The sequence below is a fragment of the Lipophrys pholis genome, assembly GCF_963383615.2.
Source record: "Lipophrys pholis genome assembly, chromosome: 1".
Lineage (NCBI taxonomy): Eukaryota > Metazoa > Chordata > Actinopteri > Blenniiformes > Blenniidae > Lipophrys > Lipophrys pholis.
In genome coordinates, this window is record NC_137635.1 from 4,700,211 (window position 1) to 4,988,568 (window position 288,358).

Consider the following 288,358-nt stretch of genomic DNA (forward strand, 5'->3'; position numbering starts at 1 on the left):
AGTCTGAAAACCACTCAATAGGGGCCTTGGACAGCTCCGTCCGCGGAAGGGCGAACGTGTCCTGCACCAGTTTTATCTCCGCTCATTTGACTTGAACTCATGGAGGTACCACTTGAAGAGGGAGTGCGAAGTACTAGCCCTGCATTGATGACGTGGAAGTCACCGCCAGCGAGTTACCTCTGTTAAGTTTCACCATTAGCTGCCCTCTTCTTCGAGGACATTTAGCTTGGCTGTCTTGTGCAGTTGCAGCGCCTCCTATGGTAACCTGGTGGAACAACTTGTATGACTACCCAGTTCCAAAGCATTGTTTTAGCTATTTTTTATTACATATACATCGGAAAAATACCGAGGTCTAAACCTTGGCCTTGGTCTCCGCTCCTGAAGCGAGTCACCATCTCTGTTGGAAGATCAAGCCATTTTTGAGGGAAGTCTACCCGGCCTATGATAATGTGTATATATATATATTTAAGAAAGACATTTCTCGTCTTGTTTTGGCAGCAGACAAGCTAAAAGACACAAAGCAGACAGACAGTGACAAGCAGGCCGACAGACACAAACACACAGACGCCCCGACAGGAAAGGAAACAGACAGATGTCGGTTGTGACAGTACAAGGAAAACATTGGTATTTGTTGTGTTTCTCTGCTCACGTGTGCCGGCAGTCAGCTACAGTAACAGCGTCTTATCAGTCACACGCAATGACAGGAAGCTCACACACACACACACACACACACACACACACACACACACACACACACACACACACACACACACACACACACACACACACACACACACACACACACAAATGAAGCAAACAACTTATAACAGCTTGTCAATGTTTCTCACTCTCACACACATTGTTTGGAGTTCACTCTCCCTGTTTGTTGCTCACCGTCTTCACTTCACTATTTTTAACAGTCACGTATTCTCTATCAATAACTCATTTGTTTAAAGGTCGAAGTTTTGTTCCTCTTGTTTTCAAAGCTTCTCTTTCTATTTATTCGCTTTCCTCTTGAGCGTGACTCTTTCTTTCCAATCTCGTCTCCCCTCATTTCACCGTTTGTTTCTCCCCTCATCCTCTCCCCACACTCACGTCGCACTCCTATTCTTTTCTCTCCTGCCCTGCGCCCGCGATACATCAATGAGTAGTTGTTGTTGTTCACTGAAACCAGAGACCTTAAAAGTGCAGGTCACAAACTCTCTGCAGCACCGCTTCTCTTTTTTTTTTTTTTTTTTGTTTGGCTACCTCGTCTTGTCTAGGACAAAGTCACCGGCTTTGGTTTTTCTTTTCTAACGTAATCGCTTGTTGTTGTTTTTGTTGTTTGCTTTTTTTACCTTCTGCTCCTCTCTCTTCTTGTTCCCTTTCGAATGCATTTCCATGTTTCTTCCTCTCCTCCTCATTTCCTTTGTGTGAGTGCCTCTCTCTCTCTCTCTTTCTCTCGCTCACTCTTCCTCTCTCTGCCGGGTGTATTTCCGCTCCTCTCCAGAGGAATAAAACTTTTTGAAGTTCCACCAGAGGAGAAGCGCCTTCAGCCCTAATACACTTCATCCTGGTTGCTGACGCTTACAGCATGGCCTACTATTGTCTGCCACAGTGCTCTGTCAAGTTTATTGAAGAATTAAACATGAGGCGGCACCTCTAACCGACACACAAAGACGGCAGCCTCCAGTTCAAGAGCTATAAGTGGGACTTCATTAAGTTCCAGGTTGGCAGAAAGATTAGCTGTGATTTCTTTAATACCACTTTGCTGCTAGGCAGTGTTATAATGTAATATTTCTCCTCTTTTAATCCTTCCAAATTTAATGATAATCAAGTTGAAAACTGTCTGATTTTGATAACTGTGATTTCACAGCTTGTTCTGTGGTGGCTTTTCTTTGTTTGTGACAATGGGGCTTGTTTCCAGCCACACTGTGTTAATTCACTGCAGCTGTCTGCGACTGTTCAGACTTTTATCGCGTCAACTTGGCCGGGCTCCTGAGAAGGCGGGCGAGGATGGGAATGCACCGTTAGGTTTGTGGTGTGGAATATGCGAATGCATTCAGCGCATCTCAAATAAACTGCAGAAATAATGCGTTCCTGCAGGATGGAGAGTAGCACCGTCGTCAGAGTGAGGGGAGAGGCAGTAAAACGCGGGCGTATGCAAAAAGAATTTCAGAATGAAAGTCTGATGACTGTGTGGCTGGTTATGGTGGCTTTACCTTGGGTTTTGTACATTGTGATCTTATGACGTGTCATAAATGTTGTCTTTGCTCGGTTTCCAAGCAGTCACCAAGTTCTTCTGAGCTTTTGTAGTCTGCAATTCAGTACGTGTGAAAAGATTCTCAGTCATCAAGGTCATCCATCTATCATTTTTACTGGCCTTCACACACCCAGGTCACGGGGGACACACACAACCACAAACACGCAGACCAAGGCAATTTATACACATCACATCCCTTACCTAACAAGTCTCCCTGCCTGAGTCTTGTTGAAAACCAGAGCACTCAAAGAAAAAACTGCGCTAACCTTTGCTATATCCAGGTCATGATATATGTAATTATATCATGAAAGCAAGTAGACTCTAGAATACAATACATGGAGATTTAGCAGATGTAAGAACTGAAATGCTCTCAGCTTTTGTTATTCACTTAATTGCTCTCTCTCGTTGCTATTCTTTAATATTAAACATTCAGTGTCTTGGTTCCCATTACATTAGTATCGGTAAACAGTTTAACAATACTGCTACAATGTCAGTATTTGCTTTTATTGTTTTTTTTCTGGTTCAAATAACAATGAATCAGCATTTTTGAGATAATTTCTGACATCAACACTAGTATATTTTTTTTAATTGCAATGACATTTTAGGGAACATCATTCAGTCTTTCAGTAACCACAGTGGACAGTAAGTAAGTGCAGACTGGTCAGTGTTAATTCGCAAATCAGCACTCCATTACAGTTAGGAAGCAGTCAATAATTAATAATTAACTGTGTGTTTCTTGTAATTATCGCTGTTAATTACGGCGTCTTAATAGTGTGAGCTCAGTTGCATTGATTTGTTTCATCTGAAATGTCACCACTGAGTGGCTCAGTCTAATTCTGATTTGGAATTCAGATTTTTTATTTATTTTTTTTAAGTTATCTGACAACTGTTGACTTTAGTCTTGTTAACTAGTAAACTTCGTATGATTTCATCATTTGGACAGGCCAGGCTTTGAGATGTTTTTCTTCACACATTTGAGATGAACTATTAATCCAAGTTAATAGAGCTGTAGTGATTCATTGTGAATACAGATAAAACTAAAGGAAAAACCTTGACTATGAGTACAAGGTCAGTTGTACACAGGAGTAAGTGTCTTTGTTATTCACCACTGTTAAAAAAAATCAATCTGGCTTTGAGTTGGCTTATGATAATAGACTATTGGGCTCCTCTGGGATCAAGTTATTGCTTCAAATGTGTCTATTTTGGATTTTCTGGATTGCTGTAATTTTTTGTCTTATTTTTTCCCAGTTTGTGGTTATGAAAAGGAAAAGCTGAGCAGAGTTTGGGTCGCTGAGTATCAAGAAGGAAAGTGCAAATAGCTATGTGTGTATTAATTAATTCTACTGTGTATGGGCCAGTATGTCCAATGAGGGAGGAACCTTGACATGTTTTCAACTTTTTTAATGTCTGAAGTGAGATATATTCTTTTTCCATGTTTATAGATTAAACTAAACTACTACTCAAATCATAACTTCTGTGTTTAACATGCTGTGCGAGAGTGTGATATTTGCTCTTTTATGGATCCATCTAGGATAAATGCACACTTTCATTAGAACTGCAATGCTGTGTTAGGCATGGCTCTATGCCCGAGGATATCTGTTTGTTTGTATTTGTTAATTGCAATCTGCAGCATGGAACACATCCAGTCTCGAAGCACAGTGTTTTGTTGGTGTTTTTCTTATTCTCCACGCTCACCCAGGCATAATTAATTAGAAAACAATGTCTTAAACTTATTAAACTAAAGTGATCCGTTACAATCCCAACGTTACCGCATGACACTGAGACTCACATTAATGCGGCTTGGTAAATTTTGACAGACTGCAACTGTGTTTTGTGCCTCTAATGTAATTTTAAATACGCCGACAAGCCAGCACAATTGCCTGTGGTGCGAGCTCAGCCTCATGTGTCCATCAGCTTTTCGCCAATATGGCACCATGAGCACCAAGGGTTGCAGACAGAGATTAGCCGCCTGGGGAACTCAACCTTATGAAGAAAACCACTAGAATTATTTATAAAACTCAGAAGCAGGGTTAGCATTACATCAGGGATTCTGGTTTTGAATTTAGAAACATCTAATATTGCCAACAATTCATAAAAATCTGTGCCACAGGAAATAAGAAATAAAACGTACCATCTGCCACTCTGTTGAGACAGAGCAAGTCTGCAATGTCAGAGGTGTTATCGCTTTCCTCTGCAGGCTCTCGCTGACACTCCCGCTGATGATGCCCACCGCAGCATTACAGAGAGTTTAATATGTCAAACTCAGTTTAGAGCACTGTGGCATTGTGGGTCTGAAGTGTGTCCTTCAGATGAAGTTGCTCCTGGTTGGAGTCTCCATGACTGTTGGATTTCACCTCTGGGGTTTGGTGGAATATCACAATTACGTTTTCATTATCAGCCAACTCCATCTCCATTCAGAGGGTAGGGCAGTAGTAATCTGACTCTGTCACAGTTATCTCTGCCATGGGAGCTTCATAAATCAGGCCTAATTAAACAGGCGGCAGATTTTGCGTGACGGGAAGCGCTTAATGTTGTCCTCTCTGAATGAGCCGAGCTGCGTTCAGTCTCGGAACCAAAACACAACAATGCAAAGGAGGTCAAGGCGTTTGCATTCCTTAATGCTTCATAGATGTATCAAAGTTTCAAAAAAACAGCATGTAAAATGTTATTATTTCTATTACTATATTGGATATGTTGGGCTGCATGGTGATGCAGTAGTTAGTTGTCTTACCTCATCGTGAGATTTCATGGTTCAATACCAGGCATGAGTACTCGTACTCATAAAACTGCCATCGATACCACAACACCAATACCACTTTACGGCAGCGTGCAATTTACGGCACTTTACTGCAAGCCACATGCGGCCAATGAGGAGTGCACATCGCGGGCGGCTTTGAACAAGTCTTTTTCAAAAATTGACCGTCCAAATGACGGCTGGAGGCTCGCTGCCTAAAACTATGCACTGAAATGGAGCTGCTGCTGCTTAAACTGACTTTAGCAGTCAAAATACTGCCTGTGTTTGGTCTGTTCTACCGAGCGCCCCGCACCCCGCAACCCTTCAGTTTTTGACAAAGTGTTACCCTTCCTGTTCCAGTCTCCAGACCGTGGTTGGAAGACTCAAGGGAGACCAACTTCTACTCCGTGCCGAAGCTGTCCTCAGCTTCAGGATTGACTCCCTCGCCTCACAGCCGGTGGAAAGCAGAACACGGGACTCCCTTTCTGAGATGAACACTTGTCATATTTATTTGCCAGTTACTTTTAAGTACAGCTTCTTGCTAGACCTGCTGGCATACGCACGTTCGCTCTCTCACGCACATTGGTCAAGCGAGCAGCACACAACTTTTAAAGGGGCTATGTACACACACACACACACACACACACACACACACACTCTGATAACAAAGGTTTTATTGAAATGTTCTTACAGTATATGTTGCAGTGCCATAAAAGAACTCATTTTGAATGTCAGTACATCACAGTGTAGGAATGTTGATCAAATAACATCTGTGGAAAAAAATTAATCTGTGTACTGGCCTACGTACTCGGTGTCGATACCGGTGAGTACTCAAATGCAAGAACTCATACACTGCTCATTATGGAAAAAAGGTGTATCGGTGCATCCCTAACTTAAATAATCGCCAACATACAAAGGTGGAGTTTGTGCAAAGTGTTATGGACAAGTGTTAGACTCAGTTTTACCAATCATTTATAAAATCAGTGGACAGACAAGTCGAAGTCAGAGTCAATGAGGACATTTTAGTGTAGGCTAGGATTTCTCCAGGGACTCAGGTTTTATCCAACAGTTCCTAAAGCATGCATATGAGGCTCATTGGTAATTCTCAGTCTAATGACCTTCCCAGACATACTCAGCCACTGGATCGGCTCCAGCGCCCTGCAACCCTGAAGTGGATAAAGCAGCATAAAAGATGGATGGATGATGCATAATCATGAAGCGTCAAAACTGTTTGAACTGCATCTCACTGAAAACCTACAAGCAGAGTGATTTTGTTTAAATTTCACCTTGTTTAAAGTAATTTCTTGGATTTCGGGTTGTGGTGTTTATGGTGTGTGTACGTGTGACTGGAGGTTATTTGGAAAGGGCCACAAAATGCATGTGAATTCAGTCAAACTAGGAACGTTCCCACCAGGAAAGTGGGAGGTTTCACTTAGCTCCAAGAAGAGGGTCTGACATCTGTGAACATGGAAGATGCGCTAACTCTCTCTGCACAAATAAGATATTTTCAAGAGCATAAATTACAACACTACATGCCCTTTGTAACTATAAAACTTTATAGCAATGTAATACCGATTATAACCACCTCGTGAGTGTCATTTCCTCCACTCGGGGTTGATGAATGTGTGGACGAGCTTCTCTCGTTGCTTTCATTTGAATGACAACAAATTTAGATATATTTTGTGGAAAAAATTAGCCCACCTTTCATTGTATTTTTTGTGGATGATTGTTTGTTTTTTCAATTGATTGTACACATACAGCCTCATAAAAGTCCTATTTTTCTTGTGAGTCATTCATTTATTGTGATATACAGTGTGCTCCTCGAGCTGAAACACATTCCTATTATACCTTAAACAGTTGGAAATGCAGTGGAAGCTACTCAGCTTAAACTCATCTTAAAATTTTGGACTTACATGTTTTGTTCACGCCGTGCTCAGAGATGTCTCGGACTAATGGGACATTTCACTGACCGTTTAAACTGCAGGAGCCTGACGGTTTTGAAGCATTTGTGTTTTCTCTGCTCATTCTCTCACAGTCGACCGCGTTAATAGAAAGCAATAGCAAACATAAATATACAACATGATTTGATTGTCCACGCTAAAGACTGGGAGATAATTCTTCTTGTAATTCATTTTCAGTGATTCGTTCATTATTTTTATGTTTGAGTCAATAAATGGGACGTGTGATGCTGGAGACGTTTGATGTGAGTTACTACAAAGCCATCCATTTTACAGACATGTATTCACAAACACTGATGGTAAACAAATGCTTCTTCAGCTTGGACTTCAAAGAAGCACAGTATTTTCCCTTTAGCTGTACGTTCCCCCTATAACATGCAATTAATCCCAACGTTAGCGACACACACTCTCTCTCTCACACACACACACACACACAAGCAGCACCAGCTCAACATGTTTTTTTTCTGCACTTCCCCCTCTCTCTTCTGTATAGCATTTCAAATGTGCCACATTTTCCACACCGAGATCTGAGATGTTGTTGGCACCGCTGGCATTTCTTACATAGCACAAAATATTTCCGTCTCTATCGTCATCCACAGGTTTCTATATTATCCATTGTGCCGGCGAACCCTGCGAAACAGTCATCGACTTTGATGCACGAGCACAAAGATTGATCAGAGATTGGAGATTGTGATGCCGTAGCTGTGAGGCGCAGCCCACAAAATGAATGTTAAATACTGTCTGAGGGTTAGACTGCGAGGGCAGCACGCTTAAAGGATGTGATGAAGTGCGCTGTCAATGTGGAAAACAGTGTTTAATCCGAAGCTCTCCTCTGCAGTTCAGCTGCAACGAACACTGTCAGTTGGTGTTACATTGTCATGGTGGATTTTCCATAAAATAAAGTATGTCTATTCATCCTTAATCTTTAGACATGTAGTGCCCACCAAACTTTATTGCTCTTCACTCAAACGTAATTTGATCTGCTGTTTTCACCTTTGCGTACTGCGCAGTTAAAACATGATGTGTGTGATTGTGACGAAATGTGTTGACGCGTGTCTGTCTCCTCTCTCCGCACAGCTGGATGCTTGGTGAAGCATGGTGGTGAAGATGGTTAGAATCCGCTTAATGGGGCCACTGCCACGGGGCCGGGTCAGATGGGCGAGCGTAATGGGCACAGGAGTCCTTTATCTGCTTCTGCTGCTGCTGTCAACCTGTCTGAGCCAAGACGCAGAAGGTAAAGCAAGTCTTTGTGTCTCAAACTCTTTGGTGCGACGTCTCCTCATTTCTCTTGTCTTCATCTTTTTTTTTTTCCTGTTGATCTTACAATTCAAAGTTGAAGCCAGCCTGCTCAGCTGCGATTTAATAGCAGAATTGCACACACAGCTTTTTAGTAAATGCCACTATTTCCTAGCTCTTTTTCTAATTCGTAGTCGATCTGCATACGTCCATTGATGGTGGAAGATTTATATCATATTGTCTGACAGAGAATAGTACCAGAGGTGGTTAAATCGCATCATTAGTACTTTTTCTTTTAATCTTTTTTTCCTGTTACTGTTGCATTTCATGGCCTTTTCTACCCCTCACTTTGTTCTTAATTCCTGCTTAACTAACACTTTGGTAATAATTGTTTTTATTCAATCTGACATCTTTTGTGCCACGTGCCACATAATAAGGAAATAATAGTACAATCATAAACGTTCTCACTTCGCCCTGCCTCTGACAAGAAGCTTATAGTTCCCTTAAGTTCAGCAGCTTCTTCTGAGTGGCTAATGCGTTGCTGTGAATTGTTTCAATTTATATTTTTAGAGACTTTTCTCATCCACCAGGTCTGAAGGACTGTCAAGTTTGAATGCAGTTTCTACCACCAAATAGTAATATCTCTGCTGTTTGAGACTTTCCAGAGGTGCATTTAAGATGATTTGATGGATAAAAAAATAATCACATGAAGAGTGCTTATTGACTCTGTGCAGTGCGATAACAAAAGCACCCTCAATCCTGCAGTGGGTGGGAGCACCCTCTGCCATTAAAACCCCTCCAATTCTTCTGGGTACACTTGTACACAGTTTTTCAGTGCACTTGGCAGGTAGGAAAACATCTTGAGGAAGTTTGTCTCATTTGGTTCTGTCTCTTGACTGAATTGATGAGGTAAAGATCAAGACTCTGTGGGGGCCGTACCATCTGTTGCAGGACTTCTCTATGTCTCGGAAGATTGTTCTTTATGACTTTGTCGGTATGTTCAGGGGCCGTTTTCGCGCTGCAGATTGAGTTTACGACTGATCAGACACCTCCCTGATGGCACAGCGTGATAGATAGGTATCCGACTTCCATACCCACTGTATCTCAAAGCAACACTGTGACTTGTGGTGGAGACTCACAATGCAGTTAGTACACATGTGCAGGCAAAAGATTCATCTTTGCATGGCAATGTTTTGAAAACTATTCATTTCTCTGAGCACCATTGTTATGTAAACGGACGCCCAAAACGCAGTGAAAGTTTAGCATTTTCACTTTAAAACAATATCATGTCAATGTGTTCCTCCAACATGTTTAAAGATGGATTAATGAGACTATTATAGATAATTACTAAATGTTAAAGGAATTCCCAATTGAAAAAACAATTACTTTAAAATGTGACTATACAGTAATAAATAAAGTTTGAGGGCTTGAGTCATGATGCAAATATGGGACACAGTGAAAATGCTACCTAAGATATTTCAAACACATTTTAGTTCAGGGGCCACATAAAGCCCAATTTCATCTTGAGTGAACCTGACCTGTAAATCAACATCTTGATATCTCAGCATGAGTCTCAGTGTTGTGTTACTCTTAAGTAATTTGTTATTAAAAAAAACTATTTTTTTGTAACATTTTTCCAATTTGCTTGACGGTTTGGCCAGATTGGAGCCTCTTGCGGACCAGATTTGGATCATGGTCCCTCTGTGTGAAACCTCTCTTCTATGATTTTCCAGTTTGAGCCATGTGCTGTGAATGCAAGCTAATGTTAATATTTTTAGGACAACAATAATGGGTTAGAGTATTTATGAGTTAGACATTTTTAGATAGTAGTCAATTACTGGCAAAAGTAACATTACATTAATATGTTCACACATCATTATTCCATGCACTGGTGGTACCGTGTTCAAATGCTGGCATTTCTTAACCTGGCATGACACTCTCTTTGCTTTTACATCACATTATGCTGTACATGTAATCCACAATTCATCTGAATAAAAGAAGTTACTGAGAAAAAATAAAAAGCTAAATATATATATTTTTCTTTTTTCATTTGCGAATAAAGCCACGTTCATGATACCCTGATCTTAGGGCAGAGTGAGGCAAGGTAAAACAGAAATGGAGTCATCACCGATGGGAGAGCTCAGCATAATACTCTCTTGACTTTCTGCTCGATTTATCAGAATATTAATATTCCATTTAACTCTTAGTCCTTGAGATTTATCTGGTTGGCATTTGGCTGATGGGGGTTTTAGCCAAGGGTGAGCTTCCGCAAATGCGTGTGCTTCCATGCAGAGGAAAGAAGGCAAGGATCCAGTATCAAATGTCTGTGAGGCTGGATATTGCTGTGAACCACACATTTTGAAACATTCCTTCACATCACATACTGTATGTGCATGATTTAATGCATTCATTATAAGCTTCTGGTTAGGCAAGTTGTTTAGTATCATCTGGTTTCATAGATAAATATATTTGTGTATCATCTGCATAACAATAGAGGTGTATCGAGTGCTTCCTGATAATATTCCCTACCGGAGGCATGTATGATGTGAAGAGTAAAGGTCCTAAGTCAGAACCCTGGGGAACTCCATCTTTAACGTGGAGCCTACGGTGAACATGAACAAAGTGGAATCTGTCTGATAAATAGGATTGAAATTAGTTTAGTGCTTTACTTTTAAGCCCCATGATGTGTTCCAGTATCTGTAGTATCGAATGCAAATGGTAGCATGAGTGAATATTTTGGTGCAAAACATACAAAGAAACTAATAATAAGTAGATCTAACCATTACAGGGAGATGTCGGTTTATTGTGCCTGGATGCTTGCATATGTCCATTTTCATCCTCCTAATAATAATATATTATTTTAATGGGACATCTCTGACTGGTCTCTTTCCATTTTTGTAAATTGGTAAAAAGTTCACTGATGTGGAAAATAACGGGACCTAAATATTCAAACATCTGTTTGGAAACAGGATAAAACGGCTCTTCCTCTGGCATGTCTTACAGTAGTAGGCAGCTTGGAAAGATGTCCTTCATTATAAAAGTTTTGATACCACTTGCAACTATTTTCTATCAGTCACGGTGATCAAACCACTACTTTGATACTTGAGGCTGATAGGATGATGCGTTAACATAAAGTATAAAGTATAAAGAAGCAATGCACAAACTGCTCACTAAAGGTGTTCATGAACGAACTGTATTCAGTCTCTCATTAAACACTGAGAGGGACTCTGCAGGTCAAATGGAGTTTGGTAGCTTGTTTCACAACTAGGCAACAGACAAAGGAGAAGAGTCTGACTGTTGCATTGGGGAGCTGTCACATGAACATCTGTTCTCTATTATTGTGACATGAGTGACCCTACCAGGAGTGTAAGGCTCTAAACCGTCTCACTGTGACAAGGTAATGGTTTCATCAGGATAGGAGTCAGACGTGTAGAAGATGTAAAGGAGTAAGGAGAGACGGCAGCTCTGCAGGTCTTTTACTGCTTTTAAGTTAAAGAAAAGTGATGAATAACTACGTTACTTCCCAATGCATTTGTTTTACTATTACCGTGCAACACACTTCCAGCCAACACATACTCAACTTGAGTGAAATCAAAAATTGGACCACGAATTTTATCAGTTTGTCTCAGTTATTCACAGTGTCATAATAATAATAACATAAAACAGACACATCCAGTTGGAGGGGAAAAAAATGACTTTGGAGAATCTCCTCAAGGGAACAGTCAGCTCCTGATATCCGCCTGCCGTCTCTTACACCTATAAAGCTGCTGTCAGGGTCTCACAAACAGGAGCGTAGTCATTATTCCCGTGCATCTGCGCTTAACAAGAATAGCATGTTCAGTGAGCCCCAGTTCCCAGGTGACAGACGGCGTTTTACTCAGTTTTCTTCCCTCATGACACCAGAGCTGGAGTGTTTTTAATGAGCTCCAGTCCCAGGACGAGCAGTTGATTTTAACAGTTTGGACCTCTGCGTGACAAGGGGACTGGTATGTTTTAATTAGCTTGAGTCCCAAGGTAAGAGGCTATATTTACTCACTTTTGGTTTTCCCGGGGGAGAAGAGTATGTGTAAATTTTTAATGAGCCTCAATCCCTGGGTGACCGACCTCTTGTGTCAAATCAGGCTTTCGGGTTGGAGGTTTAATCGCGCTAAAGCTTTTTTTACTGTTTGTTTTCATCCCACAAAGTCTGTCATAACTTCTGATTAAACTCATAACTTTTTCACGCTCATTACTAGAACCAATTTAACTTTTACTACACAAGGAGCATACTTTGGCTGCTGTATCAAACTCGTACTTTATGTTCCACGTCACTTGTGTGAGAAGCAGCAGATTCAAATATGAACTCTCATCTGCTGTGAATTCCTGTACTTGAGTCTGATTATGATTCAATTTGAAGCAAGTTGCGTATAGGCAGTGCTTGACTGGTTGTTTTAATTGAATGTGACTTATCTGTGAATGTGAACAAGACAGGACAGAAGGGATGAAAAGAGCCACGCTTGAGTTGTCATATATTGAATGTGACGTGAGTGTATTTCTGCTTGTGCATGTAATTCCTCCCAGCTGTCTATAAGAGCTCCTGTATGCCAGTGCGGTGAATAGATAGTGCTCGTCTATAAACTATAAGTGATTTTTCACTTTGCCATAACTTCTCAGAGCAGCCAACTCCCCACATCTCCAGAACTCCTGGAAACAGACTCTGTGTTAAGTGTCCGTGGTATGACAGTAGCCCTTCCCAATCTAATTCCTAACTCACGGGCTTTTCCCCATGAGGCATCGCTCTGAATGAGCTCACGCTCACAGCTTTCTGCTCACAGTTGCATTAAGAGGAACAATATAAATAAGCAAGTAAATTGTGCAACGTGATTGCCACCGTGCTGTGAAAAACCCATCACTGTTAGATACAGATGAAAAACATGGTCATTCAGCTGTAGATGTAGCTGAGTGTGTAATGAGTGTAGTTTAGAGCCTCGGTTGAAACATTGAGGACGTGCCATAAAACACAGTTCTTTATGTGTACATCCCTAAGTACACAATCCAAATGCCATTACATGCTTATGAGTAATTTCCAAAGTCTTTTTTAATTATTTATGGAGGTGTTGTTTACTACTGAGGTGCTGTTTTTTTTTTTTTTTATTATAGCACTGAAACTTTTCTTGACAGTTGACCATTATGGACCATTCCACCATGCATTACCAAGTCACACATATAGAATAATAGAACACACGTGACTGTCGAGATATATGGAAATGCAACTAAACTGATTGAACTTTATTTGACAGCACTGCTAGTCAAGAAAAATGGTACAGGGTGTTTGATAATAGACTTAAGTAAGAAAAAAAAAAGAATGGCCTTTAATGTAATGAGCTCTTCTTTAGCTATGTGAAAACAGAGGCCAGTAGGATTGAAGGTACTGGCAGATTGGCATTTAAGTCTGCTCAATTTTAATTCATTCATATTAATTTCCTCTGAAATTCACAACCTGAATGATTCCAGACATTGAAATCACCAACCTGATCTCTCTTCTCCAATTAAAGCAGCGAGAACAAAACCCCATGGGCAAGATCTTTCTTATAAATCGGTGTTAAATAGGCCAATACTGTATCCATTGCCATTCTGTCAGTGACCCATCACTTAGTTTAGGTTGGCCGGAGCTTCTCCCAATACCAAGTGAATGGCAGGGTGGAGCATGGAGGGGTCGCTCCATTGTCACATTGAGACACACATTCACACCTAGTCAATTTAGCTTTATCAGTTGTCATACTTGAGCATATTTCTTCTTAACTAATGGGGTGATGACTGTCACTGACTACACGCTCACCACCTTCTATGACGTTTGCTCCAGCTTATGGTTGCTGGGTGCTCGAGCCGATCCCAGCTGACGTAGGGCGAAAGGCCAAGGACAAGTTGGCCAGGCCATCACAGTGCAAACCCAGGCACACAATCACACCTAAGAGCCATTTAGAGTCACCCACTTAAAAGCATTCTTTTGGTATGTGGGACAGAAAAAAAAACAATGCACGGGAAGAATGTTCCGATTGATCAAAGAAACGCGGCCAGCCCCAAAAGAGCTCAAAGAAGACGGCTAAAGCATGATTTAACATGTCTCAATAACACCACAGGGTTTTTTTTTTTATCTCAACAAATTCAATATGAGGCCGAACAGGAACATACGTAGACAAGCATTACGGGAACAATCTGAATATGTGAAAAACATGGTGAAAGTGAGGTGAGAGTTATGTGTATTTAAGGTAACTATGACCAGGACGGGTTAAATGCAGAGAAATCCATTTATTGAAGGGAATCAATAAACTATCTAGTGAATGTTGCAACCTCTGCAGGGACTTACCCTGTCAGCCTGCAGATTTGAAGGCACTGAGGCAAAAGCGCTAATCACTAGACATTGTGTTTTCTTCCACAAGCCCCAGCCTAAATTATTTGAGATTTCTGAATCACTAACTTCAGCTCTTTATGTGAAACTCGCAGAGCGAAAAGCAAAAAAAAAAAAAAAAAAAGTTTCTCATACATGCGGTTCTTCTGGCCATTCCAGCAGCTTTAATCATCTTCGAAGCTCCATATCAAAACATTATACAACACTTTATCATGCTTGGATTATTTGATTTTCTTTTCTTTTTTTTTAACTTTTTGCTTCTCTGTGGTCTTCTCTGATCTGACTCAGACGACTATGCATGTAAATTTGAGTTTGTGTTTTACGGTGGAAGCCAGTATTCGAGCTTGTGACGGGTGAGCCACATTGTAATGTCACTTGTGTGTGTGTGTGTGTGTGTATGTGTGTGTTGATGTGAGTGAAGTTGGAGTTTCCAAGGTGATTTTAATATTTATTACTGCTTCTCTTTGTTGTTCAATGTTTGTGAAGAGTGTCTTTCCCATCTGTTGTCACATCAGCATTACCGTCTCTTCTTTCTCCGTCTCTGTCCTTCTTGCCACTTGCTGGTTGTTTTTTTCCCGCCCCATCTACCATTTCTTCTCATCAGCCATGTCATCTCCCTCTTTTACCTCCATCTCTGAACCAGGCTGGTATTTTTCTAGATTGTTTTTTTTTCCCTCCACCCTTCAACCCCTCACACATTTCCTTGCAGTTTTCCATAATTCCTGTACATTCGTCTTCTGATCGTTCACTTCTCTTCTACCTCTCCTAAGTACTTTAAGTCAATTAACTTTATAGGCACTTGAAACTTAGTTATAGTCCGGGTGTGATTTGGGAAGGAATCAGAGGATGAGATGTTGCTGACTGACCCCATTAAACATTTTAAAAGCCATTGTAGGCTCCCAGCTGATAAAATCACCACTACATAATCCCACAGGTGCTTTTATTTCAGCATTGAAAAGTTTTATCACACAAAACTCTATCATAAAAAGTGTCCAATGTGCCATCTGTTTACATCACTTGATCACCTGGAAACTGAAGCTAACAGACTAACAGAAGTTGTTACACAAAGCAATTTTACTATATGTATGTTGTGTTAAGGGATAGACAGTAAGCCTGAGAAGTGTCGGAGGATGTCTTACTTCTCACTTCCTGTTCCTCTGTATTTATCCTTCATGCCAGCGTTAAGAGAGTAAACAATGATAACACTGAAGGTGACATTTGTCTTAAAATATAGCGACAGTCACATTACCTGTACCATTCTTTATGAAGAAACTATTTAGTATCATCAAGTTACGAAGCGATAAGCTGGGATACATACACAGTGTTGAGTTGCTTGTATGCATGCAAAGTTTGAAAAATGTTGAACCAGTCCAAAATACTTTTGGAACTTTGTAATCTGTATACAAGACTCTGGACTGGACGATTTGGGGTTTCCGGTTGGCTGTTTCTGTATTTCTACTACAGCTTGTGTCTTTAGAACTAATACTGTCTGATCAACACAAGTACAGAGGAAGAGAGGGACAGAAGGAGGGAGGAAGAGAGAGAAAGGACAGATGACTAGACAGAGAGAGACAGAAAGAGAGAGAGAGAGAGTCAGGATAATGGATAAGCCAGCATAGTGACAAAGTGGTGATCGCTACAGTTGTGTGTGTGTGTGTGTGTGTGTGTGTGTGTGTGTGTGTGTGTGTGTGTGTGTGTGTGTGTGTGTGTGTGTGTGTGTGTGTGTGTGTGTGTGTGTGTGTGTGTGTGTGTGTGTGTGTGTGTGTGTGTGTGTGTGTGTGTGTGTGTGTGTGTGTGTGTGTGTGTGTGTGTGTGTGTGTGTGTGTGTGTACTTTTTGGTGTGCAAGCCAGTCGACAATCCGTTTTCTCCCGAGATGCATCAATCTAACACAAGGTCACACTGTCTCCCTTCGACAATCCTCTCCTTTCACTCCTCTTCCTCTCCCCTCATCGCAGCTCTCCCCATCTGCTCTTCCTCTTTCCATTTCGATCCGTCCTAGTCCGCCGGTCCTCCCCTATGCTTCTTTCCGCTATTTCCCATCAAATCGTCTCCCGTCTCCTCACCAATTTGTCCCCCACTGTTCCTCCTCTGTCCTCCATGGATGAATAGATCGGCGGAGAGGATGGATGGAGAGATGAATGGGTGATGGATGAACGGCTGGCTGGTCGGGTAGAGGAGGGAAGGCAGAGAGGGATCGGACCCCAGAGAGATGTGTAGATTGGTGTACCTGCTGATGGAAGCTTAAAAAGGACATGACACACGAGAACTTTTAGATGAAAAAAAAAAAAAAAAACACCCTTTCTCCAGCCTGTCTGCTCCTGTATTTCAACCTTTTACTACCGCGTGTCTCACTTCTCTTGTTTGAAAGACTGTGCGGTATATTTTTAGAAAGTCAAGCCTGTCAGCCAGCCAGTGGGTTTTGGTGGAAAAACTGCTTGATAAATGTGTGGAGATGTGCAGCGGACCAGACACTCTTTGCATCTGATAGCATGAATGAAAAAGAAGGAAAGAAAATTACAAGCGGAGCTTCACGTTTTAATGTTTTAATTGACACATTTTTAATGATGTGCTTTTAATTGGTGAATTATCTCGAAAAGGCTCTTTGCATGTTAAGTAAGTTATATCAAAGGCCCCAATATGTAATTAACTTACAAACCCTGTGAAAGGCTATTAATGGCTTTACGCCCACACATGCTGTGGGAATGCTCCACACACACTGTTCACATTATTAGGTCACTGTGCTGCCGTTAATCCTTATTAATTCTACCGTGGGCATTCATGAGACACACTCAAGTTATATATTTAAAGCAGGTTTTTGTATGTTGCGTTGCTGTATTTTAAGCAGAACTCTGACAGTTAATTTCCATAATGTCACATGACACCCCCTTGACACGTTTCCACTCTAAACACCCGACTTTTCCATCTCCTCTCTTGTTGTTTTATCCATTCCACTTCAGTATTGCGCATATGAACGGACAGTTTCATCATAAAATGTTTACTTTGCCATCTTTTCTGCTGTGTGCCAGACTCAAATTATTTAGCCATCAATCAAGCTGTGCAAAAAGCCTTTAGACTCTCCACTCTGCTCTCACAGAGGATTCTTTACAGATATCTGACCGGCGCAGACGTCTCTGGAGATTACGTCCCATTGTCTTCATCGCTGCAATATGCTCAAATATTCACCATCTTCACAAGTTTTCTGTTTTTTTTTGTCCGATTCACAATCAAGACTCGAGGCAAAGTAGCCAAGCAAATATAAAGCAGATGGCAACAAGGGGGATTCAGCGGAGTACAACTTGATCGAATGAGAGCACATTTTTCACAATATGGCAAGGTGAAAAAAATTTAAGATTAAAAAAAAGCTTTAGAAAGTTTTTTTTAATTTTTTCACTTCGCCAAAGATGAGAAAGTTAGCGGCCATTGTGTTAACCTTGTAGCTACAATTTTCTAGAATCATCAAGTCAGCAGTTTGAGGATTGTATCTTGGTGCCTGACGTCAACGTGTTGATTTGTCTGTTGCTCGTGTCCCGTCTCCTGTCTCGTCTCTTTCCTTCCTCCTCTCCTGAATACACCCGGTGTCGGCAGAGTGCCGCCACCTCTCAGTCTGCTTCCGTGCAAACTAATTTCATCTCGGGTTGGCCAGACCGGAAACATAGTATCATAAATAAGCATTGAAATAAAGATTTTAAGTTTGTCTTTGTTGTGGCGCAGAGTATATGTGATGAAATATAAAATATTTACAAACTCACCCTGACAGCATGACTTTGAAGCTGATGCCAATTTGCACATCTCAGCTTAGGTCTAAAGAAATTTGTTTAAAATAATCTATGTTTTATTTGAATTTTTTACAATTTACCTGGTGGTTTGGCCAGATTGAGTGTATCCAGCCTCCAGCTCCACTATCCTTTAACCCTAAAATGGATTAAACAAGATAGATGTAAGCTCAGTGATATGCTTTAATCGGCTTCTATAATTGTAACTTCAAATATATCTACAATATCTACAAACTTGATTAAGAATGAAGTTTCAGGTCTATAAAATTTTTGGGTGTATGTAAACTAATTAAAGTGAAGTCCATGTAGAAAAACAACTATAAGTCTCTTCTAAGTTTGTTGCACAACAGAAAAATCTCGTTAACCACCATTTTCTCACTGGAAGCCACCATGCAGCCGAGAATTTGGGGGTTTTGGTGTCTTGCTCAAAGGCCCCAAAGAGCTGCCGACAGGCATGAGTTTTTAATACTACTGTGGAAGTATAAAGTATCTTCAACGTTGGTGATTAGTGAGTTTCATTAGATAAAAGAGCTCTAATTCTTCGAACTGTCTTTTTTTATTGTGCAATAGAATGGTTGTTATAATTTTTACTACCGTCAACTGATTAGAAACATTTTCCCAAAAGGTAAACAGATTTTATTTTTATTTTAATTGTCACGGCCACTTTTAAACGTTTTGCGATGAAGCAAATCGTTAGACGACAGAGTGTAAGTTTGTATGGCTTGTAAAATGAGCTCAAAGGCCCAATCCGAAACATCATAAAATGTAATGAATTCATTATTTTTTTTTGTGGACGCGGGCCAGGGTGATAGCTCAAGAACATCAGAGATACTTATGGTGTTCTTCGCTGTCATTCAGGAAGGAATTGTATATTTTGAGACAATTTAATGGTGATAAAGTGAACATTCCGATTTTCTTCCTTGTAGTTTATCCCTGTACATCCCTTTTCTATACCACAGACTAATTTACTAGTAAGTATTTTTTTCTCAACTTTTAAAGCAATAAACATTTTGGGATTTATTCACTTTGGCTTTATTATTATTGTTTTTACAGGTTGAAGGTCAGAAAATTTTATAGCGCCTGATTAGTTTTTCCAGGCATAGGAAGCAGAAAAGAAAAGAGCTTTGCTCTAAAATGCAATAACTGAAATCATTTAAATTGTTTAATCCCTTTACCCAAACCAAAAAGTTGAAAACAACCCTTAATATAAATCCCTTCGATTATTATAATGCGATAAACACAACAATTAAAGTATTTTCTTCTCCTCAAGGTGATTGACTCCTTGCATCTAATTTACGCCGGCTGAATACACACTGCACACACATACACACACACACACTTGGTATTGTCTGGGTGTCCCAGTGAGTCACAGTCTTGTCATGTATATTTAATGGTAACTGTAGTACGTGTGAGTGTGCAAGCGAAGCTCGGCATATGGCCGCGATTGTGTCGACTGTGTGAACGTGACTGTGCATACAGAGTTAATTGTTGTGAGGCCGTTTCTAAGGATCATGCATGCATGTAAACAAACCACGTTGCCGAGCCGGTTGCTAAGTTGTGTGCACTGAAATAACGAGAGTTGAAAGTGCCTGGACTTCTGGCCGACCGCTCTTGATCATCACTCCACTGACTCTTCGTCTTCAGTCGACTTTGTTTTTAATGGGGACTTCTTTCTGCCACACTTGGCAACTCGCACCTGCTCATTCTTCCGGCCAAATTCAGAGGGGCGGAATTTGAATGGAAAATAAAGAAGATATCGATTGTAACACTCCAGGTTTAAATAAAAGAGGCATCGGACGGATGATAAATCTGAATCGGGGGCAACTTTTGTCATTGACTGCTTGTGATATTATTGGAACGGATAGGCCCATTTCACAGTTTTAAGCCCTTTTCTTTATGAGCTCCACACCTTGAATGCTTCGACCTCATTCCCCTCACACAGCTCTCCATGGAGCTTTTCATCAGCTTGACAGAAACCTGGCATTAGATGAATTTATTCACTTGGTCATGCACAAAGTCATTTCAGTGATTGTTTTTTTATTTTTTTCCTCACAAACTTTGAGAGGTAGGAGTACATGTGAATGCCCACCCCAGGATGAGTGCTGAACAACTTGACATATCAATGAGGTGAGCCTGATAAGGCAGTTGAGGGGGATTTTAATCCTGTTGATATAAATATTCACATTACAATTAGCTTAATCCATATTTACACGGACTTTCACAAGTCTGGTCCAACTCAGGCGGAGCATCGAGCTCCAATATACTACTGTCACAAAAATACACATTGCACAGTGTGTAGGGGCTTTACACACTGTGCAATGAATGCAGTAGACTGAGAGACTGAGCTCGCTGTGTCAGTCATGCTTTAATCGTGTGTAGCATCGCCGGTGTGTAGCATGTAGCATTTAGCACTGGATTCACCGGTCACTCAAATTAATGAGCAACATCCGGCTAACTCTGCTGTTCTAAATATGACTAGTGATTAAGTTGCCGGTGTTATACGAACTATCTTTCGCCTCTTGATATTATGTTGTATCAGTCAGATTTTAGGAGTACTCCAACAGTACTTGACAGTATCGGGGTATCCCTACTCTACTTTTGACAAAAACTGCAATAAAATATTAGATTTTCAAGAAATGCTGGGTAGTTTCTGTATTATTACATAACAGGCCGTAGTTTTTTAAAGCTAACCAGCAAATGATATAATAATGTATGAACTGTTAATACAGGTACAGTAGGTTTCAGGTCTGCGTCAGCTCCCGTGTGTCTCCCCTCGTGTTTGGAATTATCCAAATGTCTTCCCCTCCTTGTGTCAATTACTCTCATATGAGTTTCCTTTCCCAGTGTAATTAAACCCTTCTCCCTCTGTTACCTGTGTCAGCTCATCTCGTCTGGTTCCCGACACCCCAGCATTATCGTTGTGTTCTTTCGATCTTTGTTTAATGGTTTTTGGACTCTGTTCTGGGTTTTGGATTTCGCCCTGGTAAACCCTTTGGACACTTCTGCCAGATCTATGAATAAACTCTATTTGTAATAGGACTTTCGTGTGAGTCTGCTGTTGGGTCCACCCCCGAGAGAGAGAGAGAGAGAGAGAGAGAGAGAGAGAGAGAACAATTGGCTGGTTAGTAATATATGAGGGCATCAGCTTACACTGAAGGATAAAAACGCAGTCAAGCAGGGGATACACATCTGTCATCTGCTGTTCTCACACACACACACACACACACACACACACACACACACACACACACACACACACACACACACACACACACACACACACACACACACACACACACACACACACACACACACACACACACACACACACACACACACAGGACAGCTGGTAGACTGATGTAACTAGTGACTATTGCTCCATGGGTCATGCATCTTTCTGGCTTTGCTTGGCCCAAGATGCACTCTTTGAAAAAAAGTTTCAAATAGCTGAGTGGTGGGAAATATGGTCGGTTTATGTCCGGACAAATATCACTAAAAACTAATCATTATCTTTGTGGAAGAAAAAAACCAAACAAACACGTTTTTAGTTTATTGTAAATAATCACACTGCTCATTGTGTTTTCAATGAGTAAATGAGCGTGCAGACATAGTCTATTCAAGCAGCTGGGAACTCGGAAACTTACCACTTCGGGAAATCCCAATGCACAACAAGACATAACAAACAAGACCACCCTGACATATTCTGCCGAAAAATAATCAGTCTTGCTATCACCCCTAATGGAAAACAAATTATGCTTGTAATCACACTTGTCAATAGTATTTAACAACTTGACTTCTCATTCTGAATTACTGCTGCTTTTTGTAGCGTGCAAACTGTGAAGGTCAGGTCAATGTGTTCTCACTAATAGTATTTACACGACAATATTTATTTATTTCATCATTAATGATATTTCATGTCCATGCTGAAGGGTTGAGTGACTGCAAATTTGCCTTTTGAAGCTCACAGAAATGTTCCGTCTTCCAGTTCAGATGCAACTCAGAAGTTGATTCACTCGTTATCCATGAATGCATCATAGGTGAAAAATCATTAAAATGGCATTTAAGTGTATGACCCAAAATCATTATGTGTTTATTGGTGTAACATTTGACCAAAACTGCAATCACTAACCATGACAGTCAAGATGAGAGGTGAAGAATACGTCCCATTATTTCAAAATAAGTACCTAAACTTTGTATTTTTCTATGTTCGACCTTGGCATCATAAGTGGCCCTTTAGCTCTGCCCTCAGAGTGTCATTAAGGAATCCTCAATCAAATGACAATTACTGTTATTATTGGTTTTATTACATCTATAAAATGGTCACATCTTTCAGTCGTGGCCATAGTTACATTACTGGTTGCAAAGCTGGCCATTTTTACTTAGCTTGGTGTTGCACAGTGGGAAATAAAAATATGGTTAATTAAAAAATACAATTGTGATTTCCAGGTAAAGAGTGGGATAGAAAAAGTGACGCAGAGCAACAGTAACGTAGAAATCGTGTACACATAAAACAGCCTTCTATCAAGAGGTGGTTCTTATTGAGCAAAACTCACGTCAGCTTAAATCTCAATGGTAACGCGAATTTTACATAGCGGGAAAATGAGGCGCTCAGCCCTGCTTTACAGTGCAAAACTCAAAAACTGGAACAGTCTGCAGCAGTTAATGCTGACATACCAATTTAGTAATCTCTCTCTATATTTCCCTCTTCGTCCACTTTAAGTCATGGTGGTAATATAGAGAGCAAAGAAGCTCAGAAACCCGTTTCCCCGACATCTTCCTCCAGCTCCTTTGCGTCGACCCCTGAGCTGATCTTGGACCAGTGAACAGACCTAATCTCTGCAGCAGGTCTTAAGTCAACTGACGGGCTTGGTCCCAGTGGCAGGAGCCTGGTAGACGAGGCAATCAGGAGGCATAGTAATCACATACTGGAATCACTGGTTCCTCTCAATGTTAACTTCTTACTCTACAACAAAGAAATACACCCAAGAAAATGCAAAAAAAAATACTCATTTCAGTTGCTTGTATCTGTAATTTGGTTTTCATGCCCATAGGCGAGAGTGGAGAACTTTCACTCCGCTACATATATTGTCAGAACAAAAGCGTGGCAGGAATTTCCAGAGAATTCAGGATGTTTTAACTCTCTTGTGTTTGACAAAAATGGGCTACAAGAAAATTGCTATTGAAGCACAATGTTGTGAGGAATTCTTTTACACATTATTTTAACTTATCCACCCTGCAGCTGCAGAATTGTTGCAATTGAAGAACTCGACGGCTTCATATGAGCTGATAAGTGGCTCTCAGTTCCCCGCGTGACTGTTTGTGAAGGCAATCAGTGGAGACAGTGTGGTACAGTTTAATCTAAGGAAACATTTTATAGCCTTTTCTGCACTAAAAATACAAGAAGCAACACGAGTGAAGAGTGAGATAAACTCTGATGTCACACAGCTGTAATGCTTTTTCATGGAGTGGCAGAGGAGGAGAAAGAGAGAGAGGGAGAGAGAGAAAGAGAGAGAGTGTGATCATTGTTCCATGAAGTCTATTTTCTAGGTGAGCAGATATCCATCTCACAGCATTCCTGTGGGATTTTCCCAAACATCCTCCAGAGTAGTACAATAATGTTGATTTGTCTGGTGAATGTGGGTGTTCTTGTTTTTCCCTGACAAGGATGTCGGATGAAAGAAAATACTCGAATGCAGGGGTTGTTCTCCCTCAGTGTGGGACCATTTTAAGCCTTCAGCTGGGGTTAAAATGAATTATTCCTCGTGAAAACACTGTAAGGTGTGGGTGGTGTCTGAAGGTGGAAGGCAGAGGAGCTTAACAATAAAGATAAATCAGCGTTTCAGTGCTGAACATGCAGACACACAAACCTCACAGTGGATTTTTTTCAGGGGAACTTGCTTACAATTCATTATTTTTATTGCTATCACTGCATGCCTGCTGATTAATTCTTATCCTTTGTAACTACTTTTTTTCCTTCTTCTTCTCCTTTCTCACTTGCTTTTACCATACTTCTTCTCCGTTCCTCCTCCTTGGTGTTCTGTGGCTCCTTCTCACTGCAGATTGGCAATATGAGGGTAAGAACATTTCCTTTCTCTTACCCCGTTAACTGTGTTCAATCACTGTGCTACTTTATTAACCCCTGCTGACCCCGCGAAGATGGTTGTAGTGTGTTAACTCTGTCGTTTAAAAAAAAAAAAAGGGCATTAGTCTCTTCTCACTGTCACTTCTAGCCTCGCTTCTTTTTCCTGCAACATTTAATTCTTTGGGGTAATTTGTTTAGTTTTCTTCCCCCATGTATTCCACTTCCACGGACGGGGCTAATGACCTATAGATTTTATCCACCAAGCTTTTTATTCATAAATCACTGGGCTTTCATTGCTGTTTTCTTTGCATTTCTTTGTGGATGCATACATTTCATTGTCATGTAACAAGCGTAATAACACCTAATTAATTTGTTTCATTTTCCAGAATGTAAACTGTCGCGGTCTGGCCCTCCTGCCACCATTGTTGCCATAGATGAAGAAAGCCCAAATGGTAAAGTATTTATACTATTTCTCACTCTCTCTGTGCTCCAAATGGGATCGGGCTGTGACACCTGACAAGTGAAGGCTGTTACAAATAAACATTTTAATATAATCATTACCTTTCGCCGCGTGTCAAACAAACACCACGAGACGACGCTGACCTTTTCTCCGTGATCTTCACCGACGAGGCATGTTCCCGACACTCGTTAATATTCATCAAGCCTGTGCCAAATCTGTCATAGTTGAAGTCTGATCCCTGTGGCTAAAGACGGGCGGCGAGGTCATTGAGTTTGAGGCGAATCCCCGTGAACGAGCACGAGCAACACGGTATGAAGAGTCGCTGCGTCTTTCTGCTTGTGCTGGGATAAGTTGCTCCTTCTGGTCAGGGTCGCGTCTTGGTGTCTTCACATGTTGTCTGCCAACTTCAAAGTGAAGAGGAAACTTTGGCTTTTCAGACACATCCTGCAGTTTAATGAGCAGCGGACGATGTGGCTTTTGGAATTTGTTACCTTTGAACACAGTTGGCCATTTCCTGGTTCCCCCGCTGAATTAACAGAGATGGTTCTAGCTTCCAAAGTAATCGTCATACAAGCGTTTGGTTCTGTGTGATTGGGCCTGCGCTCTGGAAATGATTGTTGTGGATTTGTGTTTGGCCCTTTCTGTGTGGAGTTTGCATGTTCTCACTGTGTTTTGAGTGATCTGATGTTTGAGGTCACCTGACGATACTAAATCGCCCTTCAGTGGGATTATTTCAGCCGTGCCAAACTGCTGGTCCGCTCAGGATGTGCCCTGCATTTTCAGCATGTTAGCAGCCCTGAACGGTATAAAGAATCACAAGAGAGAAAGAAGACTGTTTCTGGAATTGTTTTCTTTGAGGCTGAAAGCACATTGTGCTTATTTTTGTCATCTCCTGAGTAATTTTTGGTTTTAATCCAAATTCAAGCCATTACTTTGCGACTAAATCTTCTCTTCTCTTCTCTTCTCTTCTCTTCTCTTCTCTTCTCTTCTCTTCTCTTCTCTTCTCTTCTCTTCTCTTCTCTTCTCTTCTCTTCTCTTCTCTTCTCTTCTCTTCTCTTCTCTTCTCTTCTCTTTTATCTCCACACCAAAGGAATATTCTCCAGTTGTTTTCTTTTGTTTTTCTGCATCAGATCAGCTGTTTGAGACCTTCCTGGATTATTAGTCATTCCGGGTTTGATGGTGGCGTCGTTTGGCAAAACAAACAAAACATTACAGTACCAGGGTTGACTCACGAGTGTGTTTTGATGCAAAATCTTATTTGTGTGAAGTCCTTTGTTTGATGGAAGCTGTTCTGCACAAGGTTTCTCAATTTTCCAGAAGGTTATTTGAGGTTATTTAAAGAGGGATCACATTTTAATTGATGGATTTAATCCTCTTGTTTGTCCGCAAAGTAATTAGGTTTACACTGTCCTGAAGTAAAGTCCACGTCTTCCTGTAGGTGGGCGCGAACAAGTTTGAGTGTGTGCTTGAATCATGCCTATAGATTACCGCTGAGTGGCGTCGACCTGTCATCGTGTTTGCCACGTCTGCTTTACCGCAAAGTTTCGAAGTGTGAGACCCGATCGCTGTAATCCTAACTGACATAAACAGAGATTAGCGTAGCAACAGCAGACAAGAGAGGAGAGCGGGGTTTTCCATCCGCTCAACTGGCACGTCTGTATCTGCTGATACTTAATGCAGTCTGCAAAGCTATCCAGCCAATAATTTTCCCTTGTAACAGTGTTTCTCTGATCTTTAAAAGTATGCACGTGAGTAATTACATGTAGTGCTTTGATTTGCAGATGGTGCTCAGAATCTTTATTGGTATTTAACAACGGTGGCGGTAGTGTTCTGCAGGGCCGAGGGCTTGATTTGAATACTACAAGGACACATCAAGAAGACACAACATTATACCTAATAAACAGTAATGGTACATTTCAGCAGTGAGCATTTCCTACCATAGCATAAAGCCTGTCAGTAAACAACAATGGCAGACAGGAAACAATACAAAACTAAATAAGACTACGGTGTTGTGATGTAGTTGTGACAACTCTGGCCTCACAGTGAGGATGTTCCCAGTGCGTTTGTGTGTTTTCCCTGTAATGTACCCGTCACCCTTTATTCAGCCTGGATTGGTTTCCGCCGTGACTTGGATTAAAATATATAGAGGAATGATTCCCAACTGAGGGGCCCAAAAAAAGATTCATGGGAGTCATGAAGCTCTCTTGATTTTATAAGATATGCATAAAAATAGGCGAGTGAGCATTTGATTCCTTTATGTGTCAAAACTGAGAAATTAATGCATTTACATTAAAAGTGCATAATTTATTAAGAAAATATTTGTCTTAAAAATTACAAATTCAAAGTTTTAAAGTATTGTGAGCATATGGCCGTGTTGAACCTTAACATCCAGTCTCCAATATACACACAAGTACTTTGAAACAGCGGGGGAAAAATGGCAACGCATCAAGCTGAAGGGAAAGATAAATCGGACACATTTTTTTTACTAAAATTTAGCAACACAGTGACATATAATATGGCATCATTGTAGTGACGAACGGAGTTATAGCTGAATGCATCTTTTGAAAAACTTCAAGCTCGAGTGAAACAAGTCCGACACCCCGAGACGGTGTGTAAACCCAAAGAGTTTATCCCGGGTATGAAAAATGCATGAAAGGTTGGATAAATGAATGGTGTCATTCAGTAATTATCAAAGCGTGTAAGCTACTCGTGGTTTATGGAGGCTGGAAACGGAATACTTTTTATAAAAACTACATTTGTGAGGAATAGAATGCGCTACCCATCCAAGGAGGAGTCACTCTCATTTATTTGGACGCTGACGCCCTCACAACATTACAATTGTGCCTGTTACTGTGACCATGACAACAAAGTCCCCATAACTTATTCAAAGTGTCTCAAATTGTAAACCGTCTGCTCATGTGACACATGATTTTATACAAGCACGGTGCAAAGTGCTTCACATTGCTCGTCTTTCCTTCACACACACACACACACACACACACACACACACACACACACACACACACACACACACACACACACACACACACACACACACACACACACACACACACACACACACACACACACACACACACACACACACACACACACACAACCAATTCAAAATCCTCACCTGAGATCAGGTGGAATTTGCCGTGTTCAAGGACAACTCTGCTTCCACTGCAGAGGAACTCGTGATTGAACCGCCTGAGCCACAGCAAACCAAAGAAACTATCACCAAACCTGTATCACCTGTAAATCCAATCATGCAAAGCTCTACTTTTTGATTCATGGTATAGCTTCTGTCACAAGTTTGCTTTATCAAAAGCTTTGGATGAAAACATTTCCCAAAGAGTGAAAGTCCACACAAGCTTCCTAATTGCAGGTGCCGCAATACAGTAGACGTGAGCAGCCTTTCATTATTTAAGAAGCACTGCCTGTATAGCTTCTATTTCCATATTTAGATAAACCACTATAGCTTGCAGAAGTGATACAAACATAATTGGACGGGAGTTTTAGTGTGGGTGTCTGATTCTGATCATGAAAATGAAATAATTGTGTGGATGTGTGTTGGATCGGTGGTGTCGGGGCACGCCAGAGGAGGAGATAGTGGTGTGTTGAGTGCGCTGGCCTTCAAATGTTTCGTTTAGGTAATTACTGTGCTCATCCAACTGCAGATATTCAAAGCAGTGCTGATGAGGAGGTTTTTGCTCTCACATCCAAAGCTACGCAACAGGAGCCATGTTTCACATCTCGCACTGCAGCTGTTAGTTTCTCTCATTCCAGCAACATCAATTATCTCTCTTTCTAATTTGATAAGATTGTTTTTTGTGTGATTAAATATATACAATTGGTATAAGTGGAGAGGTTTCGGTGAAATTGAAAGGCTTGAACTCACGGACTTCTTGTTGACCTCCATCATGATGCGTAATGAAAAGTGAGTTTGTAAATGCTGGGGCTCATTGTGAACTTATGGTTGCTCTGAGGACCGCACTTCATGAAGCACAGATGTCTTTTCATCGGTTCATTGATGCACAATCAATCTTTAGACACATGTGGCGAGAAGCAGGAGGGTTTCCTGAATAGTTTACTGCTGAAACTAACATGCATTTCATATAAAATCACATTTTATGGCGCTGTGGATTGTTATTTTTGAATTGCAGCTCATAAGCTATTGTGGCAGTTTGTTCCACTCACCAAGGCCGTCTTTGGTGTTTTTTAAAACAATGAGTGACATTGAGAGATTGAGTTTTGATGAAGCTCAAATACCTGAATATCTCACTCTTTTAAAGAACAATTCAAATATACAACCAACGCTTACTGCAAGTCATATTAAGGCTCATTTGCTGCAAATAGTACATTGCATATTTGGATGGTGGAACTCTTGTAAGTAGGGACAGAAATATGTTTGTTTTTTTAGCAAGAAATGGTGAGATGTGTATGATTTTGGTCAGATTTACTCTTTCCAATAGACTTTTGTTTGTCAGAATGTCACATGATGTTAAATTTCAATACTAAAACAATACTGAAACAACATTTTGACATTCTCTTTCATTTTGATGACCGCCCTATGGTTAAATCTATTGACTCCCCCTGATAAAATGTCAATCACAATTATGTTGATTCGATACTTCTGAAATATATGCATTTCCTTGCAACAGTTATTCAATTATTCTGAATTTGTTTGAAATCTTTGTCATGATTATTTGTGCATTTTATGTACTGGCCGAATTAGCTGTATGTATAATAATATTTAATAGTACTTATTTCACCTATAACCTATCATATTGACATTTTAGCTTCTATGCTATTTATTCTGTGTTATTTCTGTGTGGTGCTTTGTTGCAAGAACCCCCCCCCCCCCCCCCCGGCATTCATAAAGCATTGTTGTTCTATTATATTGTGCTATGTTGTGCTATGATTGTGTTTCTTGCAGTCCCATCCGCCTCAAACCGCATCCACTGACTCATAATGAAAGTATACTATTTAACAGCTTTTTTAATTCATTTATTTAAATGAATGAGTTCAAAATGTGATGTGACTGAAATCACCCATGTTAATAATGCATTGTCATTCACTTTGATTTCCCTGTGATCTTTAAACTCCTAATCAGTATTTTGTGCGTCCAAAAAAAGTTGTATTTAAATCTTTGCAAGATCATGGCACAGACGTCAGTAACAGAAAGCAGCAGAACCTTTTTTTTAAAGGACATGTTGCATATTTCCTTTTCCGTTCATAGGTTTTTAGACGTTCACAACAAATCTGGTACCACTGATTCAAAATGTTTTGAATTTTCCAGGTCTGTAATTTAGAGCTGGATTCACTCTGTCCGTGTGACTGTTCTGCTGCTGATAATCATGTACATACTATATTCTGTATACACAAGGGTGTGTTTGTGCCAGTTAATGCAGTAATCTCCCTAGCAGCACTGTTGAAAAATCACTTAGCGCTGGATTCGTTTGTATTCACGATGCCATGTGTTGTTCTACGACTGCGAGAGAGTGCTACAGATTTAATAGAGATTCTGGCTTTAGGGTGATTTTCTTGGACTTGAGGAAAGACAAGAGGGTGGAGGAAAGAGGGAGAGTTTGTGGATTTTAGCAGAGGGAAATGTCATAAAAATAAGTAATGCTGAAATCACATGTGTGATTAGAATAAGACATGCATATGAATTACATGAACATGGACACGGAGATTTCCTGGTCCTTGAGGGCCACAGCTCATTTTACAGCCAACAAACCCAAATTTAATGAAGGAATTTAATGAAGGTGCTCAGTGGCGTTAAGGTCGCCGTCGCTGAGCTACCCCTGAACACTTCCAACTCATTATCAGTGTGTCAGCAGATGTGCTTGATTGAACAGTAAATGCTGAATCTGGTGGCTTATGTAGCGGTAAAAATATCTGAGTCCAGATGCCTGCACCTTTTTATGATTAAAAAAAACAAAAAACAGCAACACAAACTTAGCTATATTTGTGGTGTCCTCTGTTTTCTTGTAATCTAGTGTTGAGCCCAGTTATCTAATCCTACCTACACAGTGCCCAAAGATCAAAACTCCAAAGATCAAGGCTGAGAGAAATGAAAAACGGTATTGTATTCTCTGGTTTTGGAGATCTTGCAATTCGTTCTCTACGCATCATCTGAGCAGGAATTTGTTCTCGTGTGGTGCCTGACAACTCATGTGTGATTGGAAACGGAAATCTGAATTTAAAGCAGGAAAAAACAACAACACTCCTTTATGTTGACAAATTTTTTATCTAGTAGTAAAACATGTAATGTCTTAAAACAAACAATTTTCTCATGGAGGATGTATCCAACATCACATCTCTGGCAAAAAGCCATGCAATTAACCTTAATGTGCTTCGCACACCCTGCCACATTCACCCATTCACAGTAATGGTGACTACTACACCGTTGGGAGCAACTTGGAATTAATATATTTTCTCCAAGAACCTTTTAAAACATGGACACAGTGAAATTGGAGATTTAACCTCTAATATTGGGATTGGTTGATATTTATTTGTATTATCTTATCATAGTTGGGCTTAGTACAGGCTCAGTTATGATACCATTGGCATATAGTATCTTTGTACCATTAAATGACCCTTAACTAAATGTGAGGCCCTTCATTGTGAAGAAAGCCCAGACCCAAAAGTTTAATGTGCTCGAATTTTCACAAATAAGATAAACGCAAAGTCCCACATATGTAGATACATACACATAAACATACTGCCTCGTCCTTGTGTAAGCTTTAGTATTGACAGAATGCATTTGCAAGCTCTACCTCACACCCATCACTTTTACACCTGTCGTGTAAATAGGGCCACACTAATGCAGTGTGTTGTCTGTTTTGAGGCTCTACAAAGATAGAAATATAAAATCACACACAATGTTGTATCTTCCTATACACTTTGAAAAAAAAAAAAAAAGGTTGAAGGTTTAAAACGTCGCAACCTGGACTCACCAAAAATATCAGTACTACTAATTACATAAATATTAATCCTCCCACAATACTTGTATGATCTAACAAGATTATTGCCTCACATGCAGGTCATCAGTGGATTCTTTTACTGCCCCAACTATCTGCAGCTTATCTATCTTGAATCTCACTTTCCTCCTCACTTCAGAGGCTGAAGGAAGAACCAGTGGGTCGAAAACCCAGATATTTATACTTGAAAGACCCACTCTGTGTTACCCCATTCAGTTCAGCTAATGTCCTGTAAAAATTCTATTAATGCACCGCCAGTGCTTCTGTTTTCACCTCATATTCTCTTTATTCTATATTTCTATCAACCTCTCAGTCAACCCTATCTTTTTTTAAATTTTTAAATTTTCCATTTCTCTTGCTCTGTAATTGCTCTTTGTCCCCATTTTCTTTGGTGGGGGGCAATCCCTTCTTGTCCTCTGCGGGGCAAAGCCCAGCATGCACGCACGGTTTTATGCAGTTCTGCTTGTATGCTTTATCTCATGGCTCAATTTAATCAGTTGCTGCTGAGTGCAGTATTCAGTCACACATCCTATAAAGTCAGGACAGTGAAAAAACAGTCCATTCATATTAGTTGGTCTGTGGTATTAAATCAGACACAGTTACACAAGGTGCAGGTAGTCTCTCTCTCTCTCTCTCGCTCTCTCTCTCTCTCGTCTTTGCTTATACTTGTGGATTATTTTTCCTTTCTCTTTTTTTATCCATATTGCGAGACCAAAGCAGAAAAATCAGACGAGAGATCGCCAACAGATGGCAAGGAATGAAACTCCTCTAATGGATTCTATTTTCCATCCCATTCCTCATATAAAGAAAGCCATTTCATTAAATTTCCCAGTTTCTTTAAAATCGACGAATCACGGCAAAGCATTTGACAAGGTTTCCATGGCAGCACGGAAGGCCGTGACCCAATTTTATGTCTGTCAGATCAGATATGAGAGCACACAGTGTGTGTGTTTATGTTGGCGCGTGTGTGCACATGCACGGAAAATATAAAGTTTTGTGGAACGCACAAACACAATCCAGTCTGCCTATAAACTTTTTCAACTCTCTTTTTTTTCCCCCCGTCATTTCAGATTTTCTTTAGCTTTCATTCTAATAGATTTTTTCACTCTCCCACCAACAAACGCACACGTTCGTTCATATAGAAGATCAGGTGACGGTTCAGCAGACTAATCATGCCAACTATTTCCACCACATTGTGTTGCGTCTGCTCGTCTCAGTGTACACACTGACAGTGATTTGTTCTATTTGTTGCAGCAACACCCGTTAAAAGGCCGCACGCCGAGTTAAATCTGTTTTAAACACCCCCGTTGCACACAGAGAAAGTTATTTCTGCAGAGCAAGAAGCTGCATTGTCTAATAATGTGCTGAAGGATGGGACATAATAGCATTTTTGATTAATAATGCAGGGTGTAGGACTGGGTAATGAGTCTCTCGCGAGTTGAAGCTGTACAGCATGAAGCAGTGTAAATTTCTGCTGTTTTTATTTTTTTTTGTTCAATAGATATTTCATGTTTCACCCTTGCTGTGTGTTTGTCCATAAACGAGCATGAGAATTTCAGTAAGACAGAAAAAAAAAAAAAAAAAAAAAAGAAATAAATCCAGAAGACCTACTGGGAAGGTGTTTCCAAAATCCTGGATTTAATCACACCGCTGGCCTGTGTGGGAGTTTTAATAACGCAGCTACGAATGCAAACAGTTTGAACCGTGTGAAGTTTGACAACTAAGTTGGGTTAAAGTGGCACCCAGCGGACCATAGGACAGGCTCGTAACACTGAAGAGACGTAATACGAAGTAAGAACCGCCATTTATACTGATATTGCCCAAAAAGAAGAATGAGTGGTCGTGAAAATGGTGGATATTATGAGACGGATTTTACTAGTAGGTCATTCTAGAGCAGACCTGCATAATACATCATGCAGGCCATGTGCAGATCTTTGCTCAGTCAAAATTAATTCATATAAACCATGCAACACCACTGTTTTATTGGGGGGGTTTTTTTGTGATTATTGTCAGCATAGGTACAAAAATAAAGTGTAGAATGAATCAACCTTTCTGCCCTTTCTTCAATCGATTTCAAGATTTTTTTACACATTACTACATATCTTTACAGGGGCCGACTGTAGATCAGTTGGTAGAGTCTTTTAAACACAAGGTTCGATCTTCCCATCACCTCCTGTCCTCATGCTGAAGTGCCCTTGAACAAGACATTGAACCCCAATTTTGCTGCAGATGGATATATCGAGCAGCTCGCTTAGCAGCTGTCACCTCTGCTGTGTGTGAGTGGGTGAATGTGATTAACAATGTAAAGGGCTTTGGGGACAGCTGAAGGGCTGGAAAAAGCTCCATACAGGTGAAATCCATTGGCCATTTAGCACAAAACTATTATCCATATTTTGACATTACTTTCATGAATAATTCCCAATCCCAGTACTTCCCAGGGTTTGTTTCTCTGACACAATTAAAAAGATCAACATTTGAACTTCCTCCTGCCAAGCTGATCAACCTCTTACTGACGTTTTATGTTGTCCAGACACAATGTTTTTTGAAGTTATGTCTTCCTTATATTATAACCTCCTCCCTCTAACGAGACCATTTTGCTGTACAGTGTGTTTCTAAGATATGAATTATTACTTTCTTTGAATTATGATTAATGCAGTGGAAAAAAATACAAAAGCAGACTGTCTCCTTCTTAACCAGATATGGACATCTAAGTACGTATTTAATGAAGTCGAAGGTGCAGAGGTGTACTTATTTTGTAGAGAACAGATGGCTGCGTTCTAAGATAACATCTTGAAGTGCCATAAATAGACAAAACACAGGCTGAAGCAACAACTTCACTAATGCAACGGGCCCGGGAGCGGTTATGTTTAGGTTTATGTATATGCATTAAGATGTATTAATATTTCCCATGGGCTCCACCTGCAGGAAGATTCTTAATTGGTGCTATGTGATCTGGGTGACAGTGCTCAGACTGCCACCCCCGCGACCCGGAAATGGATAAGCGGAAGAAAATGGATGGATGGATGTATGGATCGATGGATGTATTAATATTGAGCAGAACTGAGTTCGTCTTGTTTCTCTGACCTAGGTTTTTTTTTCCGTCCATGTGGCCCCTTTGCAACAAGGATTTGCCCACCTCCAATCTAGAAAAAAAATGTATAATAGTTTTGAATTGTATGTTTTTCTAACATCGATACAGTCATTGTCCTTATGTGTAATAAAGAGCTTTGTGTGAAGGCGTTTTAATGGGAATCGAGCATCAGCGACAGTAAAACCAGCAACATACTCAAAATCTTTATTAGTGAGACAAATCTCACTAATAAAAAAAAAAATAATCCTGTGGCAGATGGGTGATATCATGAGTCAAATGGCTGCAAAAAAATAACTGCAGGAGATGACTTATAACATATGACATAACATATATTGATATATTGCTTTGACATTTCATTTAGTTTGATTCCTAACTTAACAATATGTCATTAACCTTGACCTCCAAGCACGTTCCTTTTATATAACTGTCTGAAAAGCAACGCTGTGTTAATTAGTATCTCAAGATGTCTTGTTCTCATAATATGTCATTAAGTTTTTAAAAAAGTACTTTTTTTATGAGTGTCATTGCTGTGAAAAGGTTGAAAAGTGACTATATACAATGGATCTCAATTCAAGTTATCCCTTGTTGAAAAATTAAATCCAGATTTAAAGCAGTACATAGTAAACAATACATAGTAGTTCTCTTTCTCAGCGACGTCTGCAATATGTATTTGCCAAAGAACAACAGCTTATCTAACTTAGGGTCTCAGGGAGCTGAACTAAGCCAGATGACAGTCCATCGCGTGAAAGAAAGAGACAGACCAAAACACGAGCTCACGTTTGCGCTGATTATGCCAGCTAGCCTAAGAAGCTTGTCATTGGACAGTGGGACAAGGCTTTAAGAAATTAAAAAAAAAACACAAACAGAAAAACAATGTAATTGAATTCACTATTGCCCTAAATACAACACAGTCATCTCAAGGCACTTTCCTGAGGAAAAACCCAATAATTACACTTGAGCAAGCAGAGGCGATGGCGGAAAAGGAACAAACAAAAAAAAGAAACAAATAGTTTCTTAACTGGAAGAATCCTTTGCAGAACCAGAATGAAAGGTTCAGAGGTGGAGGTTTGTTGGGTTTCTCCGTTAAAAGCACTTAGAAATGCTTGTGTTGTATGTACTGCTATATAAATAAAGTTTAATTGAATTGAGACTTCCTGCTGTTCTAGTTGGGGATAGAAAGAGGAAAAAACATGTGTGGCGCTCAGTCCATCCATTGGAAGTGTGTGCGTGAAAGTAATTAACAGTGTAAAGTGCTTTGGGGCGTGTTCACGTGGTGGAAAAGTGCAATATAAGTCTAAAGCGATTCATCCATCCATCCGGCTTCTACACAGTATTGTCCAATTTAGAGTTGTGGGGATGTTGGCGCCGATCCCTGCAGGGTAGACAGACACTGGACAGGTCATCAGTCCATCATATCAAAAACAGGCAGTCAAACACATTTATAGTTACCTCTTTATGCCAACTCCAAACCATGAAATCCAGATCTCTGAGTGGCCGTTGCTTGGTATTGAGGAGAGACTGTTGTACGTCTCTATTGGTTAGACAACCTCATTGCTATTTTTTTCGTTTCTTAAATTTTCTATATTTGCGCTGATTGTTAGGAGTCCCTTAAACTCAACTACTTATGCTCACCCCTTGTCTGACACTTGCTTCTGACTTGTCTGTATCTGTGGTAAACCTGGAGATTTATTGATTAATTAAAACTACAAAGAAGTAAATATGTATTTTCAAACATGTTATTCTCCGTGCAAAAGAAAAAAAAATGTTTTGGTTTGTGTTGAGTTCTTTTCAGGCTTAATTCAAAGCAAACAAACAAAATAGCCCTATCATATATAATGAGCTTTCACGTAATTTGATTCCTCTGCTTTCCACATGCTTTTTGCTCAGCTTCTCTCAGTCACTGCTCTTAGCTTCAGCCAAAAGACATCCTATAATTTTCAGGTACAAAATTTATTAGAAGCATGTAAAAAGAGGGAATGTTCTGTCTGAAATGTCAGTGTTTTTTTTTTTCCTTTTTAAATATATTTATTAATAAATGTTGCTCTCTGCGCAAACTATTTCCCTTCCTGTTTCTGCCGAACTATACTCATTAATTGAATCTGAAAGTTTATGTCTCTCTGGCTGTTCAGTCATAACGCATACTTTTCTTTTTTTTTTTGTTCCAGGAACGTTATTGGTGGAGAACATGCAGATAAATGGAGTGGTTGAAGGTCCGAACCGTACCATCTCTCTGTGTCTGGAGGGCAATCATGATCACTGGGTGATCCTCGATCCTTCCAAACAAGCCCTTTACCTGAACAGCACCGGACGCATCCTGGATAGAGACGTATGTGAATCATTACAGTCAGGTCTTATCAATCATCTTATCTATCAGGTGCAATTTGCAAACAGTGCAAACATTTTAAAAGTCGACTGAAAATGTAATTAAATGTTTAAGATGCTACATAGCAAATACACTTTCATAAATGCAACACAGGATGTATGTTCTTATATCAAAACTATATCTGAAGCTTTAAGAGCTGTTTTATTCTAATTTTAAAGGTTAGACGTGTTTTGCGGCTCCAGTTAAATTTGATTTGGTGAAAAATCACAAAAACGTCTCTTTAAGTCATGAAGGTTGCAGACCCCTGCTCTATACGATAATTTGCTTTCCTTTTCAGCCTCCATCGGTTATCCAGTCCATTGTGGTTCAGGTCAGGTGTACCAACGAGCTCTCGGGCATCGTGATTTCACACGAGGTCCGCATTGTTGTCCGGGACCGCAACGACAACTCTCCACGTTTCCAGCAGCCCAGATACTACGTCGCCCTCAGCGAGGTAAACTCTTTAGCACGTGCACACACTGTCACACACAACCTCTAGCACTCACAGAGATAAAGTAAAAAAAACAAGCTCAATAAAACTCAGTGCAGTGGAAAAACTTTACTGTCTTTCACTTAAATCAAAAGCCATTTATTGCACTTACCCTGTAGTGGTGCCGTCCATCACGATGGCAGGTACTGGACTCATCATCTGTGTGAGGCTGGGGACCGTAGAGAAGAGAGAGCTACAGTTCAGTCTGGCATGAATAAAGAAGATCAAGTGTTCTGTGGAAGGCTGTTCCCATGATGCTCTGTGGGTCATGTGCCAGCATTAGCGAGCCTGGCACAGGTGCATGCCACAATGCATTTCAAATACAAATCTCTACCAGTCTGGTTTGTGACTTTTTTCTTCTTTTTTTTTTTCCTTTTTGCTGTCAGACTAAAGTTGAAAGGAACATGGTGCGCATTGGCGGGGTGCAGAGCAGAGATTTTCGGGCAGCCAAGGAAAGAATCTAAATCTGTTATTGGGAAGGCTTCTGGAGTAATCTTCAAGATGCCATTCCCGCCGTTAGTTTGTCCTCCAGACTCTGGGGAAAGTGAATTTCACTAGGCAAGGTTCAAACCGAAGCTTGGACAAGGATACATGCAACCTGCTGCCTCGAGTATCTCATTATACAGTCTTCCTCCACCTGTCCGACTCAATCTGTCTTCTCAACCTCGCTCTCTTTCTCACTTGGCCTCTATTGTGGGCTTTGCAGCACCCGTTTCCTCATCATACACACAGATGTATTCACCCCTCACCACTCCCAGCTCTTCATTATGTCACCTTCTCTCAACCTCTCCCACCTTTCCTCCGCCACAGTCTATATATTTCCTGGAGTCTCTCCTTCTTCCTCTCCACCTTCTCATTACTCCTTCTAAAACACTTTCCCTTCACTAACAATGGCCACTGTACAATTTAGGAGGTGCGTCATAAAAGAAAAAAACAATTCCTCTTCCAGGCCAAGGTAAATGCAGTCAGTTTGTTGGCAATAATTTCTGTAAAGGCGACTACATTTATTCAGATATGGGCAATAATTTAAAAAGCAGAAGCCGATTTATTTGGATTTGAGTGCGAGCCTACTCATTAGCCAGACAACTATTGCCTAATTCACTTCCAATACCCCTCAAACTCCCACCACCTAATGCAATAAATTCAATACTAAGAGGAGTTCATCCAGCTTCATCTGCACTGTCCACAATCAACCTGCTCTTAGTTGTCTATTATTCACAATAATTGACTCCAGGAAAGTGAAGCCGACAGACGACACACAGCAACGCTTTAAGGTTATTTATAAGAAAGTGGAGGACATTTTTCACTGTGAAAGTTTCAGAGTACAAGGTGATCCCCGCAGCTCATTCCAGGAGCTGGCACTGGTTCCCGAGTCCGGAGTTACATTAGGATTCTATTGAAAAGTGGTAAAAGACGCAGCATGAGATATTTATGAAGACCACAGTTGGATCAGCGGGAGGCAGAGACAACCATGTTAAAGGGAAAGATTTAACAGGTTATTGGTGCAGCAGCTGTAATGAACTTGGTGATTAAACCTGTCAGGACACCTAATGTGCGGCTGAAGCACAGAATTTATTGCTCTTCTTTCATGTACAGTGGCAAAGGCTCGGCTCTCATGTCGAGCTAAAAAAAAAAAAAACCTTCTCAAATGTCTTCTTTTAGTATTATCTCATTTTACATGAGCAGTGACGGTACAGTTTGGTAAAGCCAAAATGTAACAATCTGTACTGTATATAAAATATGGAAGTTAATAACATGCTTGATTTTATAGTTTTCTTTAATCAAGAATTGACATATATAAACACAAGGTTAACCTCATAACTAAAATGAACACACACATTAAAATTTTATTGATACGAAGTGAAAAGTGCTTTAATTAGACCTAATGTTTTAGGACCAATACTGACTGACAGTTTAATTTAAAAAAAATCTTCAACATGGAAAAGTGACAACATGGGAAGTTTATTTTTTTCTTTCTTTTTTTGGACGGAACTTGCCTTTAGTTTATTAATTTTATCTCAGGAAAAGCGTAGGTTTAATAAGCTATGGCTCCTGCCCACACTTCTTCTGGTCACTGCTGTAATTTGTGTTGACACTGACTCATTATTATATAGCTGTGAGCATTTGGGTCACCCACTTTTCCACTTTTATCAGACGCATTCATTGTGCTGAATATTTCACTCAAGCGAGTTTGAGCGGAGATTGAGGCACAGACGAGATGGACGGAAAAGTTTATTTTTTTTTCAAAAACAGCGTTTCTTTCATCTTCCTCGTACGGCTGTGTGCATACAAACCTCCTCATTTGAGCAACACGAAGCTGCGAAGCGCTTTCAGTTTGTTTTGTAGAATCTACACCAAGATCCCTTATAGTCTGAATCATGTGCAGTCTTTAATGCGTCCCCCTTTTAATCTGTTGGTATTTTCATTGCACGGTAAGGAGGACAAGACGCAGCTGTTTAATGTCAGTGAGATGGGAGTTTGCTGAGGTACATTAAAAAGATTTCTCCAGATTGTTTCTATGGTTTTTGTTTTTTTTTAGCTTACGCCAGTAGGAACGACTATCTTCACTGGTTTTTCGGGGAACAATGGGGCGGCAGACATCGACGACGGCCCCAACGGACAGATAGAGTACACGATCCAGTACAACCCGAGAGACCCGGTAGGTTACCCACATACCTGCTGACCCGTGCGCTTTTAAGCTGAGAATATTAATCATGACTGCGAACGCTACATAAATCAACAACAACAAAAAAAAAGGATTTCACTTATATTCCTATAATGTGGTAGCATGTGTGTTACGACAAAACAAAAATAATGACTACACAGTAGCTTTTCTGTGCTTTAGTTTGTGCAGTATAATAAAATTCAGGAAGGTTTAGAAGTCTAAATGACAAAATTTATTTTTTAAAGTCCTGTTATGGTTGAGCTCAGGGTTTGACATGTATTGTGTGATATCTGACTCATTACTGCAAACAAGCGTGGGTTCATGATAGAACACATGTTCTATCTCTCATCCTTTGTGTTGCCCAAAATATGTATTGGTTCTATAAGATATATCATTATGGTGGAAAAGAGAGAAATTTCAGCCTAAAGTTTTCTGAAGAAAAGGGAATCTCCCTCTTTTCTTCCCCCTCACTGCTTCGGATTGTCTCTCTTCATGTCTTTGCTTTGTTTTAGAGCAGAATGATGTTGAGATCATCTAAAAGGACTTAGTTTTGTTCAAAAATTCTTTCTGTAAATATTCTCTCCTCATTTTTATTCAGCTGGGTGCCAACGTCCACAAAACTTCTACTGCTCCCACTTTTATTTTTTTTTTATTTTCTAGTTCTTCTATTCCAAACGTTTCGAAAAAGTTAAATGTTGACTTGTGCCCTGGATGTGTCTCACTTTGTGTGTGTGGTTGTAATCTATTTGTATGTGTTTCAGACAGTCAACAGAACCTTTGACATCCCTCTGACGCTGTTTGGCTCCGTGGTTCTCAGAGAAAGACTCAACTATGAGGAGATAACTCGATATCTGGTCATCATACAGGCAAATGTAAGTGTTTTCTGTTTTTGGCTTTGTGTGCGTGTGCGTGTGCGTGTGCGTGTGCGTGTGCGTGTGTGTGTGTGTGTGTGACAGAGAGAGAGAGAGAGAGGGAGAGAGAGATAGCTGTTGTTAGATGCTTGCTTTCCTCCGTGGAACAGTAACAGAACAATTCCAAGTTCTAGTATGATGTTTTATCACATCATATACAAAGAATGAAACTGGGAGGTTTTCTTCTCAAACCTGTTGTAAAGGTCGACTGGAGAAAAAGGCATTCTCCCCTGACTGTGTGGGAGGACACGCTGCAGCCTCGGGTGCCGTTATTTTTATGTAAATTTTCTTTATCATGCAACCTCTAATGTTCCCCAGCCCTCCTGACTAGTTCTGCTTTGTCGGCTCTGCCCTGAGGAATGTGTAAGAGTGTCCTTAACTATCACTTATGTCTACGTTAATGTAATTGTTGTTGTTGTTGTTTTGTTTGGGGTTTTTTTCCTTTTACTCCCCCGCGTTGTTGTGTGCTCCATTTTAAAAGTGGTTTGCAATACAGCTAATTTTTGTCAATGAGATGAAGGAGAAGGAGCAAAACTGAGGCACGGCGGGAAATTGTTTACGTTGCTAATTGCCGCCATTAAGATTTCTGTTGTGACAGGAAAACCTTTCCCACAAAAGCCTTTCCTTCACTACAAAGTATTCTGCCAAGTATTCTTATGTCTCAAGGCCCATTTACCCTGAAAGCATTATTAAAAGTCAACAGTACACTAAAAGATTAATGTGTTTCTGGCTGCTTGAAAGGCTGACATATTCACTGTTCATCTGAATATAATATTTGGAGGGTTGGAAGTGGCTGTGAACTTGCTGAATATAAATTCCTACCAAAGATTTAGGCTTGGAGACCATGTTCAGAAACTCCTCTGTATAGAGTTAACCTGTTACATGTGTTGATGTATTATTTTTGAATAATTACAACTTGTATGAGGCAAATAATTCAACTGTATCAAACGCTCTTTTTTTATCTATAGATAAAATGCTGTAGTCATATACAGGTACTTCTCAAAAAATTAGCATATTGTGATAAAGTTCATTATTTTCCATAATGTAATGATAAAAATTAGACTTTCATATATTTTAGATTCATTACACACAACTGAAGTAGTTCAAGCCTTTTATTGATTTAATATAGATGATTTTGGCAAAAAAGTAAAGAAAAACCAAAGATCCCCATCTCAAAAAATTAGCATATCATGAAAAGGTACTCTAAATGAGATATTAACCTAATCATCTGGAGCACCACACCCACCCTTGAATCAACAAATTAACTCTAAACACCTGCAAAAGATTCCTGAGGCTTTTAAAACCTCCCATTATGGAAAATAATGAACTTTATCACAATATGCAAATTTTTTGAGAAGTACCTGTACAGCCTTCACTCTTCTTCCACCTTCCACTTCCTGTCTTAAATAATCTGCCACGCATGCCGTGCGTATTTACATTATGTATGAAGTCACATGCAACCGTGGTGAAAACCAGAGAGAGCTGGGTTGGAAAGAGGGTTTGTTGGTTTACATCTCCACCCTCACCCGTGGTTATGACCAAGAAAACAAGGCTGCAGTCTGTAACAATCAATAAAGTCATTTATGCCAATAAGATAGTAATATTTGGTTGATGTGAGTGTAACAAAGTCAATAGTTTAGCAATAATATGACAACCTAAATAAAAATAAACTTGTTAAATTGTTAGAATTGTGACATGCAAACAGTGAGGTTTCTCTCGTGAGGAGCCTCGTTTTAATGCAATGATTTTATGGAAGGCATATTTGCTTCTTTTGCTTAATGTCAGGTGATTGAGGCCAAATGTAATAAAGTGTGACGGTATGATATCAGAGCCGCACCACAGCGGCAGACACACTGACAACGATGTAGTTAGTAGGCCGGGCCACGGGATGGCGCTGTCGCTCGTTTTTGTGATGAAACCACACAGCAATGTGTGCAGAGAATGATAAGCTATTAACGTGAACAAAATCGAGGGAACCCAACGTTCATATGGACTGATGACAAATCGGATGCTATCAGTGGATATGGACGATAAAACTCAAACACGGATCGAGAGTCAACACTACAGGACCGCCATGTTTGTTTACTGGCGCATGAGCAGAAAAACGACACTGTGAACAGACGTGTAAACGAGGCCTAAGCCGGGTTAGACAATGACTGGATGGATATCATTTCGATTCATCCTTCTTTTTATTTTCTTCTGTAAGCATTATGGAAGCTGAGAAGAGTTCATCAGGCTACAATTCTAACAGGACAGAAAAAAAAACTAGTGATACGAGATATGCAGATGGTAACAAGAAAGCAGGTGTGATCTTAAGTAGTTTTTTTTTTTTACTATTTCTGAGAACTTCACAATTTTGTTAATAATTTAATCATCTTCAAAACACACTGGAGTTAACTCGACCTCTAAGATGAGTGCACCTTTTAACAGTTCCCTGTGAATTTTCCGAACAGCTCCCACAGTAATTGGACGCTGTAAAAATGCATAAGCAACAAGTAGAGGGTCGCGGTGAATTTATAAAAACGTGCACAGAAAAGACTGATGCCACTCGGCCTGAGGTAAAAATGAAAGCTTCAAAGAAGTCTCGCATTCGGTGGGACTCAGATGTATTGATGCCTTATGAGAGTGCCACTGAGAAGCAGCTATTTTAACTTAAGGTCGACTGAAGGTCATCCTCTGAGTGGAGACTAAATACTGTACTGTTTGCAGTATAATGTGTGTACTGGAATTATGAATTCTGTTGTGGCTTTTTCAAAGCTTCAGACCTTTACACAATACTAACATTTACGCAGGAACGTGTGGAGCCTTTTTATTTTCTTTCTTGGAGTAAAATTTGAGAATCCGCTTGATAACCAGCACTTACAGACGCAATGGCGAAAACTGAAACGTGTTTTAAGTACAGATCATTTATCAATCCCCACAGAGGCGAGTCGTCCTGACGGCAGATTTTAAAACCTTTGTGTGCAAACAAGCGCACTGCAAACGTGATTAATTAAACTCAATTACACATAATTTCCACTTTGAGTTATTATAGATATTTAAAAGACAGAACGTGGAGAACCCTCGCGCTGTTGCTAGTTTGGGGTCACGGAGTTAATTAAGTTTCAGTTTCAAGACAATTTAACCAAAGACAGGGATGGTTTGAAAACCATTAAAATGGAAATGTTTCGCCAACATTCAGATCATCCTCAAACACACTTTACCACTGGGCTGCAAATATTTCAACTTACTTTAACTTGAGCAAAGAAAATAGTTCCAGGTGTGACTTGGCACATGGATTTCTTCATTATTCCACGTTGGCAATTTAGCACCTTCGCCTTCATTATTGTGCGTCTCCCAGATCGTGCATTCTACTGGAATTAGTTTCGCAATATCATTTACTATTTGAAAACATTTCTGTTGTTTGTGATGCATCCATAGCTGGCTTCCCATAACTTCTATTTGCAGACTAAAGTAAGAGGTATTTTCCTTGTTGTCCCTCAGACGTATTTGCTGTAACGATACATGTTTGATAACTTGACCGTGGATCACGTTTCTGCTTGTGAAGCTCGGTGCCAAATCCAATCACTCTATGGCGAAGAAAACAAACACAAAAGCAATACAGTTCCCAGCAGATTGTCCTTGTGTAAACCTCATTTGCAAATGGTTTGTTTGTGATGTCACTCGCGGTGTCGTTCGCTCAGGAAATCACCTGCACAGAAACGGAAAGCACAGTCTGGTTGCGTATGCATTCCATTTAGGTCGCTTGATACAGTACACGATCTGAGTAAGTCAGCAGAAATCAGTGGAAAATATCTCGCGTAACAACAAAAGACTCTTGTACACACAAAAATATTCAATGTGCAGGCTGATCGAGGCCGACTGACCTGGTGTCACAAACAGATTGAATTCCACCATTAAAACTCAAGTCCTTGGAACTGTGGCCAGTTCTTGTTATTCAGTAGCAAGGGTGACTGTTGTGCAGTAATGGTACTTTTTTTTAATTGTGTTATCGTATTCATAGTCAAGTGAGTCATTTATTAATTCAACCAGTGATCGTCCATACGTTGGTTTACCAGTGTGCAAATGTTCCCGTAATTTCCGGACTATTGAGCACATCTGAATATAAGCTGCAACCCAGCAAATTTAAAAAGGAAAAGTCAGAGTTGCATGATGCACCTGAACGCATCACCCATATATACAGGCGCTACGTCGTTGTTTAGGCTGCAGGGTTCAAAGTGGAAATTTAACAAAGATATTTATGAAGGCCACACGGTGGTGTGTAGGTGAGCGCTCTAGAATATTCCAGTTCTATCCACAGTTCAACGAAATGCGTTTTATTTTAATCAATGCCTCTAAAAGTTGTGTTGTCTGAGGGGGTTGTATTGAGGCGCAGATATAAATCAACATTTGCTTCAAACTCTGTGTCAATATAGAGACTGATTCTTTAAGGTGCTGAGTCGTCTCTTTGTCTGTTCGTAGATGGACCTCTTGAAATAAGCAACCTGAAAAAAGGTGTGAAGCATCATACTGTACAATATAAGCCTTGCCTCTTGTCTTTCTCTCTGTCCAGGATCGAGCCTCGTACCCAAGTGAGCGGCGCACAGCCACCACCACGCTCACTGTGGACGTGCTGGACGGCGATGACCTGGGTCCCATGTTTCTACCGTGTACGCTTGTCGGAAACACCCGTGACTGTAGTCCCATCACGTACAAGGCAAACGTGCTCGAGCTTACAGAGCCGGTGAGTGTCCTTGTGTCTGCTGTGTACTTATCGTAGTACATTTGCATTTGTGTGTACTTGTGCAGGAGGGATTGCAGTTTCTGCCTTCAATGGACATTGTCGGTGTTTGTTGCACACATTTTGTTTTTCATCTAAAAGTTGTTTCTTTGCACTTTGTGACGTGAGGTTCATTTGAAGTCATCTGTTAGTAAAAGTGTATCAAATCAGCTCAAGTTAAGACAATGGAAACTTGTCAAATGCTTGACAGCATTTGACAAGTTTTTAATTATAATGAACTGGCACTGCCTAATGTTTGTATTTAATTCATCTACTTAAAAAAATAGATACATTTCATATTATCTGTCAACTGCTTGAAGTAAATTAGTTTTTCGGGTTGAAAAGGTTTTCCACACAAAGGTGAAATCCGTTATAAAACAGCATATTTTTATAATTGCAGGCAATCTCTCTGTGCATCTTTTCATGGGAATTAAAAAATGTTTATTCTAACAAGTTATAATATGTGTGATTAGAGCAATAAAAGTGACAAATATAGAACGTTTATTTTCTGAGCTTGACATTTAGATTATATGCTGCTATTGAATAGCAGCTATAATGATAAAAACAAGGATAAAATGATCCGTGCATGCTTTCATAAATTATCTTTCCAGAAGCTGTTAGGATACTGAAACAAGACACACTTGTATGATAGCTGAAGGACCTATATTTATAGAACGTGCTTTCCTACTTTGGCAACCTCAACATGCTTTACAAACACACACTCAACAACACGCACCCTTGGGAGCAACTGTGAGTCCGGTGTCTTAACGATTTTGACTCATTAGCATAGAAGAAAACAAGCCAACCTGCTGACCTACAGCCTCCTCTTATTATAACACATTGATATCAGAGTTCTAAACTTCAGAAAACAAGCTTTTTATTCATAATACCTGCCAGTAATGTTATAATTTTTGCCCTTTTCAGTGTAATAAAGCTTCATAATGTAATGCCGATAGTGTAATATGATATTTGAGTCATTATCATAAATAGTATTATGTCACAGTATAATATCTGCAGCCAATTCTGTAATAATACATAGATAGGGCTGCGTTTCTTGGCAGTAAAGAGGTTGAAAGAGTTTACTCCTCAAAAGTAAATGTCATATTAACTCATTGAGGATAGAAACACTCAATTATGATTGTTACTGGCAGGTATTGCATTGCTTTGTGTATTGTGTAAATATTTATGGGATTGGTTGTTATGCACCTTTTCAAAAGATGCCATAGAAAATAACATATATTTTCTTAAATTTTTTTGGGATGAAATACACGTACTTTCCACTGGTAAAAAAAAACCAAAAACTAACTGCAGTGAGTAAAGTTAGTGTGACCACAACAAGTAGTTTGACACTCAGTGGATATTTATATTGCATCTGGCTGACTGTGCTCACAAAACAATGTGCACTAATAAGTGTGGTAAAATTGAGTCTTAGCATTGGTAAGTGTTTCTGCTTGCACAGCTTTTCATACCGTTTTGCAGTCGTGTCTCTGGCACATAGCTGATCCCAAAGCAGGTAACAGTACACAACATTGCAAATGAGAAAAAAGTTGCTGCAGGGAAAAATCCTCAGCTCTGACAAGCCAACAAGTCAGCAGTGGATTCATACTTTACCACACATGGACAAATGCACGCACGCACGCACGCACGCGACACACACACACACACACACACACACACACACACACACACACACACACACACACACACACACACACACACACACACACACACACACACACACACACACACACACACACACACACACACACACACACACACACACACACACACACACACACGCACACACACACACACACACACACACACACACTTCGGAGTGTCATTGTAGTGGAGCAGCCGAGCCTAACCGGGCATCGTCTAATCCATCCCCTCGTTTTATAGTCAGATCTCTGTCTCACACAAACACACATACACACATGCTCACTTTCCCCCGGACATGCGCCGGCAGCTATTTTTCTGCCATCAGACCTTTTTCTTCCATCATTTCTCACCCGCGTACACCGACATGCACAAACGCGCTCTCCTCCCTCAGCCGGGATGACACGGCCAGCGAAAACAGGAGTAAATCAACTTTACACCTCGTGGTTTTGAGAGAGCGAGCAAGAGTATGCAGACAAGGATGGATAGGTGGCGGTGATATGCAGAAATCACCGCCAAAAAAAAGAAATCTGATATATAAAACGTGTTGCTGCCTCCTCACGATTCGCTAACAATTTGCACCCGCTGCAGTACGACTCCTGACTCCCGATCTCACATTTTATGATCCTACGCTCTCACAGTCATAAAAACTTGAGTCGTGGTTGCAAAATTCAGTTGCTTGTCCTTGTCTTTCTGTAAAAGTTATTTTCTTGGCCTCTGATAAAACTCAGACTCTGCTCCTTGCATTGGTATCCGTGCAGATGTCAGATTCAATATATTGCTGTTGTGGCATCCTAGTTCAAACAAGGATTTGCTTTTCTCTGTGGTCAGAGTGACATTCTTTTCTTTTTAAATGAATATGGTCTCGAAACAAAAGTCAATTGTTCTGATGTATGTGATACTACGACAGGGCTTTTATAACTTCCTGTGTATTGGCCTCTTGTAAGATCAGTTTTTTACTGGAAATACTGGAAGCAGACAATTCTTCAGTATGTCACAGTTTATGTTCGATCCCTTGAAGCATCTGCGGTTTTGTTTGCACATTTATCAGATCACAACCATGTTCAAACAGGATTGAAGCACCCTGTATGAAACGGTCTGGTAACCAATCATCATTTTAAACTTTCACGAATGGTTTGCACTGAACGTGTACATGTGAATTATCTTACAGTTGTAGGACCTTAGTGGCTCAAGACTTCATGGTGGTGTCATGGTTAGCAATCTTTATGTGGAGTCTCAATGTTGTTCGCTAGTGCTTTTCACACACGTTTCATTTGTTACATCATAAAAATGTTGATATTATCCCAAAACAAAACAATTACGATTGACAATTTCTACAGTCTAAACAAAAATCCAATTTTAATAATACCTCCTGGAGCAAAATACAGTGAAATGTCAATAAAAAATCTTCTCCTATAGCTGTTGTATTATGCCTGTTTGAACATACTCACCCTGACAACATGGATATAAGACTAGTTTGCTTGCAACGAGGTAACTATATTTCAGGGCAGCATCATGGATATCTGCTATTCTTAAGAAATTTGCTTGAAAAAAAGAAGTTTTCTTTGAAATTTTTACAATTTGCTCTGTGATTTTGCCGGCCAGACTGAAGCCTGTTGTGGGCCAGGTTTAAGCCAACTGACCTTATGTTTGACACCACTAGTTTAGAAAGTTGTGCTGAGGTTCAGTCGCCCATATTTCTGAATATGAGAGTGAACCTGTCTCTCGATTTTGTTCTGTGATGTACGGATGATTGGTCCAGGGAGTATCAGCGTCCAGCTCCGAGATCCTTTAACCCTAAAGTGGATTAAAAAAGATAGATGTCAGTGTAAGCTCAGTAATATGCTTTATTAGGCTTTTGTAACTGTACGTTTAAATATATCTACAGAATACAGAATTTAAAGAAGAAGGTTAAAGGTCTGAGATTATTTTTGGTGTATTGCTTGCAAACATGTAAACTAATTTCAGTGACGTCCATGATGAAAAACAGCCATAAATATGTTCTGAGTTTGTTGCACTCCAGTAAAATCGTATTAACCACACAGGTAAAACTGAATGTCTAAATAAATATCAGCCAGTTTATGAAATTAGATCTAAATCGGACCTATTAGACCTTCCTGAGATTCACTGGTAGCCGTTTGCTCTCAGACTGGGGCACCAGGTAAAATTGAATCAACTATAACAGCCCTGCCATACACAACCACCAGCTATAAATAGATCAGGAAACTTAGTAAGCATAGTTAGAGTATCCATGCACATGATATAGTAATTGGTGGGTACGTACAATTCCAGATGTTGCTGCTTGACAGACATTGAGTTCAGCCCCGTTCATCAGCTGAATTACAGGTTTCTTTCTGAGGGTTACAACAACAAGTCACTGCAACTATTTTCCATACCCGATGCCATTCATTCCAGTAGGGCCATTGCTGATACTCCATAAACTCCCGTCCTCTCTCAACAAAGTTGATTATCAACCCAGTGTTCACTGCAGAGGCCGGTTGCTGCTCATTGACAAACATGTTGTTTTTCCCTGAATTAAGAATCCCGAGTTTTACCTGAAAAAAACAACATATTTTCATCCCACTGTTAAAACAATTTAAAACTACACGTCACAGCCTTTTGACTTGATTTACTGAATACTTTTCTCACACATGGATTATATTTAGTAGAAAATATTTGCATTGACATTGTATTCAGACTTTAAAGAAGGTTATTCCAACAGTCTCCAACTTTCTTTTATTGGAGATTTCGGAAAACCAAATATTGAGGCCCTCATTTCAATGGACAATCACTCTCCAGGACGAGGGTTGAAGACAGCTGTTTATATGACACAGTTTCAAGTGAAAATGTATAGTTTCTGCGTTTCGTTTCAAAAATGTTTCGTCTTTACACAACAATGTTTTGAAAATGATGTCATTGTCCTGTTAAACGGACAGCCAAAACAGAGAGTTTTATGTCTTCACCTGAAAAGGTTTTTACCTCCAGGTAATTCCTTTCAAGGAAAAAAAAATGCTTCCTGTGCCTGGTGTTGTCTGTGTTTCCACCATGGCCTCAAGTCCTCGGAATAATATGCAAATCAGGCAAATGAACTTGGCAAATTGAATAAATGTAAATAAACTACATGTCCAATTCAGAAGGGATGATGAGAAGAACGAAGTGAACCACAATACAGCAGGTCACCATCATGTCCGATTAATGCCAGAACTTTCTAACATTTCCAAATTACTACGCAATGACTAGTAATTCAGACCCTGGTTCCAGCGGTGGAAAAGCACAATGCTCTTGTGATGGTTCCAAAGACTTGGAAAAATTTCCTGTGATGTAAGCATCTTATTAGGATTCAGATTATACATCTAACTTTAACTCGCCTGGCTATTATTGGAGATAGATATCAAGTTCATCTTGCATATTTACTTCTTTCTGATTTTCTAAATAAGGAAGCACATTGCATCGCAGCGATCTAATATCAAAGTTAATTCTGCTAATTCATCATTCCAATGTTTTCTCATTCCCAGAATGCAGGACTGTGAGCTACATTTGTCTCACTACTCCTCCTCCAGCATGACAGCTATGTAGATGAATATCTACTTCTCATCTAGAAAGTAATGAAAAATCCACCCGTATTTTACCAACAGAAGTCTTGTCATAGCCCGGAGCGTGTAGTTATTTGTAGTTCCTTGCATGTAGCATTGCATCATTTTGTGAGATGATTGTATTTTGAGTTTTGGTTTCGGATTATTTGTAATTTGCATTGCTTGTGTTCCTCTGTTCATAATCAAACTGGAGTTTCAAAGCCAACAGTGTTTTGGTCACAATAACAAGTTTCAATTAATTATTTATGTTGAAAGTTAGCGAAGCAGTTTTTATTGCCTTCTCCATCTCCGTGATTATGGGATAACTATGGTACAGTGTCATGCACAGTAATCACTCTGCTGTGTGTGTGTGTGTGTGTGTGTGTGTGTGTGTGTGTGTGTGTGTGTGTGTGTGTGTGTGTGTGTGTGTGTGTGTGTGTGTGTGTGTGTGTGTGTGTGTGTGTGTGTGTGTGTGTGTGTGTGTGTGTGTGTGTGTGTGTGTGTGTGTGTGTGTGTGTGTGTACAGTCTTCACAGAGGAAACGGAGTGACCCTGCATTTCTCAGGCGCCTTGCTGTGTGGTAACTGTGGTCTCATTAGATTAAATGAGGAGGCAGCGTTTCAAGTGGGTGGTAGTCTAACCCAGGCTTCCCAGACAGCTCCAGAGGAGGCACTCTGAATTGAAAGGTTCAACAGCGCTAAAGTTAGTTTTTTGGTTTGTTTTCTTTATTTTCTTTCTCAAGCAAATCCTCCAGACTTAGTTTTTTTTGGAGTGGATGTATGTCTATGCCCATAGCAGGATGCCTCCTGCTACATTCATCTAAATAAAGAATAATATGTTTAAAGTCGGGATGAACCGATTCCACTTTTTAAAAGGATGAGAACAAGTACGAGTACTAACATTGAGTACTTGCCTATACTGTGTACCGATACAATGAATGCCATAAGGCCAAATTTATACTCCATACGCAAATGATATGTGACGGCTATGCGTTGCTGCGAACGACCTCCAACAGCCTCTGGATTGACGCACAACACCAAATATCTTGAAGGCGACAGTCAGAACGTGACACACTCTCCGATATCTGCTGTAGACTGAGGGACCGAGCTCGCTGTGTGCTTCACAAAAGCTCCAGTTCACTGTTACCAAGTGTATTAGGGCCTGTCTAATTTAAAACGCAGCTTCGACTTTGAGGTGTGAATGAGCAAGACACACACTTGCTGAAAATGATGATGCCATCGCCACACCTCTCGACCTATAACCCCATAACGTCACTTAACAACAACAATGGCGGCCGACAGCTGCAGAAGCTACTAATGCCAGTTGGTTTAATAAAGCGATATTTTGGATTTCTGGAATTCGAGGATTTCTTTCATGCCTTCATGTTTTCTTCTCCGTTTTTGATGTATGTCGGTGCCACTGGGTTATGGCGCCACCTAAAGGCCTAGTGCATGTACAACACCGTTTTGACTCGCGTTCACAGTGAAGTGGATGGAAATCTTTTTAAGAACGACGGGGAGAATGGGGAAAAAAAAGGTACAGTAAAGAAGAGAAAGGAAAAAGAAGGAAAGATGGAAATAAAGACAACGTGATTGACAAAGACTCAAGGAATGGAGAAGAAGAAAGGATTGATGGAAGGAAGAAAAGCTGCTGCTCCTTCGCTACATGAAAGATGGGGGGAGGTGAAGTGAGGAGAGGAACGAGTGAGGAGGAGAGTCAAGGCAGCATAATAGTTTGAGTCCTAATCAGTCTGATAAGATATGACAACCTCAGAGCCTCAGAGCCAACAGAGCTATTCTCTGTCTCCCACCTTCTCTCTCCCTCGCTCTCACTCTCTCTCTCTCTCTCTCTCTCTCTCTCTCTGTTCTTCCCTCCGCCACACACACACATACACACACACACACACACACTTGCCAAGACGGTGGTCATTTACGCCGAGGAGTCGGCTGTCAGACCCTGTTCACACATTCTCTTCAAAAACATTGCTGCCCCTGCAACTCAGAAATATGCAGCTGCGAGGGGAAAACAGATTATTGAACAGAACAGTAAACAACTCGACCCGAGTCCCGGCCAATCATTTAGTTTGTCATTACATCATACGAGGGAATTGATTGGCCACAAGTTGCATGAAGCCAAACAAAGACCAGAACTTTTTTTTTCTTCTTTTTTTTCCTCGCAGCGTTCCTCCACCGACTCCGACTTCGCAGCACCGCAGTGCGCTTCCCCGCGCGCATTGCCATCTGTTATTTTTTTCATGTGATAGGGGAGTACCGTATCACAAACATTTTGCCGTGCACTTTTGTATCGCTCAGTACTTGACACAAAACCACACCTGACCACTAAAAGCCCTCTGGGTTTTTTTTTTCTTTTTTCCCCCTCCTCCATTGATCTGCCCGCCGCTCCCAGGACTGGCCACCTGCCTGCACAGCTGCTGCTCATTTGCTCATTAGTCCCTCACTATATATAAAAGGCAGTACGCCAGGCAGTGTTGTTCTACTGCCTGACTCATTCATGTTTGCTTCATACCTGTTGCCGGTCGTCTTCCTGCTGATTCTGCAGTGTTTGTTTGTGAGTCTCTTGTCGAGCAGGGAAGCCGAGAGAATAACGAGTGGCTCTGTTCTACCTGCCCAGCTTGTTGTATCTGCCTTGGGATCTACATCTTCGACCCCCGTATCACAGGCCTGATCGCATCAGGTTCTCCTTGAGTGATTTAGTTGTCGTAAACTTGAGCTCAGTAATGGCAGATGGCCGATCTCACACAGTTTGCCCCCTTTGCTGTTGTAACAATTTTGCCTCGCCTTGTGGGGTGAATAATAATGTACCACAAGTCATTCAAAGACATGAATTTACAAAATGTCACTTATTTCTGCAAGCCAGTCAATTTAGCATTTGTGATTGGTTCATTCCTTTTTCCGCTGCGATTTACAAGATGCCCAACAGATTTTCTGTCTACTTTTGTCTCATGAGGCGATACAGCAATGATTTTTTTTTTCTTATTTTTGTAATATTTTTTTTTATTTTGTGAGAGCATGATAAAACAATATGGTGCAAATACAACTTTTCTGAAACGCCTCTGCACATGCACAAGTAGATGGACAATAATACTAATAATGGCGGCCTCCAGAGTGTCATGACTCAAAGTCCTTATTCTTAAGGGACTTGGTTGTTTTAGAGTTGAGAGTCACCCGCAACAGCAATCCAACTACATCATCTGTCATACAAATGTCCGTGAACTCGACATTGTTAATGTTTATACCGTATTATTCTCTCGTGTGTGTGTGGATTAATTCCAAAAACAAACAACAGCGCCAACTCGTAGGGTGGCATGTTAACTACATCATTTCTGCCAATTCCAGCGATTGTCATTTTCAAAATGTTGCCATAAAAACTCAAACATTCTAATTGTCAAAATGGCATTGAACTAAAAAGCAACACCAGCTGTCAGAAACAAACCGTCAGAATTCAACTTAAAAACAGCTTCAGAAAGTAAAAGAACATTTTGGATTATTTTTGTGTATTTATGTGTTAATTATTTGATTGACTCATATCTTCATGTTATCATGTCTTTGCAGACAATTGCAGATTAATTTGATGCAGTGAGGACTTTATTAGTATAACAGCAGGCAGGTAACACAGCCTGTGAAATTCCTGTTATACCACTCAAAATGTGGTTGTCTTTTGTCTTTTGCCATATCTTATAATTAATGGTCATAACATGTCATTAAAATGAAGCAGTGACGTGATCGTCTCCCACCCTGCCAATATAAACTTAAGTTTGTATGGCTGTTTAATAATGAATAGAGATGCAAACAATAGGATCAAATGTGTTGCAGAAACAAGGATTAGATTTATAGTGAGAATGAGATTGAACCGGTTTCTATGTCAGGGTAACAGGGAGAGAGATGGTGGTTTGTTTATGATGTGCTCAGTTACCCTCACCACCTGCTACAGGTTCATGTTCTCCACAGTACAGCTGGAGAAACACACTCATGGAGCGTACACCTGTTTTAAATACAATCAACTCAATATGAAGTGCTCTGCTTGTGGTACTGCACGAGGTTAAGCCTCCCAGCATAGTTACATGAGTAAAGCTGACTCACCTCAGTATTTTATTGTGAAGGATGGAGGTCTCAAGTTCAATAACCTGGAGAGTTGGAAGCATCCCAGACGGGTCTTTTTCTATGACGGCATTACAGGACATGCATCAAAGAAATATTTCACATTGTGAAGATGTTAATTAGCTTTCAATCACTCTGTCAGAAACCTATTGAAAATGTAATTTGAAATTCTATTTCCAGTGATAATATTTTACATGTGTCAGAAACAATATCCGTGCTGATCCTATCAGTTACAAACCACCAGTCTGACTCTCGTATTGTCTTTTTTTTCTTTCTTTCTTTTTATTCCTTGTGAGTCATTGTGGGTAACATATACCCACATTATATCATTATATTGCAAATGAAATTATAATGATTTCATCTCGGTGTTCTCCGGGACACTGCTGCTCTTCCTCAGACTCTCTCTTGCTGCACTCACATCTGTCTCTGCTCCTTGTTTACCCTCCGCTCCTGGCAGAATCATCTCCTTTCTATATACATCCTCTTTTACTCCACTTCATTACTTGCCATAACTTCGTCCCTGCCTGCGTCTCTCCCCTCTCTCGCTTTCCCTCCCGCCGACAGGTAGAAATAGCTCAGTGACGGCTAGTTCAGACTGTTGGATTATTGTGTAGAACTACTTTGCGATTTAGTCGGTGGGAGTGTACACTGCTGTGTTGGTGTGCTTACCCCGCTGATATACGTCTTTATTGAGTGTATAATTTGGTAGAGAGGAATTTTCCCATCACGGGTCATTGCTTGCCACGGACCACACTGCAACGCGCCGCTATGAGTTGTCATCACAGCCCATCTTCATTTGCATACATTTATGGCACCCCACTTGCAAGCTCTTGTGGTGTACGTACATATTTACAGGAAATATATACATAATAAGAAGGTATAATTTGGACCATAGATAGATACTCATTTGTATTAAATGTAATGATTATGCTAATTTCTATTTCTGGTTTTTTTTTTTTTTTTTTTTATTATTCATGCTGAGTGTGTGCAAGCATTAAATACTGTTGCAGTATATGTGTTTACACTATCACGGTAGGAATTCTTCCTCATCGTGGCAACGAAAATAGACATACATATAACTAAAAGCATCACAGTTGGACCTATAGTTACTTTAAGGATTAAGTTTAGAGGACCAGTTAGGGTAAGTCTGCGGGAAATGAATGTAAGCCAATGCAATGTCCCCAGAAAGCATGAAAACCTGTGCATGCGTGCCTTCCTCATGATTAAACTGTGCTATGAAGTGTTTTGCCAGCGATTGATTTTCCTATTCTGCTGTATAACTCTGACCTGCTGTGCTGACATGGTCGGAGCTTGTGGTTACATCAATAAAATGCAAAGCTTTTCTTTATGCCTTCCACCAATGAAGAAATTGTTTATATTTTACATGTTGCTTTCCCTTTTAGCCGTTTCCTTAAGCCAGGCTTGTTTTTTGTTGCTCTTTTTATTTCAATCGCAAAGGTTCAGCAAGCTCTCCATAGTAAAAAGTGCAAATTGTTTTGTTGTATTGCTTTATATTCCCCACAAATTAAACATTATTAGACAACATGCATCAAATCTGGCTTGATCTGTTGGAAAATGGTCAGATCATCGGGACTCTATCGTGTTAAAGTCTAATGCTGTCCTTTGTTTTGTCTGCAGCATAAAGTGAATCCCCTGAATGTGACCCCGCCCATACAAGCTGTGGACCAAGACAGAAACATACAGCCTCCTTCTGACAGACCAGGGATATTATACTCCATCCTCATTGGTAGGTTAAGTTGGTTTTGTTTTTTTCCGTACTGAATGCTGACGTGGCCGAAACCGCTTGTAAATGAAGTGACTGCTGATTGACATTGATTTATATTTCAACCAAATTTATTTTTACATGTACTTACCAGAAATTGACCATAGCACAATGAAAACTATAAAAATAAATAAATACTTGTACTCCTGTTCCAGAAGCATGCATGTCTTCTGACAACCTGTGAAGTTATTGCCAATAATTTCCATGAGTGCGTCTTCACATAAACCGAAATAAGAAAAAAAAAGCATCTGAGTCTTCTTGGCCTCATCTTGATTGAACTTGGGAAGAGAAAACAATATTTAACAGACTGTGCATGCTCAGCAATAGAGGTAATAGTTGATGTTTCAAGTTCCAGCGCTCCTTAGACAAAAGTGGAAGTGTTAATTGATAGAAAGGGTTTCCAAAGCTCCAGATGAGGCCACTTAAATGTTTTGGCACAGGAATGACTCAACAGAGTACTATGTGGAGCAATTACCTAGGTGTTTGTAGGCAGTTTACAGAGGATAAATTAGAGAGATGGAATTGCCTTTCCATTGATGCTTCATAAGTGCTGTAATTTGAAAGTGATTTATAAGAAGAGCGCTCCATTGCCGCGAGTCATCTTGACTACTGTTTGGAACTGTAAAACGCAAAAAACTTGGACTTCATTCGGTTTTTTTAAGACTCCTGCTGTGTAACTCATCTCTGATTCCACATGCATTATTTAAGATACCGTGATTAAAAAGCAAAATATTTGTTCCAGTATTGCATATCATATGCTCGTCTCATTTGAGTGGAAATGAGCAAAAATATTGGGGGGGGGGGGGGCATACATGAGTTGAGGAAGATTTATTGTGATTGTTGTCGATACACAGAATCAGAGTCTTGGAGGTTCATTATATTTAATGGGTGGCAAAGCCATTGTTTTCTGGGAGTGATATTTGGGATGCCCTTGTAGCCAAAGTAGTGTACGGAGGACTGATGGCTGCAAGCAGAAGATAGGGAATGTATTCGCTTAGGCCTTGATGTGAAGTACAACGGAGGGAGAAAAAAAACTAAAAAACATGGAACCACACATAAACAGCCATCCTATGGAGAAAATCTTGCCATCTTGGAATACATTGTCCCCTGGAAGGACCCAGTTAAATTGATGCATGCTATAAAAACGTAACAAACATACAGAGAAATGCACTCTCGAGGAATGTAATTGTGCACATGTGCCTGTGCTGCTGCTCCCCTCAACAGAACTTGATTTCCCCACTGAACAATGCAGCAGTGTGTGTGTGTGTGTGTGTGTGTGTGTGTGTGTGTGTGTGTGTGTGTGTGTGTGTGTGTGTGTGTGTGTGTGTGTGTGTGTGTGTGTGTGTGTGTGTGTGTGTGTGTGTCCCCACCTGTCGGGAGCTGAGATGAGAGAGCGAGGAGCATTAGCCATGCTTTCCACCCTCACCCCCCCCCCCCCCCCCCCCCCCCTTTTCCCCCCTCTGTGTCAACAACCGAACAAACATGTATTGATTCTCAGACCAATTACCAATGTTTCCGACTGTCTCTCACAAAAGTAGATTTTGTTTGTTTGTTGTTGAGTTTTTAAATTTGGATTTTTCTGTTTCCACTGTTTGGTGCATGCTCTCTCAGGTAAACCGGAGTCCTATGCAGAGTATTTCGGCCTGAACCGAACCACAGCAGAGCTCCTTCTACTGAAGCCCATTGACAGAGAGCTCTACCGTCGATTTGATCTGGTTATCAAGGTGAGACACACTGCAACTGCAAACCGGGCGGGTTTTAACAAGATTCCCCTCAATGGAAACATCTATTAGAAACACAAAGCTAACCCTTCAACTCAATGTGCGTAGTTTTATTTTTTTTAGTTTGCTTTCTGCCTTTTGAAGCTTAAATATCTATCAGACTGCCGATCACCAGACCTCAACTTCTACCATGTACCTCCCCGCTTTGTTTAGCCCGACGTGGTAGCTTGCCATTAAAATCACTCTCCTGAAAATCTGAAATTGCGTAATTGTGAACCATCACAGCACTCCCATGCTGTGTGTGTAGGTGTTTTTGTCTCGGCTAGACTGTTAATGGAATTACACAACCAAACATACATTCGGTTCAGCTCTACTGAAACAGAAAATATAGAGAATTTCTCCTCTCTGGGTTATTTTTGTTGTAATTAAAGGTGTATGCGTGTGTACATGTGGAACATTTAGATACGTAGCAAGACTGTAGAAGTGTTGCGGCCTACGAGAACTAATCGATGATGAGGGGGAGGAGGGGGGCAGAGATGAGATCAGAATAAAAAGAGGGGAGAGGTTGGCACATTTACACTGGACTTTCGCCTCACAAAGTATCCACACCCCTTCGTTTGACAAAGTTTGTGGTCTTTCAGGAATACTTTTTTTTTAATTAAGTCTTCCTATTGTTACCAAAATCATATTCACACAATGTAAAAAGTCACAAACTGTACAAGGTTCCTACATCAGGTCAAAACCAACACCAAGACACAAAGTCCAAGAAACTGTGAAGGGTGAGATCAGGGCAAGGTTACAAAACTTTTTTTTTTTTTTTTTTTGAAGCTGTCAGTGTTTCCCGGAGCAAAACCACATCAATAATTACAAAAAAAAAAAAAGGTTTGAGAGCACCAGCACTTTTCATAGAGTGAGCCGTTGGCCCAAACACTGAACAGGCCGGTTCCTGGTCAGTGAGGGTCACTCTGACGGAGATCCAGAAGTCCTCTGCAGAGACAGAGAAGGTTGTTGAAAAGACAAACATCTCGGCAGCACTCCTTCAGTCGGCCATTTATGAGAGAGTAACCATCGGGCAAAAAGACGGCACTTAAAGACACACGACAAGCTGCTTTGCCAAATTGCACTTAAAAGATTCCGAGAGTATGAAGATAAAGATTATCTGTTCAGTCGAGTACATCCATCTATTTTCTATACACTCTTCATCCAAGTTACAGCTTCGGGTAGCCGGAGCCGATTGCAAACTGAGGTTGGGTGAACAGCAGGGCACACAGGCACACGTTGCTATAAAACAAAACAAAACACACAGAGACATAAACCACGACACACTACACACAGAAAGGTCTGAAAAGCCTGGATTCCAACCACAGATAGTCAATGGAAGCATTCAGAGATACTGTCAAATGCGTGTTTATTCAAAACTTGACAAAGCAAGCTCGGAGAAAAGATACGGCGATGAGCTTCACCACGTTATGCTCCTCTTCCTCTGAGTGCACTCATGTTTTATCCTTTTGAATGTAAACCTGACATACATAACAGACATAAGACTCCAAATGTCACAAGTGTTTACTGGATGATCGTAGAAGAAATGCCTCTGTCCTCGGTCGCATTATGTTTTATACATTGCTATGCGACAGATATTGTCACCGTTATAGATTTCAGAACTCAAGGCCTCTGTGTGCTTTCTCTAGCTGTTCTGTGTTCACGTCAGTCTCTGACGATGTAACTGGCCTCTAGGTTACAGGTAGAGAATTGTTCTAACCTGTGATACTTTAAAGAGAGAAGAAGCAGGTCAATATAGATGAGTTATTCATAAGGTGACATCAATAATTTCTGGACGGAGTCGCAAACTGAGCTGTTTTGGAAGAAGTTCATCCGCTCTGTCCGAACACCACGTACTGCACTGCTTCTACATGCGCAACTTAAAGATAACGTTACGGTTCATGTGTTAATTTGACAATCACACCATCAAACCAAGGTGGGAATGCTGTTTGAATAAAGATGAAGAAAATGCCAACCTCTCAGAAGAAAATCCAGCTGTCGCTGAAGCCCAAGATTTTAATTCAGAACAGTATTTCTTTCATGCTTATCGTTGAATGATAACATGAAAATGCCAAAATACGAGCCATGTGTGTGTACAGGAATCACACTGAATGTGAAGAGACAAAACAAATACCCAGAGGAAAAAATTAAATAATATCCTCCGACCTCCAAATACCAAGGAGGTTGTTTGTCTGCAGGGGGCCAGCCTCAGAAAAACAGATATGCAGGCAATCAACCATTTGCCCAGTCATGTATTAGAGATTACACGCAGGGAGGTGGGGAATAAATCTTTCGCTGTGTCTGTAGCAGACGTGGATGTTACATAGAGCAAGTCTGAAAAAGAAAGTGCCTCTGAGCCGAGGAGGTGGAAACACACGGGAAAGATGCTTTCATGCTTTTTTTGGTAGGAGGAAAAAAAAAATCACACTTCTTTTCAGAGTCAAATCTCAACCCACATACTCTACATATCATCATCTCACATGTCCACCTGTGTAATTGTCCTCAAAGCAATGATAAACTGGATGATTTTTTGAAAGTTTTCTTCAATACCAAGGTAATCCAGTGACGATCGTCGAGCATACGAACATACGGTTGCAGAAATGGCTACCCAATGCAGGCAGTGTTCAAATCTCCAGTCATAATGGGACTTTTGTCATATTTCTAAAGAAAATGTCAATGTTTGTACCCGGGATGCTCGACATGCAGTTCTTTCATTCACCCGATCACACAGAATAAAACAAAGCCAGCTTTTATCCTCCGTCTAATAACAGTTGGTTTCCTGTGGTACTTTGCTTCTGTCTCAAAAAGTAAGCAGCTGCACCACTACTGACTCACTCATCAAAAACAGTTTTCATCTATACAAACAGCTTTAATACAGGAAAAAAAATAAATAAATCAACACTTAACTTGGGTGTGACTACAATCAAGATGTTTAACTGGCATGCATAAATGCTGTCAGCATCTGTCATCTGTTGACTACGATATGATTCTCACTTTTGATGAGCACTTTAGGTAAACGCCACAGCGTTTCTGTGGGCTGAAGTTGATTTATTTTCTCTCAGGCCGAGCAGGACAATGGCCACCCCCTGCCAGCTTTTGCCAACCTCCAAATTGAAGTTCTGGACGAAAACAACCAGGCGCCCTACTTCCTGGAGGCCAGTTACCATGGTTACATCAGCGAGGCGTCACCGGTGGGCACCACCATCGCGACCGACGGCAGCCTGTCTGCACCGCTGGCCGTCATCGCTCTGGACAACGATGTGGAGGAGGTGAGGGTGAAGAGAAAATCAAAGCTATTACTTTCATTACCCACAAATTGGATTAGAAGTATAATCTGAATTACATAAGCATCAAAGGTTGCACATTGCGGATCATTTTGATCCAATTGTAACTGATCTTTGCTTTGTTGTGCTAATCTCAACATTTTTAAACTTTATGGAAACAATTTTTTTTATAAGATTACAAATTTGACGTCTTTTCTTATTTACCTGTTGCAAGGAGTCGCCCATTAACCTGATACGCTCCGTCTTCTTATAGCTGACCCCCAATGAGACGCCTGTAGGTATCAACTGAGTTCATTCTTTCCACCTTTTCAATCGTTTACTATTTCCAGTTCACTCTTGATGCTCATTGTCAACGATGATCAATCAACAATTTAACCCTTTATCGACCGTGTTTGGTATCTTGCCGATTTCTTCACAGAGAGCTGAGTGAAACCATCCATGCTCTTCACTTGAAAATGAGAAAAATATACCTTTAGTGACACGATATTCTATCAACCGCAATTTGTATACCCGTCGAAATGGAAGTGATGGTGTGTAAATTAGTGGGCTGAGCCAAGTTTATGCCTCATTCATGCAAACATATTCTGCACATTGTATTGTGGGACTCAGTAATGCAAAGTTGGTGGCAGCAGTTTTCCAATGATGGAAAACGTGAGAGATTCCAAATTATTTTTTATTGTATTCACATCAATCATGCAGTAATCACTTGTTTTGTTTCATAGACGTTTATTTGAAAGTTCATAAATGTCCTCGGTCTGATGTACCGCGAAGAACTCATGCTGATTTCTAAAATATCACGCACTTGATTTTTGACTGTACAAAACTTTGAGCTGTCAACTCCAACTTTGACAGGTGGTACAAAACCTGGCAGACTATATGGGCAGCAGCCAATTAATCAAGCCGGCATTATCTGCATAAGTCAGCCAACAACCATCATATCCAGCTGACATTTTCTGCATTTCCAGCTGAATCTCAAGAGATTTGTTAGAAAGTTATGGAGACTTGTTATAAGGTACAAGCAATCTAAAGTATATGAGCTCAAAAACTGGTTAATATCTGCACAGCTTGAGCAGACCAACACAATTTGTAATCGGCCCCTTTTCAGTTCCACTCACTTCTCGTTAAGGGCTGGCTGAATTAAGACATGACCTTTTTCAAGTTCAGTACGGCTCCAACTTATTGCATGTAGACTGTCTAACTTATGGCTGAAAAGTGATAAGTAAAAAAAAAAAGTACATTTGACTTGGAAGTAGTTCCCCTTGTTAGCAAAATCAGCGAAATGCATGCGCTATGTTAATTCTCCATCCTCTGGCTGCTTCCTCTCTAAGCAGAAAGCGAGTGCTGGCGCAGGAGGGTTGCTCACTTGAATTTGCTGGTAGGGTCTTACTTTTTCTGAGGTTGGTGTTGCAATATTTTGCCCCAAACCTGAAATGTCAGTGGCCTCACTCCGGCCTTTAATGACTGACCACATGTAGCTTACCTCTTGGAAGATTTGCTGTTTAAGGGAAGGGTTTGACCCATCTGTATTCTACATTAAAACCTCTGCTGAGTAATTCCCAAAACCAATTAAACCATCATGTGGCACAAGCTGGCTACATGGTGACTATATTTTAAAATGACATTCAGAAATATGGAATAGGCCCATTCAAGTGTCCATTTCTTTCTTTCTTTCACTCGACTGAATCTCACTTTTGTGTCTTGCTTGCATTGTGTGGAGTGCCCTATCTAATTTCTCTGTGAATCTGGATAGGAAAACTATTTCCCCTCTTAAATTGCCTCTCAGTAATAATGGAAGAATTTACAGTGCTGCAACATTGTTATCGGCAATGCATTCCTGCAAGCTTAGTTTGTTTAAGATGTAGCATAGGCATTTTGACAAAAACAAGCTTTGGTTCATTGCTTTCTAAAAGACCCAAAGAGCAGGGAATGGGCTTTGGGAGGACAATGTATGTATGTGTCTGTGTGTGTGTGTGTGTGTGTGTGTGTGTGTGTGTGTGTTCCTGACAGTGTTTGTACCAACTGATATACGTTGAGTTATTTTTAATTTTGCTCACCCTGGTCTTTCCTCCAGCATTAAGCACCAACAATGATGATTAGTCCTAATTGCTTTTATGTGTCGTCCATCACTTTTATTTATGTCTGCATACAAATGTGAGCGCTTGCCTGCGCGCGTGTGTGTGTGTGTGTGTGTGTGTGTGTGTGTGTGTGTGTGTGTGTGTGTGTGTGTGTGTGTGTGTGTGTGTGTGTGTGTGTGTGTGTGTGTGTGTGTGTGTGTGTGTGTGTGTGTGTGTGTGTGTGTGTGTGTGTGTGTGTGTCTGGGTGTGTCTGGGTGTGCATGCATGCTTATTTATGACTCAATATCCACAGTGGCTACATCGACAATATTATCAGCCCCTCCTACCCTGCTGAGCCAGCCTTATCTGGAATGAGAGCTCCATCTCTCTCTCTCTCTCTCTCTCTCTCTCTCTCTCTCTCTCTCTCTCTCTCTCTCCCTCTCCCGCTCGCCACACACACACACACACACACACACACACACACACACACACACACACACACACACACACACACACACACACACACACACACACACACACACACACACACAAAGGAGATGACTGTATAGGTAATGTCAGAGGAGGATCGGCTGAGGATTGCCTCTCCATCACCAAGTACAGCACACACACTACACAGCCACATTCAAAAACAGACATCCTGAGCTTCCTGAAGACATTTTTTATTTGTTTTTTAATTTATTTTGATATTGTCAAGATAACATTGGAGGTCTTTTTGTTCTTATTCTACTTTCCTCACACTCTTTTGCTCTTAGCTGATTTCCCCCCCCCCCCCAAAAATTGTCAAATGTAATTGTTCTCAAATCTGGGGAGAGTGTAGTCAAACAACTTGTTTTGCTGTTGTTCATCAAAGATCCATTCATCTTCTGGGGGCTGAAGCCGATCAGGGCAGTTGTGCATGGACACGTTGTCAGTCCATCACAGAACAAACAGACAGACATTTACACAAATTGGAGTAATTAATTAACATAAACTTCCTGGGCTGATTGTAAAACAAGATGCAAACTCCACAAAGAAGGACCATCAAGCCAAACCTGGACTGAGACCAGGGAGAGTCACACGATGAAGTGAATCAATTGAAGAAATGGTCCTGATTTCTGCTACTCACTGGGCAACGTTGGCTAGAAAAGCTGAACACATTCTTACCTCTCATATTTAAAGTTCAGTCTCTTGTTAATGCCTCTAAAACAACTGCGCTCTTACTTCAACAGACGCGGGATCCTCAACTCAACTTCTCGCTGGACAGCTACTCCCATGTTTTCTCCGTGTCTTCGAGTGGAATCAGTCGATATCTCACGCTGGTGCAGCCCGTGGACAGAGAGACACAAGACTCCTACACATTCACGGTAAAGCCTCGGCATCACTGTGAGATAAAATGAGAGATATGTGTCTGAATGCATTTAGATCATTCCCATGGAACACTTGAACCTCTGAGGAGGAAAAAAAGACCCGAAAGGAGGTGAAAACTGGAAATAAGATTTGAAGAGAAGCAGATATTGGAGAGGAACTGGCAGCGTTTTCAGCATTTTAACTCCTTGCCTTTGCCTAATCTCAGGCCATTTTACAGGTAAGGGAAAGTGGAGATTGGAGAACATGCAGGGGATGTGAGTGGGATATAAAAGAGAAAGGGGTTAAAGAGAGCCAAAAAAAAAGAGAAAAAATTTAAAACAGGATGACACGTGATGGATAATTTTGCATAATCCTGAATGTTGCTATCATAATTCCAGTTTTGCCATTACAATGTACCTATAAATTGTTTGTGGTTTGGCCAGCTGGGTTTTTGTTGATGACTGCTGAAATGATCTCAATTAGTAGTGAATGCTTTTATTTTTCTTCCCAAAAATAGACACAGAATAGACCTAATATATGATTACTGCCTCCCTCCTTTTATTCTTCTGTCCAGCAAAGTGTCTCTTTGCCTTTTTCCTTACGCAATCACTCCTTTTCCCCCCATTTTCCTTATTTTGTTGCTCCTCTTGTTCATCTGTCATGCTTTTCTCTTGTTGCTGAGAGGGGTTGCCGATCGCCAACCATATCTTAACGTGTGCGTTCCTCACCGTTCCAGTGTACAGCATTGTTACTCCACACAGCAGCCTGTTATCTGACAAGCTCAGCCTGCCAATGATGTGCATGCGTTTGTTCACGCAGCATAATATGTCACCCGGTGCGTCCTTGGATGCGCATTGGGTAATTTGGAAGTTAGAGATGGAAAATGCAGAATGTGCGGCGCATTGATCGAGAGGCAGAGGTGTACAATAATCGCCAAGAAAGCCTTGGAGGAGACATTAAACTTGAGCAGGAGAGAGAACGAAGGGGGGGGGGGGGGGGGGGGGGGGGGGGGGGGGGGTGTAGAGGAATGGAGGAGTGATTTTCACTTGAAGGAGTCAATCTGCTTCATGGCAGATGAGCTTGTGAAGAAGATTGGCGGCGGTGAAGAATCACATTTTTCTGTTGGTGATCACTGTATGATTTCTTAACTAAGAACACATACATGTTTTGGCTCATCTTGGTGCAACTAACTGATTTTTGGGAGACAGAAGAGAGAAAAGCAGGTACTGACGACACAAAGTCAAAATAGCCATGACTATAGAGCATTGTAAAAACCAATATTATTGCATATACCAAACAGATGACAGCGTAAATACAACATAAAAAGGCTTTATCTGATGTATTTTATATAATAATTTGGAAGCTGAGCCATTTCAGAAACTGTATTTGAATTTTGGATTGAAAATACTTTTTTTTATTATTGGGGAAATTGGCAATGTCGCAGTGAAAGTTTGCTTTTTCGGAAACAAAGATTACATGTTTTGACTGATGGGAAGTAAAAATATTTCCATGTCTGCTAGTTCTACACGAAAGTGCAGCTCAGTAAATAGATCAGAAAAGTGTTGCGAAGACTGATGTGGTTCTGTATTATAAAAATTTTATATTTCGAGTAGTTTGCCAACACAGTTTCTAAACATTTTCCATCTATTTTGCATTCAATCAAAAGTACTGGATTGACTAATGGATCCTCTGTCTGTAGATTAAACAGGGAACCGGGCAGGACAGATAAGACTTATAAGATAAGTGTTTGGTTGCATCCACAGAAACATATATAAGACACAGATCACAGATTTAAAAAAAAAAAAAAAAAAAAAAGCCTGCCTGCCTTAAAGGAAACAAGAAAACGGACGATATAAAGATGTCAAGGACAGATTGAGCACATTGTCCGCCCACCTTCCTCTCCACCGGCATTCTCCAAATCATCGCCTTTTCTCCGAGAAGGGAACATCGTATTTCTGCCCAGTGGCCACATTGTTCTCTTTTTCTTGTGTGCTTTTTCAGCTATTAGCATCTGATGGCGTCCAGCAGAGCACTCCAGTCACGGTGCTGATAACTGTGTTGGATGCCAACGACAACACCCCGATGTTTCCCAACGTCTCCTACAACGTCAACCTGTTTACTGATATGATGCCGGGAGAAACTGTTTTGCAGGTGAGCCCCATAAAACAGACGTATTCATGAGAATTGCACCACATTTAAAGCACGTATGTTTCACGTTGTGTTTATTTCATCTCCTTTATACGTGTGTTTTTTGCAGCTTTCAGCCGTTGACTCTGACGCAGGTCCAAATGGCAAAGTCACCTATCGGATCCTAGCAGGAGACCAGGGTCACTTTGTGATGGACAACAGGTAAAAGGAGCCTCTGACACAACAATACTGTGGAGGCGCATTATAATTTTGCAAAAGTTGTAAAAAGGTTGTTTGTTTGCTGAGTGTTGAGTCTCGTGCTGTTTAGCTGACAGACTGCTTATTTACTGTAACATAAAGGCTTAACATAAAACCAGTGGGGTTAAGAAAAAAAAGTGAAATTGTAGTGTAATAAAAAATCTGATTTGTTCATTGTGGGCAACACTGTATAAATTCCCCGGGGATGGCAACAGGGAAAAAAAATTTCAGCTAAATCACTTTCTACCCATTTTATAAAGCCATTTTGGCTCAATTTTGTACATGACCAACATAATAGAATAAATTATACATATCTAATATAAGTCACTTTACACAGTCTTAATGATATCTGCTGAACAGTCCACATCGTGTTTCTTGACAAACTGATCTCATCAATCTTTTTACCATTTTTAACCCTCACTGTGACTCTTTGTTGTTGCCATTCCCAACGAAATTTGTTCTTGACGTCTTCGTCAATATCCCACACTGACACTTCTTGGTTTCGTCTTAAAAACGTCTTATTTCCATTGAAAATATTGCTAACAATCTGAAATCTGACAATCCACGAGCCATGTATCTGACTGAGGGAAATGAAACGAGCATTCTCATTGGTCGAAATCGTTAATTCCAATCACTGATCCGTTTACTAATTCTAAGATAATATTAATCTCCTGTTGTTAGCGAGACAGTAGTAGTATTAGTCGTAGTATTAGTGGTTTTGATATGATGTAATGGTAATCTAAGTTTATCCTCGATGATAGTACTAAAATGTAGGTACCTCAACAACCTTAAAACGTTTTCAACGGAATTAGACCAATCTGAATTTCAAATCGGTGGGAAGAAAATTTCCATCCCTACTACCCTGAACTGCAAAAAACTGGGTAGTGATGCAGTGAAACCAAGATATAGCCTCTTTTTTTGTGCACAAGCATTAGCATAGAGAATATAGTTTGAGGTGAGTTGGTGAAAAAGTTTGTGAAAGTTTGGGGATTGAGAATTGATTCATAGTTAGATATTTTCAGCTCAAAGGCTGAATTTGGCCCCCGAGCTGAAATGAGTGCCGCTGTAAAGATATTTCTTGATATAATTACTGTGAACTCAATGCTGCCACCCAGGCAAATCAGAGGAGACAAAGTACTAACAATAAAAACAATAATATTTTAATCTGTGTGCTGCCACTCGCAAAACTACATGAAAAAACTAAACTGTTCATTGTGCATCTAAATCAACAATGTCCTTTTTTGTCAAATCTAATGAAGGGAGTTGATTGCTATGTACAAACAAAAAACATATTTCCATTTAGAGTGTCGTTAGTGTTTAGATTTGTATTTTTCTCAGCAGCATAGCTGTGGTTAATATCTCATTTTGGGGGTAGAAAAAAAAATAAAATACGACGCACTTCCATTATGTCCAGCTTGATAGGCCCATTACTGTTTTCAAGCAGAGTGCTGCACTTTGACAATGCATTCCCATTTAAAACCATGAGAAACCTTTGTTTGATTAATGTGTGGAATTTCATACGCGAGAGGCTTTTTATTTAGAACAACAAACGCAAGATGAGACGTCGCATAACAGACATACCAAAGTACAAAGTATAACAGTGATGAATGCAAACATGTTAATTATGGACTGATGCAAATGACGGTAGAAACACTGCCTTGTTCAACAAATCCTCATCCTCCAACCTGCCGTTTTATAGTTTATGAGATGTTCACACTAGGTTTTTTTTTTCTTCTTTTTCAAAGCAATGAAAAATTTTATAAAATCTCCCAATTTAAAGAATATTCATCATCTCACAAAAAGAACTTGATCCCCACTTGATTTGTTCACAATTTGTTTACAAACTAAACTCAACATATTTTAGTATGTATTTGGTATGTTGCAGTAAATTACTATACGGATCAGGATTGTCAAACACACTTTAGTTGAGGCCACATACAACCCAATTTTAACTTGAAACGCAGTGCCATAAAAAAAAACGTTTTTGTTGTTGAGATGGAGAGTATAAGTGATGAAAATAGATTTTCATTTAAAAAAAAACAAACACATTACGACTAACAAGTGACTACAATCTCAACATAAAGCAATTTTTTATGAAACCTTCTGTTGCACGATACAGTGAAATGTCAGTGTTGCATCTCCAATATCTCAGCTCGGGTCTAAAAAACTTGTGTTTTTAAAAAAAAATCTATATTTTCTTTGACATTTTTAGAATTTGCTTGGTGGTTTGGCTGGTTTGGCACCTCTTACAGGCCGGTTTTGGCCCACGGGCCTTATGTTTGACACCCCTGATACAGATTCATCAAGAAATCAGTGAGAGTGTAATTAAAGAGGAAGTAGGTTGAGGGGATTCTAAAGAGTATTGCATTGAATGCTGAAATGTGTTGATTTGTTTCCACAGCAGCGGGGTCATCACTGTGGCGCCAGGCGTGGAGCTCGCGGTTGGACGCAGCTTTGCACTGACTGTAGAAGCTTTGGACAACGGGCCTGTTCCTGATAGAAGGTTGGACTCTCTCTCTCTCTCTCTCTCTCTCTCTCTCTCTCTCTCTCTGCTCCTGCACTCATTTCCTCTATCCATACCGAGCTTGAAAGGTCATCAGTTTTCTAGAAGTTTCACAGCCGGCTCGTCTTCGCCTTCTCCTTTTTATACCTCGTCTCTGTCTCCATGCACGGACCACTTTTTTTTTTTTTTTCTCTATTTGCATCGTGAACCATAGCCTGATATAACCATAGTCTCCCCAAATGGAAAGACGGTTGGTAATTAGTCCATTTAAGGAAAATGGGTAGTAAGTGTGGATATGATTGAATAAAATGTGATAAAAGGGTGCATCATTACCGTCAACTTGAGAACAGGCAGACAATTATACAGGCTGTGTTTTTGATGAGACACATGTGACACAGAGAATACATGTAAAAGAAATCGAATGTAATGAACCAGAGCCCATTGTGTTTTTAAAGACTAACTTCTTCATTCTTTTAGTCATTTCTGCTCTCCCGAGTCCTGCTCTTTGCCATTCATCTCTGCTCCATGAATTGAATCGCTAAGTGGCCATAATCTTTAGCACCTCACACCCCGAGGCTATTCCCCGACTCAGGTTGTTTCATGGAAAATGCAGCCGCTTCTGATATTTTGTAAACTCCCCGTGCATCGATTCAATAGCTCAGAGGAGCTAAATTATGAAATTTGAGTGTGATATTGGCGGTGAGAAGCAGATCCAGCCATCGAACCGCTCACCCACTGGAACACGGTCAGCCTACACTGCACCACAGATTGATGGAGCAGCTGCACTGGCAGGCAGTTTGATTCTTTGTGTGTTTTGTGCTGCGCCATGCCTCAGTTTGACTCAAGAAACATCACAGGAAAAAGGGACTCGTTACGGTTTTCTTTTTTTTTTTTTCCCTCTTCTGGTGACTGTCTCGACTATGTCTTTCGATGTGTGCTGTCCCTTTCATTGTTTCACTTCCAATTTTTTTTTCACTTTTCTTGTCTTGTTGTAAATCTTCAAATACTGAAACGCCATAAGGGAAAGTCTTGAATGTGGAAAAATTGGCTTCAGCGTCTAAAAACAAAAACCATGTAAACAGAAGTAAGGTACCTGCCTGAACGACTCCAACTCCACTGGGCTGTGCTTCTTTGTATTTTTGACCTGGGAATTCTTTCAACAAAAGGATAAATTAACACTACAACGTCCTTTCAGGAAGGACAAACAAGCAAAGTCGTTGATTTACAATTAGAAACTGCAGAACAAAAGCAACAATCAGTGGCAGACACACAAAACTCTTCAATCAAGAACTATTATCATGTGTTCTAATTAAACTTTATTGTCATTGCATACCTCCCGTGTAGAAATTAATGAGAAAAAGTGCTTCAGGAGAAACGATGCTATTATACAACATATGATTATTGGACTGCAGGTATGTACAGTCCATGCTTATTGTGATTGTGATGATTATTATATGCATTTGTGATTATAAGGGGATTTCTTTAAAGCTTTGAGCTGAGTTTTAGAGGAAGCCATAGAGCAACACTGAAGCCATGTTAGCTCCTCGGGTAGAATAAAGTGAAAACGTTCCTCCAACACTTGTCATACCAAACTTCAGACTGTCACTGCTCAGTAAAATGTTGGATTTCAACTGCCAGTCACCGGAATCAGACATGTCTGCTCTGTTCAGTGTCCTGTAATCAGCTTTGATGAGCCGTCTTGGTGATATGTATGACTATGAAAAAAAAGAAGTATTTGGAGATGTGAATGAGTATCATGCTATCGCTCACGTTCTGGATAAATGTTCCCAGACATCCATGCGAGTCACACTTTGCTGCATCGTAGTCCAAAAAGTCTTATTGTTAAGAGTTTCATGTTCATGCAAAAAAGAATATCTTGCAATGCATGTGATATCAACAGGTTATTAGCAAAGGTATTTGTTACTATAAGGTGATGTTATGTTTCTGGCTGGCTGTAAGACTATTTCTCTCTAAATACCAACATGCAAATCTTCATTATTTTCCTCTAAACACAAAACAGGAGCAGATGATTAGTCAGGATGGTGAGAACAGAGTTTCATTTTCTTTAATTCAAATATGTACACACATGAAGAGTTAATTAGTTAATTAGCGTTTGCATCCGTTCCTTGGGTCCAATTTTATTCAAATTAGCATCGTTTTTGTGTTTTCATTTCAGAAAAGTTTCATGTTGACACAGCGACGTCTTCAGATGGGGTCACGGGTAGCAGATCGTATTCACTCGCAAACAACGTTGATACTCCAATTGCTCAAAACAAAAGTGCCTTGAATGCCTGGAAACACAGTTTGCCCTGAAATTATCACAAAGTATCCGCAGTCTCATTCAGACAGTCCAGAAAGGTTTCTTCATCCAGTTTTTCCACAGCGACTTGTATTGTTGCAGGAGTGAGACAAAAAATAACTTTGCTGCATTTTTAAACAGATGTAGATTTAAGTGAAAAGTCACTTGAGGCCAGTAAATCTGCTCAACTGGTCTAATTAGAAGGTTTGACATTTGGTTTAATAATACATTTCTGAAAGCTCCAACAGGCACTTTCAAGAGTTTTGCTTGGCCGTGCTGTCAGTCTTTTGTCCTTTGCTCCGGGACAAATTAGGAAGTGGAGGTGCAAATCAGAGAGAAACTGCACTAATTAAAAAGGGAGTGATTTTATGAATTTTCTCATAACCTGAGCTAACTGCCTTTACTGATTTATTGTGCTTAATCTTTTAAGTCAACGCCAGGACATTCTGCTTGGTCGCACAGATGCAGTGGTAAAGTCCCAGTGCCTTTCAAGCTTCAATCTACTTTAACCCTTTCACTCCTGTCCCGTTGCCACCGACAGCATTTGGCGTAGGTAAACATTGCGGGCCAACAGAATGTTGATAAAGAAGTGACGTTGCCATGAATGCTTGCCCACCACAGGCCAATTATCCCTGTGGAAAACCTTTCTGACGCCTCCTGCTTAAAACCCAAAAGGTCATAAGGATTGTGAAGACCAGGCCCAAGTCCTAGTCCAATCATATTCCTCCAAAAATTCAAAAACGTGTGTCCATATACTAAAATGCCACATATTTGTGCCATTATACTCTCAGTGCCCTCGAGAATATAAAAAAAAAACTGACTGATAATAACAGGTGCAGTTTGATATAGAGGCAAATACAATAGTGTATTGCCATAAAATCAAACTCAATCCTGGGGTCCTATAGTTTTATAGTTTATTGTTTTATTTCTTCAAATTATCAGAAAAACTATGTGAAACTGTGTGAAAGTTCAAGGTCAAATTATATTATGAGTGTGGGGAATGCGCTCAGAAATAATTACACCTACTGTGATCATATATATGTATGTATGTGTGTATGTGTGTGTGTGTGTGTGTGTGTGTGTGTGTGTGTGTGTGTGTGTGTGTGTGTGTGTGTGTGTGTGTGTGTGTATATATATATATATATATATATATGTATAATTATCTGTCTCGTCTTCTCATTTCCATCAATATTTGTGAGCCAACCCAAAAACTCGGGTGCTCTCTCCTCTCGGACTTCCAGCAACCTACCTGCCAAATCAATACCGAACGTGAAACACTGCAGATTGAGGCGGTTCCAGTGATTGGCTCACAGATTGTCCCCAAATTTCCCCAGACCCCCTGTTTATCTCAGCTGAAAACATAACCTGCATAACAAATCAATATCTATCTCTGCTGCTGGGTTTGGAGAAAGTTTGGGTCAGGACCCAAAAAATGAGCTGTCTGCTTTTTTTTTTTTTTTTTTCAATGTAGAAAATGATAGACAGCTTTTTATTATTATTATTATTTCATTTGAATCTCTGTATTAGAGTATTATGTCTCCATATTATCAGTCTGGAACTTTTGTAAAACCCCGAAGATACATGTTTTATTGAGATTAGAAGAGCTTTTCGCCGCTTAGATAAATGCACCCCAGACAACATGCAGACAACAGCTTATGCTCATGGGTCTCATTTATACTTTTATCAAACTGGAGGCTAGGAGAGAAATGGGGACAACAACACTGAAAGAAGAACACTCAAATAAGATATTAGGTCACCAACCGCAGAGTGTAAGCCAGCATTTTTATTGTACATTTTAAGGTTTGCAGTAAATTATGGATTTCATACAAAATTGCTGATTTGTAGACCGAGAGGAGAGCAAATTCATTCAAAATATAAATTATTATTATTATTATTATTATTATTATTATTATTACTATTATGCTGTATCTTTATACTCATCCTGAAGTATTCAATTATCCTTCAAGAACATCTTTGGTTCAAGGAGTTTCATTGGAAGCATACTTCAGGTTCAGCCTCAATAAATAGGATCCAAGTAAATAAACTTTTAACAAAAATATCACAAGAGAACTCAAATGTAAACCCTATTAAGCAACACTTTTAACTTATTCTAATGGGGGGAAAACATTGTCCGATGATGGAGAGAGGCTTGTTTCGTCTGTGTGTCTACAGTTTGATCTAATAAGCGTTAACATTGTAGACATAAGTCAGAATCTTTGTAAAGACTCAGTATAAAATAAATACTTTGTTTTACACACAATAAAATGCCTTTTACTTGCAGTACATTTATTGATTTGCATGATATACCTATTTTTCTCCAATGGTACACCATTTCACCACAACATCACTAACATTGTAGGGATAAAAATCTTAATTATTTTTATTGTTTACTTGTTTGGGGGGCTGTTTTCTTGTCACCAATAAGTAAGCAGACAAACTATTAATGACCCAACAAAATTTTCCCGGCCTTTTTAGTTCACCATCTCAGTTCGACTGGCTGCTGCAGAAAACACATCCGCCATGTCTTATTCCGGCCGTCTTTACAGCTCTGCAATTACCAGTGTACAGTTTGAGAGGATAAGACATGAAATGAGCTTCGGGTTACGAAGAACGAGCAGCGACTCAGAAGGTGCTGTATCGATTAAAATCCCGAGTAGTTCATCAGAGAGTCATGAGACAAATGTGTGAAAGCTTTAAAGCATCCAGACCTAAAGTCTTTGACAGAGTGAAGAGAAGCAATTTTCCGCCGAGAGATCAAAAAAAAAATAAAAAATGAAGTGCACTCAGTGACAAAGCCGTTCACCTAAACCCACATGGAACCCGATTTACCGCGCCAGCAGTGGAAAGAGCGGCTTAAATGTGTTTATTTTTGTGTTATTTGTGTTTACAGTGGAGCTGAGTAGTGACTCAAAGGTGAGGCGAACGCCACAATGCTCACAAACGCAAGAGTGTCGAGATCGCACCAGTTCAGACAAGAATTTCTGGCATAAATGCAACCGTATGTGTGCTTTTTGTTCTGTGTAAGAGTGAAACATTCTGAGAAGTAATAACTTAAAAAAAAAAAAAAATAGAGGAAGAGTTTAAAAAAATGTTTCTTTTATTGGAGGACAGAGAGTTTTAGGAAAGAGCGATGGGAAGAGAAAGAAGACCCGGCCACTGTGGAAACTACAACTGAATAATCTCCAGTCAATCGCTTTTCATCAATAATGCCATCTGAATTACGTTAATAAAACACGGGCTTTCACTTTCTCCGGCAGCTTCCATTTTTCCAGCCTTTTCCCCGCGTCTTTATTTATTTATCATTGTGAACGTAAACACATTTTGTGGGTTATTGTTTAGACCCGAGGTTCTTTTGGTTGTTTTCAGTCGATGATCCAGCTCGAGTAAAGTTATTCTTTTAGTTCTCCCCCAGCTGAAACTCTTCGCTTCTCGCTCAGAGCGCGCTCACAAACAAAATCCCTGCGGTTTCTCCGCACCTCGAATTCTGGCTGAATCAGAGCTGATCTGAATACTAGGAAAACAGAAGTAATCAACTTGTGTTTTGTTTTTTCTTCCCAATAAAACTTTTAATTATGAATGGAGTGAATCCAAATAGCCAGATTGATTACATTTTACACTGGCAGTTTTATCCAGATGGTTTTCTGTAGGTCATTGTATGCTTCAATACTTCTTTTGAAAATAATTACTTAAGCAATTAATATCTCATTTGGTGTATCGGCTTTAAAGCTTTATGGGAGAGCCTGGTGACATTGATGATGCTGAAAAAGATTATGCTGAACAAATGTGAGTTTAAAGAGTTTTAATATATACAGTATGTTTTACGACATAAATTACCTTTTATAATTTTTTCTCGTTTTTCTTTCTTTTTGACTTAATTGAACATATTTTTGTTTGTCTTTTATGGGTGTTTTTACACTGTTTTAAGGTAACATTTTTTTATTATATTTCTTATGTATAGAATAGAATAGAATTTAATAGAATTACTTTTTTTAATGCCAGAGGGAAATTCTTAAAACAGATTTGCAAACCAATGGTGGCAGTTGTCATTGTAGACAATGAAACCAGTCATTGGGAGTAAATTGGGTAATTGCTTAAAGGTACTTCAATATGTCGGCACGGGGAGATGTGGAATCAAACTCACAACCCTCCGATTGAGAGTCAACCACTCTACCGACCGAGCAACAAATTCGGTACAATTCCAACTGATTGTAGGACAATCGTATACAGTCTCCCAGCTCTCAAACAGGACTCTTTGACGAGAGCGGCGTCTGATGTAACATACGCCATTTAAACATCACAGAACATTAAGTGAGCGATTGAAGTCACCTGGCATCCTGTGGCGACTGTGATCAAGGAAAACAATCAGGAGCTTTGCGTCTGAATGGGGCCGCTGATGTGACGAGCTGTAGAGGTCTTGAGTATTTAAATAAGTCCTATGCAGTCGTCCACAATGGCACCACAGGTATGAAGAACCTCACTTCATCTTCTTCATCAAAGACGATAACGCCCTCTCAGAAAAATGTCATTCATGCAGGCAGCGGTCTTGATAGATGGAGTTTGTCGCGGTTGAGACTGAAGATGAAAGCTAACGGGGTAACCGTGGCGATATTAAACACCACCACCGTCCTGCCTGCTTGCAGATCAGCTGATTGTCTCTTATACGTTGGCTTGCATTAAACATGAACCTGGAAATAGTTATGAGATTTTCTAGTTATGAGATTGTAGTGGTGCTTCCACCGGATGAGGAGATTGCAGTAACGGAGGATTCTGAATTGTGTATTTTAAGTCTACATTGCATCAACCCATTCTTTTTTTCCCGCTCCGCCTGCATGTTTCAATGTAGAACTCGACGTTTTGCATTGAGCGAAACACCAAAACGGTCTCGAACAGAATGATTAGTGCCGTACTATCTCTCCATTTTTTCCTCTCAACTCCAACTTTTCATGGCCACGTGAGCATTGGGACTCCACACGTGGTTATTATATGTGAGCCATGTTGGTGCAGTGTTTGGAAACAAACTAAGAGCCTGATCTACTGCAGGTTTGCACACATGAAACTTATATAGTAATGCACACAAACACATGTGGAAGCTGATCCACTAACAGGATTACATCTAAGCCATGTGAAATAGCACACACTATCAATTGAGTGCACTCGCTTTCATGAATATGAAGTATCAGTGTGTGCACTTTATGCTCATAGATTTATTCACAATGAACAATGCGATTTAGAATGTCTGAAAACGTTTGAAATTCCAATTTATTTGCTGGAAAGCTTCAATATCTTTGATGCCAATGCACACATGTTGCGTTACCACATTTCAGTGTAATCTATTTATTTGAGCATGCCATTGCAAAACACTTACAAACTAACAGAAATTTATCAAACTAACATTTGGGCCCTGATCTGAACTATCGTGCTGAGACCCTTCAGATGTGAGATGAGCGTGGAAATGTATCTGCTTCATTAGATTTCTTTAATCAAAGCATATGTGAACCTGTTTGAACCACATTCTCCCACATGGTTCTTTCCCAGCTCTTGCATTTATTTGTTGTTGGTTAGAATTGCAGTTATGGACAGAAAGTAGTCGGTGAATCTGAATTCAGTCACCATTCAGAACTGCATTATTATAGAGTTCATGATAAAAGACCAGACATACCAGGAGGCAAACAGTTTTTCTGTTAAGTTTTCACAGTTTTTGTAAGCAGCTATGTATGTATGAAATGTGTGAATCAAGCTTGTTGGACAGACAAATGTTTTTATCAGAAGTGAATTGAAGCATGAACAACAATATTTTTTTCCCCAATCCTTCTCTCTGATAAGACGATTGATCATAAGTATACTTCTCGACATCCGAACAGAATAAATCTAATAATCGAATTCCACCTCTAATGTCATACGATTGGATTTCATGACGTTCTAAACTTCATACAGGCCACACATCAGCTTGCGGCTGTACAAGAAAGGACACAGCAAGGGATACTGCTGTAACAAGATAATGTCACTCTGTACAGACATCCATCCATCTTCTAAACCCACTTTATCCAGATTTAAGGTCTCAGGGAGTTGGAGCCGGTCCCAGCTGACGATGGGAAAAAGGCAGGTACGCACTTTGGATGGGATCAGTAGTTTATTACACAGTAAACACAGAGAGGCAGAAAACAACCACCGGCTGGTTTAGAGTATCTTAGATATCTTAATCGGCGTAATGACACGTTGTGTAAATACCAAGAGAGATCATGAAAGCTCCACAATGCTGATAACTGCTGTATCACCTTCTTCAGACAAACGTATTTATCACTGGCCCCGTTCACACGGCAACCTTTCAAGTGAAAACGCATCGTTTCGGCCGCAATTTGAAAACTGTGTCTGTTGTTACGATGGATGCGATGTAGTTAGCGCGCAAGGCCACAAGCTGCTGCTGTCGTTTGTTTTTGTAATGAAATCGTATTTTACAAAACTTGCCGTTTCAGTGTCTCCAAGCACCTTTTGTTGTGTGAAAACCCAAAACGCAGCAAAAGTTTTACGATTTCACTGGAAAACGGCCCTCTATCGATTCAATTTGACGCTTTGTCTAAATCAGTCAGTGTTTCAGTGACAGTTTGAACTTAACATTTTTCCACATTATCAGTTTGAATTGCTGCGCCCCCTAGTGGTACATCAGCTAAAGCTTTTGGGGGGCCTCAGGTTCAACTTCCTGCAGGAGGGGCTTCGAGCATACAGGCTTGGCAAGTATATGGTGCAATCCATGATGACTGGAAAAGGGAGCAGGAAAACTATTGTGTAGAGCTGCTGGCAATAAGAAATACTACTTCTCTTGTACCAGGTCATTCATTCGAAATGTCTACGAAGTTTTTACTCTTGTATCTATTACACTGAAGTTTTTGCACGGAAGCTTAATTCATAGTTTTTGCACTTATACTAAATATATGCTTTGATAAAATAACTAATAGTTTTCCCAATTAATCTGTCTTATATACCGATCTATCCAGTTCAGGGTTGCAGGTTGCTGGCGATGCGTCTGTGGGTGAAAGCAGGTTCCACCATCAATAGGTTGTCAGTCTTTCACGGGGCAAACACAAAGGGACCACCAGACAGTCACATTCATGGAATATTAAGGCTATCAACTAGCCTGTTATTGAACTGTGTGACAAAAACGTGTAAATGTCGCATGGAAATACTGGCCCGTATTCAAACCCCAGACCTCCTCACTATGAGGGGAGATTGCAAACAATCAGACTACTGCGCTTCCCCTTATTGGTTCTACCCTCGATCTTGAATAGGTGGTACGTTTTTTTTTTTTTCTGCTGCTGCTGAAAAAGATGAAAAAAGCCCCTGCTGTCTACATAAATAGGTTCTTGAGAGAGCAGGATAAGTTCGTTAAAACACACAATAGGAACTTGAAGCCATGCAGAAAAGCTTTTGTTGAAGCGCCGCAGCAGGACTCTATCTAGTGTCTCTTTGTCACTCACACTGCTGCTGACTTCACACTCCTATTGATTAGATAAACACAGCATGAAGTGCAAAGAAGCAGACACCACTTTTAACTTAAATATCGGGTCAGTCACCCTCCCTGACACTATGCTCACACCATCTCGCTCCTTTTTTTCTTCTCATTGCTCTTCTACATTCATCTACTGCTGCTGCTGTTTATCTGCTCCCGTGCTGCAAGTTTTCCTCCATTTGTCTTGGTACAACCCCTGTCTGTCCGAGTTCCTTTTCTGCTGTTCTCTTTTTTTTTTTTTTTTTTTTTTTTTCATCCTCTCTCTCTCTCTCTCACTCTGTTTTCTCTGTGTCTGTCCAGGTCATCCATTACTACAGTCTATATTGAAGTTCTGCCCCCAAACAACCAGAGCCCGCCTCGTTTTCCCCGGCAACAATACAACCTGGAGATCAGCGAGGCCATGAGGACTGGAGCTACACTGCTTAATCTGCAGGTACACACACACACACACACACACACACACACACACACACACACACACACACACACACACACACACACACACACACACACACACACACACACACACACACACACACACACACACACACACACACACACACACACACACACACACACACACCTCTGGCAGATTTCCACTCAAGTGTAAACTACCAATTCGATAATAGATATTTATTTATTTATTTATTTAGACACAGTGCTTATACACTCACGTGTCCACCCACTATGTGTAGCTCAGATTTGACTTCAATAAGCCAACTTTTCCTTTTTTCCCAACGTAATTAAATCTTTTCACATATCTTAGCTTCAGTAGCTCCAGTTAAGTTTAACAATTTATTCATTAATTAATGATATTGAGGCATACGTTGTCGCCTCAGGTGACCATACGTCCTCTGTTGACCAGACATCTTATATTACAAGCCACGTGTGAGGCGTCCGAGAGGCTTTTCATAAATTAATGAACTTTTATTGCTTTTTAAAAAAGGAAATGTTTTAAACTGGCTGACAGGTTGGACAGAATACTACGGTGGTGTTGTGTGTGAAGTGAATCCCCCCAGAGGGTGCCTTGTGGGCGGCTCCACTGCGCGCACAAACAGTCAGAGATAATATAATATCCGACAAACGGACGTCGGGGCAACGCCGCTTCTAATCTGCCTACAAAATACAAAGTGCAACTTGGAAAAAAAAAAAAGAAAGTGCGGATATGTTTTATCAAAACACAGTCAGTGATATTTTGTTAAAGTTGGATTTTCCAAAATAGAAGAGTCATTCAGAACATTATTTCACATGTTATTCATTAGTCAATTAGGATTTGAAAAGAGACCTATTATATTTTTTAATTTTCATTTTCTATACAAAAGATTTTTTTCTATCCTTAATTCCAGAGAATTTTAAGAGCAGTCGAAGAGAGATTATTTAGGTGTAATAAAGCATGCTCAGCCTGTTTGAATGTCTGCATTTTGTTTATAGAGACAAAGCTAGAGAGACTGTTGTGTTGGGTTTTCCATCCATACAGAGGCAGCATACCTTTAATAAATTAAGATTGTAAAGCATCTTTAGGTAAACTTTGATTATCTTCTAAGTCACTTCTTTTTGTTCAACCTACCATACTAGATGCTGTATACTGTCCACATGTATGTAGTTTAATGACCAAGGCCTACTGTCACTGCGTATTGGACCTGGCAAAGGGCAAAGTGTTTTCTGGACCTGTGTGTAATGTCGCTGTCTCTGTTTATTCGCAGGCAGTGGATCGGGAAAGGGATGTCATAACCTACAAAATCCACAGTGGAGACGTTCAGGGACATTTTGCACTCCAACAGAAGTAAGCGTGCCTTCACACCATATGTCCTAAAGGTTCTATGAGCTGATGTTTTCAGTAACAAATGACGAAAATGTCTTTGAAAACTGTGTGGGCTCCTTTTGTATGCAGCAAACATTAAGTTTGAATGCAGTAGAATTTGGTGATATTGCGACAAAAAGCAAAGTGGGAGAGTGTACGGGAATGGCTTTCCACTCCTACAAAGAAAAGTATGAATCATGAACCAAAAAAGACTACAATACAACATACAATTTAGCTTTACTTCAACATGAAAGTTTAAAGACTACTGTGGACTTATAATGTATACAAATAAATTGATTTATATACTGCATAAAGTGAGCTGTAGGCCTTTCATATAATGTGTATCACGTGTACGGTTATATACCCTGACTGACTGTAGTAAACTGATCTGACACACAGTTAAAGCTGTACTTGAATTACGCACGCACGCACGCACGCACGCACGCACGCACGCACGCACGCACGCACGCACACACACACAAATATGATTTTGTTTAATAGATTCATGCTAGTTCGTGTATAATAACTGGCCCTGACCATTTTGGCCTTGTAATTCTCGACTGCAAATCAAGTTTAAAAAATAATTGTATTGGTCATGGTTAAACTATTATTATTTTTTGGTGGTATTTTAATGAGATTACTACATGAACGCTTCCTTCCTGAAATGGATGGTAGTTGATGATGTTAATGGATTGAATTAAAAAAAAAAGATTAATTGAGTTGATGTTGAGTATTTAATGAATTAATGTAGGAGATACAGAGTCTTTTAACTATTTAAACATGTTCGTCGGCGGCTGTGTCCCAAATTATTAAATTAAACTGTTTTATATCCATTCTTCGATTTTTCCAAAACTCAGGGTCACAGAAGATTCTAGCATACTGTGGACTAAACCAGGGTACGACCTGGAAAGGTCTCCAGTCCATCGCAGGGCAAACACAGGGAGACAAACACTAGTTTTAGACTCACTTTGAACCCACTTGTGCTCGGGAAGAACATACAAACTCAAGAAAGAAAGACTTCCAAAGCTCTGACTTTGGATAAATAATAATCTAGTTTTTCCCCTTTTTTAACTAATTGCATCAACAAAATGACAAATGGATGAAAAAATTGCACGAACAATCCTGAATTCACCTCATATAACACTGGATTTAGATTCCACTTTTATGTAAAAACACATGTTCTTTTACTCACGTGCACATTTGCCGAACATGTACATACAGATTCATGATTTTTGTTGTTTGTATTCAATAATTACTCATTACAAAGGCATTTGTAATGCTTTGTGATGATTCTATGTGCACTTCTTGAGGAGGTTAGAGAGAGAAATAAAGCAAAGTGTGGTCAAGGACTGCAGGAGAGTGATTAAAATATAATGATGAAAGGAAAAAAGAGAGTAAAGGTTTGGCAAGTAGCACATGACAAGAACAGGACTAGAGACTGAGCTGCGAAAAGAGGGAAAGGAAACACTGAACAACACACACACACGCAGACCAATGGGAATTTTAAAGCTCAAAATAAAAGTGAAGGTGCTGCAGAGAAATCCATGACAGCAGAGATTAATATTAACTGGGAAGCCTTGACTTCTGCTCTCCAGCAATATTTGGTGGGTTCCGTTAGACACTATGAAATCTCTCAGCACATTGGCAAAACCTCCCAGTGCCAGGTTCCTTTTATCCACGGCAAAAGTGAAGCGTGCACTGCAGCTTTTTATAGGAACAGGATGGAGTGGTTTTGTTTTATATCGCCTCTGTGTAGAATTTGGCTGGATTGCACCAGAAGAGCACCCAAGTAGGTCTGCTCCTGGCCCATTTTTCAAGGTTTCTGGCAGAGATTTTCAGACAGTAATGGCCAAATAATTCACATGACCTAAGTCCAAAAAGTGGGCCAGCGATGGTTGGAGCTGGGAGTAAAGATGGGAGTTATGAGGATATCTTTGTGGTTCTTCATTTTCTTCTCTTTAATTAATTTGAGTTATCTTGGGATTCACCTTGCATGGGTCGGTTTTGTTCACACAGTTTAAGATGTGAAAAGGAATTTCTAGCAATTGAATTTGAGTAATAAGTAAAAAAAAAAAAAAAAACATGGTTTGAATTGTGCGGTGCAAGAAAGGAGCTAAGAACAGTTGCACGCTAAAATATTTGATGCATGAATAAAATGACAGTACCTATTGGCTGGAATGTACCTGTGTGCCAAATCCAAAATCAAAATGTGCATATTTTCAGAAGTTGATCTCAACTCCATGTTGAATTTGTGTGTGCAAAGGCCCCAGAGTGAATGTTCCTCCGTCCATCCATGTTCTATACCACTTAATCCCATTCCGGGTCGTAGGGCACTGGAGCTGATCCCAGTTTACTATGGACAAGGGCAGAATACACCCTGGACAGGTCGCCAGTTCATCGTTTGGCAAAAGCACAGACAAACCACACTTCTTCACAATCACACCTCTGGGCGATCTAAGCCTCCTGTGCACGTTTTCGTGGGAGGAAACCAGATTACCAAGAGGAAACAATTCACTTCAACTAAAATTGTATAGCGTCAAATACAAGGCACTTTTGCAGAGGAAACCCAACAATTCCACACAAAAAGGTCTGGCCAGTATTTGAACCCATGTCATTATTGCTGTGCGGGGCGAGTGCGAACCACTGCTTCACCATTTTTCAACATTAAACGTTTTATCACTCAAATGAACATAATTTTGACGCTTAAACATTTGTATGCCTATTGATTGATTGAGTCCTCCACCAAAGTATGTTAAGCATCAGTGCAAAATCTTGCATTTTATGCTAAATGGAAGTTGCATTTCGGTTGTAATGTGTAACTGCTGAATAATAACTGTTGGCAGTGAAACAGTTTTCAGGATTCATGAACAAATGACCTAATTACTGAATTGTTGTTTTCGTGTCGTGTGAATGCGTTTATATTAACTACAGCTGCAAGGATATACGTAGCTACATAATACATGAACCATGTTTATAATTATGCATACATTTAATATGTAAAGAAATGTGTCTGAAATAAATTATCATTAGCTTGAATTTGCAAGTAATTCATCGTAAAACCCCTATTTAACTAGATAATTTTTAATCAAGTCGAACCACAATTAACAAATGTAAAATGAAACTGGATTAGTCTCTGTGCATGTGTAAGCCGGGGGTGAATTAACAAGTTAAAGATACTCTCATTAATGGAATTAAGTAGTATTTTTGGTTGCTCGTACTTCTTCAAGTAAGTAATTAATGCTTTGCAGGCTTGTAGCTAAATGTTTTTGTTTTATGAGAATAAATACTGTTATCATATTTCCCTTTATTCAATAAAGTGGATTTTCTTTAGACTGAGTTGACTGCAAAATGTTCTTCATATGTAGATACAAGAGCTATTAATCAAATCCCTGCGATATATGTTGTGTCTAAACATGACTGAAAAGTGGCTTATATACTTTATGTAGTTTTACACTGGATTCTCTTTACTTTTGTAACAACAGTGCTTTCGTGAAATTAAAGTTCTGTGACAGTAGCTGTGTTCAAATCCAGCCTTTCAGTACTTTCTAACAGCTTCATATATTTGCCTCCAGGGGAAAATCAACATCTGCACACCAGTGCCGATGCTCAGTGTGCATTTCAGAAGACTCCTAATTTACACATGTTGTCAGGATGAAAAACACTTCAGTCATTTTATGAGTCTTCACTTGGGAGAAGAAAAAAAAAAAAGGAAAAAGATCAATCAAGTCAAACATCAAAGATTTTTGCTTTGATTGGTCCCAGACAGGCGTAAGTGTGTTTATGCTCAGGCTATAATCATTTGCTCTTAAATTCAGCATTTCTCTCTGCTTCTGTTTTGATTTTTGATTTTTTATAAATTATCATCAAATTGTTTCAATGAGTAACTCTGGGATGAGTTTATATCTTTTTCAAGTTGATCGGCTTTGCGCTGCAAACATTCAGGGATTTGGAGTCTTTTAGATTCCTATTTGTACTGTTGTTCAGATGAGGCTGCAGAGTTTGAAGTCTATGTTAAGTAAACATGTTAAATACAAGCAAATCCACATATTTGTTTTGGAAAACCTTTTCTTTTTTTTGCACTGTACTTTACATTTATTGTGCACATGCTTGATTATACATGTATGCACATGTACACACATTTAAACAATGCATTTGGCTGCAAAATGCAAAACACATGGCACCTCCAGTACATCCCTTCACTATATCTATAAAGTGATAAAGTGAAAGGACTTTGTTACCCTCCACCTCTGGTGAGCAGTGTTCTGCAGCAGAGACTAGTGCGCTGCAGTCTCGATGCATTTTGCACACATCAACTTTAAATTTTTGAGAGAAGACTCACCATTCCTTAGAAAACTGTGTTTAATGATGCATTACAGCCTGAGCCATTATCGCAACAACACCCAAGAGGGCATTTCGTAATGTCACTGTGGGGCGAGCTGATAGACATTAGGTGCCATCTGCATTACCAAAGTACCCATAATCGCAAGGAAAAACACACTTGTGGGTGTTCAGCCTTTTTATGCAGCGCAACTGCGTGAAAAGTTTATCTCTGAAGTTGTACGTATAACGGAGAGTAAACAACAAAGAAAACAAGCCAGTTCCCACGTTCTGAGAGTTACCACGGGATCTATAGAGAGAAAAGCTTTGAGGATCAGAGATCAACTTAGTTTGACTTTGATAACTTGCATAAACTTCTCATGAAATCCTTCTTCTTGACACATGATATGAAGCAGCAGTCCTGCTTGGTTTGATCATATTGTACTTTTCTTCTGTTGGGATGTATTTTAAGCCTGAGCCTGTGAGGTGAACTGGGCCTTTGTGTGTTTTCTGTCTCTCACTCACAGATCAGGATACTTGCTTCTGGACAATCCTCTGGACCGGGAGTCTGTGGATTATTATACCCTGGTGATCACAGCCTCAGACGGACACCCATTTGGAGTAAGAAACTCAGCTGTTAAAACAAAGTGATATTAACTGCTTGTCTTTACTTGACTTGTTTCACATCTTCGGTGGAATTAAAAGCGAGCAGCTGCTGAAAGGAGTTCTGAAATCCTAAATACAACAGCTTTGGTATGATGTGAAGGATTGGCTATTACACTCAATTTTGGGTTATTTGCAATTTGATTAAAACTGTTAAACTGTCAACATAATAAAGAGACAATCATTTCATAACCACGTGTGTAACAAAGAGTACTGAAATAATTCTTACAGTTAAGACTTTGAGAAACTCCATAATCATATACTTTATACTTGTCACTGATACAAGCACTTTCAAGTGAAAACACATTATTGTTCCATTTATATTTTCAGAAGACATTCGCTCAGCAGTATAAAAAAACCCAATATACAATGATAATCAAATTTGTTGCCTATACTGACAATATGCCATTTATGCGCTATTTAAAATGCTGTGTTATCAATTTGTTGATGGGCGTTGATGTTTGATGCATTTCATATGTGGATCAGTATCAGCTCAGCAAAAACTTTGAGAAAGAGGACAAATACATAAATTGGTTATAATGAGCCAACAGCTGATCAGATTGAGTGAACTAAGTTGGTTGATCAGATAAAGTCGCGCACCTTTCAGAGGTGATTTATATTACAACTGATCTCGATATTTCTCAAACCAAAGATCTGACCTACAATTCCGTGTGACTCTGACCAAAATGTGTGCTGTTAGTTTCTGCATCTCCCATCCGGACCAGCCTTTGATGTGGGCAACTTCAATAAATGAGTAAAAGGACCAAGTAGCAATGAATATTTAATTCTGCTTTCGTTTACTCAACTGTGAGAGCTATTTTGTGTGAATAAATGAGTTTGTGTCCTTGCTGGGGAGTTTGATTACCTGATTGATTGCAGGTCACCACACGCACTTTCCCCATCTCTCCCTGCATTGTCCCCTTCTGTCCCTATTTTAAAAGTCAAATATCACATTTTCTCACAGCCACTACTGCTCCCTCATGAAGCCAGATGAGGACACGGGGTTGATTTCCTTCTCTCCCTCCTGTTATTTACATCTCTACATCTTTGGCCGTCATTAGTTTCTATGTCCTCTGCTCTTCGACCACTATAACCCCCCCCCATGTCTGAAACAAAATGTGAAGTTTACATCGCTCCAAGGAAAGTAAATGCTGATGATAACACTGTAACCTTCGCTTACACACAGCCTCAGCGCACAGTATGGAGGGAAAACTGCAAGTGGGAGGATGTTGGCCAGAGAGAAAGGCAGGGAGGGAGGAAGATGTAAGTGGTATTAAAGAGCTTGTTATTACCTTAACAGTCGTACACACAAGTATCCGTACATAGACACTTGTGCTCATGAACACACACGCTTCGTCAATTGCTCCCTGGACCTTGACAATTAGTGTATTATCTTTTTGCCCCGAAGTCAGAGTATGGCTAAAAGCAGTCCATTATATTTGGAATGAGACTGGGAAAAAAAGTAGAGCGAGAAAGAGAGAAGGTATATAAAAGAGGAACAATATCAGTGACAGATAGAAGGAAAGACAGAGAAAGGAAGAAATAGAAAAAGGGATGAGAAGATTGCAGTGTAGTTGCCTTATAGAGGCCCATTTATCAGCATCACCCAAAAGGCCTTGGGTGGTCTTCATATGTGCACACACACACACACACACACACTGACACACACATACATACACATCCGCGTTCCATATTATTAAATGTCCTGTTGTGGGACTGTCAGACTACAAAGTGCCTAATTGGCTATTTGGCCAGTGAATCCATCATACTGCCACAGACTGAGGACCCTACAAGTTAGTGCAGTAAACAGGGGCCACTGTAAAGACGCTGCGCATCAAAGGATGCCATTTCGATTTCTTTGTACGCTTTTAGTACTCTCGTCACATAATCCGCACATGTACTGTATCATCGCACCATCAGTAAATGAGCCGGCTTGTAACTATTACCATAATCACGAATTGGAGATTCTACGTTAATGAATGTAAGAAAATGCCTGCAGTCTGTGGGTTACACATCAAGCCTGGGATTTAAAAAAAATCAACAAATCCCCTAAAAAGACCAAAATGCAACAATACGCTTAATCTGCTCACATCTCTTTCCAATATCTGTGTGTGGCATTCAGCCTCAGGCCCATTGAATCCTGCCTAAGACTTCGCTATTTCAAAAATAGGCTTGAAATATACATATTTTGGATACTGCTGCCAATTTATCATCCTTAAGATGTCTGTTTGGCTTTTTTTTTCCAACAGACGTGTAGAAAAAAAAAGTTATGACCGGCGACAAGCTAAATCCATGCATCTCTTAAACTAATACAGACCAACCTTTGAAATATGTTATCTCACCAGGGGTGGATATTAATATTTGGAAGGTGGCCACAGTATTGGGGGGGTGGAGGGGATAATAAAATCTGAGGTGTGTGACTGCTGAGAAGTGATGTGCTTTGGTGCTCCCAAAGCAAGAAAAAGGGGGAGCTTACTCTGTCTCTTCCATTTGTGTCTGTCTGCGTGAGTGTTTGCCAGTGTTGCTCTCAGCCTGCCTTTTCATTACATCAGACCTCATTCTCCTTTACATATATTGGCATTCAGATAAAACTGTTTTGTCAAGTGTGAGCTCTTAACCTCAAATTACTTGCATCACCGTGTGCCCTGCCAACCTCAATAGTCAGTTGTCGCCTCTTTGATTGTCACCCACACACACACACACACACACACACACACACGCACACACACCCACACACACACACACACACACACACACACACACACGCACACGCACACGCACACGCACACACACACACACCCACGCAGACTTCATTTTTGTCTTCTCATCCTGCTGTTGTGAATCAGTTTGCTCTCCTTCATTTCTCATCTTATCCCACTTGCCTTATTTAAAAGCCAAATCTGGGCTGACTCTCCCCCTCTAACTCTTACCCCCCCCCTCTCTCTTTCTCGTCCACTCATGAAAGTCAAATTAAGAAATTGACGGCCTTAAAGCAGCTCAACCTCAGCTTGCTGAGCTGCTTATACTTGGAGACATTTACAGTGAAACGTATCTATCATGTTAAGATTGGTCCAATTGGTTCCTTTACTTGCTGTCAGGTTGACAAGTTAACAGGAGGCATTTTAAAAAAAAATAATTTTTCCTCTCTCTTCCTAAAGCAAAACTTTATTTATGTATTTATTTATTTAATCTTTCTCCCCATCCAAATGAGTCAGGCAGCAATAGAGCAGTGGGCTGTAGTCAGTGTCAACACTTCTCTTTGACCCTCAGCTGCCCTCAAGAAATTCTCACATTTGTCTTCGTTATTCAAATCTTAACCCCTTATCTCTTGCTGCTCTGAATGCGCGCCAAGTGGAATTTCTACCACTGCATTTCAAATGCCACGGGCCCATTCAAAGCTACCGTGATAGAGAGGACAACAGCCTCAACCACTGCAGCAAGAACTGGTGATTTCATCCTATATCTTTGTTGAACCACAAAATCATTCATACTACTCTCACAGAGAGTCCAAAAAACAAAATGCAATGAAAGGGTTGGCTATTAAGAGGCTACCAAAAGCATAGCTTTTACCACGGCTAGATGATTCACTAAGTGGTCCAGGCGTTATTCATTTTTAGATGCATTTTTGGAGTGAATACGTGTTAAAAGCACAGATAGATAATGCTGCTAATCAAGATTAGCAAGGAACACAATGAGACGGACGACGTATTTATCAAGAGCACTCACAGAAACACCAACATTTTCTCAGATGATGTCTTTTTTTTCTGAAGTGACCGGGAAAGTGACTGAAACCTTTGTGTGTATGTGTGTGTGTGTTTGTGCAGACCTCCACCACCACCGTGCACGTTGTGGTGACCGACGTTAATGACAATGACCCGCAGTTCAATTCTTCACTGCCAGTGAACCTCACCGTCACGGAGGAGGAGAATCACGCCTACGTCGGGCAAGTCAAGGTAGGAGGATACGCACATGGAGGAAATGTCCAGTTCCTTTACTCCGTTATCTCACCGCTTACTACAGGGTTAAAAAAAAAAAAAATCATCTTTATGTCCTTCCTGGAAATAGACTTTGTGTGCAAATATCAGACTGCAACATGATATTATAAACATTCTTAGAACGCCCTACCCAGAGAAAAACTTAAAGTAGTACTTCACAGGATTAAATAGAAATGTATGTTTCCTAGTAATGTCTGTTGAGGCAGCAGCTCTCCAACTTTTCACAACTAGAGTTCAAATGCTTAGTCACTTTTACTTACGAGCTTTATACGAGGAGCAACCGGCAGACCTAAGTGTCGATCAGATATCGACTCTGATCATAGAGAGGTCCGCATGTTAAATTGATGATTTTGAAACGGGTCTTAAAGCTAATAGAAAGCCGGTTAAAGGAGGCCAGGACAGGAATATTGTGACTTTATTTGTCGGGTTTTGTTAACAGCCTGGTAGCGGCACTCTGCACCAGCTGGAGACGACTGAGAGATGTTTTGTTAAGAAGAGTGATGCTGGTTTATTGGTGCCTTCATTTTGTCCACAATCTTTCCTTGCACTTAATCCTCAATCTGAGAGAAGCCAGTTGAGGTGGTTCCGCCATCTAATTAGGATGCCGGCTGGTCGCCACCCACGGGAGATGTACTGGACTTGTCTTATTAGGACGAGGCCTTGAGGTCGACCCAGAGAGTAAATCCATTGGTTGGCCTGGAAGTGGCTCGGGGTCGCCCCGAAGGAGCTGCAGGAAGTTGTGCGGGACCAGGATGTCTGGGTTTTTTTTGCTCCCCATTTTGCCACTTTGACCTCATATGGAATGCATGAGAAGGAATATAAATAGAGAAAGGTGCATGGATGATTTTTACATAAAATACATTTAAAAAAGAAAAACCTCAACTTCATTTTCCAATTTATCTCTCTCTATCTCAGAAAATGTGCAATTAAAAAGCCCAGTGCAGCAAGAGAGCATGTAAAGTGACAGATTATTCTGGTCTCTTGTTATTTCTCCAGAGGTACAGATCAGCGTGTTTGAAACTGGTTACACAACTCTTTTAATATCGTGGCACAGCTCATCGAGTCTTGCAGTAAGCCTTGTTCCTGTAAAACCTTATCCAAGGGCCACTGTCACGAGAGATGTCTCATGACTTCATTACTTCACAACTACAACGGTAACTTTCACGATTCATCAAGACGTCTTTGTGTGTAAGCTTTTGTCAAATTAAAATGTGATCATTTACAACAAGAGAGCTTGATTCCTCTCCCCAAATGGGAGGCCTGGTCCCAGCAATGTGATGAATGTCTCGACAACATGAAGCACACACACACACACACACACACACACACACACACACACACACACACACACACACACACACACACACACACACACACACACACACACACACACACACACACACACACACACACACACACACACACACACACAGTGCCAAAATATTCAGAGGCTCTAATTAAATTCAGCTCTTATAATCTTTTACTATGGGGACCGAAGATCACTAACGTAATTCTGGAAACTGAGGTAGCTTTGTAATCAGGACTGTATGTTATTATGCTCGGAGGACACTGTGTGCATCTCGCAGGTGGATGGGATGAGCGGATTATTACTGAGCTGTGTGCAGAAGCATGTGTGACAGTGTTTGAGGTTCAGAGAGTTTCTTTCACTGGAAAATCATTGCTTTATTTTTTATTTTGTGGGAAAATGATCGCGAAAGAGTTTCCAACATGCAACTGCGCATAATTTTACATTTTTATTTACATGTCTTACTTCCTATAGAGCAATTCTTGTGTTTTGAGAATAAATCATATTACTGTAGTGCATTTATAGGAGGCGTTGGGTTCAAGATGAGAAAAAACAAAACTATATGTAAATGTGGGATTTTCTCAGCCTCCTGAACCACAATCTGTCACTTTAGTCCGAAAAGTAATTGGACGAAACTACTGCAGCAGAATTATTTAACAGATTTTTGACCGGAATATAAACACTTTTGTTTTGCTCAGGCTATTTCAAAAACTTTGTGAGGTATTTTTGCCAGATAATATGACAGTTTTTCCAAAATAAAGTCTTTGTATCCAGCCCTATCTCTGAAAGTACAAAGGAAAATGAAACTATATTTTGCCAAGGATACATCTGACTCTAAAATGAGCACACAATACATGGCAGGAATAAAATGTGTAGGATATGTTTCCACCTACATCAGCACCTTGCTCTCCACTCGTGGACCTCCTCCAGACCAAACAACTGACTTATTTATTCCCCAGACGGGGGTAACGGGAAAACCTGACACTTTGATAGGCTCTGATCTTTAAAGATGCTCCCTCGGTTGCATGTTTGCTTGGATTTGCTCCAAGCTTAATTCATAGCCTTTATACACCAGTGTCAGGGGGTCTTTGATCAGCTTGACGCTTCACCAATGTCTAAATATTAATGATATCTCTTTGGTTCAACACCGAGGCTACTCCTGAGATAAATAGATGACCCCTGCACGTGAGGTTTTGAAGAAGTCATACTTTTATCCGCTTCCAAACTTGAAAAGTTCAATAACTTTCTATACCTGGACCATTAGGTGCAGTACCGGACTTGTGAATCCAGCCTGATCGGTACAGATGACATTTCATTTCGGTTTTAAACTCCTACTCAGATCTTTGGGCTTATTCCAAATTCAAGATCCAAAAACTTGTCCTCATCTAAAGAGAGGGCATTGGAAAGTATTCCAATCCCCAACTTCCTATTTTGCAAGGACCCTTGGACTTATTCCAAACCAACACAGACGGTGTGATCTCTCTGCAGGCCGAGCAAGGCACGACTCTGGGCCTAATTCCAAACCAGGGTCCGTACCTGTAGGTATTAAACAAATTTCTGGAAGAATGAATCGAGCTGACCTTGAGTTGCTGATGCCAGTGAGGGGGGAAAGTGAGATGTGCTTGGGTGGCAGAGAGAAATGCGGGATACTGAGGCGAGCTAGAGAGAGAAAGAAAAATGGAGAACACAGAGAAGAAGAAGCATGGCTGCATCCTCAATCTGACTTTCAAGAGCTCGAGGCGTGTCTCCTATTTTAGAGAGGAAAAAATACATTATAAAGTAAAAAAAAAAAAAAAAAAAGCCATGTAACTTTTTGACAATGGCTCCTGAGGTGGAATTTTTCGTAAAACACTCTGACGTTGTCTCTGTGTAAACGAGGGGAAGACTTGATTTTTGGGAAAATCGTCTCGGAAAACGCAACTTTTTGAAATACGCTTGTGTTCTTTGTTCGTGTAGACGGAGGAAACGCGGCTACTGCGCATGAGCACCACTGCTGGGTAAATAGTTCTTCTGCACATGCGCGAGTAGATGGACAATAACAACAATAACGGCCTCCAGAGTGTCATAACCCCTTTTTTATATTCTCCTGGGACTCGTTGAGAATCGGTCCATAATAGCAATCCAACTTTGTCATCTGTCTGCCAGGCCCACTGTTCTCTACGAACACGTGTGAGTAGTTTCACAAAAACAACCAACAGCACCCACTAGTGGCCCGACATGAAAACGTAATTTTCAGGGTTTCTACCTGTAAACAAACATTGTTTTTAAAACGTTGCGTGATGGTCCATCTCTCTATTATCGCTGTATGATGGACTCGTGACCTGTCCACAGTGTAACCTGCCTTCCCCCATAGTTAGCTGTGATTGGCTCTTCAAACCCCAGCCCCACCCACATGATATACTGTAGTATACCAAAGCAGTATTGAAAGAAAATAGATGGATTACAGAGTAAGACAATTTACCTCAGGACTCATTAAGGTGTTTCTTTGTTGTTCTAAATTAATGAGCCTCTTTGAAATCAGGTGAAAAAAGCAACTGCTAAGCCTCAGCCTCAGAGCTTAGAGCTCTCTGGTTAAAGAGGACTTAAATATAGGACCTGAATATTATCAAGGGTCAAGCTGTTGGCCGCAGTATGACAAGAGACAGAATATTAGACCAAAACCATACAGAAAATACAGATGCAAGTATGTCACAGGTAAGGGTTGAAGAGAGGGGAGGTGGTGGAGGAGGATTCAGTCTATGTTTGTGTGAGAGGGAGAGCTTATCTCCTCTGGACAGACATTTTGAGAATAATACAGTGTAGAAAGCAGAGCGGGATTGACAAGAAATCTGTGAAAAGTCTGCATTCTAAAACTTGTCTGGATTATTAGGGCCAGGGCCGCTTCCCACGCAATCCTGTTTACCTTTATGTTACCCAGTGAAGCAGAATATTTTAAAGTTTTGTTTTTGTGACCTCACCACAGTGGAGAAACAATGTGCTTTTGGCTTCACAAAGTGGAGACAAATCCAGACGATCACTAAAAAAAAAAAAAAAAACATTGGCTCATGGACCAGGCTAGCAATTTTCATTCCTCTGAGTGGCACTATCTTTAAGTGTCTGGTATGCATCCACAATATTGTATCTTGCGTAATACTCCTATCATTTGTAGTACTGAGGATTTTTTTTTATTACTGTCGATTGCATGGGAATGTGCTGTATTTGTATTTTGTTGTGGGATATTAAAGTAAAAACCTCAGAATTTCTTTCAAGGTGCTTTTTTACAGAATTAAAATGTCTGTCTAGAACTTGACAAGGCCAATAGAGTTCACAGAAGCACTACTTGATTTTGATAGTAATCTTTTTATATCTCAAAATGTGACTAGAAACATTTTCTGTCCAGTTATCGGCAAACCGCCGTACTTTTCAGTCATGTCACAGTGTGGGCCAACACCTGAACTGCCAGGTTTTTTACTTAAAAGGTTTTTCATCCAAACAAGATGGTGTGTTGTGTCTCGTTTTCACCGCCTTAGCCTGAGAGCAAGGATTGTGTCCAGTTGAAACGCCAAATAAGTATAATATTACTATCAGTTCCTTAACAGGCAAAGAGAAAACAAATAATTTCTCAGGGGATGTTATTTAGTTCAGACATAAAATTGACAATTACACCAAATAAACTTGTATTAAATGCAATTAACTACCGATGCACCGATACCACTTTTTTAAAGGGTGAGTACAAGTACGAGTGCTACTTGCCCATGCTACTTCCTGATACCCAGTACAGATACAAGTACTTATGAAATCATTCATTCAATAATTCACATTTCATAGGCAAACGGTATGCGAAGGCTCTGCGTTGCCGCCAGCCACTTCTGCACAGCCTGTGTGTCGACGCTACATACACCTCCAGCTTTAAAGACTCTAATAAACTACTGCGTCTACTGTACGAGTACTCCTTGCACTATCGGACCCGATTTTGATGTCTGTATTCGTGCATCCTGACAAAATAACATACCGTGTGACCTCCAAGTGCAACTAAAGTCTTTCTAACTTCCCTCATTACAATCTCGACATTGTTCTACAGCAGCGTTGCAGTGTTGTCACTCCTTAAATGGGAAAATGAAAAATCCAAGAGGCGTCTTGGGGACTGAATGAGTGAAATCATCTGCTCTTCTTGTGATTGTGTGTATGTGCCTACAGCTCAGTTGATAACTTTCTGTGTACTGTTGATGGTAATGGACTTTATGGGCCCGGCCCAGTGTGTCTCCGTAAGATATTTCAAATTGATTCACAAACATCTCTAAAAGAAAAAGTTTTGGGAAAGTCAACTATATTGATCCCTCTGCCTCCGGCGCAGCCTGTCTTCATACTAATAGTGTGGTGAATTGCTGCTGATTAGAGGGAGAGACTCAAAGAAATAAACTGTTTTATGTAGCTGAAATATATCTGTTCTTCATTGCCGTGCCATTTATTACTTCCAGTGTTTCCAATTTCATGACCTATATGTTGAAAAATCACTTCTCTAAACTCAGAAAATAAGACTAGCAAAGCGAGTTCCCATCAATAGATAGATAGATAGATAGATAGATAGATAGATAGATAGATAGATAGACAAAACAAGTTGTTTTAATCTTTTTTCAGTCTCTTCTGTTCTTCGTTACACAGCTTTGGCTTTGTGACCGATCATTTTCTGTATTATGTTTTTCTTTTCTTTTTTTTTTTTTCAAAGTTCAGATTTATTTGCTGTCTCGTTCCGTTATGTTTGATGACTTTCTCCACCAACACGTTCCAACTCCAACTTTTCTCATTTTATTCCTGTGCTGGTGGAAACTCAGTGCCTCGTCCAATCACTGCCTGGTGAAGGCAAGTAAACAAACACATAAATTACACAGTTTTCGACAGGTTGTTTCGTGGTGAAAAGGGCTCAATTTGCACAAAATGCTGATTCCAGTACGCCAGTTTTTCACTCGATATCACTCATTTTGTCCTGTTTAGATGATCAACCACAAAAGTGTGATTTGTTGTATGACCACACACTGTAGCACTCTGGACCAGGGGTGTCAAACGTAAGGCGCGTTTATGTTGAGATTGTTGTCGTTTTCTGTTGTAATTCTTTGGTTTTGTGAAAATATAGACATCGACATCACATATACTCTGCTCCGCAACAAAGAAAAACTTTCATTTAAAGGTTATCATGGCACTATTTTACTGGTCGGGCCCACTGAAGATGAAATTGGGCTGTATGTGGCCTGTGAACTGAAATGTGTTTGACACCCATACATAGGATTGTGGTAAACCAGAACTATAATAATGAAGGTGTACTGCTTCTGGCTTGTTCTTGAGTGTAACTTACTTAGACAAAGGCCCCTGTTATAATACCTTTTTTTTTTTTTTTTTTTTTTTTTTTCCACCCTTGTCCTGTTCGGCAGCTTGGGCCAACAATATGATGTGATTGAGAGCCTTCGGAGTCAGAACAGTTTTTGGTCTTGCAACAGGGAGAGACCTGGAGTCTCCTCCTGTTGCCTTCTCCGTCAGAAGCTGGCATGGCTGCCGTACACGACCGGGGGGGAACGCACAAAGAGAGAGAGAAGAGAAGAGAGAGAAGAAAGTCGAGGGGGGAGGGGGGAGGGGGGTGGGGGGAAGGGGATAACATACAATGTCCTTGTTGTGCTACATATATTATTTGCAATAATCACACTCATCCAAATACTTTCCAACTGTTATTAGATTGAACCAGCCTGAGCAGCTCTATCTAGACAGTAAGATGATTTCCTAGATTTAACCAGCCTGAGCAGCTCTATCTAGACAGTAACGTGAAGCAGGAACATGAAATAACAAAGAGGCGACAACAAAAGAGGAACATGATTTTTAAAGTTTGAGCAAATGATGACAGACAACAAGCAACTTCAGAAGCACCTTTCGTGAGGAGTGAAAGTGTGTGTGTGTGTGTGTGCGTGTATGTGAGTGAGTGTGTGTGGCTTGTCCACTGGGTGTGGCCGGAACTGTTGTGGGGGGACCCGTGGTGACACCCCGGGGTCCGAGGCCACCGCGCCCGGACACCGCCACCCCGGCAGACAGAAGCCCCCCAGGCCCGGGGAGACCCCAGCGAACCACCCCAGAGATCCCCGCCCCCGCCCAAAAAGCACCCGACGGAGAATGCAGAGAGGAATCCCCCCCAGGCAAGAGGGGCCCACAAGAGAAGGACAAAGGGAACAGGGCCCCAGGCCCCGACCCAAGCCGCCAAGCCGAGAAAAGGCCGGAGCAGGGCCCCCGGGCCGAGCGGGCCGAGAGCCCCCCCAACCCCGGCGCCGAGTCCCACCGCACCCCCGGGAACAGGCCCACCCACCGCCCCCCCCAACCCGGTAAGGCAGAGACGGCCCCAGCCGCCGCGCCCCGGACCAGCCCCGCCCCCAGACCCAGGAAAGCGAAGCCCGGCGCAGGCCCCGGTCGGAGAACAGTCAACTCTACACCCCCAGGAGCCTCATAATCCACCCGCCCCATAACCCCTCCCCCCGGGTCTTGATTGGGAAACCCAACCCATGACCCACCCCGCACACACACACACACACACACACACACACACACACACACACACACACACACACACACACACACACACACACACACACACACACACGGAACGGGGGGGGGAGTTATAATACCTTAATGTAGTTTTATTAGGGCAGCAAAATCCTCGGAGAGTCAGATGAAGAAAAAAATAAAATGTATAATTTAGTTTCACTTGTAAGTCTTTCTCCTCCTACATCCAGGACCTTAATTAGAAGTTGAGCTGACAAAAAGATTTTCTTTTCTTAAAAAGGAGGAATCTGGAAGAGAAGAGGGATGAGCACCTGAACACGAAAGGTTGAGAAAGTGATTGTCGAGATTCAGTGAATATTTCAGGCTTCGAGCTGTTTTCTTTTTCGTTTCTTTTTTTGTCAGAGTGTGTTGAAAAGGCAAAGCTAAGACATTAATTCTATTGTGTTCCTGGCTTTTAACTGTCTGGCAATATAATTATGCCGGGAGAGCTCAGTGAAAGACGGGGAGCAAGGGGAGAGACACGAGGGAGTGAGAACAGAAGAAGAAGGATAAAAGGAAAAGAAAGTTGAACACAAATGCATGTGTACACGCAGCTTCTACAGTGATTCACTCCAGGAGCTGAAGTCATCAATGTTTAACAAGAAAATAATCCCACTTCTACCTCAAGGATTTAATCCATTGTTTTTAAAGAAGTGCTACGACGACTCCACTCCTTCCTGTTGGACGGAAACTATATATATATATATATATATATATATATGTGTGTATTTATCCGGCTAGCCAAGTATGACTGAAAATGAATATTCAATAGTCATATTTCATAATCATTGGATATATTTATTAAAAATCTTAGTACAATTTTTTACAAAGCACCTGGAAGTGACTGTGTTGTCCTGTATGTGGTGCTATATAAATAAAGCTGAACTGAATTGAATTAAAAACCAGCCGTCAACTGTCACTTGAATGCAGAATCGTTTGTATTTTGTAAATAAGATATATTATTGTCAACCGCATATCCCTCTGCAATGAATGAAATCTGTTGACAGGCTTTTACTTAAGAGAGTAAAAGTTATACTATGTCCCGTCAACCTGAACGCCCACCATTATTTATTCAGTCTGCAAGTTATTAATTACTTTTGTTTTATTCATTTTCACAAACAAATCAATTTCCGAAGCTTTTTGTGTGAATCATTTCTATATTATTTTTACTTCCTGTTTATGGCACCTTTTTTTTTTCTTTTTTTTTTTAAATCATTTATCTGCCGTCTCACCCGGACTGTCATCAAAAACATCCTCAGCTCTGCTTTTATCATCATCCATTAATAAAAGGCCGGCTCAACAGAGAAAAGCCCATTAGCCTCTACATGTTTTAGAAGTGTGGATCCTCTGAGTGCAAATGCACTGCCACGTTTGTTACGTTACAGTTTCCAGACACAACAGATCAAATGATAAAAGTCCTCACCAACACTTGAATTGATTTTCACCGCTGTGATTTGTGTATTAGGGCCGATTTACACGACTCCCGTCTTCTCAGATGAAAAATGATCAATGAGTCAGTCGCTGGTTCCACTGATACACACAGACCTGACAGCTAATCTAATGCAATGCCACGATAACACAACTTTGTGCTCAAGATAATGATCTTGAGGGAAACACATGCACAGCAAGTTATGATTTCCTGTCATTTTTTTGTAGTTCCTGGTAAAAGTAGGATACTTTCTAACAGTAGTCAGTTACTTCCATTTAGTAAATTGCACAACACTTACAAAAACAATTGGTAGTTTCATATGGGGTACATTTGTACAAAAATATTTACTGTGTGCAATTGGGTCATTTTAGAATTTTTTGACGCTCTAATGGAATGGTAAAGGTGAACTACTAATATAGTTTTCTGCCGATTCATGTTAATTGGGGAGCTTCAGGTCATCCTCATATCATTTTAAAGTTATGCCTATCACAGGTTCGGACCTGAAAAAATGAAATTAATTTCTGAGTCTAAGTCATAATTGGCTTTTCTAATAAGCTGAGAGATGGGGAAATTGGAGCTATCACAAAGCTGGTTGCTTAATAAGTCAGACATGCCTGAAAACTAAACAAATATGGATGCAGCATATGGGCCAGAAATTTAAATTCATTGAAATTAAACACACTTGAATGGATGCGGTGCTTTATTGCCAATTGACAGTGTTTTTTTTTTATTGTCACATTAGCATTTATGCATCAACAGAGAACTCATTAACAACAAACAGCTGAGCAGAGACAGAGACATACATAACGGGGGGGGGGGCGAAGTTGACTTGTCAGGTTTTCAAAGCGAAAACATTGTCTTATGGCAGTTTGCTTTGGAAAACAAAGATGGTCTTTTAAGCAGCTTGCAAAAGCTGCAACCGTACCAACAACTGGATCTTAAATCACGTGCCCGAGAAACACATCAACTGTGTTCATACACAAGGATGCTTCCACTTCCCCCCACCCTTGTTTGTGTGATATTGCAATTCAATTCAATTTTATTTCCATAAAGCCAAATACAACACAGTTGAATCGAGGCAGTGTTACAGAGAAAAATCCAACAAGAATAGGAGACAGTGGAAAAGAAAAACACCCTCATAAGGGGAAGAAAACCAGCAGAACCAGGCTCCGGGGTGGAAACTTTCTGCTGTTCTAGCCGACGTTCACACTGCATGTCTTGATGCTCAATCCCGATTTTTTTGCTGAGATACAATTTTTTTGCATCTTCATTCACACTACATTTTAAACACAGCCTCTATTAGATTGCCGTGTGATCGTTATTGGACTGAGCACGCCGTTTACGGACGTAAATATGCATGCCACGCCGGTCAGCACCAGGGTTGCCAGATCTGACTCTCACACAACGTAAAACCAACACACCGCTATCAAAAACAGCCCAAATCTCAACCACTGTATGGTATGTATGTTAAAGCCATCAAACTATTATGCGTAATAAAGAACACATCATAAGCACACAAATGAACTAAATAAACAAAGTAAAAACATAAGACAATTCAGCTCCCCAATAGCATTTTGGCAGAGCAGCTTCCTCCAGCAGTTATTCGTGACGCCAGTCGCATATCTGCGACTGGATCGTTCAGACGGCAGTTTTGTTGAAAGGCATCAGATACATTTCCGAATTGGTATCACATCTGATCAAGGCCTGGGTCTGGTGTGAAGAAAATCATAATTACAATGTTCGCACGGTCACAAAACAAAACAGGTCGGATATGAATCAATTGTGCCCCAAGTGGTGGTTAGAGAAATGGATCTCAAATTGTGGTACACGGACCACGAGTGGTGCGCAAGCTTCCTCTTAGTGCTACATGGTGGCCAGTCATGCATTTTATGAAAACAAAATGTATTTGAAAATATATGAATTCATCAAAATATTCCAAAACGTGAAAGGAAAAAATATAAAACATATATTGTCAGTGTCAGCCTCCCTAACTGAAACTGGGAGCTTTATATTAGATTATTAGAAAATGTATCCTTTTGTTTTATTTTTGTCTTCCACCAAACTACTTTTACCAGTTAATTTCTGTAGGCCACGGTCCATAACTGTGCTTTACACATGAGTGGGACATTTAAAGAAATACTTTATTTCTTTTCAGGAGTAAAACTTTTCTTTGCATTTTTCAATTCATCAGTGTCGTCACACTTTCACACATTTACTCGGTGAACATTGCGCCTACTTTATTTTACATTCGCCCATCATGCATGGTTTCTTTAATCTCAAAACGTCGGTTTCTCTCTTTCTCTCTGCCTCCCTCTCTTTGGCAGTGTCTCATTTATTCTCTCTTCTTTATTGCTCGCTCTCTCTCTCTCTCTCTCCAAACAACCCATGATAATCACTCAAAAGCTGGATGCTCCATTAAATCTATAACACAGTTTCACTCTTGGGTAGCAATGAATCACCAAACACAAATTACATCAAGAAGACTTCATTTCTCTCTCTTAGAGTCTATATAATACTGGCAAGACAGAGTCTAATTTCCACTAATTCTAATAGTCGCTGTGTGAGATATGATGAAACTTTAATGATCTAAAATTGGGAAACAGAAAAAAAAAAAAAGAAGAGCCACTGCAGTCTCTTTGCTGTATTAATGCAAAGAGACTGAACTATAAATATGAATTAGGTAAAGGTGGTTAGATCAACATCTGACAATGTTAGCTGGATTAACTTTCATAAAATCTTCATTATATTGAATATACTTAAAAATGAGATGCACCAGTGCCACTTTATTACTATATAAGTACAAGTGCAAATACAATATTGACAGATATTTTAAACACTTGTTTTGTTGACCATAACTAATTCACTTTCTAAAACATGTTCTCTTTAGTATAACCACACCATCAAACTGCTTTGGTTTCTTTGACTTCCTGTCTATTGCAGCCAAAGATGACACGTTTAGGTAGATATTTTATTTACGTTGCCTGGCTTTAAAAAAATCCTTGAATAATTTGTCATCACTTAATTCTATTCAGCTAAGGTCTGGAAGGGTTTCTTTTCTTTTTCTTTCATTAAACTACATCTTCTGAATGCTTCTAATTATATAACTGTTTAGCATTATTTTTTAGTTTAAAATTAACCAAGAATTTAGCAAATTTCTGTCCATTCATGTCAATTGAGTTAAACTATAAATCAACATTTTCTGCCCTTTTTTTTTTAACTCCTGTGTTTTATATCCTCAGTGTCTGCATGTCTGCCAGCAGATAGATTTAATGATGATGTTTATCTTAAAGTAAAAGAAGAAAATCTGTTTAAATGGACGAAATCAACCAAAAAGTCCAATAAAAAATACATCCAGTTATTATTTGCATTAATGTGATTTTTGATATCTACAGGAAGGAAATTCATTGATTCATTGCAACGTTGCCTTCTTGTATATGTTTGCTGCATTATATTACACACTCATATTACCTCAGTTATTACCATCTGCAACATAAAAAGTCAATTAACATTGTTAGAATATTGACATGCTCCTGCTGAAATTGAGCAACCTCAAGTTAAACTGATGTCACATAGGATTTGTGAGCATTTTTAATATAAGTGAGCGGCACATCCTTGTTCATTTCACGCCAGTTGTCAAATTCAAGTCGCAGCCCTGAATAGGCAACATCAGAAGGTGAGCATGAGCTCGACATTTTCATCTCCTCCCACGGTGCAAAGCTCAAATAGGTCCACGCGGACTCACAAGCACATGAACACACACACAGTTTTCTCACCGTTATGAACAGTTAGGCAATTATTTCTAACAATTGCTAGAAGTCACGTGTTATATATTTCTTTTGGGGGCATACATGTAGTCAAAAAAAAAAGCAATGTAAGCAAAACACAGGCCTGCACACGCACCAATTCACACACACACACTGTGTTAATATCTCCTCTGTGGTGCTTTCTCCTACTCGGGTTCCCATTTCGTCTAATGCAGTCAAAATGCTGATTGAACAGGACGAACTCTCAGACAAGTGGGGGGAGAGAAACAGCAGCTAACAATTTGGCACCTTTTCACCACCTTATTTAATTGCTTAAAAGAGATGATGTGGTGAAAGTTTTGAGATTTCAGTGCAGAACAGATGCACTCTGAGAAAAGCTTTGTTACAGATGAAAGAGCGAATATTACTAGCACTGTCTCATTAATGCTGGAAAGTTCAAGAGTGGAAAGTAAGTGCCAAAAAGAGAAACGGCGAGAGGGAAAGTATTTCGTATCATTTTCTTGATACTAGAAAAAAGTTTTGGACATGAGGTAAAAAGTAACGAATAATGGCAACAAAGGGGAAAGAACTAATATGCATACAGTGTGTGGTCAACAGGAGGGGAGAAGGTGAGAGCTAATGCAAAGTGGGGCTGTTAACCCATTTAAGGAAAGCTCTTGTCGTGATAAATGTGAGGCAGGAAAAGCCACTGATAATCCTCGTCCCTTTCCCCCCACATATAAGAGCGGCGAGTCACTCGCTCACTCACGGCTTTCTTTGTTGGAGAGGGAAAGCATCACAAGAGGTGAAGACTTCACCACTTGTATATGATCATAAAGGCTTGCACACTCTTGATGCTACTTCCAGTTGAAACAAGGACTTAGATCTAAAGTGTCCTTCAAATAAACCCTGGCTATACAGAGTTGTTGGGGTTTTCTTGTCATTCGAAAAGCTGTAAATGTCCCAGATTAAGACTTAAAGTCTTGTAAAATAGTTCAGTAGTTTTCAACTCCAGGTTGCAGATGGGTTTTGCTTTCCTTAGTTGTTATAATGAGGAAATAATATGTGTAAATATGAATAAATACACTGCTGTGGATCTTCTGAAATATTGCGCTCCAGTCCTCAAACCATAGTCATTAGGTAATGTAATCAAAGCTAAAGCCCCTCACTTTACTCCAAAACAAGTCACTGACTTGAGGTGCTTCATTATTTAGTTGCAGGTAACTTCAACTAAATGTGACTAAAGATGTGAAGCGCTTGAGGATTGCTCAAGCACTTGAAAAGCACTATATAAGTGAAATCTATTTGCCGACGTTGCACCTAAAGTCAGGAAAAGCCATTTATCAAGATCTTATCACATCTCATTTCATTTTATCACAATTCTTGTGTGTATGTTTGAAATATTTAGGTTTTTTTTGTTTTTTTTATGTCCGTTTAGGCTACAGATCCAGATCTAGGGGCAAGTGGGCAGGTCCATTATCGGCTTGTCAACCACCAGAGGCTGTTTTCCATCAATGCCACCGGCGCCATCAGGACTGCGGTGCCACTGGACAGAGAGGTCAGTGGGAGCTCACGGATTTATTCCACGTAAATGTCAGCATGTGTTGGACGCAGTGTGAAATGGACAAGAGGTGATGCCAGGCTGAGACATCAGTATAGAAGCATCCATTTAAAGTGGTGGTGTGGATGTTTCATTGTGAAACTCCTGTCATCCCGTAGGTGAAAGGGCAATACTTCCTGATCGTTGAAGCATGGGACGGCGCAGTGGACCCTCGCCGATCCAGGTTAACTCTCTCCATCACCGTTCTGGATGTAGACGACAACAGCCCGATATTCACCCAACAAACCTACGGTGTGAATCTACCAGAAAACACCCCCAAAGACACTGTGATATTACACCTGAATGTAAGTATAATCATTGATTTTTATTACTATAATAATTTTAGTGATTAGATGGATGGATGGAGGTTGCTTGATAGAGATATACCTGTAGATAAGTACAGATGGAGCGCAGCGATTTCCAGTAACATTTTACAGATTTCTGTCGACGTGCTCTTGAACCTGTACATCGCTTTAGTAATCTCATTAATCATGACATTTACCAAAGGCGCAAGTTGAAATAACCTTTATAGCAGCCTCAAATTACAAAACAGTGCAACCTAGGAGGGATGATTTAAAGTTGATAAAAGGCCCTGGAGTTCTGCATTTAATCACGGAGGCCAGTGCATGATGAACCTGACAGTTGTGCTTAAGTCACTTTCACATGTCGTCCTTTGAACTACCAAACTGGTTTCGTTTTACATCGCAGTTAGCGTATGAGAACTTGTACAAAGTAAAAAGTATAATTTGACAAAACCGAGAGTTGTAGAGGAATGTGAAGTTGAAAAAATTTTTTTTTTTAATAAGGATATTCCCTCAAGCGACACAGAAAATATACTTGAAAGACAAAATAAGATATGGACCACCAGCTGGACTTTAAAGGTGACTACCACAGGTGCTTCAGACAGATCAGCCCGACATGGTCATAATAAAAATACTACATTCTGTTAGTAGCTTCAGCACATGTAGATTATTGTCCTTCGGGCGAATATTAAAAAAATGGATTTGTGATATTACGCTCTTAACATTTTCTAACCCGGTACTCTCTCATTCCCCGCAGGCAAAAGACGCCGACCTCAACTCCAACCTCACGTACCGAATCAGAAGCGAAGGCCCAGGCCAGGAGATCGCTGAGTTATTCCACATTGACCCGGTAACGGGGGAGCTGTCGGTGCGCAAGGTTGTGGACTATGAAGCTCAAACTGCCTCGGATCCCACGTACACGTTCACTGTGGAGGCCTTGGACTCCGGGGGAAGCATGCCTCCTGGACTGGCTTCTGTTACTGTCAGGATAATGGTGAGTGTGTGTGGGAGTGCGTTTAAGGGATCTTTGTCCGAGCCTCCGGATAACTTTGGTCATTCTGTCACTTCTGTTGTTGAGCGTTTCTCCAGTTTAAGGGAGATTAAATTGACGTTGTTGCACAGCAGGCAATGAAAGGAGAGGCGTTTAAAGTTGAAGTGTTTAATTTATCAAAGTGCCACAGCAAACCTGGAGAATAACAAACATCGTCATTGATGGTAATTACACACGGTGTGAAAAGAGTGAGAAGTTGAGTGTGAAACTAAAACATATTTCAATAAAATGCTTAAAGCAAGTTATATTCATAAAATAATATTTTGTGCAAAGCTTCAACAGTATGACAGTTGCAGACTATAAATGGAGACTCACCGTACCTTCTGGACGAAACGTTGCAACTGAATATGAGTCACATTTGTGGGAAAAAAAAGGGTCATGAAAAGGAAAAAGTCTATAAAAATTGCACTGGTGTATAAGATTTGGATTTTTATCATGCTGAGACGGTTTTACCCTATGATCTTTGCTTGTATCATTACAGTAATAGTTTGTCTGCTTTTCTCCAGCCAATTGTCTTATTCACTCCAAACTCTTCCTTCTGCCTCTTTCAAACTTTTTACTTGAAATTCTGCTTTCTTTTTGGTTTTTTCAACATTTAGCTCATGCTATCAGTCAAATATGAAAATAATGGAGATTTAACAATGGTGAGGTAACAATATACTGTTATTATACAGTGGCATCTAGTAGTTCAAGTAAACTGGTATATAATTACCGGTTTAATAATTATTTTGTATTAAAGAGAGAAGGAAACTAAACAAAAAAATTTAAAATAAAAATCAACATTACTCTACCTCGAAAGAGGGGTTCATATATACCACGTTTGCTCTCTTTCACAGGTATATCCTTTAAAAATAGTCTATAAAAAGTTGCAGTTCATTATTTCTTTCAGTATAGAGCAATGAGCAGGATTTTTTTTCCCATTTCAATATGTTCTGCCTTCCTGCCAGTGGTGCAACGTAAGACATCATATTGTGTTTGATTGTAGGTCGATTTTATCACAAATAATGTCACGACTGGATCTGCATTAACTTTCATTTGTAAAATGTTGAATATATATATAAGAAAGGACATATATTTTAGCTTTTCCCCACTGATTTTCTAAAGATTCCACCCTCAGATCTTCCTCCCAGGTCTTTTAAAGACAGTCCTACTGTGACAGGATATTGAAGATTTTTCATATCAAGCCTTTTGTAAGGGTTTGGACAAAAGTAAGTCTTCCAGTGTCGGCTCAGAAAGGAAGGAATTATGGTTTTTCCAAAATGATGGACTTGTAGATACAGTATTTAAAAATAATCTTTATTGGGTGAATTACATTTTTCTGCAGGCTGGTGGAGGACAGAGATTTCATTCAGTTTTGCACTTTTCAGCATGTTTGATTATGTTGAAATATCATAAAATTGTGTTTATATCCTTTCATATACCCTTGATAGTTAAAGTTCCAGCGTATTTAGACAACCCTGTAAGGGTTAAGCATGTTCATGCAAAAGTAAGGCTTTATAATCAAAGTCAACCTTTAAAAGCTGACAATCTATCAGTCTTCAAACTGACTTTGAACTTGACCTGATGTATGTGTTGCATGAAGTGACATGCATCAGCAAACTGAGCTAATGATTTTTATTTTTATTTTTTTTTTAAAGGAAAACATTACCCATTTACACAGTTATGCCAATGCGGTAACCTCCCTTACAACTTCTAAGAAGCACTTTGTTAAAGTGTTTTCTTTCCAACACGGGAGACGGTGAAATTACCAGCAGATACACAGCTGTTCTCCTGATTTATAAAGCAGTTCCGTGTTTGTCTGCAACAACAAATCTCAAGGCTCGCATGCAACCTTTCCCCTCAATTGCCAGCAGCCGCACTAGAAATGAGCTTAGCAACCTTTGTACCATCTGTATACCCACAAATTTTTAAACTCTCGCATATGATGACTTATTATGAATTTGTTTAAACACATGATTCTCTCAAAGTGACAGTCCACTCCTAGAAACAAGTATTTGTATAGAAGCGAAGGTTTCACTATAATGGAGGCACTTTGTCCTTCTGGTTTGTTTTCCCTTTTTAATCCCGCCAGGCTAAAAGAAAAGCGCCTACTGTTTCTGTTCCGTTTGATGGACCAAAATTCTGTGACTATTTTAACTCTTACAAATCTGAAACTTTACAGACGTACAGAAACGAGCTGCCAATTTGCCTCATTTTTGCAGAGTCTTCGTTAACAACCTCACGTCTTTGTCTCCATTTGACAGCTGTGACTTTAAAAACCCATCACATAGACAGCCTATGGGAATATTAAAACCAGCAGCGTCCTGTGGTGTCCTTACTTTTATACGGCCTGATGTTTTCTGGTCCTGCTGTGACAAAAAGAAAAAGAAAAGATCAATCTTACAGCTTCTTTGAACGCTGCTGGTTTATTCAGCTCCAGAGATAAATTAATATTGTTATAAATGGGGTCAACGTAAAACGAAACTCTTACACATTTATAGCTCATCATGGTTATGGACTCCAGGGTTATTTTACCAGCATTATATGTTGTTTCTGTGTCGAGTAATGTTCTCCCCATTGAAAGCCAGATGTTTAGAAACCTATGAGGGATTCACTCACAGTGAGTCATTTTGGGGAGCGATAGACTCACGGCACGAACCAGCACAGACGGAGTCAGTTTGCATCTTAATATCTTTTTTGTTTTTATGTCAAATGTGCGCAGATTCAACCACTTGTTAGGAGATTCAGATAAAAGACAACAAACTACTTGGTGTGCTGTTCACACTGGCGTGTGTGTGTGTGTTAAATGTCTCTCCAGGACATGAATGACTTTTCTCCGGTATTCAGCCAGTCAGTGTACCGAGGCATGGTCGCTCCAAACGCTGTCAAGGGAACCATTGTAACCACGGTGATGGCCAATGACTCTGACCCCACGGTGAGCATTTCCAGCTGCTACTGTTCAATCAAACTGTTTTTTTGTTTTTTTGTCACCGTCTGTCCTTCAAATTGTGTGTTGGAATGATGCAGTATAAGGACGCCTGTCTCCAGTCACTGTGTGTTTTCAGTGTGTTTGCACTGTTTCTTTTTTCCCCTTCTACCCAAACACAGCGCTTACTGATACCCAAGCTTGACTTAATAAGCTCAACATCTCCGTGATAATGCGCTGATTTATTCTGTTTGTTGTGAAGGGGTGGATTCAGCTTTCTTCAGAGCGATCATTGTGGGGCCATTAGATTGTCTGATCCAGTTAACCCCAGGTTTAAAAGGCGGTTGCTTGCATACAGACGGCTGCGCGCAGTGTGTGTGTGGTTGTGTGAGAGAATATCTTATAAGGATTTGCTGAGTCACTCAGCCTTTCGTCTAGATGCACATTTGAAATGCAGTGGCCGTGTGGAAAATAGCTCTCATTTTTATTGGAAACAGAAAACAACCAACCAGTAAATTTTTGCAATTTTACTCTCCAAATAAATATTTATGAAAAGTGCTAGAAACTCAGAAGTATCTTTATTTTGCATTATTGCTGAAGAAGCTATGAGCTTATTTTTCACTCAACCATCTCAATGCGAGATCTCCCACTCCGGCGATGTCGCCCTGTAAGCTTCTTTTAAAGCCAACTGTTCCTGTGAATAATGTGCCTGCTGTCTTTTGACACCAGCTCCACTGATTCAGACCTCAGATTTAAGCATGAAAGTCGTGTCTCTTGAGTCGAAAACCACATTATACTGTCAAAACAAAATGCTGCAAAGGCAACAAGACACTTAATAGCATCTTGAAAGCACCGGATGTATGAATATATCCATATATCTGGGTGTAAAACTGTCTTGTATACAACCGTGATCCAAACTTTAAAGTACAAACCTTTTCATGAATTCTCCACAGTCAATATTTGCTGACTCATGATGAGCTGTTGTGTAAAGCAACTGCAGCTGACAGCTCTGAAACTGTGCTCGCAGCGACTGAGTTTTCACTAAACTTAAGTCACTTCAGAGGACATGAATGACTGTGCACCCTTTAAGTGAACATAAGTTTATAAATTGAGTTGTTTTTTTTTCTTCCATATTCTTTTAAAATGGTGACCCTGACTTTCATGATGGCACAGGACTATTAATGGAAATATTACCTCAGTCCCTCAAGATAAAGCAACCCAGATGTAAAAGAGCTATATAATCCATCCATCATCTATAGAGCTTTATCTGATTCAGGGTCACGAGGGGCTGCAGTCAATCCAGGCTGCTGATGGGTGAAGGACACACCATCACAGGCCTACAAGCAATTTAAGAGCCGATCTACAAAAGGTTTGCGCTTATTGAAACAGTGGTAAATATTGGCACACGTAGAAGCTGCCTTCACAATCTATAAAGCACAGTGTGATTATGTCTGTTTCAACATGTTTGAGGAGTTGTGTGACAAACAACGTCAACAACCTAATAAAAGTTCGTAATCTAATAATTTGGGCCATTCTGAATGTAATAAAGCCAATAATGTAATAAAATAGTAAAATCTTTATATAAAACCATGATTGAGAGACTTTGCTGATGTATCCTCATTTTAATATGACAACTATCCCATGAAATATATTTATTGATCATAATCAAATTGCGCAAAAATATGCAAATAAAAGCTGTTATTTCCAAGAAATGTTGCCCTATATTGTTACATTATTGGCTGCTCTTATCACATTTTGTCATTCAATCAAATAATAGCTTATGTAATTGGCAAAAAGTTATTACAATAACGGACATCAAATGTCTTATTACGCCTTTGGCAAATTATCATGTTATTGGCTTTGTTGAATTGAAAAGGGAAAAATATAAAATATATTAACTGACATTATTGGCGATGACAATGCGTAAATCCATCCAGCCTTTTGAAGATGCTGCTTTTATTGTGGTGAGGGAAGAATTTCCTCATCTGGTTCCCCATGACGTTTATAATTTCTGTTGTACCCGATCTTTGGCCAGGCAGTCTTCTGAATATCTTTTGGAAAAGTAGGATTTATTCTCCGTAACACAAAATTGTGTTGGATAACTTCCACCCACCAACACTACTCCATGTTTTTTTACATTTAATTTTGTGCTTGTGAGGTCTCAGTGTTCCATCCCACCACACAGGCAAACAAATCTGAATCAGAAGTACTTTATTAATCCCTTAAATTAAACACGGAAACAATACAGTTTTCATAGGATCGCTGTTTTGTGTGCAATACAAATCTGATTTATTTCCACATATGAATAAGGCCTATGTCCGATCTAAAAAATATCCAAATGCAAGCTCCTCTTTCCTGCTTACACCGTCCTAAAGCTTATCCGATCTGTGCCACGTACGAGCGAAGAATCTGAATTGGGTCACATTACACTGACAGTGTAAATGTAGCCTCAGTCTCGGGAAGGAAACCAGAGTACTCTGAGTAAACCCATGCACACACAGGGAGAACATGCAGACTCGAAAGGCTTCCAACCCTACTCGAACCAGGGGTTTTCTCACTTTGAGGCAAGAGCGTTAACCACTACACCACTGTGCAGCTCTATCAGAGAAAAGTTGTCCTAACAGTAATCATATATATTCTCATCCTTTTGGTTATTACACTGTGTTGAAAAACTGTGCCTCTTTATCTTGTTTCTCAAACAGCATTGAAATGATCAGATGCACTCCTCTGCCTGAATGCTGAAAGAACATTTGAAACAATAATGTTGACAAATGCCACATGAATTAAGTTTGGTCTAATTTTCTTTTTTGTTTTAATGAGAATTTGTCATTTTGCAGGAAGGGGCATTGGTGTGTAATCCTAATAGCTCATTAAAAAAGGGGAAGGCTGACTTTCTCCAGACACATTTATTAGTCGCGTAATAATGGAGTCGAAACGCCATGATTCCCACCTTTTATCAGACAGTCGGTGCACAATTACCAGCTGCCACTGACTGAAACTCTCCCGAGTCTCCAAACTGCTCCTCAGTGCAAGGTTTGAATGTAAAAGTCTAATTTCTTCAAAGAAATGTAAGTGACAGTTTCTTCCACAAAGCTTTGTACTGGTCAAAATCTCTGTCTCTCTCCCGGTATATACCAATAAATTGCCCCAAAAATGAGGAAAAGTCATGTAATGTTATGCATTTTTTGACATTTTGGGTCACATTAGTCAAACTAACTGATGGTTGCTCATTACCAATCACACTCCGGGTGGCTCATTCATGTCCGGGAGAAGTTGGACCCCATTTTACCAGAGTGAGGATGTTTGTGTTTTATCTCTTTCGTGAGTATTTGGGCAGAGAGACATGGATTTAATTGACATTCGGTCCAAACTAATTGCTTGAGATATTAAATACTGTGAGAGTCATTACGCGGTCATTACTGCACCGTGTTTTCATTTCAGGCTGCTGAGCACAAAATCCATAAGAGTGGCACTTTTCCTGAAAGGGACAGTTCTAACGTACATCTACAGCGTGGAGAGAAATTTTGAAGAAAATATTTTTGTTGTCGTCTTTGCAGGGTACCCCTGCAGGCCTCGTACGCTACAGATTGGACCAGGATGGGTCTCCATACTCTGCCAGTATATTTGACGTAGATGAAGAGTCGGGACACGTGGTGACCAGAGTGAACCTCAATGAAGAGCCTAACCTGAAGTTTAGAGTAAGTATGCACATGATGGGTCACCTCCAACTCACCAGGTATCCATGAGTAGTTTACTCCACAAAGTAATTGATGTAATTGTTTTTTAATTGAAAGTAATTGTGCTTCACAAGTCGCTTTGTGTTTGTGACTTTCTCGGAAAATCTTGTTAATTGAGTCGGTCTGAGTGTCATGGATATTTGACATTTTGTATTGAAGTATGATGAATTCTAATATGCTGATCACCCCATTTTACGTCAAGCATGGCCAGCGGGACAAAACTGTCACTGATCATGAATGTGAAATGGATGTGAAATGGCTCGGCACAGATTGTTCCCGGATGACGACCTTGTGACTCAACCATGGTAGACGCCAGTGCCTTTGAGTAAAGTTTCTGAAAAGTTATTAAATTGGACTTGTTGGTTTGAAGGCTGTAGGCACAGCGTGTACATTGTACGGTAAAATCCATTCACTCACCGTCATCTTCGAAAGATACCAGGAGAACCCACGATGGTCAGAAATAGAGACATTTTCTCTAGAACTAAGGCCTCGTTTATGGTATTTTCAAGTGAAAATGCAAATAGTTGAAAACCTTCCAAAGTAGAACTTTCCAAAAATACTCAGAATTTGTCTCCATCGAAACGGGACATTGTTTTCTGAAATGAAAATGTAAAAACAATCTGTGAAGTTTCTTTGTTCTGAGTGGGACTGTGGCAATGCACAGTGCAGTTCGAGCCGTTATCGACATGGATTTTCCATTCTCACTAAATAAAGCATCATATTTATTATTTTGAGATAATTATACACATTTGAAAATTGGGTTTTTTTGGTACAAAATTTAATTTCACAAAAAGAAAAACATTAAAAATTGGCACACTGCAATTTTTGGTTATATTTCTTGGTAAAATATTGCACAGATCATTGTGCCTGTAATTATTTGTTAACTACTCTTTTGTAGATAGTTTTATAGTTAAGGCTGAGAAATTGATTCATCAATTGCATGTTAGCTTTCTTTTAATTTTTATGCACATACATCACGAAACCATGGAACACACACGTCTGTTTTTTTTTTTTTTTTAACCAGATTATTTCAAGCCTTAGATGTCACTTAATTACAACACATACAAGATGAGAGAACCATTCCTCATTATACAGAGGACACATGTGGTTTGTTTGGCAGCACTTTGCATTGGGAGGCTTATTTTATGAAGCGATGGGATGCAAAAGCAATAATGATTGACAGCCAACATCTGACTAATCAGCATCCAGAACAGACATCTGTGACGACGAAAAAGTGTTCAGAGTAACAAAGAGACAAAATATCCTAAAGAGAGGAAACTGGAACTTCACTCGCAAGTGAAACGTTAAAGAACTAATGTAGAAGTTTGTTTATGTATTTATTTTCAGAATAAGCCCATTTTTGCTGCTGAATTTCAGAAATTTCTAGCAACAGGTGTCACTGGTTGTTAAAGGTCCTCATAATGACGGTTGAAAATGAAAATGTCATTGCCCTCACAGGAGCACGTTCAGATGAAAACATGTGATTTGAATATTGTGCGATTAATTTAAAAAAATACCAAAATCGTGTGAGCATAAACGTGTGTTGACTTTCCACCGACTGATGTTACTGAGTGATTCAGTCGTCAGGCTGGCACACACGGTGCCGAGAGCTCAGCTGCACACAGGAAACTCTGAGGGAGAACATTAAATGGAACACATTCACTTTACCAATCAACGAGTTCATTTTTGCTTTCACAGAATAGGAAAAAACATGTTGTTGACTGAGGGAGCCTCGTAATATCCTTTTATTGGACAGGGGCCAGCAAATTAACCCACAAAAACTGCACAACCAACTAAAGCTAAAGGAAAGTAGACAGCTAGAACTCCAAAATATACTCTTGATACTGAATATAGATTCATCTTATGCTCGGAATATATAATCGAGTTGTTTAAGAAATAGTTCTACTTTGTAAAGGAAATTGCAGTTTAAAACATGCAATTTCAATGCATAAATGCTCCAAACCGGGGTCTTCTAGCTTTATTATACATAGTTTATATTTCACATTTCATTTTCTTAATTTTTTATTTTTTTTTAGGATTAATCAGTCTGTGATAACTTATGTTGGGATCTACATATACATTTGTGATAAATATTTTTGTGCAATAGATTTATATAGGTAGAACTTGTATTTATCTATTTATTCAAAATTTATACCATACTTTTGTATAATTTTGTGTTTTTAATTGTTCACGATAATATCACTGTTTCATATTTTTTATGTGTTTTTTATTTATTCAAATTTTTGGGACTTTGTCTTATTTATGACTTTTTGTTCCATCCTCAGGTTTTTTTACAGGTCATCAAAATGATTAATATATATTTGTATGTTTTAGTTTGTATGCACATTTACAAAATCCAAATAAACATCGACGATCATGTTGAATCCCTGATATCGAGTTTCTCGTTGAGAAGAACAAGTCTAATAAGCAATCTGGGAGGAAAATACTTTTCATTTGTAAATGATTTTATGCATGATGCTGTCAAATTGTGAAGCATTATACTGAGCATTCGGCACAAGACGAATCAATTGTGTTTCAATTGAAACAGTCCGACCCATTGCGATATTGCGCCTCACGTTTTTGGTTAGACTCTCATTCCAAATATCCAGATAAGCACCAAGAGTGCAGCAATGCTCAGGGAACATTCATTTGCATTCATTTTCAAATAGAACCTTGTGAAAGTAAGTCCTCCCCACGCAGCATGCAATCACATTGATTTCTCGAAACTGTACATTGGCACTGAGACGGTTGTTCTATAGAGTCGTCATTACGAGAGAAGAGTTATTGACGCTTCCTCTGGTATTTGGTGGATGAAAGTTTTGGACAACTATACATAGACTGGGTTGTCAAATACCTCCGCACTCCCTCTCATTCTAGTGAAATTGGTATACATAAAGATTTTGTATAATTGAAGTAAAACTGCAAACGTGTAGCTTATTAGTTTCAAAACTTGTTGTTTCCCAGATGAATTCTCCAACGGGACTTTGAGCCATGCTAATTTCATCTTTTCATTGGGTTTTAATTAACACAACAAGGATTCAGCAGCAACCTCTGAAGATGTCTCTCAGGGGATTAATTCTACCTCGTTTACTCCCAATAAGGCAAACAGACTGAACAGATCCAACAATATGTCGATTTTTTTTATTCATTTATTTTTTTTCTGGGACAAACAAAATCTATGGCATCAATTTCACAAAAACATTGAAACCGGATGACCGTTGTTCTGTTGTTAAACAAACAACCACCTACATTTGTGCACTGCAGCTGTGGGTATTCTTTTTGGAGCAGCTTTGGCATTTAATTGAACAATTTATTTTCTGGGTCAGAGTTTGACTACAATTATTTTTTTAATAGTTGAATTTTAAGGCCGATTGTGACTATAGAGAAGGGCCATGTGGTATCAGCAACAATCTCCAAGTAAACACTATAAGATCACCATCTCCATATTGACGGTTGGCCTTCATTAGGATTCCTCTGGGTCTGGTTAACAGTTGTTACCCTCCAATTAAAAGAAGAAAGACTAAAGACTGCACTTCCATTAGGTGACGTAATAATAATCCGATGGCGGGAAAGGTTAGTGACGTCTGCCGTGGTGAAAAGCACATTTCTACCACTTTCCCCTGTGGCTCTAACCGTTGATATAATGTCAAATATCAAGGTTTGAATGTAAATCAAAGGAAAAGAGGAACTAAAGGTAAACGATAACCAATAACTAATCAAACTGAGAATAGGCTACACAAAAACCTGGCTTTACCCTGTTAGTTTTACAACAGAACATTCATAGTTGGGATTTGGGTTTTAGATTATTTAAAGTTGTTCAAGGCAGATTATTGCTTTGGTAACTTAACATGATCCGCGCCATTTTGAGTTTCCGTGAACGCTCGGATGAGCAAGTCCCTTTAAATGTTGTCAGCACAAGGATTTGAGGGGCAGCATGAGCTGGTCTCCTTTGGTAAAGGAAGCATCAGTGGTTCCTAGACTAAAGGAGGTTCTAAAGGAAGCATTGAGCCTCCTTTCCTTAGCTTATAGAGAATTCAAATGTTCCTTATCATGGCCGCCACTCAAAAACTTCCGGGGTTGAGGAAAAGTGGATAGGAAAGGAGATAGGAGGGACTATTTGGACACACCCACTGACTCTATCCGTGTGTGTGTGTGTGTGTGTGTGTGTGTTTGACAGCTGGTGGTGGTGGCATATGATGACGGCCTGCCGGTGAGGGAGAATACAACTCTGGTGGAAATCACAGTCCTTCAGCCGTCTGTTATTCCCGTGTTCACTCAGGAAGAATACAGGTATGTAAAAAAACACACGGTGGCTCTGATCTCGCCGTCTGAAAGTGACACATACGATGTTGTCGTTGCAACAGCGGTCATCCTGTGAAAAGTGACATGCGTCACAAATGAAGATGCTATAAAAGAAAGACAATGTTTAATTTGGATTGGACCCTGTTATTTCTCACAAAGAGGCCAGTGGATTTTCTTTTTCGGTTGGCAGATTAATAGATTACACTGATATCGGTTTAATTCAACTATGGAGAAGATGATTTATTTTAGCAGAAAGCTGAATTAAATATGAACTTTCTCCATAATTAAAAGTAAAAGCCATTTATTAATGTTCAACCACACAGCCGAATAGAATAGAAGAAGTATGGCATTCAAAGTAACGCAACTGAGATTTTAATAACATTTCTGTGGTTACTGTTTCCTGTGCTCAGATGCTCTGGCAGATAATTACACAGAAGGTGCTGAGTCTGAGCAGCATGACTGATGTTTGCTCCTATAATTCACTTTTGATTACTTCTCAAATGGGCTGCTTTAGTGTGCAGAGATCCCAAAAAAGAATAAAAAAAAAGAAAAAAAAGAAATGCAATTTATAGACTTTGGTAAAGGTAGTAGGTAATAGGTAATAGTAGCCTGTGCAAAATAAATACATATAGCAGCTTTAATAGGCAACTTTTCACCATCTTTTGTACAGAAGCAGCACTCACCTGTTCCAGAAAAATCCCCCGCAGCACCATATGAATAACTCACTGGAAATCATTATGCATTCAATAACAACATGCGTGTTGGAATTATCGTAACAGTGCATGTCTTTACATGAAAAGGGTTCAATTTACACATTACATATGCGTAGGGTTTTGACACAAGACTTTGTTAGTCAGCAACATGTTTGATTTGTTATAGTAAATATGGCCACGACCGTCTTTCCAGTTAAAAAGTGTCCGCCCATACCTGCTCTGAGGCTGTTCCACACTGCGGATGATCGTAGAATGGGAAGAAAATTGTCAGATATGAAGCATCGACACATAATCCGCAAACTGAGCGATTTTGCTTTGATAAGAAATGACCATTTTCATGCCTTGATTCTGTGATCTCACTGTATTTTAGGCCCTAGACTAGTTACGTCAGGTTTCCTTTATCTTTGTTTCTCGAAATGTATTGGTTTATTTATTGTTGAGTGCCAAGTTGTTCTCTGTCTCTGGTTTATATCTTTTGCCCCCCCATTTTACTGGAGAACCAAGGACTTGGTCTCCTTCTGTTTGTTCTTTTTGACGTCCTTTAGCACAGAGGAATGGAAATTCAGTAAAAAGATTCTTTTGAGCATCATAATTTCTCTTATGTTTCCATCTCTTTAGAGGGCTCAAAACATAGTGCACTTCTGTGTCTTTTGTAGTCTTTCACTGATCAGTTATTTTGGCTTTCATTGCCTTTTCATCTCCTGTTTTCGACCTTCGTCAAACAACCCAAAGTTATCTATGCAGATCTTGAGATGCGCAGACATTTAGTCAAATGGAAGCGACTGTCATGTAATTGCTATCCGAATCAAAACACCTTTCAGTAGCGACTCACTTTTCAAGCATTTTATTTAACCAAAGCGGTGCTTTGATGGAGGATTTTTCATATATATTTATTTTGCATATATGTTTATCCACATTTATGATGCAGTCACTTTAAAACTTGCCGTCTTTATTTAAACACCTGCGCTCCACTGGTGCTAATCTAATGAGCATGTCTGGTGGGACTGTAATTTGCGACTTCAGTGTGGATACAGACGTATTTTGCCACCATCGCAGACTAAATTTCAAGATGTCAAGGTTTGTCTTTCACACAGAGTAGAGCAAAGCTCCCCTCTATTTTTAGGAAAGGGTTAGAGGCAAGAGAGAGAAAGATGTCAGCCAGCCATATAATACTGCATTTATGAATATGTAACATAGCTCCGGGCTAAAAGAGTGCGTGCATGTATCTGTCTATGTTTGTGTGCACTTTCCGGCTGCACAGATTTGATTCTTTTTGTACTCGTTAATCAGCACGCACTTCACATTAACGCAGGAATATTAACAGCATGTTCATGCTTGCGCACTGTGAATGTCCCTTTCTCTGGGCATTGTCTTGTTGTGGGTGTTTTGCATATTTCATTGGTTATGTGTGCATGTCTTTATCTTGTGATTTTATCCGCGTGTTTTAATGCGTATGAGAGTGGCTGTGTGTTTTTGTTCCTGTAATTCCATGTTGCATTCACACAGAGTACAGGGTACCGGCTTTGAATTAATTATCTGGGCTTTATTGAATAAAAGTGAACCATTGTACCCGTGTGCTTCAAGAACTTAGTAGTGTAGCTTAAGGATTTTGTACGGTTTGAACAGATGGGCTTCTAGCTGTGGGCCACATTGAATTCATAATATTAATTCCACTAATGAAAGTGGATTTGTTTAAAAACATCTACAGTACTACCTCAGTTATCCAGATCTGCCCCTGTGAGTCACATGATAATATTGTTATAGAGCAGAAATCCCCAAACAACGTTTGCACCACGGACCAGTTTTAAACAACACAATTTTCTGCGGACGGCGTGTGAAAAGGCCTAAAGGCTTAACCATGTTCGGAAAAAAAAAAAGAAAAACAGATTTAAGCGCAGGAAAGAATCTCAATGGAGAGTAACAAAAATTTAAATGTATATTTTCAAAATAAAACTTTAAATTCTCTGTTTGCAGCCGGGTGCCAAATATAATCCAAAATAAGGAACACTGTATTGTACGCAGTGTGCTATTTTAATGCAATTACCAGTTTAAAAGGAATAACACACTCTTGTTAAACATGCTATGCATCTAGTATTGAAAACTATTATAGGTTTTGATTTGGGGTATCCAGACACACGAGACTGCCCGACACTGTCTGGATAGTCGAGGTAGGGCTGCGTTTCAAAGGTGTAACAATGTTTTTTATTATAAAAACTGTTTTTGTGGGTTTGGTGTGTATGCGTCGTACCTCTCAACCTCCTGCACCAGCTCTGGTTCCTTCCTTCCCCCTCAATGAGATGACGTTTTGTCCCAAGAGCCAGTTTATGTCGTGCAACGCCACGGCGCTCCCCGCTCTCTGTGTTAACAAAATATATCAACTCACATAAAAGCATTTCCTTCTAACTAATCAATGCGCTGCAAAAATGAAATCACCTTTCATAAACAGATCGTTCCGGCCTCCCTTCGGAAAGGCGAGAGAAAACTATTTAGTCTGTCCTAATTTACTTTAATAAAAACATATCGACTTTGAAGGAAATGACTTTTGGGTGCCGGCTCTTTAAAAGCGATGATTTATTGCCTCTATGACATGTCTGAGTCACACAGATAGAATACGACCCTCAATGCGTTGCCAGCTCCTCAGCGGGAGAGCACTCCTGTGTCGGAGTCTTTTTCTTTCTTCCTTTTTTTTTCCAGTTTTCTCCTGTTCGCTTCAAGCAATGTCAGAGCCACTACATTGTCCCATTGTGTGCCGATATCGTCCTACAACAGGAGTTGATTGAAGTACCAAGGCCTGGGCTTGTAAAACCTATGCTATGAATTTCTTTCTTTCTTTCTTTCTTTTTTATTTTATTTGCCTGGAAGTTTGAAACCACTGGGATTGCAGCTGAAAGAATAAGGCCAACATTGTCAGAGACGACGTAAGAATACATCCAAAAAACAAATTAGCATAATGAAAAACATAAATGTGAAAACCTGTAGCTGATGAATAATGTTGTGTTTGTTCTTAGCATGATTTGTGTGTGGGGGCTGTATTAGTTCATGGAAGTTGACTGAGCTGTAAGGTCTGCAAATTGAATCCAATTGACATATTTTGATGTTTTGGCTCAGTTTTGCAGCAGACTGCCTTTTGAATAAAATGGCTTTGGATGAAAAAACTTTAAACTTCAAGTGCAAGTGTAAAGATTGTTTATATTCACACTGAGTCCTCGTATTTTGATCCCTGGGAATATACACGAGGAGCTGTTCAATTTCTTAGACTTATCAATGATTGAATGATGATGGCTAACCGTCAGTCCTTTGACCTCCTAAAGACAATTAGACTTTTTTCACAACAAGAAAAAGCCTGATTTCATTGTTGTTGTCTTTTTGTTTTTTTGGGGGGTGGGGGGGTCAAAGAGAAGCAAGTCGCCCCTGAAATTTACATCAATCATACTGTATTCAGTTCTCAGAATTAATTGTTTCTGTTTTGTTGCTTTAATTGTAGAAGCTTTACTGGTATTATGTACGGGATTCAGCAAAATAAGTTTAACTTCAGCCTAAATCCTTCGGTCACAAATTATAAGAAGGATGTTGTCACATTGACAAAACAAGAAATTGTTTGTTTGTTTTTTGTTTTCCTTTTCTGTTTTTGTTGCATCATGTTTTTGTTTGACCGAATAAAGTAATATATATATATATATATATATATATATATATATATATATATATATATTAAGGCCAGGAGAGTGCTTATATTTTAGATATATACCATGTTTCTCATATTTTTTTGATGTGTTCCTGGATGAGACATCCCTTGTTGTGCCGTGGTTGTAATGAAATATATTTCACTGCACAGCTGCAGTCATGCACAGCTGCATCCACACGCACTGAACGCCAGCGAGGCATGGCGGTGGCGCTGCTCACTGTTGGTGAATTCTCGCTCTGAGAGTTCTTTTTAGAGTAAAACAGTTTAACAAGCTGGGGCGGAAGTTTGTTAAATTGTCGTGGCATCTGTGTGTGTGAGCCCCCCCACCCCCACCCCCACCCCCCCCCCCACCCCCACCCCCACCCCCCCCCCCACACACACACTTGCTCCCTTTCTCATTCTATTATAGTTCTGTGCTCGCACCTGCAGAATTATTATGCAGTCGGTGTCACATACGCATGAATAGTTGAATCAACAGAACCCAGTGGCAATTATCAGCATGAGGTAAAGTGAACAGAAAGAAAATATTTCCTTTTGGAGGATTATTGAAAACCACACCCACCAGTTCCTTTGCTTGCCTATGCGTGCGCAGGCAGCGTGTGCAGGTGTGCAGGTGTGCAGGTGTGCAGGCGCACACGCATTAGTGTATCTGTGAGCGCAGGCACAGTTTACCCCATGCTGTCAAAATGCCTCGTAGCCTGTTACTTTGTTAATGAATCTAATGAGGAAGTGGTGAGAGAGAGTTCAGAATCGAAATCACCCCTCAACATCAAAGCTTTGTTTGGAATGGAGATGAAGCGTCGCAACGCATTGCTTTGTCTTACATCATTACAGAGATCCAGATAACGCGCTATACTGTACCATGACTGGGGATTTAGATCAGTCGAGGTGTAATGTAACAGCTTCTTGCCGTTTATATACACTATGAGCTCTGTTGAAGAATCGCAGGCAGGAGGTCACACTGTTTATCGCTAGCAACAGAACAATTACAAACCCGGAGGTGTCACTTTTTTTTTTCCCTTCTTAAGACATTGATCCAATTTATCTGACAGCCAGGTAAATGAAAGAAACAAGAACTTTAATCTCAAATCACCTTTTTAAACTGAGTAACTGGCTATAAAGTTATAGGACATACACGCATTAAGTTCATCCAGAGTTACAGCAACAACTAAATCCTTAATCTTGTCCTGGGAACAGACACAATGACTGTCTGCTTCCCCCTTCCTCATATAATACGCACAGCTGTGAAAAATACAGAGTCGGGCTTTTATAGGACTTTGCTCTGCATGGCTGACCAGCCACACTGGATTTTCCGATAACAAAATGATTTCAACTGTATGGGCGTAGCACCTGTCATGCTAATTACTGCACTTAAAGGTAATTTACACCGTGCTGAAAGGTTGATGGGTTGTGATAAGGGGCTGATACTAATGGAAACAGCTCCAGCTATAACGTGCACATGCTGGGCTTAAATATTTATTCCTCTTTTCATCTCTGGCTGATATATCGATCATCATCGTGCTGCTACGTTCAACCTTGCTAAAGCCTCCTACGGACTGTGTGATTTTAGCAGTCTTAAATTATTACCATCTGCCGCAATGTGCAACACGCTCTCCACTCTTACTCGTGTAAAAATAATTTTATCATGAACAACATCTAGGTATGATGCCAGTTCCATCAGGAATTATATAAACAAAGCTATGAGGGAAAGTAATTGTTCTAGCATTAATGTGCAGAGAAAAACTGTGGCAATAGATGTAAAATGTTGACAGGCTCCAGCGTTTTACCTTCTTGGGAATCTGCTAACTATTGTTTTGGTGCAGTGCTGGAGTCACTTTGATGGTCACATCATTTTCTGCTTGTTAGCGGCTGTAGCTCATAACAAGCAGCCACAGTGAGCAGTTTAGTGAGTCTGTCAATTCTCATACTGTCAGAAAAATGTTCTCGGTGTCAATCATGAGACCAGTTTTTAATCCACAATCAAATATATCACCATGATGACAACCTTCTGATACCTTCGCCGTATGCATTGGCATCGAAATTGAATTTTACCTGTAAAAACTTAACTATTATGTCACACATGACGGAAAATACAAGTAATAAAAATTATTTTGTAATTAACTTGATAAATCATTAACAAGTCAATAATCATACAATGTGATATGTCATATTTCGTCTTTTTGGGGAAATTCCTTGACCGTGACAGTCTCTATCAATTGAGTGTGTACTATTTTCGACTATTAAGGATTTCTAATAAATGACAGTGTGGTTGCTGTTAGACTGGTCTACCTGCTTGTCATGACATATGCACAATCATTTAGATGCACTAATGTCGACTGTTGAGCATGGTTTATAATAATAATATTCATAATGATCCATAAGAGTTTGGAAAAAACTGTTTAATTGGTGTCTGTTAGGATGAGAGTAAGGGCCTGAGCTTATTCTTGGTGCAGCAAGAATACACACATTATGAAACCGGTCTCGTTTTCCTGGCATGCAGCCGCTTGGATTTTTCCAAAATGTATTTATGCACATTGCTGCGTCAGTGCACAGTATGTGTATCACTGGTTAACAGGGGTTTTGCACACAGCTCACATACACTTGTAATGATAAATGGACTTTACTTACACAACCTGCATCTCCCACTTGAGCCACAGCCGCCATAAATATACTCGCAGCATTACCTAAAACCTGCATACTGAACAGAACAAAGTTTCATATTTTCTGTCTATTTACTCACTCATAGAAATATTTATTATCTATGTATGTCAAGGAATAAGCACTTAAAGATAATCGAAGAAAACACTTGAAGCCAATGAAATTTACTTTAAGTACGAGTGAGTCATCTCCCAGCTGTAAATATATAGAGGTGAAGGCTGTTTGACAAGTACCCACTACAATATAAAGTGTTGATATGATAGTGTTCACCAGACATCTCAATTCACACATATCAATCTGCGAAGCAGCAGCGTTGATTAATATCGCACAGCTACAGTACATGTTGGTTAATTTGCTTTCACACAGAGGAGCGGAGCCATCTTTGTTAAGTGTGCTGCCTATCTACAACCAACATAAGACACAAAGTGAAGCATTCATTGAGGTTTCTGAGTGCATCGGTTCTGTTTACATGAGTAAGATATACGAGAAACAGTATCCCTTATGTATTTGTTTTTTTCTCATTTTTGCCAAGGAGTGACAGGATGGAGCACTGAGTTAAGTGTGGATGTGTGTGTGGTGGAGGTTATCAAACATATCGACGCATTACAGCGAATAAATCTGGAAAAAACACAATATGGGAGATGACCGACCACAAAGTCAAAGTTTGAAGGTACACAACAGGACATAAGTCATCAGGTGCTGGCTGAGGATGTCTCTCATCACGATAACAATAATAAACAGTTTCAGATGTACTAAATAAAAGCAGATAATACATTCATTTCTTGACATAACTTCTTCCCAGTATTTGGTCTCATACATGCTGGATATTTCCATATTGATGAAGGGAAACACCAAATCGATGGTGTGTGTTGATTTGCGTGTCTGTCAGACTCAATCCTCAGTGCGTCTCATTTGCAGATCAGCTTCCACGTGTGTGTGTGTGTGTGTGTGTGTGTGTGTGTGTGTGTGTGTGTGTGTGTGTGTGTGTGTGTGTGTGTGTGTGTGTGTGTGTGTGTGTGTGTGTGTGTGTGTGTGTGTGTGTGTGTGTGTGTGTGTGTGTGTGTGTGTGTGTGTGTGTGTGTGTGTGTGTGTGTGTTTATTCTCTCACGTAGACATATGAATGAGAGATATGTCGGTCATTCTTTTACAGATTCGTCCGACAGACCTAAAACATAGTGACTCTTCATTCCCCGTAGGTGTAAATGTGAGTGTGTGTGGTAACTCAATGCAATGAAGAAGATGAGAAAGAGAGATCTGAACCATTGGCTCAGGATTGTCAGCTCCAAGGATGTCAAACTCAGATGTGTACATGTTAAAGGGGTCATATTATACAGCTTTTCGATGCTTTCACGTGGTTCTTGTTGGTACAAAACATTGTATTAAAAGTGTATTGCCCCACATCCAGTTTTTCCTTGATTTTCACCCATTTTGAATATTGGATCATAGGAGCTGCATTCAGAATCTGCTGTGTCTGTGTGAGCTGGACTGGCTCCACCCACACATGCCCAACTTGGGAAGAGGACAAAGTACGTCCTCTCGTGGTGCCATGTGCCAGAGCAGAGCTGCCTAATTGTGGGAGGAGTCAAAGGGAGGGCCTACCTTGATTGTGATTGGCTCAACCCCCGATGACACTATATAGGGTTTGATTTCTGATTGGCTGGTTGGAGCGACACACTTTTTTATAACTGAAACAAGCCAGGGAGAGAGAGGACAGACTGTCTTCACTTCTGGGGCGTCATTCCAGGTATGGGGATGATTATTGCTGATGTTTAGAAAAGTTTAGCAAGTGAATTTTGCATAAGATGACTACTTTAAACAAAGTATACTTTAAAGAATCTAAATCAAACCTGGAAAGCTTAATTTATTATGAAGGTTATGAAGGGCCATGCACACTTCATGGGGAAGCACTACTTTCCATAACTTCTCTTTTTTCTTTAGTTACAGCTCTGAGTGTAAAGTTTAAAATGGCAGTGTTCATGATGTCCTTTTTTATTTCAAAATGTCTTTCAGAATAGTTTGTTTGTCTCAAATGCAAATGCCCCAATTTTTTCAAGTATCTCACAGAAGTCAAACAACTTGTCAGTGTATTAAGGCCCCATTTACGTGGCATTTTTCAAGTGAAAACGGAAAACTTTCATTGTGTCGGCTTACATGACATAGGTGCTTGGAACCACAGGAAAAGCTACTTTTTGAAAACATGCCAACTACTATATATCTCCATGTAGATGGAGGAATACTGAACTTTTCTGAAATGCTGCTACTCTGCACGTGCACGGCGCCCATAGTAAACAGCTACTCTGCACGTGCGCGGGTAGATGGACAATGACAACAATGGTAGCCCGTTATAGTGTCATGAGCCCTAGTCCATATTCTCGCGGGATTTGGTCATTTTATTGTTGAGAATCTCCTGGAATAACGATCCAACTTTGTGTCTGTCCAAATGCATGTCTATGTTCTCCCATTGTTAATGTTTCTAGCGTATTGTTTGCTGCAGGCATGTGTGTGGTTTCATTACAAAAGCAACCAACAGCGCCAACCTGTGGTCCAACAGGGAAACCACCATTTTTAGTGTTTCTGCCACAAACGGACATCATTTTCAGAATATTGTTGATTAATTGCAAAACTTTTCTGAAACTAAAATGCAAAAGCGATGCATATTCACTTGAAACATGTTTAGCTTGAGGGACACACAGACTTCAGGAAGCCTCGTGTCCAAGCAAGGCTTCATATTTCTGCAGCGTTGCTCCTTAAAATCACTCTGAGCTAAACAAATTCTTCAACTCCTGTGATAAATCTTCACTTTGACCACTCCACCAATCCATCTATACATAGAGGTTCAAGTGCAAGTGGGCTGAAGTGCAATAGCCTATGATAACACCAAAAACAATCAGGACAAGAATTACTATTGAACTATTGCAGCGCCCCGAGGCTGAATTGGGCAGTTAACCACTTATAGGCCGCCCACTACAGAGTCAGAGGCTCAATATAAATCACAAAATGTCTCAAGTGCTGTATTGTTGTTGAGTTGAAATGGATCAGAGTTACATGTGACTGAACTGACAAACCTGGGAGCAGAGCTGACTGGCCCATGAGGAAATATAGGGAAATGCAAAGTGTGCTGTCGCCTCCACGGGGCGCCACAAAATTCACCTTTGATATAATTATGTTATTACTAATTATTACTATTTACTCTTAAAATGGAAAAGCTCACATTGATTCAAATGTAAAGCAAGGCCCAGTTAACATATCTGCAAATAATAATACAAAATAAGTTATTTTGTATATAGTTATTTTTATTTGTTTTTATATACAGCTATTGCAAAATTAACATTTTGTATAGCGTTATCATGTGCAAACTCTGTGGTTGTTTAAATAGTTTGATGTTGATTGTTTTATTTAAGATTTATTCACTCGTTTATTTTGTGGTAAAGGTATTCATAATGCATATCTGATTATTTTTTTGTTCATTTATAATTTGTTATTCGTCTAAATTGGGTGACATGTTATCCAATCGTAAAATCTCGCCGAGAGCGCCACGCTGAGTAGGGATGGCTCTGCTCTGGAGTACCAGCAAGCATCAGCAATATACACTGTGCTTCCAGTACGGTCAGAATATAACACCCAACAGTGGATCTTTTTCTCCTATGAGGTGTGTCAGTAATATATCTAAAGGTTCATAAACTTCACCATTTCTTTTTTTTTTTTCTCTCTCTCTCTTTTCTGTAGGCCCTCCTACTAAACTGCACGGGTGCCGATCTTAACTGTTATTACAGTTATCTATAAATGTGTCCGTTTACAATGTATGTCATAACAAGTACATCCAATTTGTGGCTCAATAAAGCTGATAAATGTCTAGCCCATTCAGTCGAAGGTTAACTTGTTTTGTTGATACTCACAAACTGTGCAAGAGCACATGGAGTGCTCCTCCTGGCAATGTTATGAGTGTGACAAAAAAAAAAAAAAAAGGCTAACAACCATGGCACTGTTATTTATAAGAGTGCAAAGAAGAGAGGGAGAGATGCAGGTAGATGTTTTGTAGAGGAGAACAGGGTGGGGAAGGAGGAGCTGAGAGTGTGGTTTCAGATAAAAAATTTAAAAAAGACAGGACAAGGGAGATGCTACAATAAAAGTTTAAGCGTGGGGGGGTGGGGGTGGGGGGAGGAGGCGGGGGAAGGAAACAAGTGACAGTGCTGCCAGAACACAGCGTATCAAACAGCACACTGAAGTTGACGGGCAGGAAGGCAGACACGCGTGCACACAGACAGATCAACATACAGGCAGAAAAAGTGTTTAAAGTGGCAGATGAGCCGACAGGCTGACAGATTGAAGTAGATTGAAGCAAACAAGCAGACAAGCAGGTAAAGACTGGGAAAAGAGAAGCGCAGAGATGCAGATGGACAAGAAGATACTCAGTCAAAGTGATAGACAGGCAGTCTGACACTTAAAATACCCTGCTCTGCTCCTGAGATAAGATTCAGCGAGGAAGGGAGTGCGCACACCATCACACATGGCGTCGACATCCATTCATGTCTTCTACTACCAATTCAATTCAAATTAGTTTATTTAAGTAGAGCTAATCTTTTACAGAGAAAAACACAACGATATCACATTAGACGGCATAGGCAAAGGTAAAAAGCAAAAACTCTCTTTCATCGAGAAGTAATGGCTTTCTGCTGGTGTCCGGTTCGGGTCAGGAGATAGAAAATAGGACAGCAACAAGCAACACAAAATGTCACTAGAAGGCAAGCTACTGCACTCTTGCAGAGTTGATGGGAGCGAGAAGCGCCTCCAGCCTGAACTCTTTTATTAACTTTAACTGAACCCTAACCTTTGTCTCACTTAAAAAAATGTCGTCCTTATGCGACTTTATCCATTCGTCTTCTATACCACTTCATCCAACTTAGGTCCTGTTTACGCAACGTTTTCAGTTAAAAGGGGAAACTTTGATTGTGTCTGTCTACATGACAGTGGTGCTTGGGGAAACTGAAAACCCCTCCGTTGTCATGTAAACAGGGGAACACCCAAATTTTCTAAAACATTGCTGCTGCACATGCTCACTACGGTCATAGTAAATTGTTCGGCCCATGCGCAAGAAGGAAGTGGTGTTCACTTTTGAATTTAACAACATTTACATTTACCACATCATCATCTGGATCACATGTGGAGAAATATTCTGTTTAAAGATGCCTGAATATATACAGTGTACTGTTCCCTGGTTGCGTAAGTGTATGGTTTTATTGCATATAAATGGCACCCACTAGTGGCTCTACAGGAAAACTACATCATTTCTGTCATTTACTGGTGAGAACAGACGTCATTTTCTCAACATTGTCATAGAAATAGGACATTTTCTAGAAGTGAAATCTCAAAAACGAGGCGTTTTCACTTGAAATGTTGTCATGTAAACATGGCCTTACTGTCATGGGTACCTTGATCCCACCTGATATTGGGCTAAAAGCAAGGTAGGCAGTCAATCATGGGCAAACACACTTCTATGGTTAATCCAGACAGTAATTCACCCAAATGTCTTTGGATTGCGGCAGGAAACTCAACAATCCAACATGCAAACGTCACACAGAATCAAAATTCAAATTCAACAAATTCAACTTCAAATTCAGAATCAAACCAGACTAATAATACGCTCACACACCTACATTACCATTGTACGGTGTTGAATAAGAACAGTAGGTGAGCATTTTTCTCATACTCATATCAAACAGTTGAGGACTACAGCTTCATACGGCTTATTTCTGAACTAATAAAGCTCAAATATTGAGTTTTTCAAAGTCTGAAATATAGAGCTGTGGCAGGAATCCACGAATCCCTGTTTTTGTAGGCTTTGGTGACCTCAAACTAAAGCCAGAGGATCTCATGTGAAACTCCTGAAAGGGACCGCCGGCACAGTGAGATTGAGCCCTCCTCATCTCGTTCCTTTTTAATAGCTCGTTGTCGTTCTGCCGGGTTCAGGTTATTTTACAGCTCTCTTTAGCAGCTGTACAGACAATTTCCTCGGCTTTGACACCCAGATTACCGAACCAACAGATCAAAGAATAATGTTGAAATGGGCTCCCTGTAAAACCCACATTTGGACAGTTTCTTTAAAGTGAAAGTCTGATGCTGACACTGTCGGACAGCGTATCGACATCACATTCGCAGGTCAGCTGCTGTCAGGTTCAGTGTTCAACTTGAAATTCCCTTGATGTCTGACTTCTGAAACATAGCTGGAGTAGAGAATAAACAAAAATGTGTATGTCCCTAAATTAGTTGAGAGTCGGCTGTTGGCTGAATGTAAACTTAGCCATTAATCCACAGCTGTCTTCTTTTGTTCCGTTTGAGTGCACATGATTTTCCACTGCTACAGTACTTGTTGTTATGTACTTTTTGAATTAACCCAAAGCCATGGCTTGTGATAAAACATAATTTTTTATTCTTGTGTTGCTGTTTTGAAGATAACCAGTTACTACAGGATGCAGTACAACCTAAACCTGAAACACTTTAAAAGTGACAAACCATACTTAGTTCACAACCTTCTTCCCTTTACTCCTGTACTGCCATCGCTCCACGTCTATAAACAGGTTTTCAATTCCTTATTCATTTCAATCAACAATCGAAATTGATATATTCTCTTTTACTGGAACATGCAAGAAAAAAAACCTCTTTAAAAGAAGTCAATGTATGTTTTAAGCGACAAATGAGGATGATTCACAAATGGCTTCTGAAAGCTTATTACTATAGATTTGTATCCATCACTTTTCTTGCCTGCATGAGGTGGGATTGCAAAATAAATGTGCAAAAGTGCACACAACCATTTCTCTGTATGGACAAAGAGTCCTTCTTCATTCAACACAATAGAATGATGAAATTACTGACAGATGTATATTTTTTTGACTTATTTTATCTGGATAAAATTGGGTTGGGGGGGAGAAGTTAATAAAGCCCCCCAAAAAAGTATGTCAACTCTTTTAAGCATTAAACATTATGGTGCCTTGACTAAAGCCCTGTTTACACGACAACGTCTTCAAGTGAAAACTAGGATCTGTTAACACGTCACAACATTGGCGCTCGGAGTCACTGAAAATGCCCATACTTTTGGAAAACATTTTTCTACGCATTTTGATCAAAGGATGTGCACTGTCACGCGGCTACCACATGCAGTGACCCTCATATCAAACTGACAAACCAACTGCAAATATGGCCAAAAAGAAATAAATGAAACTTCGTGTAGAGCTCTGGGTTTTATGAATGCTTATGTAAACATGAGGTGGCAAACTAGCCTCGAGGGCGAAACATTAATATTCCTGCTCCTAATCAGTGTGAGGCATTTAGCAGCTGGTTACATAACAATCAAAGAGTTCAAAAGTGAAAGAGTGAGCGTGGCCAAAAATTTAGAGAAAGCTGCCTGTGAAGTGAAAGCTGGCAGCTCTTAAATTAATAATGTTGGCTTCCAAGATAGAGTCTCGTACAAAGTGCATGTCAGGTGTTTGGTGTTTGGTGGAGGAAACAGCTGAATCAAGACCCGACTTCATCAGGTTTAACTTATTTCCTGCTGCACAGAGTTCAACATGACAGCGACACATTACAGATTCATCTGTCTTGGTGCTTTCCTTAATTAGTAGGTCATCTTTGAAGCCTCTGTTAAAAAAAAATGGGGACATAGGATAATGAATAGAGCGAAAGAGTAATTGATGCGGTTTATCAAGAGACACACAGAGGATGATCACAGCAGATAGTTTGGATTAATGATAGAACCACACACGGAATCGTTGCCTCTTCAAAGTCTCTTGCTCTCTCTTGCACAAAGATGCCAAATTGAAGTCACACCACACACATTTTGAATTATTCACAATGCAAAATTACACATGCGGCACATCTCCTAGAAGAAGGGAATTGAACCACCCACTCTGTGAGGTTTTTGTCAGTCTAGATGCAATATCAAGATTCTAAATTGATTACCGTATACCAATAAAAACAGCAAAACCTGTAAATGTGTATTTTATTTGGGCATGTTGAATTTTTTGGGGGGGGTGGGATCAAAGACTGAAAGAATTAGTAGAAGGATTGACAGCAATGAATGTGAAACTGTATTCATGCATTGTTTTGTTCTGCCTATAAATGAGGTCTAAGTCTAAAGTGTTGCTTCTCTTCTAACCCAACAACAAACTTTTTTTTGACCAACCACTACTTTTTTTAATTGGCCCACAGGCAATTCTGAAACTCTAATTGAACATTGCCTACATACGAAACCTACACTCTATTCTACATCTGGGTTTTAACACTATATTGATCTGAATAGCTCCTCAGCATAACAAGACTAATTATAGTAAAATGTTCTTACTGGCGCCCCAAATATGGCACAACCGATGTTCTGCAAGTTAAGAAGTTTTCCCCTTAAATTCACCTTGCATTATCTATTTTTCTGTCTGCGATGCTCAGCAGAAGAATTTTGGACAGGCCTCGATTGAACTCCCATAAAGCTTGCAATTTTTCAATTTATAAAGAGTGTCAAGTGTATTATATCAGAACAGTGGCAGTTTTTTTTTAAATGCGAAACTTGGCAAAACATATTGAAGTGACTGATTTAAATGATGTAACACCTTCATAAGCACACAAATATAAAACTAACAAAAGAAAGCCGCTCGAAAACCCGTTTCATTATTTCCCTACCGAACTTTGCAGTGAAAATGTTCGACTGCTCATTTGTATTGGAACCATAAAACAAAACTCTTCTTACCCGAAAGCTACCTTTTGCTTTTTATCTCCTGGTGTGGCGGAAATATTTGCAACAAGAGAGAGGCAGTTTAATGTTTGGGGGGGGGGGGGGGGGGGGGTGTTGGAATTCCGTCTGTAAGCATCATGCAAGCCAAACAAACAAAACAAAAGAACTGCAGTAAATACACAAACCAGACGCCAGAAAAGCAGATAGAGGACTGTGCATACAAACACAAACTAAAGGAATCACTCTACACTGTAAGTGAGTCTCATTTAAAGGAGGTTTAATAAAGGTGACAGCCTCAATATTTGGATACTATTAAAGTTTCAGCTTACATTTATCAGGACAAAGCAGACATTGTCTTTTCAATATTCATCAAATATAGCTGTGCTGGATGTAATTCTACTGAAATTTGTTGTTTGTTTACTTAGCCACATGAATATATTCTTCCAAAAATGTTTTTACAGAAGTTATGTTTTATTAGTCCTCCTCTTCATACTTTATTTTCTCCCTGTATGCTCTCATCGCATGGGATTTTATGTGTCCGTGCCACTTGCTGTCTGATTCCTTTCAATATGTTTTATGTATTGGCACTTGAATATTGCCGCTCTCAAGCTCAGCTTGTTTGAGAGGAACTAAGCCATTTGACTCTGAGCCGACAACTGCAACAAGACTGCAAAGCAAAAGGCTACAAGGGGGCCATGAAATGGGGAAAAATACCGAGACGTCTGCCGACAGAATACAGAAAAGAAAGAAGCTGCTGAATGGAAAGAGACAGCGCTGTGAGGATCAGCTGGAGTGATTGACGGGGTGGAGGAGTGACTTAAAAGGAGAGGTCAAAATGGAAGGAGGTAAAAGAGAAGGGTAGATAAGGGATTGGGGAGAGAGAGCGAAAAGTACCAGAGGGTAGAGAAAATTAGGTTTGATTATTCAGACAGAGCTGAACCGAAAAACTATTAATTACATGCCCGGGCAACAGTAGTAAAATCACCAATATCGGCTCGGTAGTAGTAGCAGTGGTGTAATGTGACTTCTAAATAGTTCAAAAGCAACAGCTTGAAAACCCAACTTTAAAGCACTTGACGCCGCGTTACTTTATCAGAAAACTATTTTAACGTCCACCAGCTCTTAAAACTACAGGAACCTGTAAAGTGATAATTGAAAACTTGCTGTCCTTAAAACGGACACGGCGGGGAGAAGTAACTCACAGGCCTCAGAGGCATTTAGGAACCCTCGCTGAACGGCGGCCTAATGAAACTCCTGCAGTCAATTAGCATCCGTCTGTAAAAGGGGAAGAATAGAGAGACTGCGAGATGAGAGCAAATATGTGGCGACAGCAGGAGAGAGCAGCAAGTTGTCATTTTGAGACGATGTTTGCATAACTGTCAGAGTTGGTAGTATTCAAAGCTGAAAAGCAAATCTGTCTTAATGGATTTTGACTTTCTGTACGCCACTTTAAAAGCCCTTGAGAATAAGTTAAGTAACACAATTTTTCGTGTTTTTGACAAATTAGTAGGGTCATGATGGAAAAGCACACAAAAAGCTACAATTATAGATGCAAACACATTTAGGTTGGTTTTAAAGACTAGATTGTCTTTCTATGGCTTTGTCAAATTGAAATTCTTGGAGGTAAATCTAGGGTACATTTTGGACTGCCCAAAGAAAATCTGTCCAGAAACAAGGAGAACATGCAAACTCCCGACAGAAAGACCCAACTAAGCCACGACTTCCTCCGCCTTCCTCAAAACCCCAGGCTCAATCCTCTTCTAGTCTTCACCAGCTCATTTTAGAAAAAGAGGAAAGTCTGTTGTTTGGTATGTAGTTTGAGGAGCAGTTCGTCGTCTGGCCCGTCGCCTGAACAATCACACAGCCTGCTGTTGGACAGTCGGGTGGATCTGTGCGAGCGGTTATGTTTGGGTTCTCTTACAGTTTCAACAGTCCTGTAATCTGGTTTCCCTTGTGGCTGCTCTCGAAAGATCTCGAAGGAAACTTTAGTCAGCTCGTTGTGATGACGTTATAGCTTTATTTTACAACCCATTTCTACAATTGTATATAAATAAAACCATGTTGTGGACCTTGACTTGCAGCGCCCACAGACAAGACAATATATTGAACATGTCAGAAGTTGAGCTTCATAAGTTTATCACTTCTTTAACCACTGAGGTTATGATGAGTCCTAAACTCTGACCAAGAAAATCACCCGATGTTATTCTGCACTAAACTGCACTATAAACTGATGAAGACTAAGAACATGGATGGAGTTCTCCTTTGCAATCCTAAATAGGCTCGGCCTCACAAAATTCCACAACAACCATCACTTTAAATTGTACTCAATCTTAAACATGTAGTGACTGATTTTTTTAAATATGATGTTGTTATATATTTGCAAACCTCGGCTTATCTTAATTTCTGAGACCTTTTTAAAATGTTTTTGTCTGTAACAAAATCTGTTAAATGTGCCAGGATTTGAATAAATGACTGATAAGGTGGTTTGTTCAACAGATCAAAACTAGTTTTACGGATATTTACATTACTTCTGAGACTGTGACTGTGATTATAGCTGCTACGAAAGAGCTGCCAAAGAAATTTCACTGTATTTTTTCTCTAATGACAATGAAGCTTCTTTACTCTTAACCTCTCTTTTTATTCCAAATATAATTTGAGTTTATTAAGCTTGCAAACTCTTGCCTTCTATTAATTAAAATTTTACCTTTTTGCCAAACAGTTTTGAGCTTCAAAGTATTGCTGTACAGTTTTTACCATGGTTGTGCTGAAATCTTGCAAAACAGACCCAAAAATGTGTGTCGCGATCAACAGAGCCGTCGAGGAGAACTCTGTAAAGTATGTATTACCACACACAAATCGTGGCTGCCATGTGAAATACAAAAGGTGGCATTGTCTGAGTCCGAAATTACCAAAGCGATGCTCCACGCTGATGATACCGTGTTTTGACACGGAGAAAAGCACACGGGGAAAGAAAGAGGGATTAGCAGACGTGATGGAATGAGAATTGCACCGAAGAAAGAGAAAAAAATGAAATGAGGCGGCGTGAGAGAGTAGGGGCAGAAAGAATGATGACAAGAAGGGGAAAGATGATGCATCATAAAGAAACGGGAGCAGAAGGAGACAGGCAAAAAAAACAAAAGAAGAACATAATGAGTGAGACAAACGGATGGCAGTAGCTTTGAAGGAGAAAGACCTATAAAGAGGGTATCATTGCCAACATCTATCACTATCCTCATTATTCTGTCAGTCCCTTTCACACTGTTGGGGATCCGTGAACACAGTTGTGTTGAAGCCAGTCCTAGATTCAGTCTGACTGTAAGCGTGTGAAATGTGTTAGTGTGTTTTTGAGATTGGGTTAAGATTTCTTGCCTGGTTATAGGGTTAATGCTGACGCCGCACTCAGAGCAGCCTCCACTGAAGATATAGACTTTGTGAAACATAATTATTAAGAGCATGTGTGTGAATTTTGCGTGTGTGTGTGTGTGTGTGTGTGTCCACGCCGTTATCAGTGTCCGTCCAGCTTGCTATAGTCAGGACACATTCGATCAGACTCGAGGGGGAATGTATCTTGATAATGAGCTGAGTCTGAGTATTTTTATCTGTAGTGCATTATACAATATATCTGTATAGCATTTAATGAGCTTTGATTCCTGTACCTTACATGTATCTCAGATATACGTCTTCCTCCTTGTCAAGTAGTCTTTGTTTGTTTGGTAGGGGATAGAAGACACAACAACTACGAGTTCCAGATTGATTTTTGTCCGTACTACATGGACAGGGAAGAAAAATCTGCGGGAGAAGTGAAGTGTAAAATAACTTTATGTTCATACGATACGGCAGTACTCCAAAACAAGTCCAAATTCAATGATGGATTGTATTTGTGCTTCTGCTGTGGCTGCTGCCAAATAGAAATACTGCAGAAGAGGTGTGCTTAATTTTCTCTTCTGAGAAGAAAAATGGTGATATATATGTTGGGCGAGTTTCTGCTGCATCACACTTTGAGAATCTTTAATAAAAAGAAATGATGTTACCTGGTGTAGTAATGCTCTTTGCACATGGCAAAGGTGAACACAAATCTACTCTTTGGTTTCAAACTGATTACCAATTTTAGAGTCCAGCCAAAGCCCATTGTTCACATTATGGATCTTCACTCTTTCCCACTGGATCCTCTGTAATGGAGGAGGGGGAAAAAAATCCAAAATGTGTATTCAATGGGTCAGGTCTGGGTCTGTATTGTAGAACAAGAGGTTTTTTCACAGAGAACATTCTGACATGTCACCGTAGGAAGAACACAGGTGTGGATAATGAAATGAATGGTGGCTGGATTTAATTTAGATGCTTCAGTTTGGGGATTTTGGTGTTGTGCAAAGTGATTCGCTGACAGACTGCCACAGATTGCTGGAGCCATCGAATAGAACAGAGCTGTCATGAATTCCATTAGTAACACAGATGATTTTTCCATTCTTAGGTCAGAATGTGTGCTGTGAAAAAAAAAAAAAAATCTGTTCCCCATGCATTTTATTCTTTTCTCTTTTCGATAATATCCTTTGTCCTTCAGGTCTCTCATGTGCAGTACATGCGGGGATGGTGTGTTCGATAGCAGGTGGTTAGGGAAGCAATGGACTGTACTGGAAGTTAACGTCTACACAAACACGCAACGTTCCCCTCCCTCTCGCTCCCTCAACAGTCCCATTCATCACATTGTGATGACTTGATAGCTCAGCCAGTTGGTAGCGCGTGTTATAATGTTTAGCCAGCTGTGACGCTTGGCCTAATGACTGGACTGGGTTTATTTAATGGCGCAAAACCTGCTGGAAATTTGAGAATTGCCAGGTTCTAAGAAAATCTGTCAGCGTAGTAAGCAGCGAAAACTGCCTACTGCTTTCGAGGAGAGGCAGGTGTGGAAAAACAAGAGCAGGCATGGACTCTGTTTGAACACTATTGATGTCTTTATTTTGCTGTTTGTCTCAGGCTACTAATAGGGGATCTCAGAGAACCTGTTCTAAATGTACTGTACCTGGCCGAGTTTTGTTCAGACATTATGTATACCGACTTAAAACGACCCAGCAGAGGGTTTTATTATAGACCATTAACTTCGGTCACATATGGTTTATTTTGCTGCTAAAGGTGGATTCATAATTGATTGGTCGATTAGGTCCATGATTCCACCCCCCAAAAAACCCTCAAAATATTAATATTACATAATTAAACCATTGTTTATTGTTCTGATGCTGGTCTAAATGTGCATTTGGGCTCATTCAGGTCCACTTTACTATTTGACAGTCTTTACATAACACGCGCAGCATTGGTTTTACGTGATGTTTCAATTAGTCACAGGTCTGCTGAAAGCATACATTTTGAATCAATACTGGCACTGCCTTTTCATAGTCCCTTTAAGAGGCAGGGGCACTTGCTCCTTGGCAAGGTGCCATTATGAGGGGTGGGTTTGGCCAAGCAGTGGAAAATCGAAAGCAGCAGCTGAGCTTACAACCATTAACAGTTGCTGTGGCAATTATAAGGAGAAGTGCCAGCTCACCTGTCCAAAATAAAGAAATGTGCATAATATTTGCCTTGAGATCATGAATAACTATGCCCTTGTGGTGCCGATCCTCCAGAGTCAATAAACTCTTCTAAATTTTAAGAAACATGAATGTTAATACAGGCATGTTAATAATGTTAATTGATGTGTAATGTTAATAAGCATGCAACAAATACCACCATAGTGCTCCATACCCTTGAAAGAAATGTTGCGCCATGACTTTGGTATGGATAGTGTCAGGACATCAACGCACCAACAATGTCCCTGATCGCGCTCCATTTATAAACATTACTGGTGCGCAGACGTGTGTGAATACATGTGACATTCACTGAGCCCTGGACAGTATAATGATAGAAGCACTGGTGTGAATGACAGTTTCATTGCACTTGCTGTTTTGCACAGGTCACAAGAACAAGGTTGAGGTAGAAATCCCATCAGCATACAATAACAGCAGCAATTCACTGACGAGCTCCGTTGTTGAATTTCCGATGCAGCTGACAACAACGCGAGCGTTTTAATGAATTTGTTTATCGCCTGTCTTGTAATGTTTGTTGTTCAGCGCCCACCTCGCACTTTATCTCTGCACACAGTTTCCAATAACACCTTCCTTACTGAATGCCTTTGGGCTTTGGAAATATGAGCGTAGTTTACGCATGCGTTTGTTTTGGGGGCCGGAATCATCAGGAAGGAACGGGGAGGACGGAAAATGATTAAATGGCCGTGAATTAAATTTTTAAAAACTTCAACTCACGGCTTTGTTTAACCTGCCAAGCTGCTGCTGCCCTTTGAGAGCAAGTGTGCCCAAAATCTAGATATGCATAATTAATTTTCTTCTCAGTTGATACTGATTGACTGATCCCTTCCCAGGTTTCTCCCAGTGAGTGAGGAGACTGCTGTTGGAACCCCAGTGGGAGTCATCATGGCAGCCGCTGTCAATCAAACTATCGTGTACTCCATCATCGAGGGCAACCAGGGAGGTGAGTAAACTCTGTTTATGCGCAGAGTTGTTGTGAAAGAATGTTTTTCACTTTGTAGACTAGAGTTCTCCGTTTGGTGAAACTTTCAAACTTTGGGAAAGTGGTTCCAGATCAAACCCTCTCTGTCAGCAGTTGAGGGCACTCCGCACGACTTCCCTTTCACTCTGTGAATCCCTGACCCATCCTCGCCGTCTGTCCTCATCGCTCTGCCTCTCGCTCCTTTCCAGGTGTGTTTGCGTTAAACGAAACAACGGGAGAGATTTTCACGGCCAAGCCGCTGGACTATGAGACCAATTCCAGCTACGTTCTGAGGGTAGAGGCGGACTCCATGAGAGTGGTGTCTTCAAACCTCCGAGCTCCTTCAAAGAGTAAGTTCTTCAACTTATTTCATTTCGCAAAGGAGTTTTTCATTACGAGACACGGACAAAGTTGCAGCTGTTGGAGAATCAAAAGATAAAATCAGGGATACCTATCACAATAAAACCTAATTATGTTTATATGCATGAGCCTCTTAACAAACTCAACAATATATCTCCGTCAGCTCGTCCCTAGTGATACTCCAGAATGTATTAATGCTATCAGTTTTTTTTAACTTCAGATCTCTTTGTTCTTCCTTGTTCGAGGTGCATAAGATTTTTTTAATCTAAATTAAAATACAACCAATTGGAAGAGCGCAGCTGGCTGTTTACAAAGTTTGAATGAATAAAGTTACAAAGGTAATTTGGAGGAGGGTTTTCACAGGAAAGCCGGGGGTTCAGTGGTGATCTTGACGGTGGAACGGTTGTGTGGTGGTTAGCATTCTTTCTGCCCAGTAGGAAAATTTTGGCTTTTTGCTTCTGAGCCGAGAAAGAGTTAGACGAAATGTAAATAAGTTGATTTCTCTCACAATTCATGTCTTTATTGATTAATTGGTGACTCTAAATTGGCTGTAGATGTACATGAGTGTTAGCCTTGTGATAAACTGGTGATTTGTGCAGGATTTGCACAGATTTTTATCTTTGTTGGGTTATTAGTCCATAGCTCTCCAAAGTTTTAACTTAGGGAATAGAGTAAGAATGGATAGATTAAGGGTGTATCAGTTCCGATACATTAAAACTGTTCAACACCTCCAATCCATCTATCTATCTATCGATCTATCGATCTATAATAATAATAAAAAAAAACAAAAAAAACAATGACAGCACACATGTTGTGTGTGACCAGTTTGAAAGGCTTTTCTTTTTCTTTTTTTCCTTCACTTGCTGTCCATCATTATCCGTCACTGTCATTGACACACGTCTATGAAAACACGTTATTTTGAGCCTTTTTTTTTTTTTTTGCTGTTTGTCAAATCTATGAGCTTTACTAACTTGTTGTCTTCATCATTTCTGGTTATAAATAAAAAATAATAATAAAAAAAAAAAAAAAGCCCCCCCTCTTTTCCAGCCAACCCGATGTGTGTCTCATTGACTTTCAAAGTTCTTGGCACATATGCAATTATATAACTGTCCAGAATTTAGTTCTCAAATGTCATAAATGCTCGCGGTGATCAAAGTGGTCAAATGAGCTGGTGTGCAGTTTGGAAGATTGAAGATCATATCTGTAAAGCTCTAACTTTCCTCTAGTACGTCCCAAACTTTGAGACATGGTGAACTGCGGAGGTCAAGTTGGGGTTAACCTCACTCTAGTCAAACCATTTCATTTTCCTCCAATTGCATGCAAGAGCAGATCGACGGAAATAGTTTCTCATAGTTTTAATTGAAGTTATAACAGAAAGTATAAGTGGAAATGGCTCTAATTAGTCTGAAACGTCTTGTCCTTTGTCTGCCTCTGCTGGTATTTCTCTCTCCCTTCTCGCTTCCTTTCAAAATATGCATTCTTCTTAATAGATGCTCAACTCCCCCAGTTTCTCCTCTCTTCCTTAATTATAGTGTTTACCACATGCTGTTCTCGTTTCATTGAAACTGTTTAAATTTAAGAATACTACCGGGATTAAAGCTGCAAATCATTGTAGTCATTAGCAAATCTCCTTCATTTCTTTGCACTGCGCATCTTAATCAGGCAACAAATCAATAGGATTCTCACTCTGGTAATCTTTCATTCTCACTCAAGGGAAGGTCTGCATTGTTGTGATATTTTGGTATCGTGTCTCAAAAGGATGGGTGTTGCAGATAAGCAAATCCTTTGAATCATCTTATTTCTGTTATTAGTTTTTCTTTTCTTTTTTTTCCCATACTGATGCACGAATATTATAAAAAAAACATTTATGGCCGATTTTCTCCACACGTCTTTCTCGGTTCAAAACTTCAGCAGTTCACGATCTTGGGATTAGTTGTTTCTCTCAGATTGAGTTCAGCCTCAGTGTGATTGATGTTGTGTTGCAGTCCTGCGAGGGAGAGATCCACAGTTCCCAAGTTGTCAATCTATTCTTAGTCAATCCAATCATTCGATGGATCCTGCAGTGAATATCTAAATCTGCATTATGATCAAATTACAGTGTGAAGACTCTAGTTATTACTTAAAAAAAAAAGCAGTTTGTGTCTTTTTGCCATTTTTGAAGGTATTCTGTTTCATTTGATCGCTGAAATTGCAGCTGTGCCTTCAGAAACATTTAAAGCAAAAATGTAACACATCCGTGGGGTTTTTGATGTAATTACTTAAAACCACACCCGCACGGAGCCAATGAAAGTCATAAGGAGAGCTCATTCGAATTTGTTCAATTTAATTTTCCGAAACTTTTAATTGCAGAGTCTGTCGCTTTATCATATTCCAATTATTAAAATTAACTCTGTTACTCTGGGCTTCATGACACACATCTCCTGATCTTTTTGACGAGAATATTTTTTTAAAATTATCCAATTGTTTCTGCTTCCGGCAAAGTCTCCGTCACCTGACTCTGTTTGACCAATCACACGAAGCCACACAGTCAAACTCTAAGTATACAAAGTATTATTGGTATTTTTTGAGACTTAAATTTGGGAAAATTACATTCATTTAACTGAATGACATACAGCTTGACACACATACAGCCCCTTGTCTGATGTAAAGGAACATGTTTATGTTCATTGAATGGATCTCAAGCCAACTGATTCAATTTGCATTGAGATGTATCCTACCTGGACAAATAGGAATATGCACGGACTTAATACGATGCAGTTCAGTATCTATTGTAATGAAAAATATTATTTGACAAGATTCTCTTTTTGAGTGAAACTATACTTTGCAGCAAAAAAATCTTCTTCTTGTGATATTAGTAAAGATGTACAATCTCAATAAAGGTTGTGTGAATGTAAATCATTAATTACTATATCCTTGAGTAGGTTTTAATACAAGCAAATGTCACTCTTATTCAAATATTTGTGTGCCTTCTTTGTACTTCTACTGGTAATATCATGCTGCGGCAACAATAGTTTTACATATAATTACTTCAATATTCAAAAGCAGCTTTACAAACTTAAAGTTAGGATGGATTGACATTGAGATCGTTCACATTTGAGCAAAACACGACTTGACTCAACACAAAACAAATGCTTTAAGTTTTGCTATTTACGAATATAATAAACCGAAGAGCCAGGCAGGTAGCAGATATATAGCATATAAAGATTCCAGATGGTCGTTGATGATTGATGGAAATGTTTGGTAGACTTTGAGATGAGATGATTTTGAGGCGAACGAGATATGAGTGTTGAAAGTTTTGAAAGGCATAATATTCCGACTATTTTTTATTTTTTTTTAAAGAGCAAAGAGTAATAACTGAGTGGGAAGAGAAAATATATGTCAAACTTTTGGATCAAGTGATTTTGACAGCGTAGGAAAGCAGAAATGATGGAAAGATTACAGCCGCAGGACTGCACATGTTCAGAATAGGGATGGGATAAACATGCGGCGTGTGAATGAACAGAACCTCCATACTGAAGTTGTGCTGCAACATTTTTACAAGCTGCTGCAATTATGTGCTTCCTGCCGAGGAGGCAGTTGTTGTAGGTGATGTCGAAGTATGTTTATGACTTTGTTGGTATCTGCAGTAAAAAAAAAAGAATAAATAAGAAAATAAAACTGTAGCTGGATCTCCTTGCAGACGTGAGCTCACTTTAGCTACCGTTCTGCATTCAGTCTCTTTACAGCTATTGTGTATAGTTACCCAGGAAATTCAGAGTTTGGGTTGATCTTGCTGTACGGAGAGCAAAAAATACGTCATCAGGTGTAACTTTTGTCTGTTTGTGTTTGGTTCAGCGAACACAGCGCGAGTGCTGATTGATGTCCAGGATGAGAATGACCACCCGCCAGTGTTCACCAGGCCTCTTTACATCGGAGGAGTGGCCGAGGACGCCAAGACTTTCACCTCAGTCCTGCGAGTACAGGTACAACAAGCACACCAACAGCTACACTACAAGTGAAAACGGAAAACTGTTATTGTGTTTTAGGGTTTCGTTCACACGACAATGGTGCTCGGAGCTATTGAAAACGCATCTTTTTGAAAACTGCCTCCGTCTCCTTGGAAACGGGGGGGGGGGGGGGGGGGGGGATGCTACTTTTCTAAAATGCTGCTACTGTGATTGTGCAACGTGACCATTGTAAATAGCTTTTCTGCACACGCTCAGTAGATGAACAATAACAAAAGTGGCGGCCTCCACAGTGTCATGGTCTACATTCTTCTGGGATAGTTTTCTAGTTTATAAAGAGTGACCTTTAGAATGTCCATGTATTCGCTATTGTTAATGTTCACAACATATTGTTCTCTGCACGTGTGTGTGGTTTTATTACAAAAACACACAACAGCACCCGCTAGTGGCCCAACATGAAAACTACATTGTTTTGAGCATTTTTTGCTGTGGAAACTGGAAACCTTTTCCAAGCCAAAATGAAAAAACGATGTATTTTCACTTGAAATGTGATGTGAACAGGGCCTAAGAATCAGTCTGGGGGAATTTGGATTGCCGCCATAAAAGAAAAACATATATTCGAACACCTGCCAGAATAAAGATAATTTCTAGGAATATACCAACAAAGTCTAGAATGCAATAAGCAAACTAACACTAACAAACTGTTCTTGCTTTTTGAAAAAACATGCGAAAATTCAGTTGCTTCTGAATCTATGTTTAAAAAACCAACTTTTTTCTTTCTTTTTTTAAACATTTTATTTCAACTTGATTAACTATTGTCCCATTTTTACAGTTACACATTTTACATTTGACTAAACTTCCTGAATCTTGTGTGATGCCAGATCTTGTAGGAAATTATACCTTTATTGTGTTTTGGTTGCAGGAAATGTTGAGGCTGTCTAGAATGGAATAGAAATACTTTATTAATACCAGAGGGAAATTATTAAAATTCTTTCTATTTGTGCTTATTACACCAACATGTATGAAGACTTCCAACAAAACACAGTTTAACTCATAAATTTACTCAGAGAGCCTGTGTAGACTTATCAGTTTTTTTGTGCTGTTTGTAGTGAAAAAAGCAAGATAAAACTGCAAACATACTTCTCTTGTTCTGGTGATTGAGACGCGTCTTTGTTCTCATTTGTATTATCTAACCAGAAGATTTACATATCACTGTAAACAACTTCAGTGAGTCTCACTTTATTAAAATGCCTTTCAGGATCAAAAGTGGGTTCCAGCGCTGATATCTTTCAGCCTCTCTCTTTGAGCAGTCGCAATGTGTTTTGATGAGTTTTGATCCCACATGAGAATCAGCAAGTTCTCTGGCAGAAAAGTGTATACTTTAATATTTTATTACACTTTTTAAGATCATTCTTAGATATTCCCGGTTCATTAGCTCATACACAGTTAGAGTGACAGGGATGATGAGAAAATAAGGCACATCTAAAGCACAGCTTCACAAGTGGAGGAAAAAAAAAGTACATTTTTCTACCGGTATTTTAATTGGGTCATCTATTATTTTGAAACACCTAGAATGTTGGGATTCGCATGTGGAGTTTGTGCATGAGCCAAAACTATGTTTCGATGAGGCGTTTTTACCGGACGCCGCTCTTTGTCTGACCCAGCTAAACAGTTTGACATACGGAGAAAGAACCACCAAGCGGCTGGAGCGCCGCAGGGAGAGGCGAGAGAGCGCCAGGTTAAAGAAGGGGAAAAGGATTGGTGGTTAGATAAAGACAACTGGCATCCTGCTGGGGAACAAGCCGACTGGACAGAAAAAAGGCAGGGGAAAAACATACATGATTCATAGGGCGGCGGATAAATTGATGGGAGTGAGGAACTGACTGTGAAAGATGGGCAGGGAGGCAGGGGGCATACTTGTTAACATCAAGATGAAGGAGTGAGTGTGACAAAAGATGGAGGGCAAGTTTGAAACTGTGCATTTTCAATCTCGGTATAACTAATTCTGTCTCATCCGTCGGAGGCATGCGCATTGTCTTAATGACTTGCCGGGGCGTGTGTACAGGCTTCTTCATGCGTGTTCATGTAGGGCCAGTCACCCTTTCAGAGTGAACATGTTCAAGTGCAGGTGGAATCTGTAGCTGCTTTTCCGTATTAAGACAAAGGTTTTCTCTGATCTACTCTTGTGAAATTAGATTTGAACGTGTTTAAAATGGCGAATCAACTTCACTTATATAAGGCATTCTTTGATTCCTTCGCCACTCACACACCAGTGGCGACGGCTGCCGTCGGGAGCAATCGAAGGTTCAGTGTTTTGCTCGAGGACACTCAACATATGGACAGGGGAAGACGTGGAATCGAACCTCCAACTGAGCCACCAGAGGAAATTGTCTTTCCTTTTTGAATGCTTCTGCATGTTAAGTCATGTATTGGCAAATTCAAACTGGCGTCCATAGCCTTTTTTTAAGCTACGTGATAAAGCATTGGGAAACACAGCAGTTTAATGTTATCTCAACAACGTACTGCTGTTAGCATTCTAATCTGATTTCTAAGAGGTAATGATGTTGTTTCCATGTTTCCATGATGAGAATTGTCTCTAGAAACAAATTCAACAATAGGCAAGGTGAATTTATTCATACAGTGCCATTCAGACACAAGGCAATTGACAGTGTTTTACAAATAAATAAAATCAATTTATTAAAACGTTAAAAAGAAATTTAAAAAAGACATTAAAGCTTTACAAAGAAATGAGAGAAATACATTAAAGCAAGGAATTAAGAATCTAGTTAAGAAACACTAACTGCTCAAGTGGCTGAAACTCCTCTCAACCTATAACACAGCAGTGTTACTCGAAAAGTAGATCACACGTTTAGTATTTCTCTCTATAATACTTTCATCGTGGTGAACACAACAGAATCGATAGAATCCAACAGAACAGGTCACCAGTCCATCGCATGGCAAACACACACACACACACACACACACACACACACACACACACACACACACACACACACACACACACACACACACACACTCTCTCTCTCAATCTCACACCTACAGCCAATTCTAACGTCACCAATTAACTTCAAATACATGCTTTTAGACCATGGGAGAAAAACTTAAGTACCTGAGATATTTTCGCCGTGCGAAGGTGAGTCCTTGCCCCGCTGTGTGGCTCCTTCAATAAACACTCAAAGAAAAACAGGGACAATCGTGAACGACCTGTCAAAGGTCTCGATGAAGAGTGACTCATTGCGCAACCAAGAACACGACGGTTATGTGATGGGCCCTGAATATGCAAAGATTTGTTGGGGTTATTGATAAAAAAGACTGCATTCTTTTGTGAACAGCGAATTTCAAGTATTACAAAGCACCACACAATAATAAGCAGTTGTTACAGCAATCATTATTTTTATGTTTCTTAAGATGAAAATCTGAAGAAAAAAAGCTGAAACTGCTCCAGTCTATATGAAGCAAATATTGTAATGTCATTGAACAGTAAATGCCTTCCTACATCCCTCCAGTATAACGTTGCTGGTCACCCTGAAATAAAAAAACTGCTTTCTGTGTGACCCTGAAGTTCGAAAACTCAACTTCCTGTGATTGCACTACTGTTCCTTTAAGACTGGGCTGAACATGAAGCACTTATGAGGCATGTTTACATCACTGACTCACTTTTGCTATCAGTGAAGGTATGTTGTTTATTTGCAACAAACATGAAATTTGTCAGTTTGAAATGAAATAATTGCTATCTGATATTTTTCACACCACAATCAGTTTGCGCGCGTCATTAAAGTATGCATGGTGATTTTTTTTCCCCAGTACAAACCCACCACATCACTGCGATAAACCTGCAGAGATTGAAGACACGTCTCGGCTATAACTAGACACACAAGATTTTTTTGAACTGACCTCCAGACAGACGCATACAGCAGTGTGAGCTCCAGCTGCACATATTGATGTATTAGTGAAATCACTTCTGCAAGTGATAGGATGCCAAAAAGATCTGAACATCAATTCATCCCTCCACCTCCTACTTATTATTTTTATTGCCTTATTTTCTATTTCTTGCTTGGATTTACTTGTTCCTTGGCCAAAAATCCTATATTTTTTTGGTTGTTTCTTTCCATCACTGCCTTACCTCTGATGCACTGTGTCTCGGAGCTGAATCTATAGTCTATACCTTCATCCGATCTTGCTGTAATAAATCAATGTCTGTCTGAGTCTCTGTCTGGATGTGATTGTGAGGATTGCGTGTAAGTGAGAGGAAAGACTTGATAGTGAATCAGAATGACTGGAAAAGATTCACAGACCCGCTCACAGCTAAAATAGCACATTCAGATTCAAAGTACTACACTGGAAATCACACGAGGGTGTGCTTTCCAAGCAGGCCCTGGACAGAAAATCAAGAGAATGAAATAATTTTGTGCGACCTTTCTAAGGCAGACGGACCTGAACCGGTATCACACATGGCAGCGTATCGATCAGCTGTTCACACACCAGGAATGGGGAGTTGATAATCATAAAGAGGCGGAGAGCCGACAGGAGGCGTTATGAAACTCGTAGCTCATCGAGTTGTTTACAACAACAGCTTGATCTCCATGTTGTTTGTGAGCCTGATAATGTCGTTTTCCTGCTCAATGAGTTTATGATGATGAAGCTAATGATCGAGTGATTCTCGTTCTAATTTCCCAGGCTCTGGACAAAGACACCGGCAACTACAGTTCCATGATATACCGGCTGATCATCCCCCCTCCTCCTGGTAAAGAAAATAAAGACAGCAAAGATGGCTTTGTCATCGAGCCGTACAGCGGCGTGGTGAAGACCGCCATCATGTACCGCAACATGAGGAGATCGTATTTTAAGTTTGAGGTGGTTGCTACAGACAACTATGGTCGAGGACACAGCAGCAAGGCGGACATTGTGGTGTGTAAACTTTCTTTTCCAACTTACGGTGGTAGATTTATAATCTTTTTTTCCTAAAGGGGGCTAATTTTAGCTCACAATCAACCTAAAATGAACAGAGTGACATGATTTACCAGTGCGGCAATGAGATTTAAATTGCTCTTAGAATGCAATTTAGCTGATAAACTTGTGAAAACAAATTCAATTTGTCACAAGCTTAAAGCATAATTGGATGGGAAATGTTATCTACACCCCTCCTCACACTGTAGGTACTGTCTGTTAAAGTAAATTTGGTGAAAACCAATTGTTGTCACTATAAATCCTGGAAGACATTGTAATTGTTGTTTATTTCCTTTATGAAGGTGTCAGTCGTGAACCAGCTGGACATGCAAGTGGTCGTATCGAATGTTCCTCCAACATATGTGGACAAAAACAAAGACAAGCTGCTCGGGTAAGAAGCAACGCAGCTATGGCTCTGTGGCTTATTCACCGACACTTTTAAGACTCTCAGTTTTATCCTGAGTGAGCAGCTTGGTATGAACATGATGCGCCTCCAACAAGGCACACAGATGTTGACGGACAATTTGTGTATTGAAGCACTTATCCTCTGCATAGTTTCTCTACTTTGCTTTTCTCAACTTTGATGGGCAGACAATTACTGTCTGACCTTCGTTGCTTCTATTAAAACACAACCTGTAATTTTACGAATTGCTTTCTATATGCATTTCTCCCTTCTGTGAGTCTGACAGTAACAGTGTCAGTGACAGTGTTCATTAAGTTGCCATGATGGAAGTGAAGCTTTATCATTAAATTGTGTCATTTTGGTTGGTACTCTTGCATCACATTCCTCATATGGATTTAGCAATAGTGTGAGCTTAGATTGTAATTAGCGCACAAGGAAATATGATAAAGAAAACAAACAGGCGTGTGGTTAAAAATAGTGCTCCTTTTGAAATAAAATGTATAAAATAAATGACCTTATCGCCCTCAAGGTGGACGCTGAAATGTGATTTTGCCCCCGTGTAGCTGAGGTTATTTCAGGAATTGGCTGCAGTTGTGGGCAAATTATCTTTTACCACAGTCTGGTAAATGCATTTTCATACAACAAAAACCAAGCGAAACGAAAAAAAAACAAACAGAAAATCCATCAGTTATTATGTGATATGACATTATTGCCAAATACACACTCACCAGCAGGTTTTCTGCATCAAATAATCACTGAACCTGAACTCAGTCAGGCTGCTGATTTGTTTTTGTTTTATTTTCCACACATATAATTTGATATTGATATTGTAAAAGCATTTATGACCGTTTCCGTCCACCAGACGCGCACATGCGTGGACACGTACGCTGACAAATGCAACCACGTGCAGAGACCCCCGCACATTGATGCAGACATAAAGACACGGACTGTAGTAGGAGTCTTCCTGCTGTGAGCAGCTGTTTCAGAGAGGACAGAAATCAATACTGCACAGCATGAGTCTGCCTACCTGACAGTGTAAAAAGAAATGTGCATGCAGCTGTGTGTTGGTTTGGTTTATGCGTAATGACTGAAGTCCTTTAGCAATGTATTTACAGTACCTTTTTTTTTTAAACAAATGCATTTTTCCATACACGATTGTGTGTCTATCTGCTATTGCTGCCTATTCTCTAATTCTAATTTCACGCCATTCATCAAAATCTAATTTCTCCATTTTCAAGCATTTTGGAACGATACGTCCAGGAGCAGATACCGGGAGCAAAGGTTGTTGTGGAAACCATCGGGCCGCATCGCTACGGCGACGGAATGGAGCAGGAAGACTACACCAAGTCAGACCTCATGATCTACGCCATCGACCCGCTGACGAACCGGGCCGTGTCGCGACAGGAGCTCTACAAGTGAGAACTTTACCAACAAATCTGTTTATGACTGAAATGCATACACTCAAAAAGCTTCCTTTCGTATAGATCTATGATACTAATAAGGTACTGACGTTTGAAATGTGAAGTGGATAAGAGATTATGGGTCTGATTTACCAAGATCCTGTATAACGTGCTAAATAGCATGATCAGTCGGCGTGTGTTTCACCAGTGGTCAACTGACTACAGCATTAGTGACATTATATGCAAATAGTCAGATGAGGGTTTTGTGTTCATTAGGCCCCCGTTTATATGGGAACAATCTGCTGGAAACTGTTTTGTTGCCACGTATATTATATATATATACAGAGTGACTGGATGAGAAGCTGAGGGTTGAGTCGATTTGCACCTCCTTTTTCAAATTTGGAGAAAAACATAAAACAAAGCAAACCTTTTCAGGTGTAGCAATTGACATTACATGTTCAATATTCTGGTAACATACACTCATTCCAGTATTTAGCACAATCTGGAGTGAATGGCCAATATTCCATATTCATGGAGTCAAAGACACTAAATAATTTGCGCAGTTTCCACACATCTGTGTGTACAATGTTAAGTTTGCATTCATTTTTATAGAGAGCCCCATCTTTTTATCATGTCGCCAGTTACTGGTGTTATACATTAGGCAGCAAGTTAACATTTCATCATCAAATTTGAGGTGTTAGATTTAGGAAAACAAAATAGAAATCTTTGGTAGCTGAAGGCCAAATTGTGATGACTTGTTGGCTTGGTCAGACCAGCTGCAAAACCGCAGGTCTTGTGGGGCGGTCTGCAGTCTGCAATGTTCAGCTATTTATGAAGGTACAAGGAAGGAAAAGCAGGGATTGTGTCATGGGTGGCAAAGGGTCTTTGCATGTAGGCAGCAAAGCGTTGCCCATCAAGGATGATTGAACAAACAAGTTACTTTTGCTCAGACTGCTGCAGAGGTAAATGCTGGTTCTGAGTGAAAGGTGTCAGATTATGTAGTCCCTCCATGTTTGTTCTATTTTGAGCTGCATAGCTCCAGACCTTCCTCTTTCAAGAAATTGTTCCACAGTAGTCCTCAGATCTCAGTCCAGTATAGTATTTGTATGTTGTGCTGCTGAAAAAAAACCCGATTAACAGTTAATTAACATTAATAAGCCACAGAACCATCAGAAGTCTTGTTGACTCCCTCCCTGGAGGGCTTTGGGCTCTTTTGACAGTTAGTGCGGGATAATGTGCTTGTATGGTCTCTGCATTCCTTTGTATTGTCATTTCAAGGTTTCTTGACGGTAAACTGTTGGACATCAACAAGGAGTTTCAGCCCTTTCTCCCTCCCGGTGGTCGAATCCTGGAAATCCGAACCCCCGAAGTGGTGACGAGTGTGAAGAAGTCCATGCAGAGCGTCGGATACACAGAGGGAGCACTGCTGGCCCTGGCAGTCATCATTATTATCTGCTGTGTACCCGCCATACTGATTGTTATTATCACCTACAGACAGTGAGTATGATTCATGTCTATTGTTGGAATACAACTGGCACTTTAATCAGGAAGAAAATTACTGTGGACAGGCACTGTGGGAGGGCTTTATCCTGCTGATGGGCTCGCGTTTAAAGGATGAGGCTAGGGATTTTTTGTATAATTCTTATCATCAACGCATCCTATGACGAGGCAGAAAAACTAAAGTGGTGCCTCTAACGCTTATTGAAAAGCCAAAGCTATTTCCTTAGATCTTGTTATGTCGTGCCACTGACCTTTACAGGTGTCCTGAAATCGTTGAAAGCACGTCATTTTGCCACTCTATTTAAATGGATGGCTGAGTTCCTTCTTGATGACACAATTAGTTGTAAATGATTTCCCTGCTGATGTGTATTGACCTACAGCTGTTCCTATTCCTGAGGGTGGAGAAAAAAACAAAACAGGTCACAATGTTTGGGAGTCAAAAGCTCTGAGCTGTCTTGTTTCTCTAGTCAAAATGAATATTTTTCGAGTAATTTATGCAAAATATTAAGATGTATGTGTTCTCTGTGAGGACATGCGCCTGCCGCCAGCTGCCAATCATGGGGAAGGAAGGCTGATGGGGATTATGGAGGACTAGAAAATGGGTCATCTTCTGGCAAATCTCGGTTGCCCATCAATGAATGGCATCCTCCCATGAACCGATGTCCTTCAGTTTGCACTTTGTTACCTGCTTGTGATTTAGTTGTACCCTCACCCTTTGAGCAAAACGTGTCCAAACCAAATGGGATTATTGCGTGAACCCTCCCTGGAGGCACCTGCTAAATCTATTGTAGTCTCGTGGAGCTTGAATTGTCATTTATGGCACATTTTTAAGTCAATTTCCGAGTTAGCCATTCTCGCCAGTGAAAATAATTCTGCTCGGAGTGAAACCATCTACTTAGGTATCAATTCAGTGTGACAAAACGGTAATGAATGAATTCTGGTCCTCAAAAGTAGTCAGGCCAGAGAGGAGAATTGGATTTCCAATATAAATGGTAATAAAGATAACAAGCCATCAAGAAAGCTCGTGAATTTCTTTTAAGAGCACATAGACAGTCAGGAAAAGCTGAAAGTCTCTCCCTCAGGACGACTTTTACCTTTGTTTATCATCACCTGGGCCAGGCTTGTCTCTAAATAATTCAGTGTGGCAGCCTGCCCCACAGTGCCCATTCTAATAGTTTGTTTAGCTAACCACAGCGAAAGACTATTAATTTCATCCATCTCCCAAACACACATAAACAGACGTGTGCACACATTAGAACTCGGGGCGTTCTGGAGAGTTTCTCATCCTGCTGGGAAACAACAGACAGAAAAATAGGAGATCTGAAGAGAGAACAACATAATAGAAATCATTACCATGATAATCACTTTTATCTGCCGGTTAAATGACTTTAATGAAGACCAATTGTCCAACTTTGCTTGCAAATTAAAATAAGTAAACTTGTGTAACAAGAGGTTCTGTGTGATTTATGGTTGAAATAATCACTAATCTTTCTCTGTCTCTCATCCGCTGCGTCTGTTGCCTCCAGATTCAAAGAGTGAGTACCGCTTTTATGTTCCTGAGAAGAAATATGAATGCCATGGCTGTCTTAAACACCTTTTCACAGTGATTAATCGGCTGCCTTTTATTGTACAATAAAGTGGGTGAGATCAGAAAGAGCCACGGAACAGAAAGGACAGCAGACAATCAAATGAATGAATCCTGAAGAATGTGGAATGTAAATGCACAAGACAGATGTTTTTATCATTTTATGTGTGAGAGAGAGAGTTTGCGGCATTAACGGCACTAAATTCATTGAATTGAAGGATGTAGCTCTCAAGGCTTCATCTAACTTTAGAGTCAAAAGTTGTAGGTATTTCTCTGTGTAATCCACATTAATAAGACTCATTAAGTGTGTATGTTGCATGTTGTTTCCAGTTTGTGATCCTCATTTTCATGCACTCTCGGGTCATTTATGATAATATTGACAAAATAAGCCCAATGAACGGAGGGAAAATCAGCCCTGACAACGGTAAAGTGACATAGAGAGGAAAATTAAACAATTTGTTTCTGGAGCACAATTTCTACGCAGTTTTTTCAATTGAGACGTCACACAAATATTTTAGATCTCACTGACTAAAGGGCTTAAGAGTCTGCAGTAGTGCCCGAAAGTGTGCGGTTGTACTAAATCCTTATAGAAGGTTGACGGTACGATTTCAGAAACAGTGGTGTACTTTGTGATGTTCTTTATCTTTATTTAATAAGTTGCTTTCCTCATATATTCAGAATACCAATAAGCACAAGTGCGGCTGAAACTGACTTTGTTTTCTTGGTAAAAGACTGCAATAGTTTTGGTCAGACCTGAGGCGATCAGAAGCGATGCAAGTTTTCTCAAAGTCGAACCAGAACGACTGTCTTAAAATTCAATACATCAAACATCCCCTCCGGAAAACCACAGCCCCGCAATCACAACAAATGCAATATGAACAATACTTTGCAAAAGATTTCCCGAGGCGTGCAACGCTTTAGATGGCTTTGCTTTCATTGTATTCAAGAATACAATGGGATTTTTTGAAGGTTCCTCCTGTTGGTGCTTCTTCCACATCGAAACGCATTGATTCAACTAATCATTGGCAGTTGCGCATGCAACATCACAGGAGATTTCGTCACGTCTTGCTAGACGGAATCACAGTATTGATTAATACTTTTTCCTTTTGACTTTGATATATGCAAAACAGTTTTCTAAGATTTTGCGTGAAACACCTGGGAAATTATTTTGAACTGAGTGAAGCATTTCGATTAAACACAAGAAAAAGTTCTGCCTCGACAGTCGAGTTTATATATATATATATTTTTATTTTTTTATGTTTTTTTTTAGTTAGGCAATTGTGGAACCGCATAACTATTTTGTAGTAATTTAAAGTTATTATCATTTACGTTGCATTCATGGAAAATATTTTTGAAATTGTCTGAAAAAGGCCTAAAGTTTAGTTTATATGAGCAATCCTCTTAATAAATGCATGTTGGCTCATATCACCTTGGTTAGATCTTTTAATAACTTAGTTATCATAATACATTCATGGCTATTTGTTGTTTCAGTTCAGTTGTTGATCATTCCTACAGTTCTCACTCATTTTGAAAATAGCAAATAGATAAAGAGGAAATAAAGTGTAAAGGCCTTTTGGACAAAGTTGCGTGATAAAAGCCGCACCGCCCCGTTTTGACCATGGCACTGCTTCCAGAGGTCGTAGGTTCAGTCTAACGTCAGATAACCAACCCTGCATTTCCTCTGCGTTGTGTCCAGGCGCCAAGCAGAATGTGCCAAAACAGCCCGCATCCAGATGGCTCTGCCAACAGGCAAACCGGGGGGAGGCACCGCCAACAACCTGTACGAAGAGCTCGGTGACAACGCCATGTAAGTGAACTATGAAAGCGCCATATTGTTTGACGAGCCAAAGTTGAGGCCTTCAGCTCACATTTCGATGGTTATTGAACGTGAAGCTTTGGCAGCGCGGCTGCTTTGAGAGGTTTTCGTGGTCATAACATTAAGTCTCTAAACATTTCTACTATTGCTGATATAGAGCATACTCCCAATTTATTGTCCCAATTTTGGAACGAGGGTGTTTGTTTTGGCCCCAAATATGCATAATTTAACGGACAGTATGGGCCCATCCATTCATTCTATTTCCAATCCAGGCTAGTGCTTGGAGCCAGATCACCAGACAATAACAAAGCTGGTGAAGTTACATGGACAATCACACACACTCATGTTCAACAAATGAACTAACTTTAAAACACTCTCACCGGGAAAACATGCAACGCTCACTGCAAGACAGTGGTTTTAACTATTATACCTCTATGGTAACACAGATTCATCATACTCTTCAATAAATGCAGTAATCGGAAATGAATCAATACATCATGAATCTACTGTGAATACAATAGAAAATATTTTAGAACGTGTCTTAAGGTGTTGTATTCAAAGCAGTGCAGGACGACAAAGGTGTTAAAATGCAAAACTTTTGTTTGTTCCCACTTTATGTGTGTAGACAGAGAAACGCGCAACTTTGAACTACTGCGCATGCGCACCACGTCCGTAGTAAATAGTTCTGCTGCACATGTGTGAGATGATGGGGAATAACGTCAATGGCGGCCTCCAGAGTGTCATGACAGTCCATATTCTCCTGGGACTCTGTAGTTTTATAGTTGAGAGTCACTTGGAAGAGCAAATCAACTTGGCTGTCTGTTCTGTCTTGTCCATTTTACACAAATTTGTTGTGTAAACTGGGGCTTAATGGTCATCACATGAAAACGCTGCAGAAGAAGATGAAAAAAAACAATGACCAGTAGCTGCTAGTTCCTCTTGACACAAAAGTCTTTCACATGCTTGTGATTTATTGCCTGTGAGGCGTCTTGTTGTTCTTCAGGTCACAGATCAACACGTCTGTGTCGGTGACAGACTTGTTAAAGGCTCCTCAGCAAAGACTTGTATGCAAATTAATTGGTTGAAGTCTTGAGCTCGTTTCATGTCAAACCGAATGATGCTGAGCAACAAATGAACCGTATCAGTCAGCATGTTGTCCAGAAATGTCTCAACAACAGATTGTGCTTCTATTGTTCATGATCTGATTACTTAGCAACTTTTTAATGTATACAAAAATACAATCAGACATTTCAAAGCCATAGTGAAGCGTATCAAGTTTTTATTTTACAATCTATAAAATAAAATGTACCACTTTAAAATAAGGAACTTTTGTCTGAGTGAGAAATGTCCTAAAGTTTGTAAATATTGGACTTCCAGTCGTCTTGAGGCAACGGTTTCCCTTCATTTTACATTCGGCAGAAATTGACACAAGTAGATGTGAGACAGTATTTGATTAATCAAGTGAAGGCTTGTCAGCCCACATCAAACCCAAACTAAACCAAGCTGTGATTTCGAAAGCCTCGACAGTCGGTAGATAAACCCTATTATTTCATCTTCACACAAAGTTCACTGACATTCAGTGCTTCCTTTGTCAGTTTCCCGTGTTCTAATGCATACCAATGTTCTCATGTTACAAAAGATAACGTGAAGGTCACCCATCTGCCCACCGAACAATGATCGCTCTGAGTGCCGCGTATCAAGTTCATGGCAAGATTCTCATCCAGTGGCGCCTTTCAATAACACTGTTATCGCAACTGAAACATACAGTATGGGCTCATCTGTCGGAATGTGAAGCCTTCAGACGAGTCCTCTGCATTTATCTTCCGAAAATGACCTTTTGTTTTTCCTTTATCTGCCTTCACAGCACTTTTCTTTTAGTGGAATGCTTTCAAAGTCTTGTTTTAAAGTGTTTTTAAAGCATCATTGAGAAAAAGCTTGTTGTCCACTGACAGTACAGGAGAGTAAAATTCTGAAAAGCTGTGTATTGATTAGGACAACGTTACTATTGTTTTGTTAACCCTGAATGTTTTGCTGCGAGGTTTTCCTGCCTAAATCAACATTGCCTCGAAAAGTTGACTCTTTTTTTTTTTCCAGTGCACATTTTATAAAATTCACACTGTTTTTCGACATCTTGAACTGTGTTATTGATCGTGTTGTTAAAGGTATGCCTGGACAAGTGTCTAATATAGACCGTATGTGGGGACACCATATTGACTTTTATCGGAAAGATTTTAGAACCGCGCACAGTCAAGGCAATACACAGATAGCTCATTTGTAATTCCTTGCTGGAGCGTTAAGAAGTTGAGAGGAACTGTTATCAGCATTACATGCATCACTGGTTTCCTGTCTGTCCTTGATATGCCTCCCCACTCCCATTAACACAAGATCAATTCATATACGTGGCGCTAAGAACTATCTCCAAATGACAACAAGGGATTTCCTAGTGTGTGTGTGTGTGTGTGTGTGTGCGCACTTGCGGGCGTGCGTGTGCGATGACTAAAGCCCAAGCGATCCTCTGAAAAATGTGTGCGGAAATGAACTTGGATATGAGATAATTGAAATAAATGCAGCCCGTAATTTATAAAGACCACCTTGGGCGATAATTAATTCTATTGATAAAACGCAGAGCATATTTAATTGTGGTGGGACAGTCATGCATGCATGCAGAGCAAGTAGTTTTGGATTTCGTGAGTAATTCTTTGTGTGTGTGTTGGCATGTGTGTGTTCGATATCACCGCCATCTTTATATAATATATTACCTTAAAAATGAAAAAAAAGAAGAAGAAGAAGAAGACGCTTGCAAAGTGCACAAGTTTGCTCATTTATAATTGATGTCCGTTTTCAAACTGTGCAGGAGACTGAATTTTATGACTATTGTTATAATTACTTTTGGCTTTTCTCTTGACAGGCTCTCGGGTTTTAATGTCTGTTTTTAATTATCTGGGAGAAATTAAATGTTCTAACACTTATTAACAGAACATTAAATGAAGCATGCTTTTTAAATGTTATATTAAAAGTCAGAGTATTTCATAATACGTCATGTTTTACCGTCGTCTTAACTCAATGTCAAATCTGTTGACCACAGTTGGAGTTCATATAACCTAGGAAACAACACTTCTCTGCTTCCTAATTTCGCTTTTAGTGTTTTTCTGTTAACGGATTCTCCGAAAGTGATCTGTTGAATATGTAATCTTGTTTTTGAATTACTAAAATACACCCTGTTTGCTAAACAAAGCACAGACAGGCCACTGAATGGGTCACGGTGACAATGGGGGTATATTTAAGCCGTGCATGAGGTTTCCAGTCGTAATCTCACACAGGCACTAAAAAAAAAAAAAAAAAAAACAATTTAGAACATATAATATAGACTCAATTTCCAACCAGCAGATTTAATACTAAGGCCCTTTGGACCGCACTGGATGAGCCATCTGGAAGGCGCACGTGTCGACCATAAAAGTGGCACCGTGCAATGAAGCAAGACCACACTAATGCACCACCAGCCGCCATCCCAGCATGCATTAACCATGTGTAGCATGCTCGGGTCAAATAGCAGTGGAATTAGTTTGACCTCTTGTCCACCACAGCTCCGGCACTAGAGATATTTTCTTTCACAACTTTCCACATCATCATTTGTTTTAATTTCTACTCATCCTGTCACTTCATTCGCTTGTTTTCATCTCTCCCACCTTCATCCGCGGCTGACAGACAAAAGTGAGTAAGATGCAGAAAATTGTGAGCTAACGTGTTGTGAGTTGTTTTAGTTTGGTGTTTGTGGTCTGTTAGAGCCTGATATGTAACAACGACCTGAAGTGTTATAAAATATAATGTGATAAAACCCAAAATATACAAACTGGTACAAAAATTCTGAGCCCGAAATGTAATTAGAAAAATGTTATATAACCCGAAACGTAACAACTAGTCAATCATGTTAAAAGATTTAACAAGAATTTAAATGTGATCTTAAAATATTTAATGCTTATACATTAGTTTGTACTGATGATTCGAGAAATAGATTATAGAGTTCAGAAGACTATAAATGACTTGGGCAGCAGCAATAATACATGAATAACATAAACTGTATATGGATACAGACATATAAACCAATAGTCCAAACTTATAGAACTCATTCTTTCAGTGTTTTTCAAATTGAAGCAGTTCAAGTTCAAGTCCAAACCATAAATCAATGACTCGCTTCATGATGTAATAAAATTGATAAAATATTAGGAGAAAAATATTTTGCCTGTCCCATTATGTAATATTAAAAGTTTTTAAGTTTTAGGCTCAGTATATTGTTACATTATCAACCAGTTTTTACATTTTAGGTTTTATTACATCATATTTGATAATAGTTCGAGTCATTCTTACATACCGGGCTCTAACATGGCCTTTACTGTTTTTTGGGGTTTCGTTTTTTTTTAATCACAAGGTAAGTTTGGTAGATTTGATAGCAAATGTATGATGATTGTGCTCATTGAAAGTGTAGAATAGGGGTGTCATATAACATAAGGCCCGTGGACCAAAACTGGCCTATAAGAGGTTCCAATCTGAATGCCCAACTCAAAAGGCAAATTCTAAAAATTTCAATGAGAGACATGAGCTGAAATATCATGATGCTGGTGTTACGAGCAAACTAACCTTAAAACTATGGTACTACGTTTTTAAAACAGTGATGCAACAGCTATAGGAGAAGGCTTTTGGACATGTCACTGTATGTTGCACCATTAAAATTGGACTGTAGTCTCATTTTCAGTACTAATGGTTTCGTATATCATCATTCTCATCACGTATACTTTGTACAAAAACTAAGAAAGCTTTTAAAGTTGAAGTTTAAAGGTTATTACTATTTTACCAGTCCGGCCTACTCGAGATGAAATTAGACTGCATGTCGCCTCTGAACTGAAATGTGTTTGACACCCCTGGTGTAGAATGTGTTGGGTTAGGAGTTAAGTTTAGAAGACTTAATATGTACTGTGAAACTATAGTCAATATTTGTTGTTGGAGAAACTGCAGACGCGGAGAGCTGCGTGACACACCGTTGTCTATCCTTCCCCTGGTAGAGGTGGTGGTTTTTATCGTCATGCTGCAGCAGTACTTTTATAGTGCACTGGAAATCCACTTGCTTTCTTTCTCCTTTGTCTTTCAAATCAGTTTTTTAGTGCCCCATCTCTTGTCCCTCTGGTAAACACAGCACAGGAAAATAGTCCCATTCTTCCTCATCCATTTATTCCTGTTTCGTCCCTCATTCATCTCCTAATGTGATGTATATTTTCATTACATTATCCAGGCACACTAGCAGAGTCTGAATGTCTGAATGTCTGCCCTTCTTTCTCAATCCTCTTATTGTCACCCCTCTTTGTCAACCATTGCATTTTATCATTCTGTGCATTAACTATTGCTGATTTAAATTGCATTCATTCCCAATCTCCCATTACATTTAGCTTTAATTTATACACTTGCATCTTTTATATCCATTATTACTCTTCTCCCTCATATTTTATCTGTAATTCTTTCGTTAGTCCTCTCTTCATTCCATTTTCTGTCTCATTTTGTTCCCTCGATCCATGTAACAGCCGATCGAACCATGCCGGTGGTGGTAGTGGAAGCTGTGGAAGTTTGGACGAAAGCGACCGCCAACGTCTGATCTCTGATTTTGCCACTCGGGCGATTGCTGCCCACCGTCAGTGCGTCGCCAATGGAGGGGTGCTCAACAACCTCCCCAAATCCGAGTCCAACATCACATTCCTCTCTGATGAAAACCCACTGACAATCAAAAACCCTATTTACCACGAGGACGGGACTCTGAGCAGTCCAGAGACTCTCGGAAGAAGCCAGAGAAGACGGGACCTTCTTGGGAATTTCTCTCCATCCAGGAAAGGTCTCAGAGAAGCCTGGCTGAGGCTCAGCTCTCCCGGATGCGACGTGGGCTTCGGGGGATACAGTGGCAGTGATAGCGGGTGGGGATCGGGGGGTGGACACAGCTGGACCCTCCCATCGAGATTACACCGAAGAGAGATGTACGATGCTTTGAGGCGGCAGGTGGTCATGGACCCTGTACAGTGGGAGCTGGAGCTGCTGAAGGCAGAGTTCAAGGAGAGTAAAGATGCCGGTCTGGATTCAGGGTTTGATCGCGGACTGGACTCGGATTTGATGGGAAGCCCGAGTCTTGAACCCAAGCTGTCGGTGAAAGAACAAGCCAGGCAGTTTGAGCAGCAGGCCCTGCAGGAAATGAGGCAAAGGCAAAACAGGGACTCTCGAGGATCTCTGTCACCTGAAATTCTCCTCTCGGTTTTACTGGAGTCCCCACAGCATCACAAGCAGACCCCTACCCACAATTTCCCCACAGTTCAGTTGAGAGAGGGTCCTCCAAGCATCATCATAACTCAGAGTGATGGAGGCACTCCTCCACCAGCTCACAAGCCAACTCCTCCTGTGCTGCGGCGTTTTGGCGCGACTTTAACAGGATTTCAGAGTACGGATGACAGACTTCAGATCCATTTAGAGGGTATCCCTGATCCTCCTTCAACGCCTCCACCACCGCCACCATCTCCACCACCACCACCACCACCACCACCACCGCCGCCACCGCCACCCCCACCCCCACCCCCTCCCACATCAGCTCCCCTTCCTCCACCACCACCTCCACCACCGCACCCAGCTTCCCCTCCTCCTGTCCCTCCTGATTTACCTCAGTCCAACCACACACAACAGCAGCTTCCTCAACCGCCGCCTCCGCCACCGCCACCTCTCCCTCCACCCCTGTCTCCCTCGCTCCTGCGTCCGTCCACATTTGTCCTCCCGTCACTCTCCGAGGTGCCCGCCCTGCGGCCCGTGTCTCTCCGGCCGCCGCCCCCGCCCCTGCTCGTGGAGCCCGACCCTCCCCGGAGAGAACTGAAAGGAATCTTGAAGAACATTCAGAACATAGCGGACATTGAGAAGTCTGTGGCCAACATGTTCAGCCAGATAGATCAGAAACAAATTCCCCTCAAAAAGGTCATGAGGAGCCGCTCTTCAGTGGACTCCCTCGATTCCCTCGATACTTTGGATGCATTAGCAGTTGGAGGAGGAGAAGGGGGAGAGGGAGGTAGAGAAGGAGGAGGAGGAGGAGGAGGAGGAGATGCAGGTGGAGGAGGCGGCAGGGGAGACGGAGGGGACGTTCCTCCGCCACCGCAGATTCAGCCCAATGCAAACATGAATTCCATTGTGGAAGAACTTGAGAAACGTTTTCCCTCTCAGTCAACGATGCTCTAGCCTTGAACTTGGTGAGACAGAAAGTCCACAGAGGGAAATTTCCAAACACGACTGTGAAGCCGCTGCACAGCTGTCAAGGGAAATAGCTCAGTGTGACGCAATGATGATTTGGTGAATTTTTTTTATTTCATTTATTTATTTATTTTTACCACACAACAGCTGTGTTCTTCCAACATGGTTTCCTGTATTCTACATGGGAAAGGAAGTATAGGCGAGATAAACTTTAGGGGCAAATAAAGTCTTTCCTTTGAATTAATGGTTCCTGCTGTGACGGAAAAGGAGAGGACAATTTAAAGAGTAGCTCCAGATGGGAACTATGAAATCAAATGATTAAGAGTGGTGAAATATCTCCTTGTTAACTCTCGGTTTGACTGCTGTCATTAACATTTTATATCCATTGCTCATAAATTACTTACTTGTCAGCAATAGATTAAGATCAGTCGGCTTCAGTCAGTGTTATTGTCAATGAGATTAAACAAGACGTATGATCGTCGGCAGACGCTGTGATGACAAGTTGATTAAAAAGTTTGATATGACTTAGACATGCTTCCGGCTAACTCCTCTGTAGGTTATATAGTTGTTGTGTATTTGCTGTGATGAAGAAAATAAAACAGACAGAAGAGAATAATACTGGAGCCACCAGTGTGTCGGTGTTTTCTGGGATCAGCAGTGAGTTTTTAGTTTGCAACCAAACTCTTCAATCCTTCCATCTTGTAAGCATTTATGACAGGAACAAAAGTCACATCTTCTCTCCCAGACGTCCAAATTGTACCGGATTATTTCATCGTGCATGAGAACAAAAGTAGTTTAACGTAAAGTGAATGGGTTTATAATGAATCACAATTCATGCATTTGATGACTTCCATTTTAATTGCATTACATTTTTACAGTATTTCAGAACTATTTTGTGTGGATTAGAACCGTCTTGCATTGAAATAAAAACTGATGTCATGTGACTCGCGGGGCACCACTTGCCAATAGCTGAAGTATGAGAACGTATGGTGTTTACTGAGGTTAAAAAAAAAGACAAAACCTAAAGCTCGATCTATTATTTGGCTTGACCAGACTGTAGAAAAACATGAGGATTAAGTTATGAAGACATCCCAGTTTGAACTGTGATATGAAGAGATCATACATTCTGAAGAAAAAAGAAAACCCACAACAAAACTATACGTCAATTTAATCATACTAATTATACACATTTCTTTTACCAAACTTGCCCATTTGAATCGAACCTTCCAAGACAGAGATGATTTGTCTTTTCTTTGCATGAAACCCGCTCTACAGTACTCCTGCCATCACAGAGTTGCAGCCAGTGTTGTGGTCACTGTCACACTGAGTCTATCTTTAATCAGTCTACACAATTACATAGATACCAAGTGCTGTAACTGTAAGATCACAAATATATTTTTTTCCCCCACACGATTACGTATTCTGTCTGTTCCTGTCAGCAAACATGTCTATCTTTACTAATTTGAGTCGACACACTGTAACTTTCTCAACTCTACCTCCAGAGAAATACGTTCATAGATTAAAGTGATTTCCAATTATGTTGTGTGATTAAACGTGATTGATGCCTTGATCCCTACACGAACAGTCGGCTAAGAACTGTATTTACTTTCTTTAGTTTTGCAGGGATACATGAAGGGTAAAGTCGGAAAAAGAAAAACAAATCAAGACAAATTGTTTGAGCTTGAGAAAAGAAATAGGCGTAAAAATACGCGCTATGATTTTGTAAAAAAATAACATCCTCATATACACACATGTGTTGTACTGTAAGAACAGAGCAAGGGTAATAATAGAGAAGTAGTCCTCGCTGCCAAACAAAGAATTTAAATGGATTATTGATCCTGGGAGGAAGTTGTGCTCTTAGTTATTGGGAAGTGCATTACAAATACGCACAAAGAATTCTTTATTTGAATTTCGGGGAAAACATGTAGTAGCAAAACGAGGGTAAAATAATAAATACGTTCTAGAAGCTTTAAAAAAAAACAAAAAAACAGAAAGACAAATAAAAGATGGGAAATTAGGAAGCGTAAAAAGTGAATTCATGCAGCGTGGGGAATTGTAGTCTAAATACCACAAAAATTCAAATTCAAAACATCAATCCTGAAGGTCTTTGTTTTTAATGCTGCAGCATTCAATCCACATTATGTGTTAACCTTTTGCCAGATAGAAAAGTTCAATGTGCGGTGAAAACTTCATCCACAAAACGTTTAAGTGGACCCGTCCTGAATTCATAACCGCATGATGTTTAGTCAAGCTCCGCTTGCAAACTGTGATGGGATGCAGACGAGACTCCAACACAGCTGGATTTGCCAAAGACCTTGAAGGGTGAAAGACATTATTTTCTTGGGCCGTGTTTGAGAGAAGGGGCTTCCCATTTTGTTTCTTGCTTCTGCCTTCCACACTCATTTGGAAGTCTGAGTGTCTCGTTGATCTGTCTGCGAAGACACACAGATTTTCGAACAGAACATGTTGAATCATCTCTGAGCAAGAGTGGATTCAAGTCTACAAACTCATTGCATCACTTTTCATAGCATGAAGCGCCGCAGAACCGAAACATAACTGTTGTGCACTTAGTGTTTTATCAGACTTGTGTGTTTTATCAGATGAAATAGTAGCTTCAGTCCGAATGCATGTCAGAAACCACTCCGCCTACAAGACAGATTTTGTTTCCCTCATCGAAATGGGAGTGAATAAGTGAGAATGTCTTTAATTTGGTGTTGATTATTCAGTTCCCGGTGTTATGCTGAGGTCTGAATAACAACAGGAAGAAAAGGAACATGCTATGATATGAACGGTGACTCGATCAAACTGGGGACGAAAATTCGGCAACATTTGCGGAATGTTGTTCACAATCGGTTCGAAGGCCTTAAAATGCTCCATCTCAAACACTTTGGATGGCAGCGAGAATGATGTGCTCTTGGAGGAGTAGGCGGAGCCAGAGCACAAGACAAAACCAGTGAGGCACCAAATCTATGGTGGAATAAAATAAGCAAATAAGAGACTGTATTGTTGATAAAACTACTTTTAATTCGTGTTATTGCATGTGCTTTTAAAGAAGAAAAAACTCTTGTCCTAAAAGAAATTAAGACTTGTCCTTAGAACAGGGATGTCAAACACATAGTGCAGTTTCATCTTGAGTCAGCCGGACCATAATAACCTTTAATTCTAAACTTCAAAGTTTTTTGTTGTCGTGAAGTAGAGTATACGTGATGAAAATGTTTATTTTCTCAAAACCAAAGGATTACTACCCAAATGACTACAATCTCAACATAAAGACAATTTTAATGAAACGCTCTGGTACAAAATCCAGTGAAATATCCCAGAAACGTCTCCTATAGCTGTTGCATTATGGGTGTTTTTACAAACTCGCACTGACTGCATGAATAAAAGCAAGATAGTTAGTTGTCATGGCAACATCACTGGTATGTCAGTTTGTGTGTCAGTGTTCTGTTGTGTCTATTTAATCATTTATTTAATAAAATCTATGTTTTCTTTCAAATTTTTACAATTTACTTGGTGGTTTGTCCAGATTGGAGCTTTGTTGGTGACAGTTTTTGGCCCACGGGCCTTATGTTTGACACTCTTGCTGTAGAAAGTTTTTCAATTCAATTATAGTTGAACAGCGACACATACAACCATCTTATGATTAGGCTCTTATCATATTTGGTCAAATGCAGAAATCTCTAATAATTAATTGGTTTTGGATTATATTTAAAAAGTTACATCATGTAGATGTAATCTTTTGTTATTGCGTTCTTACTTTAGTTGTTATTTGCTATTTTATTTCCAATTATCAGTGTGTACTTCTCCGGGTTTAGTCTTAATGCATCCTACACTGTTCAATTAACTCTTGTACCAATCATCTGTTGCTTCTATTCATGTACATATGAGCTCACATCTGCACAACAATAATAAGTTATTTTTATCAAACAAGACTATGTCTGATAATTTTGTTTTGTTTTTGATCAGTTAAAACTTTAAAGGTGTGTCGTTACTACTTGGTTATGATTGCCCCAAAAACAAAATGGAGTGCAGGTTTCCTAATGTAGCTTAAATGGCACAGTAAGAAAACATTAACACCTTAACTCTTCTTCAGCTTAAAAAATTAAATCATTCCAGGAAAAACAGAATAAATACATATACTGATGGATGTTTATGGCATACCTGCAGTAGTTTCCTCTGGATGGAAACATGCCAGCAGACTTGTTTACAACGGCCTGCATCTGTGGCATGATAATGATGAGATACAATTTTTCACTCTCACCTCAAGTATGAGATACTGCATATTATCAAGGTCATGCTGCCTCATTTTATGGGCTGTTTTCTAAACTGAAAGGCATTTCAGCACACATCTAAGGGGCTTTATTGCAGACCAGATGTTGGCCTTCTTATGAAATGACAAAAACCTCCATGTAAAATATGCTTAAGTTAAAGTATATTGACGTGTCATTTAAAAAGCATCGTCTCTCCACTTTGGAGCCAAGTGCAGGGGTGAGTTGTTTGTTCCCATGTAAGTGAATTCATTTCGGAGCCTAACGGGGGAAATTGCTTTGACCGTCATGCCCGAGGCCTTGGCAGGCAGGCATTCTAAGTGTAATTCATGCAAGCAGCATGTAAAAGTCACATGACAAGTCGCATCGTGACAGACCGAGAAGTGGCGTATATTTCTGCTCAACTGAATGACAAATACACACAAAGATCTCCACAGCAAATAAATTATACTGTAAGCCATGTTTGTTCGTGATCGGCTTGTTGTCTTTGTAAACTGCCTTTTTGAAAAATGTATACATGTAGTGTGAATGTGTAGAAATACATCTTCGCTGCAAAAATATCATCTTTCCTGAAGATGGGATGGATTGGATCGTAAAGAATCAATTTTTTTTTTTTTTATGTACGGTACTACCTGCAGACGTGTCAAATTTACTCACATTTATTACTCAAGTATAGAACTTGGCATTCAATTGATTATAGATGTTAATGTATCAACTCAAGCAAGAAAAAGTAACTTCAAAACTAGTTAAAGTATAAAACTATAAGTAAAGGGTTGAAAGAAACTGCCATTAAGAACAAAACCAGCCTCGGCCATGTGCCAGAGGGCCCTTTAGCGCCGCAACCCAACTTCCAACAAAACCAACATTCTTCGAAATGCCATAATGCCTGTCATGTTGCCTGTAATATTTTCAAAGCCATTAGCTCGTGGTACTTGCGTGTAGGGCTGCCACGATTAGTCGACTAGTCCCGATTATGTCGACTATTAAAATCGTCGACAACTAATTTAATAGTCTTCTAATCTAAGTAATCTTTGTTTTTCTCTCAAAACTGCCGCGGCACCTTCCACTGCCGCGTCTGCCTTTCTGTCCTTGACACACATGTGCAGTAGTTGTAATCGGGTTCAGCCGTGATGTCACCGGAAGTTGTCCCAGACGGGCGACCCGGCGGCAACGGAGCTCAAAAGTGGGGGAGCATTTTAAGAATACGCAAGAGAAAAGTGTGCAATGCAATATCTGCAAGACAGAACTTGCCTTCCACGGCAGCACAACTGCGATGCACGAGCCCCTGAAAAGGAAGCACGTTGTGGCTCGTGACAATGGTGAAGAGGGGACTTCGTCTCGGTAAGCTCACTGGCTAGTTAGCTGCTAATATTAGCGTAAACAAAGAGCTTAGTTACTACTTACTCATAAAGCTGTAAACGTTAACAGTCGTGAGCACTGAGCAAAAAATGCACTTTTGTTTTATTTGAGTCAGTCAGACCAAAACTTTAATAATTCCTTAGTTACAGGTGCCTACCCCATTGCTGCTATGTTGATGCCAAAGGCAAGTTAAGGAAAGAAAAAACCTAAAAAATAAACCTGAAGTATTTATTTTTGTGTTGTTCACGTAAGTGCCTTTTCCTTATTTTACTGAGCTGTTTGCACTTTATGCTGCACAGTTAAGTTGCTACAAGCGTATATAAGAGCAGCTTCATGCTGGTGCGATAAGCTGTATGTTTTACATTGAATTTACGTATGATCCGATTCGTCGACTAATTGAAAAAATAATTGGTGATTAGTTGACTATCAAAATAATCGTTTGTGGCAGCCCTGCTTGCGTGTGCAGAGTTTGCAGTGCATTTGAAAGGGGTTGTTTTTGAATCCAGCCATTTCGAAATATTCTTGGCTGGTTTGCTAGTCTTCCTGGCTGCCAAACTCCTCGCTGGTGTTTGTTTGGTACATTTCGCTCGAGTTCTCTTGAGTCTCTGCCACGGACATCTTCGTGACTACATGAAGTCTATCAACTATGTGCCTCCTGCTTGCCTCTGACGTGATTTGTAATTGTCGTTCATGTTCAGGTACGATGGATCACGTACAGACCTATAGGGTGTTAGAATTTTATGTGTTTGTACTTCTCATCTATTCACAATCAAATTGATGGAAATCGGGGAAAAAAAGAAGGGCCTAAATGAAAATAGAGTAACAAGGGTGTTTTTAAAAATGTAAAACGTAGCCTGTGAGCAATCCGTCACATTCAGTGACGGCATTTTGGGCATTCTCTGCAAATAGGCGGGAAAAAAAAATGCTTCTCTACCTGTCTGGGATTACTCAAAAACATGTCCAAAACCAGATTACACATTGATTGACTTGAGATAAGGAAGCGCAGACTTCGATTGCCTGCAGATGATTTTCACTGCCGAGCGTTGACACGACTTCAACAAGTTGTCTCCAGACGCACATTGTCATCGTGACAAGTACGGATCACATCTGTCCCACAAGATCAGCGCTGCTGATCATGGTTTGTGCCACTGGATCAAATTATAACATACAGCCGAAGGAAACTAACCCTGATGGGCTTATCTCTTGAATTAATAAGGCGGATTTCCTCTGACAGACGTCGCATATCTGTGGATCTCCAGAGAAATCGTCTGTCTCTTTAATCTCGCTTTAATTGAACAACAGGATGTGTTGATAAAGTCAGGACGTCCCGATTTCATAAAAGACCACATAAACTGTAAACGAATACACACAGAGACACAAAAGCCTTAAAGGGGCTGCAGTTTCAGCTGGCTGGGCTGACTGTGTTTCATGTGGAGATTAACTTTCAGCCTCCGTCTGCAGCATGTCGCTACACTCAAACACACCGTCAACCAACAGAAGAGCACCTTCATTGTCTCTCAAACACGTTTTGTTTTCCGTTCGTTCGCTTTCCACCATGTGCTTTTGCCAGACAAAAAACAACTGTCGACATCTTGGGGGAATATGTATTGTTTTCAACATTCATTTTAAATTGGATTACTTGTAAAGTCACAGGATTTATTTTTTTTTGTCCTCGCTACAGCAGAGATTACTGTGGGAAGTCTGTGCCAGTGAAGCAGTAAATAGAAAGTGGATGCAGCAAATGAAACAATATTTCGCTGGGGTGTAAATGGCCGCTGTGTGTCTACCCCCATCACTGGGATCCGACATGTTGCACATGAGTGATCTTCCACACCTGGATAGTTGGTCTTTTCTTTTTCTGTTGACTTTTGGAAAGCAGTTGTCTCTGCTGTAACACAATCATCTGCAGGGATCTGGAGAAGTGGCGGCATTTCTAGGAAGTCTACTAGGTTGGCCAACCACTTTAAAGGTCACGTCTAATTGTACCATGAAGATGGTCGCACATGGCTGAAGTCTTGAAGATGTTTCAACTCTCGTCCCAAAGGCTTTATCAGTCATGAGCTTAAAGGTCGGCTTCACTGCGGCACCGTCGGTAGATTCAGGTGTTTTCCATTAACATGTGGGCAGTTCACTCCCCACTCTTGCTCTTTTCACGTGTGGAACGGCCCTTGTGCAAAACACGTAACACAAACTTGCTGGCTTGGCACCTCGCACCATCGGTGTGTGAGTGCGAACGATGTGGGTGAATGTCACTGGACTGAGACTCCTGAAGCAATAAAATCCGTCGGATAAATAAAAAGAATTTATCACCATGAAGCTTTTTTTTCTTTTTTTTTCAGGCGAAGCTTTTTTCCCAGCATGACTTTACCTTAAAATTTGTAGGGGGGAGAAAAAAAATCTTATTCTGAAGACTAATTCATTTCATTTCATTTTGTTTTATTTCATTTTGGGCACCAGATAATCAAAGATATTTCACCACACAGACACTGAATAATTACAGCAGTACAATATGATCAGATAGCATGTCCCAAATCCCAAATGTAAAAACCAATTTACTGGAAAACCATAATAGGCATAACAATTACGATACATACATACAAACTCTGTATAAGGACTTCCCAGAAAAAGTGTCTAACCAGCATTTTAGTTATATTTTTCATTGTCAGAATGATTCCTTATAGTATTATAAACAATTATTAAAATGTTACTGATTGGTGTGAGGGGCATGTGAGTTAATTTTTAGAAGAATGATGTTCTTTTTCCTATATTGTTTAAAATTCCTGCCATATGTAAAGACTGAGGCACAATTTACACGACAGCAAGTCTAAATGCATCATTTTTGTGTTTTTAAAGTTAAAATAGCAATATGACAGAGTAAAAATTAGATAAAATGAACAAGAATTACTAATGCAACAACACATCATCTGTCGGGTAAAAATAACCTGTCTCACGACGGTCTAAAGCCAGCTCACGTTCCACGATAATAATAATGCATTGGTTTTATATAGTTTTATAAACCGAGCCATGACTTGTATAGGCATAGAAGAATTAAATTATAAGTAAAACTCTTACTGTCACATGATGCACACCTAAAAATGTTAACACCAAGGTGGGTGTCATTAGATATTAGTTGGAAATTCTTGAAATCATATTTCCAAATCGCTAGTTCTGATAAAATAAACAGAAAAGCCTCTTTGAAGCCCTTTGCTCCCACTACCTGTACAACTGAGAGAAACTCCCGTCTCTCCTTTCTCTTCTGCTGGATCACCGCCTCCTTTCAGTGGAGTGTTTTTATTTTCAAGTTATTCTCAACACAACAAAGAGAAAAGGTGATACAGAAGTAGATTTATCCTGAGAAAGGAAGCAGAAAAAAGCAGACAGAGTAACAAGTTGGTGAAAAAAGTAAAATAAAATAAAATAGGAATTGACAAATGTGTGTAAAAAGGTTCAGAGCGCTACAGCAGCTTCAGGACTAAAGGAAGAGGAAAAGTGACAAAGTGGGAAAAGAAAACGGCAAAATGATGCCGAGTGTCATGAGGTGAGTGAGAGTCGGTCATGAGAGACGACGACACGAATCAGCGCGACTAAGAAATGCACAAAAACATTACTTGACTGTTCACATACACTGCACAGAGTTGTCGATACAACAACGGCTGAATAAGGTTATTTCATCGTAACCTGCAGATCTCACCACAAATGCTTATCATCGATGCATTCATCTATTAATCTTTATCGAAGCAATGGTCGTCTATTAAAACCCATCCCTTCAATTGAAGCTGGATTTCGATGTTGTTAATGGGGATACTGTTCGTTTCTCCTTGAGGCGTGATGCCTGTGCCTGTTAGAGTTTTATTCTCGTCTGAATTTTTCCAGAAGAATTAATGAAACGCTGAAGCGATTTAGCAATTTGCGTGAGCCCCTGTGTGTTTTTGCATTTAAATGACAGAGAGGGGGAGAATCCGACGTGTCCTCTAAAAGTCTCCATTTGTTGTTGTGCGATACGTCTTCATTTTGCCAGCTCATTACTTTGGTTTCACACGACACTACATGCAGTGGCAACATAAATGGACAGAGAGCTCCTTGGTCATTTTTCTTTACTCCTCTCCTTGTGTTTTCCCCGTGGCTCTTTTCACACCAATTTTTTATTTTATTTTATTTTTTTCGAAAATGTCAATGTTTATACAGTTTTCCTTCTCTCCGTTTCCATTAGCGCTTCCTTTATATTACTGCTACTACTGAACCTTGTTTTCTCACAACAGTGCCGATTAATTTCACAGTGCTGTAAACAATATTAAGCCGCTGTTCATGTTTCCATCAGTGTGGCTGCGTGCGGAATGGATCCAATCGGATTTAAATCAATTAGAATTCTAAGTTTTCATTGCTTCCCCTTCTGGGATTTGAATATTGTCAGGATAGAAGACAAAGGAAGGAAGAAAAAAGTGATTGATACAACTCTGCTAAAGCCAGGTGGTGATTAGCGAGCTGCTACTTGGTCGCTGCCAACCTCATAATGACTACGAGGCTCATGGAATTTAATTAAATCAGTTTTGATCCATCTTACAAGGAGAGAGCCAGAAAAAAAAAAAGAAGTTTGGCCTTGTAGATTTATGTAAACTCTGAAAGCACTGAATGCAAATGTGTCATATAACGCAGTCATGACTATATACCATGTATACAATATATAGTTTTCAGAGCTGTACATGAGGTACAATAGTTGTCCTGACAGAGGAAATACAGAAGAATAAAATGCTTGTCATGAAATATTTTAGTACCAGAAGTACTGGATGTCCAATACTGCTATGATGTCTCTATGCCGAGGACAGCCTGATACTGAATTGATTGAAATCCAACAAAATAGAGTGGAAAAAAACTGACATTCACTGCTGTATTGGTCTTCAAAATGTGAAAACCATGCTTGTACATAAAGTATGTAGTGCACAGAAAGGTACTGCAAGTGTCCGTATAGATTTATTTATTATGCACCTAGTAAATAAATATTACTATTATATAAGTCTCGTAATAATATAAAGCGTTCTTTGTATTGTAGGCTTAGAGTACTCAACATTTTGTTTTATAAGATAATTTATACAAGTTAAAATTGACATATATCATGTTTTGGTGTGTCTGTAAACTTTTAGATGCAAAATATGCAATTGGCATATATTTGTTGAAAGCAGTTTAAAGTGTTAAAACCAGTGAAAGCTTAATGTTCTTATTGCTACTAGCAGCTTAATAGAAAAAGTCTCGGAGACATCTGAACAGTGTTCAAATCACTACATCATTGCTGATAAACGGCATCTTGTGTCAACAATAAATTGCCTAAAATCAAAAATTGCATTCCCTCTAATAATTTGATCTATTGACTGATGACTGGTAGCTTTAATAAATCCCACATGTTTAGATAAATGTTCTGTTTCTTCAGCAATATAAAAACTATATTTCTCCCAATCCGAATCAATATTGTCGTCTCCTTACCTTGATTCAGAATCCAAAGTCCATTTGACCTTTTTTGATCACAGAAAAAATCACTTTTGTCAACACAAATGAAGCGTATCTATGGAACCAGTAGAGTTTTGACTCATACCAGAGTTTCCTTCCTTAATTAGACATCCTTGCCCTTAAAACTATACAACACACAAGATGTGATTGAGAGAAATAGTGTTGGAACATATACTGTATATAGAGTTAAAAAACTAAAGTATAAAGCGAAAGTTTAAACCAGGAGTGTCATTTGCTCACAGGTTGTTAACAGTGTCTCAGCAGATTTACACTAAACAGCATATTTACATGTACAGATCTTTCCTGATTTAGATGATAATTAATAAAAAAAAAAGTCAAATTCTACTAAATCCCGATTTACACCAAGGTGGCATTTCATAACAGCGACATGCAGGTTATTGACATGCACCATTAGCACTTTCCCCGTCAACAGATTGAACTTATTTTGATTGCAAATGAGATGTGAACTCCAACATATTCATGAAGCTATAATCACAAGTTGTTGTCAAATAAAACAACAAATTATACCGCAAGTGACATTACAGGCTCGCTGCTGTAATGTTTCTGTTTTTCTTTGATGTGTTTAGTCTCTTACTCTTATTCTTTCGCCATAAAAAAAAAAAAAAACAGGACAATTACATCTATATACACTCACGTGTCCGGCGAGTTACTTTCGTTTGAAGATTTGTTGCAAACATCCCATTTCCTGCAGGGTAAGAACACAACAAAGTGCTGATGTGCATTAAACACACATCTGGAGCACACAGAGGCTCTCATGTTTCTTTGTAATATGGGCGACTGCTCTCACCGTGTCTCTTTTCAACTTTCCAGGCGCGGATATGGGCAGCATGAGGTAGGCGTCTTCCTGCTGTAGATGCATGTGTGTGTGTCACTTTCTTTGTGTTTTCTGTTGTTTTTTTTTCTGATGTTTGCTTGTACTCTGCTTTGGTTTCTGCTCTTCTTTTTTTTTGTTCTTTTTTGTTCTAGTAATTAAAATGAAGTTACATTGCTTGGGGTGTCTTTACAGAGAGGTAGAAAGGAATATATTTCTGCGCTGTTTCTCGTTATTACGAAGCTTCTCATTAATACAACGAAGTTTCCTCGTCAATCAGAGGAGTCAACGGCACAACGCAACAGCAAAAAGACACAAACTATGTCTCAATAACAAGAAAACTATGTTGTATTAACGACAACCTTTCTCATAATAATGAAGTATTAGAAATATATTTCTTTACTGTCGCAGTTCTACGTTTCCGTTAATCTTGTTTTCACAATTTATAATAACTGCATCATGGACACTTTTAATGCATTAATAATTCAATGCCAATAACTGTGCATTTATTTATTTAGTCTGCAGTTGGGCAAATCCTTTTAATGCATTTTTCCATAAGTGCATTAAGAATATTGCAATACGATTGTTTTAAATGCTACATTTGAGTCCTTATTCATGCTCTGCAACAGTACAGAGGAATGCCAGGTATTACTTAAAACAAAACCTACATTTTAATGGGCTTTCCACCTCCCACAAATAATTTCTCAACATCAAATAAAAGCATTTCATAACCTGGTCATCCACAACTGAATTGTGGACGTTTCCACAGCAGATACATTCCCATCCTGTGGGGAATGCATGATCTGTCTACATTTGTCTTATTTGTCACGGCTTTTCTTTCCCTCCGGCAGACACAACAGCTCCTCCGACCCTCTCTGCTCCGGCCAGAGGTACTCGGACTTTCTCCTTCCTGCCGTTCTCTCTGCACGTGTTTGTTGTTCTGATGCAGTGTGGATGTATGAAAGCAGAGGCTTCACTGTTTAACCAGAGTGTGAGTGTTTGTTGGTGCAGATCGTCGTGTCTGTTTGCCTCTAAAGCAGCAAATAATGATCCTTCAATCTAACAGGAGTTGTCGATGGAGTCGGGCATCGACCCCGGTCAGGACTATTACACACAGGACTACTACAACTACGACCACGGGTTTGTACTTCCGTGGATTTTTCTTCTACACATCTGACATGTCTGCCGTGACAATCTGCACCCGATAACGTGAAAAACACTATTTTCTGAGAACATATTGCCATACGCAGTATTTTGCGCTTTCGTATATTGCAACTTAGATTTGGCTGCAGGGCGGCTTGCACTCTCAACTCATAGTGAGAAGGTCACGGGTTTAAAGCCTAGCCAGGTTTCCTCCTACATTCCAGATAAAAAAAACATGCATGTGAGGTTAGTTTGTGATCCTGAATTTTCCTTTGAATATGATTGTGGATGGATCGAGGCAACAAACACCTGAATTACGATTAAAATCATTGGAGACTCCTAAAATACAAAGGAGAAGCACCACTAAATGCAATAAGGCATGTTGGTTACAGGCTGGAGTGGAATTAAGAAAGTAGTTCAGAAACAACAGCATCTCAAACCACTGAAGAATTTTGGGAAATAATCTGAATTTGCAACATTACAGGAGAATTTCAAGATAATGATAATGATCTGATTTCACACATTCTGTAATTCAGGCACCCTGACTCTGAATATACACAATATTGCAAAAAGTATTTGCTCAGCTACTTTCATGGCCGAGCGGCTGTATCCAAACCTGGGTTTGTTGGTTACCGGGAGAACAGTACTTATCTGACTGCATTGTACCAAGTGTCCAGTTTTGTGGAGCAGGGGGTTGTGGTGTGTTTTTAGAGAGTTGGACTCGGCCCCTTAGGTCCAGTGAAAGAACTGAAAAATTCAGCATAGCTAAAGGCTGGCGAGTGAATACTTTTGGCAATAAAGTGTAACTTTACCGTGCAATGGGTGTGTAGATTTCCAAAGATATGGGTGGAGCATACAAGACATTTCAATGGTTAAGAAAAGACTTTACAGTGATTCTAGGCACTCTGCTTTGTAAACATACTGTTGTCAACTTAACAATAAAGTCATTCAGCAAAAAAAAGCTTCAATCAGACTCAATAGGTTAAATTGTGACACAAACAGAAGTCTAACAGTGGATTAAAAAGTGACACTCAGTGCTTCTTTGATTTAGACTTTCTCCCCTGCTGTGTTCCTCAGTACAGAGGTGATAGAGACTCTGGGCTCTCTCCACATGGTTTCATGTCTGATCTTTGATCGGCAGCGGTGACAGGCCCCCAGAACTCTGCAGCCCTGCTGACGCACATTTTCTCTCGCTGCGAGTGCCGTACACAGTCAGCCTGGCGGCCGCCGCTTTGACATCCAGCCGATTGCATCAGTCACACGGCGTGTCGGCGCCGGTGAAATCCTGACACCGCCAGCCTGCCCCATGCCTGCCGGTGTAGACTATGACTCTATTAACGATAGAAAGTCACTTCATTCGGACTGATCAACCTGCGTGTGCCGGCGGTGCTGCAGTGTGAGACTTTACCTGTATTAGACACACCTTACATCACTGCAAATGTGAAGGAGACTAATTGCATCCAACTCCCAGGATTGTGCAGCTTGCCATCTGTGATGCATTGTGTGTATTTTTGCTCTTTCTTCTTTCTTTTTTTTTTTTTGCTGCAGACTTGTGGGAACTTGATTTTGTAGACACACACACACACACACACACACACACACACACACACACACACACACACACACACACACACACACACACACACACACACACACACACACACACACACACACACACACACACACACCCAGAGAATAGAAGACATATATTCTTCCATGGCATGCACGTTCATTCACTCACTCATATCACTGAGAAATGCTCTCTCGCTAGTTCGCTCACTCATAGACACACACACACACACACACACACACACACACACACACACACACACACACACACACACACACACACACACACACACACACACACACACACACACACACACACAAAGCTAATTTTCTCTGCCTAGCTTTGCAATACTGTAGGAGCTAATCAGGCAGCCAGCCGTGGAAGCAGACAATGGGCCAGATGCTGGTGGCTTAGAGCAACATCCACAAACTCGTGTCTGACTCTGTATGCACACCGGATCAGGAAATCAGACTTTGCGACCCCGTGGGACTGAGATCTAATCAGTGTTGTGCTTGTAAATGAAAAGGGCAGGTAGTCTAAGCCAAGCAAAAAGCTGCAGCTCTTCACTGGTTATACCCCCCCACCCCCCGTTTTGTCCCCCCCTATATTTAGTACTTCATTCAGAGTTGTGGTTCTTAACCTTTTGACCTTTGTTTTCATCTATGTTTAAAAGATGAGACCAAAATTGGATTTTCCTTGCGCACAGGAATGCAGCCATCTGCCATCGGCGTGATTGTGATTGGATTTACACAGATGCCGAAAATAACTTGAACCATTTGTTGCACAGGTCTGATGTTTTGATGCTTGTGTGAGTGGGGAAGAGAAAAAAAAAAAAAAGATAACAAAACAAGCCAAATTCATGTTGCCCTCTAGTCAAGAGGAAAATACTCAACTTATGCATGGAGGAATCGGGGATTAAATCCTGCTTCTCCATAAGCGTTATTGGCGTGGGTGATGAGCATAGTGACTGCCGTATGGCTGATCGGTGCTGAGTTCGGGCACCCACTTGAAAAAATACAGGATGAGGACACGAGAAATCTGGCATGATCAGTCCAGTAAAGATGCAGCTTTTATTTTTGGAACACTGTGCAAAGTAGCAGAACAAACAGGATAGCAGAGGTGTTGTTTTAGGACGACTCTAAGCTCCACAAACCCTGATTAGGAAAAAAAAACGTTGGAGAAATTGTGAAAATACTCAAATTTGTTTTCTTTGGCATCAAATGAATGATTCTTTTATTTTTTATTTTTTTTTTGTTAAGTTAAAAAGCAGTTGGTAAGCTTGCCGCAGCATGAAAAAACTCAACACATAAAGCAATAAAAATGATTTGTGTATCCAGAGATTACCCATTAAAATCAACAACTTTGTAAAATAATGAAAATATTTCATATGTTTGTTTTTCTTATGCCATAATAAATAGACATAAAAAAAATTACGATTTGCATTCAATGTATGGCAAAAACAAACTAAGTGTTTTTCCTAAGATTTTTCATATAAAGTGAGCAGTGAAGTTTCTGGTTCAGTTCACATCGCTGCACTCCACACCCTTAAATCTATAATATTAATGGGTTCATTACCTTTGCACACAACTTAAAATCAAGTTAAACAGAACTTTGTACAAGAGTAAAGCACAAACTTAAAGTTTATAATTTGTGTTATAACATTTCTGTGTTTCAGCCCAGAAATGTAATGCAATTTCATTTTCTGGATACGTTACCCCACGGTGGGACATCACACAGATTACTTGAGAATAAGATGATAATCCATCAGACAACACCTTGTTTCCTAATTTCTGCCTCACTTCAAAGGCAATGATTAAAACAATCTAATAGTCATTTTATATAACTCTTAAAAAAATGTATTTAGTTAAAAAAGGACAAGCAAGGTTTGTTTAAACCACATTTAGTTGAATTGAATTGGGGGGGGGGGGGGGGGGGGGGGGGGTTGGATCTATGGGAAGAACAATAAATAAATAAATAGACAAACAGATGGCCAGAACATCCCTTTTTCCATAATGCAAATTCACAGCATGCTGGACCCAAGTTCATTCTTTATAGGATTCATTTGCATGTTTATAAAGAATAATACTTTTTTACATTTGTCATTTTTAGCCACAACAGAAAAACAACTAAACATCATTTGTATGTAACGAAAACCTGTTGGAGTGCCAAACTGATTGTTGAAATAAAAGCTTGAGGATAAAATTCTTACTTAAGAGCTTTTTACAGTCCTGTCATCTCAACCTAATCACTCCATTTTACTAGTATCCTGCAAAAGTGTTTTTTGTTTTCTTTAACACAAAAACAAATTGTTATAATGTTTAGTTTAGGTTTAAGCTTAGGCTCAGTCCTCCACCACTATTGTAAATAGTTTTTCTGCACGTGCTCAGTAGATGGCAGCTTCCAGAGTGTCATGACTCCCAGTCCATATTCTCCTGGGACTTGGTAGTTTTATAGTTGACAGTCCCTTGGAACAACAATCCAACTTTGTTGTCTGTCCATATGAATGTCTGTGTACTCACCATAGTTAATGTTTATAGCATATTGTTCGCTGTGATTTCATTACAAAAAACAATGTAAGTTTTCTGAAACAAAAATGCAAAAACGATGCATTTTCACTGCAAACGTTATGTAAACGGGGCATTTTGATTCATAAATGATGAAAATGTCTATTTTATATATTAATACTGGCAATGACTACAATCTCAACATATAACCAATTTTAATGACGATGAAATACAGTGAAATGTCCAAACAAACATTAGCTTTTGCATTATGCATGTTTTTATAACCTCACCCTGACAGCATCTCTGTGTTGAGTCCACTAGTCTTAAGGCATTTGTTTAAAAAAAATAATAAATTGTGTTTTTCTTTGAAATGACTTCAATTTGCTTGGTGGTTTGGCCGTATTATGGCCTCTTGCGTGCCAGTATTTGGCTCACGGGCCTTATGTTTGACATCACATTGTTTAAAAGAAACAAGGAAAGGCTGAAGTGTAACTTTCTAAATTAAAGAATAAAAGTTTCTCACTGCTCTGAGCTCGTCTACCACACAACAAATCAAATCATTGAGATGATTATGAAACCCTGTTATTTACCGTTTTAATCAAGCTCTGTTACTTTTATAGCCAAAAGTAGTTTGAGAAGAATGCACTTAATAAGAAATATGTAAAAACAATGTAAAGAACACAGGCCAAAGCTTGAGAATCACTGTGGTAGATGAACCCGTTTCACTGTTTGTTAAATAAGTCTGTTTTGAGCAAATCTCACCCTTTTAACTATCACAGTCTACAGAATTCACCCCTTTGACTGCAGTCGCCTTCTTGCTGTAAGAAATTCTGATCACTCGTCCTGAGCTGATCATTATTTACGTGTGTCGTCACCAGAAACACACTCTGACTCACTGCGGTTGGTTTGGGTAGAGCTGTGACGCCACAGATCCTGATAGATTTCATGCATATGAGCCGATGCTGTGCTTCAGTTTATTACTGCCCTCTAGTGTTGACACGCGGGTGGAGGGTGATGGAGTCAGAGAGGAGAAGAATCAGAGCATGTGGAGAGAGTGAGTGGAGGCCACTTAACAGAAAGATGGAGTTACTGAAGGCTTTCACTAATGTGATTTTGAGTCTGTAGGTTAATTACTGAAATCCCATTTTCGGGTTTCAGTAGGAGGTTAAGTCTCACTACTGCGGCATGGCGAGGTCCACTGTAAAGCGCATAAATGTGACATTTATATATTACCTGGACTTTCAGTTGCAGCCCCTTCATTTTTCACTCTTTTTTTTCCCCTCTCGTCCCTCCTTCCCTTCTCTCTCACCCACACCAATCTGCCATCCACATGCTTCATCCATTTGGTTATTACTTGGCTGGGTAATGTAATGGCAGAGCGACTCCTCCCGGCAGTTGACTCAGAGAGTGATTATCAAAACCCACGTGTCCGCTTGTTGTTTGCGAAGCAGCAGATTTGTGACTTCTAATCGCACGGGGACATATTGTTTTCCGGTTGGCATTTGAGAAGATGTGTTTTTGACCTGCTGCCGCTCCGAGTCGCTTGCTGCAGGGCACCAGGCCCGAGTGGAGAGACACAACGCAGCTTCTTTTTTTTTTTTCTTGGCCGGTGGACTCAGGCAGTGCTCCGGGCAACAAAGAGACACAAAAGGAAGGAAAATCGATTCCAGTGTTTTCTGCTTACAAAATGTCTCCTGGCAACAAAATGCTGCTTTTGTGATTAAGGCTGCTTTGCTTAGGCAAGTCATTAGGCAATGCTTATCATTGGAGTGAGCCGCGCTGTTGCCCTGTGTGTTATTGCTTTAAGTGCCAGTGGATCAGCTTTAGCCAAGTTCCCCAGTTTCTCTGATTGAAATGAAAGCTGTCCAGTTTAGGCGTCAAGTTCCTGAAATAAATTCAACTAATCACGTATATCTTACCTCCTTCCATGGCTCTGCCCCTCTTTTACCCCACACAGGTATGATCTCCCTCAGTATGGCAGCCGGAGGAAGCTGATCTCGCCCTCCGGCCTCTACGATGAATATGGAGAAGTTGTAGTCGATGATGATGGCAGCTACTACTACAGTCCACACGAGTCTGACGCTGAGGTAAAAAAAAGGAAAAATAACAGAAAGAAGTGCAGGATGCTCCATGAGTGAAAAGTAGACTTTATCTCACAACTCGAGTGGAAGAGAAGTCTTCAATTTTTGACTAGGATAGAGTAGATTGGGATTTATTGACATTTTCAGAGGTGTAAGACAGTACAAGTACACTGCAATATTTGAGAAAGACTCTTCGAGTCAGCTATAGAAGTGAAAAGTGTGAAAGGATTTCTTACAGGTATAGAAGGAAAAACGCTCTTGAAATCTTCACTGTGCAAAAAGAAGGCAGTCAAAGAAAGCAGAATCTTAATAATAAATGATAAGAAAAAATATATACAGAAATACATAGAATACAAGGAAAGCACAAATTCATGTAAAACATATACTTTATACTCTGTTTAAAGTATATGTATAAGTATATATTTTATACTCTATAATATGCCGAATTTTAAGTTAGTTGCTAACTCACCTTATACTTGAAGTATTTCTCCGTATAAATGTTCATTTTAAACTAGAAAGTAAAGTAAACGCTATTAAATATCTATAGAAACCGACTAGCTTCGGTCCCACAGTACCACTTTGTACCACATGGGGGTGTAGTGAGTTAAGTGTTTACTCATTTGTGCTCAGTGTTGGACACGATAAGCAGAGTCGATTTAACAGGAAACACAATAGTTTGATCTCTGTAAAGATCAAGTTTAGAAGCAAATCACTAAAACGCCTGAGGTCAGGCTAAATGCTGCAGTGACTCACAATGCTCACCAAAGACACAAAAGTCACATAATGTCATTTCTCATGAGTGTACTGAGTGAAAAAAAATAAATAAATCAGTAAATATTCTATCCAGCGTGTTCCATGGATTGACCTTAACAAGAGTAAAAATCACAAAGAAGACCTCACTGGCAAATTACATCATTTTTGCTGAGGAAAAACTAAAAGGTGTTATAAAACCTCCATGAGAAGATTTTCAGGATTCAGGCCAGTTGAGATCAGTTCAGGATGCGTAAGGGTCCTAAACTAAAATGAGGTAACACCTCGTCCCGTGAGAGTCCCTGCTGAGGGAGAATCTGGTCAATATGTTTGTTTCTTTTTATGACGCATCTATTTTTGTTTTTGGACTAATATTGTTGCGACAACAGGTGAGGAGACAGTGTCAAGGAGACCGATTAGCCCGACACCCCGTCTCCTTCCGGCCTCATCCTCCACCTCCTCCTTCAAGGAAGAACCAAGGAAGTCCGCGAGCTGATGGCGAGAACAACCAAGATGGCGCCGCGGCTCTGAGCGCCAAACCAAAGAGCTCGGGTGCAGCGGCCAGGTTGAAGGCGTTAATGAAAGCGAGTCTGTTGCTGCCGTCTGCGGGCAAAGCGACCGGACAGCCTCCTGCTATCCATCCACTGTGGAACAAAGCCAGAGTCAGACCAACGGACGAAGGAGGCAGGGGCAGGAAAGTGGACGGAGTGGAAACGGGGTTTGCGGAAGCGGGGAAAAGTGAAAACAAAAGAGATGAGGCAGTAGAAAGAGGCAGGAGGGAAATGGACCCGTGGGGGCGGAGCAGCAGGGATGGCACGGCGAACAATGGGATGAGAAATGCGGTGGGAGAAAGCGTCAGGCCGGAGCACAGGGGAGAGCTTCCTGGCTTACTGTCTTCTGGAGGGTCTTTCAGCCGCGATGGCAGCTTGGTCATCGATGGGAGTTATTTCCAAACGGCCGACAAAACGAGCGACGCGCCACCAGTAAAACAAAAGCTGAGCGAGGCCTTCAGCCTTATCTCCCTGGCCAGAAGGCTCCAGGGACCTGCCAGGGTGGGAGATGAACAGTGGAGCGATGGTCGGAGCTGGGGAAGAGGAGAGGGGAACACTGGGAAGACGTATGGCTCCATAGGAGATATGAGTATTTCTGCATCGGTGTCTCAGAGGGCGGCGGGGGAGGAGGGGAGGAGGAGGAGGCGGTGGGAGGCAGGAGAGGAGAACAGCCCCTCCGAGAGGAGGAGGAATAAAGGAGAAAGATTTAATGGCAGCGTGGAGAAAAGGGATTCAGAAACAGGAAGTGGCAGCAAAGAGTCTCCGTCAGAATTTAGTCTGTCTGGCAGAAGCAGCCCCACCTCCTCGGTCACGGCCGAGTCGGGTGACACCGGATCCGATATTGAAGAAAACGAGTCCGAGTCGGGAACAGATGAGCAGGGAGAGGCAGAGGGGTCCGAGTCTGAAAAGGAGTCTGGGTTAGAGAGCGAGGAAGACGAGGAAGAATCGAGCAGAAAGCAGTCAAAAGGTAGCGTTGGTAACAGACCCGCGAACGGCAACAAGGTGAAAACCAGAAGTTCGAAGCGAGAGATCGCCAACAAACGACAAGAAAGGAAGAACCGCAGAGAGGCTGGCAGGAACAGAAGCAGCGACTCCAAAAGCTCCAATTACTCCGGTTCTAGTGTTTCTAGCTCGAGGCCCGAAACCTTTCAATGCTCTTGTTCTGCAAGAGAGACGGCGGAGCCGAGGAGTGAGGAAGAGAGTGAGGAAGAGGAGGATTCTGGGCAGGAAGAGACGGAGAGCACGGGGACGGGAGCCTCCAGCCACGTCCCATCAGACATCAGCTCGGGTGTGATTGACACATCAGACGACTTGTCACCCATCATCGAGGAGGAAGAGGAGGAGGAGAAAAGCAGCAGCCACAAGGGAGATGAGGACGAAGGCGATGAGGAAGAGGGGGATTTCAGAAATGAGTCGGCTGATTGAAATGCAGATGAGGCCCCAGCCCCCCCACCCTGAGATTAAATTCCTCGCCACTAAGTAAGGTCTTGGGGAAAAAAGCGCATGGATTGGGTGTGCAGTCATTACCTGAGTGGAATTTAGAACTGTAATCTCTCTTTTCCTCGCCGTTTTGATGTGATTTACATTTGCGGGAGGTTAAACGCCTCGGTGTCCTCTGCTGCTCTCACAGCCTCGACGTCTTTCTTTGGATTCTATCTCTAAATCCACTATTTCTAATCAGTCGCTCTCTACCTCTCCTACTTTCTTCTCCAATCCTCCCTCGGTGTGGCCGTCTGGTTTACATCCTTATTCTCCCGAGTTGACCCGTCTCATTTCCTATTTGCGAGAGCCCCACTACCACCTGATTATTTCTTTGCAGCTGCCGCCCGACTCGTCTGCTCTGACCTCTTTCTTGCTCTTAGGCCTTTTCCTTCTTTTTTCTTCTTCCCAGAAGCTATTTCCACTTTGAGTCTTTCATCCTCCATGTCAGATGGTCCTCTACTTCTTTTTTTTTCCTGTGCTATCAAAGTTAAATGGAAAAAAAGTGTTACATTCTCATCACAATGTGCTGCAGTGTTGTCTCTGTCCTGTTACAAAGTGTGAAGAATAACCTTCCGAAATGGAAATTAATATTTATTCTGATGATTTGTGTGTGTTTGCAGTGTTTGCATGCTTCTTTTAGTATCTTACATGCCCTGATTTTGACAGGACAAGCATCTAATAAAGTAAAAAAAAAAAAAACAGGAGGAAAATGGGCAGAAAATTAGTTTCAAGAGGCAAGAAGCTTCAGTTCAGATCAAAACGTTGAGTCTCCTGCCCTCTAGTGGTTCAACAATTCGATCTCCCAGGAATCAGAACAGAACATAGAGATTTAATGAGAAATCGCTTTCTCTTTCAAATCGAGTTAATATTTTCTTCGCATTTGATGTTCAGCTCAGACCAGCACCAATTTGTAGATTATCCACAAACCGAATCCCACTTACCACACTATAGACTCCAGAATATCTGTACACTCTATAGAGTATACCGACCTGCTCTGGACATTTTGTTGTGTTCAATAAGTGTATTGACTCTTATCCAAATAGACCGGACAATCATATTACAAGTGGTGAATTTACATTTTTATATAGACTGACTAATTTGTTCTTGTTGATGTGAAAGTCCTCCTCTGATGAGCAGTTCTCATGAAGTTACTAAAACAGAAAAGTTCAGGCCTGATGAAAACTGTTTGAAATAGGGGTTTCTTTTAAAAAAAACAACACTTACATAAATGTCTTGACATGCAGGTGGAATATTATCAAAGACAACATGTCAGTGATTTTCTAGCTGTAAACTATGAGTGAAAATGTCGACAGGTTGAATCTGGAGGTTTGGCTGGTGAAGCAACACGTCTCATTGTTCGTCCACATCAGTTTGACTTGACCCTGAACTGTCCCAATGGTTTGTTATTTATCACTTTTATCAAAAACTCCATGGAACAGAAAGTATTTGGATAAAGCTACCAGTGCCACTAGATGAAATACAGAAATACACTATTAGCCTTTTCCTCATCGGGACTTTTGGACTTCGGGACTTTTCCATTTCTACGTCTGAATTTGTTAAAAGTGTAATGGAGACTGATTAAAATTAAGAAATAAGCTTGGGAGCCTAACAGTCAGGTAACAGCAGTTGTGAAGACCAATCAGATTTCAGATTGAAAGCCTCTAAATAGCTTTGAGAAGCTTTGACGCTAATGTTCTTTGTGTTTTAACCCCACGTTGTCCGCGTGTCTTCCAGCAGGGCAGCAGGAAACGACGGATCAAGTTGGTGTTTGACCGCGAGTACGAGACCAGCTCCACCGGCGAGGACAGCCTGCCGGAGACCCAGCGATGCCGCCTCTCCTCCACCCACAACAGCCACCTCAACGTCAACGGGAGCGTCTACGTGGCGCAAAACGGCTCCATCATCCGCACGCGGCGGTCCGTCAGCACCACGGGCTCCACGCACACCACGACCACCTCCACCCCCACCTCCTCCGTCACCGCCACCACCACCACCACCAATACCACCAACAATCTCAAACTCGGCTCGCCCGTCTTCAGCTCCAGACTCGCCAAGCACTTTAAAAAACTGGACAAGATGGCGGCCACGCTGGAGGAGAGAGTTCCCCTGAGCATCTCCAGAACGGCGGTGGACGGCGGCCGCACCGTGCTGCGCACCTTCCAGAGCGTGCGGCCGGCCGCAACTATGTCGTCCCTCACGAACACGGACAACAATAAGACGGTGAACGCGCTGGACTCTCGGCAGTCCAGCATTTCTTTAGGGTCCAACAGCACCAGCAACACGGGCCCCGACAGCGCGGCGTCCAAAAGCGGCCAGCTCGGCGTGGTGGAGCGGCCCCTTAGCGCGGCGGGCCGGGAGCCGCAGGACGGAGAGCGGGAGTCCAAAGTGGACGGGGATCAAGACGACGACCACGGACACGTTTCGAGGGAGCCGCTGGAGTGCCCCAGCGACAGGACGCAGTCCGACGAGGAGGAACTGTGGATGGGCCCGTGGAACAGTCATCACATACCCATGACCAAACTCTGACTGATCCTGACGTCACCGTGCCGGTTCCTTCCCGAGATTGTTTCCGTTCATCGGTCGTGGGACTAAAGCTTAACAAAACTCAACAGATTGGTGAAATGAGGAATCAGTGTGTCATGTTTAGTGGTTTCAGGTTGAATATAGCTTCTGCCCTCTACAAAACCTGTTCCATTGTTCGGTCAAGGGTTCCGCGTGAACAAAGGAATTGCAGCTTTCAAAGGAAAAACAAACAGAAATTTGTCATTTGAATCACAAAAACAACAAAATCTCGACTGGATCCTCAAAGTGTGAGCGTCTTTTCACTGCATATTCATCTCAAATTGTGATCATTGGTTAAATGCTGTACTTTTCAAATCATAAGAACTGCTGCATCCTATAGACAATAAAATGTCTTAATTCCCATTCGATTCTTTCAATTTGAAATACTTCAAAAATGTTTTTATATCGTCTGCAGCAGGTTTAACTGTTACGTTGTTTTTTGTTTTTTTACTAAAGTTTAATGAATCATTTCATTTTGATCACACTGACAGTAAATCCAGTTCTGAAAATATGTTTGAATGACGTAATAGATCGCAAATATTTTCCACCTGAAGCTCTCTGGCGCCCCCTGGAGATCACCTCCACCACACTTTGAAAATCAGTTTGACATAATCGTCATATTTCCTTCAGTTATTATGAAAGGATGCCACTGGACCTACACACTGTTTCATAGAGGACATGTTATGCCTCGGGTGTTTTAAATGAACATTTTATTGCACGCTTCTGTCTTCTGGAGCCTCTTTTTCGGATTTTCCATTTGCTTGTAATTTGACACCAGCCTCATTGTCCCATCAGCTGCTGGAGAAATCAAAGACTGAAGAATATTATTCATTTAATTTGAGCTCTAAACACTGTAACAACACGTGACAGACGTGCAACGGCATAATATGTCCTCTATATCAAACTTCTTATAACCCCCCCCCCCCCCCCCCCCCAAAAAAATTGTTTGATTTAATTTCAGAGATGGTAGAAATATACACAATCGGGAAAGTCTGCTTTGTAATACCTCAATATTTCAATCCAATCAATACCTGAGCTGCAACACCTTCTGGACCTAGAGCGAGAGGACTTGTTATATTTCTACTTTGATAAGAGATAAATGAGAAGCAAAAGAAAATCTATATCTATATATCTGAACTTTTTATGGCCCTTTAAGCGACTGGTGTCTGTACGGAGTGGAGCTTGTTAAATGCAGTATTCTGGCTACTGGTGCAACGCGTGTTGACTTTGCCTGATACATTTCATCGACACATGAAGTCTTGTATTGTTCACACTTGCCTTTTTAATCTGTGTCAAGTTGCTTGGCAGACTTTATCCAAATAAAATTTCAGCCATTTGAAATGAGCGTCAGCCGGTTCTAGTGTCGCATTGATGTTTCCTCTCTGAAAGCAAAAAGACATTTTTCCTCACACTTAATCAAATAGTTCATAGATTTATTACACATAAGATAGATTTTTTTTTGTTGTCGGTTTTTCCCGAAAACCTTTGGATTTCTTTGTTTATTTCTTTATTTAACCAGGAAAACCTTGTTGAGATAAAAAAAAAATCTCTTTTTCATGAGTGTCCTGACCAAGACGAGGCAGCAGTACATTAAGACAAAAACATGCACATAAAACACCTTAAACATATAAGAAAAATATCAATACACTAAATATTCATGCAAATGTTCTGAGAAAACAATTGCCAGCAAAATTAGGTCCATCATTCAAAACATCTGTCTCCAAGTCACTAATAATAGAAATCTTAAAATATAAAAATAACTGAATAAATAATTACAGGGTCAGATTTGTTCTTGTTTTCAAGCCCAAGGATCACAATTAACATTAAAAAAAAAAGCTTAATATTTCTTATTCCTCTAAATTGTTCATTATTGGTGCAGAATTAAATTGCAAAAAATCATTTTGATTATATTAATGTTTTTTGTTTTTTTAGATGGACCCTATGGACAATTCTTTTTTTCTAAGAGTGTAGGAAATTATAATGACCGATAGCGTAATAATGTGGGCCTCTTTCAACATAATAAAGGCAATAATGTAATACCTTGCCAAAGATTGAATTAAATAGAAAAAACTGTTGCAAACATTTGATGAGAACAAAAACTGAAGTAAAATATTTACATTTTAAGTAATACTGACGTTCAATATATTAGTACATCATTGGCTGACGTTATTACATTTTTGAAATACGTTTTTAATGTTACTTTATTAATGGAATAACCAGCACATACTATTGCAACTTGTGAAATTGTTTTTCAGGATGTTAATCCACTCTTGGCCATTATTAGATTGTCTACTACAAAGAGAAATATACTTATTAATTTGAAGACATTTCATTGTACGTAGTGCAGAAATAATGTGACTCAACCGTCATGGTGAAACCTCCATTTAACAGTGAGATTTTACAACAATCTGAGTGATTACACTCTGACTTTCTTGTAAATTCACCTCATGTATTACTCTAAAAACATAAAGCTTAAGTGAAGATTTTAATTACAATAAAAACTTGACATTTTTCTCATTATTATTGTTTTTTCTCTATTTATGGGTAATTGCTTGAGTTCACGTTGGTGCAGTGGTTTGCACTCCCGCCTCACAATGAGGATATCCTCAGTTCAATCTTTTAATGCGTTTCTTTCTCAATTTTAGTCCGAACACATGTATTTCAGACTGAATTCTGCCTCAGTTGGATAAACCGGTGCAGAAGATGGAAGTTAATTACATTTAGTTTGAGTCTGTTGAGAAAGAAGCCCCGAAGTCTTCGGGCTTTGTGAGCGATCCATCGAGCCCCTCTCCCTCCTCAGAGCTCACCACAGAGAAGGTTGGAGGAACTTTTTTTTAATTGTGAGCCACGATACAGTGGAGTGTTTTATCTGAAGTCTCGCAGAAGCCGGGTCATTAAGCTGCAGAATTACCAGCTTTTAAACCTCTCACATTTAATTTGACGAGGGCATAGCTTTGTATTAAGGAACCCAGCGGAGGGTGTCACACCGGGGGTGATATTAGACACTGAGTGGTCCTTATTACCTGGAATTAGCAGACTGTACCACCGAGTCATATTTTAAACCGCTTCCTGGAAGAGAGGACGCGTCTGACTGGATGTTATTGATTCAACCAAATGAGCTGATTATGTTACTGATTTCTCAGTCCGCTGTGCGTTATTAAGCCGCGACAGTGGCAGCAAAGTTTGGATTAGTAAATCTCCGTGTTGAGAAGATTTATCCCTGAACACGCAACACGTTAATAAAGTTAATCAGTGATGATGTCACCATTTCCGCCGGCTACAAGGACACGGAGCCGGAGTGTTTTCGGAAAGTGTTGTTTTTAGCCCGTTTACACTGCGACGGAGCGTTTTTCCGAAAAAGTTCCACCTCGGGAGCAGTTTTCAAAATGTTGAGTTTTAAGTGGCTCCAAGCATCGTTGTCATGGAAACGGATCGCCAAAACGCGACAAAATTTTTACATTTTCACTTTAAACTGTCACCGTGTAAACAGACCTCAAGCAGATTGGACGATTTATCAATACAAGTTATTCCCTTTGAATATAGATTTAAAAAAAATACTAAAATAATATATACGTATTTTTTTCCTTTTTTCTCTTCATTTTTTTGTGAAAAACTTGCACAATGGAGGGAAGTGATATAAGCTGACTTCAGTTTTGCTCAATAAGACTCTTCTAATCACGATTTCTACATTCCGATATGATCTTTTTTTCAATAACCTGAATTTATTTTTCCCCACATTGTGAAACACCAATTTTGTGCGTTAACAACTGCTCGCTGTATTAGCCAAGGTGCTTAGATACGACCAAAAATGTTATATTGGACAATAACGAGAACAATTTCTTATTAAATAAAGCCAATAATAGGAGTAAAGTGCTACATGTGATGTCGAGGAAACTGCTTTAATTAATCCTCAAGTAAATTGTGGGAGTCAAACAATGACATCCTGTAAAACTCAAATTTCAGCAGACAAACAAAATGTTTACATATTTTTTTTATTGTTGCCTTGGTATATGACAAATCCACCAATTTATCTTCCATTTAAAAATTCAAGTAAATAAGACAAATGCTCACTTCACGGTCGTAACACGCTGAACCTCTCAGAGTGCTAAAGACAAAAATAAACTACACATCAGATTCAAGTGGATATAATGAAGACGCCAAAAAGGTTCAAATTCTCAGGTTCTGTCCGTTAAAAGATGCTGCGGGATAACATGAATATCATACTGAAGGTTTTACAAATAAAGTCAAATATTTATCTACACATCTAAATATGTTTGAGTAACCTAAGCGCAGTAAAATTCGCCTGCTCACATACTGAAATAAATAAAAAAAAAGAAACTACTTACAAGAATTTGTACGTACATCAAACAACAAATATTTGCCAACCAGGGCTTCACATTGAAATAAATAACATCCAAACACACTTTTGTCTCAGGCTGAGAAGACGTTAAGAAATGTTACATTCAGAAATGAGGTCTACAGGTTAAGAAGGGGGACAGGAAGCAGAAAGCTCACAGAAAAGTCCCGTCACGCAGAGTGGATTTCTTTTCTTTTTACGAAACAATATAGTGTGCTTCGCATGAGCGGAGCAGCGTCGTCGCTTTGTGGGATCAAATCTGCCTCACCAATGACAACATGTGAAACCTCTACGCTTACAGTCGAAGGTTTGAAAACTGAGACAGAATCGATCAGTGGCGTCAACACAGAGAAACAGAACTTCACTATTGCACTAAAAGTCAAACTCATCCCTCGGCACAGTTTCATATAAAGTTGTTAGTGGAGTGTGGGCCTCGTTTAACCAAAGAGTTTTCAAATACATTACACTGAGTTTGTTTTTGTTTTTTTTTATGTTTTCAAGAATCAATTCAATGAAATTCAATCTGCCAAATGAATTTTTTTTTTTGTAGCACTGAACAGATCGAGTAGGAATGCATTCAAAATCCTCGATGGATTTAAAAAAATAAATAAAATCATGTACTTTAAGAATAGTAAAGTTGTCTGATTTATGGACTCGAACTTGCGCTTCATTTGTTTACATTTAAATCAGGGGTGTGAAACATAAGGCCCGTGGGCCAAAACTGGCCCGCAAGAGGCTCCAATCCGGCCCTCCAAACCAAATTTGACATATTCCTTCATGAGTCAATAAGACTAAAAATGACAGAAAATCAATGTTAATAACTAAATGCCCAAAAAGTATGTGCTACAGGAACAAAATCTATTCAAATGTCAATGATAAAAAGAGCCCTAAGTTATTAACTTTTAATATTCACTTAAAGGACTTTGAGAAATAAAGAAAACCCTTAAACTCTGTAATAATAACGCAGTCAATGAATACAGCTAGACAATAAAGATACTTCTTCAAAATTAATCGAGAGTAAAAACAGGCCAAAATGGTTCTCGTGCTTCCCTAAAAACTCAATCTGGGCTGAAATAAAAAGTCATAAATACGACGATCGCGGGTAAATAAAAGGAAAATCCGACCTGCTAATCTTTCATCAGGTCAGTTAACACAGAAACATTACACAGGAAAACAAAATGTGCAAAATACTATTTGAAGATGACGCAGCCGTTTTTATCTGCAGAGGATCTTAGAGCTGAAATCATTAATGATCCATTCATAATAATGGACTCAAAAGAAACAAAAAAAACAATGAAGCGACTGTCGCACTGGGCCGTGACAGATCAGGACTGGAGGTGTAGAATCATCATCACGCTCTAAACTAAATCTTTTAATGTAGCTTGAGACTTGTGGAGACTGAGAGCTCAAACGTTTAACATTAGAATCTAAATCCTACAGCCAGCAGACTCCAGTGTGAGCAGCCTGAAGGGACTTGAAGACGATATATCAACAAAATGACAGTTAAACAAGAGTTTCCTCTGTTGCCTAAATGTGATCGTTCTGCAACTCAGCGAGGTCGAAGCTGGAATACGACTTGATCGTTCAGACCAGTTGTCCGCAACTGTTATGATCAAAACAGTTATTTAATTTAACTGGAGCCATAAAGCACGTTTATCCTTTAAAAAGCGGCGAACACAGCCTATGAAGTCTCATATGTATAGTTATGATAAACGCACAAAAACAGTATCTTATGACGCATTGCAATTCAGGATGGCAAACATTGTTATTTCCAGCTGTTTTCGTTCCCGATTGTTGCAGCTTCATGCTTCATTTCCAGCATTTTTGAGATTATTTCCTACATTTTAGCTCCGAACTGAGCAGCTTTGCATGTTTGTTTTTCAATTTTTAAACCTCTTTCCTTTGAGGATCTGCAGACACTAAACTCGGCCCTGTCATACTTAGCTTAACGAACGGCTCACCCCCTGCAGAATAACGCAGAGGGGGGGAAAACAAAAAACATTAACTGATGCGGGAAACTTGACTAATAACTGTGGTGAGAAGTTGTTTCACTGTTGATATTGCACGCTTACAACGCCGTCAAAATGCTGCCTGCGCATCACTCCCCCTTAGGGCAGAAATGGTAGTGTCTTAAAAATAAAATAAAAAAAATGCCTGAAGCTTTTCTGCTTCCAGAATATTGAAAAAAAAAAATTTAATAAAAATACCGGGAACGTATGAATGGGTTGTCACAACTTCGCTGCATCTTTCTGTGAGCTACAGTACGGTGACACTGGAAAACGGCAAGAAAAGAACCGAACAAGCCAGCTTGTCAGACTCCTTCACAAATGCCCTCACACAAATAAAAGCCCCGGGAAAAGAGAGAGAGAGGGAGCAGCGATTCACCCCTCTCAGTCCTCGCACTTCTCTCTTTCCATCTCTCCACCCCGGCAGCCGCTCGCTGCCGGCATCGGGGTCATTCAGACCAGAACGGCGACAATTCAGCCTGAACTGTGTTTAAAACTCCCCGGTCTTTCGGCAAATCGGATGAAACTCAGTCCCTCCAGGATCTCGCGGCCTCCTTCTGCCATCATTGCGGTCAAAACACAATTTGCAGCCACTTTTCCTGGAAAGTTTGAAACGTTTTTCCTTCTTAGCAAATAGTGAATTTTGAAAAAAAAACATATTACATATTACAGAAACAGAAGTAACGTTAATGTTAAGACCCTAAAATACTACTTCTGGGAAACTTATTTAGCACTAACCACAATATTACCAAAAACGGTATTGCTATGTAACTTTGTACATATATTCAGCTTAAGAGGTCTTTATGAGAAAAGGTACACTCAGGGTGTGCGAAGAAACCAGTCGGAAAAAAAAAAAAGTGTATTTACTTCATTTGAGGATCAATTTTTCAATCTGACCATAAGGAAAATATAAAGAACATTTATGGTGAACAACCATATGTAGCTTCTTTGGTTTCTAATTCTACTATAGGTGTTATATGATGACAGTAACTCTGCAAAGTATCATGCAAGCTCTTTCTCGGCACGTCTCAGTGGTAATACCATCCGGCCCAAAGTGATTATGTAACTTCTGGTTAAAGCATTAGAAGTGCAAAAATGTATGGATATCTTTTTCTTTGTTGCAAGGTCAGGATTTTTCTGGACGGACAGTTCAATGTTCCTTGAGCATAACAAGAAGTAATACATCCCCCTAATATAAAGACCAATTAGTAGCCTGCCATTTTTTTTTTTTTTTCACCTTTCTAGACGGGAAATAAAAAAAAAAAAAACTGGCACATCAAAGCATCGCGATGCCGCTTCATCTTTTAAACATGACTTTTTTTTTGTCCTTTCTGTTCTTCAGAAATGGGAGGAATACTTTGCTGCTCTAATACCCCCCCAGATTATTCAAATAACACAGCTGCTAGACGGGACGCTCGGTGGGAGCCACACGGTTTTCCAATCTATCAGGAGGAGCTGGAGCTTCCTGCTCATCACTGCTCTGAAGTGATGCTGGGCAGGTTTTTCCAATCTCGGGCTTGATGTGTCTCGCCTCACCCACCGACTGGGCTTCGATTGAAGCCTCCAATAAGACACGGCGGGGTATTCAGAGGAAAGCTTCCTCCGCGTCCCCCGTTCGTAAGACCCTCTCGTGGAGAAATGGAAGTTTCACAGGTTGTGAAGTCACTTCCTCTCCATCTCATTTGTGGATCTTCCAGTTCCTGAGGAGATGAAGCTTCCAGGCTGCAGGGTTTAGAGGAGAGGGGGGAAGGTGGAGCGGTTGGACCTGCCCCTTAAATGAGGAGGAGGAGGAGGAGGAGGAGGAGGCGGCAGTCTGCAGGAACCTCCCTGCTCCCACCCTGCCCGCTGCCACCCATGCCTTCAGGCCTGCAGCTGCAGACAGATACCCTGCAAAGGAAAGAGAGTTCATCTCCCTGGATTCCTTCCATTCGTTTTCAGAACGTTAAATACACCAGATTCCCACAACAGACGAAACATCATCAACACAACTATGACGAATTGTCATCTATTACATGCTGATGGGTTTTATATATTAGCGTAGATATAAGTGGGCTGAATGATGTTAACTCCTCCTGATATCAAAATTCCAAATATATTGCAAACCATGTTACAAATCCAGGTGATAGTTGGCTGCAGTAGTCTGATGATGAACAGATTTTACACTGCCTGCACTTAAATGACTTAGATTCTTCTTTCAAATGACAACTTGCATATCAAAGTGCAGAATACAGACTTTTCATGGTGCAAATTGACATTTTGCCTACTACGACCTTTCTTTGTATCACCGGGTATCCCCATGCATTTTATCTGAATATATGACTTCATGAGAGCACTGGTCTGTCGGCTTTCCCACAGAGTTTGAGGATCCATCACTTGTAAGAAAATCTACAGAATGACACTTCCCTGCTCAGAACCAGTTTAGTTTTTCTCATAACGTTAGAGGTTAGGGACAACGTACGGTACCTCTGTTGCCTCTCCATGCACAGGCAGAGTGTGAGCCTCACTCCTGGAGCTCTGTCAGAGCCACACAGCATGCAGCTCGATCATCCTTACTCTGGGCAGGGCCGTCCACGGCGCCGCCAGTCGTCATGCTGCGACTGCGACTGGTCAGCTTCTTCAGCTCACTGGCGAAGGAAATTACTTTCTTTTTGTCTTCCCGAACCACCTGGAAGCAGAAGACGAATCGTGTTGATAATGAAATATAGAAATGCTGCAGCAAGCTGGAAATGGGCTTTCTTCATCTGCATAATCGTAAGAGCAGATTTAAAAAAAAAAAGAAAAAGAAAAGGTCTGACACAGATTTCAGTTTCTTAAAAATTCAAATAAAAATGCTCAAGTAGTCCCTTAACCTTTATTTAAAGCGACAGAACATTCAAGGTGTTCACAGAAAATTATTTCAGGTGTTAAAGGACAAAAATAAAAAATAAAAGCAAGACAGCACTTGACTCTACATAGAGCGAACAACAGTACGAGTAATAATAAAAACAAGACAGGCATGGTGAAAATATGCAATAAGATGAAGGAATGAAGACGCTTCTTGCAGGCACATACAAAAAAAAAAAAAAATCCAAATTAAATACATAAACAGCAGTTACAGATAAAAGTGTAAGCTTAAGCGACTCACAAAGCTGTAACAGTTAGTACGACAAGAAAGAGACAAAAGCACTGACAGTCGACCATCAGAAACTGAAAAAGTCTCTACCACTGGAGAGTGGCGATCAGCTTCAGAGCTGCTACCTGCTCCTTGAGTTTCAGAATGAACTTCCCGGCTCCCCGCCAGCGGCTCTGGGCTTGGTAGACGCACTCGTGATCCAGCAGCGCGCGCTGAAGAGGCTTGGGGGTGGAGGACTTCTTGGAGCCGGCGTTATTGGCCACTTCCTCCATCAGGACGTAGTCACACGGGTTGGGATTTGACAGGATACTGTAGGAATACTTTGCTTTTGTCAGTGTCTGGTTGAAAGAAGAACAGGAAAGAGAAAATAGAGCAGGTGAATGAGTAAAGACTCTACAAGCAAGCGCATATAAAAAAAATGTTTTAATTTCTTTCCTCTGGGGGGCGCCGGTGACCTTCAGCAAGAGACAACGTCTGAGTCAGGAGATTGCTTTTCCTTAAAACGGTTTTATCTTTTTTGGGCCACATTCCAAATTCATTGGTGTTAATTCTCAAAACAAAAACTCTTTTTTGGTGTTTGAATCAGAAATAGAGCAATACACTGCAACTCTATCTTAGACACAAAGCCAAAAAAGCTCTTCAAACAATGAATGTCTGTACTATATTTAATGTATTTATAGGGAAAGTACTCTTGTATTTTTTTCTTTAAATTTATTTTTCTGTATTGTGCATAATTTTCCATTTTTCTCTTATCTACTCTCTCGGTGGTAAAAGTTTATTTGCCTTTGTAATAGACTTAAAAGTGTAACTGCCACTTTAAGAGACGAGGTGCAAAGATTACTATCCTAGGTACTTGATTTATTTGAATCAAAAAGCACATTAAAAAGCGTGGAAGAGTGAGCTACGACTTTTGTTCATGATTCGGGAAAACTATTTCCGCAAAAATCGCAAAAAAACGTGAAAAATTGTCCAGTCGAAGTGAATGAGATTTTGGTGAAAAAAAAACAAAAAACTGGGGATACTAGTCGGCAGCGAGCGGCGGGCACACGCAACATTTGATCTGAAATGTTCAACTATTTCCTTAAAATAGAACATTTGATCTGAAATGTTCTACTATTTCCTTAAAATAAAATTTCACCTGCTGTATGATGTCTTGCGCTGTGCTGTAGCGCGGGGCCTTGATCACAGTGTGAGGTTGTTCTGGTGAAACTTCGTGGACCTGGACGAAGAACATGTCATCCTCTCCCCCACCTCCTCCTCCTCCTCCGCCTCCACTTCCTCCGCCGCCTCCCCCTGCTCCTTCTCTGCAGCCCACAGTGGTGTCCTCCTCTCCTTCCAGCACCGCGTTTTTCTCATTCAAGTTCTACAAAAACACACAAATACACGTCTGAGCAACACGGGTGAGGTTTACCGACATGACACAGGCACCAGGGGGAGACAGAGTCCACGAAGTGGGACGTATGCGAAGGGACGCATGATAACACACTGTGTGTACCTCCTCTCTGGGTTTGAGACAGATCCTCCCCACGTAGCCCTCCTCGGAGCTCCAGCTGTAAATCAGCCGGACCACCTCCTCCTCCGGGGCTAACGAGCGATACTGAGCGCAGCGCTTCACCTCGCTGCGTTCCTTCAGCAGGGGAACCCTCTCCTCGCACAGGAAGCACTCGCACGGGTTCCCGGCCGGTGTCACGATCTGAGGAGAAGAGATTTGTGGATTATTGACATCTCAGTTTTAGGCATCATGATAAAATGAAACATCCAGGGGTGGGAAAGTGTCGCCTTGCTCTAATGTCAAAGGTGCTCAACGTATGACTCACTGGTATGTGTGTATGCATCGGGCCTCCTCCCTCAATATTTATCTTCTCCTTTGAACAGGGAACTGGAAAATATATGCAATAATCTAGACTGATCTTCAGTGTAGAATCAGAGTTTTTTATGTTTTATAATCTATGTCTGTTAATTACTACACTGACTGTTGCTGGTATCTGGGCCAAGCCTCCCTTCAAGCAGAGATCTTCATCTCTGTAGGACTGCCTACTCAAATAAACATGTCTTGGTGATAATAAATAAAAACCACTACAACCAAATACTGTAATAGATGTGGCAGGGAGAGCTACTGGCATAAACTAAAGGTTCAAGGTTAGGGAAATGATTACGGCCTGACAGTGACTTGTATCTATAAGGTATAACCTTTTTATTCCAAACTGGATTAAGTAAAATCCGACTTAACTATGACTGAGATTGCTCAGGATGCCTACAAAACTCAGAACCGATTGAACAATATTTACTTTAATGCATCCCTATGGTGAACCTCTACAATCAAAACTTCTAAGACTGATTCGTTCACACACATTTCACCAGAATACAAACCATGTCCAGCAGCTGTTTGGCAGTGGTCTGCTCGGTGACACAGAAAACGGTGAAGGGCTCGGGACCGGGAGCTCCGTGCACCGTCACCCGGTGCTGCCGGGACGCGTGCTTCTCCTCGGAGCTGAATAGCTGTGGAGCAAAGCAGCAGGTTCATGCCGAATACACCGACAAGACAGAGGTTCCTACTTCAGTAGACAGTCCGTCTTTACTTTCCCTCTTATTTTCTTGTAAGATAGCACGATATCACAAAAGCTAAGAGCGCTAGATTCAAAGTCACGATGCGGCTGACAGCGCCAGCAGGACTTCTTTGAACATTCTTGGACTGCAGTCTTCTGCACTTCAAATATTAATGAATGTGTGCCAATAAGAGGGTTTTGAAGTCTTTAAAAGTGCAGTCGACAGATCAAACACGCTCTGAACGAGATCAGAATAAAAGTCTTACCAAAGTCGAGGGAGTAGCGCCCCCTGCAGGACCCTCCTCCGTCCTGTGGCTGTAGATAAATAAGCTGGACACCTCGAGTGGCTCGTTGTGTTGTGTTCTCAACTGGACGTGTCTGTAACCTGAAACACACCAAAACAACATTCTGAATGTAGAATCGGCAATCTCCGAAGACATTCATTTAAAAGGGGTCAAATTATCCAGCTTTTCAACACTTTCACATGGTCTCGTTGGTCCAAAAATGATGTATTCAAAATTTATTGCCCCAAATCCAACTTTTCCTTGATTTCTTCGGGAATACTGGATCAAAGGCGCTGCATTCAGAATCTGCTGTGTCTGTGTGAGCTGGACTGACTCCGCCCACACATGCCCATCTTGGGAAGGGGAGGAAGTACTTCCTCCCGTGGTGCCATGTGCCAGAGCAGAGCTGCCTAATTGTGGGAGGAGTCAAAGGGAGGGCCTACCTTGACTGTGATTGGCTAACCCTCTGATGACACTTTATAGGGTTTGATGTCTGATTGGCTGGTTGGAGCAACACACTTTTTAAAAACTGAAACAAGCCAGGGAGAGAGAGGACAGACTGTCTTCACTTGTGGGGCGTCATTCCACGTATGGGGACGATTAGTACTGTTGGAAAACTTTTAGAAATTGAATTTTGCATAATATGACCCCTTTAAAAGAATCAGGCGTGGAGGGTTTGCATCGTTTCTTGGACACACGCCGACCTGCTTTGAGAGCTTTTAGCGGCAGCGTCCTCTGCGCAGTGGTTTGGGAGCTGTTGTTCTCCACCACAGCAAAGCGCAGAAAGCACATCTCCTCGAAGTGCACGGTGAACTGGAAATGCTCGCTCCACATGGGGTTGAGGGTGTTGCGGTGGATGGGTTTCGTGCGGAAGTGGCAGCTGTCGACGGGCATGCCGAGAACATCCACCTCGATGCAGGGGCTGCCGGCGGTGTTGCCGGGACAGACGTTCTGTCCGGACACGATCTGCGGAAGGAAAAAAGGTGGGTGGGGGGAAAAAAAGAAGAGGTGTGATGTGACAGATGATCAAGCTTATCTTTACTTCCATCTGATTAAAACCTACGAAAGCCAAAGCAGCCAGTGAAGTCACTCCGACCTTCCAACGGAGACTCTGTGTTCTTTTACACTAATTCCCTCAGTCTCTCTTCTCTTTCACTCTTTTATGAGTGTGAGATCATTCCTCCGCTTAAACTGCAGCTTTGCCACATTAGTGGTCGACTCCTCGAAGAGTTGAGCTCCAAACAATACGCATGTTAGACAAGGACCCATGTTGTGCACGTCACTAAAAATACCCGTTAGTAAAGTTACTTTACTAGTAACTGGAAATAAGTTAGTTCTTTCCAACACAGCTGTATTATTTTACTATAACTGTGCTCTGTCCAACTGATGACAAAAGAAGCAGCAACACCAGCTGGGATGAACTCCTCATGTGCCGACAGCTCTTCAGATTAATGAGGCTCTCCTCCTACACTAAAGAGGAATTTAGTAGGAACAATTAATATGATGGATGTAGCTAATGCTAAAGCTAACAATTGCTTCATCAACAGGACACGAAGAGACAACATCTCTACAACAGTCTAACACAGTTCAAACGCTTGAGCCTTTCCTAAACCTTTTGTTTTAATCCATTTCATAATCTTAATCGCTTAAGATTGTTAATCGCCTTTTTTTAATGTATTTTCTTGTAAAGCCCTGTAAAATTCCTTGTATCTGAATGGTGCTATATAAATACATTTGTCTTGCCTTACTTTAAAACAAAATGTGACAATGATTTTTTTAATTTTGTTTTATTTATTGTCATTTATTTTGTCTTTACAGCCCCTAGTGTCACTGTTCAGCAGTGTTTTTGGAACATTTTCTTCTAAAAAGAAGAAAAGATCACGTAAATGGTACAAATGAAACACCCAAGTATAGTTTACTCCCATTATCAATTACTAAATCACATTACTATTGTTTAATAATAAACTTCTATTTGAAATTTGAAATTTATGTCCAGCAAAGTCCAAATAATGATGTCCGGTTAGGTTTCAATAATGTCACTTCTAATGTACCTAAATGTAATTGTTTGAGGCTGCTTCCACTTGCAGTGAGGATTTTATGTTGTAATCACACAGCAGATCCACTCTGTGGAAGAACCACAACCACTTTCACTCTAATAGACACAATAGGAATACTTAAGAAGAGTGTGTGTGTGTGTGAGTGTGTGTGTGCGTGTGTGTTTCAGTGTTCAGTCAATAAGGCAGGAGGGAGGGGAAAGACCAAAGAGGGACTTTCAGTGCCAAATACCTCAGATTAAATGCATTTCATAAAGAAATCTTTGAACCGGACGAATGTATATACAAATGAAAACATCTGTAAACAGAAGCACTTATGACTGGTTCAGCATCACTCCCTGGGAAAAATTATCTGCACCTCTTCTGAAATTGACTGCAAGAAAGAGGCAAATAGAAAAAGGTACGAATAGGCCAGAGGGAACTGGAACAAAAATCGAAAGCGTAAACAAATACAGATAAAGTGGTCATGTCGCATCGCATGTCATCTTAACGGACCGTGAGGGAATAGACGGCGGGGCTCATCTTCTCCACATCCCTCTCCATCGGACAGAACTGCTGATAGAGCGGGCAGCTCCGGTCCCAGAGCACCGCCGGCTTCAGGACGTAGCCGCAGCCACCGTTGGCCTCGAACAACGCCGTGTTCAACTGCATGGGAAGATCTAAGTGGATAAAAACAGAGAGAGAGAGAGAGAGAGAGAGAGAGCAATTAAAAAAAAAAAAGAAGATTGAGTTGATGATATTTAGATGTAATCGGCTCAGAGCGGATGGTAACTAATGGGGAAAAGTATGTCCAGTATATAACTGGTTAAACTTAAGTTCGAAAGGGAAAAATTGAGAAATGGGAAGACAGTGGGAGTGAAAGTAGAGCGAGAGAGAGAGAGAGAGAGAGAGAGAGAGAGAGAGAGAGAGAGAGAGAGAGAGAGAGCAGGAAGAAGGAAATGTGTTTCGATGTAATATCCTTTTTAGTGAAAATAACTTCATCTGTCAGGGCCCAGATGACAAACACTGACATCAGAGGACTTCTGAGAAGGGAGAGGAAGATAAAATATGAAAATAAAAAATAAAAAACAGGGAGGAACTGAGGAGGCAGAAACAAGAAAAGAGTGAACCAATTTATTCACTCAAATAAAGCGCTGTCATCTGTTTATATGTCCATTCTGGGGTATTTTAAGTCCAAAAATAATGAGAAAGCCACAAAAGTTAATGGACTGACTAACCACAGGTCAACTGGTTTCAAACCTTGAAAAGGTTAACAGACACAAACCAGTAAACATGCTGCTACGTCATTTTTAATTTCAACACCAACAGAGTTTTTTTTTTTTTGTCTTATCTAAGGCTATTAAACTAGACACGAATTCTCCCTATACATCTTGAAGGTGAACTCGTGGTTGCTAGGCAACATGCTTGGATTCATTTGGTCATATTTGGCAGTGACAAGAGTACTTTCTGTTTGAAATTTGTATCACTACCTCTGTTGCATGTCTATTTTTTAAATGTCTGATACTGTTGTGGGTATTTTTGTATATTTTCTGTGCAATAATCATCTTGGGTATCCAAGCCAATCAATACCAACATTGTTGTAAAATATTGTCAGTTATTTTCTTGTTTCTGTAATTTTGTTACTGTTATTTTTAATATGGATTATTATTGCCCCTATTCTTTTTATAACTGCTTTGCTGCTGCAAAGAAGGTCTTTCACTCCATTTGGAGAATCGTGGAATTTGAAGAAATTAATAGTGTCTTTGGTGAATTCTGTACGATTTTGCATTTATAGGTGAGTATATGTTTGAATGCAACAACTCTGTGATCCACGTTTTCTGCATCTCAAAAATCAAAGAGCCATTAAAGAGTCATTCTAAGACTTTTCTTGCATCCAGTCAAGACAAAACAACAAACAGCAATCAGCTGAAACTCGACTGCCAACTAGTGCACAAAACTGCCATTTTTCAAATCTTAAAGCAAGCATCATTATGATGCTTGCTTTAAGATTTGAAGAATAGCCTTGGGGTTTGTTTTTTATCTAATTCAAAAGGGAGTAAATAATGAATTTTGACTGTTAATACTGTTTTATCCTCCACTGACAAAGAGCTCAAATGTTCTCCTAACTATAAAAAGCCTCTATGGACATGGTCCTCACCGTCGGTCTGATAGTTGAGCGCCACCAGCTGGATGCCGTGCAGCCAGAAGAGCAGCGGGTTCGGGTTGGTGGAGTCGATCCTGGTGGCGGCCGGGTACGTCCTGAGCAGCTGGCTCGCCGTGTGCTGGATTAGCTTCTGCGAGTAGCGCCGGCACAGGCGCTTGGCGGCGTTTTCGTTGACGGACGAGATGTGGTAGCACTTGGGCGTGCGGATGATGGCGCTGAGGGAGGTGGGGGGGTTGAGGGTAGGAGACGTTTGTTGCTCTTCCCAGCTCAGCCGCTCAGAACCACCTGGGGGGGGAGGAGGAGGGGGGGAGGTTACGTAACGCAGGTTTTATGTTATTCATGTATGCACACACTCCAACAAGAGTGCAGCTTACCTTTGCCAGGAGTGCGGTTCTGGGTCGTGGCCTCCCCTGTGGTGCTGCTTCGAGAAGGAGCTGTACCAAATATGGACTTCCTGCTCTTTCCTCGGTCCTTCCCTCGGCCGGAGCCAGCTGGAGACAGCGTGGCCAGGCCTGGGATCGCACATGAGCAGAGGAAGGGAGAGAATAGTCAATAATGCAACACCGATACTAAATAAAAGACACAACATTACCATCTTTTTTCCCCCTCAGTTTTATTCTAATAACGCCCAGACGTTATTAGACACATTTTTCTCTGAACCAAATCATTGCATTCATAAAGTTGTTTCTCTGCCTTTCTGGTAGTTCAGCAAAATTCTTCCTATTCATTTGTCCTATTCTATTTATTTCAAATATTTTCTATTCTGGAAAGCAACTTCTAAAATGTGTGAAACTTGAGATGATAAGAGCCTGATAAACATTTCGACATTCTTAACATAAAGTTTTGATATATTGCATATATTGTGTGCAATAAATCTGAAAGCTACGTATATCCAAGACAATCACAATAGCTACACACAAAAAGTGGCAAGTGCATCTGAAATCACTCCAGACACAACTACGGTCTAAACTGGGCCGCTTGCCTCGCTTTGACCCTCTCAGCTCTCAGGTCCGTGGAAACAGTAAACAAATAAAATACCAGTGGAAACACGGGTCGGTTTATAAGGGCAGATGTCATTTAAAAAGCAAAGACGAGACTAACACAGGAGACGACAAATGAGGGAGGGAAAAGAGAGGAAAGGAGAGATAACGGGCGATATTTAAGGGACAAAGGGAAATATTCCCGATAAATACTTCAGTGGAATGAAGATAAATTCCAGCGAAGCACTAAGATTAAAATGGAAACCATCGCGCTTCACTGGAATGTAAAGTCAAACGTTATGAACTGCAGAGTTGTATTAATACGTCTAAAATTAAACGCAGGGTTTCATTTGGATAGTTTCAACATTAGGCCCATTGAAAGACATTTATAAAGCAGTTAAGTATGCAGCCACCAGGACGGTTCCTCATTGCACAGCTCCACTGTTATTGTGTCGTTCGGGGAATAACAGCACAATAAGCATCTTTCCCATGGGGAGAAGCAGAATCATCATCTTGGTGGGTGTCCTGTGTGGGATAGTGTTTGCCGTGTAACACAGGGATATTAAATGACTTGCAATGAAAAAAAAATTAAAAATCCCAGGACATGAAGAAAGACTTGACCTCTTCAATATAACATGGGAGTAGATAAGAGTGTAGAAAAGAGAGACAAAAAGTTTATTCATAAAGAATAAGTTACTTTTGTAGTGGGGGGGGGTGATATATATTGAAGTGAGAATAATCATTTAAAATGAGATGGAAAGGACTGATTCGTGACATATTCTCCTCCCTACCGGGGAACTTGACGGCCTGGCAGTAGATGACGAGGTCGGAGAGCTCCTGGGCAATCTGTCGACTCTCCTTCTTGTTCTGAGGAAGGTAAAACTCTTCGCCCAGCTCCATGTCAAACACCTGCAGGGGAAGGAGGAAACACACCGTGGATGGTAGTGGTGCCAGTTTACCTGAGGAGTGAGTGACAGCATACAGAAGCACAGGCTAAACTGCAAGGATGAACGGAAGCGAACAGGCTTTTCTTTTAGTTTCGTACCTTATACTAGATTTCATGGTTTATTTTCCTTTTTGCTTGTGTGAACTTCAAAATCTATCTTTGCTTATTAAAGAAACAACCGAACAATCAGCACCTATTGCTGAGGCGGAGGGAAAGATCTATCTTTCTTTTTAAGTGGAAGGGATGCATCACTTATTTTATTGCTTCTTTTTTATTGCAAGCGGAGTAATATCCCCTTTTCAAGGTGATTAAAGCTACTTCACCAGCGAATAAAACACATCAAATGAATGAAAATTTATCGACTGAAAATCCAAGTTAAGCTGACCTGCCACTTATCAAGAGAAAAAAAAAAACGACTCACTTTAAAAAAACACGCAAGAACACATAACCTTCAAAATCCAACTCCGAATAAATTACACATTAAAGAGTTTTATTGCTTAAACCTGCTATGATGTTCGTTTAAAAAAAGCATAACCGTTTTTACTAAGTAATTACTGTACGCCTGCAGTAGTTATACATGTTACACTTATAGTTGTTCACTTTGTGTTAAATTGTCTTTTTAAACAGCCTTCGTTTCATTTACAATGTTTTCTATTATCATGATTTCTAGAAAAATCAAAATTACAAAATAAAATTCCACATGCTGCTGAGAGACTCATCCCTCATTGAAAACATCCTTTCTCTGGTTTCTTGACAAATCGCAGGTGTCAAAATCATTTTAGTTCAGGGGGCCACATGCAGCCAAATTGAGTGGATTCGTCAGGTGAAATAGTGTCATATTAACCTTTATATTTAAACTTGAAAGTTGTTCTTGAAAGTATACATGATTAAAAAAAAATTATTATTTTCCCAAAACCAAACAATTGCTACCAAAAATGACTACAATCTCAACATAAAGCCAATTTTAATTATAGTTTTTGGTGCAAAATACAGCAAAAGTCAAAAAAAGCTGTTGCTTTACACACGTTTTAACAACCTCATCCTGACAACATGGCTTTGAGGAACGAGGTAGTTAACTTCCATGTCAATATCTCAGCTCTGGACTCAGTGTTACATTTGTATTTGTAAAAATAAAAAATAAAAAATAAAAAATAAAAAATAAAAAATAAAATTGAAATTTTTTAAATTCTAATTGCATTGATGAGTCTTGCTCATAATTGGAGTGTGTACCTTTCCTTTGCTCTGCACAGTGCTGTCAGCCTTTTTCATCCTCTTGGGGATTTCATCGACAGGCTGCTCTTCTTTGTCTGCAGGGCTCTTTCCCTCAGGTTTGTCATCCAGCAGGTTATCTGCACAAACAAAAACAACCAATTACTTAGAAGGGAAACCAAACCAGGCAGACGTTCGTAGAAATGGAAGGTAAACAGACAGTAGGGGAGCTGAGGGTTCGTATCAAACAGTTGACAACAGAAGCCATGAGTGCAAAGCAAGACAGTCGCAAATGAAAAACAAACTGAAGCTGCAGCACAAACTAATTGATGAGGGGCAATATTAAACTTTTTGTTCAAAACGTAAGATTTTTTTATCAAAGTAAAATGGTTTACAGCAGTAAAACCATGAAAATGAGAAATAATTCTCAACACCGACAGATACAAGCCCTTCTCTCTCCTTCAGGACACATTCTCTCCTCTGTACACATAGAATAAGTCTGCATGTTTGGAATTACATAACAGTAAGTCAAAACATATTGAAAGCCAATACCAACACTCTCTATGCGCCTTGTGTATAAGTAGCATAGCAGAGAAGATTAGATCCAGAAATGAACCTGTCAAAGACACGAATACATGAAAAGAAAATTGGACCTTGGAGCTGGTGGTCCAGTTCTGCTTGATATACTGTACATTTAATCACCATTAAGACATAATGTGTTTCAGAAGAGGTACATTTAGCATCTGGGAATCTAATTCTTGGGGAATTGAGTAAATAACCGGTAGGAAAAATTTAGAGTTCATGTTTACAATTTTGTGGTATTATCTTGGTTTTTATTAACGTGGTGACACAGATCATTTCAGTGGAGCTCCATGAATGAGTAGACTAAAACATTACAACTGGGCAAACACGCTGAATGTGCTTCCAGTCTCCATAATCGCAGTGGGTGTGTTTGCCCGGTGGGTGGAAACCTTTAGCACAGGTGGGAACCATTTCAGAATAATTTGAGAAGGAAAACAATGAACGGTTATCTATAAAATCCCCTGCTGTGTGCAGAGCATGTCCCCGAGCAAACGCACCTCCTCACTTAGTCAGCAAAGTCTCTGGGCTGTAAACAGGAGCCACAGCAGGGAGTTCTTCCCTCTGCTCTAATTCCTCCTACACAATGATCGCAGCCAAAAAAAAAAAAAAAAAAAAAAAGACATCTCTAAACATTCTCATCACAAAAACGGGTTTGATTCTTGACATTTGCCGTCTTGTGTGAGAAATAGTTTTAGCTACAGGATTTAACCTTTGGTTGCTTTTTGAAAAACAGCAGCCAGAAAAGAGTTTGCGACTAGAAGACGAAGCTCCCACTGAGCCGGAAGAGCTCAGCAGCTTATGACTGCAGCGTCAGCTGATGTGGAACACTGGGCCTTGTGAAGAGCGGAGGCAGTGAAAGTGAACCAAGTAACATCAAATCAAAACCTTGAGATGCTGTTATGCGTGTTTGTAAGGTCCATGACCGGTAAGGTCTTCTGACGGGAGAGGAGCACTTCTGGGACTGGGACCGGGACAGGGTAGTTTCCCCTGGTCTGTTGTTTAGTGCAGGGGCAGTGCGGGGCCTGAGAAACCAGATGGCTTTGTTTTGTTTCCCTGATGAGCCTGCCCAGCCAGTGGCGGGGTCACAGACAAATACAGTACGGCGGGAACGGAGAAGGGAGGTGATGTGTTTGTGGAAGAGGGAGAAATGGAGGGAGACCATGCTGACAGCATATTGTGTTAACACAAACTAAATGTGTGTTGTTTTGTTAGAAAAACAAAACCAAAAAAAACCCCACATTTGACTCTGATATCACACACAATCAAAAGCAGATACGACCTTCCCATATTGTCCATATTAAACATTTTTGATATCATAAACAAACTGGATTAATTCTGAGGCAGATCATATATAATGCACTGTATCACACACACACACAAACAAACCAGAAACAGACACAGGACGACAGCACGAGCTCACACAAACATCATCAGGCTGTAAACAGTGTTCACAGTGAGTGAATTTAACTATTCTTGAAGGTGGCCACACAGACACTGACACGTCACACGTTACTGCTGCAAGCTGGGAGGTTCAGATGCTTTGAACGGCTGCAATTACACAACGGCGATAAAACAAATGCGCCACTATATCTAAACTCTCCTGATGTCACAGACCAGCATTTGTTAGCAATCCAGTGGTTATAAATGGGCTCGCATGTTGAGTCTGTAAAAGTGCTGCAAGGCAGAGCAATGGCTGCACAAAGCTGAAGTTTTCCTGTGTGAGAATCTGCACTGCGGCTATATATATATATATATATATATATATATATATATATATATATATATATATATATATATATATATATATATATATATATATATATATATATATATATATATATATATATATATAAGAACACCGGCCTTCGAAAAAATGGTGAAATATAATATGCCAATAGAAAAAGTGAAATTATCCTAATCTTGCGAGATGGGTGGAGTTTGCTTGTTGTTCTTCATACCACAATCCAGTCACTCAAACGGTCAGTAGTCGGATAGTAAATAAAGTTTAAATCTAAGCAGTGAAGCTCAAAAAATGACTTGATTTAAGGAACTAAATGGCAAGATTGCATATGCAATAAGAGAACATGGCATTTAACACTAAATGGCAATGTCTGTGGCACTGCTAGACATCATGCAAGACATTTATTCAAACTCTTATATGATCCAATGCTGGACTGTGTTGGTTCCTATAAGACAGGTTATTTTGTGTTAACTACTTGACCTTAGACTGTAAAAAAAAATGTACATTAAATTAGTCGACATGTCCGATACCAGATAAATGTAGTCAACTATTACAACTAGTTGTCCCAACCCTAGTTTGAATGACCCACAACCCAAACGTTAAATCCATTCTGTAATGAAGAGAAATGAAATTAAAGATTTATTTTAGTTTTTGATGCCACAGGTTATATAATAGTAATGTGTGGAACTGCTGGTCAACATTAAAGTCAAGTACAACGTGGCAGAACTTGGCATGTTGTCCACAAAAAGCAGGAAGGTGGAAAAAAAAAAAAAAAAAGAGAGCAAAGATGCACTATATCTCTTCAACCAAGTTTTTCCTCTGCAGCTGCTCAGTGGTGGACAAGCGCGGTGCTATTATGATGCAACTTAACCACCATGACATATTGTGGACTTCTATTCCGCCGGTCTGCACTTGTATTTGCTCATGTAGTATTTTTGGACGATATAAAGGATCATAAAGTTCTCATTTTGTTGATAAAAGGGTCAAATAAAGCACAAGCTCCCACCACATGTCAAAAACAGAGGAAAACGGCGGCACACAGAGAGGTGCAACAAGACTGTGAAATTACCTTCCAGGCAATAAGAGGCAGTAGAAGCTGTGAGGCCGTCGGCTAAGTGGGAAAACAAGTACGATAAAATAGCAAAGGAATGAAAAGTTAGAAGAGGGTCATCGTAAAATAGATTTGAGTGTTAACAAGAAGGGAGGCAGAATGAAGCATCAGGCAGAAACTGATTTAAAGGTTAGAACAGGAGACTCTTGAGCAGTGCTGAAGAGGTGCACTCGTTTTGTGATTCGATCATACCGCGGCTCTCCGTACCATCTGATAAAGACTCGTAGTCATAGTCGTACTCGTCTTCCTCCTCTTCTTCCTCTTCGTTGGTGTGGTTGCTGGGGGACGTGACGCCTGGTGACCCGTTGCTTGCCTGGGCTTGCATGTGAGCCAGCTGGTGGGCCTGTGAAGGAGTTGGAAAAAAGGAGATTATGCGAACACATAAGCTCAAGCTTTGAAGTGCATTATATACAGAAAGATACTGATATTCCTATAGCAGTTTGGTATGATGAGTTTAACTTTGAAGGCGGGTATTATTCATGCAAGAAGCTCTTTATTCTCGAAGCAATAAAGTAGAAGAGAAAGTCCAACTTAGAGATCCATGTGTCTACACACACTGAATGCAGTTTTGTTCCATACCTTCTGTTTGAGTATGTCCACAGGCGCTTGATGGGCCTTGAGCTTCTTGTTCTTGAGGAGAATCATCCCACGCAGCTGCAGCGGCGACGGCAGGTGAGGGTCGTCACTGAAGTCGCTTTCAAAGAGGAAGCGCGTCACAAGGCGTTCTCCGAACACCGCCTAATGGGAAGACATTGAAGGAGAAGGGAGGTGACGTCGGCAGAATCCAGCTCAATGATGGCGAGACATGCCGAGTGGAGGGAGGGGGAAAAACACATTTCTGCAGAAGAATCCTTAACTTGAGAAAATGAAAGTGCTTTTATCGGTACAAAACAACATTACAAATAAACACGGCCGCGGTGATGTAAGCCGGCCTGAGGCACAGAGCGGTCTGAACATAAAAGACTTTTGGTTATCAAGCTACTCAGAAGTCGGTCTCCAGGGGGGATGAAACGCTGGGAAGTTTCGGCAGATGAAAGCGGGATGATATTCCATGATGATGTATCTGTCGTGCCCAGATATGTGTGGCCCTGAGTGTACTGAGTTACTTTAAAAAAAAAGAAAGAAAAGAAAAAGACGGGGACAATTGTGGCCCAAAGATTAGAAAAGCAAGCCTCTGCCTGGAAGTCTGCCAGCTTGGATGCCAGGAGGAGCAGGGGAAAAATGTGGCTAAGAAAAACAAATGAGTGGAGTTTTGCTCCGGATGAAAAATCGCTGCTCTGAGTGCAAGTACAGAAAATACTCCCACCTGTTCAGCGGCAAAGATGAGCATTTCAGTGGTAAAGTTGAAAGTGGAGGTAATCCCCAAAATAAGACGCATGAGCTGACAGAGACTTGAGAGCTGAACTGACTCTTTCCACAGCTTATATTACTTGTGCTCTTGAATTAAATTGTAGATTCGTCCCAAACATTAACTGTTGGAACGTGGTGCAGGAATCGTACCTTAAAGATTTCAGCCATCTTGCGCTGCTGTGGCAGAGAGCAGTGGTTCTCTATGGACAGGATGACCGGCATGTCCGAATTGACGAATGCAGACCGGTTAACAGCTTCGACCACATCCTGGAGGATCATGGGAGACATTAAATTCTTCAGGTCAGCAGCCAAAATCAAATATACGTCAATAAAACCACAGACAAGGGAGTTTCCCTAAGACACCCATAAGTTATAGCTTTAAACTAAATGGAGATGTTGGTTCAAAACTCAAAAAAATGCATTGACTTATAGATATATATACCTAAAATTTAAAACTGTTATGTGGTAAGTACAATTAATTCTCTTCCCATTTGTTTTCATATTGTAAGATATTAGTGTTAACAGCTGGTCGAATCGATAGGCAATAATGTATAATAACTCTGACAGGTCTTTATATATAACCTGCAATAGTAGTAACAATTACCCTAATCTTAATTTTCAGATTTACACTTCAGTTCTAAAACTTGCTTCAATAAACAATGAATAGTGTCACTCTAATATTGTTTATTTGTATCAAGATTATTTCTAATAAACCTACTTTTACTCACTGGCTTTCAACCCAGCATGACACATTGATCTGTTTTTATCTGTTCTCACAGTTTTATTATGGATTCTTGAGTTTCTGTTTTAGTATTTTTATTCCTGTTTCAGTTGTAATTTATAGTTTTGTCTCCTACTTTATTTTATGTACTATGTTTTAATAAACTCCTCATGTACCCACTTTGTGTGAAAGTGCTTTATAAATAAATCTGGTATGGTGAAAAAAAAAAGAGGACAAAACAATTCTGTCCACCAGGATATCCAGGCCCACAATTCTAAGTTCATTGATGAAAAAACGAATCTACTGAACTGTATTGGGAAAATGTCTGAATTTGTGAAGAAATTATAAAGCAACTTCTAACTCAAGGTTGAAGAAACTTCCCTGAATCGATGCACAGAAGTGGCTCAAAAGCAAATTATAGTATTGACTGATTATTTTTGGGACACAAGAGAATTCTTCTTCTTCATAAATTTAATTATCTCTGCGCATTTCTAACCTTGAAGGGGATCTTAGTGGTGAGCGTGTGTCCGTGGTAGATGACTGGCATCCCATCATCTCCATCCCAGCAGTCCAACTCGACACTCCTGCAGCCTTGTAGTAACACCTAAGTGTCCACAATGTTCACAAAACCTTTACTTATGAATAATTAGAAAAGTGTGATATAATTGTATAGGGCTATTAGGTACCTGACTGTAAAGCTCGACAGAGGACTCTCCTTTGAGCTGGTGCCCCGTCAGATAGGTGTTATGAGAAGATTCAATGTAGTAGTAAGTCAGCGGGTACTGCAGGTCCTCGTTGTTAATCTGGGACTCATCGTTGTGAGAGGCAAAGTTGTCTTTGTCCATCAAGAACCTGGTATAGATAAAATGATCACAACAGACATGTTATAACAACGTATTACAGAAAAATATGCTGCGATACAGGATGCAATATAGTTTTAAGTTAAAAACTTAACGATGCATCTTGAAACGATCAGATAATTTAGTGTTTTGATTTACCTTGCAAAACCTTCAAATGACATCCAGCCCATTTGTCTCATGGTTGCTGAAGGCTCAAATTTCTGCAAGAAAACCACAAGTTGTTAAAGCTGTATATCAAAAATCCATGTTTAAGCTATGATATAGCTTTATTAATCTATATCACAGCTGAGTGTGGGAGACAAGCGCTACTCCATCACAGGTACAGACAGTCACACACACACACATTCACATGAAAGGTCACCAATTATCTTAAGGTTCTTGGATGGAAAGCAAAACCAAAGACAGACCGGCCACGCTCGTACAGGCAGAAGATGCAGGCTAAACAAAGAAAGGCCTCTGACATTGAACCGGGGATCTTCTTGCAATGAATTAGTGCTAAACACTACATCCCAGTGCAGCCAACCTCTACTGTCCCTGTTATTCATGTGAAATAAACTGAATTTCTGTGAAAGTCTGGCATTTTCTTATCACATAAAAATATGTTCCTTTCCACCACAATCACTTGCATTCACTCATCTGTCCAATCAATCCTCCGGACCCCAGATTCTACCTGGATAATGCTGAGAATCTCATCATAGCTCAGGTGTTCCCTCTGACAGTTGACTAAGAAGTCATTGAGCTGAGGAATTGCCAATCCCAGGACGCCCAACGATGCGTTCTCCACCCCTGTCCCATTGGTCACAATGCTGGCTGCTGCGATGGCGTCCGAGATCTGCTTCTGGTTGTCAGACATTTGCTGCCTGGTCCGGATGAACAGGCCAAGATCTGAACCGTTACGAGTCAGTAGGTCTGCAGAATGGAGGAAGAAATTATAAGTATGGAAGGATAAATGATGAGAGAGTAGATTTATCACGTGGAACAGTCGTTTCTCAGTTTTTACCCAGCTCTGGCTGGAGCCCTGTGTCTTTGTCATCTATCCTGAGGTTTGTATAAAGAGGAGAGGATTCTGGACTAGAGCGACTGCAGGGGACGGCGAAGGTGTCGAACAGCTCCTTTAGGTCCTTCCTACTTCGAATACTGTTGAGAAAATAAAGAATAAACAACATATCAATGTTAGCCCGTCACCTAGTTTGAAGCAAGATTATGCCAACATCGCTGGTCCAATGCAAGTTGTTTTTGAATTACAATTATAAATGACATTCCAAATAACCATTGAATCTTCACAAGACATTCTCGCTGTTAGTTTCTTTGAAAAAAGAAAAATTTCTGAGACGCTGATTGACTCGAGCAGAGCTGAAATAAAAAGGAAGCGGCTGGGCAGCAGATGAAAAGACGACCCACAATCTAAGAAATGCCGGAGGATCGGTATGAAAATAATCCTTTGCTTATCAAGGTAAAACATTTGTGTGAATTCAATAGGAAAAAATCTTATACAAGCTACATAACATACAGACAAGAGACGGCATCTTAGGAGTTTATTGAATTTGCTTTATCACACTGGCTTCAGCTGCGTTTGATAAATACATTTAAGTTATATAACAACGAAACAGAACATGTACAGTCTACATTTATGAATGAGTGAGGCCTTGACTGTACACTGAAATATACGTTTGGAATAGAGTTGCAGGGAGTTCGACATCAAAAGTCTTAAAACATCATTCTCATGCTTTATCATCATGTGCTATAGATGTAAAAACACCCCAAAATCTAGTCAAATCAGTTTACCTGAATGATTTGAATAGCTCGACAAACTCGATGAAGCTCATGGTGCTGTCAGAAATCATGAGATTCTGGAAGCCCTTAAAGCAGCCTTTACCTCGACCGTGCCACGATCTGCTGCTCCAGGCCCTGCCAGGCAAAGGGAAAACCTTGATGTGGCATCAAAAAGGAAGATTTTGATCAAATCTGCACACTTCCGATGGAGCTGACATACCCTGGCTGTGACTTGGCTGTGCCCGAGAGGACTGGAGAGGATTGTGGCCGGGAGTGGTTGGAACCGGCCATGCTGGAGGAGGAGGAGGAGGAGGAAGAGGATGCCAGCAATCCAGAGTTTTTGTTGGATGTGAGTGAGAAGGGTCCAGGGAAGTTGTCTTCTGTTTAGGAAAAAGGGGACTGTGAGTAAACAAAGTAGTACACAATGCTTCATTTCTTAAATGTAATTAAATCTGGCGAAGTGATGAAACGCTTGTCTTGAAAATAGGTGAATCGGCATTTTAATTCATTTCTGTCACAAAACTACCAAGTTTAAACATTTACATTAAAATTGGGTAAATTATTTAAAGATCAATTTAAAGAAAATTATTTTAAAGTGTGACAAATATATGCAAAAGTAAGCTGACAAAGTAAGCAGCACTAGAAGAAATGGTGGACCGTCAGGCTAAAGAGAAAGAGAGAATATGGTTTCAGAGAAGCAATGGACAAAATTAGAGCTGAATGCATCTTTTGTGGTAAAAACAACTGGCGAATTTAAGTTTGAAACTGCAACCTGAAGCGGCACCAGTTCATCAAACACCCTGACATGGTGTGTAAACCTAAAGAGTCCATCCTCATAGATAACGAAGTCATCGTTTCAACTGTATTTCACATAATGTGTTACGAGGCTTCTTCAATTTTTTTTGTAATTGTATAAGGTGTGTTGGAGGGTTTCTTAAGTTAAAAATGGGAAAGAATGTGGTTCACTCAGGAGCTTTTGAGTGTTTCTCCCATTTTTAAGGCCTCAATCAAAAGCTACCTGGATCCTCTTGGTCCATGCTGTCGCCGTCGGGTCCGTTTCGATACAGTCCCTCCTTGCAGCTGCGCGTTTTCCTGGAAACCATCTCGTCATCGGTGGCATCGCCACTGTCTCCCTGTGGAGGAGGAGTATTACCAATACTTTACCGGCTGCTCAGTGTCAGGAGTTTCACTTAGAACAACAGATGGAATTTGGACCCTCGGTTTATGCAAAGCCATCCCTGATACTTGGAGAACAGAAAACTTGTGTATCGCTGAATTATGTTCATTTTGTCGTGGCAGCTAATGGAATTTATCGTACACACTTCTCATGACAACATTTTCTAGTCATTTACAGCAGTAATGTCCAATAATGAAGTCAACAATTGTACAGCCATAAACTTAAAATAAATCCAATCAATCCAGTAGTAAAAGGGTTAAAGACACTGACATTTTTTCAGTTACTCCACAAAGTAAAGTGCTTGATTGACTGACCCTGACTAGGACCTTCTTCTTCTTCTTGGACTTATCGTTGATGCCCAGGGGGCTGGTTTTTTGGGTCCCCGGTTTCTCCACACCACCGGTGCCCATGTTCCACCTGCGCCCACCGAAAAGTTCAATGGCCTGAGCGAGAGTGGGACCCTCGTACCTGTTATCCTCCTGAAAAAGATGGACACACACACAAGACAGGATTAGACAGACAGTGAAATATGTTAAGGAATTCTAGGCTTTGATGAAGGATATAATTTATTTTAAGGTAATATATATATATATGTATCGGAGTACGATATGCACTAGAAAAAAGGTGAAAATCTTTTTTAATGGAGATTAATTTTATATTGTAATTCAATTTATTAATGCTGTAAAACCACATGTAGTACTTAGGTTTGTTTTATATAGTCGTCATATTAATAGGCTATACAAATCAATTGATTTTAAATTTAGACCCTTGGGAGGGGGTTTAAAACGACAGAATCAAATATGGTTAAAATCTGGACAAGGAAAAAAAACAAAAACTGTGTACAAATAATCTGATAGGTAAACATACAGAAAGACTATATTGGAGAAATGGTGCAGTTCTGAGTTTACCTGATACAGACTGACATACTGCTTCCTCAGCCACTGCAATCTCTGATCGGGAAACTTCTTCAACTTCCTGGTTGCGTTCACCAGCTCTGATAAGCCCTTGTGAAGCATCTGTGCAGTGTGATTGGGGGCCACAAAGTGCAGGAGTCTAGTGGCATTAATCAAGAGAAGAGTGGAAATACTTGGTACTGAATACAGTGTTCTGGCAGTGCACTGGCGATTCACTGCACAGTTTGATAACACGGTGGGCAGAACAAACTAACCTGTTGTCAGTGGTGCTCAGCCCATAGAGCAGAGTAAGAGCATTCTCCTCCACGGTCATCTGGCTCAGCTTGTTTTGCAAACATACGGCATGGACGTCGACTCCCGGATGACCCAGAAAAACTGCCTGCAGGTACAAATAAACACACCGTCGAGGGTATGTTTCGCCCATGACAGCCAAAAGCTACCGACACGCACCACCAGAAACAAAGTCGTCAATTCTCAATCAGACTCAAGTTGTGAAAATGTGTTTTTAAGCTTCACCAACCTTCACCACTCCGAGGTCCAACAGGCCCTCGGCCAGTCCGGCCACTACAGTCTGTCCTAAACCCAGCGGCTGCTCTGGTGGGGAAGCCCCTCCGCTCTGAGGCTTACCTGCAATAAATCAACACATTTACGATATGTTTGAAATGTAGTGAAGTCAAAGGAAATTAGAGGAGCTCATGCACATATAAACACATTTACGACCAATTTTAACCGTGACTTATACAAGGCATGAAGATTATCCACTGCAGATAAACACATGCATTCTATGTTTACAACATAATAAAGACACAGGAAATATCGGTTTTTATTTTGTGGATGCTGGTTATAAATTAGTTTGATGTGAGGAGACATGAAGCTCGTCTGCTCCACCATGTAAATATACTAATATTTACAGATAAGGACGATGAAATACATGCACGCTGCAATTCTTCCGAGTTTATCAATGTGAGCAAAATCATGCGCTCCCTGTTTTTATTGCAATGGTGCTCAGTGCTGGTCCTGGAGAGCCAGTGTTGACCATGTTTTAGTGGTTTTCCCTCGACTGTGACAAGTGACCCATTATCAATCATTGTGAAAAAATAGAGGATGGCACATTCATTAGATTCAGGAGCAAGGAGACCAGGACTGACTCACCGGTAGGATTTAGATTTGAATGATCCAAACTTGACAGGACAATGTTGCAGAGTCTCAAAAGCCCAAACCTTGATATGTTTTCCATTCCACTAATTTATAATGATTTGATGTATGGTGATAAATCATTTCATACGTTTGGAAATGTAAAGATAATAAGCAAGACACAGTTTGATGAATGAACTGGTGGCGAAGAAGGTGTGGAGTGAATCAGAGAGCTGAGCTGTAACGACGACACCTGGAACTTTTGCAATAGCTGGTACTTTCACTGAAAATTTGCAGGTTATTTTTTTTTGGGGGGGGGGGGGGGGGGGTCACCTTTAAATGTCATCTCAAGAACCACATTTCACACAGACTGACAGTCACCTGGGAGCAGAAACTGTGAGTGATCTGTTTTAATACAGGCGGTAATGCCATCTCCACTGTCCTCCGGTGTCCCACACGGCTGTGTCCTAGGTCCCATCTTCTTCATTGTTTATCTGGTACCCCCTTAGCCATATTCTTCTAAAGCATAATATTCAATTTCACTGCTATGCGGACACCAGTCGGCTCAAGCTTTCCACCAGAGAATTTTGTAAAAATGGGTAAACAACTGAGTTATGACAGAGTTGTAATAAAGTACCGACAATATAATAACATGAGTAAAGCAGAAGGGTACAGCTGGGCATAATCTCTTTTTAAGTTAGCATAACATCTATGGTCCTTGTTTTCCAATAAGATTTCATCCCATGATGTGCAGAAAATTAGATGCAAATGATGTTGAAATCATGATTAGTTAATTGGCTTAAGTTATTAAAACTATGTTATATAGTAGATTTACACAATTTATTCTGAATAAGAAGGAATTATAACATGGTCAAGTACACCCATTGAAAACAATATCGAGAAACCCAATGACAACATAATAAAGTTGTAGTTGTTGGCCCGAGTCCAATGCAATTTACCCCAGGTGAGTGTGGTGTTATCAGGCTGCAGCCGCAGCAGACAGCGAGCAGAGAGGTGGCTGTCCTGCTCATAATGGATGACTGTAGCTCCCTGCAGCAGGAACTGGTGATTGTCTGGTGGAAGTGACAACACATACCTAGAAAGAGACAAAACAATAAAAAAAAAAAAGAAAAGAAAAGAAATATCGTGTGGCAAATCGGTCCGACCGCTATGACTGTTATGTGTCTGTTGTGGGTTTTCTACCAGGGGATGAGCTCGGTGCCATGGTTGAAAGCTCTCTTTCACAGTAAGCTCAGATGACAAGTCGCCCTCTGAATCCGACAAGTCGCCGACCGTGAAACTGAAGACAGACATAAGTTGGATTACAATAGTGGGCAAGAAGAAAGCTTGAACAGATATTAGTAGAGTTGCCATTTCTATCAGTTTGTCTGCCAATTTCTAAGGAATCATTCAATATGAGCTTTTGTAACAAGACACTTATTTGTCAGAAATTCCGCATTCAAAGTCAGATACATGGACCGAACAAGCAGAGAAGTGTCATGCAACCATTATTGCTCATTCCTTCACTGAGAATCAAGCAAATAACTCAAACTGCAGCTTCATGTTGATGTTAGCAAACGTACAAATTCCTGTGACTGTTATGGATCAACCACTTACAAAACACGGTTTGTTTCAGGTGCTGTCCTGAATGAATGGGAACTACAATGGGAGAAGGAAACAAAGGAGACGGAGAAGAGGAGGCGTGAAAAGACAAACGGGCACTGGGGAAGGTTTTGACAGTCCGCTGACATGAAAAACTAGCAGGAGAGAGTGCCAACAACATCCAGAGCACAGGAAGAGAAATCCTGAACGTGTTTTGAGATATTTATCTGCGGCGCAGTCCAGCCAGATCAACACCGCGCGGCAGCCAAAATCAGGTACACTTGTTATCGTGAGCGCACACATCAAATCATACGTCAGCGTCAGACATGAAAACACAGAAGAAGACCCAGATTTCCGTCATACGAGTGTCAAAAGATTAAATCGGGTTTCTACGCGCTCACAAATTCTAGCTTCTGTTATTAGCAACCTGCCACCAGTGAGCTGATAAGAACCAGAACTCGGCTCCTTCCTGCCCTCACAGGAAACTAGCCTTTCATGGTTTTAATCGAGGTGACAAAAGCTTTTGTGTGAACTTCACTTTGTCTTGATAACGATCTGCAAATGTGTCCCTTGGTTCACCTATTATCTCAGGCAGGAGAAGACTAATTAATTAAATTAAAAGAAGAATGGATGGATGGATGGAAATATGGATGGATGACCCCTGAATGCAGCATAAAATTACCCATTTATTATCATATTGGTGATAATAAATGGGTCTTCATATTTAGAAAGCGGTTGGACAGTGCGTAGTAGTGAGCGCCCACGCCTCATAAGTAATGTGTGCATATGTAAGAAAAAAAAACAAAACACTACACTGAAAAGTATTAGGATGAACACAAAGTTCATAAAGAAGAAGATTTAAGCAAAGAAATATGCAGATGAAGGAACTAACTGATTGTGGCAGCGGTCCCTGAAGGAGTTGTTTCTGGATGCAGGAGACGGGCCAGTTGAAGAAGGACTCGTGGAAGCATCGTCTGGATCCTCCGTCTCCAAACTGCGATTACAAGATCTGAGGAGCAGATAAATAAAATAAGAGTCTTCACAACACTGCACTCATATAGTCTTTCACTTTTTAAAACACACTCAGTACCTGATAATCTGGAGGATGTTGCTAACTGTAGCTTCTTTCTCCGGGATGTGGAGCCCATCAGGACCAGACCGGGACAAGAAATTGTGCTGGCCACTGTAGTCGGATACAAACTACAAGATAGAACGAAAAGTCGTTGATGTTGGCTTCAGTTATATCCCACATATGCGTATATTACGGCTGTTTTGTGGGTGTCTGCAGTACCTCTATTGAGTCCTCTGTGTTATCTGGAGCAGATTTGAGGCTGATGATACTTGCAGTGCCATCCAGAGCTTCACTTAACTCCTTCAGGAAAACCCCACAGAACGGCACCACCTGATATGGTAGAGTTATAAAAGCACCAATCATAAGAGGGGCCACGGCCAGGGAGAAACCCCCAGAAACCTCCGAATGGAGAAAAACCAACCTTGCATCCAGGAATATTGAGAGCTCTGGTCACTACTTTTTTATACTCGACAGACGACTCGTGCTGAGCCATGGCGTCTTTTAAACTTCTCATGGTCTCGATATCTGACTGGTCCATAAACTGCCACATTTTCAGCACTTTGCGGGACCTGAAATCCGAAAACCATTTTCAAATGAGTGTGTGTAGAGGCATTACTCATTAAACATCGGACAAATGGACAAAAATAACCATCTCTGTCCACTAATTGCACTAATATTGTGAATCTTCTAAAGGCTTCTAATAACCTGAGTCCAGCCAGGAACTCCATGACACTGTTATAGTTCCCCATGTTCCAACAGCATTTAGCGACATGAACCAGATAGGAGAAAACTTCTCTCTTCTCCTCCATGGAGCCTGCAGTCAGGACCAGCCACGTCACCCACGAGCTCACCTGCAGAGTCACACATTTACACAGAGTTACACCAACAGTCCGTATCAAACTCCACTTATTAAACAAACACTCATATGTTGTCACTGTTTCAATGAACGGTCATAAAGTGATACGGGGCGATTAAAAAACCCATTACAGTGTAATATTGTGATATTCAGCTTGAACTTGAACCACAGATCAATCTTCTGTGCATACTCTCTGCCAATGCAACAGCAAGGGCGCATTTTTAAAGACCCAAGCACACACTGTACAGGGGCTTCAGCCACAGATGACTTGACAGTGTGTTATTACAGGGGTCCGGCTAGATGTGTTGCAGCCCGACGTTCACAACAATATTATGGTCAGCTAAGCTCCTCTTATCATGTGCAGTCTAATCTTTGCTCATGCATTCTTTGTCTAAAGTGGAAATGTATGCGCCGCACGTATACACGCACGCACAAACGTACAAACGAAAGAATGGAATCAGATATCTATCAGCTGCGCTCCGTCTGTGCACCGACTGCCCTCCAGCAACGCGCAAAAGACATGATGGCAGAACCAGATATACATCAGGGTCAGCTTCCCTTCACATTCTTTGTAGTGGACACAGACACACGACACAGGAAAAGATCATATTTCAGTGTGACTACTCTCTCGAGTGCTTTTGTCTGTGCATTACAGCCACGTGGATATGCACACACACACAAACTCCCCCAACCCCCTTGCAGGTGGTAAAAACATCCCCCTGGCCCAGAGATCTATTACCGGGTTATGTAAGGATCTTTAAAGCCCACCACAGGAGCTAAAAACAAAAAGCCACAAACACAGCAACTGCAAATCACAGAGCAGAGCACATACTTTTCGATGCGTTTGTTTTTGAATGTTGTTATTTCCCCAATCTGACCCCCAATACCACAGCAGTTGATTATTTTCCAGATGAGTCATGTTGTGATTAGAGATCTCTTTTTTTAGAGAAGCCAAGATAATAGCAACAACACAGCTCTATGATTATATAGTTAGAAAACAAAGTAATAGACAAGAAAACTTGTTCAAAGACACATTGAGATCACATTAATGATCATGTGAAACACACAGAGATAAATGGAACTAGAGATATGTTATGTTTCGTCCTTTAGGAGACAAAGTTCTCAGATGAAGATTCAAATAAAGCTTGCATGGAAACTTGAAAACTTTCTGTCCCAGTTCAGACATTAGTTTGGGACTGTTAACTGCAATGTGTGCACAGATGAGAGATGGTTTTGTTCTCCTCCTGTCCTTAAGTAAAGGTCACAACACCAATATATTCAATTGAATACACACAAAAACTGAATGAACATTCTTTGAATAATGTGTGTGTGGTCGTGTGCATGCATATGTGTTAATGTGTGTGTGGTCGTGTGCATGCATATGTGTTTTTATTAGAAACTGCAGGAGGCCAGGACCCTATTGTATTTGTAATGTTTCTTATTAGGGACCGAGGCGAAATGGCCAGGTCCCGTTTGTATTTCGTACGCAACCGAGAACAAAAACCGGGCCTCCTGTTAAAGTTTTCTTTCACATGAAGCCATAAAAGGCTCATTTTATGGCTAAAATCCAACCTTTCATTTACAGTAGTTTGTAGTTTGTTTAGTAGTTACTTTTGTCTTTATTTTAAACGGTTCTCGATTAACAATAATTTTTTCGAGATGTCCGCATCGACAGGGATCATTCTCTCTCACTCTCCTATTTTTTCAGGTACATAACATTTAAAAGGGCCGGAGGCCGCGATTGGGCCGACCATCACGGACCAGGGGGCGAGGTCCCGTCCAAGGCTGCTTGCAGCTTTCATTTTTATTGTTATAGTATGTGCAGCACTTTGTGCTACAACCTTAGTATGAAAAGTGCAATATAAATAAAGTTTGATTTGATTTGATGTGCTCCAACCATTTGGTCTTCTAAACATAAGATGCCCCATCAGCAGACTCATAATTAACTACACAACTGTTATAATGGGCTAATTTTGTTACACAGTCAGATGAAATTACTCTCACTTGTCACCATTGTAAATCAGATCAAATGGAGAACATCGGGTGGGGAAAATATCTTCTGAATCCTCGGAGGATGCAGCTTCCGTGCTGCAGCAGGTTGTTCTGGATCTACTGTACCGTGTGTGGTTTCCTGACAAACAACCCCGCAGCCCGACAGTCTCTTATCTGTCGCTGCTCTGAGCGAGCCAGGATGTGCCGGCTCTTCAGTCCCTTCTCGAGTTATGACATAATGCAAAGACATGTCAGCATTGGGGTTGAATTACAATCGCCAGCTGAAACATTCGGACGGTCTGCAAAGTGGCTTTCTGAATCACCATGGCTCAGGACATTGTACCGAGCTGGCATCTCTTCTGATATTCCAGAAAGCTAAAGTGTGTCCTGAGTGTTGCGTGCATGATGGATAATAGGGGATAGATACTAAATATAGAGAAAGCATGTAGTGGCACAAAGGAACATCAAACAGCAACAATTAGTTCAGTAAAGTAGATAAAAAATTGTGTCAAAAGCATCCTCAGTCCAAAACCTCTGTTGCATGCTGACTGTGTATCAATAGCACCCTGATAAAAGTTCACACACACACACACACACACACACACACACACACACACACACACACACACACACACACACACACACACACACACACACACACACACACACACACACACACACACACACACACACACACACACACACACACACACACACACACACACACACACACACACACACACACACACACAACTGGAGCCGGGTACAATCTGATCCCTCCTTTGAAGTTGTGCACATGAGTCCATCTGTCTGTCCTTCCGTCTGTCTGTCTCCATCTGGGCATGTGTTATTGGTCAAATTAAGGGGGTCAGTTTCTCCTTGATACAAGAATTACATAACCAAGGTTGACAGAGAACTATTACAAACTCGGCGCATGAGCACATACTGGCCCTGTCAAAGCTAAACACTCTGGACAGACGCAAAGAGGCCCAAACTGCCTCGCAGTTTTCTTTTTCCCCAGATTTTCCTTTCTAACGGCAGTAGGGTTCACTCCCATACATGGCCTGAAAAATTATCAAGATCGAATAACCATTCGAGGTGATTTAAGTGACCAAGTGGGCAAAGAGATTAAATCTAAAGTTACTATTGCAAAACAGTGGATCCAGTGGTTTTACTCCTGGAATTACCTAAACGACACCTCCGACAAATGACACCCTCAATAGGTAGATTTTGACTTAAAACGATCACATAACACATTCCTTACATACATTTGTGATGATAAAACAATCAATGCCGAGGAAACCCACAGGGAGGCTTATCTAAACCAGACCTAAGCTGAGTCCCGAGTGTCACAATTTAAAGGCATTTCAAGGTTTCATTAGTGCTTTCAAACCAGTATCACTGTTGTCATTTGACTCTCATTCCATTGTGCCCATATATGGCCACACTAAACATTTCAAACCTTTTTTTCTCCCCGTATCTCCCCTTTCGCTGACTTAAATGAAAACCAGCTGATGTGAAAGGCATGCAACTTAAATATGACATCATCATTCCAGATCAATCTCTCCCTCCAACACGTTCTCTCTCTCTCTCAGCTGCACAATGCCCTGATTGTTTATTCTCAAAGTCACTCACCACATACGAGACGGAGCTCAGGAGTGTCAGAACTTTAGCCAACTTGCACCACACTGAGCAAGTCGGTTCGCGTACAAACAACGCCAGCTGACAAAAGAGCGTGACCGGCGGAATAAATACAAAAAGACCAATCAAAATCACTGATCTGGTGTTTGTTTAAATGTTTCACACCCAATAACAAGCTGCACAAGTTGACTCTCAATTTTTCTGCAGATGAAGTCATTGGACGACCAGTAAAGGGAGAGTTCTACCTAGTAACATATTTAAGTTGTAGAACATTGCCAATTTGCTTAATTGAGCGTTGTCCGTCTCGTGAATTTTCGAGGGATGACGATTCCCGTAAGGCCACTGTGATGATGTGATGATGTTTCCCGACCATAAAAACTGGATCTGGTTTACTGACTGTAAAAACATGTCGATATCGGGATAGCGAAACATTATGGGAGGTTTTCCTTGTATTTTAAAGGCCACAAGTTCGTCTCGCTTAATAGCAAGAAGATCTACGTTTCAAAAAAGTTGGGGTATTTCTATGTTCTCTGTATGGAAAGACTTTATCTGGGAACCCTGATTTATTGCCAAAATACCCCCCAAAATTGCCCTTGATATTAACAGGTGATTAGAAAACTCACAAACACAAAGGAAAGCATTGGTACCTGCTGACGTTGGGGGTCGTCACTGGATTGGACGCGTTGCCAATGACACACTCGTCGCTGATTGGACTGAAGCACAGTCCGTCTTTTTAACCTTTTAACAGGCATATCAATTGGTACATTGTGGTAGGTTGACAGCATGCCAAGTGCTGTGCTTCTGTCCAATCAGTGACGAGCGTGTCATTGGCAGCGCGTCCAATCAGTGACGACCCCCAACGTCAGCAAGTACCTACCGTTTACATTGTCTCTGTGAATTTTGTGGCGTTTCCAGAATTTCCAGGTGTTTTCTGCAAATTTTGTAGTGTTTTGCACTTCCAGGCCACCGTCCAGGACCGTGAGTAAAAGCGATAAGGAACCAGGATGGAATATCTTATTATATGAGCGCAGCAAAATAAAGACCAACTCAGTACCTCGTTGAAACGTGCCACCAGGTCTTCCACTGCGTTGCTTCGCTGAGCGCTCTGTGTAGACATCGTGGGGGCTGACAGAGAGGCCCTGAGGTTTGGGTGGCGTCGAGTTTGACATTCGGGACTGCCCAGGTCACGGGTGAGGAAGCAGAGGTAGTCCAGGGGGAAGACCTGCACAAAGAACCACACTTCTTTTAAAAGAATAAATTTTTTTAACAATACAGTCCTGCTGAATAACTGAAGAGCAGTCTGCACAACTAATACTGAAGTTAAATTTAAGTTTTTAAAACTTTTAGTATTTTTCTTAATGGAAAAACTGCAGATAGTCCACACAAATATGTATAATCTTTTTCTTCCTACCTGCTGATAAAGCCGCTGCTCTTGTTCGGTAAGGATACAGGCGATCTCCTCGGGGAACTGAACAAGGTGACGCAGCTCGGCCAGCTCCTTGCTGATCCCGCTGACACTGGCAGGGAGAGTGCTGCTGCTGGTCATGCTGTTGGCCAGCTGACGTTCTGCAAGGACAGATTCAAAGAGGGGCAGATGTTTTGATTCCTACATGTCAAAACTGCTTTAATCATCATTTTAGAGCAGAGTAGGAAGAAAGGCAATTTATGAGTAAAGGAAATAAAAAAGGTTCCTTCTGATGTTGTTCCTATTCGGGATTTACTGTGGAGACTCAGGTCTTCTGATCCATGAGCAGAATATACCTGAGAACTATCTATCCCAACAGCACTAGATGTGGTCAAATTCACCCTCCAGAGGTAAACAGCTCTGGTCACCTGTTAGCGCCTGTGTTTAGATTTCAGTCCGATCTATTAGTCTGCTTACACATAAACACACACACACAAGTCTGCAGACGTGTCCTCATCTCTGCTAACAATGGACTAATAGATGGTTCCTACACTGGTGCCGGAGCTGCCAGGTAGACAGACTGTTCAGTGTTGAGATGAATACCACATAAACAGACCCTTCCAATTTAAGAAGTTCTTTTTCCAGGAGTTCCATCTGCAGTAAATGGAAGAAACTTTCAGATCTCATTTCAGTCTCCCAGGAAAGTTATGTAGTAGTTCAGTTTTACTTTTATGTGTTAATCATCTGTTATAGTGCTTGTCCCTGAAATGCGTGTGCTCATAACTTACAGTCTTTGGGTCAGGAATCTGCAGAGCCGGTAACGGGACAAGCAAAGTCGAAACGTTTACAGTGAAAACACTTCAATTATGCAACATAAAAATTTGACTCGAGAGGTGAAGAGTCATTTTCAAGATTTATATCTACTTTATTGTAGCATTTCTATTAGTTTTAACACTGAACTACTGTTATTTCAATAATCAATTCAATCAGATCAGCGGTTCTTATGTTAACCGTTTGCTGCTATATGGCCTTTGTGAGCACATTGGTTTTTTTTTTTATCTTTGAGAAGAGTAGGATTTTGCCTTTAACTGTCCGACGATAGCATGTTAGCTTATCCCTGACATCAACATCCAAAGAAGTTGGCACAGTGAGAATTTATTTGATTAGGCATGAGGAAAGCACCTGTTTTTCGAAAGGCATGACTTGGCGTGGACATTTTCTTTTTTCAAGAAATGCACAATAAAAATAACTTTTAATCAATAAAGTGGCAGATAAGTAGTGTCTAATAAGTCATACAAGTGATCAAAGATGGGTTACCTGCAAATATATTGCAGACTTCTTGGTTTTGGGCTTGCTTTCAAATATATCATCCAACAATAGTGAGTATTAGTGCCTTTATTGCTCAAGAAAAAGTTAATTCCCACCATGAAATATGACAATGCTTATGACTGGGTGAAGTACCTCTAAAGTGTTTGTTCAGTAGTTCAGTGTGTTAATTTAATGAGTTAGACATTGTCTATGGATAAACACCAGGAAAGCAAGGACATGTGAGAAGCAGTGATACGGGCCCTCTCTGGTACTCGTCAACTGTCATAAACAGAAACATACCTACCTACCTATCGAGCCCACTCCAGCACCCACACGTACACAAAACCTGTCCATGCATAAACATGCTGGAACTTAAAGGTTGTCCTTGGTAACCCTGGAGATGTGCAACAGGTCGGCATGGCAACAGCAGAGACTGCTCAGCGGGAACAAAACTTGCTTATTTACACAGTTTGATTTGTGGATCCGGTCTCACAGCTTCTGTAATGAACTCGGTGTGTGTGTGTGTGTGTGTGTGTGTGTGTGTGTGTGTGTGTGTGTGTGTGTGTGTGTGTGTGTGTGTGTGTTTGTATATCGACAACGCAGTGGCGTTGAGCAGAAGAGAGCCAGACAGAAGAGAAAAAGAAAAAGAATTAAAAAAAAATTAAAAAAAAAGGAAGATAGCCAGATTAAATAAAAGCACACTTGGAAAAACGGAGATAAGGTCAATGCAGGAAATGACAGAGCAGAGAAAATATTGATAAAACATAATTCACATGAATAAAAATATAAAAAAAGTCAGAGTAGGACGAGTGCAGAGCAGAAGAGAGATGGGAAAAGAAGGTGGAGATGATACAGCGAGGAAAAAAGGGATAAAGGGAATAAGTGGAAATTTTGCAGTTTACATTATGAAGCAGGTGTGTGCCATCTATCACGGTTAGAGGGACAACATAAACCACCCAATCCTTTAAATGTCCAACAGCAGGACGTGCTGCAAGTTATTAATGGTGCTTTAATAAACAGTCCAGGACCGAGCACATTTTTAATAGACACTTCTGCATTAAATAAAGCAGATTGAAAGCAACTGGATGGAGAAAAAAAAAGAAAAAGAGAAATGTGCTTGAAAGATTCTGACGTTCCGAACTTATAGAGAATAGGTGACCTGTAAATTTATTGTACACAAATAGAAAAATCTATTAATAATGCAAATCCCTGCTACTGTTCGAGAAACAGATAAAGCTAATCCAAATGCTTGTCATCTATTAGCTTTTCCCTTCCAAAAGGTCTGAAAATATTACTGTAACTGTAGTTAAAACCTCTTAAAACCTCTCAATGTAGGCTAAAACTACTGGGTTTTCCATCTACCAGCTAAATAGACCTCAGCTCCACGTGTCCACCCTGCGATTATTATTGCAAGCCGCCCTTGTGAAGTGGAAATTGAGACACACTCAAATTAGTCGCATGAAATTCATGATCATGCACAAGCATCAGTCATTCATTTATTCCTACTTTAAATGGTGGTGGTGGGGGGGGGTTACACGGGCAGACAAAGCTGTGACCCGCAACAATGAAGAAAAGAAAAAAAAAGATATTCAAAGAATAAATTAATTGCAAATGTGCATTAACGCTGAAAACAAATCCCCTGGCAGCCCCATCAAAGCAAATGTATTGCATCAATTCCCGTGGCTTTCGGGTGCGTTAGCTGCGTTCCCCTCACATTCTGACTGGAAAAGCTCATATTTACAGCTCGACTCAACTGTGACAACAAAACACGAACTCTGATTACTGGATGGAACAAGGTCTTGGATTCCACTGAGCAGAGTCTGTAAAGCTCATGAGGAAAAGGGTCCTGATGCGCTGCAGATCGTAAACACTCATCTGAGAAACAGTGATGAGTAATATCCAGCATGCAGCACTCCAACTATGCGACCAGAGGGAACAAGAGGGACTAATGGACAGTGTTGTCCCTGTGAGTCTCATGTAGAGGTTTAGCTGTCTACAAGGCAAATCCAAACACCTCACGGTGTTTCTGAAATGAACTTGAAATGCAGCAAATTAACTGAACATCCTTTTTAACCACTTTAAGGGAAGAAATATGAGGGTGTGTATGTGTGTGTCGGGGATGTTGATATAATAAAACACCAATATTGAACCAATATTCACCGGTTTAGAAGAATTCCTCTTCAGACCCCTCTATAAATCTGTGGTTTGCCAGAACATTAAAGTTGAAGCCAAAAACTGCAAACACTACCACTGGAAGAAACGCGGAAAGGCTGGAGCCAGGTTTCCTCTAAATTAGAAAAGCATCTTATTATGGATTTCTTTGACAGGTGAAAATCTAATTTTGACCTCCTCGGAACAGGCAACGGTTCATGGGCTTCGGGCACTTCCCTTCAAACAGGTTGCTGGCCATGGATGGGAATCAACTGGTTTAGACAATGACACTTTGTGTAGATGGCCTCTGTCTTCACCTTTTTCTTCTTCAGCTGTCTCATAACACCTTAAACCAGGGGTGTTGAACACATTTTACTTCAGGGGTCAAATGCATCCTAATTTCATCTTGATTGGGCTGGACCGGTACAACAGTGACGTAATAACTTTTAAATTGTCAATTTGGCACACAGTATAGGTGATGAAAATGTCTCTGTTTTCATAAAACCAAACAATTATTAAGGAAATGACTTAAATCTCAACATAAAGTCAATTTGAATGAAACCTTCTGCTAAAAAATAAAGTGAAAAGCCCCCAAAGAACTCCTAAAGTTGCTGTAAAGTGGATGTTATACAAACTCACCCGGACGGCATGGCTTTGAGTAATTACGTGGCTATCTTGCCTACAAAGTGGTCGCTCACCGTTGAGCACACCGAGGTCAGGGTCAAGCCCAAGGACATTTTCTCACATCGTTAATCAGACAGACAGCGGTCAGACCTCCAGCATTGGGATAGGAGGAACCACTATACTCATACCTTTTCAAACCTCTCTCTATACCAACAGTAGAGATTAGGATGCTTCATCAATCTTCATACCAATCAGCAAGGAAGTGAAATATTAGAGGACATTACTCAACGACAAACTAAACACAGATAGCAGGAGTTTTGGCCATTTCATTAAATGGGATGTGAGCTGTAAAAGACATTTAAAAATAAAAACATCAGCATGATGGTAAAATGGTTTAAATCTTCCATTTCAATTTTTACTGTTAACTTTATTCCTTAAGCAAACCGCCATTCATACCTATATCTAAAACTATTATAAGAACATTGAGTCGAGCACATGCAGTAATACACTGTTCCCACATGCGCGCTGAGAGCCGATGACAACCTCACCGCCGGGATATGTAGGGCACGCAAACAGGTGCAGCACAAACAGATTGTACCAAATGACTGTGAACAAATGAGTCCATTGAACCGGTGAGTACAAAATCATCACATATATAACATAAACCGTTCTCAAAATAGTATTGTTTGGGAGGTGGACACAATCTGGCTGCTTTTGTTTGCTCACCTAACAAAGATATAAATGCAAACAATAAGCTGAATAAATCTGAATAAATCATCTCACGTCAGTGCCTCGTGGTCTATCTTTTTTTTTCTTCTTTTTTTGGTATAGAAAAAAAACTAAATGTTCAAAGCAGAGTTAGCGCGGGTGTACATCAAAATCTAGAAAGGTCAAATAGACTCTTGTCCAAACAAATTCAGCAAGTAATAGTAAACAGAGTCACGCATATGCAACGGCAAACATAAACACACAGGAATACAGGGTGGAGGAACCCATAATACACAGACGGCGTCAAATCCTCAGATACAAAGCAGCAGAAGAAATAAACTGAGTGGTGACAGGACGGACTTGTCAGGGAGTTTTTCTTTGGAACGGATAAGCAAAGTCACAACCGGGAGCAGGAACAAATATGGCCTTTAAACATTAGAAACCTGCACAAAGAGAAAAGTTTAGTCTTATTGAGCGAATTGTTCTCCGTTGTCACAAAGAAAGAAACTTAGGATAAATCAATTTACCGTCAATTAACTTGAATCTACGACTCCACATGACTTGAATTGCCCAGGCTGAACATGTGAGTGTGTCCGGTTTAACTCACAAGGCGTGTTACTGTGTTCTCAGAGTCAAACAATACACACGGCGTATGTGACTTTCACTTTTACGATCTATCCAAGGGGAAGTTGCGGAGACACTGATGTTCTGTCATTGTGACAGTGATGGAAAATATTGGTAGTTACAGTGCAGAATATAAACAAAAGATAACAAGCTACAACAACAACAAAAAATCCCACAAATTCTAAATCATGCTCCGACATAAATGCATTTACACTAAATACAGTGATTTGATTATGTTGACGTTATTTCTCAGTGAAAATATAAATCTGGTTTTTGAACTAATAAGAAAAAAATGTAAAGTGAGTTTTTAAATTAATTACCTTTTTTTAATCAAATTAAAATTATCAGCCTATACGACGTCAAACATCAATTGATGTGAAGACACAATTTAATTTGTCCACATTTGTAAAAAGAGAAACATTTCTTAAGCAAAACAGAACATTTTTCTTCACTATCACACAATCAGTTCCACTGTGAGGTATTTCATTAAGAAACAACTATGTAAAGTGGTACATTGTCTCTGCACACAATACACACATGCAGACAGGCTTCACGAGAATCACAGGCGTCGGTGAAAACCAGAGTGAAGTTCACTTCACAGCAGTGTGAAGAGACCTGCAGCCACATTTCCTCTACTCACTGATCAGCTTCAGGTCCATTCTGTGAGCGTGCTTCATGGTTGCTGGATACGGCCGGCAACTCTGCCTCCCACACTGACAGTTCAGTGCCGGGCTGTTCGAGGTACACCCTTCTACATTTGGAGCCACCGGTCCTCCTGCACACTCTCTCTCTCTCTCTCTCTCTCTCTCTTCTCTCTCTCTCTCTCTCTCTCTCTCTCTCTCTCTCTCTCTCTCTCTCTCTCTCTCTCTCTCTCTCTCTCTCTCTCTCTCTCTCTCTCTCTCTCTCTCTCTCTCTCTCTCTCTCTCTCTCTCTCTCTCTCTCTCTCTCTCTCTCTCTCTCTCTCTCTCTGCTTCTCTTTTGCTCTCCTTCACTCACCTTGCCTGCCTCACAAGCAAACAGCTTTTCCTTGCTCTCTGGACTATATTTACTCTCTCTCTCTCTTTCTCTCTCTCTCTCCCCCCCCTTTCTCCCTCCCTCCCAGCTGACACTATACATAGTTCACAGCCGTGCGTTAACGTCGGTCGAACTACACTCTCCCTCTGATGCTGGGCTCCACGGTGGTGTAGTGGATACCGCTCTCGCCTCACGACCACAATGCCTCCGGGTTCGAGTCTGGGTTGGGCTTCCTGTGTGGAGTTTGCATGTTATTATGTTAGGTTATTTAGTCATCTAAATCAGTGATTCCCAACCAGGTGGGGTTCCAAAGATTCATGGGGGGGGATATAAAAAATTTTTTTTAATAGGCGAGTCGGCATTTAATTAATTTATGTCACAAAACTATGATGTACATGCATTCACATTAAAAGACCATTATATGTTTTCCATTCTGTGACTTTTGGGGTAAGGCTTTTGTTGTCAATGTGTTGTTGTTGTTTCTTTTCAGTTTTTTCTGTGCTGTTTGTTCTAAAACTAAAAAATCTATTTTAAAAAATGAGTTAAATATATATATATATATTTAAAAAAAAAAATTTCAAATAGTATTTAAGTGTCTGCAATATACACAGAGGCAAACTTGCAAAATAAGTAGCGGGGGAGAAAATGGCAGGATGTCAGGCTAAAGAGTAGCATTAATCAACTTTGTCACTTTTTGTTTTAAATTACCCTTAGATGTGAATTTGATTCGGTGTATATATCTGTCTCTCCGTATTTGCCGAGTGACAAGAAATTCACATGGATCGGTTCCAGTAACATGCGACCCCGAGCTGAATGAAGCGGTAGAGAAGATAAATGAATATTATTACTTCGAGACAGAGAATCTGAGGTTGACCTCTAAATCTTAAAATAAATCACTTTATCTCCATCGTCTTGTCTTGTGTTACACATATTTTAAAACAAATATGGTGGTGGATGTGACTTTTACAGGATAAAGTTCTTCTCTGTATGTTTTATTGAACTTCAAGAGATGAAATGCTCACTTAATTTTTTTTTTATGTGCATGGGTTCCCTTAAACCTTTATTGTTATGAAAGAAAATTGCCGGTTGAATGTATTAATATGTATTCAAAGAGCAAAAACATTTCAAAAGTTTGTTGTATTTCAAAACTTTACATACTGAGGCAAAACTAGACACAAAGTAAACTTATATTACTATATTCTTTCGAGTAAACGTCACATTGTGGCTGTTTTAGTGTGAAGGTGGCGTCACAGTAAAGAGTTATTATGACTTTATCATTATGACAAACGTCTGTCAATAGGTTTAACTCAGAGGTGATGTGATTACACTGCACATATCGAAAGTGACAGTAGCTCTGTGTGCTTGTGTGTCTCTACACTCACTCAGTTGAGTATATTTAGCAATAATGGCCAGACAAACAATACGTGTTCGTGCAATCCTTGAGAATTCCCTTCACGTCGATTCCCCACCACATTTTCTGTCAGTGAGTCCTAAATGCTCGCCCGCAACACAATGTACAATAAAATCTGGGAGGAAGAGAGAAGAAAGAAAGAAACACCCGTACTCAACTAGAGGGATGGCAGCCTTTAACTGTGCTGGGCTCTTTCCTCTTCAGTAGCACGGCTCAGTAAATTGTGCTATAAAGGAAATGATCTCAAGTAAATCCCTGAAAACACCCCCCACTTACAGTTGACATAAATACAGCCAAACCCCGGTGGTCTTTGGGAGAATTTGTGAGACTGTGTAAGCTTTGGGAAGAAAGGAGGCAAAGATGTAGGTGTTGTTTAACGTCAGAACTCATACATCACTATATATATATGTCACTTGTTTTACTATCTCAGATTCTGACAGCCTTTGAAAACAGCTGTATTGTGTTATGACAATATTTGTGGTACAATCAGATTATATGTACCATTTTTTGCAAATATTGAAAATCTGAAATTCAACCAAAACTTACTTTTTTCATTTATTAGTATATTTGGATGGGACAGTGCATATTAATGAACAGGCCATCTCTTCATGAGGTTACTGTAAATATGCCCGATTTAGCACAATGGTAATTTCCATCCGTTAACTATGGTTTTCTTGAAATTTATGGAATGTTTTTAATGTGTTTTGGGCAGTCTGCCGGACCAGTTATCGCCACTTTATATGTACAGCAAAGAAAGGGGTTCATCCCTTCAAAACACCCAGCAAATCAAACCCTGCCTGAAACTCGCGGTGTTTGAACTGACAGACCCCGTTAAGTATAAACAACCGCTTCCAATCGTCACCATATTCAGCAATGATTTACGATCTCTGTTTCTTGGTATCTTTATGGCTGCATTTAAACACCATTTGAACCCCTGCCGGCATGTGCCTCACTTGATGTTCTTCCACCACCAGTGGTTTGCCTTGTAGAAGTCTGCGGTGTACCCTTACACAGACATGTGCCAACTCCGGTTGTAAAATGTAACTTATCATCTTGGACACGTCTCCCCTGGCCTGCCTTTGAAAGTAAAGACCGATGCCACACTAAACTTATCAGTCATTCAACTATATTAAAACCAACACAATGTGTTCTGGTTATTCCGGTATTGGTGACACGTGAAGAAGGTTTATTAAAAAACATTGCCTCTCAGAAATACACCAAGGCGAGTCAGGATATGACACACTCGTCACTCTTTAAATTGTCAAGCGTGTCAAACCCTGCGATGGAGGTCTGCTCCATCTCCAGTGTCACAACATCAGTGATTTAAAAGATAGCTTAATTGAAAAATGGACAAGGCCAAACATGCAGTATTTCATGAGCGCTTCCATTTCTTACACTACTGCAATGAAAACATACAGTTTGATCGAAACCAACTAACTCTTTCACTGCACATGTAATTTTATATTTAAATTCTTTTTATTGTGTTCTTGTATGTTTGATTTTTTTTTCTAAATGCTAGAATTCAGTATTGCATACAGTATTCTTTTGGACTTTGAGTCACAATTCTTAAAAAAAATACATCATGAAGATGAAAAAAAAACATAGAAGTCCTTATTTTTCTATTGCCAAAACATAACTACATCATAGTAATCAAACACGATATGGACAGAGGTTTTCTTGAGGTTCAAGATCGTATGGACCGGCACATTTTTATATTATGTATTAATCAGTTCTGAATACATGTAGCCTGACCAGCCAAACTACAAAAAAAAAGTGATTTATAGTCTGTAAAATACAGTAGCTCATATGTACAATGTTGATTTGAAATTTTTGAAGTCTTTATTTGTAGTCTGATTCCTTCTTGAAAAAATAAACCCCCAAAAATCCAGATTTCTCCTGCTGCTGTGGCCTTAAAGGTATTCCAATACTACATTTTCAAAACTAAAAAACATTGCCCGTACAATGTAATGTCAAATTAACACTGGAATCAGTTTTAGTTTCCCGGTGTCTCTTATAATTTCAAGCTGGTTTTAATTCACTGCATCTTACAAATGACAGCAGTACAATGATCAAAAGAACTAGGAGTCTTAACTTCACATGTGAGTGACAACACTGGGTTAAATAAAAATTTAAAAAGAATGTTACCTAACTTACAGTTCTGACATTAAGGAGACCCAGAGCTCCATCATAAAGAAATAAGAGCAAGGAAGTGAGGAAGTTTTATTGTCTGGTTTTCCTCCGCAAGACGGGCGTCTTTACTTCAGGATGACGATAAAAGCATAAGAAAAAAACTAAACAAAAAGGAGACAATGCAGGGGCCTTTAGAGGCGCCATGCTCAGGAGAAATGATTTAATGAAGAGTTTCTTGTTTAAAAGGAGGTGAATAACACTATTTTAAAGCCAGTCATTCAAACTTTGAGCAATACAGCAACAATCTGTTAAAAAATCAGGGTAATAGGAAGACAGACTTCTTAATACTTCAGACGGAGCGGTGTAACACAATTCAGTAGTTGATAAATCTTTCCACTGAGATGAAAAGTATTAATTAGGACTGTACCATTACAAAAGCATGTTTGTTGTAAGGAGAACATTTGATTTTTATTTAGATGTCTGAGAAGATAAGGAGTGAGTTGTTCCTCCAAAACACTAACGAGAGAGAGAGAGAGAGAGAGAGAGAGAGAGAGAGAGAGAGAGAGAGAGAGAGAGAGAGAGAGAGAGAGAGAGGAACAATACCAAAAATGGGAAGAAAGCAATAACGGACCAACACTTTCCAAGTTTGAAACTTAAGTCGGAGCTTGCCTCAGCTTTCAGGATAATGACATGTCTTGCATGAGATCAGATAATTACTTTGACCCCGTAGCTTTACTCGACACAGATCGGACTTTCTCAAACGATTTGAGACCTTTCGCGGCTCAGCCCCGCATCTTTTAGTCCCGCTCTAAGTTTAAAACTTTAAAAAGAGGTCAAACTCTTCGACGGCGTTTAGAAATCATGTTCACCTCGGGAGATGCAATCTGCCCTGTGGCACACTGAGCATCAAATCAGTCACAGGTGGTTTCCAAGCTTGAGATGTAATGCTTTAGGGAAAGAAAAAAAAAAAAAAAAAAAAAGATAGATAGAAAAATGCAGCTTTGGCTCAGAATCCAACAATGTTGTTGTGATACACGAAGCTCAGTAACTGCACCGCTTTAGCTGGTGGTTCCAATAAAAATTCAACAGAGGAGCCTTCCGTGCTATCAAAGCCTCGTCCTGCCAAGTCTTCTGAGCCGTTATGCGCGCGTGTCTGTTTCAATTCAGTTTCCTGCAAGACCGATTACAACAGAACAGTGTCATGTTGAAGATATGCACTCAGTGTGTGTGTGTGTGTATGTGTGTGTGGGATAGTGTCTTTATGAAGCAAAAGAAAAAAGAAAAAAGAAAAAAAAAACTTTCCTGATTAACAAAATTGATAATAGAGGTAGTCGAAGTGAAGGAAACACTGAAATGAAAGTTTAGTGTGCTTCTGAGCAGATGGCTCCTTATCTTAACAGAGACGGCCTGTCCACTGGCCCGCAGTCAGTTGAACGTCGGGATCGCCTTACATTTAAGTCAAACATAACCTGGTTGTAGAGTAAGTGGATTGTTACCAGCTGAGCAACAACCTCACTGGTTGGTTATGAAATCATAAAGGTTAAAAAGAGCTTTTCACCGAGGTAGCACACGCACAATTGAGATGGAGTTCACCGAAATGTGCATTTCGTTCTGATGCGCGTCAAACGGGTGTCGAGAGGTGAAGAGGAGGGCAGGTTTAGAATAGAGTTTAAAGTAAATCTGCAGGAAATTAATGGAATTCAATGTGTGCATGCATATGGGCGTGTGTGTGAGTGCATACGGATGTGTGTGCGCGCACGCTCACTTGTTTGTTCTATACAATTCTGCCTGCACACTGACTCATGAGGACTCATGTCACCATGGAGACAAAACTGAAAATCCCCATTAGAGAAATCAATACATCTTGAAGTGAAGATGTGTTTTGTCGTCAGGGCTGCCTGTCGGGGGGGTTAGTATAAGTTCAGGTTTAGGATTAGGCAAATGGTAACCTGCAGGAATCTCAGCTGAGATATTGTCCCACTAAAGCATGAAACCATTACATGCGTGTGTGTTGACTTAAATGTGTGTTTGAATTGGAGAGAGAGAGACCAAGAGAGAGAGAGACAGACAGACGACCACTGGGATCAACCACAGACCCTAATCGACCCAGATCCTGCTGCGGATAAGAAGCCATGTGGGAAAACAGCAAAGAGAAAACGAAAGAATAGAACAGCAGACCACGGGAGAATAATGAGAACTCCTGTAGTGTTTCTTTCACTTTTCAACCAATTCATAAACCTCCATTCACTACCTTTTGAGCAGATTTAACAGCTCATTATCACACCGGCTTTTATTGCAGAGCACTGGTGGAACACAACATTCCCCTTATGTGCTGAGGAATAAACAACCACACTGTCTTTAAATCTTTAAATCTAAATCTCCATTTCTATGGCGCTAACTGACTGCGTCAAACCTAATTTAGAGTTGAGATCAGATCCAGAAGTATAACGCTCACCTTTCAGCACGCCGTGGCCGTTGGGGCACTGAGGCAAAGGGAAGGGAAGAGCGGAGCGGGCGCCGAGGGCAGTTGTGGCCTCGAGCAGGGCTCCGGTGAGCAGGGAGCAAACCGATGTCCTCTGACCACACGCTCGATAAAACCTACAATAAAACAGCGTCCACAAATATGGTCTGAATCGCTCATGTCAAGCACAGTGGATATATCACTGAAAAGCATCGGTCAGCCTGTGTTTGTTTAGAGGAAGTAACAAGCTGCCTGCGGAATTAAAGTATTTATAAGTAATCTCAGTGGAAAAGGTTAACGCATTTGAAATAGTGCCTTTAGCTGATAAAACATCCCAGACATGAGCTAATAGTGAAAAAATTAAGTATTTGAATGAGGAAAGACAATTTATGAATAAAATTAATGCGAGATAAAGATTCAGCCAAACCTGGGTGGATGTGAAGGATGATGATGGCAGCCGGGGCTCAGATCAGGTCTGGTTGGACCCGATCTGACAACGTGAGATGACCCGGGTGGCTCGCTGAGACGGACGCATCCAGGACCGGACAACAGGAGCTTTTTGGCAGGATGAATCAGATTGACGTCTGCCCTGTCCGGCACATAGTTATCAATCTGCAAACCAAAAGTAAAATTCAACTTTGTAATACTTCCAGGTAGAATACTCACACCACCCTACAGTATTTTCCTATCTGGATGTGGAGGTTCAATTTAAATGAAAAGCCAGGAGGCCGATTGAAAACATGACATGGAAAAAAGAGCAACTCATCTTTATTAGCTTTATCACACAATGAAGTAAAAGAAAATCCACTTTTGTCCGAGGCTTGTTCGACTTCCGTCCTCTTAAACAACATTAAAATCTCATCGTCATCAGAACCTGTGGTTGTTCTCAGAGGCAATTTCCTCTTGAAAAGACAGAAACCCAAGTGTGAGACGAAAAGCGTCAACAGACGGAAATGAAACTGAGGCAGAAAAGGTGAGAGACAGGTGCGGACAGCAGAATGATAGGAGCAAAGAGAATAGATCGAGAGGCCATAGACAGAAGCGGAGGGAGAAAAGAGAGGAATCAATAAGGAGCTCTAACCTAACAAAAATGCTGACTTCCGAGAAAAACGCTTTGTATTCGCAATCAGAATCCAGCTCACATGGAAAGAAACGCTTATCTAAAATGATGGGCTTTTCCTCTGTCCTTGAATGACCCTGGAGACGAGCCCTTTTGGCACGGATTTCAGAAAGAAGCCATTAAGGCAAACATTTTGCAGCCTGATAAGTGGGCACTTATGCCTGCAGCAAGGAGGTGGGTATCACAAAAATGGATAAAATCAATAGTGGTGACAAAGTGCAGAATGAGTACAATGCAAGTTTAATGAGAGAATACTGCCCGGATTTAATCAGCCGAGGCTATCTGTGCTGCTGTGGTGCTAGGGAAACGACCAGGTGACTTTTATCCCTCAACCTTTTTTATATAAGGCACATGAGAAGCTATGATTAGCCTTTAGAAAATGCCCTGAGCATTAAATAATGACGGATCTGCTCTGGCATAGTTTTCACACACAGTATATCATAGTACACGGCCAACGAGTTGTCATAATGGGACGGGTTTCCTGCGTGGGGTGTTGGCCTGGCTGTTGTCAGATCTGGGCCCTCCCCGGGGGAAAGGCGGCATCCCAGCCTGCACGTTCGGACGGTGAAAGGGTGAGGGCCGATTGCACCGAAACACGATTGTCGGTGCAGGAATCTCCTCGACACTCTTTCATTCCAACAAGCCAGAGGCAGAATACGATCGGACTCATTCACACCAGAGTGACTGTAAAGACACCAATGGACGAGGACATTCACTGTCCAGCATTTCTTGGAAAAAAGCTTTTTTTTTTTTTTTTAAGGAGTATCTAAGGTTGGTGCCTGTTTAGAAAGTCTATGACATTCCCTGCATATTTTTCAATTAAATATGGGGATGAAATCCATGCCACACATGCTTTCTCATCCTCTGTTCTGAATGTCGCTAAGACTTCCAGTTAATTAGATGAGATTCTTGGTTTTCCATTAAAAGAGAAGTATCCATGATACTTAACATCGTATGAAGATTTGAGAGTGAAGTATCAAAGCAACAAGCAAATATAATGAAAACAACACCAAAGAACACATAACAGATTTCATATTTACTGATTAGAAACCATGCGGAGTGCAGATATATATTCAGTCAGCTAATTGGCTTGAATATGATTGCGAGAAATGTCAATGGGAACTATTTTGATCCTCATTTTCAGTCACTGGATCACTTTCCTGTTATTCTAGTGTTAACGTACACTAAAGTTTTGGTCGGACAAACCAAGATATATAAAATTACATAAACTTTTCTGATGAAAGTAGTGGAATCCTTTTTCTTAGTTGATTTTCTAGAGGTTAGAGATCTCTGTATTTGGACAACCAGCAAAGATAAATAAATATTGAACCCATGTAGTCTGATTGATGTATGTGAACCTTTGAAAGGCCCACCTTGTATTTTATAGGACCTAAAACATGTATCACTAACATATTGGTGCAAGATACCACAGCACACCTTCAGAGGTCTAGTGTACCTCATACTTTGACCAGACAGGACTGTTTGGGCCTTGACATTATTAGGCAGGTGGTCTTAATGTTATGGCTGATCGGCGTAAGATCGGTGGAAGGCACCCGAGGCTTTTCTTTCTTTTTTTTTTTTAGATTCGATAAGATTTCATTTGACAGTTTATCCTTCTTAACAGTAACTGTAACCGTACTGGTTTTCACTCACATTAAGTGTCTTTGATCAACACAAGCAGCTGTCCATCCACAATCACACACACAAACAAACACAAGCTCACAACACAGCACTCGTTGCAATGTATCGTTGTTGCTCAGTCGAAAACTAAAACACACACACAGAAATGAGAATTTGGGAGTGACATAACAAGCCTGGCCTAATCATACCTTATTAAAGTAAACAACTAACCACATTAGCAGAATTATTTTTGTTCTTTAAAATTCTGAGTAAACTTAAAAAAAAACAAAGTTCCAATATCACAAATAGAATATAATCGTTTCTTTTTTGGAGCCACAGTGGCAGCTGGGGATTAATTGTACTTTAGCTGAGTTACTTAAGTGCAGGCCTTCCAATATAAATATATATTCTTCTTCATGGTATATTAGAGTCGTAATAGTAGTGATAGAGCCACTCAGCCCACTGGGGAGAACTGCAGTTCCCACTGGAACAGGACTGGATCTCATGTTACACTGTGTGCGTTCAGGAAATGCTAATGGCCTAAGCTCAGTATAGGGAAACTGTAATTGCTGTAGGCAGCTGCACTAACTCAGCTCAACATGAACTAAATGTCTTCTTCATAATATCAGTATCAGCTGATGTTCATTTTAAAGTTAAATAAAGGGATCAAATGTGTCTGACTGGTTAAATCCCACTAGCATAAACACTAAAGGCCCGGTGAACTAAACAGAAAGAAAGAAAGAAACTCAAAACTCACTGGTACATCTTATTAAATATTGTGTTTTAAGTCTGCAGCTGTAGACAGGACATGACATAACTGGCCTTGTTTGATCTTGTCATTCAAATCTTGAAAATGTGAACTAGTAACATTACCAGTTCCTAACTCCGTGAACATAGCAGTAAAAAAAAAAATGTGGAGGTGATATTTATTACAAATGAGTCATCGTCAAAAAAATAAATTACAATCTCACCAAACTGGCGACATTGTAAAATATGAATATCATGTGTGCCTAGAACACCAAGTTCCATACATTAGCATTTTGCATCTTATACAGTTCTGCAAATACTCTTCAAATACAATAATGGGAATTAGTATTAAGAATTAAATTAGTAAAATGATCTCGGAGAGTGATAATGAGTTACCGCAGTACTTAATTAGTTACCATAGTACTATCTAGCAAATGACAATATTACAGAGAACAATAATTCTAAATCATTAACCCAATTTTTAATTTAAAAGCAAATATCTCTCACAATATTATTCACTTTATTATTCCCAAAACTAGATAAGGCCTCCCCTTTAAAATCCAACCTTTAACTTTGACCACATCAAGATGGTGTACTTGATCGGACTGTCCTGTGTGGACTTATGATCCAAGCCATACAGTCACTTTTGCAGTATACGATAATAATGAAGATACCCGATATCTACAATGACATGTTGCCTTAATCTGACATCCGATAACTCAACATGACCTCCAGCTATGACCAAGTTGGCCATTAGGCCCGATTAGCACCATGTTGGGTAATTTCTCTGCCTGGCAACAGCCCGTTCTGGAAGCGGATTAGCGAGGGCCACCGGGGGTGGGGGGGTGGGTGGGCACCACTCAGACCACTGAACTTTGAGCTGGAATGCTCACACACAAGGACGCATACATATCCATACGCATGCTGAAGTCGAGACGTGCAAGCGCATTGTGAGTCATGCCGGCACAGTTATGTATAACACAGGCAACACGTAGAGCATGCATGAGAAAGCAGGACACTGGAGAGGCTCAAACCGTCTCCATGAAATCCAACCACCCACATCTTGAACTCTTCACTTTGATGTCCCCCGAAACCGCCACATATTCCCACACCGACACCATGACCCCACAGCAAGAACCACTTTCTCTTACGTATACATAGACACGCGCTCCTCTGCGGATTCCCGCACATCACACCGTAGCCATGCACGCACAGGAACACACACATAACGCCACAGAGTTCTGTCTGGTAATTGTATCAGACAATTAAAGACACACAAGAGCTCGCATGGGATTAGGCAAATGGCTGCGATATTACCCAGCCCGCCCCCTCACATGTACTCTCCCACGAAGCCGACAGTCGAGGAACAGAAATGCGTCGTTTCTGGCTACTTTTAGAAGCATCCTGGAGGTTGGAGGTTAGCTGAGGTTAGTGGGGGTCAGACTGTTATTCTGGTCTAGACTCACTCTTAACCCTTCCCTTACTTACATTTTCCAGTGGTTTTTAACTTTATAGCTTTGGAGATTCAGCAACAAACACGCCTCCGGACACAAGCGGACCAATGGCATTCAACTGCCCGGACTCGGACAAACATTCTCAGCTCTGTAGCGCAGCAACAGTTTTATTTTTCTGGGCTATTTATATAATATAGGATGCAAAAAATGTCAATGAATGGTAAACCATGGAGCTCTGGGATGGTATTGCAAAGGATGGAGATTACAAAGAAAGGAAGAACTTTTATCGTTTATAATTTCCTGTATGATGAAATAATGTTAGACAGGCAAACTCACTATCCTCTTTTAAATCTGGTCTAAAAACTCATTTTTATTGCTTGGCTTTTATAAACTGAAGTTCTTCTGTTGTTGTTGTTGTTTTTCTGATCTCTGTATTTCATTATTGTAAATTTTATTGTGGTTTTGAATGTAAAAGCACTCTATGTTTAGAAAAATGCTATACAAATGAAGTTTTTATTATCATTATTGTGTAAAAATGCACATGGTTGTCAAAATGTACTCCCATGTGGATTGTCCATAAAGTAAATTTGGGCATTTAATGGCCAATCAAATCGGGTTGTATGTGGCCCCTGAACGAAAATGAGTTTAACCCTCATGAGGTCTGCTTTTTACAGAAGAAACATCTGGAAGGTTGTATGTTGCAGTTGGATTATACTGAGGTGAGTCGCTGGAGGTTTAGGGAGGTAGAGCAAGAAAAAAGAAAATCATTTTTGCAAAAAAATGTGTAAGCTCATAATAAATTTAACTCCTCCCTGCTGCTACTACCAAGCTTATCCTGCTACAGGTTGGAAATCACTACAAGGCAATACCTCGGCAGAATTTACTTTTAAACAAAGAGATTTTGAAAAGCATTATAAAACCAGCAACACTGAGCTGCATCGCTCCACTACTTTGTGCCTGAAACACTGTAAATCACCAGGAGATGCATGTCTGCAAAAGCCCTACAATCCTTCAGACTACGTTTGCTCACATACAGTGAAAGTGAAGCCGACAAAGCTGTCTGAGAGAAGTAAAGAAATGTGCACCCTGCCCTCGCATCAGCGGGATCGAGAGTCTGTTCGAAAACTCAGAAATGGAGCCGGGAACACTTAACAGCTCTGATATCTCAGCAGCCCGGCACTCTTAACTCCGCCCATCCTGGAGAGTGCAAGCCAAATCAAAAAAATACAAACCAAGCACTCCCCAGACATGCCCACCATACATCGGTCATCCCGAACACATGACGGATTTCTCGTAAGCGTGTTTCTTACTTGGCAATCGCTGGCGCCGATTTATTTGCGCACACACACATACACACACATACAGAACACCGCCGTCTTGATCTCAGGCATTTCCCAATCCTGGTTTGCATCAACGAGAAAACAGACAACTTCTCAGCGCCGTCCCGTTCTGTTCTAACCTTTTCTGTCACTGCTGTCTCCACAAGGTAATGTTTGCTTCCCTGCCCCCGGAGCCTGGATTGTCTCACTGTTGGATGAGGGCTGAGCTCGGCCGTGTGCGAGAGTGTGTGTGTGTGTGTGTGTGTGTGTCTTCATGAGGAAAGTTTTACACATCGGATCCAGAACTGTGAACACCTTTGAATACGTTTTTGAAGGGAAACCTGCAAAACACTCCTTCTTCAGATGCTCTATTGCTCACTGTTACAAGATTTAGACTCATTCTTCGTGCGATTTAAGACTTTTTATATGATCACGTCAGGTTTTTGCACATTTTTAAGCTGCTTTGCATTCACATCACACTTTTTTTTTTTTAATAGATTTTGCTATCAAAAGAGAGAGAGAGAGGCAGGTATAAAAAAAAGCCTCAGACTTCTTTAAGGAGTGCACAACTGATTTTGAGGTTTGTTTTGGTTGTTGCCCTGCAGAGAAAAGCTTTGTTTTCTTCCATTTCACTTGCGGGAATAACTGACAATCAAAGCAGGCTTTAGAGGAATCTATCGGGGTCTGAGTTTGTATTTTTTTTCCTAAACCTAAAGAAAGTACAGAAGACGGACAGATGGGAGAGATGAATGGATATATTCTGAGATTTAATCTTTCCTTTATTCACACACTGTTCACGAATGGAGTAATGAAGCAGGGACCCCATTACTGTAAGATTAGCTGGTACTTTCCACATTTTTTTAAGTCATAGGGCTTGTGGATCATACGTCCACTAAATCACATTTTAAAATGACTTTTTTCTGTTTGTTACAACACAGCATAACAACAACAGCATAAAGTTGCAGATTTTCTTTTCCCACTTTCAAAAATGAACAAACTGCTCCAAGATTTGTACAGATGTTCCCTCTGAATTTCTGCTTTTAATGTGTTTATTTCAGGCTGTGTATACGTCTGCATGCATGGACGAATATTATGTACTTTTTGAACAGTTTTATCTAAGTGTATATTGGATCATGTATGTAGGTGGTCTGCATCCACACTGTGCTGCTCGGTCTTAGGAAGAAGTGTTTAGACTGGGGAATCCTCATGTCTGAGTATCTGCTTTGAATATAACAGTGCAGCCTATACTGCGGCTTGTATAAACAGAAACACTTCAGAAACTCTCGCCTGCAACTGACCTCGTAATCCCATTGAGAAGAAAGTTACTTGTTGATAAAGACTATTAAAAATCAAGGAATTGTCAGGAATATATTCACGAAATGCAGCATGAGAAATATGAACCACTTAATGTGGAGATGTAACATACCATGTGCAAGCAATGCTGAATACTTCTTTTACTTAAAACACAAATTACTTTTCTAAAACTTCACAACAGGACAAAATAACACCATATTTCTTATGACACTCGACTTATTCTTGATGGCTAACTTTGAATGCTCTGCAGGAACCAACATACTCCAATACAGTAGTGAGCTACTTTAACACTTTACCAGACAAGTGCTTACATTTATAAAAAAAATATATATTTTTTTAAAAATGCAACAATATGAATACTGCTGCTTGTGTAGGATTTCTATAATTTGTGAAAATAATAAATAAAGCAAACATTATCTGGTATAATTTCAAAATAAACATTGTGTTTTTGCTCAAATTATATTAATTACTTCCCATCAGTGCACATGATTGATGAATGTTAGTGGAAGAGCTTATATTTAGGGAGGAAATGTTGCATATATGTAGGACAGCAGCAGTAGTAGTAGTAGTTAGCAGTAGTCCTGTAAGGACTGATACAAGAGTAATCCAGTGAGATCTTGTGCGATTTTGATAAGTTCACATTCTCTTGGTGTGTCAAGAGGATCTTAGAAATAAAAAAAATAGAATAGAATAAAACTTTATTGACGCAGCAATGATAAAACAGTGTTGGCAGCAGTGAAATGTCGAGCAGCAAAATCAGTGACTGCATTAAAAACACGAGAGCAAAAATGCACAACTGACGAGAAGGCTTAAATATTAGGTACTTAAAATCCCCATAAATCAAAAGTATTTATAAAAGTAGTGCAATATACATATGAGATCTTTGAAGCACCCCAGAAACACACTAGAATTTAAATTTTGCATCTGCAGGTATTTCAATGTGTTTCTGAAGGACGACGGGAGCAGCAACAATGGAAATAAAAGTAAAATGATGTAAACAAAAGAGAATTTCTGGAAAAATGTAAACAGACACAGGATGGCTGTGGTTACATGAACCAAAGGTAATCTGATAAAACGCTGACCCGATTAGATTTACACCGCAAAAACACTTCAACCTGATAATACTTGCACATTCCGATTAAAATATAATCACGATCAGACTGTAGGGGGCGGTGTAGTCCGGATTCTGATCCAATCACAGTCCATGTAAACGACACACCAGGTAACTTCGGAGCTTTGCATGCAGGTCTGTGACGTCAGTTCATCTAACGTCATGACGTGACAGCGTAGCAGAGTAATCCGTGCCACATCACGCAAAGAGCGACCCATGTCGACTCGTCCCGATTATATTTGGAACCAAGAAAATGTTTCTTTGATGTTAAAAAAAATAAAAAAAGCACCACAAGCATAATCACTAAACGGGACAATCTTATCCTAGAATCGGAAATAATTCAATCAGATTGACAAAAAAAAAAAACCTGTGTAAAGTTCGGCTAGTATAACCAGCTCCTGGTTAAAAGCATGTTCAGAAAAAATGCTGCACGTTACGTTCACACAGGTAAACATGGCCGCGACGTGAAGATGTTGCGCAATCCGAGCTAACGAAGGAAAAAGTGAAGCAGAAGATGAAGAAAGACGGTGACCTTCTGTTGTAACACCTGTCTCACCTCATTGACATAAAAGTCAGAAGAAATGGGACATGACTGTTCAAAGACCGAGGCGGCTTTGAAAAACCGGTATACATCCCATTTAGGAACACATAACAAAGTAGCCTGCTGTTCAGATTGTCGTAACAAAAAACATGTCATTTGGGAAACAAGCACAAAAAAAAGTGGCCTGCTGTTTAAAGCAATTGTGGACCAGCAAGGGGGGGCGGGGGGATGACATAAGTGTTATCCACATGATATACTGGTCTGTAAACATTGTGGCTCACTGGAGTATATAAGCGTTTAGTGACCATCAAAATAAAAGTCTTTCTGGATCCCATATAGTTACAGAGAATAATAAATTCTATTTTGTTGCGTGTCTAAACTTGAAAACTCTTGGGTGTTATCAATATTTATGAACATGTGTTGTTTATTTAAAGTAATTTTATAATATGGACCTTTGTCTGTATGTTCAATACATCAAAAATCACAGAATTATTGTTTTTAAAAAACATACTACAAACATACATAAATTACTTAATCAAGTTGAAGCTCTCTGTTCAAAATATAAAAGATAAAAAGACTGTCCAAACAGGAAGACAGGTTTAACAGAAAGCAGGAGATAACTGAAGAGAGGAAACCGAGGACGGAGTGGAATAGGAGGAGAAAAATGAAGTTCTGGAGAAAAGAGAGGAGAGGATATGAAAAAGGACAGTGCCGCCGGAAAGACAGGAGAGGAGGTAAAGACAGGGGAACATCACAGAGGAAATGGAGAACGGAGCCAAGGGCAACTTGAGTCATAATTCGTTGTTGAATTTCACGAGGAGCCGTTTCACCCAGGATCCAGGAGGCGGGCCTCCGCTGGAGCGGCGCCTCACACCTTTAACAAGCTCACAGCAGTATTGTGTGTACTTCACATGTGCAGAGGAAAACTACAAGTGATGGACACATACTGTACATAAAACCTGTGTTATTGATTAAAAACTCCAAGGCTGCAGTGTTGTGGATAAGATAAACAGTGAAAAATAAATAAATAAATGAATGAAAACAAGCTGGAGTCAGGGATCAGCGACCCCTTTTAGAGGAAACAAGAAAAAAAAAAGAGCAACTAGAAAGTTCAACATTACCACACTCTTACTGGAGTTGAATTTGGAAGTAGTATAAACCAATTCATGCACTGAGGAATCTAGACTCTTTATCAGTCTGTAAGTTAAAACACTCACACAAGAAAATTGTCTTCATATAGGAATAGTGTGTATTGTGTCATGAAATGTCTATTCTATCATATATGATCTTATATAATTACTTGTAAGTGTTCTGATGGTAAAAGATCCATGTGTCTATGGTTTCTCCAAACCATAAGTGATGCACTTTAGTGTACTTGAAGATTTTAGATCCTGCATAACTCTTAACATCTCATATTATTTTGCACTTATTATTGTTGTGCAGTGTGTTTTATGTTTCTACCAAGAGACTGGAAGAGAGAATTAGCTCTGACTAAGAACCTAAATATGTGTAAGTATTAATTTATCAATGTGCAATTAATATCCATCAATGTTAAGAAGTCACATTTTGGATTCTTTAATAGTTTGAGCAACAACAGTTGGAACTGTTCAGGTTGTTAGATTCCACACATCTGTAAAACCTCCTCCATAACATTGTCCTCACTAATAGACGGTTTAATTTGATGAACAGGAAAGGTGCAAAAGGAAAAAAAACACCAGATTACAGCGGGTATGGGAGGAGGAGCCTGAAACTCTCCCAGCCCCTCTAAATATCAAAGCACACCAGCTTTGTCTCACACTCAATACTGCACCACCGAATGTTTTCACACTATGAAATGTGACTGATATCTGCTCTTCCACAGACAATAATAAGAAAAGTCTGGTAATTCTTTGCTTAAGGGTGTTGTAAAGGTTAACGGCTCACCACACAGTGAGAGGATCTCCGGTTTGAGAGTTTGCATGATGTCCCTGTGGGTACTGCAGTTTTTCCAGTTCATGTGTATGAGATTAACTTGTGACTCCAAAATTACCTGCAGGCGTGTTTTTGAGGCCCCATTTACACGACAACAAGTCAAGTTGTTTCATAGAAGTTTTGCAATGAAAACAATGTGGTATTTTTGTCGGGTCACCGGTGGGTGCTATTTCTTTGTTTTATGCAATGAACACAGGCAGAGAACAACACACTATAAACTCTAACAATGGTGACTACAATGACATTCATAATGACAGGTTGGATTGTTATTACGGGTGACTGTCAACTATAAAACTGCCAAGTCCCAGGAGAATATAGAAGTCATGACACTCAGGATGTTATTGTCCACCTACTTGCGCATGTTGCAGAAGAACTATTTAGTACACCCGTGGTGTGAATACACATTTCACAGAGACAGAGTTGTCACATAAAGGAGACACCCCCCCCCCCCCCCCCCTTTTCTTGCTGCTACTTCATCCCTCTTGGAGGTTTCGGTTAGAAAAGCTGAGCCCACACTTTGAAAATGGCAAATTTAAGATAAATATTAATAAAATTAAGAGTATAGAGGTTGAAGTGTTGCAAGAAAAAAAAAAGAAGAAGAATTGTGAAGAGAGTCACAGAGAGAAAATTAGAAGAAGAAAAAATAAATAAACTGGGGTCAGCGTGAGGGCCAAAACAACCTGGAACCCATTACCAAGAGCACCCAGCGGGACCACTCCACACTGCCACACTCCCCCGCCTGCAGTTCTCATGATGTCACGTACTACGGCCAGCCGCTGCTCTCTCCTACATAGCAGCACGCAGCCCGGCTTCGACAGCTCCAGATAAGCTTGATGAATGTTTTTTTGAAAGTTCTGGACATAAATTTCCCCCCGCTGCTACATAAAGCACTCAAACATCTTGAAAACGGTCTCGTAACTTTTCACTTTAAAGTTTTAGTGACTCACCATAAGCAAAAAAAAAAAGAAAAGACTATTACTGTGTTATGTTACAGCAGAGAGTCTTGCTGCTTTTCTGATTTCAATACTTGGCGATCTGTTTGCTGGCAACTGTTTAAAATTTCCATTCAGCTCAATGTGTTTGCTGAAAGGACTTTTCTTCTTGCAAGATTTACAATTTAACGTAAGTTAAAAGTTCCTTTGTTGTGTTAAAAACATCTTTCTGATCTCTCCAGTGAGTACAATCGCGCATACATCGAAATCGGATTGATCGTGTCCTTGTGTTCACCCTGCAGACTTTCAGCTTAATGAATGACTCCAAACTGGGCTGCTGCGTCGCTGATCAATCTGCACAATAACTCTGGCATTGCTGCAAACGGTCACCAAACGTAATGAATGAAAAAGAAAATGTGGAAGTTTAAAAGTTTTTTCACTCCCGAGAGACAGACATCCGAGTAATAGATTTACTTACTGTGGCATGGAAAAGAATGATATGCTGTAGAGGGAAGGGAAGAAGAAGAAGAAGAAGAAAAAAAAAAAGCACCGAACTCCAGTCCCTTTTGGTCTGTGTACACGTTGAGGAGTGAGAGGAAGGAGGCTGGAGCGACAGGGAGCATGAGAGAGAGAGAGAGCGATGGAGGAAGAGAGGGAGTGTGAGAGAGCTCCACAAGAACAAAAACTAGCACAGGAGGAGAAACAAGGATGGGAAGTTTTTAAAAAAAAAAAAAAAAAAAAAAAAAAAAAAAGGACATAGACAGCGACTTAGAAACCTCTGCCTAACATGGAGGTACCCCCATATTAGGTTATGAGACAAGCTGCCCACAAGAGGGGAGATTTTATCAGCAAGCACACTCTAAACACGAGACAGAGAAGACACCAGTATATGAGGTTTCAATCGATTCTTTCTCCAGGAGCTTGTCCGATGTGTAAACAGCATGTGAACAAACTCAAATAAGGCCTCTGTGTTTTCGTTAGTTTGGGCGGGGGTGGGCGGGGGGGGGGGGGGGGGGGACTGCACCTAACTGGAAAACTGTCCATTGAAATCATTTAATTTGGAATCAATCAAAGCAAACTTCCATCTCCCATCAAATAAGAGATCAGTTTAGTAAAAAGAACAGCCGCTGGAACCGCGATACAGTCGTATATCATCTCTACGTACCATAGGTAGGCATATAGAAAAAGGTGTATCTATCCTGAAGGCAATTAAAACATTAAATAAAAGGAGAGTTAAATAAATAAATCAAATAAAAGCGTCGCTCTCACAGTTCATGTCAGTGGATGAAAATAATGTGTGTGAATGAGATCAGGACTTGTTAAAAGTCTGAAAGTTAAAAATTTCGCAAAGCAGGAGGGAACATGATCCCTCTAAAAGAGGCAGGGAATTGTACTACGCAGCGGGTTACTGCCCAGAAGAAAGGAACGTGGCAATACAGTCTCTAATATCACTTAGAAAATACACAGAGAAAGGCAACATGTTCCCTCGCTGGTTGCTGAAACTCTATCGAGCCCTTTGCAGTTCCAGTCAAAATCACTTAAATCTACCACCACATTAGTTTGCGATGACATTCTGGCTGACTTCAGTGTCCCTAAGAAAATTAAAATTATTAAATATAACAACCCTCCAGCCCACGCTACACGCTGCCGAGGCTAAATCACCTTTGAGGCATCTAAAGCCTGAACAATATTGACGTTTCGGCTCAGATCTTCAGGGATCATTAAATCAATGGACACTGAGCTTTTCAGTTTGCTGGTGGTCGCCGGGCGTACGGCAAACAAACCATGTTGTCCTGGTCTGTTGAAAAACATGTCAATATTGTAGAGGTAGGTTCAAGGTACCTCTATTAGTAATGCAAATTAAATATACACTAATGTAGTGATTCCCAATCGGGGGCGCCAAAGATTTATCTGGGGGTTGTGATGCCCTCTTGATTTTATGCGATCAAATGTTTTTTAGGTTTTAAAAATAAGGGAGTCAGCATTTAATTAATTTACGTTACGAAACTGCTAAGATTAAGCATGTGCATTCAAAGTGTTTCACTTATCTAAAATATGTAATATATATATACTATTCAGAAGTGTCTGCAAAATACACAAAGGTAAGCAGAGGGAGAAAAAGATGGCGGCGCGTCAGGCTCATGAGAAAGATGACTCAAGTGCAAGAACTAATCAGTTGATGCCCAGTTATCATCAAAGTGGTCTTCAGAACAAAGCCAACAGCTGTCCCGCCCTCAGTCTGCACTTTGCATTTCTCTGATCAACACACAGCTAATCAAACTGGTCTGCTGAGCCTCGAATACGAGATCAGATTCATGTACTACACAACATTTATTACAGCAGCTGTCTTTAGAGAACATGGAACCTCTCTGATCAATATGAATTAATAAAATGATATATTACAGGCTGACATTCTTTTCCAATATGGCTGTGCACAGCCTTTGGACACTGCCCGGTCTAGCTCAAATGACCTTGTTACAAAATATAATTTATGTAAGAATTATTATTATAGATAATTTATTTAAAAAGTCATGTTTGCTCATTTTAAAAAGCACACTGCCCTCTGGTGGAGATACATGAAGGCACTGAATACCGAAGCAGGATTAGAGCAACGGTCAAGAAACAAAACATCTAGACAAATACAAGAATTCTTTAGTATTTAATATGTTTTTAAAATGTAACACACAATCCATCCTATTGTTGTCACTATGATTTAAAGTGGTACTCGTGGATTTGAAGGAATGCAAAAAGACTACATAAAAACAAACACGATGCAAAAGTTGATTAAAGATCAACATATGCAACAGTTCTTATGGCAAAAAATCTGGTTTCTCGTGAAACACAAATCATGACTCAGCAAGTCTCAGCACCCCTGAACAAGTGACGTTGGTTCTCCTGCGGATTTAATCCACTTTTCCCCGCTAGATGGCGCCAAAGGATGACTGTAGGATGACCTCGAAGCCCTTCAGGCTCTTTCCACTGTGCATGGGATCTCATGTCAAAAAGTGAGGCATGAGCAAACATATTGACGTGCTTAAAATCTCCTTGTCTAGAACTGATGAAACATTTTGGAAGAAATATGGTGGAACATCACAAAATGGAGACATGGTCCAGCTCCTGGGGTCTCAACGTTTCAGGGCGTCACTAGAGTGGAAGGCCATCGGGGGCCAGCATGTGATTTGTTTTTTAACTTTCTTTTCAGTTTGTGTCAATTATTCTTACACCCTGTTGAGACTTTTGCATAATTAAAAAAAAAAAAACAACAACAATGATGATCACTTCTTGCACAGAGACACAAGTTTGAGGAAATGTTTGGGAATTACAAGAGAATCCAAGTATTCTTCTAAATTAATTTCATGGGCCGCCTAGAACTTAATAGGAACTACTTCAGTACAGGAAAGCTCGAAACTTTAACTCAATTCCTGTTGAAGACTTTTGACATAGATCCTGTTTTGTCGTTGTCTGGAGCTGCTGTGTGGAAAAAAAACAAAACAGCAATTAAACTCAGGACTATACAGCATCCTGCAAGCTTGAAGGTTTAATTTTGGCTAAATCCTCTCTGGTTGACCTCTCAATTTATGAGCTAAACTGTTAGGAAGGGGAGGAGACGGGCTATTTTTTACATCAATTGTGTTATTCTTTGACTTCGACAATAGCGGCGTGACCCATAACCGCTTCACGCTCTCGTTTCATTTGTTTTCGGGAATATTGCTGGTCGACTTACACACTCTTTCAATCAAACTAGTAGTATACGAGGTGTTGCTTGGATTCCGTCTAATAGCTGAATGCCATTGCTTCACTGGAGGAATTCGGCAAAGACATGACACATGTAGCCGCCATGTCGTCCAAGTGTTGTGAGCAGCGATCATATGAGGGTGATGAAACTGGGAGAGGTCGAAAAAACAGGAGGCTCAAGACATTTTCGGATGACACTCGTGACATTTATCAGAAAGTCTGTGGTGCTAATGTGACGCAATAAAGAATTCATGTGGCGCGTCCGATTAAAAGTCAACATCATGATTCATTCCCAAGGTTATAATCCAACATGTGACACGGTGATTGAGTAACATCGATCTGGAAGTGGTTGACACGCGGCTGTAAAACAAAGATTTTAACACTTTGTTTATGTGATTTGACTCCAGTTTAACACATTTTACTCGCGGATCTCTGGTTGGGGCTCGGCCCCACTGCTGGAGCAACGCAGATTTTTCCCACAATGCCGCAGAGATGCGAGAGGCCTGAGCCGACCACTAACACACACATGCACACACTAAAACTAGGAAAGCCAAAACACACCCACGTGGAGACTTGACACCCTCCCGTCACTGTCAACAGACCGGGCGAGTCCGAGCAGAAAACAAATGCGACGTCCACGTGCGCGTCTGTGCGGCAATTCAATTAAACTTATAAAAAACTTGAGTCACACAGAGGAAAAGAGGGAGTCACACAGCTCCGGACACTGTCTTTGTAAAAAGTAGTACTCTTCACAAAGGAATGACAAATATTTCTCATCCTACCTCCTTATAACGCAAGCAGCCATCTGACTAAACTGGAGTGTGTCTCAATACACACACACACACACACACTAATCTCTCCAGCTAAGCCACAACACCCAGCTGGGTGAGAAAGTGGCCGGGTCGGCACATTCCTTTATTGAGGCAAAACACACAGAGGGAGAGCATAGGAGTGATAGACGCAAGGTTAAACGAGCGTGGCGTGCATGGAGGGTAAGCGTGTGTGCAGAGCAGGGGTCTGATAAGTCATTTTATTGAGTCACTTCGGCGGGTTCATTCTCTGGTTTTTCTCCCACACCTGTGCAGTGTCCTCGACTGGATTAATGAGCTCCTGAGTATCCCGGTTGGTTGTTTGGAAATGAAACCGATCGGAGGGAAAGACAGAAAAAAAAAAAAAAAAAAAAAAGGGATAGATTCATGCACATATCCATTCTAACCTGGTGGCTGGATGCTTTACTCTGTCAAAAGATCGTCAGGTGGTTGTGATCATGGAAACGTCTCATCTAAATGGGCAGCAGTTGGAGGTGTAAAATCCTCTGTCATGACGCCATTCCAAACTTCATCTGAAACTAACAAATGGGTTTCTACTGTTCAATCTACCCAAATTCAGGATCAATCGCAGTGTATAGTATTTTCACACAGAATTACTTCACCTTCTTGAAACACTATTTTATCAGAGCATATTCTTAAACTACCTCATTGACCTTTGCAACTGTAATGAGAGTAAAATCCCAGCTGGCACTCAGGGGCCATTTTACAAAAAGGATTAGTATGGTATGCAGGTTTTGTGCAGTTCCTGAGTCAGCAACGGAAACATTTCACACATATAAAGTAGGAAATGAGAGCTTGAGTTTAAATCACAGTTGATCCATCCATCTTCTATACATATCACGCAATTCGGGTTCACGACTGGTGTACCGGGAGAAAACTCATACATGCACAGGGAGGACATGCAAACTGTATATTGAGTTACAGCCAAAAAGGAAGAACATTCTTCAGATGCGATGCTTTACTGTTCACACGTGCTGAAATACCAGTAGGTGTATGCCACTGAACACAAGCCACATGATTCCATTGCTTCATTTCACCTCTTCGGGATTTAAATTCCTTGCTCAACCAAATTTACACAGCCTGGCATCAACAGACTGCAGTAAAATACACACACACACCATATGTGACAGCTCCATCAGGGAAGCATAAAGTGCACAATCATGTGGTTGATATGGCTTAACTGGGGAAAAGGAAAAACTCCGAAAAACTGGCACATGCAGATCAGCTCAATTTGTAACTGTCAATGTAATATCAGTCATTTTCTAAGTGGAACCCAGCTGTGGTCCGTGAGATTCAATCAATGAAGTAGAGAAAAAGGAGTCTTCTTTGTTAAGCATATTTCATTTCAGGCAAATTTACCCTTAAAGAAAACCACGGATACAAACGCCGCCGCCTGTCTGTCTGATGACCCGGACAATTAAATTAACCAGTCTATTTACTGAAACAATTACCTGGAAAACCAATCAGTACGGCCTCACCTCATGACAACGTCTGCTGCATAACAAATGTTTTAAAACCGGATATTCGCTGCTCATTTTATTTGGAAACACAACCTTCGCAAACAAGACCTAATTAGTCACCAAGATGTGCAAGTGTTGACACAAGTTATTGCCGGAGCTCCCAACTTACCCGTTTCTGAAAATGGTGTTTGACGAGCTAAGTGCCGGAGGAAACATCGTTTTGAACAAACATGACGGGTTAACAACGGGTTTCCACCTGTTCCAGCACAAAACGTTGTACTTTAATGAAACTGTCTGGCAGAACTTATCCAGCGTAAAACAGAAATAATCACGACTCTATCATTAGTCACTGCTTTTTACACCAGGGGTGTCAAGAGTGAGACGAGCGGACACAACACGAACGATGACTACCTTGTTGATGGCAAACTAGCCTCAAGGCCATGCTGTCTGGATGAGGTTGTAAAAAAAAAAAAAACACAATGCAACAGCGACAGAAGTTGTTTCAACATTTCACTGTATTTTGCAGTAATCTTTGATAGCAATTGTTTGGTTTTACAAAAATAAAGACTTTTTTTATTTTCTATAATTTAGTCAGGAGAACCACATTGAGATTAATAATCTATTTAACAACCGTGTCCTGTAGAGCTGGGGGGTACTGAGGGTCTCGCTCAGAGAGCCCCAGTGCATTTTTGGACTGTTTGGATTACTTTAATCACCTATAATTGATGCCACAACAAAGAAAAGTTTCATTTTTAAAGTTAGAATGACTATTTCACCGGTCCCGCCCACTTACTATGAAATTGTGCTGTATGTGATTGAAAAGTTGCTGTAATTTGTTCCAGCAGATCAAAGTGAAGACATATTTTTTACTCATCAACAGTTGTCTTATGCACCTTTTTTACTTTTTTAAAAGCCCACGATAGGGAGCGTGACCCAGTTTCAATCGACTTTGGCCAGACACATGTAAGACACCTTGGATATGTTGCTGGTTCCTCCAACATGCACATCTAAACCCAGGCTCACACAGAGAGAACATGCAAACTGTACAGAGGAAGGCCTCGACTCCTTCAACAAAATATTCTTGCCGTGAGAAAAGATTACAAACAACTACATCCGTGCCATGGCTTTTTGCTTACATTCTTTCAGTAGCTTTGCTTTACTGCAAATAATAACAATATAAGTTCTTCAGAATACAACATACTGAGGGTTATCTATTATTCTCAGACATTAAAGGAACTGAAAAGCTGTGATACATTTTTGAAGAGAAATGAATAAAATATGTTTGTGTGGCCTTGTTTTTCTGTACTGGTGGCTCCCGAAACTGGCCTGCACACAATCTAATACGAACTGAAGTCCCTGGGTGGCTCATGAGGACTCGTTTAGGGACCGGGTAAAAAAGTTAATTTTAGGCAACGAAAAGAAACAGCTGATGTTGAAGGAAGTCAATGTACTGCCCCGATAATGCCATTGTCCTCATATTGTCAATTCACATACCGTGTCCATGCATCACTTATTATCAAAGCAGATGGGAAATTGAGTACTAAAGTTAAGCATGTTTGTGTGGCTGGGACAGAGAAAAAGAGCGGTCCTGTGACAAGAGCTGATAAAACTGCCTCATTCTCCAACTATCAATCCACTCGGGCAGGAAATGATGTACACGGGCAAGACTGTTGTTTTAGTGAATCAAACCTGACAAGACTTGTTTTTGCTGAACTGTGCTTCGGTGGGTCCACACCAACAGTTCACCTTTGTTTCACGAGAAGGAATTTCTTAATGAAGTACATTACGAACGCTGTGCGTTTAATGGCAGACTCGTAAAAATGTGCCGACCCGCACTCTCCTGAGTGGAAACTCGTTGAGGCACGGCAGCAGGAGACGACACATGCGAACATGTCATCACAGAACCTTGAGAACTTGAGTGCAATCTCATCTAATGAGCAACGGCGAAGGCTCATAAGAGAGAAAAAAAAAATGTCTGGTTGATGAAAATTTCTAAAGTGGTCGATGTAGAACAATCCGATAGTAGAGTTTAAAATAATGTTGATGGTGCTGCTATCAGTGAGCTGAAACTAATGAGTGTACTCTGCAGAATCCTGAAAATATATTAAGGACTTTAAATTATATCACATTCATAATTTGTTGCACCGACTGTATTTTTAACAACGCCACGAGCTGTTACTTTTCAGACATGCTGCAATAATTAAAACCAATGGCCATACAATAAGGCTGCAGTGTTCCTTAATCAGAGAGTTTATATTGTATGATCTGCTTGTTAGCAGCTGGTCGGCTCCCACCGAGTTTAGGAAGCTTCCAGAAGCAAACGACAGAAGGTCAACGACACGCACTTATTTTTTTTACGTCCTTTCCCACCACAAATATTCCCGGATTTGAAGCAGCAGTGTCAACTCATGAGGAGGCGGGTGGCAGGAAAACATAGGGTCCCTTGAGAGGAGAATTTATTTATAAAGAAAAACATCTTTAAGAGGGTAAAGGATATATTTTTTGGAAAAAAATCTATCTCTCAGGCCCATTTCCACTCAGCTCACTTATTGAAATGGTCACTTACCACTCAGCCTGACATCATGTTGGGGTGAATAAAAGGACACGGCGGGGTTCTAATTGGTCGACTCCACAAAGGCAAGCGGCGAAGCGCCCCTGGCTGCAGACGCCGTTTGATCCCTCCGCTACGTGCGTGTACGTAAGCCAGCATAACATAATGAAACACTTACCTATTCTGTGTCAAACATCCCTCACACTTACTGCATTTTCTATGCATGTTTGAGGATTAGTGAACAGAGAGTATTAACATGGTTTGAAAGGAAACTTCTCCAATTTAAATTGCACTTTTACAGCAAAATCAGGGCCTTAGAAATGCAACATGCAGCTTTAACAGAGCAGGCAATGGAAAAAAGTTAGATTAACAGAAGATAGAACCCTACCAATTTATTTTGTTTAATATTGTTGTTTCTGAATTTCCAATCAGCAGAATAGAATACGTGACACAGGCGCATGATCCACAATCTAACTACAGTGCTAACTTGAGAAGTAACTAAATAATAAAAAAATAACTGTAATATTTGAGAGGCTCGTCATTAAAAAGGTCTGGGCCACAATATTTTGCAAGTGCCAAAAGCAAAACTGAAAGAAATTATACTTTGGGTGAAGCATAAAGTTCCACTGGCTGATTCATTATATAAGTATGAAAAATGTAAGTTTGCGGCTTTGACTTGGCCTGGATGTTCTCTTTGCTTCCTTTCTTATACTCTCTCCATCCTTTCCCAAACAGCCTGTGCCCCCCCCCCCCCCCCCCCACCACCACCCCCCCACCACCAGCAAGATTCCCACTTCGCGTTCTTGTTTTTTTCTTTTTCCACTGTTAAAATCTAATTTTCTTCCTCTTTACCCCCCCCCCAGCTGATTTTAACCCTCCATTCTCGTCACTGTTGCCCTGCTCCAAACCCCTCCTGCACCTAATCCTGTGTGCTTTGGCTCGCTTCATTCGTTGAAGCAATAAACACAAAGGACCGCAGGATACCTGCAGACAAACTCCTCGACATAATTACTGCAGAGTCAGGGTTAAACACCGTAGAACTGTCAAGTGTGCAGGAACATTTCCACATTTCCATCTATAAATTGTGTGCATATATATTATAGTATAATCTAACACAACAAAAACTCTTTTGTTTCTGCAATGGTCTACGTATTTCTTTGCAATGTGACAAAGTCCTTGCTTTCATTTTGCTTATCAGTTTGCCGGGTGACCCTTCACTGCAGGAGTTTGGATTGTGTTTTGACAAGGAAAAGTGCTGGCAACTCCCCCCGTTTTCAATGAGCTCATTATTAAAGTGGCTCTCCTTGGACTCTTGTCAGGCCCGTATTTCTACGACCGCGGAGGAGCCATAAAAACACTTTTGGCAAAGTCAGAAACCACACTGCAGCGTGCACACTCGGTACGTGTGCTTTTATGGCACGGGTGCAGGAGCCCCCTCCACACGTGAGAAATTTTTTAGACAGTGCTTGCCTTTGTTGTGGAAAAGCATGGAACAATAAAATAAAAAATGAAAACGGCAAGGACATATGTATACATATGATTCGCACGCATGTACGACTGTGCACAGACTTGCTGGAAAAGCATCATAACAAAATGCACAATCATGTGCATGCACATTTAGTGCCTAGAATAAAAGTTATTTCAACTGTGAAGAGTGTTCCACGTCTCATGCTTACTAGACAATGTTCTGCAAAGTAAATACACGAAATAAGCTCGGGGAGTTTAAACAACGCATGTATGCAATTAGCTGGCTAAAGATTTAAACTTGCAAATATTGTTCAGTTAAACTCTATTTATTTAAAATGCTGCTCAACAGCATTTAAGTTGACTGCAGCTTTACAACTGAAAGCTGGGTAAATAACATCCTCTCACAACACCAGCACACCTTCCAGTGTTTTAAGGCATAAAATGAAAGAAATGGCAGCATGTATGCTATTTCTGCAAAATCTACCTCTGCGAAAGCACTCCCATTGTTAATGTTTATAGCATATTGATCTCTTTGCATGTGTGCATGGTTTTATTGCAAACAAACAAACAACAGCACCCACTAGTGACCCTACAAGCTAACGACATCTTTTGCAGCCCTTTCTGTGTAAACGTTTTTCAAAATATCTTAGTGTAAACACGAAACTTTTCCAAAACTAAAATGCAAAAAAGAAGCGCTTTGGCTTTCATTTACACCACAACGTTTCAAGCAAAATGCTTCAGGAGGTTCATTGACTCATATTGAGCTTGAATTCACGACGCCACATTTTGATGAGAATGCAGCCAACAAAAACAGGACAGTCTCCTGCGTGATGCAGCAGAGTCCCCACATAATGTCTGCACCTCGGACTGAAAACCGTCACTTATTGAATGAATTAAAAAGTTGATGCTTGAAATTGTTGCTGCCGAGGTTGCTAAAGGTGAAGAGCTCCTTTGAGAAATGTTGTTGTGTGTAAAACACTGTTTGAAAGTGAAATATTAATGCAGTAATGTCCTGGGTCTCCCTCTATTTCTCTTCTCCCCCCATCTCTGGTCTCTTTCTCTCTCTCCTAACTCGTTCACCCTCTCCCTATTTTCCATTCCAGTAAGTCTAATGCAGATGCCAACTCTGCTCAGTCCATTTACACGTGTGCTTTCACACGCACAGGAGACGCAGTCAGTCAGTCTGTCAGTAATATGGGGGTGCAGGACCAACAGAATAAATCATTTTTCCACAGCAGGGGAAGCCCTAACAAAGAGGCCTGTGTCTGTGTGTGTGTGAGAGAGAGAGCGAGACAGAGAGCGAGACCGAGAGACAGAGCCTATTAACATATTGCCTAAACAAATTATTCATCTTCCATGCATTACAGACGTAGCATTTCAACACAAACAGACGGAAGCAAACACAAAGAACAACTGCTCTCCTCTAAACCGAGGATCAATCAAGTCATAAAAACTCCTGAGCCTCAGTCGCTATAAGACGCTGGTTTTTTGTTCCTGTGGCAGAACAGAGAATGTTGATGTCATCTAAAGGAAGGTGTATTTTCTCTGAGTCCTCTTCCGTTTGTGTGTAAAACAAGCAAAAGAGAGGATAAAGTGCTCAAAGTCACAGAGTGATAAAATAGTCTTGCTCATCAACCACTAATATATTGCCCAACAGTTTCCACAAAACCATCTTTTATACTCTGCTTAACACAGTGTTGGGGGGGCTTGACACCGGGTGAAGGCGGTGTCCATGCTACACCAGTTCATTGCGGGACAAACCTACACAGTCACAGTCACACTCAAACGAGGGGCCTTCACACTGGGTGGCAAGAGCGATAACGACTCCGCCGTTCTCCTAAAGACTTAATTGTTCTCTCAACTTCAAGACTTCATGGTAACTATGAAAAACTTGCTGAGTTGTTCAGATAAGAACCACAAACCAACAAGAAATGGGGGCACGTTCACAGACGTGAAAGCTAAAGTACCCAGAGACACGGACAGACTCACCGCATCGCCGTCCTGATACGACTTCATTAACAACTTTGGTCAATAAAGCCCCAAATGCCTTTCTTATCTATCTGAAATGAGAAATTTGACTGCATGCACACACACACACACACACACACACACACACACACACACACACACGGTGTATTCATTCTCTTACCTGCCGTAGCTTCACTCCATAAAAGCGTAGCACTCCTCTGCAGCTCTTCAAATCTTCCCCCGCACCACACATTAACACGGGCCATATATCCTGCTTGCTTGGAAGCCAGAGTTTGTGATGAACGGCGACCACGCGGACGTCCTCTGCAATGTGACCCGACGGCAGCGCCTTGACAATAGCTCTGGTCCCGGTGCACACGGATTTGGTGACCTTGCGGGAAAGAGAAACGTTTGTCGTCAAGTCATAAAACACACGGTTTAAACTCATTTCAAAGTTATTGAGATAAATACCTTCTGATTATTTTTGAAGAACCGCCTCACCAGGACAGTGGAACGTTCTTTCCGGTTTCTAACAAACTCAGAGTTTTCTGACAGAACGTCGCCATCGTCCTCGTCGCTGCTGCTGCTCCTGCAGTTCCCTTCCCCTCCTGCGGATGACCGCTCACCGTGGCCCAGGTCAGCTGTCATGGTTTCGAAAGACTGACGCCAAAAGAACAGCTTCTCTAAAGAGTATTTGTCAACCCGAGGCTTTCTATTGAGCCGCTCTAAACTTGAAAACCCATCTCTGAGGCGCTCACGATTGTTGTGTCCGTTGGCGTGGTGCTGGCGGTGGCTCGGCATAGGGGAGCTACAGGGAGATGATACCAAAGAGTTCGGTTCACTGGAGGGGCCGCCTTGGGACAAGAAGTAAGGCGACATCTAAAAGCACAAAACATAGCGACAAGAGAACTTTTCATTGTATTTCTGTGTAGATCTTAAAAAAAACACGTGATGTTTGATTTACTCATTGTGTGCCTTTATTACCTTGTTGAAAGCCAGCATCGACACTGGCAGGCTGCCCCGGCGGATGTGTCCCCGTTTGCGCTGTGAGGGGCTGGGATGCCGGCTGAGAGAGGGACTGGAGCTCTGGCTGTGGAAGCTAAAGGTGTTTGGATTTGTGTAAAAGCTAGACAGGGAACAGGAGCATCGGACGATGCCAGTTCTGCTTCTGCCTGTATCCACACCGTCTCCAGCAGTGACCAGCTGGCACAGACACCCCTCTGAATTTTTCCTAGGTACAGCGGTTATCCCATCCACGCTGCCGCCAGCCGGCAGCTCTGGGCAAAGTTTCTCTTTACTGCTTAGGACTTTTGAGCTATAATCCAAACATTCATACTCTTCATCCAGAATTGTCCCTTTTCCGCTGTCACAAGACAACTTCCTATAGAGGAGAAGGGACGGGCTGCTCCGCTGTTTTGACTGCCACAGTTGGTCGGAGGCTCGCCATGTTTCCTGGCTGGTGTTTGCATGTTTGGCGTCTCTGCTCGGTTTGCTAGAAACGTGCTGAGTCAATACCGCAGACCCAACCTGTGGCTGGTTCTCTTCTGTGGCCATCACGTCTCCCTGTGGCGTCCTGATTCGTCCTCTGTATCACTGTAAGTCTGAAAAGACAAGTCTGAAGTTATTGTTTGTCTTTTCCTGTCTGAAAAGACAAGGTCATTGATCATTACACTCACTTGGCATACATACAAAACATTTGGCAGCAGATTAGAATTCGGAATGCACCAATCCCAGCATAGGGCGTCGGGTTCAATACTGCACGGCATACATGCACACTCGTATTTGTAAATGATCTCCGATACAACCTGGCGACTATTACGTGATGTCATCAGTCAGCAATGACAGCCGCAGGCAGACAAGAGAGGACGAGCGTTTTCCGCAGTTTGGAGATTATTTGACATTAATGAGAATGACCAAAGTAAGAGAGACTGTGAATTATGTTCTGCCAAAATATCAAGAGGAGAAAAATAGTTTGTACAACAACAGCAACATCTGCCCCTCAGCAACACTGATGGGCAGTAACGTGTTACTGTCGTCTGGGCATAAAATTAAAAGATTGAAATGAACAAAACAGGTTAAAAAAAAAGAAAAGAAAAGACAAGTGTTTCATTTGATTCGGCTTGAAATGATGGAATAGAATGAGGCTGAACGGTCTGTTGCTTCACAGCGTATTCAGGTTGTGCATCATGTTTTTGATAAGTAACTAAAGTAAAGCTGTAATTATTATTGAATTATTTTTAAAAAGATTGACAGTAGTTCATTGAGAAGGGTTTTCCACGCTCAACTGAGAATTATTGCACCACTTCTCATACTTTACAGAGAGTTAACAATATTAGTAATCACACGATAGAAACATTTATTGTTATAATTCTCTATTCACTATAAATCACGGTTTTCTGTACTATTAGTATCTGTAGCTAAAAAGAAGATCAATAGGAGTTACTATAGGATGCTCTAAATGCACCGGAGACGTAAAGTGACGTCTTCTATCTCAATTACAGTCACAACAAGACACTGACCACTTACAGCACAACATTAAGGAAATTACATTTGCAGAGGAAATAAAATTTGAAGACTTCAAACCATATATTGTATAAAATGACAGCATTTGTATTTACTAAGTATTCAAGTTTATCAATGTAGTTTTACTAAGCCCCCTACCAAAGCCATTTATTCATTGCTACTCGTGTAGGTTATTATAATTGCCGACGAGGATTAAAATACTATTTCAAAGTCCTTGTTTCCTACCCAGTTAACTTTAAAGGTCCGTGTGAGGCAGTGCTACCCGGCAGTTTCAGGTTTCTTACTGGATTTCACAGTGCCATCCTGGGTGCAGGCTTCTTGCGCGGGGACAAATGGTCAGCTCAGCTTCCAGTGACCTCCTAAGTGACTAAAGGCAGCACATCCAGACAGAGTGCGCTCTGTCTGTGTTGTGGAAACCGTGGCTTGTGCAGCTGTACAAACCAGCAGATAGTGAAACCCACCAAGGTCACCCTGGAGGACTGAGGAATTTCCTTGATAGCACCGTCACAGTCGCCACTTAAGAGGCCATGTGTGTGCTTGCAATGCCTGGACCTGCATCTGAAGCATAGTTATCCACTCGCAGACCCTGAGGAAACAAAAAAAGAACATAAAACAACCAGTTATTGTTGTCACTTTTCGATATTGTACTTTCAGCTCCATTGAAGCACAAATAAAATATTAAAATCTGAGATGTTACCCGAGTTTTTTTTTTCCTTTTTTTAAGCTATGTTGAGTCTCTGAGAATTGTATAGGCTAGTACCAAAGAAACTCTCATGAGAGAATGGAAAACATCATCATACAAATAACAAAGAAAGGAAATCTCTCATCTTTTGTATCTTCATGTGTATGGTTCATGCGATCACCTTTTTCTGATATTGTCCAGCAGTCTTTAAATACATCACCGTTATAGTAATATGGAGGCACAAAGATTATAAAAGAAGCCAAGACATAAACTCCATGGTGTGAACAGTCATGCTTGTGAAACTGGACAGTGTATTTTATAAGCCTGGCATCCACACATAAAGTTCCATATAGAATAAGTACAAGAGTGCTGTCTCTACAATACCCACAAGGGGGGAAAGAAAACCCTTTCCTTTCCCCACAAATCCAGCATAATGATAAGCTTGCGGATTAGATCTGAGAAGACAATAGTTATGCACCCTGCGAATATGAAATATAACCCAAATGGACACGCTCAGCCACAAGATGTGTGCGTACTAATTGTGTGGTTCTCGTATTGTCGCAGGGGCCAATGAAGAAGAAATCCCTCCACAAAAAAAAAAAAATACAAAAATGAAGCCTGAAAGCTTATAATTAGTCTGACCACAGCCCTCCAGTGCCTGCCAGAGTGTGTGGGCTACAGTTGGCATGTGAGATCGACTCAAAGAGGGAGGACTTGCTCAAAGTTTTAATGTGTGGGAGAGCGAGAAAACTATAGACGGATGTATATAAACAATATTTCTTACGTGCATTGATTCATTGTATTTTTTTTTATCTTTGAATATTCTGTGCAGAACTTTTAAAATCTTGCTTATAAACTCTGAAATGACATATACAGCACTGTGTGTCCAAAGTGTCTGCGTTGGCCATCTGCAGACTCTTTTTCAAGACTCCACGCTACATTAACACAGACAGAACTTCAGCAAAAGGGATAAAACAGACAAGTGGCCCATTCATAAGCTCTCGGTGACATCTAACCTTCCAGCAAGGTCCTCTAATTTGCAGTTAATCTGCGGCTTTTTGATGACAGTGACTGGAAAGTCTCAAAAAAAAAAAGATAACATTAGATGATGGGACATTTAGGGAGGGAGGGCTCAGCTTGAGTTGCGCTCATTAAGTTAAATGCCATTAACGGCATGGAGGATTACATAAATAGATCAAACCTGCCGCGATCACCACATGTCACTACCGTTTTACTTCTCGTGGGAGACATAAAAGACTAAATCATACCTGTTGGGGAAAAAGTACATATTTGACTCAGCATTTTGTGAAAACTGATGTCGATCTCTCACCACAGCAAATAACGTCATCCGTATGTTTGACTTGGGACAAGGTTATGATGCTTCTCCTGCTGTTTGCGTTCACTTGGAAGGGATTCAGAATTGTGACATTCGACTAACTGCTTTAACTCCCCGACCGCTGAAAAAACTATATGCAGTGAATTTCAATCACTAAATAGTACCATCTCAAAAATGCTAATTAATCCGTCTTCTTAAACTGTTTCCTCAGAGTTACAGACAGCTGAAGCTAATAACAGAAAACAATGAGTGAAGAGCATTGTATCTAGGGAGAACCCATGCAGGCAAAAAGGAACATGCAAACTCCACACAGAAACAGGTAGTCTGGAATCAAACTGAGGCTTTATAGATGTGAGCTGTTTGATAGAAACTCACTTTATACAAGTTATAGTTTATTATATTGAGCATTGATTATTTTCTGTCGATCACAGCATCTCTGTGAATATCTAATATTGGTTTTTTTTGTTTGTTTTTTAAAGTTAACATTTTTTTCTATTTTGGATAAATTTCTTTCAAAATTGAGATATCATCTTTTTTGTATGTAGATTATCTAATACAACCGATGTGATAAACATGACATTTTTGTATGCACAACACTTTTTAAACTCCTGTCATAATAAATACCTGCGTTGAAAATGGTTGTTAGATGAGGCACAGAAATGAAGCTCGGGTTTCGAGGTGAATACCAGATTGCAGTTGCACAATGAAGAACAGAGCAGCACCTCTGGCGCTCACATTGCAACATACTGGAGCTGCTTGCCCGGAGCTACACTGTGGATCAAGAGCAGACGCTTTCCGACATCTGACCTGCTGAAAGGGTGACAGAAGAAATACTATCACCTCCATTTTGGAAGGTTTGTTGGGGGAAAAAAAAAAAAGACAAAAAAAGGGACTTTGCTGTGGTTGAAGTCATTGAAATAATGACTCTGATTGTCCATTTTAGGAAATCTCCAACGTGCTTTTTAAAACAACAATAATGTCTTCTGATGTGTCACTGTCAAAACTAACAGGTCTAACCAGATGTATCAAAACCTGGCAAAGAATTCATGCAGCCTGAGTCAGCACATATGACAGTTTAGGTCTCACCTGTCCCCATTTTTTTTGTTTTTTTTGTTGTCATTCCTGCTGGTTGTGAAACTTTAAACGGAGGCTCCAACACAAGCCATAGTGACGAATGAATGAATGAACGATCTTTTCTGCAAACCTGCACGATTTATTGCCAATCGGTAATAACAAAAACAGCTTATACAGCATCATCAAAGTGTGCTCCAGAATCATTGAAGTTCACCAGAGAAACTTGGGCACAAAAAAAAGTAACTGAAAAAGCAAAAAAAAATAAAAAATAAATAAATCAGGAGCCAACCAGACCATGCTCTTACACTATAGTGTGCCCAAAAGAAAGAATAATCGCTACACAAAGTCCTTCATTCCCTCTGCTGTTAAGCTCCTGAACACAGACCGGGCCCATATTAAAGGACTTTCACGTGATTTTATATAGAGGACATTATTTATTTATTGTTGTTTTGTTTTTTTTAACCTTGCTTTATCTTGCTCTACGACTTATATACGAAGGCTGCTTATAATGTCTCGACATCTCCCTCTGTCCCTGCTTAAAATATTTTCACAACAGATTGATTAGTTTATTGTGTTGTTGACTGACTGGAACCATGAGTTGCCTGAACTGAACTGAACAATTACCTGCAATTACAAATCAAGTTTGGTATTTGGTGAGTTTCACACATGCGGGTCTGGGCAACGGCTCCGTCAGACAAGATATCATCAGCGTCACTTTTCTAACCGGGAACTACCGGTAATCGTCTCCTGCTGCTTGCATGCAGCTGTGAGATGTGGGCCAATGTCATTAAAGGTCACAAACCGCGAGACGCATTAGGATCTCTGCTGGGATAAACCCGTTTCAAAAGAATATGTCGTCACACTGTCACTTTAAATCCTGCAGCAATGTGCCGAGGCACATGATGGACAGCTGTGCTTGCCATTAAGCTAATTTAAAATCTCTCTGAAATTAGAAGCAGAATTGGATTTCCTCACAGTGGTTACATAAAATGGATACAAGTATAGTTAAAGTGAGGTTTGTGAGAAGCGTGCGCGACATGTTCATTCACTGTCAATCCTCGGGAGTACTTTTAATTCATAGAATTTCAAAAACTGCAAATTAAATCGTTATATAAAAAGGTCAGTCGGATAGAGCAGACCTGCGGTGTGATCAAGATGTAAGCTTGGCATGCACACATTACAATCTGCACACATTATCACAAAGAAGAAATTAAATCTCTCAGAGTAACACACACACACACACACACACACACACACACACACACACACACACACACACACACACACACACACACACACACACACACACACACACACACACACACACACACACACACACACACACACACACACATAAACCAACTCTAAAGTAACTCCTGATTGCAGCTGAACTGTGACCCTGACCGAGAGGGCAAACGGCTCTTCCAGGTTCAATCTCAGCCGACGGCTAAAAACGCAGACGGACACACACGTGAACACATGCACACGTACACACACACACACACACACACACACACACACACACACACGCACACACACACACGCACACACACACAAATACACACACTGAAAATCAGGTCACACAGAGTGACAAGTGCACTGACCAAGAAAGCGCTCAATCACTTCTACTTCACTTGCTGTATTATCCACAATATTGTCCAACACATGAAATCACAACTACTGGAGTAACATTCAAAGTCTTTGAATATTATTTTATGACAATACTCACATTTAATGTCAATAAATGGCTTGAAAAGGCTCTTTTTTTTTTTTTTTTAAATCTCCAAGTGATTGAAGCTTCCTGCTCACTCTGTTGCTGTCAACTCAGTGAGAGTGAACGAGGGTGTGTGCGCTGGTAAACAAATGACACAAAGGATGGGCCACACTCAATGCAGAAGCCAATCAAAACGTGTGTTGTTGGGGGGGGGGGGGGTTAAGTGTGTGTAAAAGATTTATTGACAGGGACTATCTTAACGTTCATCGGGCAAAGTTACAGCGTGACAGAAATACCAGCCGTGATGCAAGGTGGTTTCACTTTGTGACATACTTGACGGGTTAATTTGGCATCTCCTTTCACAGCTCGTCATTGTTAAAACTTTTTTATTTAGAAAAACTGATGTATTTATGTTGATTTGGGCAGTCAATGTTTACAGTAGTGAACAAAACTAACACAAATTTAACAATAATAATTCTCTAGCCCCTCAAATTGTGGCAAATGTACCGGCATTGGTCAAGTCAAATGCTTTCAGAAATTTGTAGCAAATAATGGCGCTGTCAAACTACATGATGTGACAGCAAAAGAACATGAACTGCGAAAACAAAAAGTTCTTTGTTTTGCTCGTTTTACCCCATAAAGGTGAGTATTTCGCCCAACGCTTGTGCTAAACAGTTGGAAAGTGTTTAATGCAGTCATCTGTTATTTCTGCTGCTAAATGGAAGTCTATCTTAACTCTATTGGCAACAATAAAGCAAAAAAACAAACAACCTAAAGTCTTTTCCCACAAGCTGTCACAGAAAGCCGAGTGGTTCCCCCAATGTTTGTGCTAAAGATTCGGGAAATGTTTACTACAATCACGCATCACGTCAATTGTTGTTGACAGATGAGAGCGTTTCTCAATACTGTGACGTAATCTGGCTTCAAAAGACGGCAAGTTGAGTTTCTGCGTACGCAAAAATAGAAAATGTTGGGCGTTTTTAAGAATTTTAGGCTCATGAAAGTACTTTCATGATTGGCAAATCTGAAGTAAAAAGGCAGCGAATTAATTTTTTTAAATTCCTTTCTGAAAAGTTTCTCGTTTACACGGCAACGTTTTGAAAACGATGTTCATTTACACGGAAAACGGCAGAAAACGGACACCCAAAACACAAAAGCTTTATGTTTTCACTTGTAAACCTTGTCATGTAAAGGGGACAAAGCCTCTGTATATTCTTTGGATATATCCAGTGGTTTTATTTGTTTGTCTATTTTTTTTAACAACTGTAAGGTTGTGTCTGGTCGGTTAACAGATAAGGAGAATTCATCCTCGAGTGTTGGGACAATTAGAAAACAGACCATCAGTTTAAACTAATGTACATTTCTTGAAAGTTGTACTTCGAGGCCTTCAGAATTATTCCGTAATATTTTCTGCATCCTCTATATTAGTCTGTCCTCAAGGCTTGGAGGGTTTCCATGCACTGATGTAGTAAATTCTAACACATGGGGATGAGGGTAAAAAGGTTTGATCTCAGCACCTCTGATAGTGTTTAAGAAACTGGATATAATCACAATCAGATGATTTACCAAAATATTTATTTTTTGTTTTTTTTGTTTGTTCCTTTGTTTATATCACAGTGCAAACAGCAAAAGTCAATATCCTTTGTGCAGTCGTGAGCTTTCAAACTTAACACAAGACTAGTTTCGGCTAAAAATTTACTTCATCCCAAAAAGCGGTAAACAATTACAGAAAGAAGTGCTCTTATTGCTAAAGATCGCTTTTAATGACCCCCGTATCTGTTTGGGATTATTGCAGAATGAATTTGGGAATGAACAAATGTCTCCTAGAGCGTGTTGTGTGACAAATAAACACAATAAAGTCAAACTTTAGTCACGTTGTGGCTTTGTGATGCTAATTTGACTGTTTTGCAGGGGCGACCCACACGAAACAATGATGTAACTCAGCCAGTCCACATCTGCTTTGTCAGACAGCTGGAACTTCAAAAGTACAACGTGTATTATGTAATGTAATGAGAGCCCAGAGCAGAGATACTAGGTAGGAGTAGAACAATGATAAGGAGAGTGTAGGGTATCGTGTCTGTCACTATTTGTTGACATGTTAGCCACCAAACATTTGAAAAGGAAGATGAAAGTTGTAATCACGTCTGACTTTTCGAAGTAGCTCTTTTTTCCCCCAACAAATCAGAACCATTAAACACTCAACCCGATTACAGATTTTAACCATAATGCGCCTGATGTGCGGCAACCCTTTGTTTTGGGGGAATTTAATCAAAATGAGTAACAATTTGTTTTAATGAGTTTGTATCGGGAATGGAACCGTTTTTCCGAACCCCGGGCCTAAATCACTGTTTATCCCCCCGCAACAGGAGGGCATTCACTCTCACATAAAAGCCTTTTTTTTTAAATATAAATCTCACGTTCATTCATGAAGGATTATTTCACAACTCATCCAAAAAGATGACTCACAGTCTGGTATGTGATTAGATCCACCCAAACATGGAGCACATTAAAGTAGAACCCTATCAGTGGAGTAAAAAACCAGAGTGTGGATTACTGGTCGCAAAACTTTAACCTTGACGTAATCAAACTAAGGCGCCACATTCGGTAGGTAAAGCGAAGTAGCAGGCGGGGTAAGTAGCGTGAAAAATAAATGTAACACAGGAGCTGTATTCAAAACTGAAATGCCACTTGTTCTCCTGAGCCTCCAGAAATGCCCCACTAAATACTTCACACTGAGATTTAGTATTAGATCTCTCACATTCCACTGGCATAACAAACAGGGCGGGGAGAGAAGGAATCCCCCCCCCCCCCCTCCTTTTTTGTATTGTGTGGGAGTCACAGAAGAAAAAGGTCTTGATGCTCCCAGTGTCATTCCAAACCAAGTACAACACCAACAGAGTAATTTCTAACAACGTATGTGGCAGGTATTCTGGCTCAACCACAAAGAACGAGAATGATTTAGTAGGTGTTCAGTAGTGTGGAAGTTCATACAGCCAAAAAAGAAAGAAGAAAAAAAAAAAGCAATTTCTGAAGTCCAGCAGCAGAAAATTCTCCATAGTCCCCTTTAAATCTACAATAACAATCATAAACCCTCCTCTTTTTCATTTGCCTTTATTTATACAGGAGAAACACATTGAGATAAATAACCTCTTTTGCAAGTGTGTCCTGGTAAACACATGGGGCAGAAAATAAAAGACGCATCATATGACCACAACACAATCACATTCCTTCACGTTGCCACGGTTGAAAAAAGAAGCTAATAAATTTAGAAAACTTATATAAAAGCATTTATAGAAACAGAACTGTGCTATCAGCCCATTCGGTTCACAGTCTAACATCTAACAATAACATTAAAACAAGTAAAATCAGCACTTCAATCAAAGAAGAAAGTGCTTTCCCCTTTTGTAGTCATTTTAAATAGTTATTGTTTGGTTCTGTGAAAATATAGACATTTATCATCACACATACTCTGAGCCTCAGCAAAGAGAAAGTTTAAAGTTTAAATTTAAAAGGTTATTGTGGCACTATTCCACTGGTCAGGCCCGCTGAAGATGCAATTGGGATTTATGTGGTCCCTCAAATTAAATGTGTTTGACACCCCTGACCTAATCGGAATACAAAGGGTTTTCCGAGGCCTTAAAGAGACAGTATCTGGGAAAAGTCGTTTCAGACATTGGGTGAACTGGGGGGCTCCACCGTGGAACAGCATAATCATGAAATCATAAAAAGCTTTTTTATTGGAGTTTGATCATATTATAAATCTGAGTCATTATGTATTAGACCCACTTTAATTTGAATTTCTGTCTTGTTAAAGAACTGTGCTAAGTAAGTAAACTCAGAAAAATCAAACCAGATGCGACTCAAAATGTGGACAAAATGTGTTTCATCAACGTCAGACCTTTTTTTTTTTTTTTAAATAAATCCCTTATACAAGATCAGCATGTTCAAATTACAATGGCAATATCTCTTACATCATCATTAGAACAACGGCGAATGTGTTGTTTTAACATAGAACTCCAAAGATTGTTTTGCATTTTGAATCCTGAGCAAACTTGACAGAAGCCCGTGGCTCCACTGCAGCCCAATGTTGGCAAAAAAAAAAAAAAATCAAAAATCAAAGCCCAAGTGGGTAATAAGTGATGGAAAACTGCTTTCCATCAACTAGCATCTGCATTTCAGAGAAGAAAACTTGGACTGAAGTCTGCATTTATCCATGACCAGATAAACAGGATGCCATACCCCTTATTAGGAGAATTTAAGGCCTCCATTAGCAGTCTGTTTGAAGGACGTATTATTATTTGGGTTTGGTCCCAAAATGAGTCGCATGCCAATTTCTGGCTGGTGAACGTCAAACAAGAGAGCTGTTTAGGATGGTCGTAGCAATGGGCATGTGACTGAGCCAAAATGGCAAGAACTCTCAAACAAATATGTCTGATGTCTGCGTCCGAGGCAGCCAGTTTGTTTTGGTGCTGAAGCCTGATCAAAGTAAATCAGAGAGATGATGTCAATTTTATTCAGTAAATCTTTCCCACTGCGATCTGTCTTGAGCGAGCAGGGCTGTGGAGTCGAAACGCCTTTGATTGATGTAGATGATACTCAAACCAAACACTCATAAATACTGAAAGAAGTGCATGGGAAGCGCAGGAATATGAAGGATTTAGAGTGTTGGGAGCTGCCTTGACGTTACCATTTCTTACCGCCATCAATCTGACATGTTGGTGCCAATTTCAGGCATAAACGCAAGAAAAAAGGAAAGTTTGCATGACAACATATCAGACTGAAATCTTTTCCAGGCTACCTTTTTGTTCTGAACGATTCCCACCGAGAGTCGCGGAGCGAGAGGCTGGTTTCACTGGTACAGTGCTTGCAAACAGAACAGACTTTTCATACAAGGGATCTGAAGAAACATATGGCTTTGATTAGAGGGCAGGGCAGCGAGAGAGGGAAAGAGAGAGAAAGAGAGAGAGAGAGAGAGAGAGGCCAGAGGAAACTGCAGAGAAAGACAGAAAGGTGTTCTCTGTGTGTGCATCAGTAAAACAACAGAGGGAGAGGGCTGACTCAAGCAGTGACAGTGTTTTCACGCTGGATGAGCGTATGAATGCGAGTGCGTGTGGGGAGGGTGCGTGCGCTCATTAACAAAGGCCGAATAAAGGATGACTCACGAGGGGGAGAGAGAGAGAGAGAGAGAGAGAGCTGGATTTGAAAAACAGTGCTCTGTGTGTGAGCTCTTCTTCTGTCCTTGTGGGGACACTAACCTGATAGCACGTTGACCCATGAGGAAGCAGAACAAAGTGTGGACACAAATTGACGTCTCCCATCAGGAAAATGTGCACATTTTAACATGAAAACGTGTTTACGGTCACACTAAGATCAGTCTTAGGCAGGGAGAAATTACATCTAAGTTTACAGGAAGTTTGCAGGAAATGAATGTAAGTCGGTGCAATGTTCCCTGAAGGCGCGGAAAGAGAACACATCTTTATTCTGGTGTTCACTGTAATCATCAAAGAAAGTGAAAGTTTATTTTTCTTCCTATAGCATCGGAAACCCCGTTTATTTCCCCTTTAAAAAATTGCCACGTTTGGAAGGGAAATGCATTTGTGGCATTAGCAGCTGGTTTGAGTACGTGTGTTGCCTTGTGAATTAAAATCACATCTGCCAGTGCCAAATAGTTTTGCTCAGCCTACGAATGCAGTAGAATCAAGTTTGTGTTCTTTATTCTGTGCGATCAGCATTTTTGGGACCATAAAGAACATTAAGTAATGAGCGTATGCTTTACCTACTATCAAGAATGTCATTAAGGATTCATTCTGTGCAGCCTGTTAATTAGTCTGTTGCGTCGACGACACCAAGTCAAAAAAAAATTTGGGAAATTCACAGCTGAGGCAAACAAAGTCTGAGCCAATCTAGGATTTGGTTTCAAAACTGGAATCTGTTGCGTGGGATCTGGTTCATATACACTAATTGCTCTATTTACAATTCCCCCTTTGCCGAGCATTTGCTCATGTTCACACATCCTGTCTGAATTACGCAGTATAGCTTGTATAATGACACGCTAAAGAGCAAAGTGGGATAAATATTCAAATCTCAGTTATTAAGGAGGCGTCTAAACTAATGGGTGCAAAACATATAGTGACAACAGAAAAAGCAGGGAAGTGAAGATCTGAAACACTTGGAAAATATGCTAATTTTCAGGTTGACTCATATCATTTTTCAATATGAGAAACAGAAAACATTCATAGCATTGACTGTCTATTGAGACTTCAGTACTGTCAACACGTAAACTGACGAACATCAGAGGAAATACTGCACTAAAACTCAGACATTATATAGCCGGTTGGCAGTGTTTGAAATATGGCAGTGGGCTGCTGGGATCCGGGACCATCCCGGGGCTCAGATGTGATGATATAAGCGAACTGCAGTGGACCCGGGATGGAGCTGCCTGCGCTATCTGCTCCCGCAGAGTTTTGGCCGGAGCAGGTTTAATACATCAAAACCACAACGAGTCCAAGGTGGCTCGCAGCTGTGCATCTGTGCTTCAAGTGCATCATCTGAAGGAATATTCAGCACAGCGGGGGAACGCAGATACCCCTCGACACTGCTCACGGGCAACTAACTGGCAGACAGTATGCGCTAAAGGATCGTCCCAGTTTGTACTTGCAATCTGTGGATTTGAGTTAGTCAGTCTTTTTTCTTTAAATAAGACATTTGCCATAATCTAAAGAAGATTTGGGAAACAGCACATGTGTTTTCATACTGAAGGCTCCTTCAGTATGTTGGCGAGGGCAAGTGTGTCCTCCAGATTTTGGCTTCACTGTTTTGTTTTGGCAAATCAAGAGATTGAAGAGGAGGAGGACAGTCTTTCTCAAGAAGAATCTTGGGGGCGGAAGTGTTAAACAAAATTATAATAATGTCTATATTACATTATATTATATTATTAAATCCACAAACATCTAATCTCTTGAACTGCCCTGGATGCTACCCTTTCCTTCGGTGTTCCTCAGGGCTCTGTCCTCAGTCCAATTTTATTTTTTTATTAAATAAATGTATTTCCACTGTTTTGCAGGCGACACCAAAATAGTTTTCCCACCAAACAGGCCAGCCCTCTGCCAGTGTGTACTTGGTTCTCATCTTCCTAACAGGAGCCAAATCTATTCTCTCCAACTTTTCCATTTTCATCCTCTCCCTTAAGAGTCTTGGTCTGATCTTGGAAAGCTCCAGCTGGTGTCGAACATGGGTTTCTCATCATCACCTGAACACTAATCCACTGCTCACGTCGCACCTGTCCTGCAACCATTTCACCGACTTCCTCTCCATACATTCAAGTTTTGAGTTGATTGCTTTTATAAACGCGCTCCTCGATACCTGCCAGACCTTCTCCACATCAGTACAGAGTCCCTCTGCTCTGCTTTTCATGCACTTCGCCGCATCGTTTCAGCGTTTCTGCAACGGTTTGAAAACGATGTCCATTCACACGGCAATCAAGATTAATAATGGCGAGTACACAGATGACTGTTTGGACGGACGACAATGTTGGATTGCTATTCCGGGAGACTCTCCACTGTAAATCCACCAAGTCCCGGGAGAATATGGACACGACACCCAGGAGGCAAACTTTGTTGTTATTGTCCATCTACTCGCACACGTGCAGAAGAACTGGAGTGTACGTGGGGAGTGGCAGCGTTTCAGAGAAGCTGCGTTTGCCGCCATTACCACGGAGTCGGAGCGTTTTCCAAATATTCCACCTTGGGAGACATTTTCAAAAAGTTTTAAGTCGTTGTCCTGTAAAAAAAAAACCACCCAGAATGCAACAAAAGATTTCTGATTTTACTTGATAATGTTGTCGTGTGAACAAGGCCTAAGTCATTCTGCACCCCACCTTTGGAAAGCCTTTCCTCCTGACATCAGTGACACTGAATTGACCTGAACACTTCATTCGTTTTTTTGTTTTTTTGAAACATACATACTTTCACTTTTAGTTTAAAATCCCGCCCTTTTAAAACCTGCTCACCGTGATTATTGTTGTTTTGGTGCCTATTTAATAATTTCTAATCTAGATTTAACGTGCTTAAAACTGTCCCTGCATGGTGTCCTTGAAGATGTGTTTAAATAATATGTATTATCATTATTATTATTACTATTAGAGCACAGCAAAAAAAAATTAAAAATGCTGGCCTTTCACATTCATACCCTATCACACAGAAACTAAATCAACTTGGGTAAAAGTCTCTTCAGTGCAACTAGGTTAAGTTTATTTGTGCAAAAAAACATAACCAATTCTGGAAACGAGTCCAACCAGTCGCCTGATTTCCATCTGAGAAACACCGCCACTCCTCTTCGCTTGCTGAAACACACGGATTAATAAAGTGCGCATGCATTTAATGGATTCTTGCACTATTCTTTCGGCAGTGATCCTCGTATTTGGATTAAAGGTCCCACGTTTTAATACTACGCTCAGTTAAGACTCTTACAGTTTAATACAACAGTTCCACAATAAATCCCCTCTTCATGAGGGTTTTAAGGGTTCACTGTTTGTGGAGGCCACTTTGGGCTGTGTTCGACATTATGGTCACTCTGGAGGTTTTATGCCCAGCCCGTTTATTTCACAGAGGGGTAAGCTAAGTAACAGAAACACCTCTTCATAAAATGCAACAGTAGTTCAAAAGCAGCACAAACCCTTGCAGTTCCTCCTAAAAATGACAGTAATAAACTGTCAAACTGCGGCGAAGGAGGATTCTCATTATGTGTTTACTGTAGATTGCCTCCCAAATGTCTTTTGTCCCTGTGGCCTCTCACTTGGTGGTGTAAATAGGGGGCCTGTTGTGAGTCAGAGTGTAACGTGGAGTGTTTATTTTCACCACGTTGCCCGTGTGTGTGTGTGTGTGTGTGTGTGTGTGTGTGTGTGTGTGTGTGTGTGTGTGTGTGTGTGTGTGTGTGTGTGTGTGTGTGTGTAGAACAGAAATCCAGGAGGAAAAAAAAAATGAAAAGTCCTCCTTCTTGTGCTCTGGGTTTGATTCATCTGAGCAGTGGAACTGATTTGCCCTCTTTAATTTCTAGAAGGCATCACACACACACATACAAACAAACAAAAAATTAAAAAAAAAATAATGAGGACATAGATCACCATCCTAAAGGATGGCTCACAAGACTTTATATAAACACTGGCATCACCTGTCACAACCAAAAAACAAACCTTTGCACGGGAATGAAGACGGTGGAGTGCACAAAAATCTTTGTTTATTTAAGTTTTGCCTGGAAAACAAAAACACACAAGCAAACTGTAGCAGCAGTCCGTGCAGAGCACATGAAGCAGGGTTTAGATCCGGTTTGTGTTGACGTAAAGCAATGAGTCGAAGTGAATTCTGCCCTAACAAACCAAAAGTAGATGCAGAAGCTTTGCTGCAGGGGCTGAATCTCCCGGCGGCTGGTTGCCTGTTTGAGCCCCTTCACTCTCCAGCAACACGCTCGTGCAACGCGACCCGAGGAAAGTTGTCGAAAACTTTGAAGCGATGGAGCGACAGAGCAAACTTACCCTCCCCAATGTCGTCGAAGTCCACTGAGCATCCACTAAATCCCCGCATGAGGACCGGCGGCCGGGGGTGAAGTTCTGGCTGAGTGAGGTCGCTTCATGTCTCCGCTGGAGGACAGTTCATGATGCGGCGGCTCGTGCTGCGGTGGGAACACGCTCTCCCCACGGTGACGCCTTCAGGGCGGCTCGGAATCCTGAGCTCCAGGTTCACAATTCTATTGAGCATAGTTTACCCACTCATTTTCCTACAACTGATAACTGTTTTTTTTTTTTGTTCATTTTCTGTTATTGATGCTCCTTATTTATTCATTCCCTATTATTATTATTATTATTACTATTTTTTATTATTATTATTTTTATTATTATTAAATGCATAATTCTAAAGGGGTTATATTAGGCAAAATTCACTTTCTAATGGTTTTCCAACAGTAATAATCATCCTCATGCCTTGGAATGATGCCCCAGAAGTGAAGAAAGTCTGTCCTCTCTCTCCCTGGTTTGCTTCATTTTCTTTTTTTAAGTGTGCTGCTCCAACGAGCCAATCAGTAATCAAACCCTATATAGTGTCATCAGGGGTTAAGCCAATCCCAATCATGGTAGTCACCCCACCCCCCCCCCCCCTTTGACCCACCAATAATTAGGCAGCTCTGCTCTAGTACATGTCATTCGTATTTAGCTAGCGTTTGTTTATTTGTTTGTTTCAATGAAAAAAATTCTATTTTTTTGTGCTCTGCACAAACTTGGTCCACATACCATGAAGCTGAAACCACATGCAAGGATTTAACAGGTTGCAAAACACATGAATGAATTTCCAGGACTGCTGGTGAGATCATTCAATGGGTTTAAATTATTTTACAGTGGCATGTGAGGTGAATTGTTTGCTTTACAAAACAACTTTTCAAATAGAATCTCACAGCCTTAATTAATTTGCGACGAGACTCTTTGATTGCCATTTGTAATTTAATTGCAATATGTCCGAGTGCACCTGAACGCAGCATGTGTCTCTACCAGTAGCCAGACGGGTCGTGGACAGGAGGACAATAAGTTCAACATTGAACGTGTGTGTGTCACTACATCGGAATGTGTGACAACCGTTTCTTCCCTTAGTCAGTAAACCACGTTTTGCATTATATTCTATACATTCCTGCTTCTGGCTCAAAATGAATCAAACTTTTTACTGTACAACTGTGTGTGTGTGTGTGTGTGTGTGTGTACGTGTGTTACACACATTAAAATTCTTTTTATTACATTTGGGGTTCATTCATCACTCTATTTCACAATAATTACTTCCAAATAGCCGCACCAGCCATTTCCACTGCAGGTTGTCTTGCACTTTACATTCTGACATTTCAGTCCTATATTTGATGCATCTGGCCCGTACTCTCCAGAGGCAGATTTCTCTGTTATCTGAGTTAAATCGACATATATACCACATGCAGTAATGTCTGAATTCATTGGACATAGGACAGTTTTGCATAAGTGATATTCAGATTGTATGTTCACTTTCATTTTCATTCATATCCTCCTGGTTATTGTTAAAGTTGTTTTAAAAAAAAAAAGTAGGTTAGTGTTGTAGACTTTCAATTTTTTCCACATCTGCACGTGCATGAGAGAAATGCCCTTTTCCACTTCGCAGCCTGTAACTGCATTTATTTCAACTTGGAAAATGAGGGATTATTTTCCAATTCCCTCCGATGGGAAGTCTTATGCCATCCAACAGGAATGTGCTATACCCTTCCATCCTTCCAGCTTTCCTCCACCCAGGAACGAACCTGTGGGAATCCCCAGAAGCTTCATGACTAGGCATTTTAACATCCCACGTGCCTGCAGTGACATACTTTATTAAGACGTCCTCTTGTGAAGCGGGAACAACTGCCAAAATTGGTTTAATTCACTTAAATGGGTACTGACAACCTGTCCTCAAGTACTATCAATGCTACTTTATTTTAATTGTACTCCACTACAAATACATAAGAAGACTTTGAAAGATACAAGTAATAAAAGTACGTGTATGTAATGCTTGAATTTTATTATATTGACGATCAACTTGACAACAAAAATGATGGTCAAAGGATTTGAATGCTTGTTTTTAAAAGTATTTATGGGATAAAGGCTAATGTCCAAAGCTGAATTTAAATATGTATAGCTGAAGGTCATTTCCACTTATACTGTAAATCTGGCTAAACTTCACTTGACGGTTGTACACCTGTTGTGTTTTATGGCTTGACGCTTTTCAAATACAACATCTCAACTGTGAGAAACTGTAATTACTGACTGCTGATTTTGAATGATTCTGTTTTTAGAACAAATAATTCAGCAAAATTCATCTTTGGCTCACATTCAGACCGTGACTGATTGTCTGTGCCGAGAAGATTGCATGAATTCAACCGAGCCACGACTTCCTGGAGTTTGTGAAAAGGTTGCATTACACTGTATCCCTACATGTACATCCCAAGTTCTTGTATTAATGAAGACTGCTTAAGGTTTCGAAGACGTTTCCCATCTCATCCATGAGGCTAGAACAGTTTTGATAAAATCCAGTTGCTATTAGACAGAAAAAGCAGCATGACTGTGCAGGTTACTTTCATATCTTTTGATTCATCTGATCTGACGATGCGGAAACTACTTTGAGTAATGTAAAGGCACAAAACTCTTCTTCTTCATACACTTTTTGCCTTTAAAAGTAGCTGCCTTTTGTTGATTAACTCAATTTAAAATCACCTCAATGTTTTTTGTTTTGCATTAACGTTAAATCCAATTGAAAACCTGATCACTCTGAAACTGAGGTTCACTTTATTGTATTGATTTTACAGTTTATACAACCACACACCATGGAGACAAAGCTCCCACAGTCACAAAAGCTGGTGGTGTGATAACAACCCAGCGGTAAGTAAACATGTGGTAAAGGGGAAGTGTACAATTAAACTGATGAATGTCAGTGCTGTATTTTTAATTTTCTTTTTTCTGATATTCAAAAAGTCATTCCCATAGAACAGGTGATGCCACACCAGGTGTTTAATTTAAGTTCCCTTGATAATTCACTGTCAACAACACAATGAAAAACTGTGAATTATTCAGGCCACTTATATCCCTGTGAAGTAAAGAAGTTGCTTTTAACCCCTCGAATGGCAAGCGGTCTGGAATGATAACTTACACAATATGACAACCACAGAATCCAAGCTCATATTAAAAAAAAATGCACATGGCAGTTGGGTAAAAGGTGTGACAACAGGTTTATAAAAAAAACAACCAATTACAGACATCCACTGGTAATTCTTTACCATTTCAAAGCATATTTAAGGTATAAATGTTGAATATGATCGTCTGAGTGAGCAACCTTTGAAGGGTTAAGAGGAGGTTGGTACATTTGTGGACCCTGCCCTCTGCTGTTAAATTAAGTTCATCACATATGCAAGCACATATTTTTCTTTCATTTTTTCCACTTATGCCAGAACAGTATTGTTTATAGAGGAGACACAGTTCCTACTCAAACAAACCTCAGTTCAATAATCACACTCGTTTTGTGTGTTGTGGTTGACGGTGTTTAACAGGAATAATAGAGAGTGCCTTCACTGCAACTGTAAATAGAAAGAAAAAAAATAGCGGTACAACTTTAACTGGCAGCCTTAATTTCTCTAGATTCTCAAGTTATTCCACCCTGCAACAAAGAACTACTCTTTTCCTCTTCAGTTTCTTTCTGCTCACTGCTTGGCCCGAAGAATTCTCCCTGCCGAGATCCAGAGTTTGTGTCTCCATCTGCATGCAGTTAACCGACGTGGCTTTACACTGCAGCACAGCCCGCTCGTTCTGTACGTTCTGTACACAAAGCCTCGCTGGGTGAATAAACAAACATACAATGCCAAGTACTCAGTCGGGTATTGTGGCAGCAACACCGGCGCAGCTACCTGACTCATCGTACAAGAAGTTTCATTTCCGGTTGAAAGGATTCGTTCAAGATTTGAATAGTGGGAAAAGTCAAGATCAGAGACAATTACAGTTGTACATTCTCAAAGTATTTATTATTGCATCACAAACGAAATACACTTGAATAACAATATTGATGTGGTACAGTGGTTTTCAAAGTATGGGGCAGGCGTCGTGGTGTCAGGGATCCGCAGTGGAGGAAAGGGAAACGAGTAGGAGGGTAGTAACGTTGTGAAGTAATTCAAGAAAATAAAGATTTTAGAATCATTGTGGTTTCAAGATGGGAAAATAATTGTAAGCTCAAATTCATAAATGTGAAACTGATAACTATGTGAAGAACTAACCTGGTATTTAAAAGCACAAGCATCTAACACAAAGAAAAGCCTTAATAATCTCATTAAAATAATGAGAAAAACATGAGGAAGTCTGGCATTCAACCAAAAATGACAACTTGGTGTGAGTTCATCATTTCACACATTACAACAAAAAACGCTTATATGATAAAAAGTGGTAAAACTATTTCAGCATAGTATAAACACACTCAAAACAGCTGGAGTTGGGTTATAAGGCTTACAGGTGATCAGCTTTCACCTAACGGACTATTGGAAACGGTGTATTGTCCAGACACTGCCAGCATGAAGTCTACTGAGCTATAGTATTATAAGAAATTAAGAATTAACTTAAAAGCAAATCATTTAGCGCATCAGCATCCAAACTGATCCATTTAAAAGAACGAATAATGCTTGTTTTACAAATTGAAATACAAAGCTCTTGATGATAAATACGGTTAATTGCATATTATACCAAATTTGGATCAATTAGCTTCATGTTTTCCTTTGATTTTGAATAAAGATAGATTCATATATATATATATAAAGTCCTCACTCCAACAATACAAAGAGCTGCATTGTTCTTTAAGCCCCCACAAGTCGCACTACATCCTATCCTATGAGCATATTATTCCTGTGTGACTTTTCAGAATAGAGGAATCCAAAAACATTCATCACAAACAGATGAGATGTGTCACTTCAAGCATTTTAAAAAAAGAACAAATGGACATTGGCAACAGCTAAGAAGCATATTATGAACATGCAGCTCCACTGGCACAGACAGAAACGGCGGCCAGCGTGTAAAAAGTGGAGAAATGAATATGAATATAAGGATGGTACTGTCGCCGCCTTCGCTTTCTGGCTGTACTTTGCTCCATTAAATATAAGGAAAAGTCTACAGGTGGATTATGACTTCAGTCATGGTGATAGGAAAAGTCCTTTCAAATGGACAAAGAAGAAAAGTTTCTTTAAACTTATTTGATAATGTTTTTCTACAAGCACACAGGAAAACCTCCAACTTCTCTCACAGAATACATTTGCAGGATCACGAGTTGGAAAAAACAAAACTACATAAAGACTCGAGCACAGCTGGACTCAAGAGATCAAATCACATTATAACCACAAGATGACTGCACACGGAAAACACAAGACATTTCTTTCAAAATCGCCTTCCTAAAATACTCCTGGAAGCAAATCCTCATCAGCCGTTTAATCTGATGAGCCTGGTTTATTGTGAAGTTTCACCTCTCACGAGCCCGCTTCAGGTCCTGAAATGAACCGAGGAAGTCATTAACGCGCGGGGCTTGAAGCCATCCCAATGTGCAGCTGTTTATCAGCTGATTTGTGGGATTATACTTCGACACCTTCTCTGTGCGCTCGCAGAGATAAAGTGCAAATAACATTCTAGTTTTAGCTTCCTCTGGACTATAGTTTTAGACTTTTGAGAATACTAATTGGATACTTTACCTTCAGGATGACATAGGTGCTACTAAATCATAACCCTCCTTAGGTCCAGCTTTTATTCCTTCAACGGTGGTGCAGAGGTCAGTCGTGGATCAAATATGGTATTTTACTGCTCGGCATCTTGTTCAAAAGAGTGATGATGTTTTCACGATCAAGTTTTTAGACTTACTAATCATAAAACTACATGGCTGCTCAAACGGGGACCACCTCCACACCACAGACTTGGACACTAGAAACAATTACACAAAGTACACATCCATTAAGTGCCTTTACCAATTATGGGTTAGTGCAGGAAAAATATATAAAATTTATGCTGATGATCAAACCCCTTATAACAAGTGTGAGGTAGTCAAAACAACAAACAATAAAGACAGAAACCCCAGAGTTAATCAGTTTGTCAGCTCACGAGCAATAATGTCCGAGCATGGATCTTGAATCAGTCGCACGGTGCAACACACACAGAAGGAAGTCCAGCAGGATATTTTTCCTTGCAGCAAATACGAGTTAAACGAAACAGTCCTTTGTGATGAAGACCCAAAATGAGAAATATTGGATAATTTCCTTTTAGGAAATGACCATATACTATGAATACAATCACAGTGCTGATTACAGACCAGCATATATTTTATGAGGAGGCGAGATATGTAAACATAGAGGTTTTCCAAGCAGTCTCAAGTATTTCGCACCCGTCTTTATCTCCAGTTTCAATCTCGAGGTCTTAGGAGTATTGACAAATCCAGCTGATCAGAGTGTGTTGTAAAAAGAAACAATTCAGTTAAGACCGTGTAAGAGAGCTTTCCCGATTGGAGATAATTCGGTGTTAGATGTTCAGAGTTGTTTTTCTGAAGTATAAAAGTCTTTATTTGCAGGAACCTGAAGAAATCGCGACGAGCAAAATTGATCAAAAAAACATCACAGTGGGTCCAATAAACATTAACTTCCTTGTCTGGGCCTTTATCCTTAGAGGAGTTAAAGCGAGAGTGAAAAAGAAAACTTTTGGGTGCGTGTGTACGACTGATCTGCCTTCAGCCACATATAAGTGAAGCAAACTGGTGCAATCTCACTTTAGGAAGTTCAAGACCTCCAGAAGTACGAGTGAAATGTCTTTTCTTTTGGGGTCTTTTCTTAATAACTTAGTTTGAAAGAATGAGAGGAATAATCTTCAGTGGATACAAAAACTTTGGCAGTATTAATTACCTAAAGTTGGCGGAGACAGTCATGTTTTCGTCTGCGTGTATTTATTCATCTATTGGTTTGTATGCATGATTGTTGCCAACTTTTCGCAAAAATGAATTCCTCCGAAATGCATAAAAGTTTCAGGGATTATTTTTCATCATCCAAGGACCAATCGATTAGATGTTGAGACGTTAACGGCTAACCGTTTCCGAGT

At 40.4% G+C, this 288,358-nt stretch overlaps 2 protein-coding genes across 2 annotated transcripts; one reads left to right on the forward strand and one right to left on the reverse strand.

The window, feature by feature from the left end:
- Nucleotides 1–8,041: 8,041 nt before the first annotated feature.
- Nucleotides 8,042–188,221, forward strand: LOC308123894 (protocadherin-15-like; the record flags this gene model as incomplete). The annotated part of the gene is made up of 39 exons (XM_080486619.1): nucleotides 8,042–8,168; nucleotides 24,392–24,406; nucleotides 24,801–24,866; nucleotides 37,120–37,280; nucleotides 37,615–37,770; nucleotides 40,346–40,465; nucleotides 41,233–41,343; nucleotides 45,935–46,105; nucleotides 57,128–57,236; nucleotides 58,884–58,996; nucleotides 62,095–62,301; nucleotides 62,570–62,590; nucleotides 65,600–65,734; nucleotides 67,719–67,868; nucleotides 67,975–68,066; nucleotides 70,504–70,605; nucleotides 80,709–80,841; nucleotides 82,112–82,191; nucleotides 87,054–87,147; nucleotides 91,014–91,142; nucleotides 105,656–105,775; nucleotides 105,937–106,122; nucleotides 106,877–107,113; nucleotides 109,968–110,084; nucleotides 113,633–113,773; nucleotides 117,990–118,102; nucleotides 140,293–140,402; nucleotides 140,630–140,770; nucleotides 144,615–144,742; nucleotides 149,423–149,653; nucleotides 149,995–150,083; nucleotides 151,334–151,510; nucleotides 152,774–152,992; nucleotides 156,277–156,387; nucleotides 175,614–175,635; nucleotides 176,466–176,504; nucleotides 176,681–176,754; nucleotides 182,789–182,918; nucleotides 187,430–188,221. The coding sequence occupies 39 exons, from the start codon at nucleotides 8,042–8,044 to the stop codon at nucleotides 188,219–188,221; spliced, it is 5,469 nt and encodes a 1,822-aa protein (XP_080342745.1).
- A 7,723-nt stretch (nucleotides 188,222–195,944) lies between these two features.
- Nucleotides 195,945–264,616, reverse strand: plce1 (phospholipase C, epsilon 1; the record flags this gene model as incomplete). Its single annotated transcript, XM_080479507.1, has 41 exons — nucleotides 195,945–196,507; nucleotides 197,084–197,285; nucleotides 197,858–198,070; nucleotides 198,871–198,996; nucleotides 199,045–199,095; nucleotides 199,228–199,425; nucleotides 200,103–200,231; nucleotides 200,545–200,663; nucleotides 201,267–201,528; nucleotides 203,112–203,275; nucleotides 204,754–205,044; nucleotides 205,134–205,271; nucleotides 206,531–206,648; nucleotides 207,916–208,034; nucleotides 211,536–211,671; nucleotides 211,908–212,066; nucleotides 212,829–212,945; nucleotides 213,896–214,003; nucleotides 214,086–214,251; nucleotides 214,398–214,459; nucleotides 214,930–215,168; nucleotides 215,260–215,396; nucleotides 216,045–216,167; nucleotides 216,253–216,412; nucleotides 217,051–217,165; nucleotides 217,524–217,688; nucleotides 218,118–218,262; nucleotides 218,378–218,502; nucleotides 218,644–218,750; nucleotides 220,217–220,353; nucleotides 220,461–220,493; nucleotides 221,752–221,868; nucleotides 221,950–222,059; nucleotides 222,151–222,261; nucleotides 222,353–222,500; nucleotides 222,637–222,782; nucleotides 227,475–227,642; nucleotides 227,832–227,986; nucleotides 240,251–240,393; nucleotides 240,684–240,868; nucleotides 264,578–264,616. Coding segments are annotated over 40 exons (5,649 nt in total), but the record flags the coding sequence as incomplete, so codon positions are not given.
- Nucleotides 264,617–288,358: the final 23,742 nt, after the last annotated feature.